The 288358-nt window shown below is 45.0% G+C and overlaps 4 protein-coding genes and 3 long non-coding RNA genes across 16 annotated transcripts; 4 read left to right on the plus strand and 3 right to left on the minus strand.

The window, feature by feature from the left end:
- Positions 1–6509: 6509 nt before the first annotated feature.
- On the minus strand, positions 6510–18930 carry LOC100060942 (5-hydroxytryptamine receptor 5B-like). Its single transcript, XM_023622804.2, is given in 3 exon segments — positions 6510–6977; positions 18004–18680; positions 18683–18930. Coding segments are annotated over 3 exon segments (1107 nt in total). The 5' UTR covers positions 18780–18930; the 3' UTR covers positions 6510–6644.
- On the plus strand, positions 18626–28419 carry LOC138918628 (uncharacterized). Its single transcript, XR_011428178.1, has 3 exons — positions 18626–18803; positions 24272–24666; positions 26050–28419. It is a non-coding gene; the product is annotated as an uncharacterized lncRNA (long non-coding RNA).
- Positions 28420–30442: 2023 nt separating this feature from the next.
- LOC106781936 (coiled-coil domain-containing protein 93-like) lies at positions 30443–119401 on the plus strand. 7 transcript variants are annotated; one of them, XR_011428175.1, is made up of 8 exons: positions 30443–30795; positions 33383–33714; positions 39019–39336; positions 66821–66919; positions 67718–67774; positions 82502–82602; positions 110689–111020; positions 116335–119401. XR_011428175.1 is itself a non-coding variant. In XM_070240738.1 (7 exons), exons 3-7 carry the CDS (start codon positions 39196–39198, stop codon positions 83233–83235), a joined length of 420 nt encoding a protein of 139 aa, XP_070096839.1. In that variant the 5' UTR covers positions 30443–30795; positions 33383–33714; positions 39019–39195; the 3' UTR covers positions 83236–86034. The 7 variants fall into 7 exon arrangements, 6 of the variants coding, with proteins under 6 accessions (XP_070096839.1, XP_070096836.1, XP_070096837.1 ...); XM_070240738.1 differs by lacking the exons at positions 110689–111020; positions 116335–119401 and adding an exon at positions 83214–86034; XM_070240735.1 differs by lacking the exons at positions 110689–111020; positions 116335–119401 and adding an exon at positions 82733–84827.
- LOC100071505 (ATP-dependent RNA helicase DDX18-like) lies at positions 55097–63016 on the minus strand. Its single transcript, XM_023622803.2, has 9 exons — positions 62875–63016; positions 62401–62501; positions 62086–62285; positions 61883–61997; positions 59328–59467; positions 58068–58229; positions 57578–57730; positions 56735–56848; positions 55097–55344 (listed from the first exon to the last, which is right to left on the minus strand). The coding sequence occupies exons 1-9, from the start codon at positions 62934–62936 to the stop codon at positions 55195–55197; spliced, it is 1197 nt and encodes a 398-aa protein (XP_023478571.2). The 5' UTR covers positions 62937–63016; the 3' UTR covers positions 55097–55194.
- A 12797-nt stretch (positions 119402–132198) lies between the features above and the next one.
- On the minus strand, positions 132199–149644 carry DDX18 (DEAD-box helicase 18). Of its 2 annotated transcripts, XM_023622794.2 has the most exons (14): positions 149420–149644; positions 147438–147812; positions 144710–144850; positions 143166–143301; positions 142692–142792; positions 142377–142576; positions 142174–142288; positions 139614–139753; positions 138350–138511; positions 137860–138012; positions 137016–137129; positions 135569–135625; positions 135060–135237; positions 132199–133941 (listed from the first exon to the last, which is right to left on the minus strand). In XM_023622794.2, exons 1-14 carry the CDS (start codon positions 149502–149504, stop codon positions 133799–133801), a joined length of 2100 nt encoding a protein of 699 aa, XP_023478562.2. In that variant the 5' UTR covers positions 149505–149644; the 3' UTR covers positions 132199–133798. The 2 variants fall into 2 exon arrangements, with proteins under 2 accessions (XP_023478562.2, XP_070096825.1); XM_070240724.1 differs by lacking the exons at positions 132199–133941; positions 135060–135237 and having other exon boundaries at positions 135566–136008.
- On the plus strand, positions 135707–140931 carry LOC138918627 (uncharacterized). Its single transcript, XR_011428177.1, has 3 exons — positions 135707–135972; positions 136889–138601; positions 139047–140931. It is a non-coding gene; the product is annotated as an uncharacterized lncRNA (long non-coding RNA).
- Positions 149645–162824: 13180 nt separating the features above from the next.
- On the plus strand, positions 162825–259886 carry LOC138918629 (uncharacterized). 3 transcript variants are annotated; one of them, XR_011428181.1, is made up of 7 exons: positions 162825–163023; positions 222815–222952; positions 224879–227541; positions 242998–243043; positions 245647–245704; positions 250301–250440; positions 254334–256441. It is a non-coding gene; the product is annotated as an uncharacterized lncRNA (long non-coding RNA). The 3 variants fall into 3 exon arrangements; XR_011428180.1 differs by having other exon boundaries at positions 162845–163023; positions 224879–224943; XR_011428179.1 differs by lacking the exon at positions 162825–163023 and having other exon boundaries at positions 222758–222952; positions 224879–224943; positions 254334–259886.
- The last annotated feature ends 28472 nt before the right edge of the window (positions 259887–288358 follow it).

The raw sequence follows: 288358 nt of genomic DNA on the forward strand, positions 1-288358 counted from the left end.
TGGAATGACCCCCAGGATGCATGGTTAAGTGGGAGAAAGAGGCTCATCTTGTCCTAGTGTTTGTCTTTAAAAAGAGGAAGGGGATGGGGAAAAACGTGTGTCTGTGGGTGTGTATATGTATGTGTGTGTCTGTCCGTATACACACACACGGACATCTAAACATATCTGCTCGCATATGCCTAGACTAGGAGGATACAAGGCACCTGGCGGCCTTGGTTGCCTCTGGGAAATGGGGTGGGAATTACTTTTCACCGTATACCTTTTGTACCTTTTGCATTTTGTACCATGTACCGGTATTATCTATTCAAAAAATAAAGTTTTTAAATTTTCATTTGGTTTGCTTTTCTAAAAAAGAGAAATAAGAGAGAAGATTCTTATTCAGTAAATCTGCTTTCCTTAGGAATTTAAAGCCTTTGAACCAAAAGTAGTTAACTCTCCTTTTCTTGGGTCTTGAGGGAGACAGGGAAGTGGAGGGGCTGTCCTCTTCCACAGAAGACCTTTGGGAGACAAGCAGTGAGGATGGTTCTGCTCTGACGTGTGAGCGTGTGGGCGTGGAAGGGAGGTGGGGGGATGGGGAGACGGACTGTGCAGTGGCTGCGCCCTGGGAACAGACGAGGGCTGTGGCAGGGTGGCCTCCATCTTGGAGAATCACAGCACAACCCCTGTTCCTCTGGCTTTTGGGGTGAAAAAGATGGAGATGGTCCCCTGCACCATGGTCCGAGGGGCGCTCTTAGCACTCTCCAGGAGCCGTGCCTGTCCTGCGTGGAAATCTACCGCGGGCGATCCTGTCCCCAGCCCTCTTTCCTTACCAGCAGAGCTCTGATTTTATCCCCCTCTGGGGTGGAAGGTGTCCGGCCCAGGTGAGGACTCATGACAGCTGTTCTAAAACAGTCACAGGAATCCGTTTCTGCTTGCCATGAATTGGTTTACACACGTGTGTTTAACTCAGCTCGGGCCAGAAGAGAGGAGACTTTCCTGCTGCTGATCAGCTCAAGATGCGTGAGGAGAGCTGCTGTTTTTGCAAGTTGTTGGGGAAGAAAGAACGACATGGTGGGAGCAGCCTTAGCCATTTTGAGACTGTGAGGAAACCTCCCAACACACTGAGCTTGGCAGAGTGAAAAGACGGAAAGAGCCTGGCTCCCTGAAGGCATGACGGGCATCTGAACCAACCTGGGGACCACTGGCCTCTGTATTTCTTGTTCCACGAGAAAAATAAATCCCTATTCATTAATTCATTCAACCAACAAATATTTGAGCTTCTCCTGCGGCTCAGGCCCTGGGAACACAGCAGTGAACAAAGCAGACAAAGGCCCCGCCCTCCTTCGGCCGCACTCAGTGGGGAAACACACCAGGTAAAGAGGGAAACCAGATGGCACGTGCTTCCACCTGCTGATGAAACCAGGACGAGGGATCCGGAGTGTCTTGGTGTGGAGGTGACGGCTGCAGTTTTATCATGAATAGTTAGGGCCTCTTAGTTTACATTCTTCACTGAGGACTACCTCGGTTTTAATTGTGGACATTTTTCTGGAGCGTCAGTTTGCCGGCTCTTAGAGATTCAGGCTTCATCCCTGCTGTCCGGGGGCTGCTCGGCGTGCAGAGCCTCTGGGGTCATCGGGGCTGGCAGCAGACACGGCGGGGCGCCCTGCTCCACACATGGCTCCTGTCCCTGACTGCCTTCTTTCCCCTGACTCTCGGTCACCCTGACTTTCTTCCAGTTGTATTCACTGTGCATCACTTTATAGGCTTTGTCAGGTACAACCCAGGTGTTGGTTTTATGGTTTAAACACTATGGGTAAAGTTTCTTTGCATGATTTTAATGTTAATATCTCAAAGAGAATGTTTAGGTGTTCTCGGATTAATTCAGGTAAGAGAGAAACTAGGTTTTACAGTTTTCTAGATTGATGTGCTTTTCTGTTTTAGAGCTTTAAATTACTGGTGTTTTATAATCAAAATCCTGTACAGAAAAAACTCTGTTACTGTTTCTTCTTTAGGATATCTGTGTTCTTAGCATTACATAAATATAAACAAATAAACGATGACAAAAGTCCTCATGCGTAGTGAGGGAGGGGGTCCCCGAGATACCTGTGGGAGAATTCCGGCCAGAGGGAGTAGCTGGTATCAGGCCTTGAGGTAGGAGGGTGCCCGGCAGGTGACAGGAACACGAAGGCACCTGTGTGGGAAGCCATTGCAAGGCTTCAGGAAGGTTTCAGTAGGGATCCCTCTGGGGCCGTGCTGACTGCAGCCTGCAGGGGAGGCGAGGGCAGAAGCAGGGAGCCCAGTAAAGAGACCACTAATAATCCAGATGAAAACAGACGTGGAACAAGTTTCACGAGACCATGTTTACCCTTTCTATACTACACTCTGATTTTTTTTCCTGTTCTGCTTAAGTACTTTGTAAAAATGCTGAGCATTGAATTATTGGTTTCCATTTTTCATCCCCCCAGAGCACGCACCTTTGTCATGGCGTCCTGGCAGGTGGGATGTACTTCCCCAGCCCTTGACTCTGGGCTCTTGCTTGGTCTATGGCTTGTTAGCAGACTTGATATGAGCAAAAGTTTGAAAATGTGCTTGCGTGGTTGGGCTTGCCCTCTTATACATCTCTCTTGAAAAGGACAAACCCTGCTGGCCTGAGGAGGATGAGGGACACAGGAGCAGAGCTGCAGAGGGAAGCCGAGCCCAGGAGAGCCCAGCCCAGATCAGTGCAATCCCAGGCAACTCACAGATGTCTCAGCAAGAAACAAAGGCTCGTTGGTCTACACCACTGAGATTTTGTAGTAATTGTGCACAGTTATTGAGAACACAGCTGACAAACCACCACCAAAGTGATTTCATGGTAGGTTGTGACCTGGAGTTTGAAAGACACCTCTATACCACCCAGCATTAGTGTGGAGGGACCAGATCAGGGCCAGAGAGCAGACTTTTGGGGACGGTACCCACATGTGGAATAGATGCTCACAGAGGACAGCAATCATGATCAGAATCCAAATTCTGTTCAGACATGCCTGAAGAAACAAGAAGGCCATGTTAAATGGGAGAAACGTAGCATGCTTTACATTATACATGACTCAGTTTATAAAATAAAACTATTAGGCTACCCACATCCATCCCACAGGCCTGGAACTTTGTGGAATGGGATTCTGACATGAGGACACTTTAGTGCTACCTTAATCAGCAAATAAATTCCGACAGGGAAGAGATTAATTCGTCTTGTAGCCTTCCAGCTCCATCTTAGCCATGTTCTACAGACAAGGAGATTTGAGGCAGAACAGACACATTATGCTTATTCCTGGAATGTTCATTGTAAATCAGATATTTTGTCAGTAAGCTTCTATTTCTGATACTCCATATTAAAAAGAATTGCAAGTGCATCCTTACATAAAGTCAATCATCAACTGATCTGTTTCACTAATAGAGCATTTTTTAATTATAGTGAGTGGTCAGGGAAGGCCTCACGAACTGAGAAAAACGTTCAAGTCTAAAAGGTCCAATGGGAGTTGCCACCAAATTAGCAAGCAAACAACTTCCTTTTAAAGGAAGGACTCAACGTAAATGATTCCTTCTGCCTGGGATGCTTCCATAGGATCCTACATTAAGTCAAAGCCCAAGCCAGATGAACACAATGACAAGGCATCCCATCCAATAGTGAGAGTAACCAAAGATCCCATAGGTGACCCCCAACCATACCTAGACTCTTCCTCTATGGCTCCTGCCTGGAATCCAACTGGAACAATGCAAGGTGCGGGTCTCTCGTGCTGCAAAATGCAAGCGAACACTGAAATGAGTCCAGTCAGATTTCTGTTGGATTTTTGTTGTTTTCCCCTTTCCCATGTTTGAATCCAGGCAGACTTGGGTCCAGACACCTTTTCTGCATGTACTCACTGTGACCACAGGCAAGCTGCTTACCTTCTTGGAACATGGTTAAATGAGGACAATACCGATCTTGTAGGATTAAATGAGCATTTGTATACAAAACCTAGTACAACAGCTGCACATCATGGGTCCTCAATAATTAGTACTCTTAAAATTTATTCCTGGCTGTGTGTTTTATGAAGAGAGGGCCAGGGAGGAAGATCATTAACACCACCTAGTGTCTTTCAGCCAACAGGGAAAATGCCCAGTAGCCCCAGGCTTGAGCTCTAGCCCTTAAAACACAACCATGAGGAATGACAACCAGAGAACCTCCACCCCTCCAGCTTGTCAGTCATCTCCTAGGAGTTGTCATCTCCTAATCCCTTCTCCCCTGCCTTAATTCACAGAGGATCTGAGGTGGCTTGTGGAAAATACACAGAATATGACAGCAAAATATAAATAGAACATAAAACACTAGGATAAGGAAAACCTAAATAAGAATTGGAATTACAGACTGGCTAGAAACATTAAAAACAAATAAGTAGGTGACCAGTTCCTACATAGATTCCAAAGTTAAGTCAGAAAAGTGGTTCTGTACTTCCTCTGGATCAAAGTGAAAATGGAAACAGAGCCAATTAAAAGTCCTCATTATCATCAGAAAACACCCCTTCATCTGATGACTTTACTTTTTTTTTTTAAGATTGGCACCTGAGCTAACATCTGTTTCCAATCTTTTTTTTCTTCTTCTTCTCCCCAAAGCCCCCCAGTACATAGTCGTATATTCTAATTGTAGGTCCTTCTTGTTGTGGCATGTGGGATGCCACCTCAGCATGGCCTGATGAGCGGTGCTGTGTCCGCACCCAGGATACAAACTGGCGAAACCTGGGCCACTGAAGTGGAGTGTATGAACTTAACCTCGGCCAGGGGGCCAGCCCCTGATGACTTGACTTCTTTATGTGAAACGCATTGATAGGTTTCATAAGATTGTTTCTTGAAGCATCTTCCAATGATAGAGAAGAATAAAATTCCAAAGTACATCTCCAAGAATGCTGTCCTGGGGCCACACCAAGCACGTTTGTGATGTCCCAACCTCCAGCAGCAAAGGAATAGCTGGACCACATGCTCTTCCCAGACTCCAGCTCCTTCTCCACAGGGCTGAAAGCACTGAGAGCTGGGACTGTGGGTAGTTTGAGGTGACACAGATCCTCAATTGCAAAAACACAAAAGTTCAGGAAATACAGGTTGTTCCTAACTCATTTGATGACAAAATCTGATCTGACCCAGTGTGAGGCTATTTTTAGTCCTTTCTTCATTTTATTGCAGAAATATCCATGTGTTTGATTAGAGGCTGCTGCCCCAGACCCAGCTGGGGATGTTATCTAATGTATGGACCATATACCATATCGCCTTTCTAAAACTTAAAAAAAGAGTTCTAAATCCCAAAACCATCTGGTGCCAAAGATTTTGGAAAAGGCACCAGGGACCTATCTTCTCTGATAACCCCCAAAGTGCAGGTGCTCTATAGTGTGTGCTCAAAGCATGTCTGTACACCTCAGACATCAAGGGAGCCAATGGCCGAGTGGACTGTTGTGGAAATGAAAAGCCGAATCAGTAGGCAGCCAGTCCAAAATTAGGCAGACTGTGGCCAAGATGACTCAGTCCAGGTATCCCCTCATCCAGGCCCCGGGATTCCTACACATCCGGGCCACATTTCATATTGTCAGGAAGCCCAAGATTCACTGTGGCAGTTTTGGGGGAGTTTTGTGTGTGTTTGTGTTTTAGTTCCACAACAGGCGTTGTCCCCATCTCAATGATAGACACGTGTGTGTGTGTGTGTATGCATGTGTGTGTGATCAGTCATACAGATGACTGATTCTGAGCCTAGAAATGAATACTTCAAAAGCATTTTTATCACACATACAAGTCAGGATGGTAAAGTCCTAGGAAAATTTCTCACAGCTGCTCTCCCTTGTACAGAAGCACAGACGAGCCCTCGCCAGGGCATCTCAAGGCTGGCTGCATGGTGGAATCACCTGGGGAACTTTAAAAAGCCCTGCCGTCTGGGTCTCAGCCCCAAGAAATGCCAATTTAATTGTTCTAAAGAGCAGCCTAAGCATCCAGCAGTGTCTCTCACTGATTAAAAGAAAAAATTATCTAGAGAACTTAATAATGTGTAAATTACCAGATGTCTTCTTTGAAAGTCTGATTCAGTAGATAGGGTTTGCACTGGACACTTTTTTAAAAAACAAAAGCTCAGATGATCCTCATTTCCCAAATCAGGACACACTGTGTTGGAGACTGGGGGAGATGTGTTGAATGGGTGGAGAAAGGGTTGGGGGGTGGGGGCTGTTTCACAAAGGACACCATCTCCTGGGTGGAACACAAAACAGGCCACTGGGCCCTGTGCTGAGACCCTCTCTGAGGAATATGGTATTAGATAAAGGAAAGGCATTGATCCTCTTGTGTCACTTCTAACCAATTAGCAGAGGTGCCTGAGGTGCTATCTGAAAAGGATTCTGAGGCAGACTTCCTGCTCAGTAGGGAAATGTGCCAAGATCGATTAGCAATGTCTGCCACTCACGTAGGAAGAGGACATATCTGCATGCTTGCCCCACATTTGCTGTCTTTCTGAAGAGCCTTTGGCATTGCTGCACCTACAGTCCAGGCCCAGTGGTATGGCTCTCAGATGTCATTAATTCTCAGCTGTGGGGGGAAGGCTCGCGCATCACTGGTGAGGGGGAGAAACACAAGTTCCCTCCGCACAACTCTACCCACAGTCTTCCCAAGCTTTGTGTTCATCTCCGCTTGATGAAGAGGCTCTTGAAGGCGTTGCTGTAGTTCTTGTTAAATGCTGTGTAAATCAGGGGGTTGAAGAAAGAATTGGAGTAGCCCAGCCACAGGAAGATGCTTTTCCAGATGGGGGGCAGGCTGCAGGCGCAGAGGGGGCTGATGAGCTCTGTGAGGAAGAAGGGGCTCCAGCACAGCACAAACACGCCAATGAGGATGCCCACCATCATGGCCGCCCGCTTCTCCTTCCACTCCTGCCACGAGTCTCCACTTTCCTGAAAGGTCAGTGTCGAGCTACGCGCCTTGAACACCATCTCAGCCACGTGAGGTGCCTCCTTCACCTTGGAACAAAGGAAACAGAGAATTAAAAAATAAAACCTAACCGTGGATCAGAAAAGCAACATGGGGCTACTCTAGTCTTGGCCAACACCTCCACTCCAGCCTCTTTCAAGATGTGCCTATACCATGATCCATCAAACAATATTAGGTGAAAAAGTTCCTGAAACCGTAGGTTAAAATGAGTTCTCAAGGTCCTTCAGGGAGTGAGAGTGGTGGTCCCCACCATGTCCAATAATATGATATAAAGTGGGAGGGAGGCAGCCTCAAGGGCAGGGACCTTGGCATCAGACCCAAGCTTGAGTCCCAGCCCTGCTGGCCAAGCTTTCCAAATCTATGAAGCTGGGTGACCAAAGTCCCCTCCCCCTGCCATGAGGCCATCGGGGAGGTGAATTGGGAATGTGTGGTGGGTGGCCACACAACCCCTGGCACCTGGACTCGCCCATTATATAGGCATAGAGTGGACTTGGTGCTGGGACCAGGACCCTGAATAAAACAGACCCAGGCCTGCCTCTCACAAAGTTTGCAGCTGGAGAAGCAGCCTTTAAACATTACTATTGCAAGAACTTATACAATTACTGTGCTAAATGGATTCAGTTTAAATTATTGGATAATCTGTATTGCCTAGCTTTAAAAAAACCAACCATCAATGCTTTTGTTGTAGTAATTGGTTACCATTGAGGGAGCCTCTGGCACACTCTCTACCTCTTACCCCCATCCTTTGGTTAGCACCTATTTACCTCTCGCATCTCAGCTTAAAGGCCACCAAGCCTCTCAGAGTGGCCTTCCTGACCCTCTAAACTCAAGTACTTGCCCTGTTTGGTGCCATCTTCTCCTCTTCTGTAGCAGTTTCTCTGATGTGGGCGTGAGACCTGGCTCCTCTCTGGTCCCAGCTGAACGAGGCCTGGGACCGCGTCTTCCTGGTACACTAGCTCCTAGCAGCAGCATCTGGCACCTGTAGATGCCCAAGAAACAGCTGCCAAATTCCTGCTTGACCTTTGTAACACAACGTCCACATGTGCATTCTCCTTCCTTCCGGGAATGCTGTCAGGCTGGCCACAGATGCCAGAGAAAACACAGAGGCAAGAGGCTCCCAGGCAAGGCGTGTGTCTAGTTTTCCTCCCAGACACAACAGAAAGTAGCAATTGGGACAGCCACACAACCGAGGGGCACTTTACAGTGTCCACAGCACCTTCCCTTGTCTTCTCTCCCTTGGGTCAGACGGCCAGAGCTCAGTGGGTGGAGGAGTTCTCAGGTGGCCTGACTTACGCAAGCCCAGGACGCCTCATTCAGTGCCACCTTCAGATTCTGTGTCCTCTGCTACTTCCCCTCACCACCCCTGCCTCTATTTTTTTGGAAAATCAGTCAATCAGCCTGAAAACAGACCATGGAGATGTGGACAAAGAAGATTCCTTTCCTTTGCGAGTATATACCCACATCCTCTCTCCTGCCGCTTGGAGAGACAGAATGAAAAGGCAAGTGATTCCAGCAAGAGAACAAACAATATTTCCCTCTTTCCCTCCCCCGCCCCCCCCCCCCCCGCCCTTATAAAGGCCTGGCTTGGCAAACACGCACCCTCTGGGGGCCAGCGAGAGCCCCTCTTTCACAAGCCGTTCCAAGGTTTTCCAGTCCTCCCACAGGCGGGCGGAAGCCCCATGTCACCTTTCCCCTTTAGAAGAGGCGATACTGACCAATTCCCTCACAGCAGACCATTATCAAGTCACCAGAGGAAGTCTGAGCAATAAAACATGGCGTCCTGAAGTCACCCCATGAATGTTCAGCCGTCTATTGCCAGGAGAGAAAAATGGGATCAGAGCATGAGAGGAAGTGGAGGGAGATTTGTTTTCCTCCCACTCAGCTCATTGATGGGCACTGTGCCAGCCATTTCTCTGCAGACCTAAATGACCTCCCAGGCTCTTGAGTCCCTCCACTGGGGAAGGCAAATTCCAAATCCTGGTTGAGCTCTAGAAGTAAAGAAACGGGGTAACTTCAGTTCAAAGAGATCCTGGGGGAGGAGAAACAGAAAACCCAAGGCCACTGATTAAACAGCTTTAAAACACCCCGGCCTCCCCCGCTGCAGCATTTAGCAGAGTCCCCCTTTGCTCCACCACGGTGTCTGTCTGCTAAAAGCCTGTGTTCACAAATTTCACCTGTGCCTGCTACACGCTGTGCTCAGTGACGCTGGAAGACAATGGAACCTTTCCAGGAACAGCCTCAAAAAAAAAAGCCAATCAGGGATGATCCTGGTTTGCTAGGAGACCGACTGGTTCAGCTTCTTTCATTTGAAATGTGACATCCAGTAGAAAACCAAAAGGCAGCAAGAAGAGCAACTCTGGAGAAGCTACTATGAAACAGAGACTATGCTAAACGCTGGTAATGGATGCCCTTGTCTCCCTCACACCATACCTTTGAGGCATTGTTATCATCTCCATTTTACAGTTGAGAAAACACTCTGAGAGGCTAAGTCCCTCATCCAGGGTCACACAGTTGCTTACTGTTAGAGCTGGAAGTCAAACTTGGGTATTTTCTACTGGAGACCACACTCTTAACCCCTGCCTGTTATTCTGCTCCTTGAGTCAAAGTGACTGATCTGAATAGGTTCCACAGAATCTATTTTAAGGATCATATTTATGCTTGGGATGCTTTCAAAATGGACATGTGTGGCTTCCTGGGCAACTTCTAGGGCCTCTAGCAACCAGCCCTGGGGCTATCCCTGAGCTCTTCCATCTTCCTCTTTGGTTTCTCTCTCCTCAGCCTCTTCACCCTGACTTCCCGCTGTACACCTGTCTGAAAACAGACCCTTCAGGGTTAAGAGGCCTCTGACCCTGAGTTAGAATCTGCTCATTGGAAGGCAAGAATGCGGGCTGTTGAATGCACACAACACATAGCAACTGGCACTTCTTGGTCCTGCCGTGAAGGGAAAGGTGCTCTGAATACAAAGACATTTGGAGACATCCAATGCTACGGCCAAGGCCATGCCAGCAGGGAAAAGCAGAACCGAGGTGCCCACCCAGTCTGTCTAGTTCCAGACCTGTATGGTTTCTTTCTGCCCTACTGAGACGTGATCTAAAAATGAGTTTACCTAAATATCTCCATAGATTATGAGGCTTTTCCATCTAAAATTAATTAAGAACCAAATCTGCCGGCCAATATACACTCACACATTTATTAGCTACCTACTGTGTGTATAGGGACTATGTACTGGCATTTCCCATCAAGTCCCAATTTCAAATATTCTGTCCCACTATTCCGATAAGCACTTTGATGTCAGGGCATGGATTCTAAATCATCATTCAGAATGTTGTGTCATGACCAACACTCCAGGAGGGCAGGGACCATGAGCGTCCTGTCCCCTGAAGAATCCCCAGGACCTAATGTAACATAGAGTATATAGTAAAAACACAATAAATATCTATTGAATAAATAGATGTTTGGGGAAACAATTCTCTTGCAAGCCTCTTGCGTTGCTGCACATTTTGCTAGCAAAGCCACTGACAGCCCTGGATTTGGACAGCTTGTCAAGGATGTTTGTGTAGCAAACCGCCTGGGAAGATAGAGAGAGTATCTCCCAGCGGGAAAGAGGGCAGGTTTGCTCGCAACCCATTAGAAAAGATTCAGGTTTCCTAAGAGCCGAGGGCAGGTTTATTTATTGTCCAACATTGGTCGATACAGACTTGAGTTCCCTAATCTGGGAGTTTCTCTACTGTGACGCAAATCCATCTGGGCCACTCTGTGTCACTCCCGTGGGACTTTGAGGGAAAGGGGAACCAATGCAGACGTGAAGCTCATGCTGCCTGTGTGCCATGAGTAATAAAGTCTTTGACTCTGATCCAGGAGTCTCGAGTCTTCTTGGAGCATCCAGTATACTGGCAGGCTGGCCTTTCAGCTTGCAAACAGACCTTCACAGTTCGTGACAGCTGTCCAGCACTCGGCTAGGTGGTTCCACACACTGTCTTACTCAATTATAGCAGCAACCAGGAAGGAAGGAAGGAGGAATCCAAGGCTCAGAGCAACATAGCGATTAGATAGGATTCCAATCTGAGCCCCCATTTCTAGAACTCTAACCATGAAAAACCTCATCTATATTGTAGGCTTACTATGAGGACTCCAATGAGACAGTAGTACATAGTAGGACCTCATAAATGTCAGCTTCATGTCCCCTTGTCCTTTCCCTCTCTTCTAATAAAAAAGTTCCAGCTGCCACAGAAGGAGCCCACAAACATTTGTAATCCTCTCATATTGTCAGATAAACATCCTAATGAGAAATAGAAAAGGAAGGCAGAAAGAAGATGGTTCCTAATCACTTGGGAACCTACCAGTTTGCGTTGTGGCCACGCGAGTCAGGCATCCAGTGGGGCAAGAATCCTTACAAAGCGGTCGTTGGGGCAACCACGCTAATCCTAGTGGCTAGTGAAGCCCTACATCTGATGGGGGGAGGACATAGTGACATTTCCAGTCGGGTTTGAAGGCAATCTTGATTATAACTGGAATTCCCTGTTCCTAACCAGAGCTGCGGAGGTCAGGACTTGGACCACTGTGCCTCCATTCTCTCTGCCCAAGGTTTCCTGAGAGAACAAGCTCCAAGTTGCATTTCTCGAAGGCACTTTAAAGAGATAACTAACCAAAATAGCCCCTGAAAGTAAACAGAAGCTGTCTAGCTTGTCTGACAAACTAGAATAGGAAATTTTCTCAGCTGCTTGTCTTGTGCAAAAGAAACTAAGAAAATAAACCAAGGAAGTTTTCTTGTAAAAAATAGAAGCAGATCAGTGCTAGGCTTGAAGAAAATTAACTTTCCTTTCAGTGTAATTATACACTCAACGGAGTATAGTTTTGCGAAGCCTTGGAGTATGGTCATAACATAAGCTACAATCGCTATCGTTCTGACATTTGGAAACATGGATTTTTGTGGGGAGTTGGTAACCCTGGAATGGCTAAGGACTCCCTGGAGTTAATGCTGAGAAGGGGAAAATGTAATCGAGTGTGTTAAAGTCAGGCTGCATTTGTGTTTTCAGCTCTAACATCATCTGATTGAAAGTCATCCCCCTTTGTGAGCGGTTGCCAGTGGAAGGTCCTCTGCTGAGGCAGGAGGTTTTGTCCTGAGGTCCCTGGGCTCCCAGACCAGAGATTCCTGGCGCATGGGAGGGTGTAACAGAGAGAGGGGAGGTTTCGCCTTTTGCACATGCATTGTCCAGCCTCAGAGCTCTGATCTAACCCTGGGGGGCCCTGCCTCCCCTGTGACCACTTCCTGCCTCAGAGAGCCCTGGTGACTCCGCACTGTGGGTTCCCTCCCTCAGGAGAGTCTGAGGGCAGGAAAGGCTAAGTGGGCCTCACTCTCCAGACCTGGGCCTCAGGGACCGCCCCATGCAAACTGAGCGAGCAGGCGCCTACACACCTGTGTGGGCAGCAAGTTTTTCCCTTGATTTTCACGGAATTCTGTGACCTGCCAAAAGGTTAAGAACTATGGAGTTTGGATCTCATTCTTCCACTGAGAAGCTCAATCTTCTCCAAGAATTACCCCGATTTAAGAAGTAGCCTACTGCAAGGTCCTTCGTGAAAACACACGGTCCCTGCCCCATACTTGTCCCCATCCCTCTGTGTTTCTCATTCTCCCCTTCCACTCTTCCTAACAGTCCACTCAGAGAGAAAAGAGAAATGCGAGTGGAGATAAAGAGGCAGAAGGAACAGCATGATGTAAGGAGAACAAGGCAGAAGTTCACAGAGAGGGGAAGGCCGGGGTATTTCTGAAGGTGTAGAGGAAACGCTCCTCGGTGTGCCCAAGTGCTTCCGGAAACTCTCAATTAGGTGCCAATCTTAAAAGAATCAAACCATAAGCCAGATGTTTCATTACCACTGATACAATTTGATTCACAAAATTTACTTTTCTGAAATTAAGTAACCTTGCCATCTGGCATGGGAATGTGTTTGCGCCCACAGTTCTTTTAATAGACGGAATGAGAGCAAGGGTGGTGATTTTCTACCGCCTTCTTCCCATAACTGAGCTCTGACTGAACCAGGGCCCACGTGCAGTTCCCTCCACAAGCCCACCAGCTGCTTAGTCTTTGGTGGGGTCCACATGACTACTGACCACTGGACAAGTGACAACAGCATAAAGGGCTCTGCACAGATTTCAGGTCGCTCAGGGCTTACGTCCTGTATGCTTACAACATACAAACTTGTTAATGTTAATAGAGAGGACTGGCTTAGAGAGCCAAATATTTTGTACCTAACAGGAACTAAACCTCAGATCCAAGTTGTCACAAACCCTACAGCTCAACACAACACATTTATTTTGCTCTTTACAGTTGACAAATTGCTTCCCCATACGTAGTCAGTCCTTCAGGACCATTGTTCTCTGGACGGACTTCTAGCAGAGCGCCTATAAGACTTCGTTGCATTTATAATTCCATAATTGTGGTCTACTAAAATTAATCCCTTGTGAGCAGAGACCTTGCTTGCCCATTCTTTGAAACCTCAGAGGCTACCACATTGCCTGATATACAGGTCAGTGAAAGTCAATGAGGTAATGTTGAACACCATCTGCGTGTCTTAGCAGGTGGTTTAAAAAATGTCCACAGGTTTCTTGACGCTTCTCCCAAAGATGGAGAATTCCCCTTCCCTTAAGTGTGGGCTGCAGTTAGTGACTCACTTCTAATGACTAGAATACAGGGGACATAGTCAGATGGAACTTCTGAGACGAGATCATAGAAGGCACTGCACTTTCCTCCTTACTTCACTCCCGTAGATCAGGGGAGGCCAGCCGCCATGTTGTGACGACACTCAAGCAGCCTGTGGAGACCTCCCATTAAGAGCCATGAGAGTGAGCTGTCCTGGAAGTGGAGGCTCCAGCCCCAGTCCAGCCTTTGAATAAGTGCTGCCCCATCCAACATCTTGGCCACAACCACAAGAGACCTTAGGCCAGAACCACCCAGCTAAGCTGTTCCCAATGCCTGACCCACAGGAACTGAGTTAAAACAGGTTTGTTCTTTCAAGCCACTAAACTTTGGGGTAATTTGTTACACAAGCAATAAATAATCTAGCTATGAGGGTAACAGCAGTAAGAGGAAGAAAAGAGGAATTTTAAAAAATAATAAAATAATACAGGACCTCTCACTTATGGTTTACTGTTTTAGACACTCCACATCTACTATTCTCTCACTCACTCTTCACAAGGATACTCTGAGGCAGATGGCAATATATCCATTTTACCTACAGGGAAATGCAGACTTAGATTAAGTCACTTGGCTTATGTGCTAGTAAGTGGCACAAAAAGCATTGAAATCCAGGTCTCCTTATTTCCACATGCCACGCTCTTAGCCGCTGTGTGCATTGTCCCCCCACACGGTTACCGACGGGGTGAATGAGGGAAGGGTACCAACCGCGCTTTAGGACGTTCATGAGCCCCAGGCATCTTCACTCTGTGGGCCCCTTCCTCCTTTAAAAAATGTGAAAAATTATGTCTTATGACCATATTATTATGAAGACTAATATAATCGAGGCTGGGTTCATGATTCTAAACTCATTACTATTATATTCATTTCTCCTCTAATTTTAAAAGAAATTAAACCATTTCCGTAGGCCCCTAAAAGTCTTGTGGCTCTTGGTAATGTGCCTACTGTGCCTAAGGAATACACAGGCCCTGGTATCAACTTGTGCACAGCAATCAAACAGACAATTGAAAAGAAAAAAAACAATTTTCTTTTGGCTTTTCCAAATTTTTTTTTTTTGGCTGGGAAAGATTTGCCCTAAGCTAACATCTGCTGCCAATCTTCCTCTCTTTTTTTTCCTCCCCAAAGCCCCAGGACATAGTTATATGTTCTAGTTGTAAGTCCTTCTGGTTCTTCTATGTGAGCCACTGCCACAGCGTGGCTACTGACAGACGAGTGATGTGGTTCTGGACCCGGGAACCAAACCTGGGCCGCCGAAGCAGAGTGCACCAAACTCTAACCACTAGGCCGTCAGGGGTGGCTTGACAAAGAAAAGAAATTGATGTCACATTTTAAGAGCCAAGTCACTAATCTCTATTGGCTTTGTTTTTTTCCTCTTCTAACCAATAAAGGGCTCAGGGTTGTAGAAAACAATCATAACCGGGTGTGTGCTTTGGGGGGAAGCAGAGTATACAGTATATTCTGTATATATTGTATATGTGGTGCTCACTCTATTAGGTTGAAGCAAAGGAAGGCAGGGTAGGAATGAGCCCTGTCTCCTGCGAGCAGCTGGCAGTGTCTCTGGCTCACCTGTGTTCAGCTATTCTGGAAAGGAGAGTTCACATGCCAAGTTTGGAGAACCTGCTCCCCACAACCCACCTTGCCTGGGATATGACTGCCTCATTCCTGTGAAGGTGGAGATGCCTGTGAGCAGTGGGAAAGTGCTCAGAAGTCAAGTTCCTGGAGACAGCATGGAGTAATGACAAAGTAAGGGAAAGAACAGTGACATGCTGCCTAGATTTCGCAACCAGTGGCTGGCCAATGGACTGTGAACAGAAGTGACATGTGTTTACTTCAGGGTAAGGCAGTTAAAAGCTGCTGTATCTCCATATATCTCTTCCCCTCCCACAGCAAGCTGGGAAGCCATATGTTCAAGACGGCATAGCTGAAAGATGACAAGTAGCCCCATCCATGACTTGCCACCTGGAGGAGAGCTGTGCAGGAGGGCTGTCAGACCCACACTGAACTTGGAGTGAGACTGACAGAAACTGTTAGTTTGGGGGTTATATTTCACTGAGCATATCTTCATTTATCCTGACCAAGAGGGCAATGGTAGCTTGGCTGGATCACGAGGATTAGACGAGAGGGGGAATGTAGAGCACCAGAACAGTGCCTGGAAGGGAACTCACTCAGGAAACATTTATTTCCTTCTCCACTTTCAAAAATTACATTTTGCCCCAAAGAATTAATCACTGTCCAGGAACTGTTGCAGATCCCTTTCTGACAATATTTGAGCGTTGGAACCTGGGCACAGAATTCTAAAAAAAGATGAAGGATGCACACAGCCTGGTCACCAAAGGCCTTCAGACTTCATAAGTGCTTCTGTCACCCGCAGAGAGCAGTACCGACACTTTGCAGGATCTAAATTCATCTCCACTCATTTCCTCTAGAGTGCAGAAAAAAGCAGGTAGGAGCAATGTAGAGAGAGAGCATTCCTGGCCTGTTGTTTTAAATTTTTGTTTGGGCGTCTTGTGGCGAGAAAGCTTGCAAAGGCTGACTCAGCAACATTACCCAGGAGTTCGAGTGAGGGCTTGCTGGAGCCCAAGAAGCAGGATGCTCTCGAACACCATCTTGTCTGCAATCTCAGCATCATATGATTCCAGACTCAGCCATGATTTAGACCAATACTGTGTCTTAGAGAAGAGAACTTGCAGCCCAAAGTGGAGAAGGGGCTTGCCCCAGGTCCCACTGCCAACGAGTGGCTGGATCACAACTTTGCCCCCACCTCCCAGAGCTCTTTCTCCCCACCAGCGGCCACCTCAGATTGGCCAGGCTCCCGTCCAGTCACATCTTCTTTGTATCACTGCCTGAATGGGGCCCGTCAGAAATAAACACTAAGCTCAGGCTTGGTGAGCCTTTCTGGCACCCCCTTCAGCATAATTTCTCGGGGGCCACATTGGAGTGATGCAGCTATTAAAGACAGCCCACCTCGGCAATCTGACAGAACTATCATCACCTCAGGCATTTCCAAAGGCCCTTGCAGAGAACATTAATTCTGGAGAAATCTCTCCCCTGCCAACACTTTCCAGTTATAGTCTTGACATTCCGATTTTATGCTACAAAATTCCTCTGCCATTTAATGAAGGGGGAAAAGCCTGCTTTTTAAAACACATATATCTGAGTAGGCTAAGTATCTGTGTTAACTTTCCAAAATTAAAGCAAACTAACAACAAAAAATCCCGTCTCTTTCCTTCCCTGCTCATGCCCCCCATGGTATTTGGAAGGGGGCAATAAGTCCTGTTATTCTCTAGGAGGGCAAGCGTGAGACGCCCCACTCCCCATGGAAAGTTTGGGGCTTCCAGGCTGAGGAGGCAGCTGACATCCATTAGGGCCTGGCCAAAAGGCAGAAAGCTCTGATTCTAAACACCTTCAGAGAAGTTCTGCCCAGTGCAGGTCCTCCATTGCATTCATTTCCAGGGTTATCTTCTAGCCCACTGTAGATTGCCAGGCAATGTTGCCCTCCTAACTCCTGCCAGCTCTGCCACCCCTGTGTGCCAGGCACTGTGCTAGATGCTTCACATTCTTCATCTCAGGGAAGCCTCCCCAAGAGCTCCTTGAACCAGGAATTAACTTGCTCACAGAGACTAAGCAGCTGGCCCGATGTCGCGAGCTGGGATTTGAAGGGTTCTAGCTCGTTCCAAAGTCCCTAGAGGAGGGCACTGAGGTTGGGACAGTGAAAGGAAAGGGACGCTGGATAACTTTTTATCCTCACCTACCCCCTTGGCAGGGAGCTGGCGCGTCGAGTTGGGGCATATAGTCTTTGGAGTGCAGAGGACAGACTAGGGTGCGGTGGAGACTGAAAATAAGGGGTGGATGCTCACAGGAATTTCCTCATCTGCAGGAAGAATTCCCAGCCTACCGCTGTCTGCCTCGGTCTGGCGGGGACCAGGAAGCTGGAGGTGGCAGGAGTCACACGGGCACAATCGCTCCAGGGGAAAAGCAACAGAGGGCGCAGCTGATCGGACGTGCCCTCACGGCTGCCCACAAACGCTGCCCCTGCAAGCCCCCTTCAGCCCCGTGGTTGAGCGGGGCCAGCTCCAGCTCCAGCACTAGCGTGCTAGTGGGGAAACCCCTTCCCCCGGCGAACGAGGCACCCACGTAGCGAGCCCTTCGCGTGCTGCGCCAAGTGCAGGTGACGAGCCACTCCGTGGGCACTTCGGGAGAGCAGATGGCAAACTCCCCGTGCGCTCCAGCTGCGCTGGCGGCCAACCTTCTCGCGCGCGCCCCCAGTGTGCCAGCTTCTGCCGCCAACTCTCCCCTTCTCCAAGCTTTGTCCTCCATCACAGAGCCCCTTCCCCAAGCCCCCGTTCCGCCGCCCGCCCCTCACCTGCACGGTGGCCGGCAATGGCAGCACAGCCCTGCGGTGGCGGCCGAAGCGAAACTTGGCCGCCTTGTAGATCTTCCAGTAGACAAATAGCACCACGCCAAGCGGCAGGCAGAAGGCGCCGCAGGTGGAGAAGACGACCTAGGAGGGTTCCTGGCTCACCTGGCAGCGCTGGAGCTGAGCGTCGTACGCCTCACCCCAGCCAAAGAGCAGCGGCGCGAGGGCGATGAGCGCCGAGAGCGCCCAGGTGAGCGCGATCATGAGCGCGGAGGCGCGGCGGCGGGTGCGCAGAGGGTACTGCAGGTGGCGCGTGATGGTCCAGTAGCGGTCCAGGGCGATGGCCGCCACGTTCCAGATGCTGGCGGTGCAGCACAGCACGTCGAAGGAGATCCACACGTGGCACAGGCTCCTGCCCAGCCACCAACGTCGTCCGGCCCACAGCTCGCTCACCAGGCTCAGTGGCATCACTAGCGCTGCCACTAGCACGTCTGACACGGCCGTCGAGGCCACCAAGTTATGTGGCACACGATAGAAGGCGCGGACGCGCAGGATGGTGGGCAGAACCAGCAGGTTCCACAGGAAAGTGGCCGCGATCAGCAGCACCAGCAGCGTCACCACCAGCACCGTGAAGACTGAGAAGTGCGGCTCTCGGCCGGGCAGGGCGGCGCCGCCTGGGGTCGACCTGACGACCGCGCCGGGGCTTGGCTGCTGTTGGAGGCCTCGGGTCCCGAGGGAAGGGCGACGCCGGTGGCGGCCGCCGAGAGGTTCGCTGCTTCCATGGCTCGCGGCGCGCCGGCTCCCAGGTAGGGACCGCACGCGCAGCCCCGGGGCTCGGCAAGGACGGGGTGGGTGGCCTCGTGGGAGGGGGCACGGCGTGCCCGGGGAGGGCTTAGAGGGGTTCAGGTCGCCCTACCCTGGTCCTCCCTTGGGCCTTAGTTCCCCTTTGGCGCCTCTCCCTGGCGCCTGCGTGGACTTCTTTTCCAGTGGAGAAAAACAGAGTGGGACCCCTCACGAGTCCAGCTCCGCTCGGCGCGCCAGTGCCACCCACCTCTCCTCGCCATCCCCAGAGCAACCGGCTGTCATGGCGCTGGGAATCCGAGAGCGCAGCCCAGAGTCCGCGCAGGGCCGGGCTTGGAGAGCTGCCCCCCTCCCACCTCCAGCCCGGCGGCGGGGTGGGCGGTGGTGGTCTGGAGAACCTGCGGGTGGCAGCCCGCCCTGCGCGCGTTCGGGCGTCTTCCCCGCCTCCGCCGTGCTCTCGGAGAGGACCACCAACTGCGGTGGTCTCGGCGAAGGTTCAAATCGCGTGGGAACTCCATGTGGCTCTCTCCGGTGGGCCCGGTGGCACGGTTAGGCCCGCCCCCTCCCGGACAGAGGGTTTCTTATTTCCCCACATCTTGATCCTGCATACTCGTACCTGAATTAGGAGACTCCAGTATTGGGTAGGGAAACAGGGCGCCCCTAAACCCAGCTCCATCCCGCCGCTCCACTCGCAGCCCTTCTGCCCCCAGGGCTTCATGGGCCTTCAGCTCACTGTGTGGCTCCAGGCGGAACGAACGTGGCGTCTAAGAGTTTGGCAGAGGCCTGGAAGAGAGAGGGATTACAACCTCCTCGCCCTGCTGTCCCTAACCCTGCCCCATCACATCCCAGCCCGCAGCACACCCGTGCTCGCCCCACCCCGCCTTGCTGTTGCTGATATTCCCGACTATAGTCTCTGTCTCTTGGTTCTTCATACCCAGGGTTGGACTGGAGTCACTTTAGGTTGACCCTTGGGCAAAGGTAGAAACCAACTAGAAAGGGGACATCCTCCTAACCCTCCACTTGGCCCCCCGTTTTCAGTCTCTTGCACTTTTAAAAAGCAGTTGGATCACAGTTAAATCAACTGAAAGCTGCATTGCGGCTGCGCCTGGGACTGGACCAGAAGCATAAAGGACGCAGAGCCCAGATTGCCCCTCCTCCTGTCACCGCAACACGACCTGCAGTCACGTCCTGGGTTCCTAACACTCTGGAAAGAGCTCAGGCTGAGCAGGTGCTCAGGAGAGCCAGAGCCAGCTCCCAGAGAAGACTTTCTGGAAAGGCCCCCTGGGCTGGAGCAGGTGCAAGGGCTTTCTTCCCTTGACTAGTCACCACCCCCCCCCCCCCCCCCCCCCCCCCCCCCCCCCCCCCCCCGCACCTGGGGCAGTCTTTGGGGAACTGGCCCTGAAGGGAGGGATGCTCCAAGAATGCCCTTCTCCTTTACTCTCCTTTCCTCAGGACGGTTCTTGCTCACACACACAGACTTGATAGCCCACTCAGGGATGAGACATGAGAAGCCACAGGCAAAGAAGTCAAAATGAAAATACCTACAGATATAAATGTGAAGTGTTTGGGCGGTGTGGGCTGTTCAGGGGTCACAGAGATGGAGGACGTTGTAGTCAGAGAAGACCTTCCGCTGACTGAAATGCAGGGAAGGAATTTAATTATTGGACGAGATGCATGGAGGGTTGGACCTGGCAGGGGCGTGCATGGCTGGGTTGAGGTGGCAGGAGCTGAGTGCGCAGGGTGTACATGCCAAGGAGCAGGGCTTGGAGTTGATCTTGGAAAGAGCTGCATTTTGGATTTTTTTGAGAAAATTGACATGATGAAGACAATCCTTTAGAAGGAAATGGTGACTAGGCTTTGAAATAGTTTCACAATAATTTTCTCCCCATTTTATTGGACAAGCCATATAACAAGAGCAAAGGATTCCCAGATGTAGAAGCATTCACGTTGTTCAGGTCAGGTGCCTGACGTGCTTTGATGCTTCTGTCTTCGCTCCCAGCCAAGTGCATTTTTCATGCTGGAAATCAATTTTTCATTTTGCAGATTTCTCTTAACAATTTTCATGTTGCTGTATATTCTCTTCATAGTTACACTTTTTATATTGTACCGTTTATTAGGTGAGAGATTTTGAGCAACTTAGGCTTTCTGAGACTCAGTTTCCTTATTTTAAAAATGAAGATAATTATGATATCGAACCTGAAGTGAGTTCACTCACCCGTTGCGCAGCAAGCCAATCTGTGACACCGGGTGTGGTGGAAGACAGTAGGAATTTTACTTTTGCACAGCGCTGAGCAAGGAGAGAGGGCAGCTAACGCTGAAATCCCAGACTCCCCAAAAAACTAAAAGGAAGGGTTTTTATTTGGGGTTTTAGGTAGCGGAGGGGGAGCGTATGGCCTTGCTGGTCGGAGCTTTCCCACCAGCCTGTCTTTGGCCTTGAGACTACTTGCAGAGAGGAGGGAGCCCTTGAACCTGCTGGTCAGCAGCTTTCCCACCAGCCTGTATCTCTTTGCGAGGAGGAGACCATCCAGGTGCTTGTCCTTGCCGGTGTCTGTCTCCAGGGAGGATATTGGATTCTGGAGCCAGGAAGACAGGGAGTAAGCAGGGAAAGAGTGCTCTGGTTTTAACCTCATATATGCTGGGTTTAATGTGGGGAAACTGATATGAGAGTCGGTATCAATTATACCTGTGAGGAGATTATTATAAAACTATAGTTAAATAAAGCCAGTAGCACAGGAGTAAGTGTTCAGTAAATGATGACGATTGCTACTATTTTTAACTTTCAGTTTAAACCTTACATTCAGTTCTCTTATGATCTTTTGATATAGATTGTGTTTTACAGTTTTAATTCCTCAAATGTCTGTAACAAGAAAACCCATTCACACATTTTGTTCCCCTTGATCTTAACCTTTTTAGGCATCATTAGCACTTGCAGATGAAGAAACAGGGAGAGCTGTTGACTTGCCTTGTGACTGGCGGCTGGACTCACCTCTCCTGACCCTGTCCCCTCTCTGCCCACGATGCCGAGCTGCCCTCCATATGCTGGTCTGGGGGCTCAGCCTGATTGTTTTCACTTAACTCTTTTATATAAATTGTTTTCTATAAAAATTGACAGTTTAGAAATCTGTATTGTCTCAATTACAAGTCTTGAGCTTCGCTACCCTCGTCTCAGACCACTCTCCCCTGTTCACCACACTCCAGCCCACCTGGCCTCCCAGATCCTTGAACATAACAAGCACATTCCATTCTCAGGGCTTCGGTGTAAGCTGTTCCATCTGTCTGGGATGCTGTTCCCTCAGATAGGCATGGCTCATTCACTTACTTCATCTGGTCTCTGCTCCAGTGTCACCACCTCAGGCCTTCCCTGACCATCAGATCTACAATCTGTCACTCTATCTAAAGGTGTTCTCTGTCCCACTACTCTGCTTTATTTGTCTTCACAACACCTCACAGAGGGGACAGCACGTTATTTATTTAGTTCCTTTTTGCTATCTGCCTTCCCCACTAAAATGTAAGCTCTTCATAGGCAGGGAGTTTATTCACTGCTGTGTCCTGAGCATCTCATTCTGTGCCAGGCTCACAGAAGGTGACTCAATAAATTTGAATGGATTTGTTGAATGAATCAATGAGGCATTGTCGGGAGAGGTGATCCGAGGGCCCTGAGCACCCCTGCACCTTCACATGGGGCAGGCCAAGAACACAAGGTCCTGACTGCTCATTACGCAGCCGTAGCTCAGAGTTGTGTTTGCACAGAGTGACCTTGACAGATGAGGTACCTCTCTCCCTGGGCAAAGGGCAACTTGCATCTACTTACTATGAAAGTGGTGAATCGTCCAAGCTCAGTGTCCCTTTCTTGTAACACAGCCCATTCTCTGCGCAGGCGTCTATCACAGGCCCTTTCTGTCTCCCCCGTGGGACTTGGGAGATATGGAAAGCCAGAACAAATGAACAGGGAGCTCAAGCTACAGCTTTTGCCTAGGGGAATAAAGTGTTTTGTCTCTGAGCCATGAGTCTCATGTCTCCTGAGAGCATCTGTGAAACAGTTACAGGGCAACTTGTTAGCTCACAAGGAGGGAAAATTCCAGACCCTGTGCAGTGCTTGACAGGCATTTGGTTTGCTGATTTTTAAATTATTAGCAGAATTCTTTTGCCCTTTTGAGATTATTTCCTTGATATATTTTCTCCCAAAGTTAATAACTAAGTTAAAATGTAGAAACAGTGTGATTGTTCTTTTTACATATTTCCAAATTGTACCTCAGAGAGTTTTAATGGATTCACTGTTCTCTTGGCCCTGGCTTTGGAGAAACAAGAGAGAGACGGACAGCTTTGCCAAAATCAATTTGTTATCATGAGAAGAAAAATGTTTAACTGGTATATAATGATATAATTTACCTGTTTTGATTTGCATTTCTTCAATAGCTAAAAACCTGCGTTTTTCCTCATGGTGGTTTATTATCTATGTATCCTTGTGTGGAAGCTGTTCCTGCTCTTTTAACTACCTTATGCAGGAGGCTGAGTGCTGAACTTATGAATATTGATCAATTTCAATGTAATTAGCAGATTTTCATCCATGGTGTGGTCACACTTTTCCTTTGTCATTTCTCTCCTTGCATTTATTCTATTACATTTTGTTGAATAACTTTTTCTTTCATATAGTAGGACACATTGACCTTATCTCCATCAATGTCCTTAATTTACTCTGTAATCATAAGTTGCTTTCCTGCCCTTTATTTCTGTTATTGAAGTTTATGAATCGATTGAGGAATTTGACCCTCTGACTCCTCTAGAGTCGTTATTATGATGTAGCAGGAGACGGTGGTTGAGCCTTCTCGAGCCCGTGCGTGTGTAATCCTGTCCAGTGAAGCCCGGCCCTGATTATTGAGTGCACGAGCCTGTGCCATTGTGATGGTACAAAGGTGGGTAAGAGGTTGTCCAGATCTTGGAGGATCTTTCACCGACCAGAGAACAAAACCTTCCTATCTGATAAGCAGAATGCAGCAAAATGTGCTAACAGCTGATGAGAGTTTAAACGAAGGTTTCTGGGTTTGCTGGGGAGACAAATCACCTGCAATGAGGAGGACTGGAGAAGGTCTCTGGAGGGAGGCAGCTTTTGACCTGGACGTTAAAAGATGGGAGGATTTTCACCAACAGAGGTGGGGAGGGAGCGGGAGGGAGGCAAACCCAGCAGGAGCAAGAGGGCGAGCAAAGGCCTGGAGGCAAAAGAAGAAGAAAACAAATCAATCACAGCAGCAGAGGGTCATCCAGAAGGCCCAGCATGGACCCCATGATAGTTCCTTCGCTTCTGGTTCGTCAGCTTTTGCTTTTAAGGAAAACATAGTAGAACATTTCTATCCTCTTTAGTCAGTGGATCCTACTAGTTCTCTTTAGTACATTCATGTGACTCCCACGCTTAGCTTTTTGTGCTGTTATTAAAAAGCATTCCTTCCTTGATGTTATTGCCCTTGTGTTCTTACAGATGATTTCTAAGATCATTTTAGCAGGCTTTCTTCCTATTGGTTCATCAAGTCTCAAACAAGTGTTACCTCCTTTGAGAAGCTGGTCTGATCCCCACCTCTGCCCCACCCTGACTCAGCCGCTACTCTTCCTCTGGCTGACCCCTGAAGCCAGGCCTGCGACGGGGACAGGTTCCTGCTTCTCCACTAAATGGCAGCATCCCTGAGAATACGGGCCTCTCCCTGCTCTTCCTCCTGGAGTCTACACAGGGCCCGGTGTGGCTCAGTAAACCTGCATGAATGAATGAATGAATGAATGGGTGAAGACAGCTACAAAGAGAACCGAGAACCATCTCAGTGAAGATGGAGAGCAGCGAGGGTGTGTAAAGCTATCAGGGAAGGCGACTGATCCGAGAAGGTGAGGAGATGGGACCTGCTAAGCATGAAGCCAAGGAGAAGTAGAGAAACAGCAAAAGAGAGGGGAGGAAAGATAGAGTTTCAAAAAAACTGGAGAAAACATGTTTGTAGTCAGGACAGGGTTGAGAAGAAGAGTGTGTGTCCCAGCTCAAACATCACTGTCTCAGAAGGGTCTAATTCATTAGTTCTCAAATTTCAGCGGACGTCAGTCACCTGGAGAGCTTGTTAAAACACAGGTTGCTGGGACCGTCTCCAGAGTGAGGACTGAGCTGGGAGCCAAGAGTTTGCCTGTTTAACAAGCTCCCAGGTGATGTTGGTGCTGCTGGTCCCGGGAACCATGAGTCTAAAGGAGGTCTCCAGCCGTTCTCTGTCCACTTTCCATTTTCCTTATGTAACTCATCAATCTCCGTTGTATGCCAGCGTACATAAATTAACACATGTAATTTTCACAACAACCTTATGAGTTACTTTTATTACCTCCATTCTATTCATGAAGGAAGAGACAAGAGAAATTGAATTATGGACCAAAATCATGTACTTAGTTAAGCTCTAAAGTCTGTTTGACTACAAGACCAATTTGAAATGCTATAAAGAATTCCCATGGGGTCTGTCAGCTGTGGGATCTTGGACAAGCTCCTTACCTCTGTATGCCTCAGTGTCTTATAAAATGGGCATTTTAGAAGCACAAATCTCATAGGGTTATTGGGAGGATTAAAGGAGTGAATTCACAAGAGCCATTATAATTATGATCTGAAGTGTACATGATTCTTAGGGGTCTACCCTCACAACTAGAACATAAATCCCACGAAGACGAGAAGTTTGTCGTGTTGGTTGCTGGGACCCTAGAACCTAGAACAAAACTTGATGCTCACTAGACGCTCCATAAATATATCTTGTTGTGTTTTTTGGCAGACGACCTTTTCTCTTAAAATCAATAGTATTAATATTTTTGAGATTCAGTTTTTATTATATTTGCATTTGAACATCTAAATGCGTTGACTACCTCCATCGAGGTCAGCTTCTCAGCCTAAGCACTATAGACACTTTGGGCTAGATAATTCTTAGTTGGGGAGGAGCCGTGTTGTAGGATGTTTAGAAGCATCTTTGACCTCTGCTCACTAGATGCCAGTAGAAACTCCCCAGTTGTGACAACCAAAAATGTCTCCAGACATTGCCAAATGTCCCCTGGGGAATCACAATTGCTGCACTGAGTGCCACTGACAGATAATTCAGGTGTCTCTCTCCAGCTGGCATCTTCCCTCTCAAATGTCCCACTTGACCACAGGAAGCCTTAATTCTACCAGGCTCCCCTCTTGCAGTTTTCCAGAGAATGTTCCTCAATGTTGGCATGGATCCCCATGTGATAACCGATATTCTTTACAAGGACTTACACAGAGAAAACCGTGGGGTGCTGAATATGGCTGTTCGGAATCACCCTATTGCAAGGATTGACCACCGCCCTCCATCTGCGGGCCCTTGAGGATTTCTCACCTCCCTGGAGTTCCAGCCTCGTCCCTCCGTCCTCACATCCCAGCCCGTTTCTGGGGTGTCTGGCCGTCTGAATGTCTACTCGCATCAGAAACAAGCGTTCCTCCCACGGCTCACCTTGGCAAAACCGACACCCCAGAGACGGACGTTCCCTGAAATCAGAGTGAGTCAATCTGCAGGGACACCTAATGGGAAGCTTTACAAAGAAAGCATGAAATGAAGACACGCCACTTCATCCCTCCTGCTACCGTCCCAGCTCCATTTTGCTCCTGACACAGATGGTTAAACTCTTGAACAAGAATGGTTCTGCTTGCACACACACACACAAACACACCTCAAGAACAAATAAAATTTTTTAAGGACAGTGTAATCTAAATCCACATTTGGAGGAGTATTTTTCCCCAAAAAGGAATGCGATCTGCAGAGAAGCATTCCACACACCATGAAAATGCTCTGTTATGGGGCCATGCAGACCAGTTTCCCCACTGCGCTTCCTGAACCTCTGTTCCAGAAAGGATTGCTCCTTTCCCTTGGCATAACCAAATCACTCAAAGGAACTGCCTGCCAGCAAAGGTGAAATTCAGGCCTCCCCGACCAGAGAAACCAAAAAGGTGCCTGCAACTGTCAGACGGCCGTCTCCCCTCCTCACGCCCACTGCTTGTCTTGGTCAAGGTTTTCAAAAGCGTATGGGCTATTCTCAGCTAGGTACCCATTCCATCCATAGTTGGAAATACACCTCGAAAGATATCCTCTAGACATTAACACATGCCCCGGTGTCATCTGCCTTTATAAAACTATTTTTAACCACATTTCTTCAATTATGCTTTACATTGAAATTTAACACGAGTTTATTTCTCTCCTGTGCTATAAACTGCCATTATCGGTCCTCAGGCATCCAGAGATTGGGTTGTGTTGGGTTGAAGATGCGGTCTTTCTCACCTGGAACACAGGAGGCAACTGATCTGGGTCTGATGTTGGTCCCAGCCTCCCCACCGCTGTGGCTTTGCTATAAAATAAAAGTGGGCAGAAGTAATTTCTGCTTGTCTCCAACCCACTATCAAAGCACTGTTAATGATCGGATGCCGATGGAGAAGAGAGAACACGTTGAGGAGAACTCTAGCTGTAATTGGCATTGTTTTTCCACTGTGTGGGAGTTGAAGCTAATTTGTTTGCAGGAATGTGGGGAGAGATGGTGCCTTAGAGTAATTGTTCTTCCTTCTACTCTTGCAGTTTTAATTAGCAGATGGGCTCTTTCTTTCCCCCTAGCTGCTTTCTTTTACACGCTGGAAGGTAGGGTTTTGTTTTTTGGGTTTTTTTTTTCCCCATGCATTCAAAGCTCGACTGTTAAAAATCCATCTTTTCTCACTAAAGCAAAGTGCTCTAGCAAAGACTCTTGGTGTCTGGGTTTATGGGTGTGGATGTTGGTGAAAGCATTGGGCTAGAGATATTAATTTGGATGTCAGTCAGAGACTGGAGAATGATGGAGAGAGTGCAGACAGACAGGAGAAGGACAGAGCCCCGGGCCCTCCACCACAAGCAGTGGGGAAGATGAGGGGACCGAGTGAAGGACACTGGGAGGAGCAGCCAGTGGAGGAGGAGGAAAACCGGGAGAGTGAGGGCTCCTGGGAGCACGGAAGGCAGTGTCTCAAGGCGGAGGGAGCGGTCCACTCCGTCAAGCGCTGAGAAGTCCATGACCGCGGGGTTTAGCACAGTGCTTGTGGTCTGCACAGAGAGAAGCTCCAGAGCGACCGGCAGCAACTTCAGGGTAGCGAGGGAGGGGAACCGTGGGAGGGGGATTAGCTTTACACAGCCCATTCCATTTCCTTTATCAAATTAAAAATATCTCTGAAGCGAGTATGCTTAAAGTTGTATTTACTTCTATTTAATCTGGGTATTGGATTCATGAGTGTTTATTACATTATTTTCTTTATTTTTCTATATGTTTAAAATGTTGCCTAATTACAAAGAAGAAAAACCATTTATACATAAATATTTAAAATGTATATGCATAAAATATTTTTAGAATGATGCCCAAGAAACTGGTAAATAGTTGTCACTGGCATGTTGGCATGCGTTATGACTTTTGTGGGCCCTAGGCCAATTTGCCTCTTTTAAAAAATATTAAAAATTTTGTTTTATAATTGTCTTGGTATAAACACAAATATTCAGGCTGGATTCCTTATTATATGTTCATTATTGTTATATTTATTTTTTCCTCTGATTGTAAAAGAAATTAAAATTAAAACATTTCCGGGAGCCCCTGAAAGTCTTGTGGTCGTGTGTGCGGTGGCCTGTGGACAGGAGGACAGAGGACAGAGAGAGGAGTGCTGACTCTCCTGGCCCCTCCCTGCCAGGCCTGGATCCAGAGGGAGGCTGCGTTCCTACGTGGCCACGGCTCCTGCCAGGTGGCCCCTCAGGCTCCTGCTGGGCTGGTCCTGGTCCCCCACCCTTGCCGGCCCCCTAGCCCTGCCCATACCTGCAGTCCCGCCAGAGCCTCTCTGTAGATAGCCCTTGGGAGGGCCCTCTGTGCTGGCTGGCCCCTGGCTGACCCGCCTCCACACCCTGGATAACGTCCTGCTGGACTTGGGATGGGCTGAGGTTCCTCCCTTGTCCCCAGCCCAGCCCCACCCACCATGGCCTAACTTAGGGTTTAAAACTTCCACTTCTGCTGGAGGCATCAAAAGGCAGCTGTTTAAGAGGCAAGTACTACCTGGACCTGTTACCAATTGGTGCAGCGGAAAGTCAGACACATCTGAATTTGAATCCTGAGTAACTTCGGGCAAGTCACTTAACCTCTCTGAGTCTCAGTTCTCTCCTTTGTAAATGAGGGCACTTGTACCACCTTCTTGGATTGTTGTGAGGAGTAAATGGATCAGCAGCGAGCCCGGCACATGGCAGACACCAGGAGCAGGTCTCTGGGGAGTTTAGCATCTGACTGACCCCACATGACCCGCCACAGGGGGAGGGCAGACACCGCTGTCCCCATTTACAGAGAAGATGAGTCCAGAGCAGCAGCAAGGGCCCCAGCAGGACTGGAACTCAGGGGTCCCAGCGCCCAGGCCGGGCCTCCACCACCTACCTCCTTTATTTCTTTGTCTTCAGTATTTGTGTTTGTCCTACTCCATCCCTCAAGGGTTTGCTGTCACCTATAATAATTTAAAAAATAATTCTTAAAACTTTGGTGCATCCAAGGACACTATCAAGAAAGTGAAAAGACAACCTACAGAATGGGAGAAAATGTTTGCAATTCATTTATCTGCTAAGGTTCTAGTATTCAGCATATTTAAAGAACTCTTTAAATTCAATGGTGAAAAGACAAATAACTCAAGTAAATATCAGCAAAGCATTTGACTAGACATTCCTACAAAGAAGATATACAAATGGCCAATAAGTACACGGCAAAACACGCAACATCGCTCGTCATTAGGGAAATGCAAGTCAAACCTCAAAGAGAGAACACATCATGGCCACCAGGCTAACTTTAATCAAAAAGATGGCCAATAACAAGTGTTGGCGAGGATGCGGGGAAATCAGGACCTTTGTACATTGTCAGTGGGAATATAAAATGGTTCAGCCACTCTGGAAAAGAGTTTGGTGGTTCCTCAAAAGTTGAACATGCAGTGACCAGGGCCAACCCCGTGGCGTGGTGGTGAAGTTCGGTGCACTCTGCTTCAGCAGCCTGGGTTCACGGTTTGGATCCTGGGCATGGACCTATACCACTCATCCCAAGGTCTGGAAGCAGTGCTCGGGCCAAAATGACTCCAAAAGCTTCTTGATGGGAGGGGGCTTCTGGCTGTGGTCGGGCAGCAAGCTCCTTGTGGTGCCCCAGGGCCCACTGTGTGCTTGCTCAGAGTGCCCAGAGAAGAAAGTGCAGAGGCTGGGCCCAGAGGTGTTCACAAACCAAATACTGATGAACCAGCTAGGCAGACAGAGAATCATAGCTGACGGGCTGTTTTCATGGGTGAAGGGTGAGAGTCGGGGCAGAGGCCCACGTCTGCTGGGGAACTAGTTAAGGGCAGAGAATATTTAACTGAGACTTGAAGGCTGTACCAGTGAGATAGGAGTTTGGCTGAAGTAACAGGAAACTCTACTAAGAGTGGCTTAGACCACAAAGGCATCTAATGTTAAATGTTTAAAGACCACGTGAGAGATGGGAAGTCCAGAGGTGGTCTGGCAGCCCAACAATGTCATCAGTGACTCAGAAGCCACCCCCTCTCTACTCCACCATTAAGAGAATGTCAGTGTCACTCCCTCATGATTGTAGTGTGGCTGTCTCCACTCCAGCCACCACATCTGCACAGTCAGTGCTCAAGCCAGAAGCAGGGGCGCATCTTCCTCCCTGCCCATCTCTTTCTTTTCAGGAAGGGAAATCTCTCACAGAAGCCCCCACAGATTTCCTCTAACATCTCATTGGCCAGAACGAGTCCTTGCCCCGACCAATCACCAGACGTGGGAGTTGGGTGGCAGTTGCTTGGACCAACTGTCATTCCTCCAAACTGAGCATCCACTGGAAGAGGGCAGGGTGGGGTGGGCAGAGGCTTCTGTGTGAGCAACCAACTCGATCCTGCTGTAAAGGAGAAGTGGATGAAGGAGCTGAGGTTTCAGACAAGGGAACAGAAGAGCAGGAGGAGCAGGTGCAGAGGTGGGAGACGAGCCGGCGGCGGGATGATTGTGGTTCGTGACTGCCTGAGCACAGCGCAGGGGGGGACAGGGGAGCAGGGCCTCGTATGACGTTTGATGCCCAGAGGGAGGCGTGCCCTGGGCAATAGGGAGCTACCGAGAGACCCTGAGCAGAGAGCGAGAACAGGCACAGCCGGGAACCCACAGGAGTGCAGAGGTCCCTGTGCTTCAGGAACTGAGCAGGGCCATTCTGTGACAGGTAATAATGTTGCTGATGACGCCAGAGGCCTCTGTTCAAACAGATGATGATAACTGACACGAGAGAGTAAACACAACCTTAGTGAATGAATTTGCTAGTGGCAGAGATCTGTTTCTGGACATTAGGATGCACACACACAGCCCGGTCCTTTAGGAAGCTAGGTCGTCACATCTGTGATGCCCACACCTCACCTCTCGCATCGGCCCTGGGCCTTTGCACACCCCTCAGATCCCCAAAAACACACAGTGTAGGTGTTGTAATTTACACAGGACGCATCCATCTCTGAGGATGAGGGTGACTGCGTCCGTGCTTACAGAGGAGAAAACTGAGGCTGGAAGTGGCTCAGGGGCTTGCTGGTGAATGGCGGGGGTGGGATTTGAACCCAGAGCCTGTCTTTCCCAATCCACTGTGCTGCTTTACGACTTCAGAGCCAGGATGTTTGCTAAACCTGAGGGGGCTCAGAACTGCTGCCCAACCCAGCACTCCCCCAGGGGGCAGAGAGCGGGTGGAGGGCTCTTCCCCATGAAGCGCTCACCCACGGGACCCCACAGACATGTCATTCATCACCATCCAGGGCCTCCGGGGCCGAGCAGGAGGAACGCCCTGCACCCGCGGCAACCACTGTCCATGGGGTGACACGTGGGCGGGTGTGCTGCAGGTTAGGCCTCACAGTCTGGTCCATGATCCAGAGGACAGCACCCCGGCTAAGGCCAGCTATGTCCACACAATCACATCCTGGAATTGAGGGGTGCCTGGGGCTTCAGTTGGCCAATTCTGGCCTTAAAAGGCAAACTGCTATCATCCAGGAGGCTGATTTCTTTAATTAAATTACACATTTACGACCCAAAAGCCAAGACCCTTTCCCTGTTCCCTTCGAGCTCTCAGCCTCTCAGCTTTTATTGCTGTCCAGGGCCAAGTTCTTAGCTTCAAATTGAGTCCCATTGTGCACGTAAATACTGGCCCTTCCACATGTCAACTTCAGTACAAGAGGCCCTCCCATCACCCCCTCCCCGGGATGCTGCCTCCGCCCTGGGTACATGGCTCTTTACTGCGACTCTGGAGCTGAGGATTCAGAAGGAGGAGGTTGGGAGGGGTCTGCCCCCTGGCATGGCAGGGAGCGGTGAGGGCTCACCTCTAAAGCCTCAGCCGGCAGGAGCCACGGCCAAGGCCAGGCAGTTCAGAATAAGGCAGTTACGTGCGTCATCCCTGCCACCTCTGGGACGGCAGGCCCTCAAGCACGGCTGTCAGCGTGAGAACGGAGGGTGCCGTGGGCCCAGACCCGCCATCCAGAGTGCAGGGGTGAGAGGTGAGGGCTCTGGAGTGCGAAGCTGGCTCCACCATGCTCAGTTACTAAGGCAAGATGGGCCTCAGCTTTCTCATCTGTAAAATGGGCATCTTGGAGTCTCTCCCTCCTGGCATGGGGATTAAATGAAGTGCAGGGAGAGCCCGGGAGCGGGCTGGGCTGAGTCCTGCCCTGGGGCACGCTGTCGCTGCTGTTCTCAGGACTGTCTTCTGGGGCAGGCTGGCTTTTTCTGTAAAGGGTGAGAGTAAATACATTAGTCTTTGAGGGACCTGTGGTCTCTGTCACGACTGCTCAAATCTGCTGTCGTAGCACAAAAGCAGCACCAACAGTGGGCAGTCCAGGCTCTCAATCCTGCTTTCTGGGAGGGGGTCCAGGCCCTCGGACTCCCAGTCTCACACACTAGTGTTTCCAGTAGTGGGCAGGGCTGCCTGGTGATAAAACTGTAGTTGCCTGTGATGGCTGACCCCTGGTCCAGGAGACTGGCTAAGGGGAGGGGGGTGGGGGGGCGTGACTCCCCTGAAGTCATGGGGCAGAGGTCATGTGCTCTGGAATCCACATCTCCCAGCCCCAAGTTGGTGGTCAGTTTGTAAATCCTGCCCCTGGGGGGCCCTGCAGCTGAAACACGAGTTGGGGGAGGGCTCTGTTCCTTGCTGTGAACTGAGTTGTGTGGAACCGGGAATTCTGCCAAGACTCAGAAGCTCAGTGCAGACTTCCTGGGAGCTGCGACCTGCCCCTCCTCACTGTCACTGACGAGGGAAAGGCTTGGGCGGGGGACCGGAGGACCTGTGGGATTGCACCTGCCCTCGTCAAGGAGCAGGTCTCTGTGACCTGGGCACAGGTGATGGAAGGAGAAGGTCCCGGGAGGGCTGGCTTTTGCCCTTTGAGTGAGGGTCTCCTGTGTGCCAAACACAGAACCTTCTGAGTCAGGTCTGGAAAGCTGGGCACAGAGAGATTAGGGAAAGCTTCCAGGTCACACAGGGGGTAGGGGCAGAGCTGGGTTCTGACACAGACCTGATGCCCGGGCCCACACCCTTTCCACTTTCCCAGGAGCCATCGAGATCCTACATGTTAGTGTCCCTCAGAGGGGCGCTGAGTATCAGCAATGGGAGCCTTCCCTGTCTTAATAAGCTGAGTTGCCGTCAGAGGGAACACAGAGACATTGTCTGCGTGCCACCCGGCCGGCTGTTCCACATCGTCCGTCCGCACCATCCGCAGTGCTGGGGGCTGCTCCCAGCCGGCCTGAGCACACGTGCCCGAAGCTTAGTCCTGGCTCCATCCTGCGCTGGGTCGCTGAGTCCTCCTAGTTCAGTCCTCCCATCCATGGGGCTGGAATCAGTAGCTACTCCACGAGGATCCAGGAGGATTAAACGGGCTAAGAGGTACGAAATCCTTGCGGCCGCGGGGCACACAGGGCACTGGGGGTCTATTGCACCAGTCTTGTTATTTCTCTCCCCTTTGATGAATGAGGAGGAGACCCCGGGGGCAGGGCTTGTCCCCATTCCCACCGCTGCCCAACAGTGGGTGGTGCCCAGGCTGGACTCCATCCCTTGCCCCTTGTGAGTGTCCCCACTCCCACGCCTCAGCTGCCTGGAAACTCGGCGAGGCTGCCCCACTTCCTGAGGCCCCTGTACTTCTCCCCTCCTCACCTGGCATCTCCCCAGGGGTGACTCCAGCGCCCTCCAGCCCCAGGCCCCACGCCCTGCCATGCTGGATGTGAGTGAAGCGATGGACACGCACTGTGCCTCCTGCACAGTCTGAGGGCACTCAGTCTCCCAGTCCCGTCCGAGGCCCTGGGAGCCCAAGGTGCAGGGTCTGAGTCTTCAGTCATGCAGGAATTCATCCGACAGTTCTCAGCACCTGTTTTGCCAGGTGGTTACTGGGAATGGAGAGATGAGGCAATCACAGGCCAGCTGGGCAGAAAGGGGACCAGTGGATGTTCATGGTGCAGCATGAGGACAGGGTGACCAAGGGCTGACCTCGTAACCATTCTCGGCCTCAGTTTTCTGATCTTTAAAACAGGAATAGCAAAACCTACCTCACATGGCTGTTGTTGAGGAGAGCGGCAGCCTGGTCCTCTGCCAGACACTGTCCTAAGCACTTTAAAAACACAAACTCCCTTGATCTACATGAAAATTCTACGACATAGGTACCACCGTTATCACCCCTTTTTGCAGATGAGGAAACTGGGGCACAGACAGGCGAGGTAACTACCTCAGATCACGGAGCCCGGCAGTCCAGCTCCGGCATCCAGCTCTTGGTCGGTGCCCGCATGGGGTGTCCGGGGCCTCCCGTCGCCCTTTACTGGGACCCACGGCCACAGCCTGACGTCAGTGCGACTATTCATGGGGGCGGGGTGGGGGCACCACCATCCCGTTTCTCCAGGCACTCCTTTCCTATGAGACTGGCAGCTCAAGGGGCTGTGTTGTATTCGCCGCTGGTTACCCAGGCCCAAGTCCAGCCCGCCACATTGCCAAGCCTGAGTGGATGTTTGTAGAATGAATACCCAATGTCTGTGTTTAGCGTGCATTGTGCCCACCATGTCCTTATCTGCACTGCACACCTGGCTGCATGACTGTCACCTCTAGCAGGCCTTGTGTCAAGGACAGCCAAGGGGACTGGAGCTGCTCAGCGGGGGCAGGGAGCCCTGTGGATGCCCCAAGTGTCTCCTGGGCTGTTCAGGGCCAATTCACAGGGCGGCTGAGCTAGCTTCCTGGAATGGCAGTGAGCTCCCTGCCGCTGGGGATGTGCAAGTAGGTGTTTGGGGGTGTTTCCTGAGGATGACTCAGTATCCAATGGGGCATGGGGTCAGACAGCTTTCAAAGTCCATTTGAGGCCTGTGTCTCTGCAGGCAGCACAGAGCAGTAGTTAAGGACATGGGCCGTGGGGCCTGGGATATAGCAAGGTTTCCTGCTCTGTGACCTTGAGCAAGCCCCTCCCCTCTCTGTGCCTCAGTGTTGTCTTCTGTAACAGAGAGCTAATAATGGGCTCCCGGGAGTGCTAAGAGCTGCTCTCCTCACCATCTCCATCATCTCAGAGGAAGGGAGGAAGGAGCCTGGTCCAGGGGCAGGGTGACATCGGGGAGCCCCAGTCACATCTGCTCCACTCCCCACACCATGAACATCTTGCATCCGAGCCGTTGTGTGTGCTGTTCCTCCAAGCACACCCACACCCTGTCCCCGACCCCACCCAATCAAATCGTGGTGATGTTTGAGGCCACCCCAGATCCCATTGGATGTCTCCTCCCTTCTCGCTGAAGCCGTCCACATCCCTGCCTCCTCCTCTGGTGCTATCTGGTCTCTTGTGGACAGAAGCCCAGGCTTTCTCCTCCTCATAGTTGCCTGAGCTCCCAGCCTAGGACCAAGTACACAGCAGGCGCTCAATACACGTTTAAGGCTGCAGGGTCCCATTCACTGTGCTCCAACATGAGGGCATACTGCTCTCTTTCCCACGGGTGCCCTGAAAAATGGCAGTGCACAGAGCGAGCCTAGTTGGGCTCACAGAGGAGTGGAGGGATGTACCATGTGTGTGTGTGTGGCGGGGGGGGGCCTGGGCAGCACCACCTGCCACAGGGGCTGCAAGAAAGGGCGGCTCCCCTAAGAGCCCAGCCCTCCATATGGCAGCCAACCACCCAGCAGCCTGCAGGCTCCCATTCTCTCCTCGGGGGGCTGAGCTGCCCCTGAACATCCACGAGGAGGCACCAGGTGGGGGGTCCGAGGGCAGTGGAGGCTGCAGGGCCAAGAGCATCCAGAGTCCGGGCCGCCTCAGGCAGCCGCTCCTGAGCCCACCCCGGGCCAGGCCTCTGAAACCAGCAGCCTAACCCGGGGCCCCGGGGAAATCTAGATTTTAAAAGTTAATGCTAACATTTAAAAACTGGAAGATTACAGGCAAAATTCCAGGGGTCTAGCTTATTTTATGTTTGAAATGAGAGGATCTGGCCACCTGTGACAGTCCCTCCAGGCAACGCTCTTCTGGAGCTGAGCTGGAGCCGCTCTCTGCACAGAGCTTGTGCCCCCGGCTCGCCACAGTCCCCACCACTCCCTAAGTGTCCCCCTGCCCAGGTCCTCCGCAGCCTCTGCCAGCCTGACCCCTGGAGGCATCTGAGTTTGCTGTCCTCCCGTTAGCCCCGTGGAGCTTCACTTCTTCACCCGGGACGTGACCCCACCAGTGTCCAGCCTGGGTTAGATGCACGGGGAATGCAGCCTCAGAGCAGGGGTTCATTGCGTGCCCCAAAGGCAGCTGAGAAGGGGTGTGGGTGGGCGAGGCCCGGGACCAGGGGCTCAGGGAAGTGTCCCCAAGGAATGCTGTGTCTTCTGACTCCAAAGCTGCGCCCTGACCTCCTGCCCGTCTCCCACTCCCTCGTGCATCACTGTAGCCAGGCGTTCCACAAACCCTGGGCATGTTGGGGCAATGACCCCAAGGTCATCACAAAGGGCACCAGCAACAGGCGCCCGTCCAACGCTCCATCTCCAGCAGCTCAGCACAGCGCTACTGTGAGGAGGCCACTGCCAGACCCACTTATAGTGAGAAACTGAGCCTCCAAAGGGACGAGGGACCCGTCCAAGGTCACGCAGACTTAGAAAGCTGGTCTGCTGGTCTCTCACACAAGCAGACAGGCCAGCCTCAGGCGATGACAACCAGGTGACCTAAGCACAGAGCGGGCTGTGTGTGTCATTGTGGGGGTGGGGGTAGTGGATGGGCAGGCTGGGGAACAGATTCCAGAAGGGCAGAGTCTCACAGGGTGAGAGCACTGCTGTCTGGAGAGCAGAGGAAAGGCGCTCCTGCTGGAGGACCAGCTCGTGCTAAGGCCTGGAGGTGCTGCAGGATGAGAAACACGGCTTGTACGTGACAGAGGGGGACCCCGGAAGCCACCACCCTCATGTGTGGAGGCCCCTGGACTCCCACTCCTCCCAGCTTGAGCCCCACCCTGGCAGCTCTGTCTCCATCTAAGTCTCTGTCTCCCCTCCTCCTGCTGCCCCGAGGCCCAGCCCCTGAGCCAGCTCCTCCTCAGCATCCTGTGCTTTCCACATTGTCCTGTCTTGGCTCAGACACCACAGATGCATTCCCTCCCTTGAAGTGATAATTAAATTACTGAGGGATATCCTCATGACATGTCCTCAAAGGTTAAAAAGAATTAACACTGGAAAAAAAATTCAGACTGCTAATGCCCTAAATGAGCACAGGGTGAGAGAAGGCCGCTCAGGTTCCTGGGAATGAGGAGCCCTGGTCCAGGAGGGAGAGAGGGAGGGGGTGAACTTGGCCCCCATGCGGCATGTGGGTAATCCTCTCATGTCTTTGGGGTTTTACCTGTGGTCATGTGTCTGAGCCCATTTCTGCATCTGGCCCAGAACCCCCCAAGGGCTCACAGGTTGGAGAGCTCATCAGAGTGTGATCACAGCACTGAGGGCCCAGGTGAGGCCCGAGGGGCTGCAGGAGGGGGTGGGCATCAAGAATTGCTTCACAGAGGAGGTGAGATCTGAGCTGGGTCTCCAAGGACGAGCCATCATCTAGCCAGGGCCTGGCATCAGGCAGGAACCAAACACATGATGAGCGAATGAGTGAGTGAACGAATGAACAGGCACCCACCTAACAGACAGAAGGAGGGGCAGCCAGCCCAAGCCGAGGCTGAGACACAGGGCTCCTGGGGAATGTGGGGAGGGGCTGCCGTGGGCGCCTGCCTCGCCCCCTTTATGGCCGTCCTGCTGCCACAATAGCTGTGCTCTGCCCGCTCGGGAGCCCTGGTCTGACCTCTGCTCTGGGAGGCTGCTTGCCATTCCCAGCTATACCTGCCTGTGTCACCTCCGTGTCCCCATGTGTACGTATACCAGCCCCGGGGATTTGTGAAGAGGGGGAGGTTGGTGTGTAGCCCAAGGCTGAAGATGGAAGGGAGAGAGTCACAGGGTTCCTGAGGTGGTGGATCGCAGGGGTTGGGGGGCATCAGTCAGGCAGGGTGGGGAGGAGCACTGCCTGGGGGTGGAGGAGTCCACTTGTGGGGATCCGTCACCCAGAGGGGCTTCACAGAGAGGAGGCAGATGTGGGGAGAGGGTTGAACTCTGATTGGGACATGCTGACTTCGAGAGGCTCAGGGACACCCAGACAGAGCAGTCCAGGAGAAGCTGGACGTGGGGGTGAAGGTGCAACAGAGGGTCAGGGTCAGAGCTTGAGACCCAGAGGAGATGGGGCAGAGGGGCAGTGGAGGGGCTGGAGGACCTCGAGGATGTTCATCCACGGGGGTCGTCAACCGGGAGACTGCTGTGTTGATTTCACAGCCTCCTGGTACCTGACACAGCTGGGCCCAAGGAGGCCATTCAATGAACACGTGTGACTTCGCCCAAATTTGCCTGGTTCTACTTTAAATAATAGAATGGAATAGAATTTGTTGAACTCAGGTTAATTAGCTAGAAAGGTGTAAGCAAGGATTACAAACAAAAGTGCAATTTGGATTCGAGACAAAACTAAGAATCCACACTAGTAACTAAGACTCTCCAACATGCAGCCCACTGTGGCCTCAGGGCCTTTGCACTTGCTGGTCTTGCAGCCTGCAACACTCTACCCTCTGCATTGCTTACTCCCTAAAAATCTTCAGGAATTTGCTCAAACGTCCTTCCTGACTTTTTCTCCATGGTATACATCCCCGCCTGACACTGTGTATATTTTACTTCTTTTTTCTCTGTCTCCCCAACTAGGCTGTCAGCAGATGAGACTGGAGACCTCTGCATGCTTCTTCTGCTGCTGTGCCCGGTGTCCAGAGCTGGCCCAGCAGCAGTAGGGCCTCACTGACGTGCGCTGGGCGAGTGAAAACTACAGACCACACAGGAGCATGTTTCTGGGAGTGCTAAGTGCTGTCTGCTCATTCACTGTTCATGAAGCCCCGCTCTGTGCCCAGCCCTGACTCCGGTTGGAGGCACGAACGGACGGCAGTGAAGGAGATGAGAAAACAAACTCTGCTGCTCCCATGGAGCCAACATCACAAAGAGGGACAAACAGTGAGCAGAACACAGCAGGTTAGAAGGCAGCAGGGTCACCGAGGAAAAGCAGGGCCAGGGGACCAGGAGGGGGATGGGGGCAGTGGTGGGAGGAGACGAGAGGGGGGAGGCCCAGATGGTGCAGGGCTTGGGGGCTCCTGTGAGGACCTTCCTCTGGGTCGGGAGAGTCACGGTGGGGTGCTGAGCAAGGGGCCGGGCCCTGAACGCTGTGAGGGGAATGGGGTGGGTGACGGCAGGGAGACTGGGGTGGGGTCGCTGTCACTGTAGACGGAGCAGGCAGGGAAGGCTCCTCAGGTGACATCTGAGCTGAGCCTTGTCTGGACCATGTTTCTAGCTTCTGTAACCTGATGCTTTAACATCTGTCCTGCGTGCACATGCGGACACGCCTTGTTCTGAATCCGATCAATTCGGCCTCCTGCCTCCCTCGTCATGCTGACCCGCCACCCCAGGGAGAACCCTCCTCCTTGGGCCCATTTTTCAAATACAAACCAACCAATCCAGTGTCCATCCACACCCCAACTACCTCCTCTGTTGGACACGTGTAGTCGAGGCCGCTACCCCCTGCCCTTGTCCCCCAGGGTGGGTATCAGACAACTGGGACAGCCTCGTGCCCCAAAGCCTGTGAAGTTATTTAGACCAGCCAGTCCTGAGCCTGCTCACCCTGCCTCGCTGTTCCTTCCTCCAGAAACTACTGGAAAGGCTCCTTCTGCCTGCAGTGTCCCCCACTCCCTCTGCCTCCTGACCACCCTGGGGCTTCCCTGTGGGGCCCTGCGTGCCTTGGCGTCCCCACTTGGGGAACCGTGAGCAACAAACTATCTTGTTAATGGTGTTGTCTCTTGAGCTGTTGGCCTTCCTGAACCTCCAGATTTCCATTAATATATTCTATTTTAAACTGGCCCTACAAGATATTTTGCAGACACTTAGCGTAAACAAATGAAGAACAAATATCTGTTACAAGTGTACTATTTTACTTGAAATTAGAATTTATTTTCTTGGGGTTCAGGCAACAATAGCAGCCTCTCAGGAACTTTAAGAAGCTCCCAGCGGCCTGCCACCAGCCGTGGGTGGGGACAGAGGGAGAGGTTGGGGTGCTCCCCTCATGCTGCCCAGCATGGAGGAGGTTGCCACAGCAGGTGACCTCTGGGTTGCTGGTGCTGTGGGTGGAGGGGAAGGCCCCAGGGCCACGCAGGGGGGTTGGGCTGGGGGTGGCGGTCCTGGACTCCAAGCCAGGTAGCAGACTCGCAGGCTCGGTGGCCTTCAGCTCTGACTCCGGGTTCCCCTCAGGCAGCTGATGCTGGTTTTTGGCCCTGCAGAGCCAGGCAAGTAAGCCGAGTTTGGTGCGATGGCGTCTTCCTGCGCATGCAGACGCCTTCAGCTGCACCGAGTAGGTGAGGGAGGAGCTGCGGCTGCTGGGGTCCATGGGGGGCACACAAGGTCTTACCACGATGGCGTGGCCCTCCATCTGCGGTTTCTTGCTGCTGAGTATCAAGTATGTGGCCGTGATGGCATCGTATCTCCTGTGTTGTAAAGAATCTTCTGTCTCGCTGAAACCCATGCTCACCATTACTTTCGTGATCCAGGGGTCCTTGGTGTAAAAGGGCAGCTCCTTGTAGGGCCGCAGTTTCTCTTGCCCCATATTCACCCAGCAGGCCTTCAGGATTTTCTTCAGAGTTATTCTCTTTCATGGGTCGAAGGAGAGCATTTTGCAGAGGTTCCTGCACTCCCAGGACAGGAACATCGGCAGCGGGAACCTCCCACTCAGCACCCGCCGGCGCACCGTCGCCAGGTCACACCCCCAGAACGGCGGGGCCCCGGTGAGCAGGAAGAACAGCACCACGCCCAGGCTCCACACGTCCGCCGGGGGCCCGGCGTAGGCTCGGCCCTGCAAGGTCTCCGGGGCCGCGTACCAGGGGCTCCCGCACTGGGTGCTCAGCTCCTGGCCCAGGAACACGGCGCTGCTGCCGAAGCCCGACAGCTTCGCGTTGCCCTCGCCGTCCAGAAGGACGTGCTCCAGCCGCAGGTCCCGGTGCACCACGCCCTTCCGGTGGCAGTACTCCAGGGCCGAGGCGAGCTGCCGAAACTTCCCTCTGGCCTCGTCCTCCGCCATGGGGCCGCTCTTCCGGATGTGGTCCAGCAGGTCTCCTCCGCTCACGAGCTCGCTGACGATGAACGACGTGTCCTCTGTGGCCACGACCTCCAGCAGCTTGAGCACGTTCGGGTGGCGCACGGTCTTCAGGCTCTGGACCTCGCAGTGCAGCGCCTTTGCTCTGGAGGCGCTCTTCCCACTCCCCTCCACCATCTTAACCGCCACCTCGTCCCGGTGGGCAGGTGCCGGGCCAGCTTCACCTTGCAGTAGCTGCTCTGCCCGATGGTCTTTAGCAGCTTTAACAGGCTACATGGGTCTTACTGTTGCCAGAGGTGGCTGCCAGGCCCAGAGACATGGTGACCTGAAACTACTCTGACACTAACACTGCTACCTACTTACTAATTAGGCTAACAAACAGAAGTAACTAACACTAATGATTCTAACAAGGCCACCTATGCTTACTAACTATAGTAACAAATAATACAAACTGTAGTAAATATGTTAACTATGCTAACTACAACCCAATACCAACTATCCCAACTGCACTAACAATACTAACTAAAAAATTTAAAGAACATAGGAGAAAGAGCAAAAACAAAGAAAAAATAAAAAATTAAAATGAGAAAAGAACCAAGAAAAATTGAGAAAAAGGGAAAAAAGAAAAATGAGAAAAAGACAAAAAATTAAAAAATGAGAACTGAGAAATATAAAAAAGAAAATAATAAATAAAAATGAAAGTAAAAATAAAGAGAAAAAAGAAAAGTAAAAGGAAAAATTAGAAAAGTCAAAACGAACAAAACAAATGAGAAGAGAGAACCAAGAAAAATTGAAAAAATAAATAAAAATGAAAAAAGAAAAATGAAAAAAGACAAAAAGAATAAAAAAATGAAAAGGAGAACCAAGGAAAATAAAAAAAAATAAATAAATATGAAAAACAGAAAAAAAACAAAGAAAAAGGGAAAAATAAAGATGAGAGAAAAGAAATGAGAAAATGAGAAAGGAGAACAAAGAAAAATCAAAAAGAAAATAAGCGGCTCCTTATGAAGTCAGAGCAAGAAAGGCACCAGGCATGGCTGGGGATAGACACCAGTGGTTGGCTCACTTTTTGGTCTCAAGACCCCTTAACTCTTAAGAAAAAGGACCCCAAAGAGCTTTTTATTTGTGTGAGATATTAGAGAGTGGTGTTTACTTTATTAGAAATTAAAATCTGTAGGATCCTTCAGTGGCCTTTCCACTTCTAATTAAAAAATCTGTAATCATTTTTGGCTTTTAAAGACCTTATAATGTCTACACTTCAAATATTCAATTCCTTTTCCATAAATTCTGTTTAATCTGAAAAAGATCCCACAACTTAACTGATAGTATAATACTATAGGAAAACGTTCTGTTGCATAAGACATACGAAGGGACATCATTAACGTTCATAAAGCTGAGAGGAAGAGAGCTTTCATGATATTTTCCCAGTAAGATCAGGAGCTGCTTTCTCACCAGAAACCTTGGAGGCCAGAGGGCATGGGCTGATGTACTCAAAGTACTGAAGGAAAAAGGAATCCCACTAAGAATCCTACATCTGGCAGAAGTGTCCTTCAAAAATGAGGGAGGAATTAAGACATTCCCATAGAACCAACGGCTGAGAGAGTGCTGTACACCAGACCTGCCTCCAGCAAGGGGAGTCCTTCAGGCTGAAAGGAAAGGACCCTGGACGGGAACTCGATGCCTTAAGAAGAAATAACATCTCTGGTCAAAGTAAGTATGTGGATAATTACAAAAGCTGGTACTATTGTAACTTGGTTTGTAGCTCCACTTTTCGTTTTCTACATTAAGAGACTAAAGGATTAAACCCCCAATTATTAGCATTTGTTTTTGGACTCACAGTGCCTAAAGATGTAATTTTGTGACATTAATAACTGAAATGGGGTGGAGTCTGAGCTGAATAGGAGCTGAGTTTCGTATGTTACTGAAGTGAAGGTGGTATCAATTGACATTCGAGTGTTCTAACTTTAGGATGTTAAGTGTAATCCCATGATAACCACAAAGAAAAAAGCTATGGAACATACACGAAGGAAAATGAGAAGGGAGGGAATTAGATTGCCTTTTCAGTCATTGTACAGATGAGCTGCACAGCCCTGTCAGCACAGAAAGCCCAGGGGACGGCTTCTCCACTGAACCATCTCTGCTGATCACAGGAGGCCACCCTGTGGCCCTTTCCCATGTCTGCAGCGTCAGTGACAGTCTTCCTCAGGTTGTCTTTTGAGCTAATTGACAGTGCAGTGCAGGGTAGTTTCTCCAGGATGCCATAAAGCGGTTGTCAGCTGTCTTGAAGGCTCTGGCTGTCCATAGCTCTCGCCACAGCTACACAACGCCTGCCAGGGCCACAGGCCACCTCCTGTCTCACCACAGGTGCGAAATTGCAAGTAACACCAATGACGATGACGATGAGTGCCACTCCTTACATGCCAAGCCCTGGGCTGGGCCCTGGTGCACGTTACTAATGATTTCCACAGCAACCTAGCAGGTCCAGCGTGGTCTTCACTGCAGAAAAGGGGGACTGAGGCTCCTGGAGGCTGTGTAACTACCACTGTCACATAACCAGCTGACGCCGAGGCCCATTGTGAACCCAGGTTTGCCGACTCAACCCACTCCACCCACTGCCTGCTACGCCATGCTCCTGTCACCGCCTCAGCAGCCAGCGGCAGACCAGCGTCCGTCCATCATGTTAGAAGTCAGGACAGAGGTTACTTGAGGGCAGTGATGGAAGGGGCCGTGGGGGCTTGTGAGTGCTGATGATGTTGGGCTCCTGATCCAAGGACTGGCTAGCCAGGTGCGATATTATGATTTACGAGAAATAAATATTTGCTCATTCAGATGACCAAAATATATTTCTTATATCTATTTGGTCTTCCTCTGTGGTTCCTGGCTGACAGCTCCCAAAGCCCTTTGAATTTCCAGAGAGAGAAGAGCAATGGAAGCATCTTTGGTTGTACTGTTGGGTCTCTGGTCCTCCACTCCTGAAATTGCTTCAGAACCATAAAGGTGGAAGAGGTGTCTTGTTATTCATAACAAGCCCGTTTCTGCCACAACTGGGTCTATGTTCATCATGTGACTTTTTCTTTTTTGAGGAAGATTAGGCCTGAGCTAACATCTGCTGCCAATCCTCCTCTTTTTGCTGAGGAAGACTGGCCCTGAGCTAACATCCATGCCCATCTCCCTCTACTTTGTATGTGGGATTCCTGCCACAGCGTGGCTCGACAAGTGGTGCCATGTCCACACCCGGGATCCGACCCGGCGAGCCCCGGGCCGCTGAAGCGGAACTTGCACAGTTAGCTGCTGTGCCGCCAGGCCGGCCCCTCCTGCTTAGTTCTGATTTCACTTCTCGTAGTTCCTCCTCAGGACCCTGTTCTGGAAGGGAGCTTTGATTGGTGTTTCAGGAGTTCATGGGTCAATGAGCAATCCCAAAAGGAAATTAAGAAAACATTCCATTTAAAATAGCATCAAAAATGACAATACTTGGAAATAAGTTTAACAAAAGAAACACAGAACTTATATACTCTGAAAACTACAAAATATTATTGAAAGAAATTAACCAAGATTTAAATACATGGGAAGAGATCCTATGATCGTGGATCAGAAGACTTCATAATGTTACGATGACAACACTCCCCAAATTGATCTTCAGAGTCAACACAATCCCTGTCACAATCCCAGCTGATTATTTGTAGAAATTGACAGGCTGCTCCTAAATTCATATGGAAACATAAGACTCAGAATAGCCAAAACAATTTTGAAAAAGAAGAACAAAGTTAAAGGACTCATACTTCCCAATTTCAAAACAATACAAAGAAATAGTAATAAAAATGGTGTGCTGCTGACATAAGGATAGACATATAGATCAAAGGAATAGAATTGAGAGTCCAGAAGTAAACCCATATATCAATGGTGAGTTGACTTTTCACAGTGGTGCCAAGGCCATTCAATGAGGGAAAGGACAGTCTTTTAGACAAATGGTGCTGGGACAATTGGCTAACACATGTAGAGAATGCTAATGGACCCCCACCCCATGTCATATACAAAATTATCTCAAAATCGACCAAAGACCTAAGTAAGAGCTGCAACTATAAAACTCTTAGAACAAAGCATAAAGGTAAATTTCTGTGACCTCGGATTTCATAATGGATTCATAGATACGACACCAAAGGCACAAGCAACAAAAGAAAAAAATAGATAAATTGGACTTCATGACAACTAAAACTTTTGTGCTTAGAGGACATTACCAAGAAAATGAAAAAACAACCCACAGAATTCAGGAAAATATATCTGATAAGAGACTTGTATCTAGAATATAACAAGAACACTTACAACTCAACAATAAAAAAGAGAAACAACACAATTAGAAATGGGCAAAGTGTCTGAACAGACATTTCTCCAAAGAAGATATATAAATGGACAATAAGACATGAAAAGATACTCAACATCATTAGTCATCAGAGAAATGAAAATCAAAACCATGAGATATCACTTAACACCTACTAGGATGGCTAAAATCAAAAAGTCAGATAATAATAAGCATTATCGGGGATTCAGAAAAATCCAGAAAGTATTCTGGCATTGCTACCACTATCTTCCTAGAATTCCTGTAGGAGAGCTTTGTAAAATACCCTTTTTTTATATGAATTTCAAATATTGTCTCCTGTTTACATTTGTCTTTTGTTATCTGAGCTTCTTGGATGGGTGTCTTGGAGACGAGGAGGTGGGGGAATTTGGAGGGTGACCTGTGTTTTGTGTGAGCTGGCGGCAGCACTTCCTCATCCCCCAGGGAATGCCTCCATCTCCTACTGTAATGGTCTCAAGGCTCTATAGAATGATGGGACTCTCTCAGGCTGATATTGATATTTTCTCCCGGGCTTCTTCAACAGTGCGATTCAGTTCACTTATTGCTCAGAAAACATTGCTATGGTAACCTATTCTGGCATGTAAAGCAGTTACTTAGAGTTGAGGAAAGAGAAGGTGGACTAGAAAGCTGAACGCTCCAGCCATTCAGTCGCCATTTATTACCCAAAGGCCCTTGAGGGAATGAAGGGAAACAAGCACACGGAGGCTCATTGCTGCTCTCTGTCCATTACAGCTGAGGAAGGGGTTGATCCAGCTGCTGATCAGAGGACAGTTCTCTAAGGCAGGGGAAGGTGGTGGATTGAATTCCTTGTCACATTGGGGTTTGCAGAATAGGCTGTAATGAGCTTTGCAGATGTCTAATTTGAGGTCAAAACATAGCTTGTTTTAAACTTTCTTAAACTCCTTTGGGGTTCCATGAATATTTAGAACTCAGTTTCCATAGCTGTGGAACTCTGTCCCAAGGTTGGACACAGAAATCCAGTCTTTCATAGCTTTTCTCTTCCAAGTGGTTGTCAAAAATCCTGAGAAATGTGCGAATAAGTGCTTCAGCTTGAGATCGGGGAAAGATGACATATACCTTCCTATTACCACTGTAAAGAATTACCACAAACTTAGTGATGTAAAACTACACAAATTTATTATCTCACAATAATCAGACGTCCAAACTGGGTCTCCCTGAACTAAAATCAAAGTGTCAGCAGAGCCTTTGGAGGCTCGAGGGGAGAAGCTGTTCCCCTGCCTTTTCCAGCCTCTCAAGTCTGCCTGCGTTCCTTGGCTCATAGCCCCTTCCTCCATCTTCAAAGCCAGCTGGGTGGTATCTTCAAAGCTCTCTCTGCCTCTCTGACCTCTGCTTCTGCTGTCACATCACCTTCTCTGACACTGACCCTCTCGCCTCCCTCTACAAGAGCCCTGCGATTACACTGGGCCCACGTGGATCATCCAGGGTAGCTTCCCATTTCACTCACTCCATCACATCGGCAAACGTAAGGTAACATATTCGTGGTTTCTGGGGATCAGGATGTGGACGTCTTTGAGGGGCCATTATTCTGCCTGCCACATACTCCAACACATCCCAGGTATGCCATCTTAACCAGAACCCGGTCTTTTCACATGGGTTCCTGTGAAGCTGCAGGCCTTTCAGGCTCTGGTGCCAGGAGAGTAGGATGCTACCTTACACCTTACAGCTCAAGCTGCCCAGGGATGCTCTTATGAAACAAACACTTAAGTATTACTTAGAGCAGGGAAGAGGTCCAACAGGAAAGTGTCATACTCCAGTTCAATGACTCACCTGCCAGTCCTGAGACTTTGCTTCATCAACGACTCTCATTTTTTCTTTTCCATCTTCCATTTCTTCTTTTACCCAGGGATATGCCTAAGTCTCTTCTATACTAAAAAAGCAAACAACACTACCTTGCCAGCACACGACAGCAGCCCTTGGCCTAGACAAGGTGGCAGTTTAAGAAGCATTTTTTTAACAGGAAATCAGTGTTCATTGCACGGGACACCATGTGGCTGCTGCACAGGAGTCTTGACCACATTTGTCTTTGTATCAGTGAACATCCAATGTTCTGAGTGGGAGCATCCGTATGGCAGAACCTGGATCCCAGGCCCATGACTTGGCATCCAGGGAAAAGGAAGAAAGAAGATCCTTCCGGTTTGGATCCTGCATGGGAGGTAGGGCACAGCCATTGCACCAGAACTATATTTTGTAGGGACGTTCTCCCCGCCCCATGCCCATATCAGTTAGGATCGGGTCTGGCTGCATGTGAGACACACGTCCACCAGAGAGATAATGTTTTAAACAAGATAAAGTTTTACGTCTACGTCACATAAGTAAAGTCTAGAGGTAAAGAGTCCAGTGCTGACGTGGTGGCTCCATGATCATCAGGGCTTCAAGTTCTTTCTCTCTTGCGCGTTACCACGTTTAGCATGGCAGCTTATAGTCCAAGGTGGCTGTGATACTCTAGACATCATTTCTGCTTTCCAGTCAGAAAGGTGGAAGTGACATAAAGGAGGAAACCACACAAAGGGATGTGATCCCATATTTCTAGGCTGCTTTCCCCAAGTTACCCATGATACGTCCTCTGCCATCTTCTTGGCCAGAAGTCAGTTGCACGGCCATTTACAGGAGTTGCAAGGGCGGCTGGGCAAGGTCATCTTATTTTTGGCAACCATGTACCTCGTTAAAATGAGAGGCTCTGTAAGTGAGGAAGGAGGGAAGAATGGACACTGGGGGACAACCAGTATTTTTTGCAACACCCCCAAATAGACAATTGAACCCTTGCTATTTTTTACCTTTCTTAAGAAAATGATGAAAGTCCTCTATGGCTTCTCTATCAATTCATTATCTTGGTTCTCCTCCTCCCCTTAGGCCATCTGTCTTATTCTCTCTCCCTCTGTCTTCCTCCCTGACTGTATCAGTTAAGGTACCTTGGTTGCAAGACACAGACAGTGGCTGCCTAACTTAAGGAAAAGGGCTCACAGAGTCGAAGGAAAGGCTTGAGAGCCCGGCTTCGAGAAGTCAGAACCCAGGCGGCTCCAGGGGTTTGGGAAGCGAGAATTACTCGACAGTCTCATTGGGATGCAGATGCTAAACTTCATGAGCTTCAATTATTTTTTTGCAATACTTGTATTGTGAGCCCTGGAATTTTAAATTGTGTTTGAGGAAGTCTCACTGGTCTAGCTTTTCTCATGCCTGCCCCTCCAACAGGCTAGGGCAGAGCACCTGGAGGTACCGTCCCATGGAGACTACACACAATGGAGTTGAAAAAATTCTCTAAGGAAAATGGAAATACTATTACCAAAAGGAGAAATGGGTATATGTAGATGCTTCCTACCCTTCTCCAAATACAGATCAATGATTACTTTTACTGCTCTGGTCTCACCTGCTATTCCCTACAATGCAGCTCACTCCTCTGCCACACGCACCTCTCACTGCAGCCCAGCCAGGCTTTTGCACCATTCTCTCTTTGCACGAGCTGTTCCCACTGCCTGGAATAGCCCCTTAGCTCTCGCTGTTCTTCTTTACCCAAGAGATCTCTACCAACCCCTCCTGTCTCCGGCCAATGCTCGTCATCCATGAGTTCCTCAGGCAGCGCTAGTTGCCCATGCTCTGGACTCCCACAAGACTCTGCTCATGACAGATTTATTTTTATGTGTCTCCCTCTCCCTGTGGACCACAAACTTCTTCTGCCCAGAGATTGTATTGCTCATCTCTGCCACTGCAGCGTCTAGCACAGTGCCTCCCACAAAGTAGCTACCCAATAAAAGTTTCATGGATGAATGAATGGCTCTAAATGTCTAGCTCTAACTTTTCTCCTGACTTCCAGCCACCATACCAATACCCCTGGATATCAGCTGAATTCTCAAAATTGACTTGCTCCAAACTGAGGCCCCCCTCCTTCCCATAAAGCAGCACCTCTTCCTGCTTTCTTTTCTGTTGAGTCCCTATTTATTAAACTCATACTCTGTGTGCTAGACATGCGGGGTACAAAAATAATTCAGATTCAGTCCACGCCCCCAAGGACGGTCTAGATCAGGGTTTTCCATTCTCGACACTGTTGACATTCTGGGCTGGATAATCTTAGTCGTGGGGGCCTGTCCTGTGCACTGTCGGATGTTGAGCAGCATCCCTGCCCTCTACCCCCTAGTTTTGCCACTAGCAAATGCAAAGAAACCGATGTGTAGCCTTGAGCACGTGACCTTAACTCATAGCTCACTTTCCTCATTGACTAATGGGAAATAATCCCGGCCTTGCAGGATTAGTGTGAGAATGAAATAAATCAACACATGCAAGCAGCTTTTGCTTTGCGAATCTCTTTCTCTCCACTACCCCATCTTCGTGCTCATCTCACTCCCTTGTCTTCTTTGACCCACCCCCGCCTCACCCAAGCACCGATGGAGGACTGTAGGGTCACAATGTCTCTCACATCTGTTCCTTCTTTCTCTCTCCAATTCCCTGTTTTCCACCTCCAGTTTCGCCCTGATCCCCTCCACCCTAAACATAGCCAGAATTAGTCCTAATGTACAGCCATGTTGCACCTGCTTTCCGTCCATTGCAGCCAAATTCAAGTTCAGACTTCCTGTCTTGGCCGTCTAGTGTATTTTCTTCGAGCTCCCCCTACATCCCCAGCCCCATCTCTCACTGCCTTCCCGAAGTATCTGTCATGCTCTGATAATAGCAGCTAAGATTTCTGAAGTGCTTCTTATCTTGGTTCCCAGAATCCTGGCAGCAGCCCAATGAGGTTGACGGGACTGTTGTTATTTGACAAATGACCCCAAGCTGCTTCCTCTTTGCCTCTGTCATGCTGTTCACGGTGCCTGACACCTGGTTTTCTCCCTTCCTTCACTCCCTCTGCCCCAGTTAAAGCAGCCTTCAAGGCTCAACCCTCACGCCACACCTTCCCAAAGCTGTTCTTGACCATTTAACCCTTGGAGATGGTTACTTTCTCTCTGTGGTACATTCCCCCAGTATTTCTCTCTTCCACAGGAATCTCCTAGAATGGAATTGGAATCACCCCTGCAACTGACTGAGAGTAAGAGTTACTTAAGAGTGTTTACTCTTAGTCTTAGTCACTTGACTGACTTAGACAACCATTAAGGAGTCTTACTCTTAGTAGATGCTCAAATATGCGTTATCCCAACAAAGGTGAGGCCACTTCTCACATGGTTTCTGACAGTTTTTATTTTCCTCAGTCACAGCCGCCCTGGCAGCGTATCCACTGCAGCGTCAGGGTTGCAGGCCAACCTTCTCCTTGCCGGCAGCGCCACCACCGTATTAGGGCCCACATTCTCAGGTGCTCACTGGTTTCTCCTGTCTGCATCTGCGGACACCAGCATTCCCTCCAGGCGAAGGGAGGAAAGCCTTCCTCAGCCCCCTCTGGAGCTGGCCAGCCAGTGGAGGTGCCCTGGCTTGGAGATGAGCAGAACAGCACTTGCATCCAGGCCAGGCCATTTATTCACGAGCTGTTGTTGACCCTCTTCTGAGCTTCCCTTTTCTCCCTCTAACGCGAGGATGATACTTTCCTTCCCAGGGCTGCGGGGAGGCTTAGAGAAGCGAAAGTATCTAAAGGCCTTCTGGAAGCCTGGCCTCCCGGGGTCAGACTCATTTCTCAGCATCCTCCTAAGCGCATGCTCTAAGGACGATGGAGCCTGGCGAGTGTTTGTCCTTGTTCTTCCCCTACTCAGTCCTCTCCTTCCTCTAACCGGGGAAAAGGAGCCCCCTGGAGCCCCCCTCAGCCAACAAAACGAAGATCAACCAACCCCCAAGGACCCTCTGTAGAGGCGCCTGTGGGAGCGGGAGCGCAGCGCCCTCATCGCGCAGCCAACCTTCAGCCCTGGCTGAGCGCCCTCTGCTGGGGACATTCGGGCGCCGTAGGAACCCTGAGACACTTCAGCGTTTATTGGCCTCAAGCGTCTGAAACTATGACATTTTGGTGGTGGGGGGAAGGGCGTGAGAAAGCACGTGGGTTCTAGAAAACATCCTTTTTCTGGTTTCTGACCATCCGCCCCTTTTCTGATGTGCCCGGTAGCAGTATCAATAGTTGTCATTTCTAAGAGCTGACCATCGGATTCCGTGCTAAATGCTTCCCGTGCGTTATTGCATTTAATCCTGCAGATAGCATTACTTCCTCCCTCTCTATAGCTGAGGAAACTGTGGCACAGAAAGGGAAGTAACTAGTTCAAAGCCTCACAGTAAGTAGGGCAGCCGAGATTCACACCAAGTTCAGCCTCACTCCAGAAACTGCTGCCCAGAAGGTCCCGTGGCTGTCAGCCCCGCCTTTTCCCCGGGCCGGTCCTCCGCACAAAGCTCTGCGCAATGCCCAAGGTCCCACTTTTTCCTGCCTCTTATACCTCCAGATCCACACCAGCTTCTCCATGATCTGTTCCTGGAGGTGGTGAGCTTGCCAATTGTTCGTTTTTTGACACACCATCGCCTTTTTGTTTTCAAGTCCTGGCTTTGCTCTGAAGCAACCACTTTCCCTGTGCTCAGGAGCAGGGAGGCTGCGGGCAAGGAAAGCATGAATGGTGGGAAGCAACCTGGACATGTACCCACCAAAAGAGGGAGAGAGAGAAACCAAATCTAGGAATCCCTGAATGTTAGAGGGCCCTCAGGGCTGTATCTTTCTTCTTTGTTGTGAGCAACAAAGAGCCACTCCGAATGATTTCAACTGAAAAGGAATTAATTGAAATGATAATCGGTGGCTGGAGAACCAGGCTTGGAAAACAGGCAGGAGTAGGGGCAGGACCACAAAGTCAGGCCCCAGGATCAATCTGCCTGGAGAACTCCTGCTGCCTGGAGGGCACCGCTGGAACCAACTCTGCTCCGCTGCGGCCCCAGAAGCGGGATGAGGGAGCTTGCACTTGTTTTTGCTCTTCTGTTTTATTAGTACCTGATTCAGGGTCGGGCAGGTATGTCTTGATCCATCAAACCTAGGTCACTGCCCTGCCCTGGCTTCTGCTTTCCTGAAGGGAAGTGATCTTGACGACCCACCAGGACTCAAAGGACATGGTCTCCAAATACAGGAAAGAGGTTAGACCCTGGGAAGCCCTCAAACAAAAATGTCCACTACAGTGGTCATCCAGTTAAAAAAGTTCCCATCCCCCTTTAAATTTACAGATGATACTGAGTCCTAGAGGGGAAAATGGCTTTCTTCTTAAAGACATGCAGCCAAGGCAGATGGGTTTCATCTCCTGTGTCAACACCAGTCGACTGAATTCCAATTGAATGGAACACTGTTGGGCCAGCTCAAGGCTGTCTGCCTGGGGGAGGCATGGGGACCCTCGTTGTTACGCTGTGTGACAGTGTGCTTCTTCCACAGAAGGCTTTCCCACAAAGGCATAGCCATTTCGCTCTGGACACCCTGAGTCTGTCTCCTTGGGGCCACACTAGTTTTTCAGATACCAGGAAGGAAAGGCACAAAAAAATTACACTAAAACAGTGACAAATTGGGGCGGGGGGGGTGAAACTTAAAAATACCCTATCATCATAACAAAGACCAAAAAGATCCCTTGCTTTACTGCTGGGCAATCAAGAAAAGCTGAGCTCCCGTTTTGTATTCCCAAGAGAAAAGAGAGCTTTGGGAACGACAGCACTGTGTGCTTGCAACCCAAGTCTACTTCTGCCCTCGTGAGAACGGTCCAAGTCCTGGTTACAGACGCTCCTTGCAGCGAGCAGGACAGCACTGCATTTCAGGACACGAAGGAAGGCAGGCCGGGGCATCCTCAGTGAGAGAACTGCCTGCTGTCCGATGATTTGCTGCTGATGTGCTTGAAGATTTTGGATTTCTCGACTTTCCTGGTTTTCTGGTAGCCAAATCCACCGCCGCCTCCCCTCTTTTTAAGCTTGCCTTTGTTGCTGTTCAGGTCTAAAGGTGACCGTTAAGGAAATGAAGCAACACACAGATAATGAACTCCAATGCGACATCTATGAGAGAACAGACCAGCATGCGCACTGCTGTCCCTCTACCACAACCTCTCCCTGAACTACGAAAACGTGCACACTCGGGCCGGCGGGCAGTAAATTTCCAGAAAATCAGGAGTGGCCACGTAACCGTGAACTGAAATTAGCAGGTCTGATTTTTAAGCCCAGTGTAACAGTCATATTCATTCTTCTCTCCACACAATGAAACTGAAGACAATTATTTATAAGGACTTCAGAAGGAAATCTGCAAGTTTACAGGAACATAAGAAAAAATACCCTGTGTCAAAACAAATGACTTTCACCTCCGCTCGGAGCTGATTCAGGAATGCTTAACCCAGCCAAGGAGCTGTTCCTCCTTTCACAGGAGTCAACGTGTATTCACCACAACAGACATTTCCGCGACACCTACACTGGGGATGGTGACCCAGATTTGGTCCTCCAGTCCCCTTGGGAGGTACCGCCGGGGTGTTAACCAACAGGCCTCACTTCAGCTGGTTCAGCTGCTTCTGTTGAAAATGTGGTAATAAAGCACACATTATAAACTGCAACAGAAACAACTGGAGGTACTCCCTTTGCATTTTACCTTAGGCAGCACTTAAGTTTTATTTTCTTTTGCTGATCTTGCACCCTCCTTGTATGAAGTCCATCCATTACTGGCCGTGTGAGGATAAAAACTTCGGGAGGCCCCGTGTTCTCTCCAGCATCAGGACATCCCGCTCCTCCACACCCCCTGTACGGTGAAGCCTCCTAACCCTGCAACCCTGCAATTTTACCCTCTGTGACTCTCTCCAGAATCTACGACTTCCTCTGGCTCCCACTGTTTGCCAGTCAAATTTCTTGGTCTTTTTTAAGGCCGAAGTCATTCCTTCTGCAATCCCCACTTGGATAATGAATCCCTGCCTACTCTGTGCTAGCGCAGACAAGCAGACGGGGACCAGGATGAACACCTGGGCCTCCAGTCTTCAGCCAGAGCACAAACTAACCCAGGAACTAAGCCCAAATGCTTCTCCATCAAGCTCTTGTCCCCTATGTGTGCTAATTCATAACAACAAAGAAAAGGATACTCAGATCAACAAAAGGAGGCACCTTGAAACCAAATGACAGAGCAACCTGAGGCAAATTTAAGTTATTCACATTAAAGATCTGTTTCAGAGAGTGGGAATCGTATGCTCGAATGTACGACTTGTATGCTTCCTGGGCTGACTTATGAAGGAAGTAGTTCTTTTCAATTTTTCAAGCTGAAATGGAAAGACACATTGGTTTTAATAAAATAGGAAAGCAGATTGCGTACATATTAGAACAAAACCATCCCATAAAAAACACTTGCTCTAAGCTTTGTATTATATGCAATCAAGCTGCAGTAAGAATAATGACAAAGTTCTTGGAAGTTATGGACGAGAACAAGGTAGAGAGCACAGGAATGCAGTAACCAGTACAGCAAGAAACCTAAAAGATCACACAGTCCAAATTTCTCATTTTATGAAAAAGGAGATGTGGAGGACAATGGCCACTGCTGAGACACTACACGGTCAGTGCTGGGACAAAGCCGAGGCTGGGACGAAGAGCATACCTGAGACTGAATGTCAGAAATTTTAGACCAGGAAAACTCAAACTCACTTAATGGAACCTAGAAAATAAAAGCAGGAAGATTAGTAAACCAGGGGGGATTGACGTGCAGAAGCCTTTTACTCTCAATAAGGATCTCTACAGATGCGACATGGTTAAGTAGGCTACAGCTTCCAGTTAGAAGGATCACTAGTCCTTCCTTCCATGTCAAGAGAGCTGCCCTAACACCACACTGCCCTGTGACTTGACTGGGGTTTGTGGCCAAAAACTCCTACAGGAAGGAAAGCAGTCTTCACTTCTTAGATAACTGGAAAGTGCCCAAACTGTGCTGCATGCTGGGGGTTGGTGGGATGCAGCCCATGTCCTGGGCCCACCCTCAGAAAGCTTGCAGTCTTGCCGGGGACACAGGTAAGTGATAAGATGACAACTCGATGAGCCCTTGTGCTGTGGGAACACGAGGGAGGGCAGGAGATCAGCACTGGCTTCCCAGAAGAGGCAACAGCTAGCTGAAACCAGAGCAATCCAGAGAACCAGGAAAAGGGCATTCTAGAGAAAACGTGCAAAGGCTGTAGGACAACTTTGGGGAAATGTACCTAGCTGCACAGTGGAGGAAAATCTACTTGGCAAGACTGTGCCAGGGAGGCCAAAGAGGAGGCAAAAGTCAGAAAAAAGAAGGCCTGACAAATATTTATAAGATCTAGCAAAAAAGAGGCCACTGGCCTCTAACGAATTCAGACGTGGTGGACAGGAGGAGGTCAAAGTCAGATGAGGGGGGCTGGAGATCAGGGGGAGGTGAAAGTAAATGGAGAAGATACAAAGCACTTCTCAAAAGTCAGACTGAAGAAAGGCAAGGGGCAGTAGCCACGCTGGAGGTGGTGGTAGGAGAATGGGTTTAGCCTTGAAGCTCTTTTTTTAGTGAGACTTGAGATGGTAAAGAGCTAACTGCCAGGGAGAGAGTGAAGGTAAAACACAGAGCTGACGAACGAGGGCCAGAAGGAAGAGGAAGAGGTAGAGTGAAGGGCGACCCCACACATTGCGGTGAGGTGAGAGGGAAAGACACCAGGATGGAGAGACGTGGAGAAGATGGAGGAAGGGGAGCAGGAGCTGGAGATGATCAGGTGTGAGGGAGCTTAGAAGGAGAGGAGGTCTCAAACAGGGCTGGACGGCTGGGAGAGGGGAGGCTGGGGACACGAGACGCACCGCTGAGCAATGCAGAGCTCCAGGGCTGAGCTGTGTGGGGAGTTCTTCCTGTTCACATTTCCTCGGCTGGACCCACGGAAAACCTCATCTGCTTACCTATGCACTGTAACCATTGTCCTTCTAGCACTGCAGTGACTCATGACTCCTTGGACACATCTAGAAATGCTGCTTACTGCTGTCTGCACTGGCAAACGAGGCCCAACAAGAGCAATCTGCTCCCAACTGAAGATTTTCCAAGCAGAGATCTTTACCTTGGATTGCTTCAAGTAACGAAGGAAACCCAACTCTTCGGGGCGCAAAATGAGCAAGGCGTGCCCTCTTCCGTTTAGGCCTCTGGGTGTTCTGCCCACACGATGAATATATTCCTTTGGTGAAGAGAGAAAACCTGAGTTACACACGGACCTCCACAGAACCTGTGGTGGGCTGCATTCCCGGGACTTGCACGGTAGTGGACAGTGTGTGTCAGCACATCTGGATGAGGCAGTGCTGGGCCTCCAGGGCTGTGCCACACAGACCATCACCACGTTCCCCAAAGCTGGCCCACCATTCCTTCTGCTTGCACCATACCCAAAAGGTAACAGGGCAGTGACCGAGGCCGAAGGAAAGCTGGACACGATACTCACATTAACTCTATGATCTGATAAAATGACTACTAAGTGTGCTTCATCTTCAAAATGGCTTTTTCAAACGTGTTTAAATGCTGGCTGATAATTTACATACTCTATTGTTTGTTTAAAATACTTAATGTAACTTATTTTACCACATATGCTACAGAATCTTACCTATCTCTGTAAGCAACTGTATTTCCTTCTGACACCTACTGCTCCTAACACATCATTCCAAGCCTGTAACGTTCCTAAGTGAAGTCCCACTGACGCCTCTCACATCTCTGTGCACACCCGTTTTGAGTCCTGCAAGCGCCCTAAATATTATCAGCAGCAGAGAAACGTGGCAATGGCTGCACAATAAAACATGACCGAATGACCAAGGGAGACACCTCTGATTGTGAAATGTGCCGTTCCTCAGGGAGCGTGGAGAGTAAGCACAGTCCTTAGTGAGAGCCACTCTGGAGAAACCCCAAGGATGCCAGTTACCTTGGGGTCATCTGGAGGGTCATACTGCACAATCCAGTCGACTTCAGGAATATCCAGCCCTCTAGCTGCCACATCTGTGCACAACAATATGCCTGAATCCGCATTGCAGAACTGGAAGAACGTGGTGGTCCACTTGTTTTGCTTCTGCTTTCCCTAGAATCCAATCACAACATCCATCAGAGCTGGAGACTGGAAGCTGTGTCCGGGAGGCCAGATGTAGACGCCCAGACTGTGGCATTGTTAACCTGCTTTCTTTCAAGTGCACTCTCTGGCCTACATCCTATTTCCCCAAGTGGACGGCGTCTCTTACTCCTGTGTGGTCCTCACCCCTCCACACCGAGCAAAGCTCCCTCCACATAGGATCAATCACCCAATGCTGAGCAAACTACTTGGAACTATGTTTAGAGGAGAGAGCAATAGCTTAAACCCCACCACCTATATAACTTGATAAGCATAGTCTATTTTCAATAAACTCATCGTGATCACTTACATGAATGGCCAAGACAGGCAAATCGATGTAGTTCAGCAATTCGTAGTGGTATTTCACAGACTTACAGGAAGAAAAGAAGACCATTAGTTTCTTCTTCCGGTTCTTCTTAAGGAATGTAAAGAGCAGGAGGAACCTCTTCTCAGAGGGACAAACAACGTACCTCTAGAAGTGGTTCAAACGAGGAGATACGAAATAAGCAAATGGACATTTGCAGCTTCATGAACCAACATAATTTTATGGAGAGCACAGAAGGTAAGTATTGTACACACACTGTTATGCCTTACGTATAAGAAAACCACTGCCTTCATTCTAACAAGCATTCCTAACATAGGACTAGTTTTAGCTCTTTCAATTCCTTTTACTGGCTGTGAACACTGGATACTAAATACGTTTCACATTTCTGAGATTCCTGGTTATCAACAGTTCTTCCAACCATAATATATTAACACCTCTATTAATTAGAACTCTCAAGGCATATCAATGATTCATTTTTTTTAAAAGGTTTTTAACAGCCAAATATCAAATAACCACAGTTTAAGTGCACCGTCCCAAACAAGGTAACAAGGCTGGGTGAATATATTTTTAAAAATTAGACAACAAATGAAAGGTTTTTAAGCTAAACTGTTACAGGAAAATATTTTATTCAACAAAAGATTCAATCTTAAAGTTCTATTTTTTTTTTTTTTTGTGAGGAAGATTCACCCTGAGCTAACACCTGTGCCAATCTTCTACTATTTTGTATGTGGAATGCTTCCACAGCCTGACTGACCAGCAGTGTAGGTCCCCGCCTGGGATCTGAACCCGTGAACCCGGGCCGCTGAACTGGAGCACACAGAACGTTAACCACTCGGCCACAGGGCCAGCCCCTTTAAAGTTCTATTTTTAATCAACCTAGTTTAGATCCTTGTCATCTCATTTCCAATCTTCTAAAGCTACGTGGGTGAAACCAGTCTCTCCATCTTCTAACTCACTTTGTGTCTTCAAGCAAGAGATTAATAAACAAATTTTTTTTACTGCATCTACAATTGGTAGTGATTAATAACCTCCCATGTGGCAAGCCATATTGAGAGAGAGAGTAAAGAGAGCCGACCAAATTATTCAGAGTTCAAGATACTTTACATCAAAGAGCCACAGACCCAATACCAAGTTTACTATATTCGAATTAAAAGTTCATTAATTCATCTGCTTTTTGGATGATCCTGCAGTTACAAAGAAACACCAAGGAAGATCCTTAAAATTTAAGATATTGACACAAATTACCTGCTCAAGACCATCTACTGTTGCATTAGCTTTATCATCATCAACACCAACATACAATGGCTCCTTTTTCAGAGAAATCCTCACCAGGTCTTCAACTTTTCGAGTTTGTGTGGCAGAAAAGAGCATGGTCTGTCTGCGTGCTGAAACAGATGCAAATAAAGGTAACACAAATCTTTCAGGGAATCTTCAGAATTGCTTCACACCTACAAATGCTCCAAGTAGAACTTTGAATAACTGGGACATGACAGCACTATCGACATTAAGAGGAGAACATCATGAACATCTCTGTCTACAACCTTGACAATGGAGGACAATTTCCCTGACAGACAAACTGCTAAAGCCCACTCAAGAGAAAGAGAAAACGCAGACAGCCTCTATCTATTAAAGAAATTGCACCCAAAACCTTCACGTAAAGAAAACTCCAGCCCCAACGGCCTCCTCTGGTGAAGTCTATCGAACATTTAAGGAAGAAATATTACCAATTCTTCAGAAACTCTGCAGGACACTGAAGAGAGTCTACTTCCTGACTCATGCTTTGAAGCCAGTCACTACCATGATCCCCAAACCCAACAACAGTTCATAAGCATAGATGCAAAATTTCAGCACAGTGACTCAATATATAAAGAAGGATAATGCATCATAACCAAGTGGGGTTTTTCCAGGAATGCAGGGTTGGTTCAAGATTTGAAAGTTAACCAATATAATTTACCATATTAACAAACTAAAGAAGTAACATCTGACAGTTTCAAAGGACACGGAAAAAGCATTTGACAAAATGTAACATTTATTTCTGATTAAAAAATCTCAGCAAACTAGGAACAGAAGGGATCATGCTCAATATGATAAAGTGCAGCTACAAAAAATCTATGGCAAACATCCTACTTAATGGTGAAAGATTGAACGCTTTCCCCTTAAGATCAGGAAAAAGACAAAGATGTCTTCTCTCACCATTTCTATTCAGTATTGTACTGGAGATGCTGGCCAGTGCAGTCAGGCAAGAAAAGAATTAAGTGAAGAATTTTATTTTTTTACATGTAGGTGGTATGTTTGCCTAGGTAGAAAATCCAAAGGCTAGCTTCATCTGGAAGGTCATACTGAACAATCCCATTGAGTATAGTAATAATTATCTTGCCAGATAAAGGGTCAAAATTAAAAAATTAACTGTATTTGTATATACAAGCAATGAACAATTTAAAATTTTAATAAAATACTTAGGGATAAATCTGACAAAAGATGTGAAAAAACCTGTACACTGAAAACTCTAAAACACTGCTGAGAGAAATTAAGGTGCTAATAAATGGAGGTATACCTCATTCGTGGGTTTGAATGACTCAGTATTGCCTTCCACCAATGATCTATATTCAACACAATCCCAACCATGATGCCAGATTTTTTAGGGGGTAGAAATGGATAAACTGACTCTAAAATTTATACAGAAATGCAAAGAACAAGAATAGCCAAAACAATCTGAAAAAGAACAAAGGTGGGGGTTAACACCTCCTAATTTCAAGACTTAATAGAAGGAAATGGAACTCTCATACACTGCCGATGAGAAAGCAAAATGGTACAAACTAAACATACACGAAACACTCCACTCCTAGGTAGTTACCCAAGAAAAAAGGAAATATATGCCCATAATAAGAGTTGTAGATGAATGTTCACAGCAACCTTATTTGTAATAACCAAAACCCGTAAATAGCACAATCATCCAACAACAGGTGAATGGATAAACAAGTTGCGGTACATTTACATAATGGAATGCAACTGAGGAATAAAGAACTACTGATACATATTAACAGCATGGATGACTTGCAAAAGAATTTGCTGAGCAGACAAATTTATACTGTATGATTCCATGCATGCAAATCTCTAGAAAACACACACTGATCTACGGTGACAGAAGGCAGATCAACGTCACCTGGGAGGCAGACGTGTGTGAGCAGTCGTTGGAAGCAGGTGAGGGCTGTTCTTACTGAAGGTGAAAGGGAGGGATCACAAATGTGCACAAAGAAGCTTGAGGGTTATGGAGATGCTCACTGTTTGATTGTGGTGACGGCTTCACAGGCATAAACGTATCAAAACTTAAATTGTTTACTTAAAATATGTGCAGATTATGTCAATTATACCTCAACAAAGCATTAAAAACAAACTCTCTAATGAAGGAGATTATGGCCTTATTATAGATATGAGCAGCTTACAATGTTGCAAGTACTATACCCAAGATATGTACAACTCAAATACAACACAGAAGGCCACAAGTCTACTGCCACCTGGGAGACGCTAGAATGAGGTAAGGAAAGGAAGATGGGGCTGCGGATGTGGACTGGAATGACATGTAAGGACTGTTTAACTTGCATTATAACCTCTAAAATGGCAAAACCACTGTAACAAGTTACTAGTAAGCTTGATGCTTGCATTGCAGACGATCTCTAAGGTTGATTGGCACAAGTTCACTTGGCTATGTTAGAATTCTGGTATTAACAGTTTTCATATAGGAACAACCCTCACCTACTTCCAACTACTTTGCAAACCACATGCAGATGCCACCTACTTACTTGGCAGAAGTTTAATAATTTGCTTTAATTCCTCTTCAAACCCAACATCCAAGATACGGTCAGCCTCATCAATAACCAGACACTGAAGGTTTTCATACATAAACCCTGAAGTATTCTAACAAGACAAAGAAAAACTGTTAGCTGTCAGGTTGAGGTTTCACACAAGACAGTAAGACAGGGACTACACAACAGTGTTCTCTTACCTGCATGTGGTCCAGGAGACGGCCTGGTGTGGCCACAATAATGTTGATCCCATTAGCTAGTTTCTGCGCTTCAGCAGATCTGTTACTGCCCCCCATTGTTAACCCATACGTATGGATATGGTGCGTCATTAGCTCCTTAAGAACACCAAAAGTCTGCATGGCCAGCTCCCTCATAGGTGAGAGAATAAGGACTCCTGTTCCTACAAAGGCAACAATGACATGCGGTGAAAGTCAGCCTGCAGTTATCACCAAGAGCGTGTACCCGCTACAATAACTCTAGTGAGGTACGGCAAAGACAGTGGATCACAGACTTACCATTTCTGGGCATGAACTTTAACTTAACAATGAGTTCAACCGCAGGGATGAGAAATGCCAGGGTTTTGCCACTGCCTGTTTTTGCAGCTGCTAGAAGATCCCTAAGGATTAAGACAGGAAAGGTCAGAGACAGTTAGTCTACTCATTCAACAAGTCATGTACTGAATACCTACCATGTCACTACCGCATATCGTTTGGGCATCAACGCCAGAACATGAGCAACAAAAGACAAAGTCCCCACCTTCTCCATCACTGAAAGCAATCACCTGCGTCAAATACCCAACTCAGAAATAAGAGACATGCTCTACAACAGAAGGGAACGCTTTTCTTCAAACATCAGCAAATAACTCTTTAAAGCAGGTTGGATATGTAAGCCAACACACAGTGCAAAATCAACCGAACATACTGGTATTTCCTTTCTGAACTACTGGCACTGAAAACAGATTAAAGCCCAAACATCAATGTGGATCATACCTGCCTTCCAGAAGCGGTCTGATGCTTTTATGCTGAATCCCGGTCATGTTTGTAAAGCCCATTTCTTTTATTGCCTTTAGAGTGTTCTCATTGACAAGACTAGTCAGAGAAGCAAATGAAGTATCCTCGAAGGCTCCTAAACAGAAGACAGTTTATCATTAGCGAGTTCCCCCCCCTTTTTAACAGTTAATACTGCTATAATTGCCTAAGTTAGTTTTGCTGGCTAAAGGCACCACTGGGTTGGAGTCAAGCTTAGAAGAGTTCCTCCAGTCAGAAAAGCCAAATCCCCAACCATTTCTATATATAAAGACGACGACCCTGCACTACTGGAGTTTCTCCACCGCTGACGCCGGTGTACCTTATAGCCCAGAGCCTAAACTGTGACAGAATAAGAAGGGGCGCAGAGGACGTACAATGAAGGAACTTGTATGAAATGAAAATGGCAAGGCTGGTCGGGTTGGGAGAGAGTTCAGAGAAAAACGAAATGTTTAAGAAATCTGAAATAAAAAGTGAAAACATTTAGTATAATAACAACTGAATTTGAAGTCAATTGAAAGAGTTAATTTAACTCTAAAGAGACAACTGAGAAGAGTCAGGTACAGACACAGACTGTTAGAGTGAACCCACACAGCAAGCGTGCTGTGGACCTGCAGCAGGTGAAGGCATCAGAATGACCCGTGAGCTCCCCAGCCCACACACGCCCTGGCTATAACCCAGGTCTTTCCAACCTGGGCACTATGGACATCGTGGGCTGGATAATTCTCTGTTGTGAGAGGCTGTCCTATGCATTATGGGATGTTCTGCAGCATCCCTGACCTCTACCCACTAAATGCCAGTAGCCTGCCCCCAGTTCTGACAACCAAAAGATGCCGCCAATCCTCACAGGCCACCTGGGACAGAGGTGGGATTTATGGGATGCAGGACCTTCGATGTTAAAACTGGTCAAGTCCTGGGTAAACTGGGATGAACTGGTCACCCTACCTGGGAGGCAAAACTGCCCTGGCTGAGAACCACTGCCAGAGCCTTTACCATTCTGATTGAGCACGTCTGGTGCTGGGCCTCAACATTTTAACAAACAAAAATCTCAAACCAAACCACTCAAGTAACTCCTGGACATCTCTGGTTAGGAGCAACTCATGCTAGCCTAAACTCTTGACTTTACAGACAAAGAGCCAAAGGCCAAAAGAGGTCAACCCGGCACAGGCCCTCAGTAATGTTAATCTCATCCTTCTTCCTTATCAGTAAGTGAGCCAGTACTAAACTTCTGGGCTCCAGACTCCTGCGCCAATGATTCTCCTACTACGGTATGGGATGAGCTCTGGAAAACGACAAACCGAAGGAACAAAGGATCCCAGAAGTTGTTTGTGTACACAGCAAAACATTTCAAGACTTTAACTCAGAATTTGATTTGTATCTTTGTTAGACTTTTTGTCTGGTGCAGACGGACGGTACCTGATCCTTTTTGTGAAACTAGGAAGTAGGGCCCCTGTGTTATTACTAAAACCTCCAACACTGTCATTCTGTGAAGTTGTTGCCTTTTCCCCCAAAGCCTGGATCTCTAGTGATTAGACCTTCCTCAGCCCCATGCTAGAACTTTGAGGGCAAAGAATCTAGTCTAGATATGAGAAGAGAGCGAAAAGGAAGTGATCTTCTGCATTTGGTTTGGGCATTTTGAGTGTCTGTGAATGTTCCGTGTTGTGAGTTGAATGCTGGGGGGCTTCCTGTCTGGATGTGAGAGCCTAGGCTGCCGGTTACCAGATTTCTTAATGTCATGGACCAGTAAAATTTTAAAGCAAAAATGGAGGTTGACCTACGGGTGCCATCTGTATTTTGCCAGGCAAGGGCCTTTTTAAAAGTAACTGCTCTTAGTTTCTCTATCATTTCCTGAAAAGCCATTTAACTCCCAATCTTAAAATAAAGGACAGTCCTTCAAATTGAATACCTTTAGCATCCTGAAAAGCTTACCACATGCCTCTAGTTTTTTCCTGTTTTGCTGGAGACCAGTGCAAGGATAGTCACGGACCAGCAGTTGGGAACCATTGAACTCGTTGTCTTGTGCCGGGCTCGAGACTCATCACCAATGTTCACACCGTTTACAAAGCTATAGTAACACACTCCGAATGCCAGCCGGGAGAAAAACGGGTCTAACTTCCAGCCATTGGTGTTCTAGGTCACATCTTTTTCTCCCATGTGGGATGTGATCCTGTGAGGGTAGCTATTTTCTTGAATGCCAGGGAGCTGTGGCAGAGCGTGGCTGTCCAAGAGGTTCCCTCCACAGCCCTTCATGCTGGGAACTCCAAAACAGTATTGGACTGTCTGTGGGAATCCTATGACTCAACATGCTTTGCCTTCCTTATGTGATAACACTCTCCAGCATCCCACCAAGTGATAATTCTGGGTAGATCTGATTAATGGAAAAGGAAACAAGTATGAAAGACCAGAAACTGGATCTGTGGATCCAAAGCAAAGCAGAGACAAATTGACTTGAGCAAGTGTCAGCCTCCTTAGTTGTCTGGGGCTGTGGTGTTGGGGTCGGGGTGTGAGTTAGGAGCTACCATAGTTATGAGTGTGGTCTCATCCTCTGCCCCTGCTTCTGGCTTTGTCTGTGCCTGAGGTGGTTGTTTGGAGATGGGGTGGAGTGGAATGATGGAAATAAATGAAAGATGCTAACAACAAAAGAATGTTCCTTATATAGATATTTGCAGCCGCCCCTCTCCTGGGCAGCTAATTCCTAAACGGGTCCTTTCCTTGAGCTGGCTGCCCTCCGTGATCAAGCATTTCTTCCTGTCCTTGTGGGAGCACCATGCAGCATGCCACGTGTCTACTTTCCTAGGCAGCTAAACCTTGCCACGTGTGGCTGTGCTCTTGGGGAAACACAACTACTGTCCAAAAACTGCTTTTGAGATGTAGTGGCTCTCTCTGGAGAGAGAATGGCAAGCCTGACAGATGGCACCCCTCCATGATGTTCTTCAGTAGTAAAGGAATTGAATGAAGAGCCAGGGGAGGACAACAAAGGCTCTTATTTGACTTTGCGTTCTTACCCTCAGAGCACTGGAATCTTCCACAGGTTATGGGGTGTGTGTGTGTGTATGTGTGTGTTTTAATTAACTGGAGTTTTAGGTAGGGAGAAACACCTCCTTTTGCACATCAGCCCAAAAGAGCTGGGAAACATTTAATTAAGCCCATATGTCCAGCCTTCTGGTGTGGAAGAGCCTGTGAGTTGTGACACCCAGCTTTGTGGTTTGCTAGCTGTGGATCAATGGGCAAGTTACGTACTCTCTCTGAGCTTCAGGTTCTGTCATCGCAGCCAGTACCAGCCACCTTGTAGCATTGTGCAGATTGAGAGAGAGAATGTTGTGAGTGCCAAGCTAACCCGAAGCCCAAGGCTATGTACTCAGTACACCCTGTTCTCACATCTGAATAGTTTGGGGATGTTTTTTCATCTGTCAGTTGAGGGTTATACTAGGGGTTCTCTCTGGTTCTTCCCCTTTCTCTGGTCTGTAGTGCAAGAAGCAGGAAAAAGAATGACGTTGAGATCGATCGCTATAACCAGGAGGTTGTGGGGATAGCTGCATTTGTGTTATGTTTCGGGTATTTACAAAGCACTCTAGTACATGTGGTTCCATTTGCTCCCACAGTAGCTCTGTGAGGTGAAAGGAACTGACGTTCTCAGTTTCACTTTACATGGAGAGGGAAACTGAGGCCTGAGGCTCTGAAGTGAGGCTCCTCCTGCACAGCTGCTCAGCTCTAGGTCCCACTGGATCTTAGCATCTCAGACACTAAGCCGGTTGCTTTTCCTATAGGACAGTGTGTGTTGATAGCTTGTCGTCACTTGGTCAGTTCAAGGACAGTGATTTGGGTTCACGAGTGGAGCCATCTCTGAGTTGGCCTTCACCGCAGTGGTGTTTCACCCCATCGGCTCACGTTTCCTAACTTTCTTCTGCAGTGGCTGGTGAAGCGAGCTATAGAAACAAAAGAAGAGATGGGTGACTACATCCGCTCCTACTCTGTGTCCCAGTTCCAGAAGACCTGCAGTCTCCCTGAGGTCAGTGTTCTCATTTTCTTTTCTTGTCCAGCTGAGAGCATGGGTGCACACTTAGACGGAGCAGGAAGGAGCAGAGTGAGTGCAGGCTGCCCTGCGCACCCACCCCCTGTGTGGTATCTCTGCCTCTGCCTGGGCAGCACTGAGACTGGGCCTCCTGGGTCGCTAGAACTGCCTCTTTAAATGGGCACTGAGTGGAAACCCCTATGGTTTTGTCCTTTTCTGTCAGTTTTGGTACTTGATCCAGAACTTTTATTAAATTATAAGAACATGAGTATATTTCTCTATAGTCATATAAAGCTTTTCAAGAGACCACTTGCCTAGAACATTCTTAGAGTAACAGTTGAAAGGTAATCACAACAACAACAATAGCTCATCACTATGAAATGCTTACTACATTCTAGCCCCAGCACATCACCTGCCTTCTACTCTTTAATCCTCATGGCTGCCCCCTGAGATAGGTGTTTCTGTCCCTGTTTTACAGATGGAGAGACTGAGGCTCAGAGGCTAGGTAACTTGCCTGAGGCTTCCGAGCTCGTAAGGATTTGAAATGAGAATACTTGTCGTCACCACTGCACTCAGTGGTCCCCGTTTTTCATTCTGACTATAGAACTCTGTTTTGGAGCCAGCTGCAGAGGCGGTAGCTTTTTCCCGTGAGGAATGTATTCCAGTTTGTTAGAAAACTGAGACTGGTTCAGGTGAGGTAGTGACGGGAAGTCGGTTTATAGGGCCGACGTCTGAGCAGTCCAGTGCGTTTCAGTCTTCGCCCAAGATTTGTTTATTCCTTGTTTTGTCTTACAGGATGATGACTTCCTCAAGAGAAAAGAAAAGGCCATCAAGACTGTTGTTGACCTCTCAGTAAGTTCCCCTGTCCGAGTCCCTGTGTAAGAGAAGAACGTAGGTTCACAGCCTCCAGATAGCCCTTTGGTTTAGTCATAAACGCCCTGCTCCCTGAGGCTTCGTCTGCTGGGGCTGCCCAGGAGCTGGCCTCAGGTTGGGGTGAGGGAAGCCCTGCCTTATGTGCCCACTGTCTGGACCCGGCGTTCACGGGGAGAACTTGCCATGACCACTGCACAGTGTTTTTCTTAGTTTCGGTTTCAAGGGAGAAATATTCCAAACTCGTAGCCCTTCCTTGTTTGTCCCAGTGCAGGTATAAACTTTGAGTAGCTCCAAAGAGGAAATGCCAACCTCCAGAGGGTAGATTGAGGTTGCTGCCCCCATGGTGGCTTTGGAGAAAGAATATTTTCTGTGGAATAGTCTGGGATGGCCTCTGTCACCATGCGCAGTCTGTTGTAACCTCTGGGAATCTGTATGCGTGTGCCCACTTCTTTAGCACAAGGGGTGGAGGAGCTTCGGGCCTTGTCAGAACACTCTGGGCCAGAGCCCAGCAGAACCCGGTCAGCCCGCCCCCACTCACCCCCCAGCCTTCCTACCTGAACTGATGGGAGTGGAGCCTCAGTGCCAAGGTGCAAATTCTCTTTCTTCCGAAAATAATACATCATGCTGTTTTGCCTGTTTTTTACTTTAAGAATAAGTGTGTGGTCTCCCAAAGTGATTATTCTGAAAAGGGTAACAGTCGTTTGATGATAAAAGACATAAAGTGCTTGTTTAAAACAAAAAAAGTCTTTGTCGCTTTATAGTAGTCATACATATTTTTCCCCCTGTTCCATTTTGGAAATAGGAAGAGTGGAAAACCTTTAAGATGATTAGGCTCTGAAGCCAGATGCAATTTTAAGTTTGGTGGCAGTATTAAGTAACAAAAAGAAGAGGACATGCTATGACAGCAGAGTAACTTTTTTCCTGGTTATGAAATAGGTGTTCAGTTTAGAATATCCTTAAAGTTTTTTTTTAAAAAATGCTGACAGATACAAGGGAAAAACTCAACCTTAATTTCACAACACTGAAGCAGCCACTTCTGATGGTTGGACATGTTTCTTTCATATTTTTAATGTGCATTTTTATAGAATTATGCTTTAAATATAATTTTGTAGTTTTTTTCACTTACCAATATGGAGTTTTTTGTTTTTGTTTTTGTTTTTTTTTGGGGGGAAGATTAGCCCTGAGCTAACATCTGCTGTCAATCCTCCTCTTTTTGCTGAGGAAGACTGGCCCTGAGCTAACATCCGTGCCCATCTTCCTCTCCTTTATATGTGGGACTCCTACCACAGCATGGCTTGCCAAGAGGTGCCATGTCCTCAACTGGGATCCAAACCAGCAAACCCCAGGCCACTGAAGTGGAACATGCAAACTTAAATGCTGTGCCACCGGGCCGGCCCCCCAGTATAGAGTCTTTTGTATGCTATTAAAGACTCCTCCTAACAGCATTTGTCATTACAAATAATAACCATTTGGTTGGATATGCTGTTGCTTTCTCTTCTTTTAAATGATGCTTCATTTCTGGAAAGATACGAGAATCAGATGACAGCATAGCTCTGATACAGGGAATTGGGAGCTGGGGCGGGAGAGGAAGGGAAATTCTCTTTTCCCTATAAACCTCGTAGTATTTGAATTTTATACCAAGTCTGTGTATCACCTATTCAAAAACAGAAAATAAAAGTAAACTTTTTAAATGAATGCTTAATTGAATATCTTCCTGTGTAAATCTCACTCTGAGCCGTGCGTGGTGAGTGGGAAAACATTACGGTTTTCAGCCTTATCAGCGAGAATAGAAGGCCAGCATAGCTGTCGGTCATCCTATCAGTGGAACTGGGACTGGCCTCTCTGTACCCATCAGACATTTCAGGCCTCTAGAGACACATTATTTCTTCTTCTCATTTATAGTGGAGTTTTTAAAGAAAATCTTCTTCTTGGTAATGTAACTGTGTAGAATTTAAGGAGACAAAGACAAAAATCTGGTGCCCAGACGTTGTTCTAAGCATTTATATATATCTCATCTAGCCTCACAGCAACCCTAGGACAAAGGAGTATTCTTTTTTTTTAACAGATGAGGAGACTAAAGCACAGATAGCCTATGTATGTTGTCCAAGGTCACATTGGTGATGGTGGAGACTGCAGGCAAACTCTTGTAACCACTATGCTGTGAGCTTCCAGAGAAAACGGTGTTTGCAGCTAATGAGAAAATAATATCAAGAAAAACAAAAGTGGAAAAATATTTGCAAGTGTCTTTGATAATAGTTCAAATTGCATAGTTTTTTTCTCTTTTTATGTGTGAACTTACTCCTCAATTGTCTGTCAGTACATCTGTAGTAGGAATGATAAAGAATTTTTATGGAAGGCCAGGCCTGGCCTTTGGGCTTTGTTTTCTTCTTTCCCTATCTACTGAAAATACTTCTCACTTCCGGATTCTGTCTTCTTAGGTTTCTTAACTGATCTGCATTGCTGTTAACCTCCATCCCTCCTGCCCCTCGCTTTTGCGAGTGCTTCCTTGCAGCCTGGAAATAAGAGTCCCAGAAGCTTGCAAGAGACTCCAGGGCTGCACTGCGTGTCCCTGGCTTATTCTTGTGAATCAGTGTAAGAAGTGGAGCAGCTTGCTGTTTGTTGTTTGTTGTCACTGTCCCCAAGGAAAATCCTTCCCTTAGTAAAGGTAATGAAATCCTTCCTAGATGACCAGGGGTTGTGGCTCTTCACCAGTCTCAGGCCCTGAAGGGAGTTTTCTTCTCCTTCTAGCCTTTTCCCAGTACAACCCTTCAGATGCCTCATCAGTGTTTGTAACTTGCTCCTTATTGACAAATCTGGAATCTCAAATTTAAATTATGAATGGTAAATTGAGGATTAAAATATGGCCAAACATCTAGGTGCCTGGTTTATAGACCCAGCCTCTAATAAAATATGTATTTAGTGGCCGGCCTGGTGGCTCAGCAGTTAAGTTTGCACGTTGTGCTTTGGCGGCCTAGGGTTCGCTGGTTTGGATCCTGTGTGCGGACATAGCACCACTTGGCAAGCCATGCTGTGATAGGCGTCCCACATATAAAGTAGAGGAAGATAGGCACAGGTGTTAGCTCAGGGCCAGTGTTCCTCAGCAAAAAGAGGAGGATTGGCAGCAGTTAGCTGAGGACTAATCTTCCTCAAAAAAAAAAAAATGTCTCTAGCTGCTATTTATTGACTGACTGCCTCCTAGGAGCATGGCACCTAATTAGGCATTTAATACATGTTATTTCATTGACTCCTCACCAACACTCAGGGAGTTATATGTTATTATTTTCATTTTAGAAATCAGTAAGTTGAAGCTCAGAAAGGTTAGTAAAATGCCTACATAGTTGCAGAGCTAGGAAGAGGCAGCCAGAGTTTGATTTTATATCTGACTCCTCAAATACAACAGATGTTGGTGCTTTTTCCAGTTTTCTCCCTCTTCACCTGGTCTCTGATTTCTCACATATTGCTGGCCACAATTTTGTAGTAATGTTCTTGACATTTCCAGACTCTGGGCAATTATTCCTCTGGGTCCCAGAGACTCAGACGCATCCAGAGTGGTTGGGTGCTCTCCCACCACCACTTCGGTTCCTTGTGGGGCCAATTCCTGTGACTTTTCCTATTTGAAGACCCCTTGTCCAGCTGGACAATAGATGCTAAGTGGAGATTGTTGTGTTGTCTTCTTTTTTCATCTAGTAGCGTGATACTGTTGTGCCTCAACCAGTAGGCTTTTCCTTACTCTTGTTTAGATATGACCTCTTTAAAAAAAATCAATATTAAACATTTTAATGTTTTTCAAAGTATTTAGCTTATTCTTATCTTTAGCCATCCTTATAGGACTGTTCCAGTCTTTGCATTCATCCTTGGTTATGTAGCCCCGGCTTTTTTTTTGGTGCATGACTTTTTGTTTTAAAAAAGCTTGTTTTTCTTTTGTACTGGGACTCTAGTAATAATGATAAAAAACTAGAAATTGGAGGAAAAGTACAAAGACTGAATCACCCATGACACCACCAGCCAGGGATAATCACTTCTATTCCAAGCATGAAATACAGAGTTACAGCTATCAATATAGAGAATTAGCGGAAAAAATGGTATTATAGTGTATATTCTGTTTTGTTGTTTGCTCATTTTGCTTAACAATGTAATTGAAGATACCTTTCCATGCCAGTAAATATACCTCCATAGCTGTAGTGGCTGTGATCATTTTTAGTGGCTGTAGAGCATTCATTGTGTGGTACTAATTAACTAGCTTAGTTTGTATCTTTTTTTTTTCTTTTGGCTATTATGTAGGACATCCTCATGGCTAAATTTTTTCTTTTATCTTTAATTATTTACTTAGGATACATTCCATGAAGTGGAAGTGGGTCAGAGGTTATGCCTAAAGCTATTAGGACCTCTTGCCAGATTACCAGGCTGAAAGGCTGTTGTGAACTTTAACTTTTGAGCTCATCACCTGGGATATTCTCTTTGTCTAGGCCTTATTTTTCTTTCTCCTGGAGATTATTCCCAGTAATTCTGCTTTTTTCTTTGAAATGTGTTGGTGTTGACTTTAAACAATAGACAGCCAGTTATTTCTCCAGCAAAAATGAGTTTATTCGGGATCAACAGAGAATTGCAGTTAGGCATCTGCCACCATGGTGAGCCACTTGCAAGGTCCAAGCAACAAGGGGAGGAGAAACTCTTCCATAGAGGGGAAGAGGATGTGGGGAGGGCTAATGTAAACAAAGAGTCCATTGGAGGAACTCAGAGTTCACAGTGTACTGGCTTTTCATTGGCTGAGTTGTGACACTCTCTCACTGGCTGTGACAGTCTCTCATTGGCTGGACAAGAAGAGGAAGTCTTTCTTCTTCCACGTGGGCTCGACGGTTGTTGTAGGGTGTGAGAGCTTCCCCTTCTGGCCTCCTGACTCCATTTTAAATGAGGTTTCTATTTATTAATTTTCACATTTTTCTCTTTTGATCAAGACCTTTCTCTGAAAGCATCGCTGATTGAGAGGTTTTCCTGATTTTATCGGCCTTTATTCCTGGTGCTAAGGAATTTTCCTGGGTGTCATGTCCCACATCAGAGGGAAAGTGCACAGACTGGAAACCTATTGAGGTCACATTCAAGTAACAAGGAGGAATCGGAGGCAGAACTCTCAGGGTGGTTTTTTTCTTCCTTAAGTCCATATCTTATCAAGATCATAGGCATTGGAGGTCATCTGAAGCGTTATGTCAGCATCAGAGGTTTGGCAGACAAACTCCCAGCAGGCCTAGTCTGGACATCTTGGGAAAGCTGTCTCATCAGATGTCATCTGCTTCAATTCCAGGAAATCTTTACTTTCAAGTCACCAGATGATGTGCAGGTCTGGTCAGGGTTTGGTGGTTTCTTTAGATGTGTCACGTGAATCCAAGAGTCTATTCCAAGAGTTTTGGGGAGGAAGGGTTAGTTAGCAGTACCTGATAGGGGCCTTTCCAGCGAGGTTGAAGAGAGTCCTTCTGGAGGTGTCTTTTCTAATAGATGGAATCTCCAGGCTGCAAGGTGTGATGCTTAAGGTCTTGGTCTCGCGGGAGCACACCGTGAAAAGATTGCTCTACCAGAACGTGCTTCATTTTGTTAGCATCTATTAGACCTTTACCGTGTTGCAAAGTACCTGACAGGTAAAGTGGGTTCCTCGATAATCGTGAAGTTCCAGAGGAGTTCCACAGGTGGGATCTCCTTTCCAAAAGGATCTTAGCTACAGAAGAGGCATTAGCCTGTCTGCAAAGGAAGGCTTCAGTGCAGTGAGAAAACACAGACCATGATTAAACAAATTTATATCCATGAGACAGGGGAAGTTGGATGAAATTCATTTGCCAAACCTCGACTGGTTCGTTAGACCATTTAAAATGTCTGGGAACAATACAAACAGGCTTCCCTGGATTATATTTTGGACAAGTGGAACAAGTGAGGTATGCATTTCTTGTGGCCTTGTTTCTATTTCCCCACCAATATTGATTCATGAATGCTATCACTTTGTCAATAGACAAGTGGTTAAATGCATGTACACTGTTTAGGAGGGGGAATTCTGGAGTCCGTGGTAGGACTGGGTTGGTATGTAGTTTGAACCAGAGCTTTCTCTTCTCTTATCAAACCAACGACTGTTGAATTTCCACTCTTTTTCCTCTTCTGAGGTCAACTGTTAGGCTTCTCTAGCCAGTTTTGCTAAGTTATCGTTTGGGGAAATATCACTTTGGATCATGACAAAGGCTTGGCTGCTGTTGGTTCCTTTAAGGGCAGTATTCCTTGTGGAAGTTTCAGCAAGGTGATTTTCTTTTGCTTCCAGAGAGTCAAGTTTAGAATGCCCTGGTATCTTGATAATAGCTAAAGAGCAGGTAAAAGTATAGCATCTAATAATTTCTGAATGTAGGGGCCATTTTTAAGTAGGCAAGCCCCATTTCTTTCACCACATTCCAAAATCATAAGCTTACTCTGAAAGTGTGTCTACTATTAGTATAAATGTTGGCAGTTTTGCCCGTGGCTAAAGTACAAGCCTGTGTTATAGCCTATAATTAGACCTGTTGGGCTGAAGAAGCCATAGGTAAAGGTGCTGCCTGAACAATATCAAAAGGAGTTGCAATAGCATACCCAGCACAGTGTTGGCCATTGTCGCCTTTTAAATAAGAACCAGCAGTGAACCATGAGAAGTTGATGTTACTTGGGGGAGTTTCCTGAGATCGTCATGAGGGGTCAGGAGGTGATCTGGTGGTGTTAAATTGTCACGAGGGGCTTTGTTGGTACTGGAGGGGAGAAGAGTAGCAGGTTACGTTAATTACAACGTGATAGAGTTACATGAGAAGCAGTTACCAAAAGGATTTCATAGGAGATGAGGCAGCTGGCTGAAGTATGTTGAGTGTGGTGAGAATTCAGGAGGGCTTCTACTGCATGAGGTACAAAGATAGTTGAAGGGGATCCCACAGTTTCCTTGGTGGCCTTGACCTAAAGGGCAGTGGCAGTTTTGGTTCTAAGACAAGGGGATATCCCCTTGCTACAAGGTCCACTTGCTGGCTATAATACCCTATGGGTCCATGGTGGTCTCTCTGTCTTCATGTGAGTACCCCAGGGGCATTCCCTTTCTATTCATATACAAAAAGGAAAAAGGGAATCTGATAGTTGGGATGTCCAAGGGCAGGTCCTTTCGTTAAACTCTCCTTTACGCCTTAAAGCCTATGTCATCCTAGTCTTCTCATAAAATTGGGTTGGGGTTTTTCTTTAGTAAAACATACAGAGGTTTGGCCATAAGAGAGAAATTTGGAATCCAATTTTGGCAGTAGCCAACTAACCCAAGAAAACCTCACAGTTGGTGCTTAGTTTTGGGTTTTGGAAACAGGACACTATGAAGCCTATCTGGATCTAGGTGTGGCCTTGTTCTGATATCAGATGCCCTAAATATCAAACCTGGGTTTGGGCAAACTACAATTTTTCATTAGTGACTTGTGTCCCTTAAAGGCTAAAAGCTTTAGTGATTGGATGCTGTCTTCCTGTGAGGAGGCAAGGGAAGATGAGCAAAGAAGCAGATGGCCCACATATTGCAGCAAAGTAGAACCCCTAGGGAACTTTCTATCGTCCAGATCAGCTTTCAGGATTCGTGAGAAATGGGGACTCTCAGTAAAATCCTGAGGTGTTACTGTACAGGTGAATTGTTTTCCTTCCCAAGTAAAGGCAAAAAGGTACCAGCTAGCTTCATCAACCAGAAGACACTAAGAACACAGTGCATAAATCAGTTACATAAAGGATTTACTTCCACTGAGAATGGGTGTTAGTAGCATATGAGGGTTAGGAACAACAGGATGTCAAGGGATAACAATGTTGTTTATTGCTTGGAAGTCCTGGACAAATTTCCATGCTTGGCCCTTGGCAGAACCTGAGACAAAGAAGCCGGGAAAGAGGAATGTCAAGTTTGGGAAGCCATTTTATCTTTCTTTAATCATTTGTTTGCCTCATTTAATCTTAAATTTTTATTTTGCAAAGAGGCAATTTTAGCCTTGTGATAATGTTTGGAAGCCTCAAAATACCATTCAAAATAGGTATTGCATTCAGTTTGGGAAATTATGGAGTTATGGTTGTCTGATTTGGTTTTTAAAAAAGTAAGTTTGGAGAGTTCAAAAGTTCCCTATAATTGCCATTGGTGTTCTAAATTACCTTTGGTTAAGTTGATCTATTTAGTTAGAGACGTGAATGAGTGAGGACTATTTTTTTGTTGTTGTTGTCATTGTTATTGTTTTTAAATATGGCATATGAGGGCAATCTTACGTTTTGGTTTCTTTTAATTTTTTTTGTAAACTTGATTATCTTTGAATTATTATTTTTTTTGGCAGGGAAAGATTCACCCTGAGCTAACATCTGTTGCCAATATTCCTCTTTTTTTCCCTCCCCAAAGTCCCAGTATATAGTTGTATACTCTAGTTGTAAGTCTTTCTGGTTCTTCTGTGTGAGTCGCCAACACAGCATGGCAACTGACAGACGGATGGTGTGGTTCTGCAACTGGGAAGTGAACCCAGGCCGCTGAAGTGGTGAGCGCTGAACTTTAACCACTAGGTCATCAGGGCTGGCTCAGAACTATGGTTTTTAAATATAAAATCAGCCAGGGTCCCTGTGCAACACAGGGGGCCTCAAAATATGTTCAAACAGCCTAAACAGCCTGCAGGTTTAATACCAGCACAATTCTAAGAGAACAGCTTAATCCGGGACGGGGGGGTGGGGAGTGGTGGGGGTCAGCTTGAAGGCCAAAAGCACAGTTCCAGTGGAACATCCTAATCCAAAGGCTAAACAGCCCAGTTCCACTTGAACAGCCCAGTTCCAAAGGAATGGGGCCGAAGCCTGAACAGCACAGTTCCAATGAAATGATTCAGGATCAACAGAGAATTGCAATTCAGGATCCACAACCATAGTGAGCCCCTTGCAAGTTCAGAGCAACAAAGGGAGGAGGAACTCGTTCATAGAGGAGAAGAGGAAGTGGGGAGGGCTGTTGTAAACAAAGAGTCTGTTGGAGGAATTGAGAGTTCACAGTGTACTGGCGTTCCATGGGCCGAGTTGTGACAGTGTCTCACTGGCTGAGCTTTTGCTGGGCAAGAAGAGCTGGTCCTCTTCACTTGGGCTTTGCCATCATTGTAGGGCATGAGAGCTTCCTCTTCTGGCCTCCTGACTCCATTTTAAATGAAGTTTCTGTTTATTAATTTTCACATTACTTTCTTGTCCTCTCCATACCTCCTTTTCACAGAATAGCTAGCTGCTTTGCAGAAGGCTTCCTTCATAAGAGGTGGTATTTTTCAAAGGACGTAAGAAAATGAAATTGTTGCCACCCAGGACAAGCCTCCCCTTACCACCTTCCACTTTTGCATCATCATAATAATCGCTCATTTGTCTCAGTGTGCTGCTGTATAGCTTACTTCCTCCTTTTCTGAGCTGTCAGCCTTCCATGTTCATGAAGTCTCTGTCCTGTGCAGCGAAGTCTATTACTCTCTCTTAACCTTGAGTAGAGAGTACCTGTGAATTTTGACCCAAAACCCCAAAAGATATATTCATTTATTATTTATTGAGCATTTTTTGGTAATGTTTAGAATTGTGTATGAGAATAGAGGGGACAGGGAAAAACAAGACTTTTGAGAGCTTCCAGTCTAGTTGAAAGGAAATGCATTGCTGAACTTACTGGATCATCTAAGAAACCAGGTCATTTAAAATTACTCCTCCACTGTGTTCTTCCGTAGGGCATTCTGTGAGGAGGGCCTCTTCATTCAGCAGATGTCTGATAAAAATATGCAAAAAATATATGTCTTATCCTTTATTATTTGTCAGATACCGTTAAGTATATTGATTGATTAATCCTCACAATAACTTTACTTATACCTGTTTTACAGATAGAAAACCAGAGGTTAAAATAACTCGCCCTAAATCAGACAGGTAGTGAGTATTGGAGCAGGGACTAAAACCTTATCTGTCTGACCCCATGTATTCATTCAATAATATATATGTTTTAAGATTGACATCTGAGCTAACATCTGTTGCCAGTCTTTTCTTCTTCTTCTTCTTCTCGCCAAAGCCCCCCAGTACATAGTTGTACATTCTAGTTGTAGGTCATTCTGGTTCTGCTTTGTAGGACGCCGCCTCAGCACGGCTTGATGAGCAGTGCTAGGGCCGCACCCAAGACCCGAACCAGCAAAACCTGGGCCAATGAAGCAGAGCACGCGAACTTAACTTTTCGGCCACCGGGCCAGGCTCCCATTCGGTAATAGTAATTGAGCACTCACTGTGTGCCAGACCACATTCCAGGAGCTGGAGTAAAAGCAGGGACATTCCAGTAAGAGATTCGGGGTTTGGGGACCACAAGGTGGCAGTAGCGCACACAAGCTTTATTTGGGCTGTGCTTTGACAGGTTTGCATGCGCGGTGAGGGAGTCTCTCACAACGTGTGGCCATCCAGAGGCTTAGGCACAGGGGCCACCATCCAGAAGGGGAAGAGAAGAAGGGACTCACCCAGGGGGTATCACAGAGGAAGTTTCAGTGTCTAGGTGATATTGCCCAGCAGCACAAAGGGAAGTCTCTGGGTTAGAGGTGTCTGAAGGGCTTGGGTTCTTTATTGACCCAGGACTTATCCTGCATGGTTAGCACGTGCTAGGTGCAGTTTCACAGAGTATGCAATGTACCCAGACTGTAAGTGGCTAAGAGTCTGCTTATTTGGGCCATGTTTAAGACAATTGGCTGTGTAAAAATTTGAGTTTGGCACTGGCAGGCTTTTGAGCCAACAGGTCTCAGACTGCTGTGAAGAAATAAACCTAGGAGCCAACATCCAGAAGCCGTCTGTGGCTCATATATATAATGCAGTGACCTGATTCTTATTTACTAAGTTATACTGTTTGGTACAGACTCAAGGAGACCCGAGGCGGGACTTGTGCTGGACCTCAGAGCAGAAGACATGCCTGCAGGGCTCATGTAAAAGAGAAGAGAAAAGAATTAAGGCTTGGGGTGTCTGGAGAAGTCTGCCTCCCCAGCTAACTTTCCTGTCTATAGACATGTTCCTCTCTTCAGAAATGATCGCCGTCCGTCCATCTCTCATCATTTCCTTCACTCAGTCCCCAGGGGCTTTGTTCTGTTTGTTGTTGTTTTATTAATGTGAGAATGAAAAAGCAAACAAATGTATTTGTCTCAGTTATAACTTTTTCTCATGGGATCTTTCAGGACTTTGCCCTTGGTGGTGGAAACGTCTGTGGAGCCCCTTTAGGTGGAAGCCAGTTTGTTCACGGGGCTCACGGGCTGAGGTGTGTCTGTTATGGGTTTGGCCTGTTGAGCCCTGTGACAGTGAGCTGTTAAGGTCAGTGGAGGCAACTCAGGAGTGTGGCTTCCTGCCGGGTTGGGTGTGGTCTGGCCCACTGGAGCTTTGGAGTGTAGGATGCCCAGTTTGTAGTGACTGTTTCACTGCCTGCTCCTTTAGGTCATAAAGGAGTTGTGAGGGGCAGCAGTCAGGGCTTTGCCACAGACACTGCCGTGGCGCTGTGCTCTGCTACTCCCTCACCGTGGTGTTTGGATGTGATTCAGAGCAGTTGCTCTCACCGGTGAACCTGCTAAATAGAGATGTGTGACTCTCACAGTGCAAGAATCTCTGCTTCACAAAGGACTCCCCTTAATTTTTTAATCCCATGCATGTGTCCTTTAGCATCTACTGAGACAAATGATCAGAACCCACCATGACGTGTGGTCAAAGTTGGGGTATCAAACACCTTGCAGAGTCCCAGTTCTGGAGTGATCCTGCCTCTATCATTTACCGCCTTTGTCCCCACGGGCAAGCTGTCTAACCTCTCTGTGCCTGTTTCATCATCTGTACAAGGAAAACAAGGATAGCTACCTTCGTAGGTGTGAGGATCAAATGAGCAGCACATAGAGAGCAGTGTACACCTGGCACAGACCCAGCGTTCAATAAATGCTTGCCATTACCATTGCTCCCACTATCAATGGCAAAAGATAAGTTGATTCTGTTTCTTTTTTAAAAACACAATCAAGTGTAAAGCATTTTTTTAATTAATCACAGACTTTAAATTATTGATGGAATTATGTTACCACATCAGTATCTTTGCAGGATCAAAAGAACATGAAGAATGAGAGACTGGGAGTATCCTTCAAGATCTGTTAGTCCAACCTTCATTTTACAGATGAAGAAATAGGCCCAATGAGAGGAGCTGCCTTTCCCAAGGTCATAGAGCTAGTTAGTGGCAGAGATGGGACTAGACATCAGTGTTCCTGCCTCCTATTGCTTCGAAGGGTGACTCGGCAGTAGTTCTTTTACAGTTGGCCTGGAAACCTCTATAACATTTAGGTCCCTAAGCAAACCCTTGTAACGATCCATGTGGCAGCCTCACCTTGTGCAGTGAGTCTTGTGAGGGGGCTCAGCGGAAATGGCTGGTGGGGGACTAGAATGCCCACCAGAGGCAAGTTAGTGTAGTGGAAAAACCTTGGGACTGGCAGCCAGGGTACCTAGGGCTATGCTTGATACTATTCTAGAGATCCTGGACAAATTATTTAATCTCTGCTTCTTCAGTAGTAACGTGGAGGTAACAGCATCTGCCTTGCCTGTACTTCATAGAGTAATTATAAAATGCAAAAGGTGAGGTGCATATGGGGTGCTTTAAAGTATAAGGAGTGATTACATAAAGGCCAACGTTGTCATTGTTTGCCAGAATGGAAGGTCTTTGTAGCTGTTGGTGTCAGTATGCTCTCGTTTTGGAGTCAGTCTTCTTTGGAAGAATCCAGTTTCCTGTCTTAGCTCATTGACTGTGGTAACTAAGGAAGATAGCAGTTAAGCTCAATTATATGGCACTGCTACAGTAGTCGAGCTCAATGGAAATTAAACCATACACAGTAAGTGACATCATATGGGTTAATTATATTTTCCTTTCCCTATAAATCTGTTTTATGTTATTTATAGTTTCCTGTTCATGTAGACACTAGCAGCAAACTAGGGAATGTTTGTGGCAGCAATTATAAGAACAACCTTCAGCATCATCGCAGACTCTTTTCCATTCGTTTTCTACAAAATTGTTGAGATTCTGTAGTATGTGTTGTAGAACAAATGTTTTTCTGTATGTTTGAAACTTTTCATAATAAAAAGTAAAATAATAAAATTAACTAGAATTATCAAGGGGGGAACAATTCTTATTTGAATAAAAATGCCACAATCTGGAGAAGCCTAACAATAACACTTGTCTTGGTGTTGTCCGGGTAAAGATTAGATGTGTTGAACTCTGTGGTGGAGAAGAAAAGGTCCAGAAAGAAATGGAATACCTTGGTTGTGTAAACAGCTGCCTAGTTGTACCCAGAGCCTTGAGAAAATATTACTAAGGTATTATTTGACTGCTAGCTTGGCAGTCAACAAGGACATTTATTTGGGGTAGAATGACAAACCAGGTTATCTGGAGGTGAAGACCAACATTAATTGAGCACCTGTTACATGCCGTATGGTTTGTTTAGAAGATAGGGAGAGAGAGAAAGAGAAAAGATATATATATAAAAGAGATGTATATGTAGATATATATGTAGATATATAGTTTCAGAAGGTGGCCTACACAAAATAGATCTATATTTTCTTCTGCATTTATAACTAAATCACACTCTAGTAATTTAAAAAGTCAGTGAAAATTTATAGCGCATTTTATGTTTTCATACATTTTTTTGAGGATAAACCTCGAAACACTTTTATACAACATGATATGTATCTCTGAAGGATTTGTATTCACTCTCCTTTTCTTGTATTAGAGCCTAAGAATTGACATCTCCTTTGCCATTTCAGGACTTTTTTTTAAGGATTCTGCGTTAACATATATATGTCTGTGATTGTTGAACTGGTTTGCCACTCTGGGTGGTGGAAAGGTCTGGATATGTAGTGACTGTGCAAAATTTGTGTTTTTTCTGGAAAATTTTATTAAGGAATAAAAAAGATTTCAATAGAGAGAGAAACCTTGTTTCTCAGTGCAACACTCAATATTATAAAGATGTTGGTTCTTCCCGAAGAAACCTATAAATTAGAGGTGATACTAATCAAAACAATAGCTTTCCATAATGAACTTGACAAGCTGATGCTGTGATTCATTTGGAAGAGAAAATGTGTAAGAATAGTCAGGAAATTTGAAAAAGGACAGTGGAGACATGATAGAGACTCATAAAGCAAGAGCAATTGAAGAGGATAATATTGGCATATGTTAAATATGCATGCCATTTCAAATCAGGGAAGAATGACTATTACAGTGATAATGCTGGGATTCTTAATTTTCCATTCTGAAAAAATATCCCTACATTTCACTGTACCAAAAAAAAGAAAACCTGGATGGATGAAAGAGCTAAATCTAAATTACAAAAGTAAGATACCAGAATTTTTTTCACAATCCCTAGGATAGGAAGTAAGATAAAAAATGATTAATATCTTTGACTACATAAAATATGAATATGTCATAGGACCAAAAAAACCCATCAAGTTGAAACAAAGTTGGCACACAATAGATTGGATGGAAATACTTCTACCTGTACGGAAGTCAAAGGAGCAGACTCCTTGAAGGCAGTGACCCTGAGTGCGCCCTGTGGACCCGCAGGAGAGCTGCGCACTCGCCGTGATGGGGAAGGGCTCGCTCCCTGCCTGACTGGACGCATCTGGCAGCCAGCTCAGGAGGGGAGCCTTCTCACAGGCAGTAACTGCCCTGTCTCCTCCACTTCTTAGGATGTTTACAAGCCCCGTCGGAAATACAAACGCCAGCAGGGAGCAGAGGAGCTGCTTGATGAAGAATCTCGAATCCATGCTACACTTTTGGAATATGGCAGGTAATGAATGGGACCCTGTCTAAAGTGTCTGTTTTATAGAACCATTGGAAAGAAAAGCTAATTTGAATTGCTTCATTGCAATTAACTTGGTTGACTTTTACCTGATTGAGTTTGCTGTTTTTGGCCCTAGATTTCCAGCATCAGGGGCTTTTCTCTCTCAAGTTGTTACCCAAGTTTCCTGATGGTGCTAGAGACCTGACCTTTGAAATTCCTCTCTGGAATTGCGGGCGTAACAGGGAGCCCTGGCTGTGCCTTCCTTGGGGGTTGGGGTGTTCGGGGCATTTGCAGCAGCGGGGGGAGGGTCTGCACTTCGTGCCCCCGCCATTTGTTGAAATCTTTAGATAAACTAAAGAATTGAAAGCAGTTATAGCAGTTTTACTTGTTTAAGTGTTAGAATAAGAGTTTTGGTTTCCTGTGAAGAATTGTCCTAACCAGAAGAAAGAATTTAGAAGTGGTTTGTTACTTCTTAAAAAAGTCTCTAATTTTTAAAAAAGTAAGTCTTAGATGCTCAGTTTTTCTGTAAAACACACACACGGAAGTGCTTCTCCTCACTGAATTTTTGGTTGACCCTGGGTATTGACCTTCATTCATGTCCTGCGTTTTCTACTTAGGGTGACTGACTCCTTGATGTGAGTGTGCCTCCTTGTGCTTCTTCCTTTATGCTGGAAGTGGTTGCTGTGCGCTGCCTCCTAACCCAACCCTCCTTGGGTGGCTGGAACTAACAGCACTACCACCTAGTGTCTCCCTAAGTGAGCACCCGATGGCTTCCCCCTCTGGGGTAATAGAACCAGCGGAAATTAGGCTTAACTGGCTTAATTATTCCATCTTTCAAATGGAATTGCAATCACCACTTTGTTTTTGTTTTTGAGGGAGTAGTGTGGGGTCAAGTCCTTCCTTCCCAAGGTTGAAAACTAGTGTGTTTTCTAACTAGTTGTTAGTTCTGACCCTAAGCCACCTGGTGTGTTGGCTGCCCCCACAGCTGACAAGTTGCTGCTGTGAATTGAACTCCTCTTCTGAGTCAGGCAGTACCAGAGCAGCTACGTAATTTATGGGACCCAATATAAATGAAAATGCAGGGCCCCTTGTTAAGAATTATTAATAATGATTAATTGTCAAGAATTTCAAGACAGCAACAACAACCAAGTGTGGGGCCCTTCTGCCTGTGGGGGCCCTGTGCAGCTAGACGGTTGCACGCCATGGGCACCGTGATGGGGTCTTTCTAGCCAAGCCCAAGCTGCAAGTGAGTAGATGAGGCTGCACTGCTCTGGGTGACCCAGAGCTGGAGAGACAACCTCTGTGAATGTCACATGTTCCAGAGCCAGAGGACTTAGGGGAATGTTGTGCTGTTTGTTAGTTTGTATTGTTCATACCCCCATTTTTTCCAATATCATGGATCCTCCAATGTTCCTGGGAGTGAAAAGGAGTCAGAGAGTTGGTAAATGACCCACCTCACGGAGACCATGCTGACGCTATTTCGATACTTTGTTTTGAAATCCTCAGTTTCAAACTGGATCTTTTGCGTGCATGGTAGATGGTAGCTGTTATCACCTTGGGAGGGCTGGGTAAATTCGAGACATCCTCTGCATCCTCAGGAGTGGTTGGTGCAGTTTGAGGCCAGAGTCAGGCTGGGCTTTCTTTACGGAAGGGAGCAGGGCACAGCTTCTGTTTGTGACTCCTCTCACATTTGGAGGGTGAGAAAGGGGCACAGTGTCGCAGTACCAATCTTAGTTCCTGTTGGTGGGTCATGCTGAGTTCTCCTGATTTCTCAGAAGAGGGTAGGTGTGTGATGAGGATTTTTTGTTTTTGCTTTTTTGGGAGAGGGATTATTTTGCTTTCTGTGGAGCTTTCTGGCAAGGAGAAAGTGGGTTTGTGAGAGGTGGGCAAGTGGATACTTAGGACATTTTGATAGTTTTTTTAGCTCATTCTCCTTTGTGAGAATGATAAAGACAGCATTCAGAAGGGTTAAAAAATAATTTGCCCAAGGTCAACTACTAACGGTTAAGAACTATTAAGAGCCTCAGACTGTGACTTGAACTCAGGTTTGTTGGGCTCTAAAAGCGTGTCATTATCGTTATCTACAAATATTGTTTGAGCCTCCAGTGAGAGTCTGGCCCTTGGTTTTAGAAAGACAGGTGTAGTCTTAGTTATTTGGTCTGAGACCAAATAAGAAAGGAATGGTTGTTAAAACTGACAGAGTATATTGGATAAAGTTAAAGTGCCAACAAGTGTGTTTTGTTTTCCTTCTTTGGCAAGTCCCCTCCCCTCCTTTCTGGCTCTCCGACTCTTTCCTCAGGGTTCTGTTCAGAACTCTCCACTGCATGGAGACCTTTCCCCTTAAATGAGGATTACATAACAGTATATATGTGAATAACTTTGAACAGTTTGTCTTATGTAGAAAATGGTAAATGTCAACTCTTAGGTGCTGTCTGTCATCACCATTATCACCATCATCATTAGCAGCAGCAGTTTTCTGTTCTCAAATGCCCTTAAATGGGACCTTTAGATTCAAATGAGGATGCTATCCTGAGCCTCTCCTTTCAGTTCTCCTTGTCCCTAAATACTCAGTACCCCTAGCACCAACCCTCCCTCCAGCCCCGTTATTCTTACTCTTAGTCCCTCTGCCTTCCCTTCCCCAGTCAAGCAAGGCTGGCCCCCTGCTGGCTCTGGGACTCACTCTGCTGTATCCTGCCTCTCCCTTTATGTTGTGGCATTCCTTACTTGCTCATCCCCACCTAGGAATCCAGATCCCCCATCTGTTGTCAGGACTTCTGTTTTCCTCTTCATCTCACCTCTTGATCAGAGGGAAAGTATTTTGACTCCGAGAGGAAGAAAGTCTGAAAATAGAGTTTCCTCTTTGGGGCTGAAGATCACTCGTCAGCCTAGGCCCACAGTGCATCTGGCTTTGAGGTCAGCATTCCAGCTTATTCCTCCTTTTAGACTTTCAGTGGCTTAAATAAGGCTGAGCTTTAAGCCTGGTCAGCCATGCTGAAGGCCTTAAGGACCGTGTGTCCATTAAAAACATGTTTGAGTATGTTTATTCAAATGTTACGCTGTTGGAAAAACAAAACTCATGGTTTTGATTTTAGACTTAAAATTGAAACTCTGTAATATTTCAGTTTTATTATGGGTCCAGTCAACTTTTAGGAGCCAATTTAAACACCTAACCATGCTCTACAAACTGCCGCTGTGGGGAAATGCATTTTATGTGCAGTGTGTTTGACTTGCAAGTGGAATTTTGAAGCACAGCCACTAGAGGCTGGAGTTAGCCTTCTCTACGCTATTTGAGGCTTAATTTTGAGTGCCTTGAATTCATTCTGTAATTAGTAAATGAAATATGACGTGCCTCTCCCGGGCTGTTTGTGTCCTCTCCGATGTTGAGGCCCATGACATGCTCAGAGAAGGTAGTTAATAAATGCTTGTTGGATGAACGAAGAATAAGGCCCACAGTCCTTAATATTTAGGGCTTTTTTAATGTCCCTATTTTGTTCTGGGTTGCAGATCGTTTGATATTTGCCTTAATTTCTCCTGGGGCAATTGTTCTTGATGTTTAGTTTGTTTTTTAGAACTGTGAGTTCCCACATGGTAGCCACTAGCCACACACAATGGAATATTATTCATCCTTGAAAAAAGAAGGAAATCGTGCCATTCTAACAGCTTGGGTGAGTCTAGAAGACGTTATGCTAAGTGAAGGAAGGCAGACATAGAAGGAGAAATACTACGTAATACCACTTACTGGAGGCATGTAAAACAGTCAGACTTACAGAAGAAGAGAGTAGAGTGGTGGTTGCCAGGGGCTGGGGCAAGGGGAAATGGAGAGGTATCAGTCAAAGGGTACAGTGTCAGTTACTCAAGGTGAGCATGTCCTGGTGAGCTACTGTGCCTCTGGGTACTAGTGCTGGGTGTTGTATTTAAAACTTTGCTCAGAGGGTAAACCTTATGTTAGATATTCTTATCACACACACACACAATAATAAATAAAAAGGGTGGAGGAAACTTCTGGAGGTGATGGATACGTTCATGGCATAGATGGTGGTGATGCTTTCACAGATGAATACTCATCTCCAAAGTCATCAAATTGTGTGTGTTAAATATGCACAGCTTTTGCATGTCGATTATACCTCTAGAATATGGTTTAAAAAAAGTAAGAGTGGGTAAAGAGGAAACTGACTTAGTTTAGAAAGCTGCTGCAGGCCTCGTGGACAAGGTGACTGGGACGCTTTTACACTCCCTGCTGAGTGAGCAAAGCTCGCATAGGATGATATAAACCGTCATTTTGACCCCATAACAAAACGGATAGAATGCAAAGTCCGGAAGGAAACATGCAAAAATATTACAGTGATTACTTCCAGGCAGTGGGATTATAGAAGATTTTTACTTATTTTTCTTAAACTTTCCTGTATTTTTTTCACACGAGACAAACAATAGAGGTGATTTCAGAATCTGAACTTGTGCCTGTCTCAGTGATTAGTTGCAGACGACAGAATCCATTCTTTCTGGTTCGAGCAGAGGGGAATCTGTTCATGGGTGCTAGGACTGAGATGCCAGGACCACCAGGGGACCAAGCTTGGATGCCCCATGGCCACGGACAACACTAACATTCACCTGGACAATCAGTAAGCCCGCCCTCGACTGTTGCCGTGGAAACCCCACTGCCTGTGATGCTCAGGCCCAGACACTGGAGCGTGCTGCTGTGGGAGAACTGGACCCTCTGTCCCCTGCCAGCCAGGAGCCCCATCCTCCACCACCTTGGGGGGCTCACTTCCACCTTTTAAACCTCAGGCAGGCATCTGTCCAGAGGAGCTGAGGCCACTGGCAGAACCCTGGCTGCAAGGGAGTCAGGGAGATGCAGGTTTCAGTTTTTTCCAGAGACTCCCATGCAGCCAAGCACAGAAGGAGGGGCTCGGCACACATTGAGTGTGTTGAGTGAATCAGCCTGCAGGGTCCACCAGAGAAGTGAAATAAGAGTGAACAACATGATCAGTTGTACCTTCACCCTCCGAAGGCCCCTTGAAGGCTCAGTTATCTATTGTGCTATAATAGGGGACAGCAGGAAGCTCCCTCTTTGTCCCAGGAGCACTGGCTCTCAGAGCCCCTAGCCTCCACAGTGCACACTGGCCTGACTTCCAGCTGTTACTATCATCCTTGATCCACAGACTAGCAAACCGAGGCTCCTACAGGTTGGGTGACTCATGCTGCTTGGGGCTGGGACCAGGAAGGACTGACTCAGGGCTCGTGCTTGTTCCCTGTCATATTCTGGCTTCTCAGACACGGGACATCAGAGTGATGGGGCTGCTGGTTTGCCGCATTGCTGCACCTCAGCCATTTGTCAAGGAGCCTCTGTACTGTCTTGGAATGTGGGGACCCTACAGTGAACCTAACAAATCCCCTGTCGTCACGGGGGCTTCCTCCTACCAAGAAAGGCAGAGACAGAAAACAGGCGTGAGACGGCTCCAGGGGCCCTGAGTGAAGGCTGCCAAGCGGGGGGATAGTGGAGAGGCTCTGAGGAGGGGTCTCTCTCCTGCTGGGTGACAAATGACCCCTACACTGAGCAGCTACTGCAGTAAGTGTTTATTTTCTGGTCTCTGTGGGTCAGGATCCCAGGGGCAGCATGGCTGGGCAGCTCTGACTCAGGGCTCTCGTGGGGTCAGTGAGGATGTCAGCTGTGGCCACCTCATCCCAGGGCTGGAAATCTACCTGTAATCTCCCGTGTGTGGCTGGCAGCAGGAGGCGTCAAGTCCTCACCATGTGGGCCCCTCCACAGGGCCGCTCACATGTAGGGGATCTGGCTTCCTCCAGGAGAGATGGAGATGGAGATGAAGGTTGAGGTATGCACATGCACACGCACACACTCACACATATGCACACACACCCTGCCCTGCCTGCTTTCCTCCCGCACAGCTGTGATGAAATGGAGAAGAAAGCGAGGACAAACACCCTCTCCCGTTGTTCCCAGATGACCCTTCCTCCCCGTCCACAGCTTGCTTTCCTTCAGGCTTCCTGAGAATGGCCTTGGAGAGTCGTCCCGCTGACAGAGAGCTGTCTGCTCCTTGTCCCTGTCCCCTGGAGCAAGGAGACAGCACAAGTTTCTGCTGGCCATTCCAGTCTTCCATCACCTGCCAGCACAGGGGGCTTTGTGGTGGGCACCGATGCCCACTTGGAATTGCTGGACAGGGCGTCCAATGTCCTTCTAGAACAAGGGGTTTCCATTCAGGCAGCTGGAGCACACATCGCTGGGAACTCCCTGCTTTGGATCTTATTTGCTGTTGGCAAGTTCTCAGGGCGGGGCTGGGGGGTTGGGCGCTGGCAGGGGAGGCTGGGGGCGTCCACCTGTGACAAGGGGCCTGGATGTGGGAGGAGCAAAGTGGGGGCTCTCTTCTCCTTTTGAAATAGTAATCCGTCACTTTGTTGGACAATTGCTCATTTTTTTTCCTTTTGAAAATTATGATATAGACACACAGAAGACACACAGTGTATACGCATACATATGTGTATGTGTGTGTGTACAGTTTAAAGATTCATGTCGTGGAGATGTCTGTATTCACCACCTGTGTCAGTAGATGGGATATTGCTAGCAGCCCAGAAGCACTTGTATCCCCCCTGACAACAGCCCCTCTCCCTGGGGTGACTGTCAGTGCCCTGACTTTGTGACAGTCGTGTCCCTCCTCAGCCTCATAGTCTCACTCCCCAGGGGCACGTTCAGCTGAGGCGTTGCATTTTCCCCATTTTTCTCCTTTACGTAAATTGCAATGTGCACCCCGTTTGCAGCCTGGCTGCCTGGGTGACTCACTCGGCTGCTGGGGGCGGCCAGGGTACCTGCATTCTGGTGGCTGTTTTGTGTCCCTTGTGTGGATGGGCCATATTCAACCATTGTCCCATTGAGACATGCAGGCCCATTCCAGCTTGGGGCTCCGAGAGCACACCACCCTAGGCCATGTCCCACTCTTCACTGGCATTTATACCTGGGAGCAGAACTTCTGGGTCCAAAGGTGCTCTGACCTTCCTGGGCAGTGCCACTGTCTTTCCTAAACCAGAGCACGTGTGCGCAGGTCCTGTGCGGAGTTCAGGGAGGTGCAGCGTCCTCCAGGAGGATCAGCTGCAGAACAGCCTGGGTGGAGAGGAGAGCAGCCGGCTGCTCAGAGAGGGATGGATGGCGGAGGCCTGGCCGAGGGTGTGGAGGGCGGTCAGTGATGCCGCTGCGTAGAGCCGCGGCTGCTGAGAGGGACAATGGCAGGCATTAAGTCCATGGAGCTTTCCAGGCAGGAGCAGGGGTGGGCAGGGGCTTTGAGGCTGGGGGCATCTGTCAGCTTGGCTGCCACAACAGAGTGCCATAGACGGCTGCATGAACAACAGAAGTTCATTTTCCTACAGTTCTGGAGGCTGCAGGCCCCAGATCAGCATCTGGCAGGGCGGGTTCCTGGGGGGACTCGTCCTCCTGGCTGGCGCCTTCTCCCCAGGGCCTCACGTGGTGGAGAGATCATGCTCTCGTCCCTTCTTCTTGTCAGGGCACTGGTCCTACCGAGCTAGGGCCCCACCCTCATGGCCTCATTTAGCCCCTAGCACCTCCTCACAGGCCCAGTCTCCAGCTACAGCCACCCTGGGGGTTAGGGTTTCAACAGAGGAATTTGGGGAGGACACAAACATTCACTCAGTAATGGGGGTTTCGGGGCCTTTGAGGAACTGGAGCCTGCATGGAGCAAGGGGGGAGGGGTGTTGTGGTCATCTGTCGTTGTGTAACAATCCACCCCCAATGTTAGTGCTTTAAAATGAGAATCATCATTTATTCACTCACGATTTCCTTTTGGGCTGGGCCCAGGGGGACAGCTCCTCTCCGCCCTCTGTGACATCAGCTGAGGCCTTGCTCACAATGCTGGCAAGTTGGTGCTGGCTGACAAGCTGGGAGCTCAGGGGGGCTGATGGCCAGGGGCCTTGGTCCTCTGCCATGTGGCCACGTGGGCTTCTTCACAGCATCATGGCTGGTTCCTAAGAGAGAGAAAGTGCCACTTGCCAGTCTTTTTCAAGGTTAGGCCTGAACCTGGCAGGAGTGTCATTCCTTCCATCGTAGAAATCACAGAGTCCAGGTACAGCTACTGGCCATTCCTACCACAGACCTTGTCTTTTTGGGAAGAGAATAAAAATTATACATATTTAAGATGTACAACATGTTTTGGTACTCCGATACATAGTGAAGTGGTTGCTACAGTAAAGCTAATTAACATGTACATCTCCTCACATAATTGTCTTTTTTTTCTTGGTGCAAACACCTGAAATACATTCTCAGCAACTTTCCAGTGCATGAGACAGCAGTGTTATTACTGCTGCACGTTAGCTCTCTAGACTGACTCATCCTCCTAACTGCAGCATGTGCCCTTTGACCCCTGCTCCCATTTCCCCCACGCCTGCCCCTGCTGACCACACAGGCCTCGTCTTCTCTCGGCCGTGTGCGGTGGGAAACATGCCACCTTTTATGTTGGGCTCACATCCTGGGCTAAAGATCTTCATGTCCTTGAAGTGCATATTGCCTGGCTCTTTCTCCAAGCCTGCACCACCCCAAATAGTTAAGACACGGTGGAGTACCCCAAAGCTGGGACAGTCAGGGCCAGCTGTCTCAATTGCTGGACATTGCTCTGTGGCCAGTGCACAGGACTCTCCATGGCCAGACTTGCAGTGGAGTGTGTGCTTTTTTCTGGCGTGGGGTCCATGGCTTTGATCACATGCTCTGATGTGGCTGTCACCCAGAGAAGGGGTGCCGTGATCGTGACCACAGATCTGATCGGACCAGCTCTGCAGTGTGGCTGTGAGAGGAGGATGGTCTCTCCAGCCTCTCTGAGCCGACCTCACAGAAGCCACGGTGCATCACGTGCCTGCTCCCCACCTGGCACTTAGCAGGAGTCCAGGAGTGCAGGTATCCAAATTCACTCACTTTTGTGTTTTTCTTCAGTTTTTTCTTGTGGAAAACCAGAGAGACACGAAAGTAGGAAAAACAGTATAATGACTACTCCCCCCATGTGCCCAGTTCCAGCAATTGTCAGCTCCTAGCTAATCTCGTATCATCTACCCCCCTCCTTCTTCCCCCTTTCAGATTATTGTTCTCAATGTTTTTATAGACTACAACACACACTGCACAGTGCTTCTGTAATAAGTGTGTGCATGGTGGGTTTGCACACTGTGAGCTCACCTGGTTAGAATCCTAGTACCCACTTCTGATGTGTGGATAGGGGGGCAAAGTGTTTCCACACCACCAGCAATTCCCTGACATCTGACAATTCCCTGACAGTTCAACTCAATTGGGACCCTCTCCACTGGAGTCAGCATACTTACTTGGACCAGAGACCTTTATTTCTGCATAAGGTGTCAAGTTACGGTCCCCTGTGGTTTCCTTTCAGCCTGAAGGACTCCCCTTGCTGGAGGCAGGTCTGGCTTACAGCACTCTCTCAGCCGTGGGTTCTATGGGAATGTCTTAATTCCTCCCTCATGTTTTAAGGACAGTTCTGCCAGATATAGGATTCTTGGTTGGATTCTTTTTCCTTCTGCACTTTGAGTACGTCAGCCCATGCCCTCTGGCCTCCAAGGTTTCTGGTGAGAAATCAGCTCCTGATCTAACTGGGAAAATAGGAGGAAAGCTCTCTTCTTCTCAGCTCTGTGAACGTTAATGTTGTCCCTTCGCATGTCTTATGCAACAGAACATTTTCCTATAGTATTATACTATCAGTTAAGTTGTAGGATCATTTTCAGATAAATCAGAATTTAAGGAAAAGGAATTGAATATTTGAAGTCTAGTCGTTATGAGGTCTTTAAAAGCCAAATATGATTACATATTTTTAAATTAGAAGTGAAAAGGCCATTGAAGCATCCTACAGATTTTAATTGCTAATAAAGGAAACACCACTCTCTAATATCCCACACAAGTAAAAAACTCTTTGGGGTCCTTTTTCTTAAGAGTAAAGGGGTCTTGAGACCAAAAAGTGAGCCAACCACTGGAGTCTATCCCCAGCCATGCCTGGTGCCTTTCTTGCTCTGACCTCATAAGGAGCCACTATGATGGAATTGATGAAAACCTATATCAGCCTCTGGGTGGGGTTAGGTTTTCGGTCTTTTGCCCAGGCAGCTGTTTTGGTGACCTGTTGGTAGACCGCACCCAGCTTGTTTTCTCCGATTTTTTCCCCCATTTTGTTTATTTTTTCATCTACAGTTTTTTCTTTTTTCATTTTTATTTCCTTTTTGATTTTTCTTTGTTCTCCTTTCTCATTTTTTTATTCTTTTTGTCTTTTTCTCATTTTTCTTTTCCTTTCTCTCAGTTTTTACTTTTTCTCTATTTTTCTTTGTTTCTTTTTTCATTTTTATTTATTATTTTCTTTTTTATTTTTCTTGGTTCTCCTTTCTCACTTTTTTCTATTTTTCTCATTTTTGTTTTTGATTTTTGATTGTTTTATTTTTCTCTGTTCTTTTTGTTTTTTAATTTTTATTTATTTTCTTTTTATTTTTCTCATTTTTTATTCTTTTTGTCTTTCTAATTTTTCTTTTTACTTTTCCCTTTTTTCTTTTTCTCCATTTTTCTTCTTCTCCATTTTTCTTCATTCTTTCCTCATTTTAATTTTTTTCTTTGTTTTTGTTGTTTCTCCCATTTTCTTTAAATTTTTTGGTTAGTACTTTTAGTATTAGTGCAGTTAGTATAGTTTGTATTGTTAGTGTAGATAGCATAGTTAACGTATTTCTTATAGTTTTTATTGTTTGTTACTATAGTTAGTTAGTATAGGTGCCCTTCTTAGAATCATTAGAGTTAGTTACTTTTGTTTATTAGCCTAATTAGTAAGTAGGGAGTAGTGTTAGTTAGCGTTAGTTTCAGGTCACCATGTCTTTGGGCCTGGCGGCCACCTCTGGCAACAGTAAGACCCATGTAGCCAGTTACAAGCTGCTAAAGACCATCGGGCAGAGCAGCTACTGCAAGGTGAAGCTGGCCCGGCACCTGCCCACCGGGACCGAGGTGGCGGTTAAGATGGTGGAGAGGAGTGGGAAGAGCGCCTCCAGAGCAAAGGCGCTGCACTGCGAGGTCCAGAGCCTGAAGACCGTGCGCCACCCGAACGTGCTCAAGCTGCTGGAGGTCGTGGCCACAGAGGAGACGTCCTGCATCGTCAGCGAGCTCGTGAGCGGAGGAGACCTGCTGGACCACATCCGGAAGAGCGGCCCCATGGCGGAGGACGAGGCCAGAGGGAAGTTTCGGCAGCTTGCCTCGGCCCTGGAGTACTGCCACCGGAAGGGCGTGGTGCACCGGGACCTGCGGCTGGAGCACGTCCTTCTGGACGGCGAGGGCAACGTGAAGCTGTCGGGCTTCGGCAGCAGCGCCGTGTTCCTGGGCCAGGAGCTGAGCACCCAGTGCGGGAGCCCCTGGTACGCGGCCCCGGAGACCTTGCAGGGCCGAGCCTACGCCGGGCCCCCGGCGGACGTGTGGAGCCTGGGCGTGGTGCTGTTCTTCCTGCTCACCGGGGCCCCGCCGTTCTGGGGGTGTGACCTGGCGACGGTGCGCAGGCGGGTGCTGAGTGGGAGGTTCCCGCTGCCGATGTTCCTGTCCTGGGAGTGCAGGAACCTCCTTGGCAAAATGCTCACCCTCCACCCACAAAAAAGAATAACTGCCAAGCAAATCCTGAAGGACCGCTGGGTGAACATGGGGCAAGAGAAACTTCGGCCCTACAAGGAGCTGCCCTTTGACACCAGGGATCCCTGGGTAATGAGTGTAATGCTGAGCATGGGGTTTCAGCAGGACAGGATAGAAGACTCTTTACGAAACAAGCGATATGACTCCCTCATGGCCACGTACTTAATGCTTAGTGACAAGAAACCGCGGGTGGTGGGCCACAGCATCCTCGTAAGACCTTATGTGCCTCCCATGGACCCCAGCAGCCGTAGCTTCTCCCTCACCTACTCGGTGCAGCTGAAGGCATCTGCGTGCGCAGGGAGACGCCATCGCATCAAACCTGGCTTTCCCGCCTGGCTCTGCAGGGCTGCAAACCAGCATCAGCTGCCTGAGGGGAACGCGGAATCAGAGCTGAAGGCCAAAGAACCTGGCAGGGTCCTACCCGGCCTGGAGTCCAGGACCGCCACCCCCAGCCCAACCCCCCTGCATGGGCCTGGGGCCTTCCCCTCCACCCACAGCACCAGCAACATTCCAGGGGGCCCAGAGGTCACATGCCGTGGCAACCTCCTCCATGCTGGGCAGCGTGAGGGGGCAAGGTCAATCTCTCCCTCTGGCCCCACCCAGGGCCGGTGGCGGGCTGCTGGGAGCTTCTTAAAGTTACTGAGAGAGTGGTGTTGTTGCCTGAACCCCAAAAAGATACTTTGAAGTAAAAACTACCCTTGTAAAAGATATTTGTTCTTCATTTGTTTAAGCTTAGTGTCTGCAAAATATCTTGTAGGGCCGGTTTAAAATAGAATGTATTAATGGAAATCTGGAGGTTCGGGAAGGCCAACAGATGAGGAGATGATGCCATTGACAAGATAGTTTGTTGCTCATAGTTCCCAAAGGGGCCACCCCACAGCACACAGGCCCCCACGGGGAAGGCCCAGGGTGGTCAGGAGGCAGAGGGAGCGGGGGACACTGTGGGCAGGAGGAGCTTTTCCTGTGGTTTCTGGAGGAAGGAACAGTAAGGCAGGGTGAGCAGGCTCAGGACCGGCTGGTCTAAATAACTTCACAGGCTTTGGGGCACGAGGCTGTCCCAGTTGTCTGATACCCACCCTGGGGGACAAAGGCAGGTGGTAGCGGCCTCGACTACACATGTCCAATAGAGGAGGTAGTTGGGGTGTGGATGGACACTGGATTGGTTGGTTTGTATTTGAAAAATGGGCCCAAGAAGGAGGGTTCTCCCTGGGGTGGCGGGTTGGCATGACGAGGGAGGCAGGAGGCCGAATTGATCGGATTCAGAACAAGGCGTGTCCGCATGTGCACGCAGGACAGATGTTAAAGCATCAGGTTACAGAAGCTAGACACATGGTCCAGACAAGGCTCAGCTCAAATGTCACCTGAGGAGCCTTCCCTGCCTGCTCCGTCTACAGCGACAGCGTCCCCACCCCAGTCCCCTGCCATCACCCACCCCATTCCCCTCACAGCGTTCAGGGCCCGGCCCCTTGCTCAGCACCCACCATGACTCTCCCCACCCAGAGGAAGGTCCTCACAGGAGCCCCCAGGCCCTGCACCATCTGGGCCTCCCCCTCTCTCGTCTCCTCCCACCACTGCCCCCATCCCCCCCTCCTGCTTCCCCGGCCCTGCTTTTCCTCTGTGGCACTTCTGCCATCTAACCTGCTGTGCTCTGCTCAATGTTTGTCCCCCTCTGTGATGGCTCCATGGGTGCAGCAGAGTTTGTCTCATCTCCTTCACTGCTGTCTGTCCGTGCCTCCAGCCTGAGTCAGGGCTGGGCACAGAGCAGGGCTCCATGGACAGCGAATGAACAGATAACGCTTAGCACTCCTGGAAGCGTGCTCCTTTGTAATCTGCAGCGTTCACTCACTAGCGCAAGTCAGTGAGGCCCTAATGCTGCTGGGCCAGCTCCGGACACCGGGCAGCAGTGGGAGAAGCAGGCTGAGGTCTCCAGTCTCATACAGCTGCCAGCCTAGTAGGGGCTGAGAAAAAGTAAGTAAAATATACACAAAGCCAGGCGGGAGTATGTACCATGGTGAAAAAGTGAGGAAGGACTTGAGCAAATTTCTCAAGATCTTTAGGGAGTAAGCAATGCAGAGGGTAGAGTGTTCTAGGCTGCAAGACCAACAAGTGCAAAGGCCCTGAGGCCACAGTGGGCTACAACTTAGAGAGTCTTAGTTATTAGTGTGGAGTGTTAGTTTTGTCTCGAATCTGAATTTCGCTTTTGTTTATAATCCTTGCTCTCACCTTTCTAGCTAGTTAACCTGAGTTCAGCAAATTCTATTCTATTCTATGATTTAATGTAGAACCGGGTGAATTTGGGTGAAGTCAGTATGTGTTCATTGAATGGCCTCCCTGGGCCCAGCTGTATTAGGCATCAGGAGGCTGTGAAATCAACACAGTGGTCTTCCTCTTAACGACCCCACTGGATGAATATCCTCGCTGTCCTCCAGCCCCTCCACTGCCCCATCTCATCTGGGTCTCGAGCTCCGACCCTGACCCTCTGTTGCACCTTCACCCCCACTTCCACTTCCCCCTAGACTTGTCTCTCTGAGTGTCCTTGAGCTTCGTGAAGTCAGCTTGACCTAAACGGAGTTCAGCCCTTGCCCCATGTCTGCATCCTCTCCATGAAGTCCCTCTGGGTGAGGGAGCCCCCACCAGCGGACTCCTCCACCCCCTGCCTTGCCGATGTGCCAACCCCCTGGATGCACTGCCTTGGGAACCCTGTGACCTTCTCCCTCCTGTCTTCAGCCTTGGGCTGCACACTGACCTCCCCCTCTCCACAAACCGCCAAATGGCTGCTACACTTACAGATGGGGACGCAGAGGTGACACAGGCAGGTGTGGTTGGAAATGGTGAGCAGCTTCGCAGAGCAGAGCGCAGACCAGGGCTCCCGAGAGGGCAGAGAATGGCTATTGTGGCGTCAGGACGGCCATAAGGGGGCGAGGTGGGCACCCATGGCAGCCCCTCTCCACTTTCCCCAGGAGCCCTGCATCTCAGCCTCGGCTTGGGCTGGCTGCCCCTCCTTCTGTCTGTTAGGTGGGTGCCTGTTCATTCGTTCACTCACTCATTCGCTCCTCATGGACTTGGTTCCTGCCTGGTGCCAGGCCCTGGCTAGATGATGGCTGGTCCTTGGAGACCCAGCTCAGAACTCGTCTCCTCCATGAAGCCGTTCTTGATCCCCACCCCTCCTGCAGCCCCTCGGGCCTCACCTGGGCTCTCAGTGCTGTGATCACACTCTGATGAGCTCTCCAGCCTGTGAGCCCTCGGGGGGCTCTGGGCCAGATGCAGAAATGGGTTCAGACATGGGATGATGGCTGAAACCCTGAATACACGAGAGGATTACCCACGGGCCTCATGGGGGTCAAGTTCACCTCCTCTCTCCCTCCTGGACCAGGGCTCCTCATTCCCAGGAACTGAGCGACCTTATCACCCTGTGCTCATTTTGACCCTTATCAATTGATTTTCTTTCAATGTTAATTCTTTTTAAACTCTGAAGACAGGTCATGAGGGTGTTCCTCAGTAATGAGAAACTTAATTATCACTTCAAGGGAGGGAATGCATCTGTGGTGCCTGAACCAAGACAGGACAATGTGGAAAGCACAGGATGCTGAGGAGGAGCCGGCTCAGGGGCTGGGCCTCGGGGCAGCAGAAAGAGGGGAGACAGAGACTTAGATGGAGACAGAGCTGCCAGGGTGGGGTTCAAGCCGGGAGGAGTGGGAGTCCAGGGGCCTCCACACATGAGGGTGGCGGCTTCCGGAGTCCCCCTCTGTCACGTACAAGCCGTGTTTCTCATCCGGCAGCACCTCCAGGCCTTAGCACGAGCTGGTCCTCCAGCAGGAGCGCCTTTCCTCTGCTCTCCAGACAACAGTGCCCCCACGCTGGGAGACTCTGCCCTCTGGGCATCTGTTCCTCAGCCGGCCTGTTCAGTACCCCCACCCCCGCCATGACACACACAGCCCGCTCTGTGCTTAGGTCACCTGGTTGTCATCACCTGAGGCTGGCCTGTCTGCATGTGTGAGAGACCGGCAGACCTGGCTTCTAAGCCTTTCAAGTCTACGTGACCTTGGACCAGTCCCTTGTCCCTTTGGAGGCTCAGTTGGAGGCTCAGTTTCTCACTATAAGTGGGTCTGGCAGTGGCCTCCTCACTGTGGCGCTGTGCTCTCTGAGCTGCTGGAGATGGAGCATTGGATGGGTGCCTCTTGCTGGTGCCCTTGGTGCTGACCCCAGGGTCATGGCCCCAGCATGCCCAGGGTTTGTGGAACACCCGGCTGTAGTGATGCATGAGGGAGTGGGAGACGGGCAGGAGGTCAGGGTGCAACTTTGGAGTCAGAAGACACAGCATTTCTTGGGGACACTTCCCTGAGCCCCTGGTCCCGGGCCTCGCCCACCCACACCCCTTCTCAGCTGCCTTCGGGGCACTCAGTGAACCCCTGCTCTGAGGCTGCATTCCCCGTGCATCTAACCCAGGCTGGACACTGCTGTAGTCACATCCTGGGTGAAGAAGTGAAGCTCCACGGGGCTAACGGGAGGACAGAAAACTCAGATGCCTCCAGGGGTCAGGCTAGCACAGGCTGCGGAGGACCTGGGCAGGGGGAAGCTTAGGGAGTAGCAAGCTGGGAGCACAAGCGCTGTCCAGAGAGCGGCTGCAGCTCAGCTCCAGAAGAGCGTTGCCTTGAGGGACTGTCACAGGTGGCCAGATCTCATTTCATACATAAAATAAGCTAGACAGCTGGAATTTTGTTGGTAATCTTCCAGTTTTTAAATGTTAGCGTTAACTTTTAAAATCTAGATTTGCCGCTAGACCCTGTGTTGGTTTAAAATGCTTGGCTGTGTGTGGGCTCAGGAGCCGCTGGCAGACTGGCTGCTCTTGTGACTATATTCCCCCTCCTAGCTCCCTCACCTAGTGCCTCCTTGTGCATGTTCAGGGGACAGCTTCATCCCCCAAGGCAGAGTATGTTGGCCTGTTGGCTCCTGGGTGGCTGGCTGCCGTATGGGGGCGCTGGGCTCTTGGGGGAGTCACCCTTTCCTGCAGTGGCCCCGTGGCAGGTGGTGCTGTCCAAGCCCATTCACACATACCTGGCGGGTCCATCCACCCTCTGTTAGACTCGCTCTGCTCTATCCTGCCTCTCCCTTTATGTTGTGGCATCCCTTACTTGCTCATCCCCACCTAGGAATCCAGATCCCCCATCTGTTGTCAGGACTTCTGTTTTCCTCTTCATCTCACCTCTTGATCAGAGGGAAAGTATTTTGACTCCGAGAGGAAGAAAGTCTGAAACTAGAGTTTCCTCTTTGGGCTGAAGATCACTCGTCAGCCTAGGCCCACAGTGCATCTGGCTTTGAGGTCAGCATTCCAGCTTATTCCTCCTTTTAGACTTTTAGTGGCTCAAATAAGGCTGAACTTTAAGCCTGGTCAACCATGCTGAAGGCCTTAAGGACTGTGTGTCCATTAAAAACATGTTTGGCTATAGTTGTTTAAATGTTAGCTGTTGGAAATACAGGGACTCATAGTTTGATTTTAGACTTAAACAAAATGGTAACTTTGTAATATTTCAGTTTTATTGTAGATCAAATCAACTTTTAGGAGCCAACTTAAACACCTCACCATGCTCTACTAACTGCCACTGTGGGGAAATGCGTTTTATGTGCAGTGTGTTTGACTTGCAAGTGAAATTTTGAAGCACAGCCATTAGAATGCTGGAATTAGCCTCTTCTACACTATTTGAGGCTTAATTTCGAGTTGCCTTGAATTCATTCTGTACTTAGTAAATGAAATTTGACGTGTCTCTCCCAGGCTATTTGTGTCCCCTCTCACGGTAAGGCCGATGACATGCTCATAGAAGGTAGTTAATAAATGCTTGCTGGATGAACAAAGACTAGGGCCCACAGTCCTTAGTATTTAGGGGTTTTTTAATGTCCCTGTTTCGTTCTGGGTTGCAGATAGTTTGATATGTGTCTTAATTTGTCCTGTGGCTATTGTTCTTGATGTTTAGTTTGTTTTCTAGAATTGTGAGTTCTTCCGTGGTAGCCACTAGCCACATGTGGCTATTGAGCACTTGAAATGTGACTAGTGTGACTCAGGAACAGAATTTTAATTTTAATTAAGACACATTTAAATTTAAAAATTCGTGATTGGTTTAGCTATTGGAAAATGTTTGAGCATGTTTGGAGTGTCTTGAGAGCTGAATCTACTGATTTTAAGTTCTGTGTGTGGCTCCCATATTTCTTGTGGGCTGTGCTATTCTAGATGGTCCCCCTTGATGTCGAAGACCCGATACTAAGTCTAGGGCATGAGGAAGGGAACTGAGGGGTAAGACGGCTGGGACGCCATTGATGCTGACGGTGTAGGACGTGAGCCCGCTTGGGGAGTCGGAGCTCACGATAGGGAAGGCAGGAACATACTGAAGTATATGGCACTGAAATTCAGCCTGGCATTTGGGAAGAAAGGGCAGGGCTGACAGGGCAAGAGGAAAGGTTGTAGGATAGAGCAGCATAGAAAGGATAAAAGAGAAGTAAATGCTTTTGTAGTAGAAATTAGTGGAAGCATTCCCCTGCTCTTTGTGAGGAATGACAGGCCGTAAAGGGCTATATTACTCTCTTGGTGAAGCTCGGACAACATGGAAGAGTCTCCCGGAGACACTGGAACACCTTCTGTTCAGAGACACTGAACGCAATGAGGCAGGCATTAATAGGCAACTGAGGACAGCTGTTGTTTGTTATGGAAGCATTGCCTCTATGCCGCATGGAGGAGGAGCCCTTTAGGAAAATGAGCTGGACTTTTCTTTCATTCAGCAAACGTTTATTGAGTACCGACTGTGTGCCAGGCACCGTACCAGGCGGTATCGAAACAAAAGTGAATGAAGTTGTACGTGAATATTCATAGCAGCAGTATTCACAGTCTCCAAAAAGAGGAAACAAACCAACTTTCTATCAGCTGAGCAATGGATGAACAAAATATGGTTTGTCCATACAGTAGGGTATTATTTAGTTATAAAAGAGAATTAAGTGCTGACTCATGCTACAACATGGATGAACCTTGAAAACATGCTAAATGAAAGAAGCCAGGCACAGGAGGCAACATGTTGTATGATTCCATTATGCGAAATGTCCAAAATGGCCAAATGCATAGAGACAGAGAGTGGATTAGTGGTTGCCAAGGGATGCCGAGAGGGGGCAATGGGACGGACTGCTAGTAGGGATGGAGTTTCTTTTTGGGGAGATGGAACTATTCTGGAATTCGGTAGTGGTGGGATTTGCACAAAATAGTGAATACACTAAAAACCACTGAAGTATACACTTTAAAATGGTGAATTTTATATGAATTTTGAGGGGTGGGATGCGGACATAGTGGGCCTCCTGGTGCGATGCACGGAGAAGAGCTCAGCAGGCATCTCTGTAGTTAATTGCAAGAACATAGTGCCGGGTCTACACGTGTGCACACCCCGAGTGGCCTGAGGTTGAGATCATCCTGTGGAGTGAAAGTCCCGTACTCTTAAAACTCTCAAGGCAGGAGAGACAGGGAACAGCCGAGGAACCGTTCTGGATGGAAGGAGACCGAGGAGACGGGACAATAAACACAATGTGTGATCTTGAACAGGATCCTGGGCGAAAAAGAAAAAGCGATTCGTGGGATAGTTGGTGAAATTTGAAGGAGATCTATGGACTGGATGGGAGATTGGTATCAATGTTCATTTCTTGATTGGAGGAATCATTCCAACGTAGGAGACTGACTAGCTACACACTAGGGTATTTAGAGGTTATGGGCAGGAAAAAAAAGAGGGAGAGAAGTGGAGTAAAATGTTAACAATTGGAGATTCGGAATGTAGAGTATGAAGAAGTTCTTTGTATTATTCTTGTAACTTTCTGAAGGTCTGAAACTTTAAAAACAAAAAAAAATTACTTAATTACCAAAAAATTAAAATAAAAGAGCTGGCAAAAACTCGAAGATCTTGAATTAGACAGGCTTCAGGCATAGTTTGCTCAGGGCTCCAGCTCACTTTTTCTCCCTCACTCTCAGCTCTGCGCTTCTCTGTAGATTTTACCCTCAGGCTGGTTTCCTTTTGGTCCCAACGTGGCTGCCACGAGCAGGGACTATAGGCCCCCAAACATCCGGGGGGAATTAGTGAATTAATTACATTGGTTGGACTAATCTAGATGCTGGATGTGTGTGAATCCTACCCAAACCGTAGTGTTGTTGCATCATGATGAAGGGTAGCTCCCCCAATGGAGAATGTTCATGTTCTTGGGAATCAGCCTAGGTACTTAACCAGTGAATGCCCAGCACCCAGCTGTATGTTGAGCAGACACCCAAGAAGGTGAATTTAGTGCAGATACAGAGGACAAGAGTAAACACTTGTACTAAAAGAATTGAAGGTATTTTCTAGGAAAATATAAATTATTCAAGAGAATGAGGAAAAAAAGCCACAGAAAGAGAAAATATTTGCAAAAGACTTAACTGATAAAGGTTTGTTATCCAAAATATACCAAGAATTCTTAAAACTCCGCAATAAAAAACAACTCAATTAACAAATGGATAAAAGATCTAAACAGACACCTCACTAAAGAAGATGTACAAACAGCAAATAAGCATGTGAGAAATGCTGTACGTCATATGTCATCAGGGAAGTGCAAATGAAAACATCAGTGAGATACAACTAGACACCGAATAGAATGGCCAAAACCCAGAACCCTGACAACGCCAAATGCTGGCGAGGATGTGGAGCACCAGGAGCTCTCATTCGATGCTGATGGGAACGCAAAACAGTACAGCCACTTTGAAAGACAGTGTGGTGGTTTCTTATAAAACTAAACATACTCTTACCGTATGATCCAGCAATCATGCTCCTTGGTTTTACTCAAATATTTGAGTTGAAAACTTACGTCCACACACAAAAACCTGCGCTGGATGTTTCTAGCAGCTTTATTCATAATTGCAAAACTTGGAAGCAACCAAGATGTCCCTCAGGAGGTGAATGGATGAATGAACTGTGGTGCATGCAGACAATGGAATAAAAAGTGAGCTGTTAAGCCATGAAAAGACATGGAGGAACTTCTAATGCATGTTCTAAGTGAAAGAAGCCAATCTGAAAAGGCCACGTACTGCATGACTTCAGTGATGTGACTTTCTGGAAAAGGCAAAACTTTGGAGGCAGTAAAAAGACAGTGGTTTGCAGGGGATAGGAGGGAGGAAGGGATGAGCAGGTGGAGCATGCAGGATGTTTAGGGCAGTGAAAATACTCTGTGTGATGATATAATGGTGGATATGTGTCATTACACATTCGTCAAAACCCGTAGAATGTACAACACCGAGAGTGACCCTAATGGAAACTATGGACTTGGGTGATAATGATGTGTTGATGCAGGTTCATAACTGTAACAAATATTCTACTTTGGTGCCGGGATGTTGATAGTGGGGTGTGTTGTGTGTGGGGCAGGGGTAGGGGGAATATGTACAGGGTATCTGTACTTGCCACTCAATGTTTGCCGTGAACCTAAAATTGCTCTAGGAAACAAAGTCTGTTAAAATGGATATGAAACAAAACAGCGATTGAAAAGATAGTCAAAGATCTATACCTCAAAAGACAGCAAGCCCAGTGTTGTAGGTAAGTTCTACTAAGCTGTCAAGGAAGATACAATTCCTGTATAATATAAACTGTTCCACAACTTAACAAAAGTAAAGATCTTCCTGCCTTTTTTTATGATCCTGGCATGCATATATCTTAGATTAAATATTAGCATAGTCAATTCACTACTGAATTAAAAGAAAAAATGTACCATGACCGATAGAATTCTTCTCAGTAATGCAAGGAATGTGCCAGATTGACGTAAAGGAAACTCTAAAACTAGATGGAAGGATGTAAAAGACCTGAAGAAATGGAGAGACAGGCAGTGTTGTAGGAGAGGGAGACGTGACTGGGTCAAGAGGCCGTTTCTTCTCGTCAGTCTGTAAGTCCACAAGTGTAATTCTAATCAAAACGCCAACAGGATTTCAGTGAAGCTTGACAAGATGACTCTTAAAGTTCATCTGAATTAGAAATGCATAAGGATAACAAAGTCAATTTTGAAAAAGAATAATAATCAGTAGGTATATGAACTATTTACCAAACATATTTTGAGGTTAAGTAATAAAATACTGCGGTATTGGTGCATGAACAGACAAATCATTCAATGAAACAGAATAAGGTATAGAAATAAACCTGATTATTGAAATATTCACTCATCCAACTAATGTTTATTGAACGTATCAGCATGGTTCTCTATGTGGGTGAGGTAGGAATAAACAAAACGGATAATGTCCTTGCCTTCTTGGAACTGACCTGCTAGCAGGGGAGGATGAACAGTGAGTGAACCAAGTCCTTTGGTATGGCACGTGGTGACAGGTGCAGCTCAGGCCAGGACGGCAGGAGTGGAACTGGTGAGAATGGTCCAATTCTGGAATATTTTGAAGGTAGAGCCAGCAGGATTTGTTCATTGATGTTGATGTGTGGTATGTGAGAGAGAGGAATCAAGAATGATGCCAGGGTTGGGGCTCATGTACTGAGATGGGGGAGATTTGCGAGGAGGGGGAGTGCATGAGTTTGCTTCTGGTCCTTTGGTTAGAGATTCTCACCACACCCCCAAGAGCATTTATCTGGTAGGTAGTTGAGTTTGTGGGTGTGGACTTAGGTGAAAGTATTGGGCTAGAGATATTAATTTGGATGTCAGTCAGAGACTGGAGAATGATGGAGAGAGTGCACACAGACAGGAGAAGGACAGAGCCCCGGGCCCTTCAACAGCAAGCAGTGGGGAAGATGAGGGGACCGAGTGAAGGACACTGGGAGGAGCAGCCAGTGGAGGAGGAGGAAAACCGGGAGAGTGAGGGCTCCTGGGAGCACGGAGGGCAGTGTCTCGAGGCGGAGGGAGCGGTCCACTCCGTCAAGCGCTGAGAAGTCCATGACCGCGGGGTTTAGCACAGTGCTTGTGTCTGCACAGAGAGAAGCTCCAGAGCCTCCGGCAGCAACTTCAGGGTAGCGAGGGAGGGGAACCGTGGGAGGGGGATTAGCTTTATACAGCCCATTCCATTTCCTTTATCAAATTAAAAATATCTCTGAAGCGAGTATGCTTAAAGTTGTATTTACTTCTATTTAATCTGGATATTGGATTCATGAGTGTTTATTACATTATTTTCTTTATTTTTCTATATGTTTAAAATGTTGCCTAATTACAAAGAAGAAAAACCATTTATACATAAATATTTAAAATGTATATGCATAAAATATTTTTAGAATGATGCCCAAGAAACTGGTAAATAGTTGTCACTGGCATGTTGGCATGCGTTATGACTTTGGTGGGCCCTAGGCCAATTTGCCTCTTTTAAAAAATATTAAAAATTATGTTTTATAATTGCCTTGGTATAAACACAAATATTCAGGCTGGATTCCTTATTATATGTTCATTATTGTTATATTTATTTTTTCCTCTGATTGTAAAAGAAATGAAAATTAAAACAATTCTGGGAGCCCCTGAAAGTCTTGTGGTCGTGTGTGCGGTGGCCTGTGGACACGAGGACAGAGGACAGAGAGAGGAGTGCTGACTCTCCTGGGCCCTCCCTGCCAGGCCTGGATCCAGAGGGAGACTGCGTTCCTAAGTGGCCACAGCTCCTGCCAGGTGGCCCCTCAGGCTCCTGCTGGGCTGGTCCTGGTCCCCCACCCTTGCCGGCCTCCTAGCCCTGCCCATACCTGCAGTCCTGCCAGAGCCTCTCTGTAGATAGCCCTCGGGAGGGCCCTCTGTGCTGGCTGGCCCCTGGCTGACCTGCCTCCACACCCTGGATAATGTCCTGCTGGACTTGGGATGGGCTGAGGTTCCTCCCTTGTCCCCAGCCCAGCCCCACCCACCATGGCCTAACTTAGGGTTTAAAACTTCCACTTCTGCTGGAGGCATCAAAAGGCAGCTGTTTAAGAGGCAAGTACTACCTGGACCCGTTACCAATTGGTGCAGCAGAAAGTCAGACACTTCTGAACTTGAATCCTGAGTAACTTCGGGCAAGTCACTTAACCTCTCTGAGTCTCAGTTCTCTCCTTTGTAAATGAGGGCACTTGTACCACCTTCTTGGTTTGTTGTGAGGAGTAAATGGATCAGCAGCGAGCCCGGCACATGGCAGACACCAGGAGCAGGTCTCTGGGGAGTTTAGCATCTGACTGACCCCACATGACCCGCCACAGGGGGAGGGCAGACACCGCTGTCCCCATTTACAGAGAAGATGAGTCCAGAGCAGCAGCGAGGGCCCCAGCAGGACTGGAACTCAGGGGTCCCAGCACCCAGGCCGGGACCCCACCACCTACCTTCTTTATTTCTTTGTCTTCAGTATTTGCGTTTGTCCTACTCCGTCCCTCAAGGGTTTGCTGTCACCTATAATAATTTAAAAAATAATTCTTAAAACTTTGGTGCATCCAAGGACACTATCAAGAAAGTGAAAAGACAACCTACAGAATGGGAGAAAATGTTTGCAATTCATTTATCTGCTAAGGTTCTAGTATTCAGCATATTTAAAGAACTCTTTAAATTCAATGGTGAAAAGACAAATAACTCAAGTAAAAATCAGCAAAGCATTTGACTAGACATTCCTACAAAGAAGATATAAAAATGGCCAATAAGTACACTGCAAAACACACAACATCACTCGTCATTAGGGAAATGCAAGTCAAACCTCAAAGAGAGAACACATCATGGCCACCAGGCTAACTTTAATCAAAAAGATGGCCAATAACAAGTGTTGGCGAGGATGTGGGGAAATCAGGACCTTTGTACATTGTCAGTGGGAATATAAAATGGTTCAGCCACTCTGGAAAAGAGTTTGGTGGTTCCTCAAAAGTTGAACATGCAGTGACCAGGGCCAACCCCGTGGCGTGGTGGTGAAGTTCGGTGCACTCTGCTTCAGCGGCCTGGGTTCACGGTTTGGATCCTGGGCATGGACCTATACCACTCATCCCAAGGTCTGGAAGCAGTGCTCGGGCCAAAATGACTCCAAAAGCTTCTTGATGGGAGGGGACTTCTGGCTGTGGTCGGGCAGCAAGCTCCTTGTGGTGTCTCAGGGCCCACTGTGTGCTTGCTCAGAGTGCCCAGAGAAGAACGTGCAGAGGCTGGGCCCAGAGGTGTTCACAAACTAAATACTGATGAGCCAGCCAGGCAGACAGAGAATCATAGCTGATGGGCTGTTTCCATGGGTGAGGGGTGGGGGTCGGGGCAGAGGCCCACGTCTGCTGGGGAACTACTTAAGGGCAGAGAATATTTAACTGAGACTTGAAGGCTGTACCAGTGAAATATGAGTTTGGCTGAAGTAACAGGAAACTCTACCAAGAGTGGCTTAGACCTCAAAGGCATCTAATGTTAAATGTTTAAAGACCACGTGAGAGATGGGAAGTCCAGAGGTGGTCTGGCAGCCCAACAATGTCATCAGTGACTCAGAAGCCACCCCCTCTCTACTCCACCATTAAGAGAATGTTGGTGTCACTCCCTCATGATTGTAGTGTGGCTGCCTCCACTCCAGCCACCACATCTGCACAGTCAGTGCTTAAGCCAGAAGCAGGGGCGCATCTTCCTCCCTGCCCATCTCTTTCTTTTCAGGAAGGGAAATCTCTCACAGAAGCCCCACAGATTTCCTCTAACATCTCATTGGCCAGAACGAGTCCTTGCCCCGACCAATCACCAGAGGTGGGAGTTGGGGGGCAGTTGCTTGGACCAACTGTCATTCCTCCAAACTGAACATCCACTGGAAGAGGGCAGGGTGGGGTGGGCAGAGGCTGCTGTGTGAGCAACCAACTCGATCCTGCTGTAAAGGAGAAGTGGATGAAGGAGCTGAGGTTTCAGACAAGGGAACAGAAGAGCAGGAGGAGCAGGTGCAGAGGTGGGAGACGAGCCGGCGGCGGGATGACTGTGGTACGTGACTGCCTGAGCACAGCGCAGGGGGGGACAGGGGAGCAGGGCCTCGTAGGACGTTTGATGCCCAGAGGGAGGCGTGCCCTGGGCAATAGGGAGCTACCGAGAGACCCTGAGCAGAGAGCGAGAACAGGCACAGCCGGGAACCCACAGGTGTGCAGAGGTCCCTGTGCTTCAGGAACTGAGCAGGGCCATTCTGTGACAGGTAATAATGTTGCTGATGACCCCAGAGGCCTCTGTTCAAACAGATGATGATAACTGACACGAGAGAGTAAACACAACCTTAGTGAATGAATTTGCTAGTGGCAGAGATCTGTTTCTGGACATTAGGATGCACACACGCAGCCTGGTCCTTTAGGAAGCTAGGTCGTCACATCTGTGATGCCCACACCTCACCTCTCGCATCGGCCCTGGGCCTTTGCACACCCCTCAGATCCCCAAAAACACACAGTGTAGGTGTTGTAATTTACACAGGACGCATCCACCTCTGAGGATGAGGGTGACTGCGTCCGTGCTTACAGAGGAGAAAACCGAGGCTGGAAGTGGCTCAGGGGCTTGCTGGTGAATGGCGGGGGTGGGATTTGAACCCAGAGCCTGTCTTTCCCAATCCACTGTGCTGCTTTACGACTTCAGAGCCAGGATGTTTGCTAAACCTGAGGGGGCTCAGAACTGCTGCCCAACCCAGCACTCCCGTAGGGGGCAGAGAGCGGGTGGAGGGCTCTTCCCCATGCAGCGCTCACCCACGGGACCCCACAGGCATGTCATTCATCACCATCCAGGGCCTCCGGGGCCGAGCAGGAGGAACGCCCTGCACCCGCGGCAACCACTGTCCATGGGGTGACACGTGGGCGGGTGTGCTGCAGGTTAGGCCTCACAGTCTGGTCCATGATCCAGAGGACAGCACCCCGGCTAAGGCCAGCTATGTCCACACAATCACATCCTGGAATTGAGGGGTGCCTGGGGCTTCAGTTGGCCAATTCTGGCCTTAAAGGGCAAACTGCTATCATCCAGGAGGCTGATTTCTTTAATTAAATTACACATTTACGACCCAAAAGCCAAGCCCCTTTCCCTGTTCCCTTCGAGCTCTCAGCCTCTCAGCTTTTATTGCTGTCCAGGGCCAAGTTCTTAGCTTCAAGTTGAGTCCCATTGTGCACGTAAATACTGGCCCTTCCACATTCAGTACAAGAGGCCCTCCCATGACCCCCTCCCCAGGATGCTGCCTCCTCCCTGGGTGCATGGCTCTTTACTGCGATTCTGGAGCTGAGGATTCAGAAGGAGGAGGCTTGGAGGGGTCTGCCCTCTGGCATGGCAGGGAGCGGTGAGGGCTCACCTCTAAAGCCTCAGCCGGCTGGAGCCACGGCCAAGGCCAGGCAGTTCAGAATAAGGCAGTTACGTGCATCATCCCTGCCACCTCTGGGACGGCGGGCCCTCAAGCACGGCTGTCAGCGTGAGAGCGGAGGGTGCCGTGGGCCCGGACCCGCCATCCAGAGTGCAGGGGTGAGAGGTGAGGGCTCTGGAGTGCGAAGCTGGCTCCACCATGCTCAGTTACTAAGGCAAGATGGGCCTCAGCTTTCTCATCTGTAAAATGGGCATCTTGGAGTCTCTCCCTCCTGGCATGGGGATTAAATGAAGTGCAGGGAGAGCCCGGGAGTGGACTGGGCTGAGTCCTGCCCTGGGCACGCTGTCGCTGCTGTTCTCAGGACTGTCTTCTGGGGCAGGCTGTATTTTCTGTAAAGGGTGAGAGTAAATACATTAGTCTTTGAGGGACCTGTGGTCTCTGTCACGACTGCTCAAATCTGCTGTCGTAGCACAAAAGCAGCACCAACAGTGGGCAGTCCAGGCTCTCAATCCTGCTTTCTGGGAGGGGGTCCAGGCCCTCGGACTCCCAGTCTCACACACTAGTCTTTCCAGTAGTGGGCAGGGCTGCCTGGTGATAAAACTGTAGTTGCCTGTGATGGCTGACCCCTGGTCCAGGAGGCTGGCTAAGGGGAGGGGGGTAGGGGGTCATGACTCCCCTGAAGTCATGGGGCAGAGGTCATGTGCTCTGGAATCCACATCTCCCAGCCCCAAGGTGGTGGTCAGTTTGTACATCCTGCCCCTGGGGGGCCTTGCAGCTGAAACACGAGTTGGGGGAGGGCTCTGTTCCTTGCTGTGAACTGAGTTGTGTGGAACTGGGAATTCTGCCAAGTCACAGAAGCTCAGTGCAGACTTCCCGGGAGCTCGACCTGCCCCTCCTCACTGTCACTGACGAGGGAAAGGCTTGGGCAGGGGACCGGAGGACCTGTGGGATTGCACCTTCCCCTCGTCAAGGAGCAGGTCTCTGTGACCTGGGCACAGGTGATGGAAGGAGAAGGTTCCAGGAGGGCTGGCTTTTGCCCTTTGAGTGAGGGTCTCCTGTGTGCCAAACACAGAACCTTCTGAGTCAGGTCTGGAAAGCTGGGCACAGAGAGATTAGAGAAAGCTTCCAGGTCACACAGGGGGTAGGGGCAGAGCTGGGGTCTGACACAGACCTGATGCCCGGGCCCACACCCTTTCCACTTTCCCAGGAGCCATCGAGATCCTACATGTTAGTGTCCCTCAGAGGGGCGCTGAGTATCGGCAATGGGAGCCTTCCCTGTCTTAATAAGCTGAGTCGCCATCAGAAGGAACACAGAGACATTGTCTGCGTGCCACCCGGCCGGCTGTTCCACATCGTCCGTCCGCACCATCTGCAGTGCCGGGGGCTGCTCCCAGCCGGCCTGAGCACACGCGCCCGAAGCTTAGTCCTGGCTCCATCCTGCGCTGGGTCGCTGAGTCCTCCGAGTTCAGTCCTCCCATCCATGGGGCTGGAATCAGTAGCTACTCCACGAGGATCCAGGAGGAGTAAACGGGCTAAGAGGTACGAAATCCTTGTGGCTGCGGGGGGTATATTGCACACAGGGCTCTGGGGGTCTATTGCACCAGTCTTGTTATTTCTCTCCCCTTTGTTGAATGAGGAGGAGACCCCGGGGGCAGGGCTTGTCCCCATTCTCACCGCTGCCCAACTGTGGGTGGTGCCCAGGCTGGACTCCGTCCCCTGCCCCTCCTGAGTGTCCCCACTTCCACGCCTCAGCTGCTTGGAAACTCGGTGAGGCTGCCCCGCTTCCTGAGGCCCCTATACCTCTCCCCTCCTCACCCAGCATCTCCCCAGGGGTGACTCCAGCGCCCTCCAGCCCCAGGCCCTAGGCCCCAGGCCCCACGCCCTGCCGTGCTGGATGTGAGTGAAGTAACGGACACGCACTGTGCCTCCTGCACAGTCTGAGGGCACTGAGCATCCCAGTCCTGTCCGAGGCCCCGGGAGCCCAAGGGCGCAGGGTCTGAGTCTTCAGTCATGCAGGAATTCATCCGACAGTTCTCAGCACCTGCTTTGCCAGGTGGTTACTGGGAATGGAGAGATGAGGCAATGACAGGCCAGCTGGGCAGAAAGGGGACCCGTGGATGTTCATGGTGCAGCATGAGGACAGGGTGACCAAGGGCTGACCTCGTAACCATTCTGAGCCTCGGTTTTCTCATCTTTAAAACAGGAATAGCAAAACCTACCTCACATGGCTGTTGTTGAGGAGAGCGGCAGCCTGGTCCTCTGCCAGACACTGTCCTAAGCACTTTAAAGACACAAACTCCCTTGATCTACATGAAAATTCTATGACATAGGTACCACCGTTATCACCCCTTTTTGCAGATGAGGAAACTGGGGCACAGACAGGCGAGGTAACTGCCTCAGATCACGGAGCCCGGGCGGTCCAGCTCTGGTGTCCAGCTCTTGATCGGTGCCCTCATGGGGTGTCCGGGGCCTCCCGTCGCCCTTTACTGGGACCCACGGCCACAGCCTGACGTCAGTGTGACTATTCATGGGGGCGGGTTGGGGGCACCACCAGCCGGTTTCTCCAGGCACTCCTTTCCTATGAGACCGGCAGCTCAAGGGGCTGTGTTGTATTCGCCGCTGGTTACCCAGGCCCAAGTCCAGGCCACCACATTGCCAAGTCTGAATGGATGTTTGTAGAATGAATACCCAGTGTCTGTGTTTAGCGTGCATTGTGCCCACCATGTCCTTATCTGCACTGCACACCTGGCTGCATGACTGTCACCTCTAGCAGGCCCTGTGCCAAGGACAGCCAAGGGGACTGGAGCTGCTCAGCCAGGGGCAGGGAGCCCTGTGGATGCCCCAAGTGTCTCCTGGGCTGTCCAGGGCCAATTCTCAGGACGGCTGAGATAGCTTCCAGGAACGGCAGTGAGCTCCCTGCCGCTGGGGATGTGCAAGTAGGTGTTTGGGGGTGTTTCCTGAGGATGACTCAGTATCCAATGGGGCATGGGGTCAGACAGCTTTCAAAGTCCATTTGAGGCCTGTGTCTCTGCAGGCAGCACAGAGCAGTAGTTAAGGACATGGGCCGTGGGGCCTGGGATATAGCAAGGTTTCCTGCTCTGTGACCTTGAGCAAGCCCCTCCCCTCTCTGTGCCTCAGTGTTGTCTTCTGTAACAGAGAGCTAATAATGGGCTCCCGGGAGTGCTAAGAGCTGCTCTCCTCACCATCTCCATCATCTCAGAGGAAGGGAGGAGGGAGGCCTGGTCCAGGGGCAGGGTGACATCGGGGAGCCCCAGTCACATCTGCTCCACTCCCCACACCATGAACATCTTGCATCCGAGCCGTTGTGTGTGCTGTTCCTCCAAGCACACCCACACCCTGTCCCCGACCCCACCCAATCAAATCGTGGTGATGTTTGAGGCCACCCCAGATCCCATTGGATGTCTCCTCCCTTCTCACTGAAGCCGTCCACATCCCTGCCTCCTCCTCTGGTGCTATCTGGTCTCTTGTGGACAGAACCCCAGGCTTTCTCCTCCTCATAGTTGCCTGAGCTGCCAGCCTAGGACCAAGTACACAGCAGGCGCTCAATACACGTTTAAGGCTGCAGGGTCCCATTCACTGTGCTCCAACATGAGGGCATACTGCTCTCTTTCCCACGGGTGCCCTGAAAAATGCAGTGCACAGAGCGAGCCTTGTTGGGCTCACAGAGGAGTGGAGGGATGTACCACGTGTGTGTGTGTGGCGGGGGGGGGGCGGCCTGGGCAGCACCACCTGCCTCAGGGGCTGCAAGAAAGGGCGGCTCCCCTAAGAGCCCAGCCCTCCATATGGCAGCCAACCACCCAGCAGCCTGCAGGCTCCCGTTCTCTCCTCTGGGGGCTGAGCTGCCCCTGAACATCCACGAGGAGGCACTAGGTGGGGGGTCCGAGGGGAGTGGAGGCTGCAGGGCCAAGAGCATCCAGAGTCCAGGCCGCCTCAGGCAGCCGCTCCTGAGCCCACCCCGGGCCAGGCCTCTGAAACCAGCAGCCTAACCTGGGGCCCCGGGGAAATCTAGATTTTAAAAATTAATGCTAACATTTAAAAACTGGAAGATTACAGGCAAAATTCCAGGGGTCTAGCTTATTTTATGTATGAAATGAGAGGATCTGGCCACCTGTGACAGTCCCCCCAGGCAACGCTCTTCTGGAGCTGAGCTGGAGCCGCTCTCTGGACAGAGCTTGTGCCCCCAGCTCGCCACAGTCCCCACCACTCCCTAAGCGTCCCCCTGCCCAGGTCCTCCCCGGCCTCTGCCAGCCGGCCCGACCCCTGGAGGCATCTGAGTTTGTCGTCCTCCCGTTAGCCCCGTGGAGCTTCACTTCTTCACCCGGGACGTGACCCCACCAGTGTCCAGCCTGGGTTAGATGCACGGGGAATGCAGCCTCAGAGCAGGGGTTCATTGCGTGCCCCAAAGGCAGCTGAGAAGGGGTGTGGGTGGGCGAGGCCTGGGACCAGGGGCTCAGGGAAGTGTCCCCAAGGAATGCTGTGTCTTCTGACTCCAAAGCTGTACCCTGACCTCCTGCCCGTCTCCCACTCCCTCGTGCATCACTGTAGCCAGGCGTTCCACAAACCCTGGGCATGCTGGGGCAATGACCCCAAGGTCATCACAAAGGGCACCAGCAACAGGCGCCCGTCCAACGCTCCATCTCCAACAGCTCAGCACAGCGCCACTGTGAGGAGGCCACTGCCAGACCCACTTATAGTGAGAAACTGAGCCTCCAAAGGGACGAGGGACCCGTCCAAGGTCACGCAGACTTAGAAAGCTAGAAGCCAGGTCTGCCGGTCTCTCACACAAGCAGACAGGCCAGCTCAGGCGATGAGAACCAGGTGACCTAAGCACAGAGCGGGCTGTGTGTGTCATTGTGGGGGTGGGGGTAGTGGATGGGCAGGCTGGGGAACAGATTCCACAAGGGCAGAGTCTCGCAGGGTGAGGGCACTGCTGTCTGGAGAGCAGAGGAAAGGCCTGGAGGTGCTGCTGGATGAGAAACACGGCTTGTACGTGACAGAGGGGGACTCCGGAAGCCACCACCCTCATGTGTGGAGGCCCCTGGACTCCCACTCCTCCCAGCTTGAGCCCCACCCTGGCAGCTCTGTCTCCATCTATGTCTCTGTCTCCCCTCTTTCTGCTGCCCCGAGGCCCAGCCCCTGAGCCGGCTCCTCCTCAGCATCCTGTGCTTTCCACATTGTCCTGTCTTGGCTCAGACACCACAGATGCATTCCCTCCCTTGAAGTGATAATTAAATTACTGAGGGATATCCTCATGACATGTCCTCAAAGGTTAAAAAGAATTAACACTGGAAAAAAAATTCAGACTGCTAATGCCCTAAATGAGCACAGGGTGAGAGAAGGCCGCTCAGGTTCCTGGGAATGAGGAGCCCTGGTCCAGGAGGGAGAGAGGGAGGGGGTGAACTTGGCCCCCATGCGGCCTGTGGGTAATCCTCTCATGTCTTTGGGGTTTTACCTGTGGTCATGTGTCTGAGCCCATTTCTGCATCTGGCCCAGAACCCCCCAAGGGCTCACAGGTTGGAGAGCTCATCAGAGTGTGATCACAGCACTGAGGGCCCAGGTGAGGCCAGAGGGGCTGCAGGAGGGGGTGGGCATCAAGAATTGCTTCACAGAGGAGGTGAGATCTGAGCTGGGTCTCCAAGGACGAGCCATCATCTAGCCAGGGCCTGGCACCAGGCAGGAACCAAACACATGATGAGCGAATGAGTGAGTGAACGAATGAACAGGCACCCACCTAACAGACAGAAGGAGGGGCAGCCAGCCCAAGCCGAGGCTGAGACACAGGGGTCCTGGGGAATGTGGGGAGGGGCTGCCGTGGGCGCCTGCCTCGCCCCCTTTATGGCCGTCCTGCTGCCACAATAGCTGTGCTCTGCCCGCTCGGGAGCCCTGGTCTGACCTCTGCTCTGGGAGGCTGCTTGCCATTCCCAGCTATACCTGCCTGTGTCACCTCCGTGTCCCCATGTGTACGTATACCAGCCCCGGGGATTTGTGAAGAGGGGGAGGTTGGTGTGTAGCCCAAGGCTGAAGATGGAAGGGAGAGAGTCACAGGGTTCCTGAGGTGGTGGATCGCAGGGGTTGGGGGGGCATCAGTCAGGCAGGGTGGGGAGGAGCACTGCCTGGGGGTGGAGGAGTCCACTTGTGGGGATCCGTCACCCAGAGGGGCTTCACAGAGAGGAGGCAGATGTGGGGAGAGGGTTGAACTCCGATTGGGACATGCTGACTTCGAGAGGCTCAGGGACACCCAGACAGAGCAGTCCAGGAGAAGCTGGACGTGGGGGTGAAGGTGCAACAGAGGGTCAGGGTCAGAGCTTGAGACCCAGAGGAGATGGGTCAGAGGGGCAGTGGAGGGGCTGGAGGACCTCGAGGATGTTCATCCAGGGGGGTCGTCAACCGGGAGACTGCTGTGTTGATTTCACAGCCTCCTGGTACCTGACACAGCTGGGCCCAAGGAGGCCATTCAATGAACACGTGTGACTTCACCCAAATTTGCCTGGTTCTACTTTAAATAATAGAATGGAATAGAATTTGTTGAACTCAGGTTAATTAGCTAGAAAGGTGTAAGCAAGGATTACAAACAAAAGTGCAATTTGGATTCGAGACAAAACTAAGAATCCACACTAGTAACTAAGACTCTCCAACATGCAGCCCACTGTGGCCTCAGGGCCTTTGCAGTTGCTGGTCTTGCAGCCTGCAACACTCTACCCTCTGCATTGCTTACTCCCTAAAAATCTTCAGGAATTTGTTCAAACGTCCTTCCTGACTTTTTCTCCATGGTATACATCCCCACCTGACACTGTGTATATTTTACTTCTTTTTTCTCTGTCTCCCCAACTAGGCTGTCAGCAGATGAGACTGGAGACCTCTGCATGCTTCTTCTGCTGCTGTGCCCGGTGTCCAGAGCTGGCCCAGCAGCAGTAGGGCCTCACTGACGTGCGCTGGGCGAGTGAAAACTACAGACCACACAGGAGCATGTTTCTGGGAGTGCTAAGTGCTGTCTGCTCATTCACTGTTCATGAAGCCCCGCTCTGTGCCCAGCCCTGACTCCGGTTGGAGGCACGAACGGACGGCAGTGAAGGAGATGAGAAAACAAACTCTGCTGCTCCCATGGAGCCAACATCACAAAGAGGGACAAACAGTGAGCAGAACACAGCAGGTTAGAAGGCAGCAGGGTCACCGAGGAAAAGCAGGGCCAGGGGACCAGGAGGGGGATGGGGGCAGTGGTGGGAGGAGACGAGAGGGGGGAGGCCCAGATGGTGCAGGGCCTGGGGGTTCCTGTGAGGACCTTCCTCTGGGTGGGGAGCGTCACGGTGGGGTGCTGAGCAAGGGGCCGGGCCCTGAACGCTGTGAGGGGGAATGGGGTGGGTGATGGCAGGGAGACTGGGGTGGGGACGCTGTCGCTGCAGACGGAGCAGGCAGGGAAGGCTCCTCAGGTGACATCTGAGCTGAGCCTTGTCTGGACCATGTTTCTAGCTTCTGTAACCTGATGCTTTAACATCTGTCCTGCGTGCACAGGCGGACATGCCTTGTTCTGAATCCGATCAATTCGGCCTTCTGCCTCCCTCGTCTTGCCGACCCGCCACCCCCAGGGAGAACCCTCCTCCTTGGGCCCATTTTTCAAATACAAACCAACCAATCCAGTGTCCATCCACACCCCAACTACCTCCTCTGTTGGACACGTGTAGTCGAGGCCGCTACCCCCTGCCCTTGTCCCCCAGGGTGGGTATCAGACAACTGGGACAGCCTCGTGCCCCAAAGCCTGTGAAGTTATTTAGACCAGCCAGTCCTGAGCCTGCTCACCCTGCCTCGCTGTTCCTTCCTCCAGAAACTACTGGAAAGGCTCCTTCTGCCTGCAGTGTCCCCCACTCCCTCTGCCTCCTGACCACCCTGGGGCTTCCCTGTGGGGCCCTGCGTGCCTTGGCGTCCCCACTTGGGGAACCGTGAGCAACAAACTATCTTGTTAATGGTGTTGTCTCTTGAGCTGTTGGCCTTCCTGAACCTCCAGATTTCCATTAATATATTCTATTTTAAACTGGCCCTACAAGATATTTTGCAGACACTTAGCGTAAACAAATGAAGAACAAATATCTGTTACAAGTGTACTATTTTACTTGAAATTAGAATTTATTTTCTTGGGGTTCAGGCAACAATAGCAGCCTCTCAGGAACTTTAAGAAGCTCCCAGCGGCCTGCCCCCAGCCGTGGGTGGGGCCAGAGGGAGAGGTTGGGCTGCTCCCCTCATGCTGCCCAGCATGGAGGAGGTTGCCACAGCAGGTGACCTCTGGGCCACTTCGAATGTTGCTGGTGCTGTGGGTGGAGGGGAAGGCCCCAGGGCCACGCAGGGTGGTTGGGCTGGGGGTGGCGGTCCTGGACTCCAAGCCGGGTAGCAGACTCGCAGGCTCGGTGGCCTTCAGCTCTGACTCCGGGTTCCCCTCAGGCAGCTGATGCTGGTTTTCGGCCCTGCAGAGCCAGGCAAGTAAGCCGAGTTTGGTGCGATGGCGTCTTCCTGCGCATGCAGACGCCTTCAGCTGCACCGAGTAGGTGAGGGAGGAGCTGCGGCTGCTGGGGTCCATGGGGGGCACACAAGGTCTTACCACGATGGCGTGGCCCTCCATCTGCGGTTTCTTGCTGCTGAGTATCAAGTATGTGGCCGTGATGGCATCGTATCTCCTGTGTTGTAAAGAATCTTCTGTCTCGCTGAAACCCATGCTCACCATTACTTTCGTTATCCAGGGGTCCTTGGTGTCAAAGGGCAGCTCCTTGTAGGGCCGCAGTTTCTCTTGCCCCATATTCACCCAGCAGGCCTTCAGGATTTTCTTCAGAGTTATTCTCTTTCATGGGTCGAAGGAGAGCATTTTGCAGAGGTTCCTGCACTCCCAGGACAGGAACATCGGCAGCGGGAACCTCCCACTCAGCACCCGCCTGCGCACCGTCGCCAGGTCACACCCCCAGAACGGCGGGGCCCCGGTGAGCAGGAAGAACAGCACCACGCCCAGGCTCCACACGTCCGCCGGGGGCCCGGCGTAGGCTCGGCCCTGCAAGGTCTCCGGGGCCGCGTACCAGGGGCTCCCGCACTGGGTGCTCAGCTCCGGGCCCAGGAACACGGCGCTGCTGCCGAAGCCCGACAGCTTCGCGTTGCCCTCGCCGTCCAGAAGGACGTGCTCCAGCCGCAGGTCCCGGTGCACCACGCCCTTCCGGTGGCAGTACTCCAGGGCCGAGGCGAGCTGCCGAAACTTTCCTCTGGCCTCGTCCTCCGCCATGGGGCCGCTCTTCCGGATGTGGTCCAGCAGGTCTCCTCCGCTCACGAGCTCGCTGACGATGAACGACGTGTCCTCTGTGGCCACGACCTCCAGCAGCTTGAGCACGTTCGGGTGGCGCACGGTCTTCAGGCTCTGGACCTCGCAGTGCAGCGCCTTTGCTCTGGAGGCGCTCTTCCCACTCCTCTCCACCATCTTAACCGCCACCTCGGTCCCAGTGGGCAGGTGCCGGGCCAGCTTCACCTTGCAGTAGCTGCTCTGCCCGATGGTCTTTAGCAGCTTGTAACAGGCTACATGGGTCTTACTGTTGCCAGAGGTGGCCGCCAGGCCCAGAGACATGGTGACCTGAAACTACTCTGACACTAACACTGCTACTTACTTACTAATTAGGCTAACAAACAGAAGTAACTAACACTAATGATTCTAACAAGGCCACCTATGCTTACTAACTATAGTAACAAATAATACAAACTGTAGTAAATATGTTAACTATGCTAACTACAACCCAATACCAACTATCCCAACTGCACTAACAATACTAACTAAAAAATTTAAAGAACATAGGAGAAAGAGCAAAAACAAAGAAAAAATAAAAAATTAAAATGAGAAAAGAACCAAGAAAAATTGAGAAAAAGGGAAAAAAGAAAAATGAGAAAAAGACAAAAAATTAAAAAATGAGAACTGAGAAATATAAAAAAGAAAATAATAAATAAAAATGAAAGTAAAAATAAAGAGAAAAAAGAAAAGTAAAAGGAAAAATTAGAAAAGTCAAAACGAACAAAACAAATGAGAAGAGAGAACCAAGAAAAATTAAAAAAATAAATAAAAATGAAAAAAGAAAAATGAAAAAAGACAAAAAGAATAAAAAAATGAAAAGAAGAACCAAGGAAAATAAAAAAAAATAAATAAATATGAAAAACAGAAAAAAAACAAAGAAAAAGGGAAAAATAAAAATGAGAGAAAAGAAATGAGAAAATGAGAAAGGAGAACAAAGAAAAATCAAAAAGAAAATAAGTGCCTCCTTATGAAGTCAGAGCAAGAAAGGCACCAGGCATGGCTGGGGATAGACACCAGTGGTTGGCTCACTTTTTGGTCTCAAGACCCCTTAACTCTTAAGAAAAAGGACCCCAAAGAGCTTTTTATTTGTGTGAGATATTAGAGAGTGGTGTTTACTTTATTAGAAATTAAAATCTGTAGGATCCTTCGGTGGCCTTTCCACTTCTAATTAAAAAATCTGTAATCATTTTTGGCTTTTAAAGACCTTATAATGTCTACACTTCAAATATTCAATTCCTTTTCCATAAATTCTGTTTAATCTGAAAAAGATCCTCCAACTTAACTGATAGTATAATACTATAGGAAAACGTTCTGTTGCATAAGACATGTGAAGGGACATCATTAACGTTCATAAAGCTGAGAGGAAGAGAGCTTTCCTCCTATTTTCCCAGTAAGATCAGGAGCTGCTTTCTCACCAGAAACCTTGGAGGCCAGAGGGCATGGGCTGATGTACTCAAAGTACTGAAGGAAAAAGGAATCCCACTAAGAATCCTACATCTGGCAGAAGTGTCCTTCAAAAATGAGGGAGGAATTAAGACATTCCCATAGAACCAACGGCTGAGAGAGTGCTGTACACCAGACCTGCCTCCAGCAAGGGGAGTCCTTCAGGCTGAAAGGAAAGGACCCTGGACGGGAACTCGATGCCTTAAGAAGAAGTAACATCTCTGGTCAAAGTAAGTATGTGGATAATTACAAAAGCTGGTACTATTGTAACTTAGTTTGTAGCTCCACTTTTCATTTTCTACATTAAGAGACTAAAGGATTAAACCCCCAATTATTAGCATTTGTTTTTGGACTCACAGTGCCTAAAGATGTAATTTTGTGACATTAATAACTGAAATGGGGTGGAGTCTGAGCTGAATAGGAGCTGAGTTTCGTATGTTACTGAAGTGAAGGTGGTATCAATTGACATTCGAGTGTTCTAACTTTAGGATGTTAAGTGTAATCCCATGATAACCACAAAGAAAAAAGCTATGGAACATACACGAAGGAAAATGAGAAGGGAGGGAATTAGATTGCCTTTTCAGTCATTGTACAGATGAGCTGCACAGCCCTGTCAGCACAGAAAGCCCAGGGGACGGCTTCTCCACTGAACCATCTCTGCTGATCACAGGAGGCCACCCTGTGGCCCTTTCCCATGTCTGCAGCGTCAGTGACAGTCTTCCTCAGGTTGTCTTTTGAGCTAATTGACAGTGCAGTGCAGGGTAGTTTCTCCAGGATGCCATAAAGCGGTTGTCAGCTGTCTTGAAGGCTCTGGCTGTCCATAGCTCTCGCCACAGCTACACAACGCCTGCCAGGGCCACAGGCCACCTCCTGTCTCACCACAGGTGCGAAATTGCAAGTAACACCAATGACGATGATGATGAGTGCCACTCCTTACATGCCAAGCCCTGGGCTGGGCCCTGGTGCACGTTACTAATGATTTCCACAGCAACCTAGCAGGTCCAGCGTGGTCTTCACTGCAGAAAAGGGGGACTGAGGCTCCTGGAGGCTGTGTAACTACCACTGTCACATAACCAGCTGACGCCGAGGCCCATTGTGAACCCAGGTTTGCCGACTCAACCCACTCCACCCACTGCCTGCTACGCCATGCTCCTGTCACCGCCTCAGCAGCCAGCGGCAGACCAGCGTCCGTCCATCATGTTAGAAGTCAGGACAGAGGTTACTTGAGGGCAGTGATGGAAGGGGCCGTGGGGGCTTGTGAGTGCTGATGATGTTGGGCTCCTGATCCAAGGACTGGCTAGCCAGGTGCGATATTATGATTTACGAGAAGTAAATATTTGGTCATTCAGATGACCAAAATATATTTCTTATATCTATTTGGTCTTCCTCTGTGGTTTCTGGCTTACAGCTCCGAAAGCCCTTTGAATTTCCAGAGAGAGAAGAGCAATGGAAGCATCTTTGGTTGTACTGTTGGGTCTCTGGTCCTCCACTCCTGAAATTGCTTCAGAACCATAAAGGTGGAAGAGGTGTCTTGTTATTCATAACAAGCCCGTTTCTGCCACAACTGGGTCTATGTTCATCATGTGACTTTTTCTTTTTTGAGGAAGATTAGGCCTGAGCTAACATCTGCTGCCAATCCTCCTCTTTTTGCTGAGGAAGACGGGCCCTGAGCTAACATCCATGCCCATCTCCCTCTACTTTGTATGTGGGATTCCTGCCACAGCGTGGCTCGACAAGTGGTGCCATGTCCACACCCGGGATCCGACCCGGCGAGCCCCGGGCCGCTGAAGCGGAACTTGCACAGTTAGCTGCTGTGCCGCCAGGCCGGCCCCTCCTGCTTAGTTCTGATTTCACTTCTCGTAGTTCCTCCTCAGGACCCTGTTCTGGAAGGGAGCTTTGATTGGTGTTTCAGGAGTTCATGGGTCAATGAGCAATCCCAAAAGGAAATTAAGAAAACATTCCATTTAAAATAGCATCAAAAATGACAATACTTGGAAATAAGTTTAACAAAAGAAACACAGAACTTATATACTCTGAAAACTACAAAATATTATTGAAAGAAATTAACCAAGATTTAAATACATGGGAAGAGATCCTATGATCGTGGATCAGAAGACTTCATAATGTTACGATGACAACACTCCCCAAATTGATCTTCAGAGTCAACACAATCCCTGTCACAATCCCAGCTGATTATTTGTAGAAATTGACAGGCTGCTCCTAAATTCATATGGAAACATAAGACTCAGAATAGCCAAAACAATTTTGAAAAAGAAGAACAAAGTTAAAGGACTCATACTTCCCAATTTCAAAACAATACAAAGAAATAGTAATAAAAATGGTGTGCTGCTGACATAAGGATAGACATATAGATCAAAGGAATAGAATTGAGAGTCCAGAAGTAAACCCATATATCAATGGTGAGTTGACTTTTCACAGTGGTTCCAAGGCCATTCAATGAGGGAAAGGACAGTCTTTTAGACAAATGGTGCTGGGACAATTGGCTAACACATGTAGAGAATGCTAATGGACCCCCACCCCATGTCATATACAAAATTATCTCAAAATCAACCAAAGACCTAAGTAAGAGCTGCAACTATAAAACTCTTAGAACAAAGCATAAAGGTAAATTTCTGTGACCTCGGATTTCATAATGGATTCATAGATACGACACCAAAGGCACAAGCAACAAAAGAAAAAAATAGATAAATTGGACTTCATGACAACTAAAACTTTTGTGCTTAGAGGACATTATCAAGAAAATGAAAAAACAACCCACAGAATTCAGGAAAATATATCTGATAAGAGACTTGTATCTAGAATATAACAAGAACACTTACAACTCAACAATAAAAAAGAGAAACAACACAATTAGAAATGGGCAAAGTGTCTGAACAGACATTTCTCCAAAGAAGATATATAAATGGACAGTAAGACATGAAAAGATACTCAACATCATTAGTCATCAGAGAAATGAAAATCAAAACCATGAGATATCACTTAACACCTATTAGGATGGCTAAAATCAAAAAGTCAGACAATAATAAGCATTATCGGGGATTCAGAAAAATCCAGAAAGTATTCTGGCATTGCTACCACTATCTTCCTAGAACTCCCGTAGGAGAGCATTGTAAAATACCCTTTTTTATATGAATTTCAAATATTGTCTCCCGTTTACATTTGTCTTTTGTTATCTGAGCTTCTTGGATGGGTGTCTTGGAGACGAGGAGGTGGGGGAATTTGGAGGGTGACCTGTGTTTTGTGTGAGCTGGCGGCAGCACTTCCTCATCCCCCAGGGAATGCCTCCATCTCCTACTGTAACGGTCTCAAGGCTCTATAGAATGATGGGACTCTCTCAGGCTGATATTGATATTTTCTCCCGGGCTTCTTCAACAGTGCGATTCAGTTCACTTATTGCTCAGAAAACATTGCTATGGTAACCTATTCTGGCGTGTAAAGCAGTTACTTAGAGTTGAGGAAAGAGAAGGTGGACTAGAAAGCTGAACACTCCAGCCATTCAGTCGCCATTTATTACCCAAAGGCCCTTGAGGGAATGAAGGGAAACAAGCACACGGAGGCTCATTGCCGCTCTCTGTCCCTTACAGCTGAGGAAGGGGTTGATCCAGCTGCTGATCAGAGGACAGTTCTCTAAGGCAGGGGAAGGTGCTGGATTGAATTCCTTGTCACATTGGGGTTTGCAGAATAGTTTGTAATGAGCTTTCCAGATGTCTAATTTGGGGTCAAAACATAGCTTGTTTTAAACTTTCTTAAACTCCTTTGGGGTTCCATGAATATTTAGAAGTCAGTTTCCATAGCTGTGGAACTCTGTCCCAAGGTTGGACACAGAAATCCAGTCTTTCATAGCTTTTCTCTTCCAAGTGGTTGTCAAGAATCCTGAGAAATGTGCGAATAAGTGCTTCAGCTTGAGATGGGGGAAAGATGACAGATAGCTTCCTATTACCACTGTAAAGAATTACCACAAACTTAGTGATGTAAAACTACACAAATTTATTATCTCACAGTAATCAGACGTCCAAACTGGGTCTCCCTGAACTAAAATCAAAGTGTCAGCAGAGCCTTTGGAGGCTCGAGGGGAGAAGCTGTTCCCCTGCCTTTTCCAGCCTCTCAAGTCTGCCTGTTTTCCTTGGCTCATAGCCCCTTCCTCCATCTTCAAAGCCAGCTGGGTGGTATCTTCAAAGCTCTCTCTGCCTCTCTGACCTCTGCTTCTGCTGTCACATCACCTTCCCTGACTCTGACCCTCTCGCCTCCCTCTACAAGAGCCCTGTGATTACACTGGGCCACGTGGATCATCCAGGGTAGCTTCCCATTTCACTCACTCCATCACATCGGCAAACGTAAGGTAACATATTCGTGGTTTCTGGGGATCAGGATGTGGACGTCTTTGAGGGGCCATTATTCTGCCTGCCACATACTCCAACACATCCCAGGTATGCCATCTTAACCAGAACCCGGTCTTTTCACATGGGTTCCTGTGAAGCTGCAGGCCTTTCAGGCTCTGGTGCCAGGAGAGTAGGATGCTACCTTACACCTTACAGCTCAAGCTGCCCAGGGATGCTCTTATGAAACAAACACTTAAGTATTACTTAGAGCAGGGAAGAGGTCCAACAGGAAAGTGTCATACTCCAGTTCAATGACTCACCTGCCAGTCCTCTCTGAGACTTTGCTTCATCAACGACTCTCATTTTTTCTTTTCCATCTTCCATTTCTTCTTTTACCCAGGGATATGCCTAAGTCTCTTCTATACTAAAAAAGCAAACAACACTACCTTGCCAGCACACGACAGCAGCCCTTGGCCTAGACAAGGTGGCAGTTTAAGAAGCATTTTTTTAACAGGAAATCAGTGTTCATTGCACGGGACACCATGTGGCTGCTGCACAGGAGTCTTGACCACTTTTGTCTTTGTATCAGTGAACAAACATCCAACGTTCTGAGTGGGAGCATCCATATGGCAGAACCTGGATCCCAGGCCCATGACTTGGCATCCAGGGAAAAGGAAGAAAGAAGATCCTTCCGTTTTGGATCCTGCATGGGAGGTAGGGCACAGCCATTGCACCAGAACTATATTTTGTAGGGACGTTCTCCCCGCCCCATGCCCATATCAGTTAGGATCGGGTCTGGCTGCATGTGAGACACACTCCACCAGAGAGATAACAATGTTTTAAACAAGATAAAGATTTACGTCTATGTCACATAAGTAAAGTCTAGAGGTAAAGAGTCCAGTGCTGACGTGGTGGCTCCATGATCATCAGGGCTTCAAGTTGTTTCTCTCTTGCGCGTTACCACGTTTAGCATGGCAGCTTATAGTCCACGGTGGCTGTGATACTCTAGACATCATTTCTGCTTTCCAGTCAGAAAGGTGGAAGTGACACAAAGGAGGAAACCACACAAAGGGATGTGACCCCATATTTCTAGGCTGCTTTCCCCAAGTTGCCCATGATACTTCCTCTGCCATCTTGTTGGCCAGAAGTCAGTTGCACAGCCATTTACAGGAGTTGCAAGGGCGGCTGGGCAAGGTCATCTTATTCTTGGCAACCACGTACCTAGTTAAAATGAGAGGCTCTGTAAGTGAGGAAGGAGGGAAGAATGGATACTGGGGGCAACCAGTATTTTTTGCAACACCCCCAAATAGAGAATTGAACCCTTGCTATTTTTTACCTTTCTTAAGAAAATGATGAAAGTCCTTTATGGCTTCTCTATCAATTCATTATCTTGGTTCTCCTCCTCCCCTTAGGCCATCTGTCTTATTCTCTCTCCCTCTGTCTTCCTCCCTGACTGTATCAGTAAAGGTACCTTGGTTGCAAGACACAGAAAGTGGCTGTCTAACTTAAGGAAAAGGGCTCACAGAGTCGAAGGGAAGGCTTGAGAGCCCGGCTTCGAGAAGTCAGAACCCAGGAGGCTCCAGGGGTTTGGGAAGCGAGAATTACTCGACAGTCTCATTGGGATGCAGATGCTAAACTTCATGAGCTTCAATTATTTTTTTGCAATACTTGTATTGTGAGCCCTGGGATTTTAAATTGTGTTTGAGGAAGTCTCACTGGTCTAGCTTTTCTCATGCCTGCCCCTCCAACAGGTGAGGGCAGGGCACCTGGAGGTACCGTCCCATCGAGACTACACACAATGGGGTGGAAAAAATTCTCTAAGGAAAATGGAAATGCTATCACCAAAAGGAGAAATGGATATATATAGATGCTTCCTACCCTTCTCCAAATACAGATCAATGATTACTTTTACTGCTCTGGTCTCACCTGCTATTCTCTACAATGCAGCTCACTCCTCTGCCACACGCTCCTCTCACTGCAGCCCAGCCAGGCTTGTGCACCCTTCTCTCTTTGCACGAGCTGTTCCCACTGCCTGGAATAGCCCTTTAGCTCTCACTGTTCTTCTTTACCCAAGAGATCTCTACCAACACCTCCTGTCTCCGGCCAATGCTCATGTCATCCATGAGTTCCTCAGGCAGCGCTAGCTGCCCACTCTCTGGACTCCCACAAGACTCTGCTCATGACAGATTTATTTTTATGTGTCTCCCTCTCCCTGTGGACCACAAACTTCTTCAGCCCAGAGATTGTATTGCTCATCTCTGCCACTGCAGCGTCTAGAAACATTGCCTCACACAAAGTAGCTACCCAATAAAAGTCTCATGGATGAATGAATGGCTCTAAATGTCTAGCTCTAACTTTTCTCCTGACTTCCATCCACCATACCAATACCCCTGGATATCAGCTGAATTCTCAAAATTGACTTGCTCCAAACTGAGGCCCCCCTCCTTCCCATAAAGCAGCACCTCTTCCTGCTTTCTTTTCTGTTGAGTCCCTATTTATTAAACTCATACTCTGTGTGCTAGACATGCGGGGTACAAAAATAATTCAGATTCAGTCCACGCCCCCAAGGACGGTCTAGATCAGGGTTTTCCATTCTCGACACTGTTGACATTCTGGGCTGGATAATCTTAGTCGTGGGGGCCTGTCCTGTGCACTGTCGGATGTTGAGCAGCATCCCTGCCCTCTACCCCCTAGTTTTGCCACTAGCAAATGCAAAGAAACCGATGTGTAGCCTTGAGCACGTGACCTTAACTCATAGCTCACTTTCCTCATTGACTAATGGGAAATAATCCCGGCCTTGCAGGATTAGTGTGAGAATGAAATAAATCAACACATGCAAGCAGCTTTTGCTTTGCGAATCTCTTTCTCTCCACTACCCCATCTTCTTGCTCATCTCCCTCCCTTGTCTTCTTTGACCCACCCCCGCCTCACCCAAGCACCGATGGAGGACTGTAGGGTCACAATGTCTCTCACATCTGTTCCTTCTTTCTCTCTCCAATTCCCTGTTTTCCACCTCCAGTTTCGCCCTGATCCCCTCCACCCTAAACATAGCCAGAATTAGTCCTAATGCGCAGACATGTTGCACCTGCTTTCCGTCCATTGCAACCAAATTCAAGTTCAGACTTCCTGTCTTGGCCGTCTAGTGTATTTTCTTCGAGCTCCCCCTACATCCCCAGCCCCATCTCTCACTGCCTTCCCGAAGTATCTGTCATGCTCTGGTAAAAGCAGCTGATATTTCTGAAGTGCTTCTTATCTTGGTTCCTAGAATCCTGACAGCAGCCCAATGAGGCTGACGGGACTGTTGTTATTGGACAAATGACCCCAAGCTGCTTCCTCTTTGCCTCTGTCATGCTGTTCACGGTGCCTGAACACCTGGTTTTCTCCCTTCCTTCACTCCTTCTGCCCCAGTTAAAGCAGCCTTCAAGGCTCAACCCTCACGCCACACCTTCCCAAAGCTGTTCTTGACCATTTAACCCTTGGAGATGGTTACTTTCTCTCTGTAGCACATTCCCCCAGTATTTCTCTCCCACAGGAATCTTCTAGAACGGAATTGCAACTGACTGAGAGTAAGAGTTACTTAAGAGTGTTTACTCTTAGTCACTTGACTGACTTAGAGAACCATTAAAGAGTTTTACTCTTAGCAGATGCTCTTATCCCAACCAAGGTGAGGCCACTGTTCACATGGTTTCTGACCGTTTTTTATTTTCCTCAGTCACAGCCGCCCTGGCAGCGTATCCACCACAGCGTCAGGGCTGCAGGCCAACCTTCTCCTTGCCGGCAGCGCCACCACCCGTGTTAGGGCCCCCATTCTCAGGTGCTCACTGGTTTCTCCTGTCTGCATCCGCAGACACCAGCATTCCCTCCAGGCGAAGGGAGGAAAGCCTACCTCAGCCCCCTCTGAAGCTGGCCAGCCAGTGGTGGTGCCCTGCCTTGGAGATGAGCAGAACAGCACTTACATCCAGGCCAGGCCATTTATTCACGAGCTGTTGTTGACCCTCTTCTGAGCTTCCCTTTTCTCCCTCTAACGCGAGGATGATACCTTCCTTCCCAGGGCTGCGGGGAGGCTTAGAGAAGCGAAAGTATCTAAAGGCTCTTCTGGAAGCCTGGCCTCCCAGGGTCAGACTCATTTCTCAGCATCCTCCTAAGCGCATGCTCTAAGGACGATGGAGCCTGGCAAGTGTTTATCCTTGTTCTTCCCCTACTCAGCCCTCTCCTTCCTCTAACCGGGGAAAAGGAGCCCCCTGGAGCCCCCCTCTGCCAACAAAACGAAGATCAACCAACCCCCCCGGAGGATCCTCTGTAGAGGCGCCTGTGGGAGCAGGAGCACAGCGCCCTCATCGCACAGCCAACCTTCAGCCCTGGCTGAGCGCCCTCTGCTGGGGACATTCGGGCACCCTAGAAACCCTGAGACACTTCAGCGTTTATTGGCCTCAAGCGTCTGAAACTATGACGTTTTGGTGGTGGGGGGAAGGGCGTGAGAAAGCACGTGGGTTCTAGAAAACATCCTTTTTCTGGTTTCTGACCATCCGCCCCTTTTCTGATGTGCCCAGTAGCAGTATCAATAGTTGTCATTTCTAAGAGCTGACCATCGGATTCCGTGCTAAATGCTTCCCGTGCGTTATTGCATTTAATCCTGCAGATAGCATTACTTCCTCCCTCTCTATAGCTGAGGAAACTGTGGCACAGAAAGGGAAGTAACTAGTTCAAAGCCTCACAGTAAGTAGGGCAGCGGAGATTCACACCAAGTTCTGCCTCACTCCAGAAACTGCTGCCCAGAAGGTCCCGTGACTGTCAGCCCCGCCTTTTCCCCGGGCCGGTCCTCCGCACAAAGCTCTGTGCAATGCCCAAGGTCCCACTTTTTCCTGCCTCCTATACCTCCAGATCCACACCAGCTTCTCCATGATCTGTTCCTGGAGGTGGTGAGCTTGCCAATTGTTCGTTTTTTGACACACCATCGCCTTTCTTGTTTTCAAGTCCTGGCTTTGCTCTGAAGCAACCACTTCCCTGTGCTCAGGAGCAGGGAGGCTGCGGGCAAGGAAAGCATGAACGGTGGGAAGCAACCTGGACATCGTACCCACCAAAAGAGGGAGAGAGAGAAACCAAATCTAGGAATCCCTGAATGTTAGAGGGCCCTCAGGGCTGTATCTTTCTTCTTAGTTGTGAGCAACAAAGAGCCACTCTGAACGATTTCAACTGAAAAGGAATTAATTGAAATGATAATCGGTGGCTGGAGAACCAGGCTTGGAAAACAGGCAGGAGTAGGGGCAGGACCACAAAGTCAGGCCCCAGGATCAATCTGCCTGGAGAACTCCTGCTGCCTGGAGGGCACCGCTGGAACCAACTCTGCTCCGATGCGGGATGCTGCGGCCCACAGAAGCTGGATGAGGGAGCTTGCACTTGTTTTTGCTCTTCTGTTTCATTAGTACCCGATTCAGGGTCGGGCAGGTATGTCTTGATCCATCAAACCTAGGTCACTGCACTGCCCTGGCTTCTGCTTTCCTGAAGGGAAGTGATCTTGACGACCCACCAGGACTCAAAGGACATGGTCTCCAAATACAGGAAAGAGGTTAGACCCTGGGAAGCCCTCAGACAAAAAATGTCCACTACAGTGGTCATCCAGTTAAAAAAGTTCCCATCCCCCTTTAAATTTACAGATGATACTGAGTCCTAGAGGGGAAAATGGCTTTCTTCTTAAAGACATGCAGCCAAGGCAGATGGGTTTCATCTCCTGTGTCAACACCAGTCGACTGAATTCCAATTGACTGGAACACTGTTGGGCCAGCTCAAGGCTGTCTGCCTGGGGGAGGCACAGGGACCCTCGTTGTTACACTGTGCGACAGTGCTTCTTCCACAGAAGGCTTTCCCACAAAGGCACAGCCATTTCCCTCTGGACACCCTGAGTCTGTCTCCTCGGGGCCACCCTAGTTTGCGGATGACTAAACACTAACACCATTTCCCGTGTTGGGCGTTTTCACTTTGCAAGATGAGAACATTAAAAAGTTTATAAAGAGGTTGTATGTGGATGGATTCTAGACTGGATGTTCCCAAACCTAGCTGTGCGTGAGAATCAGCCAGAGATTCCCCTGCCCCACCACAGGCCTAAATCAAAATCTTGTGGGCAAATGGCGCAAGAAAATCTTTAGAAATCTTGGTGTTTCTCACATGGCACAATCAGCATTTGGGAACTCACTCCCTATGAGAGAAGCTTGTCTTCTATAGGCAGAGAAAATTCCATCACCTTTTCATCAGTTGAAGTCCACCAGAACCCAAGAAGAAAGCAGAATTTCCAGGGTTAGAAGTAGCTGGAATATTTAATCTGCAGCTATCACATGATGTGGAAAACAGTACTGCAGCTGTTCATGATCTCTTTACCTTCTCTAGACTGTAGCCAGGACCATAAGAGGAGCTTGGCCACGTGCGTGTGTCACCTGCACAATTCCTGGCAGGTAACACAGTTCTAAGCCATCACATACGGGTATCCACAGACACGACTGTTGCTTCCGCCTTCACACTCAGCAGAGCAGCCTTGAGAACTGCATTCGTCTGCTTGACAGTCATCTCAGGAAGCTGCTGCAGGACTGGAGCACTTTCCAAACCCTGGGTCCGATTTTCAAATTCCAGGGAATCCAGGCTGTCAGAAATCCCATCTTTGTACCCCCAAAGGCCCAAACTGGCTAGGGACTTGCAATGTGTCCCTGCACCTGACGCTGTCGGGGAGCACACTTGGCATGTGTAGCATACATATTAATGCTGACAGCTAACAGTTAAGGCTGCCCTGTGCCAGGACGCTCCTAAGCGCTCCACATGTTAGCTCATTCAATCCTCACCACCTTAGGAAGGAGGTTTTATTCCTTTGTTTTACTCATTTAACAGGCCCAGAAATATATGAGGCACAGCTGGAATTTGAATCCAGGCATTCTGTTCGGGACCACTCATTTTTACTATCCTTTAATTTTGACATCTTGAATTCAGCTTTACTTACACTAACCTGTCTAGTTAAGACAAAAATAAATTTAGATACAACGATGACTTGTCACTTGCAGCCCAGGAGACCCGAAGGGTCCTATTTGCATGTAGTGATCTGCTTGGCTCCCAGTCCATGCTGCCAAACCTTCCTAGTTGAAGCCACATAATCCCCTGTGGCAAGCTTATGGCCTAACACATGCCACCAGAGCTGTGCTTTTGGCACAGGAACCTAAGGATCCCTTCTCCTTGTACAAATGAACCTTGCAGACGGTGCTGCCCCGACCTTGTATCTGATTCTAGTAACTGGCTCCCTCACAGCTCAATCTGGCCAGGTTGGTCATCTGGTTGTCTGAATGTCCCTAGTCCGGACCATCCTGCAGCAGAATCTCCCACAGAACTCAGCAAGTACCTGAAAGAAGCCGTTAGTCTAAGAGGAACAGTCTTTCTACCCTCTGTTTGTATACTTTTCTCAGCATCTCTGGAGACTGCCTTACATGGTGGAGGTCAACCATGGAAGACAAACAGGGTCACGGGATATGCTGAGACAGAGGGCGCCAGCCGGGCACAAGCAGGTACCCAGAACCCAAATCCAGGCTGACTAAGCAAGGTCAGCAAAGCACAGCAATCAATGAAATACAAAGCTGGTCTAACTGTTTAATGACAGGAAAACGACATGTTATGAAACAAGCTGGTTACAAATTGTGGGCAGAGGATGAATTCATTGGATAAAAAAATTAAAAATGTATACAAAACACTGGAAAGTTAAATACCAAAATATCCACAGTATTTATTTCTGTTCAGTGATTAAATATTCTTCCTTTTGCTTTAGTCTATTTTTTGAAACATGATCATTTGTGAAACAAAAAAGAAAACCAAGTTACTAGACAGAGAAACAGTAATTAAGCACGAGGAATGCGGCAGCTGAGGTCTGAAACCTAGGACAGGTCCACCTAGGTGACAGTGGTCACGCCCAGGGGCAGAATATCGTTCTTTTCTTTTCCGACTGAAATGCTATTTATCACCCTCTTTCCTCTAATTTGATGTTCTCAGCGGACTTAGGAGTCTATGAATATGAACTGGCACAACAGCAAAACAATGCTAGTACTTTGGTTTTGAATTGCTACAAAATGTTATAACCACTTTGTAGTTATAAAATACACTAGAAATAAAACAAACTGTGAAACATACTAGAAATTAAGAGCTCCTGTAACAAGAAAACCTATCTGACTAAACCATCGTCTCTTTCTGAACTCCATTCATTTCCGGTTTTCACTGTGAATCTATTTTTGTTTCATGGATCTGGAAGAAGTAATTTTTCCCAAAAAGGTAAGAGCATTGTGTGCGCTCAGCACGGTCGGCTGGCCGGGCCTTGAGTCTGCTGACAGTCGGCCCCGCCTTCTAATAACTGCAGTTAGGAGGGCTCGCCCAGTCCAAACCACTGGAGACAAATTCAAATGAGGAGCATCACCACTCTTTGTGACTACTTTTTTTTAAAGTCTCTGTGAAGTTACCGAATAAAAAACAGAACATTATGCCTATATTGGTATAAATGAGGCTCAATACATCCGATTCTGCCCCCTCTCAAATGTTAGGACTGCTAGGGGCGCTTCATTCAAACTATGACAAATAACCCACATTTCTCGATGTTAAAAAAAGTTGAGAAATGCTCATGGTTTTAAAATCTGGCGTATATAAAAACCGATGCCACCTTTAGCCCAAGGTGGCTTCCTAGGCGTCCCCCGAGCTCGCTGCCCTGTGGCGTGGCGGCATTTGCAGCAGGGTCAGGAACCACTGTTAAGGGCCGAGAAGCAGCCAAGAGCAAAGAGCAACCGAGACAGTTTTCGGCGTTGCCACCAGCGTGCTGGGTCATCGGCCTTTACAGCAGGCTGGTGCAGCAATGCACGCCGCAAGACTTCAGACACCAGGAAGGAAAGGCACAAAAGAACTACAGTAAAACAGTGACAAATGGGGGGGGGGGGGTGAAACTTAAAAATACCCTATCATCCTAACAAAGACCAAAAAGATCCCTTGCTTTACCGCTGGGCAATCAAGAAAAGGTGAGCTCTGTTTTGTATTCCCAAGAGAAAAGAGAGCTGTGGGAACAACAGCACTGCGTGCTTGCAACCCAAGTCCACTTCCGCCCTCGTGAGAACGGTCCAAAGCCTGGTTACAGACACTCCTTGCAGAGAGCAGGACAACACTGCATTTCAGGACACGAAGGAAGGCAGGCCAGAGCGTCCTCAGTGAGAGAACTGCCTGCTGTCCGACGATTTCCTGCTGATGTGCTTGAAGATTTTGGATTTCTCGACTTTCCTGGTTTTCTGGTAGCCGAATCCGCCGCCGCCTCCCCTCTTTTTAAGCTTGCCTTCATTGCTGTTCACGTCTAAAGGTGACCGTTAAGGAAATGAAGCAACACACAGATAATGAACTCCAATGCGACATCTAAGAGAGAACAGACCAGCATGCGCACTGCTGTCCCTCTACCACAACCTCTCCCTGAACTACGAAAACGTGCACACTCGGGCCTGGGCAGCAAATTTCCAGAAAATCAGGAGTGGCCACGTAACCGTGAACTAAAATTAGCAGGTCTGATTTTAAGCCCAGTGTAACAGTCATATTCATTCTTCTCTCCACACAATGAAACTGAAGACAGTTATTTATAAGGCCTTCAGAAGGAAATCTGCAAGTTTACAGGAACATAAGAAAAAATACCCCGTGTCAAAACAAATGACTTTCACCTCTGCTCGGAGCTGATTCAGGAATGCTTAACCCAGCCAAGGAGCTGTTCCTCCTTTCACAGGAGTCAACGTGTATTCACCACAACAGACATTTCCGCGACACCTACACTGGGGATGGTGACCCAGATTTGGTCCTCCAGTCCCCTTGGGAGGTACCGCCGGGGTGTTAACCAACAGGTCTCACTTCAGCTGGTTCAGCTGCTTCTGTTGAAAATGCGGTAATAAAGCACACATTATAAACTGCAACAGAAACAATGGAAGTATTCCCTTTGCATTTTACCTTAGGCAGCACTTAAATTTTATTTTCTTTTGCTGATCTTGCACCCTCCTTGTATGAAGTCCGTCCATTACTGGCCGTGTGAGGATAAAAACTTCGGGAGGCCCCGTGTTCTCTCCAGCGTCAGGACATCCCGTTTCTCCACACCCCCCGTACAGTGAAGCCTCCTAACCACGGAACCCTGCAATTTTACCCTCCATGCCTCTCTCCGGAATCTACGACTTCCTCTGGCTCCCACTGTTTGCCAGTCAAATTCCTTGGTTTTCTTTAAGGCCGAAGTCATTCCTTCTGCAATCCCCACTCAGATAATTAATCCCTGCCTACTCTGTGCTAGTGCAGACAAGCAGACGGGGACCAGACGAACACCTGGGCCCCCAGTCTTCAGCCAGAGCACAAAATAACCCAGGAACTAAGCCCCAATGCTTCTCCATCAAGCTCTTGTCCCCTAGGTCCCGGATCAATTCATAACAACAAAGAAAAGGATACTCAGATCAACAAAAGGAGGCACCTTGAAACCAAATGACAGAGCAACCTGAGGCAAATTTAAGTTATTCACATTAAAGATCTGTTTCAGAGAGTGGGAATCGTATGCTCGAATGTACGACTTGTATGCTTCCTGGGCTGACTTATGAAGGAAGTAGTTCTTTTCAATCAATTTTTCAAGCTGAAATGGAAAGACACATTGGTTTTAATAAAATAGGAAAGCAGATCGCATACATATTAGAACAAAACCATCCTGTAAAAAACACTTGCTCTAAGCTTTGTAATATATGCAATCAAGCTGCAGTAAGAATAATGACAAAGTTCTTGGAAGTTATGGAAGAGAACAAAGTAGAGAGTACAGGAATGCAGTAACCAGCACAGCAAGAAACCTAAAAGATCACACAGTCCAAATTTCTCATTTTATGAAAAAGGAGATGTGGAGGACAATGGCCACTGCTGAGACACTACACGGTCAGTGCTGGGACGAAGCCGAGGCTGGGCGAAGAGCATACCTGAGACTGAATGTCAGAAATTTTGGACCAGGAAAACTCAAACTCACTTAATGGAACCTAGAAAATAAAAGCAGGAAGATTAGTAAACCAGGGGGGATCGACGTGCAGAAGCCTTTTCCTCTCAATAAGGATCTCTACGGATGCGACATGGTTAAGTAGGCTGCAGCTTCCAGTTAGAAGGACCACTAGTCCTTCCTTCCATGTCAAGAGAGCTGCCCTAACACCACACTGCCCTGTGACTTGACTGGGGTTTGTGGCCAAAAACTCCTACAGGAAGGAAAGCAGTTTTCACTTCTTAGATAACTGGAAAGTGCCAGACCTGTGCTGCGTGCTGGGGGTTGGTGGGATGCAGCCCACGTCCTGGGCCCACCCTCAGAAAGCTTGCAGTCTTGCTGGGGACACAGGTAAGTGATAAGATGACAACTCGATGAGCCCTTGTGCTGTGGGAACACGAGGGAGGGCAGGAGATCAGTGCTGGCTTCCCAGAAGAGGTAACAGCTAGCTGAAACCAGAGCAATCCAGAGAACCAGGAAAAGGGCATTCTAGAGAAAACGTGCAAAGGCTGTAGGGCAACTTTGGGGAAATGTACCTAGCTGCACAGTGGAGGAAAATCTCCTTGGCAACACTGTGCCAGGGGAGCCAAAGAGGAGGCACATGTCAGAAAAAAGAAGGCCTGACAAGTGTTTATAAGATCTAGCAAAAAAGAGGCCACTGGACTCTAATGAACTCAGACTTGGTGGACAGGAGGAGGTCAAAGTCAGATGAGGGGGGCTGGAGATCAGGGGGAGGGGAAAGTAAATGGAGAAGATACAAAGCACTTCTCAAAAGTCAGACTGAAGAAAGGCAAGGGGCAGTAGCCACCCTGGAGGTGGTGGTAGGAGAATGGGTTTAGCCTTGAAGCTCTTTTTTTAGTGAGACTTGAGATGGTAAAGAGCTAACTGCCAGGGAGAGAGTGAAGGTAAAACACAGAGCTGACGAACAAGGGCCAGAAGGAAGAGGAAGAGGTAGAGTGAAGGGCGACCCCACAGCTTGCGGTGAGGTGAGAGGGAAAGACACCAGGATGGAGAGACGTGGAGAAGATGGAGGAAGGGGAGCAGGAGCTGGAGATGATCAGGTGTGAGGGAGCTTAGAAGGAGAGGAGGTCTCAAACAGGGCTGCATGGCTGGGAGAGGGGAGGCTGGGGACACGAGACGCACCGCTGAGCAATGCAGAGCTCCAGGGCTGAGCTGTGCGGGGAGTTCTTCCTGCTCTCATTTCCTCGGCTGGACCCACGGAAAACCTCATCTGCTTACCTATGCACTGTAACCATTGTTCTCCTAGCACTGCAGTGACTCATGACTCCTTGGACACATCTAGAAATGCTGCTTATGGCTGTCTGCACTAGCAAATGAGGCCCAACAAGAGCAATCTGCTCCCAACTGAAGATTTTCCAAGCAAAGACCTTTACCTTGGATTGCTTTAAGTAACGAAGGAAACCCAACTCTTCGGGGCGCAAAATGAGCAAGGCGTGCCCTCTTCCGTTTAGGCCTCTGGCTGTTCTGCCCACACGATGAATATATTCCTTTGGTGAAGAGAGATAACCTGAGTTACACATGGACCTCCACAGAACCAGTGGCGGGCTGCATTCCCGGGACTTGCACGGTAGTGGACAGTGTGTGTCAGCACATCTGGATGAGACAGTGCTGGGCCTCCAGGGCTGTGCCACACAGACCATCATCACGTACCACAAAGCTGGCCCACCATTCCTTCCGCTTGCACCATCCCCAAAAGGTAACAGGGCAATGACCGAGGCTGAAGGAAAGCTGGACACGATACTCACATTAACTCTATGATCTGATAAAATGACTACTAAGTGTGCTTCATCTTTAAAACGGCTTTGTGAAACGTGTTTAAATGCTGGCTGATAATTTACATAATCTATTGTTTGTTTAAAATACTTAATGTAACTTATTTTACCACATATGCTACAGAATCTTACCTATCTCTGTAATCAAACTCTATTTCCTTCTGACACCTACTGCTCCTAACACATCATTCCAAGCCTGGAACGTTCCTAACTGAAGTCCCACTGATGCCTCTCACATCTCTGTGCACACCCGTTTTGAGTCCTGCAGACGCCCTAAATATTATCAGCAGCAGAGAAACGTGGCAATGGCTGCACAATAAAACATGACCGAATGACCAAGGGAGACACCTCTGAGTGTGAAATGTGCCATTCCTCAGGGAGCGTGGAGAGTAAGCACAGTCCTTAGTGAGAGCCACTCTGGAGAAACCCCAAGGATGCCAGTTACCTTGGGGTCATCTGGAGGGTCATACTGCACAATCCAGTCGACTTCAGGAATATCCAGCCCTCTAGCTGCCACGTCTGTGCACAACAATATGCCTGAATCTGCATTGCAGAACTGGAAGAACGTGGTGGTCCGCTTGTTTTGCTTCTGCTTTCCCTAGAATCCAATCACAACATCCATCAGAGCTGGAGACTGGAGGCTGTGTCTGGGAGGCCAGATGTAGACGCCCAGACTGTGGCGTTGTTAAGCTGCTTTCTTTCAAGTGCACTCTCTGGCCTACGTCCTATTTCCCCAAGTGGACGGCGTCTCTTACTCCTGCGTGGTCCTCACCCCTCCACACCGAGCAAAGCTCCCTCCACATAGGATCAATCACCCAATGCTGAGCAAACTACTTGGAACTATGTTTAGAGGAGAGAGCAACACCTTAAACTCCACCATCTCTATAACTTCATAAGCATAGCCTATTTTCAATAAACTCATCGTGATCACTTACATGAATGGCCAAGACAGGCAAATCGATGTAGTTCAGCAATTCGTAGTGGTATTTCACAGACTTACAGGAAGAAAAGAAGACCATTAGTTTCTTCTTCCGGTTCTTCTTAAGGAATGTAAAGAGCAGGAGGAACCTCTTCTCAGAGGGACAAACAACGTACCCCTAGAAGTGGTTCAAACGAGGAGATACAAAATAAGCAAATGGACATTTGCAGTTTCATGAACCAACATAATTTTACGGCGAGCACAGAAGGTAAGTATTGTACCCACACTGTTATGCCTTACCTACAACAAAACTACTGCCTTCATTCTAACAAGCATTCCTAACATAAGACTAATCTTAGCTCTTTCAATTCCTTTTACTGGCTGCGAACACTGGATACTAAATACGTTTCACATTTCTGAGATTCCTGGTTATCAACAGTTCTTCCAACCATAATATATTAACACCTCTATTAATTAGAATTCTCAAGGCATATCAATGATTCATTTTTTTTAAAAGGTTTTTAACAGCAAGATCTCAAATAACCACAGCTTAAGTGCACCATCCCAAACAAGGTAACAAGGCTGGGTGAATATATTTTTAAAAATTAGACAACAAATGAAAGGTTTTTAAGCTAAACTGTTACAGGAAAATATTTTATTCAACAAAAGATTCAATCTTAAAGTTCTATTTTTTTTTTTTTTTGGTGAGGAAGATTCACCCTGAGCTAACATCTCTGCCAATCTCCTACTATTTTGTATGTGGAATGCCGCCACAGCATAGCTGACGAGCAGTGTAGGTCCCCGCCTGGGATCTGAACCCGTGAACCCGGGCCGCTGAACTGGAGCACACAGAACGTTAACCACTCGGCCACAGGGCCAGCCCCTTTAAAGTTCTATTTTTAATCAACCTAGTTAGATCCTTGTCATCTCATTTCCAATCTTCTAAAGCTACGTGGGTGAAACCAGTCTCTCCATCTTCTAACTCACTTTGTGTCTTCAAGCAAGAGATTAATAAACAAATTTTTTTTACTGCATCTACAATTGGTAGTGATTAATAACCTCCCATGTGGCAAGCCATATTGAGAGAGAGAGTAAAGAGAGCCGACCAAATTATTCAGAGTTCAAGATACTTTACATCAAAGAGCCACAGACCCAATACCAAGTTTACTATATTCGAATTAAAAGTTCATTAATCCATCTGCTTTTTGGATGATCCTCCAAACAGTTACAAGGAAACACCAAGGAAGATCCTTAAAAACTAAGATATTGACACAAATTACCTGCTCAAGACCATCTACTGTTGCATTAGCTTTATCATCATCAACACCAACATACAATGGCTCCTTTTTCAGAGAAATCCTTGCCAGGTCTTCAACTTTTCGAGTTTGTGTGGCAGAAAAGAGCATGGTCTGTCTGCGTGCTGAAACAGATGCAAATAAAGGTAACACAAATCTTTCAGGGAATCTTCAGAATTGCTTCACACCTACAAATGCTCCAAGTAGAACTCTGAACAACGGGGACATGACAGCACTATAGACATTAAGAGGAGAACATCATGAACATCTCTGTCCACAACCTTGACAACTTAGACGGAGGACAATTTCCCTGACAGATAAACTGCTAAAGGCCACTCAACAGAAAGAGAAAACGTGGACAGCTTCTATCTATTAAAGAAATTGTACCCAAAATCTTCACGTAAAGAAAACTCCAGCCACAACGGCCTCCTCTGGTGAAGTCTATCGAACATTTAAGGAAGAAATATTACCAATTCTTCAGAAACTCTGCAGGACACTGAAGAGAGTCTACTTCCTGACTCATGCTTTGAAGCCAGTCACTACCCCGATCCCCAAACCCAACAACAGTTCATAAGCATAGATGCAAAATTTCAGCACAGTGACTCAATATATAAAGAAGGATAATGCATCATAACCAAGTGGGGTTTTTCCAGGAATGCAGGGTTGGTTCAACATTTGAAAGTTAACCAATATAATTTACCATATTAACAAACTAAAGAAGTAACATCTGACAGTTTCAAAGGACACAGAAAAAGCATTTGACAAAATGTAACATTTATTTCTGATTAAAAAATCTCAGCAAACTAGGAACAGAAGGGATCATGCTCAATATGATAAAGAGCAGCTACAAAAAATCTATGGCAAACATCCTACTTAATGGTGAAAGATTGAACGCCTTCCCCTTAAGATCAGGAAGAAGACAAGATGTCTTCTCTCACCATTTCTATTCAGTATTGTACTGGAGATGCTGGCCAGTGCAGTCAGGCAAGAAAAGAATTAAGTGAAGAATTTTATTTTTTTACATGTAGGTGGTATGTTTGCCTAGGTAGAAAATCCAAAGGCTAGCTTCATCTGGAAGGTCATACTGAACAATCCCATTGAGTATAGTAATAATTATCTTGCCAGATAAAAGGTCAAAATTAAAAAATTAACTGTATTTGTATATACAAGCAATGAACAATTTAAAATTTTAATAAAATACTTAGGGATAAATCTGACAAAAGATGTGAAAAAACCTGTATACTGAAAACTCTAAAACACTGCTGAGAGAAATTAAGGAGCTAATAAATGGAGGTATACCTTATTCGTGGGTTTGAATGACTCAGTATTGCCTTCCACCAATGATCTATATTCAATACAATCCCAACCAAGATACCAGATTTTTTAGGGGGTAGAAATGGATAAACTGACTCTAAAATTTATACAGAAATGCAAAGAACAAGAATAGCCAAAACAATCTGAAAAAGAACAAAGGTGGGGGTTAACACCACCCAATTTCAAGACTTAATAGAAGGAAATGGAACTCTCATACACTGCCGATGAGAAAGCAAAATGGTACAAGCTAAACATACACCAAACACTCCACTCCTAGGTAGTTACCCAAGAAAAAAGGAAATATATGCCCATAATAAGAGTTGTAGATGAATGTTCACAGCAACTTTATTTGTAATAACCAAAACCCGTAAACAGCACAATCATCCATCAACAGGTGAATGGATAAACAAGTTGTGGTACATTTACACAATGGAATGCAACTGAGGAATAAAGAACTACTGATACATATTAACAGCATGGATGACTTGCAAAAGAATTTGCTGAGCAGACAAATTTATACTGTATGATTCCATGCATACAAATCTCTAGAAAACACACACTGATCTGCGGTGACAGAAGGCAGATCAATGTCACCTGGGAGGCAGATGTGTGTGAGCAGTTGATGGAAGCAGGTGAGGGCTGTTCTTACTGAAGGTGAGAGGGAGGGATCACAAATGTGCACAAAGAAGCTTGAGGGTTACGGAGATGCTCACTGTTTGATTGTGGTGACGGCTTCACAGGTATAAATGTGGCAAAACTTAAATTGTTTACTTAAAATATGTGCAGATTATGTCAATTATACCTCAACAAAGCATTAAAAAACAAACTCTCTAATGAAGGAGATTATGGCCTTATTATAGATATGAGCAGCTTACAATGTTGCAAATACTATAACCAAGATATGTACAACTCAAATACAACACAGAAGGCCACAAGTCTACTGCCACCTGGGAGACGCTAGAATGAGGTAAGGAAAGGAAGATGGGGTTGCGGATGTGGACTGGAATGACGTGTAAGGACTGTGTAACTTGCATTATAACCTCTAAAACGGCAAAACCACTGTAACAAGTTACTAGTAAGCTTGATGCTGCATTGCAGACGACCTCTAAGGTTGATTGACACAAGCTCACTCGGCTATGTTAGAATTCTGGTATTAACAGTTTTCATATAGGAGCAACCCTCACCTACTTCCAACTACTTTGCAAATCACATGCAGATGCCACCTACTTACTTGGCAGAAGTTTAATAATTTGCTTTAATTCCTCTTCAAACCCAACATCCAAGATACGGTCAGCCTCATCAATAACCAGACACTGCAGGTTTTTATACATAAACCCTGGGGTATTCTAACAAGACAAAGAAAAACTGTTAGCTGTCAGGTTGAGGTTTCACACAAGACAGTAAGACAGGGACTACATAACAGTGTTCTCTTACCTGCATGTGGTCCAGGAGACGGCCTGGTGTGGCCACAATAATGTTGATCCCATTAGCTAGTTTCTGCGCTTCAGCAGATCTGTTACTGCCCCCCATTATTAACCCATATGTATGGATATGGTGCGTCATTAGCTCCTTAAGAACACCAAAAGTCTGCATGGCCAGCTCCCTCGTAGGTGAGAGAATAAGGACTCCTGTTCCTACAAAGGCAACAATGACACGCGGTGAAAGTCAGCCTGCAGTTATCACCAGGAGCGCGTACCCGCTACAATAATTCTAGTGAGGTACCGCAAAGACAGTGGATCACAGACTTACCATTTCTGGGCATGAACTTTAACTTAACAATGAGTTCAACTGCAGGGATGAGAAATGCCAGGGTTTTGCCACTGCCTGTTTTTGCAGCTGCTAGAAGATCCCTAAGGATTAAGACAGGAAAGGTCAGAGACAGTTAGTCTACTCATTCAACAAGTCATGTACTGAATACCTACCATGTCACTACCGCATATCGTTTGGGCATCAACGCCAGAACATGAGCAACAAAAGACCAAGTCCCCACCTTCTCCATCGCTGAAAGCAATCACCTGCGTCAAATACCCAACTCAGAAATAAGAAACATGCCATACAACAGAAGGGAACGCTTTTCTTCAGACATCAGCAAATAAGTCTTTAAAGCAGGTTGGATACATAAGCCAACACACAGTGCAAAATCAACCGAACATACTGGTATTTCCTTTCTGAACTACTGGCACTGAAAACAGATTAAAGCCCAAACATCAATGTGGATCATACCTGCCTTCCAGAAGCGGTCTGATGCTTTTATGCTGAATCTCGGTCATGTTTGTAAAGCCCATTTCTTTTATTGCCTTTAGAGTGTTCTCATTGACAAGACTAGTCAGAGAAGCAAATGAAGTATCCTCGAAGGCTCCTAAACAGAAGACAGTTTATCATTAGCGAGTTTCCCCCTTTTTTTAACAGTTAATACTGCTATAATTGCCTAAGTTAGTTTTGCTGACTAAAGGCATCACTGGGTTGGAGTCAAGCTTAGAAGAGCTTCCTCCAGTCAGAAAAGCCAAATCCCCAACCATTTCTATATACAAAGACGACAACCCTGCACTTCTGAAGTTTCTCCACCGCTGACGGCGGTGTACCTTATATCCCAGAGCCCAAACTGTGACAGAATAAGAAGGGGTGCAGAGGACGTACAATCAAGGAACTTGTATGAAATGAAAATGGCAAGGCTGGCGGGGTTGGGAGAGAGTTCAGAGAAAAACGAAATGTTTAAGAAATCTGAAATAAAAAGTGAAAACATTTAGTATAATAACAACTGAATTTGAAGTCAATCGAAAGTGTTGTTAATTTAACTCTAAAGAGACTACTGAGAAGAGTCAGGTGCAGACACAGACTGTTAGAGTGAACCCACACAGCAAGCGTGCTGTGGACCTGCAGCAGGTGAAGGCATCAGAATGACCCGTGAGCTCCCCAGCCCACACACACCCTGGCTATAACCCAGGTCTTGCCAACCTGGGCACTATGGACATCGTGGGCTGGATAATTCTCTGTTGTGAGAGGCTGTCCTATGCATTATGGGATGTTCTGCAGCATCCCTGACCTCCACCCACTAAATGCCAGTAGCCTGGCCCCAGTTCTGACAACCAAAAGATGTGGCCAATCCTCACAGGCCACCTGGGACAGAGGTGGGATTTATGGGATGCAGGACCTTCAATGTTAAAACTGGTCAAGTCCTGGGTAAACTGGGATGAGCTGGTCACCCCACCTGGGAGGCAAAACTGCCCTGGCTGAGAACCACTGCCAGAGCCTTTGCCATTCTGATTGAGCACGTCTGGGGTTGGGCTTCAACATTTTAACAAACAAAAATCTCAAACCAAACCACTCAAGTAACTCCTGGACATCTCTGGTTAGGAGCAACTCATGCTAGCCTAAACTCTTGACTTTACAGACAAAGAGCCAAAGGCCAAAAGAGGTCAACCCAGCACAGGCCCTCAGTAATGTTAATCTCATCCTTCTTCCTTATCAGTAACTGAGCCAGTACTAAACTTCTGGGCTCCAGACTCCTGCGCCAATGATTCTCCTACTACGGTATGGGATGAGATACAGAAAATGACAAACCGAAGGAACAAAGGATCCCAGAAGTTGTTTGTGTACATAGCAAAATATTTAGTGTTACGAATGAAGGAAAGGAAAAAAATAGAAAAAGAAACAACAAGAACTCAGGCATACAATGAGGAAGATAAACAGTCACAAGTGAACCTTCAAATACCGCAATCCAGGGAGGCATGACATTTTTAAGATCTGGAAAACTTTCCAGAAGTTACCTGTCAGTCCCAGGGGCAGGCTGGGCACTTCACTGTCATGTTCTCCATCATCTGGCTTCTCCACACTGTTTTCTGTTTCTTCAGGAGCCTGGGCACCTTCTTCAGATTCCTCTTTGTCTTCAGTTTTTGCTTTTTTGGTATCTTGGTTTTAAAGGACAAAACACCCCCCCCAAAAGTTTTTCTTAATTTTTTTTTGAGGAAGATTAGCCCTGAGCTAACTACTGACAATCCTCCCCTTTTTGCTGAGGAAGACTGGCCCTGAGCTAACATCCATGCCCATCTTCCTCTACTTTATACGTGGCACGCCTACCACAGCATGGCTTTTTGCCAAGCGGTACCACGTCTGCACCCGGGATCCGAACTGGTGAACCCTGGGCCGCTGAGAAGCGGAACATGTGAATTTAACTGCTGTGCCACCGGGCTGGCCCCATTTCTTAAAATCAAAGCATCAAATGAGATCACAAAATAAAAGATGTGTAAGACCAAGAGGCATAATTTCAAAAGCTTGCTAAGAATGTCTCTTTTTTATGATTAAAGATTTGTTTATATTTAAAAACCCATGGGGACATGCAGATTTGTCAAGAAAACAATTTTTAGGCTTCTTAAGGTATTATACCATCTTAAGTGACTAAGAAATATTTAAAAACTTGAGCTGAACAATTTAAGCATACTAATTACACCGAGTTCTATACATTTCACTGAGACAAAAAAAGCACGTGATTAATACAGACACATGCCGCATAACGACATTTCAGTCAACGACGGACCAGACACAACAGATGTCCCATAAGATTAGTGCCATAGAGCCCATGTGTGCAGTAGGCTATCGGCATCTAGGTTTGTCTAAATGCACTCTATGATGCTTGTACAATGGTGAAATCTCCTAACAATGCATTTCTCAGAATGTACCCCCATAGTTAAGTGACATGTGACTGTATAGATTCTTTAAAACCTCATAACAAACACAGATTTTTCCTCCTATGCCATTAAACATAAATTTTCTATAAAAGCTAATTTTGTTTTAAAGATGAACAGAAATAGCAAAGACTGTTCATGTGACTAGAGAGAGACTACAAAGGGTGGGCAACAATCCACTTGGCTGGGTGACAGAAACTGGCCTGTTCCTTGAATGTAGTAAGTGGTGAGGGCAGGAAAGGTAAGCCTCCTGGCTTGTTGCCTCTACATTCACGACTTTCATAATGTGGTCCTAAACTCTCTTTCCAGTCTTATCTCGCACCACACTCTTCAATGTTCTACTCTGGGTCAAACGGGTTAACTACCATGTTGGGCTTTTATAAATGGATGGCAATAGTGACACTAGTTAGAAGAGAACTGACCTAGACCACAACTCAGGACTCTGTAGCCCGGGACTGGCCTCCTTCTTGGACCTGACTACCACCCTCTGGGAAACGGTCAGCTCTGTAGGACCCACATGTTCAAAGGCCATGGATATCACCAGCTGGTCCTGTGGCTTATCACTTGTCTTCCTTAAAACGGTTCTTGCAGTTTAGCAATAGGGTTAAAACTCCCAGCCCTGCACCTCAATGCTGAGAGGAGACACATCGTCACTCCCTTAGGCACACTCAGAATGAGAGCTCTAAGGCACTACAATCACTCTAAATAAAAACTGTAATGTCTAATCCTCACGCTTTCCTCTATTTTTGCTTAAGCAGTTTCTTATAACCTATAAATGTTATCAGTCTGTTGGCAGCCTGAAGAAAGCCATGCATGTTTGGAAAAGTTCAAAGCTCTTTCTCAATGAAATTTTATTTCAGATGAGATACATGAATAGGACATTCTAACCCAGGTGTTGGCAAACTTTTACTATAAAAGGTCAGAGCAAACATTTTAGGTTTTGTGAGCCATATGTTCTCTGTCACCACAGAGATCAAGTAAGCAAATGGGCACTGCAGTGTTCCAGTGAAGCTTTATCTACAAAAACAGGCAGGAGGCCGAAGACTCTGCTGACACCTGTTTTAGCCTCCCTTGAAATCTCTGCTTGCTGATATCTCAATCAAAATGGCTGCTGTCGCCCACGCTCATTCAAATCCAGTTCTCCTCCAAAAGAAAACAGCCCTTCTCTCCTCTGCCAAAACTATCCTGGCCATTCTACTCATTTGGAAACTCATGTTCCATTTATTCAGAAGTTTCCTGCTATTTTATACACTTTGCATATCCAAATTATCACTAAGTCTCCTTTCAGTTAGAGGAATTTATGGTAGGAAAAAAGGAACAGGGCAAAAAAGTACATGAAAAGAATCACTAACGCAAAGTCCTACAACATGATACACAAAGGCCCAAGAAGACAGATTCTACTACCAGCCCCGATTTCTTCCGTGTCAGTAACTCCACAACTCTGTTCGCAAGTAGGTAAACCTAGAATACTATGCCACAGAATGTGTTCTATCATAAAAAGCCCAGCTAACTGCCAAAAAAGCAAAGCAAATTTCTAGAATTCTAATAAGACTCTTATGTAAGCGTGAGGTTTCCTTCAAGGTCGTTAGGGAATGTAAGCACCTGATGCAGGGCTGGGCACTCTGAGGACAGTTAAAAGCCTCCCCCTCCCAAATGACTCCTTTAGCTCTCGGGCGAGTCCCCGGTACACAGTGAGTGCAGGGGATTCCCAGCTGCCACGTGGACACAATAACACAGGGAAGGGGGAGTGACAACCGTGAAACACTGTGTGAACATGTGAACGGCTTGAGTGCAAAGAAAATGAGGTACCTACCAGGCCCAGCATCATCCGCCATTTTTCTCTTTTTCTTCTTCTTCTTCTTCTTCGATTCCGAATTAGGAGGCTGTGTTGCTGCTCCCCCATTGGTTAATATGGCAGACTTCTTGGGGGATTTTTTAACGTTTTCATCTTCTACTGTTTCGTTAGACAGATCTCCATTTTGGGCTTCTGACAAGCCCACCTTCACAGACTGCTTCAGTGATTTCTTAACTTTTCCACCTTCCATTGTTTTAGACAGAGCTCCATTTTGGGCTTCTGACAAGCCCGCCTTCACAGACTGTTTGAGGGCCTTTTTTACTTTTCCCCCTCCCAGTGTGTCTTCAGACACATCTCCATTTTGAGTTTCCGAGAGGCTCACATCCGAGGCCGCTGTTTAAAAACAGAACACACATTGTGACAAAGAAGAGGTTTAAGCAGAAACACTGAAATCCCACAGGAGAAATCCCAAGGCTTCCAGGACTGAAATGATTTAGCTTTCGCTTCTCCTTCACATTTATTATTAAAACCACTTGCAGTTTTATGGTGTTCTACTGCAGAACAACTAAATTTCCTTTAAGGAAAAATGCTGGAAAAGGGAAAGCTGCATTGATCTTTTAACTTCATAAAACGACATCTCTGTCCTTAAGTAGTTAAGAGTCTGGGACAGGAAAACTCCAATGAGGTTAAATATTTAAACAGATGGGACTACACAATGGCAGTTACAAAACAAACATTTTAATATTAGGTATTTGATAAACATATGATTAACTGATATATTAAAAAAGACTTACATCTTATTCACACTACTGCTTCTCATATAAACATAAATTCAAAGTATTCAACCTCAATTTTCCGAGACAGCAGTGAACTGAAAACTCTGTTGATGAAAGCACTTCTTTGTCAAAACTTATCACATATAAATGCCCGAAAACGTCTTTACAAAAACTTCTCTGTTTACATATAGAAAAGGTAAACACCTTCTTTTAATTATCTTTACCAAGAAGTAGTTAGTAATGCTGTATTATTCTATAGGAAACAGACATATAAGGGAACTTCAAAAACATTATTCCTAAAACCCACAACCGTGCCCTGTCCCCCAGGATTTCTTTCAATTAATCTCTGCTGAACACTAACTGGGGTAATGCATTATGCCTTCACCCTTGCCCTCGGAGATCTGTATCCTATACCAGAGCCAAAAAGGTTAACAGAACATCATCAAGAGCTCTGACTCACTGTCAGAAAGTTAGGACTGCAAACGAGGTAGGTAAGAAAGGTGACATTCAGGCAAAAACCCTTTCACGTAAGTCTTTGTGGAGGATGCAAATACACAGAAGGTCTTAAGGAATTTATAATCCAAAGTTGGGAGTGATGGGAAGAGAGGGCACGAGAGAGCCTTCCGCTGGACATGTGCAGGAGAGACACCAAGAGCTGAAAATGAGGAAGTGGTACAGAGTCGAGAGAGATCAAGACTGGAGATGGGTAGGAGAAGGCAGTGGTATCAGGAAAGCTCTGTGAAAAGGGTGACAACTGAGCTTGTTTTGAAAAAATGTAGACATGTAGATGTTATGAATGGAGGGTGTACGGAGAGGAGAAAGCTCCACGTGTCTGACTGAAACGGGTGAGCGGGGGGGATGCGGCGGGACCTGAAGGCTGTGAGAGTCAGAACCGGGAGGGTGGAAGGGGAACAGGATGGTTTAGCTGGAAGCACTGCTGGAAGTCGGGAAGGGAGTCCAGAGGCCTTCCGCTCCAACTCTGCCAGGAGCCAGGAGAAACTGATGCTCAGAAAGGTCGGAGCGGTCTAGGACCCGACTCGCGGCTGCCCCAGGCCGCCTGGTCACTCTGGAAAAGCCCACGTGCTCTCGGGACAGGTGCCTGCGCCACCTTGGAGCCCTGGGGACACTGGAACCGCGCCGCCCGGCCCCGCAGTCGCCCAGCGCGCACGGCGCACGCATGGGCTCCCTCAGCCCCCACGCACGCCGCGAGCCCAGCGGTCTCACCCTGTAGCTTTAGATTCCGCTGCCGCAATTTGAGGTTCCGCTTCTCGATCTTCTTGCGCAGGAGTTTCATCGGTAGATGAGACATGCTGTCGGTGAGACGCCTTCACTGAGGCGGCACTGCCGGCTTCTCAGCTCTCCCTGATGACGTTATCGCCTCTTGAGACACACGTGCACAGTTCAGCCAACCGGAAACACGTCACGCGAAGCGCTCGCGGCTTGCGGAGTGGAAATGAGTCCGGAGCGGAAATACTTCCGGCCTCCTGTGCTCGGCTTCACTTGGCGACCGGGTGTTGTGCAGCGCCCCCTTGGGGAGTGGAGGCCCGAGCCTGCGCCAGATTCAGGTTGTGCGACTGGGAGTCCTAGTAATTTTGATTTAACCCCGGAGGAAACCGAAGAAACAAGAGCCAGTGGAGGACCTTAGGAAGTCTCCGTTTTTATGTTCTCGCCCCCTTTGGATCCTGGACGATTTGGGAAATTGAATAAAACCCAAATTTCATATACATGTGTTTCCAAACTTGTTTGATCACTCTTCTTAGTGAGAAATATACTTTCCATGTCACTTGGTGCACTTGCGTGCAGGAACACAGCATTCCTCAAAGCAACAGCCTTACTCTTGTGTTTCACTCAGGTATTTTTCCTACCATTTCATCCTAAATTATTCTATCCCTAGTCCCTTAAAAATTCAGATTACTATGCCTTTAAATTGATTTTACAGTATTAATGGGTTGGCTTCAGTTTGAAAAAGAGGTTTATAAATCTTAAAATCTCACCCACGGACCCTTTAGAAGTCCAGGACAGAAATTGCAATTAAGTTAGCTAGTAGGCATCTTTTTTTTTTTTTTGGTGGGGAAAAGGGGTGCATAGAGTGTTTAATTTTTTTTTTTTTTTATAAAAGGGTTACTAAAGTTAAAAAATTGGGATAGTTTATATAGAAAATCGTATTTTTCTTTAAAAATTTGCCCCAATTCCCCTTGGTACTAAATTGGTTTGCATTCTCCCTAGCAATAATCATTTGGGCTGAACAACAAGTGGAAGGTCAATGAAAACTGGATTGATTTGTTAACTTGGAGTGTCAGGACATGAGCCCCTGGGGACCAGACATGATTACAGGGAGGAAGGGAGAAGGAGAAAACTTGGGAGGGAGTTTAAGCAGAATGTGAGTGAACTGACCGAGAAATCACATAGAATTGGACTGGAATACCAAGACAAACACACTGTAATGTGCCCAGAAGATTCAAGACTAGGCAGGCTAAAGGATGAGTCAGAAATTTAAATGCACACACATAGATACACATGCATACACACGTCTATCTCAGTTTAAATATATATACACATTGTAGTGTTTATATTTTTAATTTTGTATATTGTGATATTTTGACATCTTAAAAAACTTTTCTGGCTGAGGAGAGACTGCCCTTCTAGGGACTAGCCAATTCTTAAGAGATGGCAGAAGACCCAGCCGGGAGCATGCCTTTAATATGCAAACTAACCAATCCTGAGCCATGCTTCCTCTATCTGGCCAGTACACTTCAGGAGGCAATATTTTTCTTCCTTAATCATCCGAGGACCAGGTAGTAGGCAACTAGGGGCCACTCCAATAGTTTAGAGCCTGCCTAAATTATTTAAATTATGCCATCCTAAACTGTTTACCCTGCTCCACCTTGCCTTTCCAGAGGAAACTCCAGTGAAGCCAGTGGCCTAGGATCTCCCCTCCTAACTGATGCTGGTGCTCTCCCATGTGGCCCTGCATGGTGTGCCATGCCTCCTGTTTCTAGAACCTGTGAGTATAATAATCTTTGTTTCCCTGAGCCTCTCTTGTGTCTCCTCTTGTGGCCACACCTGATTGGCCATCACATAAAAGAGCACAGAATACACATATATACCTATTTCTATCTATATACGTGTACATATACAGTCACATGACTACACATCTGAGTATTGAGTCTGTGACTTTGAAATTCACATCCATCAATCTTATGTGCAAGAACTAGCATGTCTTCCATGTAGGAAGTACTCAAAATTATTATGCCCTTTCTGTTGTAACTTAAACTTGTGGGTCTGATAATGCTTTGGTAGTGGCAATGGACGAGTACTCCCTTTTCTCTAACTGTAACCTTTTCCAGCTAATAGTGGGGTTTGGCAAAGTCATTTTCATAAGACCACAGAACCCACAGCTTGGGTGTGTTCAAGATATTTAGCTCAGGAAAGCTGGTCCTTAAGGTGCATGGAAATGATTAATTTTATGGATTGATAACCTTTAAAGAGTCCTATATAAGGCTACTGATGCAAATTTTTCTGGATTTTTAGGAGAGAAATGAGCGATGATAACTTTAGACCAACTCTCAAAATTGAGAATGAGAGTTACTTTAACAAAGTGAATTTCTAAGAGCAAGTCTGGTAAACAAATGAGAATCATTGTACTGGATTTCAGAAAGTATCTGTGAGGTTCGGGGAGGTGGCAGTTAATCATGTGCCTCTGATAATCCTTTTGTCCCTCGCTGCTAGAGCCCATCTTAGTATCTATTCAGTATATGTCTAAAACTTCTTGCTCGGCGCCCCCATCCCAGATGTCTCTTTCCCCAGAGTATAGTCATTCACCAGTTATTCACTCATTTAGCCGTTATTTTTGAGCGTATGTTTGCGAGGAGTATGTGATAGGTGTGTGCCAAGTGCTGAGTGTAGAATGGTGGATAAGATCAACAGAACTCACTTTCATGGAGTTTACAGAGCTTATGAGGAGAAGGTGGAAAATTAAATAATTATGGTAAACTGTCAGTAATAAGGGAAGCACATGACAGGGCAACAGTCTACTCTGGGAACGAGGTTGGGATGGCTCTTTCATTCGATACCCACTGTGCACAGGTGCTGAGCTAGCAGCAGGCAGAGCCGGGAATGGAGATGCCGCCTTTTACCCGCCTACTAGAAATATTTAAATTTAATACGGGCCATGCCTTAGTCATTCCAGTCTTTCAATTTTGTCTGATCCTTAAAACTTAGACAAGTGTTTATAAAATAAAAAGCAGATTTGTGAGTAGTTTCTTTTCATTCAAATAAAACAAGTCTTATTTCACTGGGAAAAGAAGTCAGTATTTCACAGACCCCTTAGAATTTGAGAACATACAATGGACCCTCTCTCTCTAATCACTGCGTTAGGGCTCTTGAAGTGATTTTCTGGAAACTTTCAAATGCTAGTTTCTACAAGGTTAGCCACTCTATAGCGTATAGGAACTTAAAAAGTGCTAGATTACTGTAAGTAAGGGGGGGTGTTTCTTCCTTCATGTGGCTTGGCTTTCCCAGACTAGACTCTGGTTCTATGTATTTCTGCATTATACTGAGCAGGCAGGTGCTTAAGAAACATCTTCTTTAATGAACCGATGGATGTGAGAATGAGACATCATTTTAGGGAGCGTTGCCGCAATTCTCTGAGTCATTATTGCAGTGGGTCTAGGAGCTGGAGAGGATATAGAAAGTACATAACAGAAACTTTTGTCTCAGGAAGTGTATTTATTTATTACTTTAAAAAATATCTCCTCTGTGCCAGGTACTGTTTTGAGCCCTGGATCAGCAGTGAACAAGACAGGCAAGGTCCTTATTTCCAGGGAGCTTACTGCCTAGAGAGGGGGAGGCAGATATTAATCAGGTGAACAAGTGAGTGGACGATGTAATTTTACATCGAGCTAAATGCTGGGAAGACATTAAAACGAGATGATGTAATGTAATAGAGAGAGAGGGGGAGGGAGGCAGGGCAGCGTGATTCTCAGAGTGGGAGGTATTTTCGTGCTGTGCAAAGATCTGAGGTCGGAGAAAAGGCTGGCAAAGGCAAGCATTAATATGTCGATATAAATAAAACACAGGACCACAAGAGCATCTGTGCAGGGGAGAGAGTCCAGGGTCTGGACCAGGCATGGGAGTGAGGCAGGAATCTGGTAGGATTTGGGGGAAAAGGGTGAGAACTTTAAAAGACAAATTCCTTGGACCACCTTCCCCCTGAGGCCTCCAGTTTGACCACTCATGATTGAATCGCAGACTGACCCTTGCTTACCCAGTATGTCTTGGAAATAAGAGTTCAGAATTGGATTTATTTTTAATACATTTTTAATTTGGCTTGATTTTAGATTTATAAAAATGTTGCAAAGATAGTTCCCTCTGGTTTCCACTAACGTTAACAACTCATGTAGCCATGATAGATTTGTCAAAATTATGACATTAACCTTGGTAAATTACTATTAACTAAACTAGACACTTGATTCAGATTTCACCAGCATTTCCTCTAATGTCTTTTTTATCCCAGGATCCAATCCGAGATACCACATTGAATGTAGAGAATTTTCTGAAAGGTGATTTTTGCCGTCTCCTAAGCAAGCCATGTGAAGGAGTCAATGAGGGGAATGACTACAAGCCAGAAACAGGTAAGTTCCACATCTTAGTCCTTAACATGCCGTTTTTACTGGTTCTGTATTTTACACAAGTACAACCTAAGATCTCCTCTCCTTTCATGCTTAATTCCCCTGTACTTTCCTGGGATAGTGTTGAGATTCACATAATAGTCCTCACATAGTAATTTTAACAACCACCATGTCAACTTATTCCCTTAAGACTTTTTGAAAATGGACTTTCTTTGTAGAATGAGTTTAGAGAAGCAGCTGCTACATCCCAACCTTCCACCTGGCTATTTTACTATAGTGAAAACTATGAGAAGTCTGACTCTTCACCAACTGATTTTGTGCCATTTATCAAACTATCTGCCTGTATTATACCTACTGTCTGAGTCTTTACTTCTCAGCCAATTTTGCCTTCTTCAAGTCAGAAATCTTGTTTCCTTCTTCTTCAGTGACCACTTACACTTAGAACTTTCCATTCATTCACTCATTCTTTCAAACTAGTATTTATCAATCAGTGATGATGTGCCGGGTAATCGGCTAGGTGCTGGCAATAGAAAATTAAATTAGCCAAAGCTTCCACCCTCAAAATGCTCACATTTTTGGTGGAAGTCAAAGGCGCTTTTGTTCCTGTTTAGACTGCCCGTGCCCAGCGCAGTACCTGCAGGTGAGTGAGCCCTCGGTAGATGTTTGATCCCCTGTTTTGAGAAGACCTCTCTGACAGCAGTGGGGAGAACAGAGGGGAGATGATCAATCAGGTGGCTGCTGCAGTGGTTCAGTGGGGACATTGTGAAGGTCAGCGGACTAGAGCAGAGTATATTTAGATATATTTTCCGAAGAGAATTAACATGCTGGGTGACCAATTGGATGTGGGAGTAAAGAGAGAGAAAAGAGTAGAAGATGCTTCTGAAATTTCCATCTTGGCATGTGTTGTACAGAATGCAGAAAGAGGAGAAACGGTTTGGAGGATGGCAGTGGAGAGGAAGGAGGGGAAAGGGAAAATGAGGTCCGTAAAGAACATTTAGTTTGAGAAGAATTACATATAATAGATAACCAACAAATACCTCTTGAATGACTGAAGGGAGGAACAGCCCACCACTTGAGCAACTATGGACAGATGGGGAAGATGGACTAAATGGGGCTGAAGATTTTTTCTGTATAAAATTGTGAGTCTGTGATGCCAATTTCCAGGCAGTTTTGGCAGCTAGAGCAGGTAAGAGAGGGCCAAGAATAGGTGGCATAGGAAGTGGGTCCTAAGCATGGCTAGACTTCGGTTGGGGAATGGGTTCACAAGGCGTAAGGTAGGGTTGAATCTCCTGTCAGCAAGGGAGCAGACGCATCAGAAATTTTTGAGGGGAGTTGGGTAAGTAATAGTGAAGATAAGGAAATGTGGGAACAGATCATTCATAAGGGTTTGAAATAAGAGGCTGCAGTTTGGGTGTAATTTGATAATTTATGACAATATAGGCTCTTGAGAAGGGCAGTTATGCTTTTGGAGGACTTATTTGTCAGTAGTGTTCAGGTGGTCTTCAATAAGGGAGAGAACTGAGACTAGCTGGTGGCTGTTTCTGTAGTCCAGGAGGAAAGTGATGGGATTTCACAGTGCTTGTTTCATGGCCTCACGTCGTATCTAGTGCTTGGCACATCCTCCCCTCCTTTGCTGCCTCCACTCAGTCTTGCCCACCTGTCAGCCTCCTTCTCATCATCCTTCAAGACTTAGCCTCAAGGCAGCCCCTTCCGGGGTGGGGGGGTGGGTGGGGTCTCCCAACCCCCCTGGGCCAGGGCTGCTCACTCCCTTCTAGGGGCTGCCTGTGTGTTGTGTGCAATTTCTGCTGATGCGTCTTTCACCCTGGATGGAGATGCACTCTCTTGAATATCTTTCTTTTCTAGTACGCTATGAGCTACTTAAGGACAGAGTATTACCCCTGGGCTCCAGAACCCTGCCCAGCACAGAGTAGACACTCAGTAAATTGATTTCACCATGTCAAATAAAGTAGCGACAAGGTGAGTGAAAAGGAAAGAATGAATCAAAAGTATGTTTGGCGGGTAAAACTGGTAAGGTTTACTAATTAACTTAATTAAATGAAGAAGAGTTGTCACCTATAGAATAGATGCATTCGTTGAGGGTAGAGTTGGGGTGGTGAGCGCCTTGGGAGTAATAAATTCAGTCTGGAGCAGCCTCATATATTTATAAATATGTAATAATATATAAATATTCTTAAATACTATATACTATATATTATATAATATACTATAAATTATGTATATACATATTTATATATGTGATTTATACTATATAATATATAAATTGCATAATTTAAAATGTTACTTATATACACACATACCCACATGCATTTAATTTAGGAACTACAGAATGCTAAATGTTTTGATTCCAAGAGAAAAAATTAAATTTAGTGGTTACGGGCTCAGGTTTGGAGTAAGACAGATATAAGCTGGAATCTCAGCACTGCCATTTACTGGCTGTGTTGCTTTGGGCAAATATTTACCCTTTTTTAGCCTCAGTTTCTTTATCTGTACAAGGGATACAGTAATAATGATTATCCTGTGGAGTCGTGAGAGGATTCAATGAGGTCGTGTATGTTAAGCACATTTAGCTTTTATTAAATGATAACTATCATTATTATTTATGCACATGGAGGAGGATTAAAGGGGTGTCGGCTGGGAATAGGGACAGCCAGTTAAGACCAGTAATTGCGGGGAAGGCTTTGAGCTGAGGACTGGAATTTCTACCAGGGTGAGAAAATGAGGGACAAGGAAAATGGATCTCACACACTCATGTAATCATTTTTGAGCAAGTTTAATTAAACTGCACCTATCAAAGCATCTCATGGAAGAATTGCTGCATTTCATTCAGAAAATTTGGGTTGAAATACTAATCACGTTTATGTGACTAATTGGGGGGAATTTATCCAAAGCAGGGTCACTTTTCTGCATCAAAGAAAAGAGAATGTGTTAGTTTGGGGTCTAGAGTTAGGATAATTGAGATGAAATTTTCTTGAAGCCCCATGCTGACAACTGATGCTGTATATCCATTTTTAGAAGACAGAAAAAAAAAATGGTTATCAAAGCCGAAAGGAGTGTCTTCATGTACCTTGATTGACATTGTGAAATCTCTGAGCAGCTGGTTTGATTCTCAAGTCTACGGCAGAGGACAGCCTGTTGCAAACCTCCAAAGGTTTCCTTGCTCAGGTTTGTGTAAAGATGTGCAGAGACTGAGTTGTCCTATTTGCCAGAATGTCTTATTTGTATTCCCAAGTAGGGGGGTCTGGGGACCTGATCTGGAATAGGAAAGGCAGAGGTACTGTTTCCACAAGGATTCATGCAATGCCAGGGCTGGAAGGAATCTTGGGGCACCAACCTCTCAGAGCAGAGGCTGAGGGGGGAACCATAAAGGCCTTTCTCCTGGGGATGGGACATGAAGAAGATGCAGTTGGGTACCCTCTGACACGAATATCAGGCTTGCTGACTGCAGGAAAGTTTGATTATATAGTCTTATGTATTCCATACACATTGGAAGGAAGTAGTGAAACAGGTATCACATACCTGGTTTAGGCAAGGAAAATATTTCCACTAAAACCAAGGGCCCAGTGCCCTTAGGATCCTGGATGGAGAATTAATTCCAATATTGGTGGGATCTCCATATCTTGTCCAGTGAGGCCTGAGCCTGACCTTAACCTGTACCTTCAGGTGAAAATATTTTTAAGGCAAAAAGAATCAAGAAATTACATTTTTAAAAGATAATTTAATATAATAATTTATTTTTCCCTTAAAAGCTGTTTCTTAATCACTATCCATGAAAAATATGGACCAGGATATACCAAAAGAAATACTGATGATAGCTTGGTGGCAAGTTTGGCCCAGGATTCAGGTACAAATCCAAATGGAAATCGTTATTTTTTCTAAATTGTGATATTTATTGCTGATCTTATCTGTTGCATAGGCATTAACTTCTCATCTCTGTCCGTACACACTGGACATATTTTATATCAGATATTTATTAATGGTATTAGCACATTTAACATTAGCCATTAGATTAGCCTCAAACTTGAATTACCCAGCCTAAGATTTTATTAAAATGTCTCATATTTTGGACCAGGGTGGTTTAAGATACATCATGGTATTAGTTCTATAATAATTGGTGATTTTTTCCCCTCATACATCAAATCAGCTTGTAACTGGTGTGACTGAGGGATCTCAGGCTCATTGGGGTGTAAACATAGTAGAGTTTGACCTTTTAACTTTTCCTGTGTCCTATCACATCCCTGTGCCCACTGTGCTGTGGGGTCCCTTAACAAGATTTCAATTTGAGTCTATAATTTTTCTGTCATCTTTAGTTATTAAAAAATCTAGCCTATTGAGTATGTCAATATCTTATTGAATTCAAATCTCCCTCCTCCCTCCAGAGCAGGCTGGATGTTCCTCTCCAAAGACATTAAATGTCAAGAGTCATTTCCTTTCTTGATTTTCCATGTTTAGTTGGTTCTCCTTTGTTAGGTGGAGGCACTTTCTTCTTAGGCGAACAATCAGGTATTGGTGGTGTGGAGGTTACTCTCCCTATTTTTCTAGTCACCGTCCCTCGTCTGGCTCCTTGCCTGAAGACCTGGACGGGTGGAGGCCCCAGCAGGTTCCATGGACAAGGAGCTCAAGCCTAAGAAGTTCCCATAGACATTGGTGGTCCTTCTGTGATTCATCTGCATCTTCTATTGGACCCCCAGGGGGCAGCCTCAGTGTACCTTCCTGTCCTGTGCGTGCTCATTGTCCCATGCCCTGGACATCTACAGCATCAATCTTATCAATCTTACATTTTGTGGACCCTTTATCCCCTGAAATGGCTCATCTTCTTCCAAGTTTCTTAGATAAGGCATTGCAATGGAGCTAAAAGTAATGGAAAAGTGTATGTGGTTGGTTATTTTCCTTTGCCTCTTTCTTTAAGTTTTCTCTGCTCAACGTAATCTTAACAAGTCTATACTTAGTGCTTCCTTATGTGCCTACTTTTGCAAATAGCTATCTATGAATTCACAAGCATAAGACTTCCTGGAGCAGGAGTACCTGTGTAGACAAAGGAAGGCCTGAACTATGAATACAGTGTGCTGGCTCAGTGTATATCTAGGTATCTTGGAGAATTGACTCCTGTGACTATGAAACAAGAATGTCTCTTTGTTCTCCTCTGCCTTTTCATTTGGTTTGCCATATGTCTGTGTGCGAGACAAAATCAGCAGGCATCCCCAACACCTACAAAGCCTTGGAATTAGGCTGTGTAAACTTGGGGCCAGTTACTTAAAATTTTGTGCTTTGTTTCGTTATCTGTAAAGTGAGGATGATGTTAGTAACTACTTCATAGAGTTGTTGAGAGAATGAAAAGAGTAAATACATGTCAAGTGCTTAGAGCAGTCCTGTACATGGAAAAAGCTAGATAAATTTTGGCTAATGTCAATAAAGTATTCCTCTGGCTTGCTATTTTGTGTCTGTAAAGAAAGCTTCATGCAGGCTGAAAGTAGCCAGCGAGCTCATCAAAAATGTGCTTACTGGGCTCTGAGCTCTTGGTGCCAAGGGAATGTATCTTATTATATTTGTATTCTGGCATGCAATGTGGTGCCTGGCACATACTCAGTACTCGGTAGGAACTGTCGGACTGAACGAACATGCTCTCAGTGCTGCTGTAATCCTTGGCATGCCATCTTTGATACATACGTGTGAGTCGCACCAGCTCTGACCCCTTGGCTTGAAATTCTCCAAAGGGTCGGGGAAGAATGAAGCCTCTTATAGAGACAGAATTTAAACCATGAAGTACCAAGGACCTGTGTTGCTACATCACCTCTCCACAGCCCTCACCGTCTACTTAGAAAGCTTCAAATAGTCTTGTTGTTGAGAACCTACTTTCATGTTTTTCTGCTGGAAATAACTTGCACTGCAGATCTTTTCCATGCTGTCAAGGCTAGCAAGTCGGGTCAACTGAATAATGAGCAGATTAATCAAAACTTCAGATGCTGCCTCTAGCTCATAACTTATAGACTGACAGGTTCATAATCCTTAAAATCATAATTTTCCCTAGGGTACAGGGCTTTTCTATAATAAGCTATTTCTTTTCACGTGAAGGTTCTCAGTAAAAGGAATACAATCTCTTTTCCTTCAACAGAGTGCACTTCAATTCTTTCTACCTATTCAGCCAAAAAAAAATGTTTTCAGAAGTCATGATGAGAGATTGACTCACACGCATGCGCACTCAAAGAGAAATATGGGCTAAAACTGTAGACTTAGCTCATGGTTTTCAGTTCATAAAGTAACTTATGGCCAAGAGGTCATCCAGGAATGTGTAGTTCGCCATGAAGTCATTATAGCTACGGGTTTAAAATGTTTCACAGTCTGTTCCTAAAATCTCTGAGAAAATACAGACATAATTGCTCAAGGTCTGCAGTGTATTTGAGGTCTGCAGAATCTGGATTTTTGTAACTCAAACAGTACATTAAATCATACTATTTTTAACGAGACTCAGAATGAGATAAATATATCCCTTAAAAAGTTCATGCAGCTCTTAGTCTTTGACTATGAACCTTCTCAGAAGCTTAAGTACTAAAAAGTTATCAACATAATAGATATATATATAATGAGAAGAAAAAAGCTTTGTGACATTTACAGTGAAATGTAAATCTCTCACTCTAGTCTTAATCCCAGTGGCAACTTCTTTTAACTTTCTAAGCTCTTTCTTATAGTAGATATCATTGTATTTCTAGGTATCTTATACTTTTCTTTATCTTAATTTAAAAATTTTAGGCTTTATCAACTTTCTATAATGATGGGGGCCTTTTCCTCTCTTAAATAGGATCTCCCCTTAATCCTTCCTGATATGGTTAGGTTACTGTTGTCAATTATGAATTCATGCTTACCTCATTGTATACATGAAATTGTATTCATGACAGAGGCATGTAGGTTTTTATCTTTCTCAGACGTTTTAATTGTCTTGTTTTTCACTTAAATAATTTGTTATTCACCTATTTTTTTTTTTTTTTCAGGACGATTAGCCCTGAGCTAACATCTGCTCCCAATCCTCCTCTTTTTGCTGAGGAAGACTGGCCCTGAGCTAGCATCTGTGCCCATCTTCCTCTACTTTATATGTGGGACGCCTGCCACAGCATGGCTGACAAGTGATGTGTAGGTCCGCACCCAGGATCTGAACCAGCAAATCCCGTGCCACCCAAGTGGAACGTATGAATTTGACCACTGTGCCGCTGGGCTGGCCCCTATTATTCACTTATTTTTAATTTTAAAAAGATGTTGTAATATCACTGACATTTCATAACCATGGAATTATCTTTTTTCCCCAGAGCCATTCCTTCTGGAAGTCTCTATCTTAATGCTTCAGTCTTGTCTGTTTGCTCTCTGGGTCTGCTATCTGATACCAGGATTTTCAACAAATTTGGGTAGATTTACATATAACTTGATAAATAACTTGTTTTTTTTATTTTTTAAAGATTGGCCTTGAGCTAACATCTGTTGCCAATCTTTTTTTTTTTCTTCTTTTTCTTCCCAAAGGCCCCCAGTACATAGCTGTATCTTCTAGTTGTAGGTGCTTCTAGCTCTGCTACGTGGGACACCTTCTCAGCATGGCCTGATGAGCCGTGCTAGGTCCGCAACCAGGATCTGAACCGGTGAAACCCTGGGCTGCCAAAGCAGAGCACACAAACTTAACCACTCGGCCATGGGGCCAGCTCCAAATAACTTCTAAATTTTAGCAAGTCTTTTGATAGGAGAGACTTAAATACTTATAACGAGGAAGCTCTTAAAATCTGATACCAAAAAGTATTTATCTTTTTGCTCATGTGTGACTTGTGCCAGAACGAGTCTTCTCTTAGCTCATCATGAATCCAGCATGGTCTTGGCTAGTTCTCAATAAGTTTTGTTACTTGGAGTATCCTAGTCACTTTTTCCGATGCTGATAATCACGTGTAAAATAAAGCAATAGTGATCTGAATACTTTCCAGTGCGTGATTGCCCCGGCTGCTCACGTTACTCGTGAATCACCTGATGGCAGCACACTGAACTGGAAGCTCTTCTGTTACCTCTTCCGGATTAGTTTTTAAGACAAACTTGTATTCCGGCCTTTCACCATATTGGAGGGCCTCTTACAAATGATCTGGTTTGGCTCTTACTTTGGTGTTACTGTAAGTGAGAGTACAAGCTGGATTTGGTAGTTCTTAAGAAAAAACAAAATGTATTAAACTTTACGGATGTTACGGACTGAACATTTGTGCCCCCCTAAATTTCGTATGCTGAAACTCTGCCTCCCAATGTGATGGTGTTAGGAGGTGGGGCCTTTGGGAAGTGGTTGGGATTAGATGAGGTCATGAGGGTGGAGCCTCATGAATGGGATTAGCACCCTTGTAACTATCTGAGTTTGCTTGCCCTCTCTTCTCTCTGCCATGAGAGGACACAATGAAAAGCTGGCTGTCTGCAACCTGAAGAGGGTCCTTGCCATGCTGGCACCCTGATCTCAGACTTCCAGCCTCTAGAACTATGAGAAATGAGTTTTCATTGTTTATAAGCCACCTAGTCTACAGTATTTTGTTATAGCTGCCTGAACTAAGACAACAGGGAAGATACATATAATCTCAAATCTGTCCTGGACTCCTGTTAATGCCTTTTCTGACACAGCTATGGAGCCAGGCATGGAGCTGTCTGCTCTTTCAGCACATAGCACCAGAAGGAATCACGGTCAATCATTCATTCAGCAAAATTGATTGAGTGCCTGCTGTGTGCTGGCGCCATCTGAAGCACTAGGAACACAATGGTGAACAAAATTCAGATGCCGTCACTGTTCTCTTGGTGCTCTGAGTCTGTGAAGGTCAAACATTAATCGGATATTTACACGTAGATGTATCATTACAAAGGGAAAGTAGCGTTCTATGAGTGCATATGGCATGAGGAAGTGCTGAGGGCAGAGGCTGCTGTTACCAGCCTCTCGTGAGGGCAGTCCTGCCACTTGGGCGGAGCTTTGGAAATGTGTGGGAGCATTTTTGTTCACCACCACAAATGACTGGAGGCATTTAGCAGGAGAGGAACAGCGTTAGACATCCTAGAGCTCACAGGATGGTCTTCTACACAAAGTATTGTCTCTCTTCACACGTGACTTTCAGGTACTCTTCTGGATACGCATGTGTTTCATTATCTGAGCTTGGAACTGAACTCCCTTTTACATAAAGATACAAGGTATTTTTGCATGATTTTAATATATAGACTTTTCTGAGACCGTGAGCCACGTAACTCGGGAGAAGATTGTACTTTATTTTGTGTGCGACTTTAATTACAGTTGTTCATTATTTTGGAAAATCCTGTCACTGGCGGCAAAGCTGCTGACGGTGTTTGAGTCCCCAATGCAACAAACCTGTATTGGTCTGCGTTTGGGACTCTGATTCACAGTGATTCTGTATATGGAATCATAGGCAAACGTGGTTACTTTATTGGATCTTTTCCTGTGGTCATGACTAATCATTTACGTAATGAAAGACACCTTACTGTTTATTATAAATTGCTTTCCTTGTATTTCTGCTTTATGTTACAGTTTGGGTACTACATTGTTTGTTTTTAAAATTATATGTATAGAGAGGTTAGATGATTTGTAAATTTAATTTTAAGACAGTAAAGGAGACACTATAAAATATTTGTCATAAAAAAAGTGCTGGGTCTTATGGAGTTGAGAGGCACAAGTGTGTAACAAAGAATTTTCCAGAAAAAGTAACACCTCACCTGAGGGCTGAATGACGACGGGCTGGGGTTAACTAGGGAAAGAGTGAGTGGAGAGATGGGTGTGGTGTGCAGTGTCAGACAATAGGGTGAGGTGTCCCTGGAGGATGGAGCCAGGAGTGTTTGAGGAACTGGTAGAAAGCTCTTATGGCTGCTGCTCAGAGATCAAGGCAGAGAGCAGCATGAGATGAGGCTGGTAAGATCGGTGGAGGCTGGTGCCTTCTAGGACCTGTAAACCAAGATAGATTAGATTTTGGTTTTAATTTAAATTTAAAATCAATGGGAAGCAATTGAAGTGCAGAGAGTCATACAATCAGGTTTTCATTTAAAAAAAAATAAGTTCTTGTAGTGCTGGGAAAAGATCAGAGGGGATGGGATGTGGGGTGAATGTGGGGGAATGATGCTAGTTCAGGTGAGAGATGATTATAGCCTGGATTAGGGTGGAGGTAGTGGTTCTGAGAAATATTTGGGAAGTAATACAGACAGACTTTGGAATAAATTGCTTGTTAGCTACACGCAGAAGGGAGAGAATGGTGTCAATGAGGAATCGTAGGACTTTGGCTTGTGAAATTGTGGTGAAGCCATTCACTGAGTTATGGAACCCTGGAAGAGGAAGAGGACCTGGTTTGAGCAGCATCAAGATCACAAGTCTGGCCTTGGAAGGCTGCGATGGTGATGCTGTTGAGACTACGAAGTGGAGATGTTGAGCAGGCAGTTAGAGCTTAAAGAAGCTTATGAGAAGTCTGGCCAGAGATAGAAACATGGGGTCATTTGTGTAATTTAAGGAGCAGTCTTGGCTGTAATTGTACAGGAAGAGAGTGTAGAGTGAAATGAGAGGAGAGCCCAGGATGGAGCTGGAGGAACTTTGACATGTATTTGTGTTGAAGGATGGTTCGTAAAGTGTGGTCCCCAGACCAGCAGCAGTAGCATCACTTGGGAACTTGTTAAAAATGCAAATTCTTGGGCCCCACCCCAGACCTACTTAGTCAGAAATTCTGGGAGTGGGGCCCAGCTCTCTGTGTTTTAGCAAGATCTCCAGGCGATTCCGATGCTCCCTAAAGTGTGAGAATTGCTGGTATAAGAATAGGAAGGAGCAGCCAGAGAGGTTGGAGAGGAAAGGAGAAAATGCGGTATCACAGGAGCCCTGGATAAAAGATGTTTCAAGGAGATTAGCCCACAGCAAAATCCTGCTGAGAAGTCCACCAGTAAATCTTGGTATCTGGTGGCTGAGCAACGTAAAAAAAAATTATATATATATATATATATATATATATATATAACTCACCACCTTTATAACTCCAAAGTTTCTCTGCGCTGCTCAGCTTTGATAATTTCTGTGAGCATGAGATTTCAAAATATATAATTGGCTGCAACCCAACATATTAAATAGGGGGTCGAGTTTATTATTGTCTATGCTACAATCTTGCATGTGATCACAAGGAGGGAGAATTAGCAGAAGTGGGGGAAACTGGATGTAGAAAGTGACCCTTCGTAATCTTGACTCAGCCACACGCAGACGTGGGAGCACCCTGACTGCCTTGCTCAGAGTCCCTGGTTATAGTTTTCAGCCTGGACTATTCTTAAGAATGTCCTGGGGAGCTTCTGTAAGATACCGACATCCAGGTCTTACACCAGGACAAGCAAATCAGAATCTCTGAAAGTAGGCTTCCGCATTTTAAAAACACTCCACTTGATTACAATGTTCAGTCCAGGGTGGAGCACCTTTGAGCAGGTTGTTTGATGAATTCGGATTCTATTAATTGGGCCATCTACCTTTAACGTAGATTGAGAGGAGTGGTTTATTAGATTAGTCTCACCTGGGTAGGTAGAGCATTCCAAATTTAACAGGCCGTCGAATAGCTCCTTTTTTAGGTTGTAGTTTCTGATGAAAATCAGTCATACACTCCTTTCTATTTTGTTAAATCCACCACTTTTAGCAACATATTGACACTTACAAGATTTAAGCCAACAGTAATTCATTTGCTAGCCCTGAGACCAAGTAAATAAATAGATTCCATGCAGATTTATGAGTTTGTGTTGTACAACACTAACAACAGCGTTGTGCAATATGCTTTTGGTTAAAATTACCTAAAGAGGGAGATAGGGAGGGTTATTTGTGTCAGGGTACTAAATATACATTTTTTTAAGTTGCAGTGAATTAAGCGGTAAGAAAAAGCAGTTTTTCTTTTGTAGGAGACCGCCTATAGAGAGATTCAACCAACCGTGGGTGAGGTAGACAACTTATACAATGCTGACAATGCTCAGAATCACGTCGAGGAGATATTAGTTTGTAGAACCTGCTGTTTGGAGGCCCTGGCTGCCTTAGCTTACTTATCTGATTCATGGCCATTTTTATCTGATGGCCAAGATCTACAAACAACCACCAGGGGGCCCCCAAAGCTTTTCTATCTGATTTCAAGGACCACGGTCTTTGGCAGCAAGCACAGCTGATAAAATAACCCCAGAGGAAAGTGGAGGGGTGCCTTGGTCCATATTTAAAGTCTGGCTTTCTCCTGTGGACATTTTCATCCAGAATGTAGCAGCAGCTGCTGAAATAGCTTTGATGTACTGTGGGTTTTATCAATTTTTTACTGTAACATTGAATAATCTTTTATGCCTTGGCTTCTTTTTGATGAGCTAAGGTTTTGTGTAAATTCAATATTCGAGGTAGTAAGAAAAAAAAGATTCATTTCTTCTTAAATTAAAAATGAAAAGAAAGAGGTTAACTTTGTTTCTCTACCTTTTTACTGAGCTAGAATAACTGGAGATTTGCAAGGTCTGTGCTGAATAGAGTGGTGCGTTTTCCTAACATCCATTCTTTGTACCAGATCTGTCTTGAATTTCCTTTTAGATCTATTTCAAGAACCCTGAATCTTATTCAAGTGAATGGTTAATTTTGGCGCTTGCAAGGCAACTGCTAATTGTTCTCAGGGGATATGATTCGTAGCCATGAAATATTTTTATTAATCTGGGCAATTCATTTAAATTTTTAGAGAAATATTCCTCATTTTCAGATAGATACTAATAGATTCTGCATCAGTTTGAAAGTATTGTTATTTTTATTTGAATGATCTCTTTTTGGGAGGAGGGATTCACACTATTTAAAATGACATACAGGTAGTAAGGCTCTATCATTTTGAAGAAATGAAAGATGATTCTGTTTATATTTTGGATTGATTTCTATAGAAGTAACATTATTTATCTGAAGTCTGGTCATTCTGAAGTAGTAGAAAGAATTTTATAGTTTTATTGAAACATACATTGAACTCTAAATTAAAGTTGTACCAAATGCAAATATTTAATAACACATGAATACATTCTAGTAAGGATTGAATAAATATAGAATTAATCCAGAAAGTTCTCTGATGATGGATTCAATGATAAACAGATAACCATGTGGTAGGAATTGGCAGGAGAGATTTAAGCATCACAAATCTGGTAAGTAGAGATGTCCTTAAGGTATTGCCCACTTTTTAGATTTTGTGCATATGTGAAATCAGATTCTACTCTCAGTTCCATTAAAACTGTGGTTTCCCCAGACTCCATAGATTCTTTTTTTTCTTCTTTTGTTTTTTGGTGAGGAAGATTGGCCCTGAGCTATCTGTTGCCAATCTTCCTTTTTTTCCCTCCCCAAAGCCCCAGTACCTAGTTGTCTGTCCTAGTTGTAGGTCATTCTAGTTCCTCTGTGTGGGATGGCACTGCAGCATGGCTTGATGAGTGGCACTAGGTCCACACCCAGGATCCCAAATGGCGAACTCCTGGCCACAGAAGCAGAGTGGGTGAACTTAACCACTCGGCCCTGAGACAGGTACCTCCACACTTTCTTTATGGAGGAAATGTTTTTGTGATGTGAAATAAACTTGAAGTTTAATTTGAAGAATTCTTAAGACCCTTGAAAGATATCTACACAGGATTAAAGTGAACTGAGTTTGTTTCCATAACTGGTCATGGGATGTAACTGAGTCTGTGGGCCTTTATGGTTTGCTTACCATTGTCTAAATACATACAGGGTGTATGTAACAAGTGTTTTCTTTTCTTTGTTTTTTTTAAAGATTGGCACCTGGGCTAACAACTGTTGCCAATCTTTTTTTTCCTGCTTTATCTCCCCAAAACCCCCCTTTACACAGTTGTATATCTTAGTGCCAGTCCTTCTAGTTGTGGGATGTGGGACACCGCCTCAACGTGGCCTGATGAGCAGTGCCATGTCCATGCCCAGGATCCGAATCCTGGGCCGCCGCAGTGGAGTGCACGAACTTAACCATTGGGCCACGGAGCCGGCCCCCTTTTTTTTCTTTTTTACATGTTAAGGTGTTTATTACAACAGATTGGGTATTGGGAAAATATTGGAAACTATTAATTATTCAACAATAGAGAATTGTGGAAATAAACAATGGAACATCTGCACAATGGAATATTATGAAGCCTTAAGAGTGATGGGGAAATGTTTGTGATATATTAAGTAAAAAAAGAATTATCTTTAATAAACAAATTGAAAAGAAAGAACCTATAGATTGAAAGAGGCTTATGTGACATATTAACCACTTGGGATGTATCATTTTGTCTTTATAAGTCCAAATGCGCACCCATAATGGGTGCACACACACACAAATTGAGGAATTTTGAAGATTAACTAGTTACTATTTTTTTCATTTATTTTTTTATTTAATTTTTTTTGAGGAAGATTAGCCATGAGCTAACATCCGTGCCCATCTTTCTCTACTTTATATGTGGGATGCCTACCACAGCATGGCTTACCAAGCGGTGCCATGTCCGCACCCGGGATCTGAACCGGCGAACCCTGGGCTGCCGAAGCGGAACGTGCGCACTTAACCACTGCGTCACCGGGCCAGCCTGCTAGTTTTTTTTTAATTGAGCAAACACTGGTTTATAACATTATATAAATTTCATGTGTACATCCTTATATTTCGATTTCTGTATAGATTGCATCATGGTCACCACCCAAGGACTAATTACCGTCCATCACCACACACCTGTGCCCAGTTACCCCTTTTGCCCTCCTCTCTCCCTGCTTCCCCTTTGGTAACCACCAATCTAACCTGTATCTATGTGTTTGTTTGTCGTTGTTGTTTTTCTCATCTATTTATGAGTGATATCATACAGTATTTGACTTTCTCTGTCTGACATTTCATTTAGGATAATACCCTCGAGTTCCATCTATGTTGTCGAAAATGGCAAGATTTCATCTTTTTCTTATAGTTGAGTGGTATTCCGTTGTGTATATATATACGCCACATCTTCTTTATCCATTCATCCCTTGATGGGCACTTAGGTTGTTTCCAAGTCTTGGCTATTGTGAATAATGTTGCAATGAGCATAAGGATGCATATATCTTTACACATTCATGTTTTCATGTTCTTAGGATAAATACCCACCAGTGGAATAGCTGGGTCCTATGGTAATTCTATTCTTAATTTTTTGAGGAATCTCTGTACTGTTTTCCATAGTGGCTGCAGCAGTTTACATTCCCACCGGTGGTGTATGAGTTCCCTTTTCTCCACATCCTCTCCAACACTTGTTATTTCTTGTTTTGTTAATTATAGCCATTCTGAAGGGAGTGAGGTGCTATCTCATTGCAGTTTTGATTTACACTTCCCTAGTAATTAGTGATGTTGAACATCTTTTCCTGTGCCTGTTGGCCATCTGTATATCTTCTTTGGAAAAATGTCTGTTCATATCTTTTGCCCATTTTCTAATTGGGTTGTTAGTTTTTTTGTTGTTGAGATGTATGAGTTCTTTATGTATTTTGGATATTGACCCCTTATCAGATATATGGTTTGCAAATATCTTCTCCAAATTGTTAGATTGTCTTTCCATTTTGTTTATGGTTTCCTTTGCTATGCAGAAGCTTTTTTAGTTTGCTATACTCTTATTTCTTTATTTTTTCTATTGTTTTCCTTGCCTGGTCAGACATAGTACTTGAAAATATGCTGCTAAGACCGATGTGGAAGAGTGTACTGGCTATGTTTTCTTCTAGAAGTTTCATGGTTTCAGGTCTTACATTCAAGTCTTTAATCCATTTTGAGTTAATTTTTGTGTATGGTGTAAGATAATGGTCTACTTTCATTCTTTTGCATGTGGCTGTCCAGTATTCCCAACACCATTTATTGAAGAGACTTACCTTTCTCCATTGTATGTTCTTGGCTCCCTTGTTGAAAATGAGCTGTCCATAAATGTGTGGGTTTATTTCTGGGCTGTTTGATTCTGTTCCATTGATCTATCTATCTGTTTTTCACCAGTACCATGTTGTTTTGATTACTTTGTTTGTTCTTCTTTTTCCAATTCCTTTAGGTGCACTGTTAGATTATTCATTTGAGATTTTTCTTGCTTGTTGAAGCAGGCCTGTATTGCTAAAAACTCTCTCTTAGAACTGCTTTTGCAGTATCCCATAAATTTTGGTGTGCTGTATTTTTGTTTTCATTTGTCTTCAGGTATTTTTTGATTTCTCATTTGATTTCTTTGTTGACCCAATCATTGTTCAGTAATGTTTTGTTTAATCTCCACGTATTTGTGGCTTTCTACTTTTCTTCCTGTAGTTGATTTGTAGTTTCATACTGTTGTGGTCAGAAAAGAAGCTTGGTATTATTTCAGTCTTCTCAAATTTGTTAAGACTTGTTTTGTGGCCTAACATGTGATCAATCCTGGATAACATTCTATGCACATTTGAAAAAAATGTATGTTCTGCGGTTTTTGGATAGAATGTTCTGTATATATCTGCTAAGTCTGTCTGGTTTAATGTGCTATTTAAGGCCAATGTTTTCCTATTGTTCTTCTGTTTGGATGATCTATCCGTTGGAGTAAGTGGGGTGTTAAAGTCTCCTACTACTATCGTGTTGCTATCTATTTCTCCTTTTATTTCTGTTAATAATTGGTTTATATATTTAGGTGCTCCTCTGTTGAGTGCATAGATATTTACAGATGTTATGTCCTATTGTTGGATTTTTCTCTTTATCATTATGTAGTGCCCTTCTTTATCTCTTATTACAGTTTTTGTTTTAAAATCTATTTTGTCTGATATAAGTATTGCTACCCCTGCTTTTTTTAATTGCCATTTGCGTGGAGTATCTTTTTCCATCCCTTCACTTTCAGTTTGTGAGTGTCTTTAGGTCTTAAGTGTGTCTCTTGCATGCAGCATATATATGGGTCTTTTTTTTGGGGGGGGAAGATTAGCCCTGAGCTAAGATCTGTGCCCATCTTCCTCTATTTTATATGTGGGACACCTCCTACAGCATGGCTTGATAAGCAGTGCACAGGTCTGCCCCTGGTGAACTGAACGTGTGAACCCCAGGCTGCTAAAGTTGAGTATGTGAACTTAATGGCTGTGCCACCAGTCTGGCCACTGGGTCTTGTATTTTTAGCCCATCAGCCACCTTATGCCTTTTGATTGGAGCATTTAGCCCACTGACATTTAAAGTAACTATTGATAAGAATGTACTTATTGCCATTTTGTTACTTTTTTTCTGGGTGTTTTAGTAATTCTTCTCTTTTCCTTCTTCTCTTGCTCTCTTCCTTTCTGGTTTGATGGCTTTCTTTAGTATTATGTTTTGGCTCCATTCTCTTAATTTTTTGTAATTTTTTATAGGTTTCTGGTTTGTGATTTCCATGAGGTTCATATGTAAAACCGACGTATGTAGCAATCTATATTATGTTGATGGTCTCTTAATTTTGACCTCTTGCTAAAAACTCTACTCTTTTACTCCCCTTTCCACATTTTATTTGTTGATATCATATCTAACCTCTTTTTGTGTGTATGTCTGTCCGTTACCCTCTTATCATGGAAGTAAATAATTTTAGTACTTTTGTTCTTTGACCTTCATATTAACTTCATAGGTGGTTGATCTGCTACTGTTATTGTATATTTGACTTTACCAGTGACTATATTGGGTTTTTTAAAGATAATTTTCTTATTCCTTTTGTGGTCTTTTCTTTTCCACTTAAATAAGCCCCTTTAGCTTTTCTTCTAAGGCTGGTTTTTTGGTGATAAATTCCTTTAGTTTTCGCTTGTCTGGAAAACTCTTTATCTCTCTTTCCATTCTGAATGATAATCTTGCTGGGTAGAGTATTATTGGCTGTAGATTTTTTCCTATCAGCACTTTAAGTATATCACGCGTCTCCCTTCTAGCCTGTAAGGTTTCTGCTGACAAGTCAGCTCATAGCCTTATGAAGTTTCCTTTGTATATAACTTGTTGCCTTTCTCTTGCAGCTTTTAGGATTCGCTCTTTATCTTTAATTCTTAACATTTTAATTATAATGTGTCTTGGTGTGGGCCTCTTTGGATTTATCTTGTTTGGTGCTCTCTGTTCTTCCTGTATGTGGATGTCTGTTTCCTTCCTTAGGTTAGGAAAGTTTTCAGTTATTATTTCTTCAAGTAGATTCTCTGCCCCTTTGTCTCTCTCTTCTCCTGCTGGGATGCCTGTAATATGGATGTTAATGCTCTTGATATTATTGCAGAGGTCCCTTAGACTGTCCTCATTCTTTTTAATTCTTTTTTATTTTATCTGTTCAGCTTGGGTGATTTCCTCTAGTCTTTCCTGCAGCTCACTGTATCATCTACTCTGCTATTGAGTCCCTCTGGTGAATTTTTCATTTCCATTATTGTTTTCTTCATTTCTAGTTGGTTCTTTTTTATATTTTCCAATTATTTGTTGAAGTTCTCACTGTATTCATCTGTTCTTCTCCCAAGATCAGTGAGCATCCTTATGACTATTAGTTTGTGCTCTTTATCAGGCAGATTGTTTGTCTCTGTTTTGTTTAGTTCTTTTTCTGAGGTTTTGTCCTCTTCCCTTATTTGGTACATATTTCTTTGTCCCCTCATTTTGCGTCTTTCTCTGTGCTTATATCTATGCTTTGGGTAGATCTACTACATCTCCCAATCTTGGAGGAGCGACCTTATGTATGGGATGCCTTATAAGGCCCAGCAACTTGCTTCCATCTCATCACTGGTTCCAAATGTTCCAAGACTGTCCCCTGTGTGGGCTACATGTGTCCTTCTGTTGAGGTGGGGTTGCTCTTACTGCAGGTGTGTGGGAAGGCTAGGCTGTCCCTCTGACTGGCTGGTTGCAAGGCTCAGCTGCATGTGGCTGCTACAATTCTTTCAGTCACTTTATTGGGTGAACCCCCATACAGTTGGCTGCAAGCTCTAATGGCACATTCCTACTGCAGTTTTTCTGTTCAGTCAGTAGGACCCAGCATGGCTGGTTGCCAGGCTCAGGGGCTCACATTGCTCTAGGCCTCTAGCCTGAAAGGCTGTTGTCAGCTTTGTCAGTAGTGCAGCTGGGTGGGGCCTGCCCCAAATGTGGCAGCACACAATTGTTTCAGGCATTGGAAGGTGGCGTAGATCCCATATGTGGCGTAAGACTGCTCCTGGCCATAAAGAACTATTAGTAGGATGTGGCTTTTTTCCTCTCCAGAAAGGTATTTCTGCCTCTTGTACCTCAGTCAGCACTGTCCCTTGTTGTGCAGGTTCTTTTTATCCAGTTTCCAGTTCTCTCTTAGGGGTAATTGTTCCAATGGCAGTTGTGAATTTGTTGAGTCTGTGGGAGGAGGTGAGTTCAGAGTCCTCCTATGCTTCCATCTTTCAAGAAATCTTATTTTTTCTTATAAATTCATTTATGCATTCTTTTACCCAGTGCTTTCATAGTATCAGCAAAGGATGTTAATTTACTACAATGACTGCCAATTGTAGGGCTCCAAAATGCTAGGAGTGAGCATAGCTTCTTAGGATGGATTTCACAGTTTATTTCTGGAGACAACTTTCACTTGGTGAACTCCAAGACTATTGGGTTAAGTAAAGAGCACAGATTTTGTGTTTATGTATGTATTGGGGTGGAGAATATTTTCTTCACCAGTATTCATGGATATATATTTTATAGAAGTAAATTTAAATGTACAGGAGTCAATCCAAATATTTGCATTTGAAAGTTACTGGTAGATATGGTTCTTAGACTAGAGATTCTAGAAATATTTCTTCAATGAGAAAATGGAGTCGCTATCTAGAATGCTAATTCATTCTCATCTTGATGATAGGGAACTTCCCTACTTACCTAGGGGTCACTTAGCTTCTACTATACATTAGGCAACCTGGAAATTAGACAGAAAAACAGATGTTTGACTGTCAAAATAGATCACTTGAGGTACAGAATGTAAAGCCTCTGTCCTTTATTCAAGAAAGAACCTTTCAAGCCCTGGTAGTCTCTGGAGTCCTGATTCACCCACACTTCTATGAAATCTGGTGACTTTACTTTCCCAGTCTACAGAAACCACAGATATTAGGGGTGGGTGGGTGCAGGAAAGAGCAGATACAAGGAGCCATACTGAAGGACAGCAAGAAGTGATTGCTGACCCTGAGAAGGACTCTATAAAACACATCCAAATTAAAAAAAAAAAAACAGCAATTTTGGGTGATAATTTGGGATCATTGAGCAATGGAGCAGCCTTCTATCTATCAGCTGCCCTTGAGAGTATTACTATGTGGAGCCAGTGGTTTCTACTGATGATTCCTGGAGTCTGAAGGTTTTGTGTTGTCTCAGGGATAGCAAGTGGGTGGGACTCTACAGCACTACCATCTCCTACTTCAACTCTTTTTCTAAAATCTGTTTTGTGTATTAGGATTCTGTAAAAGGGCTTCTCAGGTAAAACGTATATTTGAAAATCAACATTTTAGAATATATTGTGGTTCCATTATGAGGCTGAATAGTAAAGAAAAGATAAAATTATGCTCAGCATTCTTTGTGTAAAAGGCAGAGGAAGATATAAAATATTTGAGAAATATTTGCATTAAAATGGTGAAAATAAAAGTTTTGTGTCATGGTAGGCTCTAAGTAAATATTTGTTGAGTGAATGCCTTACTAAATGCAAACGAGAAACTCAATGTATCAGAAAAGTTGTCTTCCCCCACATCACTGAATACATAAGGCATCACTGAATGGGGCTTTTTTGTTGAATTTTGTGTTTATAGATACCTGGGTTCAATCTTCTAAGAACAACTCAAACAGAGAAGTGACAACATTTGACAAGGCACTTGTTGAAAGTGCCTTCAAGTACCACTCTGCAATCTGTAAAACATCTTTAAGGGATATTTCGTCGAAGTATTTGGAGTGAAAGTTAATGACCTATTCTCTTGCAAATGTGGAAATTGAGATTAAAATCAGCTGTGGAGGCCAAGTCCAGTTTTTTTGGTCTATATAATTAATATATTTAATTAAAGAAAAGAGTACCTATTTTCTTAAAGGTTATTGATTTGATTGTTTGTTATCTTGTGCATTGAATGTTTGTTGCCAAGAATGAGGCAGAGCCAAATAAGGAATCTAGTTGTTTATATATATGGTGTTAAAATTGTAAAATAAATGTATGTGTGTAAATGCAACATATATATAATATACATACAAAATAGAAATGTGTATATATGTATATACATATATACAAAATAGAAATGTACACCTCAGTGATTTACTGCAGGGGTTGGCAAACTTTTTGTGTAAAAGGCCAGATGGTAAATATATTAGACTTTGTGGGCCATATGATCTCTGTCACAACTACTCAACTCTGCTGTTAATGTAAGCACAGACACACACAATATGTAAACTAATGTGCGGCTGTGTTTGAATAAAGTTTTATTTACAGAACAGGTAGTAGACTAGGTTTGGGCCGTAGGCATGGTTTTCCAATCCCTGATCTATTACAGTACAAACTCCAGCGTTCTTACCATCCAGGACCAGAAATATCATATTGCCCACATTTCAGGAGCATCCTAGTGTCCACTCCCTATCCCCATCCCAGTCTCTCGCTCCTATCCTGACTTTTATGGTACTACATCCTTTGCTTTTCTTTATAGTTTTATCAGCAAAACATACGTACACTAGTGGAGTCATAGAGTGCCTTCTTTTTTCCCAGCATTATCTCTATCAGATTCATCCCTGGTGCATGAAGTGGTAATTTGTTCATTTTCATTGCTGTAAGGAATTTCATTATGTGAATATATTAACATCCATTTTCTCATCCTAATGCTGGTGGACAGTGGATGGTCATTTCTTGTTTCGGCTCTTGTGAATAAGGCTCCTGTGAGCATTCTTGTGCATGCCTCTGGGTGCACATGTACGTGCATGGCTGTTGGGCATGTATTTAGGAGTAGAATTGCTGAGTTTGCTTTGTACTTGGGTTTTAATAGATAATGCCAATAACTTTCCAAAGTAGTTGTACTAACTTATATTCTTACCTGCAGTGCACAGGAGTTCCAATCTTCTACATCAGGGGTCAACAAATTATGGTCCACTGGTCAAAGGTGGAGCCTGAGACTGAGTTGGATTGTCTGCCTCCTCCATTGTTCCTCCCTTGCCAACAGCCATGCCTCACTGCTGCCCAGGGCCTGTGCTGATTACCGTCTACACGGTGGGGACTCTGCTGTTGGCACGGCCCAGGGACTGAGAGGTGGAATCACAGTCAGCCTCTCCTTGGCCAGCTGCTAAATTGAAACAGCCGGGCTCCTCAGAAGGAAAGAAAGGCGAGTTGGAATTTGAGTGTCCCTGGGCCAGAAAGCAAAACTGACCGTGGTGGCCATCCCTCACCTTCCTTCCTTCCACGGCCACTGGGGCTGTTTCTAGCCAGCCACATCTGGGGGCAAAGCCTGCCTACCACCTGGGATAGTCCACTCCAGTCAAAGGCATTGCAGGGGGGAGAGAAGAGTTTTTTTTTTTGTAGAAGTACCTACATATGTAATATCCTCAGTTCTGTCGCTTGTCTGCAAAGCCTAAAAAATGTACTGTCTGGCCCTTTACAGGAAAAGTTTAGCAACTCCTATTCTACAGTTTCACCAACATTTTTATGTTGCTGGTGTTTCTAATTTTAGCTATTCTGACATATCTGTAATTATATTGCATTCTAATTTTAATTTTTGTTTCTCTAATTTCTAAAGACAGTGGGTACCTCATTGTGTTGATTGGCTATTTGCATATCATCTTCTAAGGAGTGTCTATTCAGATCTCTTGGCCATTTTTCTTTTGGGTTGTCTGTCTCTTTCTTATTGATGTGTAGGAATTTTTTATATATTCTGGATATGAGCCTTTGTCGGTTATGTGTTACGAGTTTCTTTTTCTACTGCATGGTTTGCTTTTCTATTTTTTTCACGGTATCATTTGATAAACAGAAGTTCTACATCTTTATTACCCCATCTTTTCCTTTATACCTATGTTTTGTTGAGGAAGCCTTCTCTTACCTTGATCATGCAGATAGTCTCCTAAGTTAGCTTCTAAAACTGTGGCTCTCAAACTTTAGTGTGCATTAGAATTACCTGGAGAACTTTCCAGAGCTCAGCTTGCTGGCCCCACTGCCCCATTCAGCAGGTCTGGGGTGAGGTTGCAGAATTTGTGTTTCTAACACTTTCCAAGCTGGTGCTGACACTGCTGGTCTGGGGACTACACTTTAAGAACCACTGATCTAGAAACTTTGTTGTTTGGCTTTTCACATTTATATCCATAATCCCCCAGAAATTATGAAGTGAGAGTCAGTTTTCATTTCTTTTGTGTAAAAATCTGAGTACCATTTGTTGAAAAGACTGTCCTCTTTCCACTGTTCTGTAAACTAAGTGTCTACACGCGCATGAATCTGGTTTTGGGCTCTGCAATCTATGCCACTGTCTCTTTGCCTACTCTGCGCCGGTACCACACTGTCTTAATTACTGTAGCACTAATTAATACACTTAATTGTACCTGATATATGGTAGAGCAACCTCCCATCATTCTTTTCCTTCAACATACTTTTATGAACAGCTTGTCAATTTGCAAACATACATGCTTGCACATACACATACACACAGATATACACCCTATTGGAGTTTTGATTATAAGTTAATGAAATCTATAAATCAGTTTGAGAGAATTGACGTATTTACAATATTGAATCTCCCAATCTGGTGCTTCTCAACTTCTTTTCCCTAATATTCCCCCTAAAGAGTCTTTTGTAGGCTTTTTCCCCTACTTATCCCCCACCCTCAAGTTTTAATGCCATAGGTACATTGTATATCTGTGCCTTACACATAAAAACAGTACAATCTTTTCATTCCCCCAAGAACCAATTTTTGCCCCTTCTGGGGGAGATTTCACTCCCATCGTGAATATGTGTCCCAGCCCATAGTATAGCCTGCCAGTTATTTAGATATTCCTTGGTTTCCTCAATAACGAATTATTGTTTTCTGTGTAGCAGTCATGCGCGCCTATCTTTCGGTTGATTCCCAGGTATTTGATGTTTTGGAATGTGGGGTTCATGCCTTTCCAGGTTGACCATGTAGCTCCCGAGCAGGAGCGGGGGAACAGGTGTGGTCGCTGCTGTTCGGGACACCGTGGCCTCTGGGCTCCACACCTGAGCGCCTGCCACCTGGCTGCCCCACCTCAGCCAGTCCTAGTCTGTAGACTCTATTTTTCAAGACATGTGCTCAAAAGCCCTAGTGTCCTTCCAAACCCACTTGTCATTTGTGGCTATAAAAGAAAATAACATATATGGTTTTAAGTGCAGGAACAGACATTTGGAAAGGAGGGCCATGTCCTGGAACATGTTCATAATTAAGGCATAAACAACAGTAATTATTTTTTTCAGGGTTTCCAAGAACAGTGTGAAGATGTCTCAGTAGATGGCACTGTTTCTAAATAGATAGAGAAAGCCCTAAACTGATGGAGTAGGTTTGAGGAAAACATTTTTCTGTTAAATTGGAATTAAGAATAATATAAATAAAACTAGAAAAAGTTCTGCAGGATCCCTTGCGATCTTCTTCTCTGGTGAGCTTAATTAAAGTCAATGAAGAAGCTTAAGCTTTTTCCCTCGCCCCCCTTCCTTGGGGCGGGCTGTTGCTGTAATTGTGTCTTTTCTCAGACCAGGCTGAAGTAAATGACAGCGTATTGTCCAGCTGGTGTGGCCAGAATAAAATCACCCAGATGAAGGCCCCGGTGCCTTTCTGTGTGTGGCCCTGTGCTCTGCACAGAAGGCGATGCTGGTTTTCATTTCAGACCCGTTTGTGTGAGAGAGCTCGGAGCGTGAAAGGATAAAGCCAAGAGCCTGCCCTCAGTGTGTTTTCTGTGCAGTAGAGCAGAGGATTTGGTTGCAAATCCTGCCTCTGGCACGCACTGGCTATTTGGTCTTGGCAAGCTGTTAGATCTCTCTGACCGCAGTTTCGTTACCTGAAAAACAGAGATAATATCTACATGACCTGGGGTGTTGTGAGATTAAATGAGGCAACGTCTGTGGAGCACTTAGTCTGGCACCAAGAAGTGGCAATATTGTGATTAGTCTTTGGAGCTTTGAAAGTGGCCTAGAAAGTAGCCCTCATGGGTTGTAAGTGGTCACTGTCATGTGCCCAGGTGACAGATGTCCTCAGATTTGGCTGCCTGCATTGCTCTTGGGTTTGAACTCTGCACCCCAGGCGTATGGTCTTAATCAGCAGATTAAGCAGATCTCTTTGCTTCCTGGTTCCCCTGAGGAGCTGGCAAAACCCAGCAATGCCCCAGCCCTAGAGATTCTGATTTAATCGGTTCAGGGTGGGTCAGGTCTGAGGTGACTCCAGTGGACAGCTGCGTTGAGAAGCCCGGTCGACTGTGTGCTATCTTTACACGGTGTCACCAGCAGAGATGAGACCAGGTCTCAGGTGTGGGGTGTTAGCATCTGAGTATCTGTGAGGTGTGGAGCTGGCCCTTTCCTCCGGGGCACTGTGCAGTCGGCGCAGGTATGTTGCTGACAGGTACCTTTGACAGCCGATTCTGACTCGGCAGAGGTGTGATTAAAATATAAGGGGCATGTTTTCCCCTCAGATGTGCTTTCTGAAATAGAGAAATAAAGCTCCATGAGCAAATCAGAGACAGCATCATGAGGTACTGTATTTTTTCTCACCTTTTTCCTATCCTTATCTGTGTTTCTGCCTCTGTTTGTGTGTATGACTGCGCCTGCCTGTCTGCTCTCTTTCTGTCTTGTCTGTTTCTGTTTCTTTCTATCTGCCTCTGTGTGTCTCTCTGCTCTGTATCTGTCTGCATCTGTTTCTGTCTTTCTCTCTCCGTCTCTCTGTCTGTCTGTCTGTCTCTTGATTCCTTTGTCCTGGTGGGGCCCGATTTGTGTACCCCAGGGTTACCAAGTATATTAGCCAAGGTTTTCCAGAGGAACAGAACCAATAGGAGATGCCATATATATTTATATCTTTATATATTCCTGCATATAAAGAGCTTTATTATGAAGAATTGACTCACCTGTTTGTGAAGGCCGCCAAGTCCCAAGATCTGCTGTTAGCAAGCCCAGGACCAAGGAAAGTCGATGTTGTAAGTTTCATTTGCGGTCCAAGTCCAAAGGCAGGAGAAGACCTGTGTCCCAGCTCAAAGGCAGTCAGGCAGAGAGAGTGAATTCTCCCTTACTCAACTTTTTTGTTCTATTCAGGCCTTCAACAGGTTGGATGAGGCCTACCCACATCGGGGAGGGCAAGCTGCTTTACTCAGCCTGTTGATTCTAATGTTAATCTTATCTAGAGGCACTCTTGTAGACACACCCAGAATAATGTTTGATCAAGTATCTGGGCGGTCCATGGCCCAGTCAAGTTGCCATAAAAATTAATCAACACACCATGAAAGTCCGTATGCCCACCATCCTAGAACTTCTGAGTCACAGAAGTCTTAAATCGGCTGCCTGAGAGTCAGATTTGGCTCTCAGGGATGTTCTGTTGCTCTCCTCCCCTCTCATTTCTATTATATCAGAGCTTCACTCTGGTATTACCTACCTGACCGCTTTTTCTACATCATGACCAGATATGAGGTCACTGAATTTATGACCCTTTTCCTATCTATTCTAATACAGTAGAATAGAACTAGGTTAAACGTGGTTTGTTTACGTCACTGAGAAAATCAAAACACGTTGACAACTTCCACTGGCTATACTCAGCTAAAAGAATTCAACAATTTGACTATGCAACTAGCTGGTTGCTTCTCAGTCCTCTGTCTTGAGAAGAAAACTCACTTCCTGACTGACTTATCTGTAGAAAGAAGAGGATTTCAGTCCTTTGTACCCTCTTTGCCAGGGTGGACCCTAGGGCATTGGTGTTGTCCATCAGGAAGGATGGTTTCCCCCAATGGACTGTCTCCCCATCATGACTCTTCTCTTTTTAGGTCATCTTATGCTCCTTCCTTGCTGGAATTTTCCCTGACATACCCAGACAGTTAAATCCTTTATCAACCAAAACACACACCACTGGGCGGCTCTGGATGTAAACCGTCTTCTGGAAATAGTGTGGAGTTTGAAAATACAAGTTTGTCAGGACATACATTTTATGATGTTTAAAACAGAACTTAGAAGGTTTTAAAACAAACTGTACTATCCAATAGGAATAAAAGAAAAGGCAGATCCATAACTATATGTAGAAATATAATTCCCTGAGCTAAAGACCATGTAATTATGCAGTGTTTTACATTCTTTTCTGAAAATCTTTGTGATAAATTATTACAATTTCCTTGTTTTTATATGGTACGGTGAAAGGTTTCCACCGGTGCTATGTTTTGAAAAGTGTAGAGCTAGAAGCAGTCTCAGATATTAAGGATTTTAAAAATATGTGTTAGTTTCTGTGCCCTTGCTGCCTGGCAGGGTGGAGGTGGAGGTGAGAGCTCGGGGCGGAGGAGATTGGGAGAGAAAGGGGTGTACAGAACTGGTTGGGGAGAAAGCAGAGAAGGCAAAGCACAGACAACAAGAACCTCCTGGAGCTCCTTCCCTCAGGACATCAGCAGCCTCCTCTTGGCAACACTGGTCAATGCTTGAACCATCCAAGAAAACGTCTGTGTGCCTCCACTCTCTGGGAGCAATTTCAGAATCAATCGGGGCCATTTCCAATCAATCCGGCAGTATATTCAGGCCTGCAGTGGGAAAAAGGATAAACTGTGGCCATCAATTCTGCTGGAGTTTTTGAAGCCTCCCAACCAATTTAAAGGCATATTGGTTTTTGTACTTCCAAAGAATCCAGGTTTTAAAATAAAAATAGGGGCCAGCCTTGTGGCTGAGTGGTTAAAGTTCCGTGTGCTCCACTTCAGCGACCGAGGTTCATGGGTTCAGATCTCGTGTGCAGATCTAATCCACTCATCAGCCAGGCTGTGGAGGCAACCCATATACAAAACAGAGGAAGATTGGCATGGATTTTAGCTCAGGGCAAATCTTCCTCAAGCAAAAAAAAAAAAAAAATTGAAGCAGGAGGCAAGGATGGTCCAGGAACATTCTATGTTTTAGGGCTCGCTGAGCACAAATCAGGAATCCGGTTAGCGACACCAAGGAAATAGATGAGAAGAAAAACCAAGGCTGTGTCATGAAGAAATGACTGTGATTTGCTTTGAGGAAACCTGTGTAGGAGGCCTCGAGTGATGACCTGATTGATGAGAGGTGGGCCAAGATGTGTTTGCTTTTTGGAAGTTATTGAGTGCCAAAAATACGCAGAGTCTGACGCGTGGTGGGATCATTTCCAAGTGTTGCATGCATTCTCCAAAGCACAGTCTCACAGCCATGACATTCTTGGCTCAGCTTCAATGATGGTACCCCCAGCTCCTCCTGCACTGCCACTTCCACAACCAGAGTACACAGGCACAAACACTCGTGTAAGAAATCCACAGACTTATCCTGCTGCTCTGCAATTGCTGACTGGTGTCTCTCTCTTCATTGAACCGTAAGCTCCTTGCGAGCAGGGTAACAAAGACTCTCTTTGACCATACTTCAGTCAGGCTCCTCTGAGCCCTCTTCTTGATTAGGCCCTGACCTTGGGCTCTGTCCTTGGCCCACTTAGTCCAGTTTAAGCAAGAATTTTGCTGGGTCAGTTTAGCAAAAATCCCCTGCCCTCTACATCTTATCAAGTTCCTCATCCCCCACCCTCCATACTTATCACCCTGGCCTGCTGTCAGCAAAAATCCCATTGAGCCAGTCTAGCAAGAATTCTCTCTTATTCCTGAAGTTTCCTCTTAGTAATTCTCTGTTCGCTGACCCTCACCCTGTGCTTTGGCTATAAATCCCCACTTGCCATTGTTGTATTCAGAGTTGAGCCTGATCTCTCTCCCCTGCTGCGGAACCCCCATTGCAGGAGTCCCTTGAATAAAGTCTCTCTTACTGTCTTAACAAGTGTTGGAATAATTTTTTCTTTGACAAAGGTCAGCTTGACTTTGCTTCCTTAGGATCTAACACAGGATCTAAATCATAGTGGGTTCTGAATGAGGAATCTTTGAAGGGACAAGGAAGTGAAAGATAGAAGAAATAGGTAGCTTAGTTTAGACCGCAAACAGGGGCTTTGAAGCCCACAGACCTGTGTTCCACCTCCTGTTCTGATATTCATCAGCTATGAGATCACGGATAAGCTATTGAACTTTCTCATGTTCAGCTTCCTCAGCTGCAAAGAATAAGGATATAGAGTTGTTTTGAGGAGCAAATGTGACAATGTGAAATGTCAGGCATTTGGTATTTGATCAATAAATGTTATGATTGTTATTGCTATTAGTAATCATAATGGCAAAATGACCACCCAGCCTGGGGCATGTAGGAAAGAGTCATTCCATCTAGAACTTCACTTCTTCCAAGGCTTTCCTATTCTGTTATGGACTGAATTGTGTCCCCCTCAAATTCATATTTGAAGCCTCACCGCACAACGTGACTCTGTTTGGAGATAGCACCTTTAAGAAGGTAACTAAGGTTAAATGAGGTCAGAAGGATGGGGGCCTAACCTGAGAGGAATAGTGTCCTTATAAGAAGAGGAAGACACTAGAGATGTCTCTCTCTTGCCACGCTCACAGAGAGGAAAGGCCATGTGAGGACACAGTGAGAAGGCGGCCGTCCACGTACCAAGAAGAGAGGCCTCACCAGAAATCAACCTTAGCACTTTGATCTTGGACTTCCAGCTTCCAGAACTATGAGAAAACGAACTGTTGTTTAAACCGCCCAGTCTGTGGTATTCGGTCATGGCAGGCTGAACTGACAAATATACACGCTAAGGCCCGCTGCTGACACTGAGCTCCTCACTATGTAAACAGCCATCCTCCCCAACTCACACTGTGATTTCTCCACCCATCATTATATTTGTTACTCATTCAATCTGATTTTTATCAATTCCATCCAAGCCTTTATACCCTTTTCCAGAATTTGGCTCTTCAAAGACTATGATTATCTTCTCGTCAAGCTATCTTTCAAATGAAAATTGGTATTCAATATTTTGAGTTTATAATTTTATATGACCAATGCACTAATTAATTTTATAAACAAGGCTTGGGATGGTTAGAGAAATGACAGAGAATTGACACAAATGGGAAGGCTTCATGGAGGAGCCAAAGCATGTGTTAAGAAAGGGAAGAGTTCCACTATTTTGACCAAAGAGAAAGTGGAAGGCTATATTTTTTGAGGCACTGAGCCCATTAGTGCTTGCATTCAACTTTTAAAAGAGTAAATCCCTCTCTATGACACCATTTGGGTGAGCAGATGCTCCAGTTATTTATTGCCTAACAAACCACCACATAATTTAATGGCTTAAAGTTATTTATTTTGCTTATGAATCTGAAGTCTGGCCAGAGCTTGACAGGGACAACACATCTCCATCCTATGTGACGAGAGCTGGGGCAGGTCTGCTGGGGGCCAGAGGAGCCACTTCCAAGGTAGTTCATTCACACGGCTGGCAAGCTTGGTTGCTCAGCCAGACTCTGGGTCAGGGCCTCAGTTTCCCTCCTCCATATTGGCATCCACAAAGGCTGCTTAGGCTTCCTCACAGCATGGTAGCTGAGTTCCAAGAATGAGGTCTTAAGAGACAGGAAGGAAGTGGAAGCTGCCGGTTGTTAAGGACTGGACTTGGAAATTTTGCTTTAATCTATCTGCCAAGTTGTCACAGAGCCCAGATTCCAGAGGAGGCCCCTAGATGCCCCCTTTTGATGGGAGGCGTGCCAGAGAATTTTGAGTCCATGTTTTATCTCTGGCACAGCAAATCATGTAAATCAGAGGTTCTCGACTCTGGCTGTCTTTTAGAAACATTTCGAACTTAAAAATAAAATACCAATGCTTGTGACCACCTTGACATATTCTGGTTTAATTGAGCTGGAGGAGGCCTAAGAATCTGCATTTAAAACATTTTCAAGGTGATTCTGACATGCAAACAGATCTCTGGCCAAGGCTCCTTTGTCCAAAGATTGGCAAAAACAGGCCGTGAGTCTAAGGGTGAGAAGAGGCTTCTCCTGTCGTCTGGAGCCTGACAGAAGGAAACACAGCTCAGGTAGTTGACTCAAGAATTGTCCCAACACTGCTGCCTACAAGATAAACTGCTTCCAAATGAGTATAGGGGAAAAACTTTCAAGTAAATGGACCTGCCATCATCACACATGCTTTCTCTCATATTACATTTTACCTGCAGTTTGTAAATATTACAAAAAAAAATCAATAACACTGCCGTATTGCCATAACCTAATTTGTCTTTTCTGATTGTATGAAGCATGAGTAGGTGTCTGGCATCATATTTCCAGGCCCCAGAGAGCAATGTTAAACATTTATAGTGCACTTAATCATCTGTCAGAAATGTACAAAGGCATAATGTCTCATTAATAATTATTAAATCATTGAGTCACACAGAAGGAGATGTTCCCCTCTTTACTTACATAATGACCAGCAACCAGTAAAATGTAGGTCATTTGTGATGCACGACCAGCACATCTGATAGTGGAAATCTGCTTGAGGAAATTAATAAAACGTCTTTTTAAGAGATAGACTTTTAGAAAGGAAGAAATAGCCATATGGATTGCTGCAATATTCAGCCAGGGGAAATGGATGCTGCCTCTCTGTTCAGACAGGTTAAAATTCAGTCAGGTAATTGCTGGGAGGGAAGAGATGGGAAAGGAAATGATCTTATTTGCTTGCAGAGGTTAGACAACTCATTTCAAAATGCCCAGCTTTGGGCTTTTATTCGTAAGTGTGTGTATCATTTTATAAATAAAAGAGATACATATTTTGATTTGGAATGAAGTCAGGATGGAAGGCGCAATCTGAATTTTTCAAGATGTGGCTTTTATTTCCAATGCTGGTCATGAGGATTTTTTATTTTACAAGAACTTTTAATATCAGACAATGTCATTATAGCAACAAATAATATAAGAATTGAATTACATCTGTTGTAGATTCCATTCCCCCATCACCCAATATTCAGCATAGAGAATTTAATGTTTTAGCCTTTAAAAAATTTGCAGGCTATATTTGTCTTAACAGCAGTTGATAGGACATCAAGCCTCTTTATTTTTCATTTTCAACCTTAAACTTTCTTCATTCTGGATAAAAGCGAAGTTTCCCAATCTACACAGGTGACGACTGCATGATCCGGTCAACCGAGGTGGTGGTTCAAGGTTCTTAGAATGGTTATAGGTATTACAAGAAGTCAGTTTGGGCCTGGTTGACATTGTGTGCCACCAACATTCCTTTAGTCAACTTGTGGAGTCGTTCACACCTTGCTCCTTACTATGCTTTGCTGATCTTTGGCAAGAGTATTAAACACACAATTTTGCCTTTGTTGCTCATCTTCCAGGTCTGGATCAATAATCAGTAACCACATCCTTTCCTGCCACTAGTTGTCCCTCTGCTTGGTTGTTAAACACAGCCTTGCCCATAGATCTTTGATCCATTGTGGGGTAAAGCACCTGTTAGTTGTCACTTATGGGGAAAATCATCAGAACTTTTCATTTTTGTCACCATGTCTCACCAAAGTTTTGGGAAGAAGTACATTTAAAATGCATCTTGAAATTTGGTAAGATGTTAACATGCCTGAAAAAATTAATAAATTTGTGCCCCTCCCTTGTCCCTAAATGATTTAAAGTGCTCATAAGGATACATTCAATTTTTCAAAACACTACAAAGAGAAGTAGATGAGAAACAAGAAGAAAAATTACTGGTGGAGATATAAAAAGGAGCCGGAATGAAGCCAAAACAAAAATGCAGACCATACAATCTGTTACTCTTGTAACAGATGGGCCTCAAATTGCTCTGTAAGTATTCTAGAAACTAAACGAAAAGAGATGTTTGATTGGTTACACTATTCAGAGTTCGTGAGATTAAAAACAAACCCATCTCTAAGGAGATGCACAATTCATTTTGATACTACGGCGAGAGTAATATTCCTTCTGGGACTGTCTCTAATGAGCACGCTGTGCAATGCAACAGCATCCTCAGTGTGGATACCTGGCATCCAGCTGTGTCTCCTATTGTGTTTCTCAATGTAAACTGATGATGTCACACCACAGCCCAAATCAGTGAAAGCCTTCCCATGGAAGGAGAGTTGAGAAGGGAAAAGGGGCAAAAGACACTCTTAGTTCACAAATTTCTGCTGTACTAGCTTAATTCCAGAGTAGACTTTAGAATATCTGGATGGAAAGATGAAAAGGATAGATTTCATGCATCCTCCAAAACAGCTTTTTTTTCTCTAAATTGAGCTTTTGATAAATTCCAGAAGGCAGCAGCATGTTTAATGTTGCACTTCCAGGCAAATGCTTAGGCTGTGTGCATTTCATGTTACCAATTAAGCGTGGAACCAAATGCCCTATAGACAGTGACTAGGGGTAAGGTTGACACACCCTGTGAAAACTGAGGTGCTGAGAGGGCGCTTACCTGGATCAGTGTCTGTTACCCTCTCTAGGAGGTGAGCTGGAAGAATATCAGTGTGCAAGGGCAGAGGACTGAGTTATGTTTAATGATCTCTGAGCATTTTTGCAAGTACTGTCACAGGAGCATGAGAATCAAAGAAGCTGGGCTGACAAACCATAATAGTCAAGGCGAGTCATTGCCAAAGGCAGAGGGAGTGAGGAAGTAAGATGGCCCATCTGTGCAGATTCTAAGATACATCTCAATGGAGCTTTCTGGTAAAGCAGCGGATTCACTTGTCCCTTTATTCATGCAATATGTATCCTTTGAGCACTAGAGTGTGGTAAACCCTGTGCAAGGTACTGGGCATGCCTATAGAAAACACGCATGGTTTGGTTCTCTCTCTATTTTTTTTATTCTCATCTTCTACCAATAGATCGATGGTCCGGTGCCTTCCACCAGAGGTTTTGGAGCTCACAATTTGTTTTCCTGGCTTCTCAGCACCAATGACCCTCAGAGAGACAAGGGCCAAGCCTAACCCTGTGGTCATATAAAGACTTTAATTCTGTGTTCAGGTAATGATAGAGGTCCTGGTGTCAAGGAAAGCATTGTTTTTAATTTTGTTATTTTTAAAGTGAGTAATAAGATAAAGGTTGGGAATTACTGTTAGTAACACAGATATGAGAGGGTCCTTATGACTTCCTTACTAGAATAATCATTGGGAAGCCATAGTTTTATGATGAATGATTTTGAGACCTAATTACTAAATCTGAAAGGCTGTTTTTTACATGTCAGTAATGCTAGAAAAAGATCCTTTATTCTTAAGGACTAGCAGGGAATGAGCAGTACAAAATGTTCTTGTTAAAATTTCCCTTCTCTTTTTAAAATAGATGATCAAAGACATTGCAGCATTCCTATCATTTTAGGAGATGTATACGTATATGAGGAATGGCACATAGGAAGACTCAGATCTTATGACAGAATAAGAGAAAATTCAAGCCGGACGGCAACATCTAGCTCAACCTCTTCATTTTGCATATGAGAAACTGTTCTAGAATGGGGGCGTTACTTATAAATGTCACAAAGTTAATGGCAGGACAAATATTGAGTTCACTGCTCCTCTTTCTGAATGTAGTGGCCTATTACTGCTGTCTACATTCCTCCTTGCTCCCAGAATGTCCACTTTGTTGTTGCCATAATATGCCCACCCTCACGGGGATAAATGGTGACTATTGTGGTAATCATCTTCCCCATTGCTAGTGGGTATGCTCTGGTGTGTGATATGTAAGAGCAGATTTATCGGTGCCCTTTGGAAAAGTTCTGCCTCCCTCACAAGAGGGAGACACTTGAGAATAGAACCTTTTTGCTATTACCTACCTTGCTTTCTCCTTTGGATATTGTCATGGCAGGGCACAAAGCTTAGAGCTGTCACAGCTCCCTTTGTGACCACAAGAGGAGATTGTTGTCACTTCACCAAAGTCAGCAGACTGGAAAGAGAAAATCTGTCTTATCCTTGCTGACATCATTGACCTTCTGAGCAAGCCTGTGACTGACTATATCTTCCCCTCAGGTTAGCAAAACTCTCCTTTGATTTAAGCCAGGCAGGAGGGTACTTGGTATATTCAAGAATAAACAAGGGGCCAGAGTGATTAGAGAACGTGAAGGAAAAGGAGTATAGAAGGAGATGAAGTTAGGAGGTACTAGGAAACCAAATCAGGTGGGATTTTGTAGGATGGTAAGGACTTTTAGTCTTTGCTGTGTGAGTGAGGAGCCTTTGGAGAGTTGTGAGCAGAAGCATGATGTGTTCTGACTTACGTGTAACTGAATCACTCTGGTTGGTATTTCAAAAATGGGAGGTCAAAGGGAACCCAGGAGACCTGTTGGGACTCTATTGACATAATCCAGGGGAAAGATGGCAGTAGCTTAGACTGGGGTAGAAGTGGCAAAAATGGTGAGAAGTCATTAGATTCTGGATACATTCTAAAGGTAAAGATATAACATCTGTTGACATAATAAGAGGAGAGAGATATGGAGAGAGAGAGAGAGAGAGAAAGAGAGAGAGAGAGAGAGAGAGAGAGAGAAAGAGAGAGAGAGAGAGAGAGAGAGAGAGAGAGAGAGAGAGAGAAAGGGAGAGAAAGAGAAAAAGAGAGAAAGAAAGAGAGATCTAAAATGACTACATGATTTTGGCCTGAGCAATGGAAAGGATGAAGTTGCCATGATCTAGATAGGAAGAATGCAGGAGGAGCTGTTTCTGGGGGGCAACAAGTTCTGTTCTGGACATGTTAAGTTTGAGGTGCCTATTAGACTTATAAGTAGAGATGTTAAGTTGGCTGTCAGATCTTGAAGTCTGGGGTTTAGGGGAGAATTATACGCTAGAGATGTAAATTTGGGAATTCTTATCATATTGATTGTATTCAAAGTCATGGAACTGGATGTGATCTGCAAGTAGATGAGTATAGATAGAAAGGAGAAGAGACCCAGAGACTGAACTCTGGAGTTACTCCAACATTTAGAGGTGAGGAGAAACGGGAGACTGAGAATGAGCAACCAGGAAGGTAAGCGGAAAATCAGGAGAGAGGGTGATCCTAGAGGCCAAATGAAGAAAGTGTTCAAGGAGGAGGGAGCAATCAACTGTGCAGACAAAGGCAAGTCAAGTTGCCTCAGATTCCCATTACAAGATATAAGGGGATGGATACCCAGGGTCTCCTTCCAATATTTTCCAGTAGTCTTGGATGGGGAGAGATGCTTACATCTGTCCAAGTTGCCTCTGACTCTGAGATCTGCTTGTTTAGAGTTCTTAACCTCTACTCTGCATTTGACTCCTCTGTGTACTGCCTCTTTTTGCTACCACATCACTATAGTGGAGACTTTCCTGACTATCCACTCCCCACAGTCCACCTACTCCAGGCTGCATGTGTGGTAGACTGAATGGAAGATTTAGTGGCAACTGGGATGTGATGTCACAGGGCAGCGCAACACACAGTGAAATGAATCAGCCAGGATAGGCTAGGTTATGCTGTCGTAACAAACAACCCCAAATTTCACTGGCTGAAACCAACAAATGGGTGTGTACGATTTTTGCATTTCACTATGTACACTTTGCCAAAAAAACAACTGCAAACAAAGTTTGGGCTCACTTAGCATGTGCATGCTGAAGTATTTAGGGATAACATGTACTGATGTCAGCAACTTACTTTGAAATACAACCAAAAAATGAAATAGATCAATGAGTGGATGGAGAGATGAAAGGATGGATAGATATGTGATAAGGCAAATACAGCAAAATGTTAATTGTAGGATCAAGGTGGTGGGTACAGAGATGTTCAATGAATTCTTTCAATTTCTGAGTGTTTGAGAATTTCCATAATAGAATAGGAAAAACAACAATGATAGCTCATGTTATGCATTGTCATGGGTCAGCATGGGTCTCTGCTCATCATGAATACTCAGGGGCCTAGGCTGGAGTAGTCATCATCTGAAATGTTTTGGATCCCCATGGCAGAGGGGAAGAGAACTCTGGAGGCAATTAAATGTACTGGTTGGGAAGTGACTCATGGCTTTTTAGGGAGAACTAAGCGTACAGCTCCACTCTATTATAGGGGTCTAGGAAATAGACCTTGACCGTGTACCCAGAAATGGAAATACTGGAAATCTTGGATGAACATCACTGATGCCTTCTACATGAGTAGTTAGATATTCTTTGTTCTTTAAAGCCCCTGAACTATTTCCATCTCTGGGGAATTGTCCCTGACAGTATTTTCTTTTCTAATTTCAGCTTCTTGCTATGTTCTTGGGCCTCCTTTATCCTCCCCCTTCCCATGCCTAGCACGCTTCTGACTTTCTTGTCACTTTCTTGTATAAAACAGTTAACTCTTTGTAGCTTCAGTTCTTCCAGGCTATGCAGACAGGGCCTCAAGCCATTATCAAATATGTCCATGAAGCTTGTTTTACTTACCTAATTTTCCCTGAGAGGAATTTTATGCTTATTCTCACAGTAACCATCACCTCCCCTGTCTGCCTGCTTGATCACGGTGTCTGTAGCTGGGAGAAGCTGGGTGTGGGTCAGCCTCTGTAACATGTGATGGCAGTCACGAATTTGGCAGATTGTCATGATGGTTAAGAGCCTCAAGTCTGCAGACTTGCTGGTTTTAGCTCCAGTTCCCCCACTTCCTGGCTCTGTGAGTTGGTCAAATTGCTTCTCTGTGCATCAGAATCCTCATCTTTAAAATGAGGCTGCTGAGAATATTACCTCTTAGGGTTATTGTGAGAATTAAATGAGTTAATTCATGAAAGTGGTTAGCTTACTAAGGGCTCAAAAAGAGACAGCTATTATTATTTCTAGCACTAGGTGACTTTAGGCAGACTGCCGAACCCTCCAAAACTGTTTTGTTTTTTCTATTTGTAAAACAAACTCCTGATGACATCAGCCACTGCATCAAACTACTGCTTTGTGATCATTTTTTCTGCTCATTGCCCTGCTATGAGAGTTCAATGAGTGATGCATGTTGAGATTCTGTTCAGACTGCAACCCCCTAGGAGGCAGGGACTCTCCACGAGTGTACAGCTCCCAGCTGAGGCAGGCCACTGCTTGATGATGCCTGGATTGTGAAGATGACCAAAGCGGTGGGCTTAGACCTCCCTTTTTCCAAATGTCTTTTGGATTCAATTTGGAATTATGAACAAGTAAAATGTTTGAAAGTTTAAAAAGGTGACAGTTACACAGGTAAGGAGACTATTATACCTTGTTAAAGAGACCTATGTTGAATTTTGATACACTTTTCCTTCTTCCTTTTCTTTGTCCACCTTTAACAAATAAACACACATGCCAAGCAAGGGGTAAACAAAATCAGCATGGTCCTGGCTCCCACAGGGCTTATAACTAATGGAGATGCAGACAGGTAATTAAGTAATTGTAGTACAGCCTTGCTAGATCAGAATAGAATGAGTGAAAGTTACTGAATTTATCATAGACAATGTCTGTGATCATAAACCTCTCTAAACATGTCATACATGTCTTGAGATGTATAACAAATATCATTTAAGAACAGACAATCTTTATTTAGGATATTGTTAAAAGTATTTTATATCCATCAATTTATATGGTCCTACAGCATCTCTAGCCAGCCCTGGTGGTTTAGTGGTTGAGATTCAGTGCTCTCACCACTGTGGCCTGGGTTCATTTCCTGGTCAGGGAACTACACCACCCCTCTGTCCATTGTTTTACTGTCACGGCTGTATGTTGCTGTGATGCTGAAAGCTATGCCACCAGGATTTCAAATACCACCATGGTCAGCCATGGTGGGCAATCAACAGAACTTCCAGAGTAAGACTAGGAAGAAGGACCTGGTCACTCACTTCTGAAAAAATTGGCCATGAAAACCCTATGAATAGTAGTGGAGCAATGCCTATAGTGCTAGAAGATGAGAGGACAACACAAAAAGACCTAGCAGCCTTCCGCTCTGCTGTACACAGCATGCTAGGAGTCAAAATTCACTCCATGGCACTAACAACAAACAGTATCTCTGGGAGGTATTCACTTCTTTCTCCATCTCTCCATTCATCTATCCTTCCAAACTTAGGGAACACCTCATATATTCTATCTAGGCCCTTGTACAAAATATTGGGTATAATAAAATATGGTTCTAGACGTAGAGAACCTTACTACCAAATAGGGGAAGACAAGAGATGAACACACAGTTATTTAGAGAGATAGGTGTGGTATAGACACAGGTTTTCCGAGGGATTGAATTGTTCTGGTTATTTACTGTTGTATAACAATTCATCTCAAAAGTTAGTGGCTTAAAACAAGAATAGTCATTCATCTGATAGTTTCTGTGGGTCAGAAATTCAGGAGCGATTCGGTGAAGCAGTTCTGGGTCAGAGTGTCTACGAGGTTGCCTTCAGGTGATGGCTGGGGCTGGGTCACTGCAAAGGCTTATTCACTCACATGTCTGGCACCTGCACTGAGAAGACACAGCAGCTGGGGGCTGGAGCAGCTGAAGCAATTGGGGACATTCAAATATCTCTCTGTATCTCTGTTTGATGTCTCCACATAGTCTCTCCTGCTTGGTAGCTTCAGGGTGGACAGACTTCTTATGTGGTGGCTCAGGGCTCTGACGGTGAGTGTCCTCAAAGAGGGCACAAAGCATAAGCCATTGTCGCCTTTATAAACCAGACCTGGATCTTATGCAGCACAACGTCCGTGCACTGTCATTAATGGAAGGTGTCACAAAGACTTGCTCAAAGTCAAGGGGAAGAAAAACAGATTTTACCTCCTGATGGGGGAGTGGCAATGTACTGGAAGAGCATGTGGGACTAGTGATACTGCTGTGGTCATATTTAGAATATTCGGTCTGCCGCAGAGGCATCTAATATTTTTCTTAGTGGGAGTGTGCACAGGAGCAGTGTCAAGCAAGCCTCCACAGGTGAGGTGATGCTGGGGCCTGGTTTAAGGATGAGTAAGAGTTGACAGTCTGGATTAGGCAAGTAGGACATATTTATTATTCCCATTTTGTATATGGGGAAAAGAGGCACAAAAGAGTTTCTAAAGATACCTAAGGTCGTGAACTTTCATAATAGAAATGCTGGAAGTGGTTTCTAGTCTCCTGACCCTCAGCTCCGCTCTTGAGACAGCCAGGAGATTCTCCCCCAGGAGTGGGGCACTTCCTCCCCCCAGCTCCAGGAAGCACAGCGGAGTCTCCAAGAGTGGAACACGGGGGCTTTTATTTAACAAAAGGAAACCTGTATTAGAAACGGTTGAAAAATGCTCCATTAGATCCTACTGCTGCAATTAATTGTAGACTCTTTTGATGAGTTCTTTGATGCTAAAACCTATCATTTAATTAACAAAAAAACCTGAATACAAAATCCCAGATACTAGAGATTCTAAGAAGTATATTTGAATTTAAGGGGGAAAGAAAGCCTTTACTTCATAGAGATAATTCCTTAAGGAGTTACCAGGTGAATTGATAAATTGAGTTAGTGACTTATGCTTTCCCCTCATGTACATTTTCTAAAAACCTTTGGAGATTATTGAATGAGGAGGATATTCTCTTTCCTTAGAGATCTTCAGGTCAATAAATGTTTATTGAGAACCGACTATGGGCCAGAAACTGTGTTATGTGTTAGGGGAACAAAATGCACACACCGTGGTATTTCCTCTCAAAAAGCCTACCCATGGTTAATTTGAATGTCAAACAAGAAATGTAATGATACATAGATATGCATGTATTGCTCTGCTGGTTTCGAAACTGGTTTGGGAGGAAGGGGCAGTCCTGCAGGAGAGGATGCTGGGCAGAGTCTGGAAGAATGTGTAGGAGTTCCCCAGGCATAGCTGGTGGGAAACAGGCAGAATAAAACATAATCTTTTGGAACTGCATGCAATTCAGGATTCACGGGATTGATAAGAATGGTGAATAAAATTAATTTCCTCTCCTTCTGGTGTAGCAGTTTCCATTTGTCCACATCAGTGGATTTCCTTAGCTGATGTCTCCCAGTACCCTTACAGATCAGATATAGAACTAATCTATTTTCTCATTTGCTTAAAAAGAAGAAAAATATTATACATTTGTAAAATGAGTAGCAGTGACTGCATTTCAAATCCTCTTTGTCTGGTTTGTGGAGCTGAAATTCCCATACTTTATCAATATCAGCCTTTCGAGTTGGTTTGGATTTCCGATGATGGAGCTCTCAATCTTTCAGGACTAATCGCTTTGGTTATTTCAGGGAGGACTCGACACCATAGTTACATGTGTTTCTACTTGCAGTCTCCTCCTTAAACTGGAAGACGGGCTGTGTGTTTCTTTAACAGTAACTGCTAGTTTCCAACAAATTTGATTTGTGGCCACTGGGGAAAGCAGGAAATTTCAGACAGAAATTCCAGACCCTCAGCTTCAGTTACAGGCGTCGCATCTCTCTCTCCTGGGATGCTTTCTCAGATAATTCTCAGAGGTCTGTCCTATCTCAGATCCTTAAATGTGTCTGGAATATCACCACATGTCATGGAAAGACTGATACATAAAAAAAGCCAGTCACAACGTAAATGCCTGACAACAGGGGAATGTCTACATAAGTTACGGCACAGCCAAGCTGTTGAATGCATTGCTGCGGTTAAAATGAATGAGGCAGCTCTGGGTGTTCTATCAGAGAAAGACCTCTAAGATGTATTATTGAGTAAAAAAAGCAAGCTGCGGAGCAATATATGGCACCATTTATGTGCAGGTTACTCCCATAAAACAGTACGACACGTTTTCATGGGTACACATATACGAACGTAAATGCGAGGAACCGCTCCGGAAGCAGAGATGCCGAAGGGTAGCAGTGGTTCTCTCTTTGGAACACAGGACTGGGGCGATGGCCCAGTAGGAGCTGGACTTTATCTGTAACAGTTGAGAGCTTTTGCTACTTGTGTTTTTGTTGTTTATAAGGAGACCATACGCATGTGTTACCCACGTGATTTTAAAAACTAAAGGGAACCTAGGAAAAGGGACTGTCCTAGGCAATGGTTCCGAGCCACAGGGACATGGTTGCCACAGGGGTGTTAAATTAATTAAACAAGGAGGCTGCCTTGGCGGCTACATAAGCAAAGCAATTACCTAAACCTGTAAACGCCTCAAGGTTACGAAATCAAAACTCTAAGGACAACCAACCACGAACAACCAATTAGGCTTTAAGCTGTAGCCAATCAAATAGTTTCCTTCTTTTGCTGCCTCCGTTTCTCTATATGTCTTTCCCCTGGTTCTTGTTGATGGAGAGCTATTAACCACTTCTGGTTTGGCGCTGCCCAATGATTTGAATTGATTTTTCTCAAATAAACTCTTTAAATTTTTAATATGCCTCAGTTTATCTTTCAGCAAAGGACGGACTGAGGCCCCTACAAATACTCGTTCTGCCACTCATAACTGTGTTATTTTACTAAGTCACTTATCTCCCTGAGCCCAGTAACAACCACCTTGGAGAGTTGTTATGAGGATTATGTTTGATAATTTATAAAAAGCGCCAGACTCTCTCTTTCTGCTTTTGTGTTGTGGATGCTGGCTTCATGGCCCCAGCTTTAGTCCTGCTCTTGGCCTTCTCAGGGTTAGACACCCACCTGGAGTCTCCCATTGTTCTTTTGTTTGTAGTCCCCCAGAGCTCATGCCTCTGATGGCAGGTCCCCTGGAGCTTCTATGGAGAGGCTCCCTCTCCCGTCTCCCTGCAGTCACGCAGAATTCTACCTGCTGGGATGACAACCTCCCTCGGGTGGAGGTGGGGCCTCCTGCATTGTTGGCATTCTTTATCATTTATATTCTCATCCTCAACACAAAGAGGAATGTTTTCAGTTCCTGGCACAGTCTGGGCTTAATTCTCCTCTGGCAGTTCACCCCCAGAAGTTGTTCTCTGCGTGGGGAGCTGGCATTTGTAAATCAATGGAAGATTTGCCTGAGAGCAAACAGCAAAAAGACAGCCCAGCGCTGGGGTTTTGTTTGGATCTAATACACAGAGGGTGGGCTCTTCTGGGGCAAGTTGAGCACGCTGGCTCTGGCTTCAGGAGAGAGCAGGCTGCTGCCTCCGCCCCTCAAGAGGAGACACTTCCAGTTAGCACATTCTCGGGTCAGCAGAGAAGGGCCTTCCTGGCACGAGGACGCTTTAGTTTCCTCCTTAGTACGCATCTTGTTGTTTTACAAAATCATTGCCCCTTTGAGCTTTCCAGGATGGTGGGAAATGTGGCTTATTAATTCCTTTTGTTTTCCCCCTGCAACACACTGCCAACAGAGAGATTTCGCTGTGTGCTTGTAGATTTACAGCGGATGTTTGAGAGCCAGGTTTCTTATTGCCCTTATTTCTTGTTAATAATAGGAAGAATGTGAATTTCTCTTGTTGCTGATGGAGGTGAAGGCTTTTCTGTGAGCGTCTTTGGAGAACTGAACGCAGCCCATGGAGGTGTCCACACTGAGTGTGGCGTGGACTGGCTTCACCCACAAATGGTCCAGCCACTGTGGCTGGTGGGAATTAGAGGATCTGGCCTCCTGGCCCAAGGATCGTCCTTCTTCCTCACGCACTTGCACTGTTGCCTGAGTCTTCCACTGTAAGAGTCTCCTCAAGGGTTGGTGCCAGTAAGATGCAAAATTGTCTAGAAGGGGAGCTGATCAAGGGATTCTCAAATAGTTTTTGAAAAACAAATGCCTGAGAAACATGGCATTAACTATCACCTATCAGATATTAATAGTATAAATTAGCACAGTAAAGATTGAAGACGTTCTCAAGTAAATAAAGTGGTTTATATTTGTTTATGCAGGTGTTTTCCACATTACACAATTTTCAGGTAAACTCTTTTATTGTCTTGAGGAACCAGTGTTCTCAGAGCGACCAACAACCTGATGGAATTAGTTTATTATTTTCCCCAGTCACTCTAGCAAGTCTGAGAGTTCAGGACCAGAGGAAGGAAGGCATTAAGAAAGGAGCAAACCCTGGATTTTGCTCCAAGGGAGGTGAGTGTTCAGTGATGTCTAAAGGGTTAGAGAGCCCTGTGAACTGATTAGCAGGAAGGGGATCTCGTAAGACTGCATCTTTTACATATTGACCCAAAGTTTATATTAACTTTAAGAAATCCTAGGTTCACCCAAAGACAACTATTAAATTGTTTCAGAATCTTCTGGCAAGCTGTGAGTCCTTATCCTACTTATGATGAGGATTATTTTATGCTGGTTACTTTTAAAAACTGCAGATGAGAAGGAGGCTCCGAGGAGTGGAATTTGCTTGCCCTTTGATGAGAGACATTTGCATTTGTGAAGTCTCCATCTGTGGGGGTGTCTCCCTCTCTGTGCCAGGAGAAAGGGGGTATGGCCTTATCTCTGGAAACTCTTAATGGGGAAGGCAAGGACTTAAGTTGTTTACTGTCTGATAACCTCATGTAACTGACCCCCCCACCCCACACCACCAACATCCTCCTTTGTCTTTAGCTGAAGATAATATTTAAGGTGGTGACTTCTGGCATTTACTTAATCTGGTTTGATTTTTATATAAAAGCTATAGGACCACCCACTAACCAGACCCCACCTGAGCTGATACCATTTTACCAACTTTTTTTTACATATTCTTTCCTTTGTCTTGTAAAGAGATAACTCACATACCTGTGCCTTAAATTTAGCCCTACTCTCAACCCATGTTTGCAGCAGCAGCTCCTCCTGCCTGTGGGTCCTGTCCCCATGCAACAGCAGCTCTTTACTGCCCATGGGTCCTGTCCCTGTGCTATTCCACGCTATTCTCTAAATAAAAGAGCACTACTGCCAGACCTTGAGAGTCCAAGAAATCTTTCTTTTGACTCCTTGGCTCACCGACCCTGCATCACTTATACGGAGTAATTCCAAATGGAATTATATACTAAACCAAACCTTTCCATCTACCCTCCCTCCCTCACTCCCTCCCTTCCTTCCTTCTTTTGTTCCTTCCTTCCCTCTCTCCTTCCCTCCCTTCCTCTCTCTCTTTCTTCTCCCTCTCTCTTCTTCCTCTCCTCTCCCTCCCCACCCTAACTCCTTCCTTTTCTCTTTCCTTAAATGGCACAGTCCATTTCTCATTCTGGACCTCCATTTGCCTCCTTATGAAGCTTTCTCAATTAACCAGTTTTATAGGCCATTCATTTCTGAACTCCACTATTGTAACTTAGCTCCTTTAAAGTTGCCTTGGTCGACAGTTTTTTTTTTTTTTCCCCAAATAAAGCAAAGTCTGTAGAAATAGTGGCTAAGAGGATAGACCTTGGAGTCAGATGGACCCCGGTTCAAATCCTGGCCCTGTAGTGGTGGACACTGCAGCTTGGCTCATCCAGTTTCCATTTCCAGCCTCCTTATCCTGTGTCTAACTCTGTTAGGGAGGCTGTAAATGCTAAAGGCTAAAGCAGCTAGGATTTGTCACCTGACATTATTCTGGTAAATGAGTTATTAACTGTTCATATATATTTAAAAATATAGTGAGAGTAAGGGGGGAGAGGGCGTGGCCCATACCATATGGAGTGTTAGGTGCATTACCATTTTCCATTAGAGCCTTTTCTTCTATTTTCATGGGCACTCCAGTGCAGAATTTGTGATCTTTTTTACTGAAATGCTGTTGAAACCTTACTCCCTACGTAGTAGAATTTAGTGTAAGTTGAGGTTCCCAAAGCTCTCCCAGAAAATCTTTGGGACTAAAGAGTCTAAAGGATCTTGGAAGATGGTGCTCTCAGCCATCCGCCTAGATCTGCTTGCTGCCTGCTTCGAGGTTGGAGTGCGTCAGGACTGAGCATGACCCAGAGAACAAGGTCCCAGAGCAGGCTGACTGAGCTGGGGAGAAAGGGACACTTGGAGTTGTGGATTATCAGGGTCAGTGTCTAGAAGAACCAAGGTTCACCTGGAGTTATAGGCAAAGCAACAAGCCTAAAGAATAAGATGAGGGTGGAGAACAGCAGTTCAGCACACCTGAGAATCAATGCACAGAGAGAGCCCAGAAGCAGCGTACAAGTGGTGACTGTGCATGGCACTCTGGTTCTGAAGCAGCACTTGTAAGCTGTGTGGCATGTGAGCTGTGCCCCAGCTCACAGGAGGAGTGCTGGAGCAGATAATAGCACTGATCCCGATAACCCTGTTTTATGGAGGCGGATTGTCACAAGGGGCGTCCACCAAGAGATTTTCTCTATAGGTCTCAGTTCATTGACAGCACAAAGGTGTATTGTCTGTGCTCCTTGCTTATTTCCCTGGATTTCTTTTTCCAGCTCTGCAGAAGCCAGTACTATTGAATGCATCTTGGCATCATCACTCATCCCCTCCAGGCATTTGAATGATCTTTTTATCATCCCAGTCCACCGAGCGTGACTCCTTAACCCTCTGCCAGGGATCACTCAGTGAATGAAGCCAAATGTGGTAGTTTTAGAGCTGTGCTGACTCTTCGCCTTGGAACCGTTGTTTGAGCACACTGTATGGAGCATTTTCCTTGTCACTGGGCCACGAAGGCAGCTTGTCCCTGGCTTCAGTGGAAAGCTGGCATTTGTGAATTGATGACTGGCTTCTGAGGTATTTTCTCCCCGTAAAGTAAGATCCTGGATACTTTTAAAAATTAAGAAAAAAGGTACTTGATTCATTTTCATATTCACACTGGAGGCTTGTGGTCTACATTCAGCATTAATGTATCTCATAAAAGATTGCCTGATGCATAATTAAGATTTGGAAGCAGGCACTGTGTGAAAGCCATACAGAATGCATGCATTCTCCAAGCAGGTTAGAGCATTTGGTGTCCAAGTTCTCTTGTACAGAGTTTTAGTTTGCATACTGCTCTTTGCTGTTTGCTCTCTGCTCTCAGAGCTCCCGTGTACAATTGTAAGCTAGGCTTATATGTTGTGCAGGTTGTGCACTGCAAAAAGGCACCATTATATTGTGTACATCATGGCTATGTGTACTTATTGTAAAAAAAATCTCGCAGATGGCAATAAGTGTCTTATTTTAACAAATATGGAAAATTTTCTGACAGATGGTAGTGATGTGCTTAGAAGAAAGGGTACCTTTTCCGTATTTGCACAAAGGTCCCTGATGAGCAAGCTTCAGGAAATTTGAAAGGTTAAGAGATTGTTTTCCCTTGTCTCAAAATGTGAGGGTAGCAAAGTGTCTGTGTGGCCCTAAGGAGACAACCTTTGGAAAGTGGAAGCTTTTCAGGGAGATGGGGAGAGGGGCTCTTAATGGGAGTTGAGGAAGCAACACTGGCTTGACCCTCTTCTCCCCTAGAAATTGGAATGGCTTCCCTATGACCAGGGAGAGATTGGAGTGGGTGGCGGTCTCCATGAGAAGTGGAGATCCAGGCTCTGCTTGTGCACAGCACCCTGGATGGAATGTGCCTGCACTGAGCCAGGGGACAATGGTCTCGCTTGGAAGTCTTGGCAAAAGATCTCTGAGGCTCAGCTTGATACAAGTCAGGGACATTCCACCTTCTAAACAGGCCTGGCCACCTTGGGCACTGAACATCTTAGCAGCAACCCATAGGGGTGTAAGGACATGGATCCCTTCCTCAGATTTTCTGGTCTGTGTAAGCCATTCCTCCCTCCCTAGGACTCTGTAGGAATTTATATGATATTAAGCATCTCACTAAATTTAATCTAATGTAAAAATAAAGCAATGTGGTGTTTCTTGTATCCAAGTCCAATGGAGCAAATTTATCTGCTCTACACTTGAAAACAGATGATGCTTTTAGCTCAGAATCACAATATTTCCAAAACAGATCTCTCGTGTCAGTCACTGGGACCAAGTGTGATTGAGGGAATGTCTATCTTTAGCATTTTGTCTCTTTCTTTATAAAACACCCTCTCTCATTCGACCTCATTCACTTCTTCACCCCAGGAACCCAGCATGCATCTGGTGCATGTTTGCTGACCCAGGTCCCTCTTCTTACAGGAGGTGCCCTGCACTCTCCTCCTTGCCTTACTCTGGATCCTATCTAAGCATACGGGTCCTGTGAGTCATCCTTTTCAAACCTACCTTCTGATAACAAATTGGGGTGATGCATTAATGACTTATGGTGAATTAACAGGTTACCCTGCTGTTAAGGACAAATAAACCAGAGACCCAATTGGCAAAGGCTATTTATTCATAAACTTGTACCTGCAAGGGAAGCATCCACTGCCACTTTGTTTTCAGCAAGGGCTGGAAAGGTTTTATAGAATAAAAAGAAGTCTTGAGACAGTATTTGATTGGTGAGCTTTCAATTAGGGTGGCTTTCTGGTTGGCCTTTGTGTATATTTGGTAATCTTTAACTAATTCAATGACTGGGGAATTTTCAGGCTGGGCAGAATTAGAAGCACTTTTCCGCCTCTTCAGGGCTATCAAGATATTTCTTAACTACGAGGGGCAGAGTGAGAAATGTGACCCTGGCTGAGACCAGGCAGGGCTTCTTTCCTTTGTGCAAGAATGTGTTGTTCTTACTTCCAAGAATAAAATTTCTCAAGAAATAGTTTCTCACTGCTGGCATTCTGCCCTTCCTCCTGTCCTATTTGAACAGCAGCAGCAGCAACAATAGTATAAGAAAAAAATCTGTTGTGCACTGAGTACTTATTAAGTATGGAGATTACAAGGTAAGTGTAGTGATTCCCATTTCAGTGAAGGAGAAACTGAGGCTCAGAGAGGTTGAATGAACTGACCAAGGATTTTCAGCTATTCAGGTAGTAAGAGTCAGGATTGAGATGAGGCCTGTTTGGTTCTAAATACCATGATCTTCCAACTGTACCATCTCCTCACTAGGTAAATGAGTAGAGTGGTGGCAGCAATTCAGGCCATTAGGCAGGGCTGGTGGGGGACCTGTTCTGGGTAATGAACCCCACTAGCATCTTCTAGATCAAACCTCCTGTTTGGATCAAATGTTAGCAGCCCACATGTGGATCTAGCTTTGTGTATAGAAACTGTCTATTCTGAAGTTGAGCATTCTTCAGTTTCTGCTGTGGTTCACTAGAGAAGATGGCCAAGGGTGGTTTAGGAAGAGGTGGAGGCAGCCTGAGGGCTCCAGGGTCTGGAAGCGACAAGTAGACTGTGACGACCCAATTGTTACTAAGTGCCTTTGCTGCTGGGATCTGCCACCAAAGCCTTGCATCTTTAGACGGAGAGTAAAACAACTGTTATTAAACTGGCAAAAGGAAAAAAACAGCAGTAGAGATGAACACAAGTTCTAGACATTTTCTCCCTTTAGTATACAATCGAGTGCTTTTCTCCTCAAATTTTCAGCTCAGTCTCATGACTCTGCACAGTCCTTTTATGGACAGATTGCCTCAGTAATTTGACACTAAGGTAGGATGATAGGGTGCTGTGTTGAAACAACCTCCCCAGAGTGGAGAGAGATGACAGCAGCCGTCCAGAGAAGATGAGTATCTGATGGGACTTCATTGTACTTCATGGCATGTTGTAAAAATCCCTCCTTCTGTCAGTCTCGCATCCTTAGGGACATGATACCCTTGCATCCCAGGTGTGAAAGTCGTACCTAAATCTCGCTTCCCCTGACCCCTTAGCGTGCATACTTGGCAAGGGGAGGGGGCAGACGTTGGAGGATATTTCCAGGACTTCGCTGGCTTCCCATTCACCACCAGGGTGATTCCATCTGCAAAGGGGGTATGTCATTGGTACTTGAAAACCACCCAAGGAAGCGGGTTTTAGTTACAGCTTAGTAAGGGGCCCCTCTGGGTATAAGAAAAGAACTGGAATTAGCTGTTGTCAGGGGAGGGGTAGATGAGTTAAAAGTTCCTGCCACCCCCACCCAGATGCCTAATGAATGCAGATGGGAGACAGGAGACCAATAAACAGATGTCTCTGCTGTTTGTGAATTTTATCGCGGAGGAGAAAAAAGTTACCATGTAAATCAGAGCAGAAAGCCAATACAAATTACTCATTACTTTTTAACTGCCACCAATCAATTAATGTTCTTTTCTCAAACAGTGTTTGCTCTATCCCCATCACTTAGGAACTCGTACTTCCCTTCCCCAGAGCTGTTGAGTCATACTGGGAAGGTGTAAATGATAATCCTTCTCGAAGCATGACAATTCCCAAACTCTTGGGCCTGAATCATAATCTTAAAGGATGCTACAGGTACAGAGCCAGGGACCTCATGTTTCTTTGGCCGCCTATGAAAGGTGGTGGAGAAAGGAGGGCTCCTGGTTATACTGACGAGTATCTGGTGGCTCCTAACCTAGAAAGCCAAACTCTGTCCGTGCCTGCAAACTGCTCAGAGAGGTTTTGTATTAACCAGATGTCAGCGGAGGTCTCCTGACCACTGAGACTCAAATGAAGCTGACTCTGATCCCATTCCAAATTCAGGGAGGAAATCTAAGTCATTCCCAGTCTCTCCAGGGATGCTGGAAGGCGGTGGCTTACATTTCTGCCAGTTGCCCCTGGCTTCAAGTCTCTGTTTCCCAGAGTAATTCAGTTCACAGGGTGTGTTGCTGTCCCACCCATGCTGTCATGTTCCAAAATGCACCGTGTGAGGGCCGCTTCCCTTGCGTTACTACCTCTTCCCGGCACCCCCACCCCAAGGCCATCGTGTGGTCATTGACGTTAGTGAAGATTTGGGCAGATGGAGAGGACTGATATTATAAAAATGCAAACAACCTAAAATTGAATAATATTCTTTATAACTCCTTCACCATTTTTACCAACCCAAGCTCTTGGTTCACCTCACTCCTTTTCCTGATTCCCTCTTTTATCCTGTTTATTTCCCTTCCCTCCTCTGTTCCTATCCCCCTCCCACTAAGGAACAACAGCAATGAAAGGCACAAAGCACTCAGCTTAGCTCTGGGGCTCTTTGCACATCCAAGGGCTCACAGAAGTGCTCTGCAGCACGGGGGACCCTGAACGATGCTCAGCCCTTCTCCTTCCCCATCAGTGTCTGCTGAAAGGGAAGAGGAGTAGTAGAGAGATTTTAATTCTCACTGATGTGGTTTATGACGCTCCTCCTAGCTCTTTCTCAGAAGGCAGAAGCCTCTGTAGTGAGATGCTTTTGGTCACTAGTGTTTCTTCCCTGCCGCACAAGGCTTATGTCGTCGAGCTAAGCAGACCTCTTCCGTTCTAAGATGTGTCTACTATGGTGGTTCTCCAAGTATCATTCCTGGACCGACAGCACCATCTGGGAACTTGTTAGAGATGCAGATTCTCAGGCCTCACCCTAGACCTACTGAATCAGAGACTCTAGGGTGGGGTCCAGCAGTCTGGCTTAACACACCCTCTGGGTGATTCTGATGTACACTCAAATTTGAGAACCACTGAGCTAACAGATGGGCTTAAAAGGCACCCAGGCAGAGAACACTGGCCACAAATGCCAACAAATCAGTAATTAATTAGAGTGCATGCCAAACACTACATTTTCCTACAGGGTTGATGACTGTAGAGAGGCTGAAGGCCTTATGGATCTTACCAAGTGAGGCCAAGGAGGAGAGTTAATGGAAGTTGATATTTATGGGGAACTTACTATGTGCTGGGCACTGCTTGACATTGTTACACGATAGCTTGTTTATCCTTCACAGTAGTCCTGTGATGTAGGCATTCTTATTATCCCCATCTTACAGGTGGGGAAAGGGAGGCAGAGAGGAGTGAAGTAACTTGCTCAAAGACACACAGCCAGGAAAAGACAGAGCCCATATGAGGGCTTTATGACTCTAGTTCCCCTGTCTTACCACTTTGCCGTACCCTTTCTTTTCCATCAGCCATTTTTGAAAGGACACCTTTAACCTCCTGCTTAGCCTTTTCCTGTTGATAGTGGAAGAAATGGATTCAAAGGACTGTTAGCTCTTTTGCTTGGAAATAAAGGAAGCCAAGAAGATAGGGAGTCACATCTATGGCTCTCTTTCCTTATTTGTAAATAGGAAAGAAACACTGGGAGGCAGTATACTGAGGGAAATCTGAACTTTGAAGTCAGATGGACATGGGCTAGAAGCATTGCTCATGCCAGCTGAGATTGTGGGCATTACGGTCCTCATCTGTAAAAGGTTTAAATAGTATACATCTCAGGGTTATTGTGAGAATTACAGAGCCCACCTGTGTAAGCTCCAGAATGAACAATCCAAGCATGTGAACCCCTCGCTTGCCCCTTCCTTTCTTCTGCATAGAAGGATTTCCATAGAAGTAGAGTTTGGGAATAGCTCGTAATTTTATGGAGGATCCCTAGATACAAACAGATGAAACTGGAATTACTGATTCCTTAATGTTGCTTTCTAGATTCTATTCTTCCTCTACAAGGGGATTTTAACCCTTCTGATTTCTGGACACCTAGAAGGATGCTGAATGGGATACATTTTGATTAGATGAGCAGTGGCGGTAAAAATCACTGGTCTTAAGTGGGGGTGATTAGGAAGCAGAGGAAGGTTCGCCTGTACCCTGGGCCTGTGGCCTGGTGCTGACCTCCACAACTGGCATACGGAACTGCTCTTGGGAGCTGCTGGATCCTGGGTAAAGTCTTCACCAGTGGGCCAAATATTGCCTGCTCTTCTTGGGCCTCCTCACTGGCCTACTTAGAATCTACGCCTTCCAAACATCAAACATCTCAAGACCTCTCAGCAGCAAAGAGCAGAACAAGTATTCTTGAGGAGAAACGTGTGAGGGAGATAAATTTACCACGCGATGTTTAATTTGCCTCAATAATATCACTTCTGAATCCCCCCGACCTTAAAATGATTAAGCAAATTGAAAGAGCTTTGTCATTTCATTGACCTACCATTGGCCCTCGTAAAAAAGTCATCATGAACTTCAAATGTTAGTGTGTGGTTACTAATATCATTTTAGCTTTCCATATTCTATACTTTCTCTAGTAATTATGTTGCTTCAAATAATTCTTTCTCAGTGGCTATCCAGTGTACATTATGTGCAATTCCCAAAGTTGCAAAGAAACTTTCTATTGGCATGAAAGATTATTATACCATTATAGGGAAAGTGTGTGGCTTTTATGCCTGCATAATTGTCTTTTCTTATGGCAAGTATGCCCTGATCTCCATTCTTAGCTCATGTACTTTGAGGAAATGAATCCACTCCAGATTCCAGGGTGTTTCATACTATTGTAAGCTTGCTTATCTGTGCATTCCATCTTCCCAGCTGTCGGGATTGGTTCAGGAATAGGCCCAAAACCTAAGTCAGGTCCATCAAGGCCAATGAGGCCCTACTGAGGGATTGTGGTACAGTATTATGGGAAGCAGAATCTCTCTTTTCCTCTGGATTTCATATTATATCAATGGGAATAAAAGATGCTGGGCTTAATCCTGAGGATTTTGAGAATGAAGCTGTCAAAGGGGAAGTAGAATTGACAGCTTGTTCCTGATGACATTGTTTGGTGTCTTAGTCTGCTTGTGCTGCTATAACGGTTATCATAGGCTGGGCAGCTTTAGCAACCAACATTTATTTCTCACAGCTCTGGAGGCTGGGAAGTCCAAGATCAAGGCACCAGCAGACACAATATCTGGTGGGGGCCTGCTTCCAGTAGATGGTCTTTTTCTCCTTGTATCCTAATGGCAGACAGCAGGGAAGCAAACTCCTTTGTGACTCTTATAAGGACACTGGTCCCAATCATTATGGCTCCACCCTCATGACCTCATGTAGTCCTAATTACCTCCCCAAGTCTCCCCCTCCCAGTACTATCACACTGGGGTGTAGGGTTTCAACACGTGAATTTATGGGGGACATAGACGTTCAGTCCATAATATTTGGGTTCTGAAATAGGCCCCAAATTAACTTAATCTTGCCTATAGACTTTTCAGCTTATATAAGCTATATATATATATATATATATATATATATATATTTTTTTTTTTTTTCCTGCTTAAACTGGCTGGGTCAAATTATCTGCAATTTGCAACTGTTGAGCCCTGTCATATTATTGTTTATTAATACATTCTTTTTGATTAGTTAGAGTCATAGAATTTTAGACCTGGAAGGAAATCAAGAGATTACCTAGTTCAGGGATTGGCACATTTTTTCTTGAAGGGCCTGATAGTAAATATTTTAGGTTTTGTGGGCCGTATGGTCTTTGTTGAAACTACTCAGTTGTGCCATTGTAGCTAGAATGCGGCCATATACCATACGTAAACAAATGAGCATGGCTGTGTTCCAATAAAACTTCAACAGGTGGTAGGCCCACAGGCTGTAGTTTACCAACCAGTAAGCTGGTTGAATCCTTCTTATTTAACTAGTGAGGGAATCAAGGCCTCTAGAAAATCAAATAGCCTGTCAACAAGGGACCATTTCGTTTCTGGTCAAGCTGAGAGAAGAACCTGTCTTCTGGGTTTCCTAGTACTCCGTGTTGCTAACTCTTAACATAGTCTGGCTTGATGTAAGCTTGAGGTTGAATGAGCTTGGGGACAATGCAACAGCCTGAACTGCATTCTTGAAACTTTTGCCCATGAGGCTGGATGGGACAAAACCTGAGCTGTGTCCAGTCAGTGTGGGCCAGGTGGACCCGCCTCTGGGAGATTGTTGGACCTCATTCTCTGCTTACCAGAGTTAGGTTTTGGTTCTTCTTCTTTCTAGTTTATTATTGAAATTTTTGTTATTTTTTCAGGTTGAGGTAAATTGACAAAGTTGTAATATATTTAAAGTGTACAACATGATTTGATATATGTACATATTGTGAAAGGATTCTCACTATCAAGTTAATTAATATATCCATTACCAAACATATTTGCTTTTTTTTTTTTTCCGGTGAGAACACTTAAGTTCTACTTTCTTACCAAATTTCAATTATACAATATTATCAACTATAGTTGCCATGTTATACATTAAATCCTCAGACCTGATTCATCTGATAACTGAAAGTTTGTACCTTTGACCAGCCTGTCTCTATTTCCCCCACTCTCCTGCCCCTGGCAACCATCATTCTACTCTCTGTTTCTATAAGCTTGATATATATATAGATTTTAAGATTCCATATATAATTGATACCATGTAGTATTTGTCTTTCTCTGTTTGACTTATTTCACTTGACATAATACCCTCCAGTTTCACCCATGTTGTCACAAATGATGGGATTTCCTTCTTTTATCAGGCTGAATAATATTCCATTTTATATATCTCTCTCTCTCACTTTTTTTTATCCTTCCGTCCATTGACAAACATTTAGGTTGTCTCCATACCTTGGCTATTCTGAATAATGCTACAGTGAACATGGGAGTACAGATATCTCTTTGAGATAGCTATTGGTTTCCTTTGGATATGTATCCAGAAGTGGAATTGCTGACTCACGTGGTAGTTCTATTTTTAATTTCTTCAGGAAGCTCCATACTGTTTTCCATGGAGGCTGTGCTAGTTCATATTCCCACCGACAGCATACAAGTGTCCCCTTTTCTCTACACCCTTGCCAGCATTTGTTATCTCTGGTCTTTTTGATAAGAAACTTTCTAACACATGTGAGGTGATATCTCATTGTGGGTTTGACTTACATTTCCCAGATTATTAGTGATGTTGAGTACTTTTCATGCATCTTTTGGCCATTCATAAATCTTCTTTGGAAAAATGTCTATTCCAGTCCTTTGCCTATTTTTCTTTTTATGAGGAAGATCAGCCATGAGCTAACATCCACTGCCAATTCTCCTCTTTTTGTTGAGGAAGAGTGGCCCTGAGCTAACATCTGTGCCCATCTCCTTCTATTTTATACGTGGGATGCCTGCCACAGCATGGCTTGATGAGCCATGTGTAGGTCTGCACCCGGGATCTGAACTGGCGAACCCTGGGCTGCCGAAGCAGAGCACGTGAATTTAACTGCTACACTACCAGGCCGGCTCCCTTTGCCCATTTTTTAACTGAATTATTTGTCTTTTGCTATTGAGTTATATGAGTTCCTTGTATATTTTGTATATTAACCTTTTGTTGATGGTTTCCTTTGCTGGCAAAACTTTTTTTTTTATTTGAGGAAGACTAGCCCTGAGCTAACATCTGCCACCAATCCTCCTCTTTTTTGCTGAAGAAGATTGGCCTTGAGCTAACATCCATTCCCATCTTCCTCCACTTTATATGTGGGACGCCATAGCATCCCACAGGCCTGTCACAGCATGGCCTGAGAAGTGGTACATAAGTCTGTACACGGGATCCGAACCGGCAAACCCCAGGCTGCCGAGCAGAATGTGTGAACTTAACTGCTGAGCCACCATGATGGCCCCTGGGCAGAAGCTTGTTCTTTTGAGGTAGTCTCAATTGTTTATTTTTACTTTGGTTGCCTTTGCTTTTGGTGTCAAGTCCAAAAAATCAGTGCCAAGACCCATGTCAAGGAACATCCTGCCTATGTTTTCTTCTAGGACTTTCATGTCCTATGTTCAAGTCTTTAATTCATTTTGAACTGATTTTTGTGTATGGTGTAGGATAAGGGTCCAGTTCTACTCTTTTGCTTGTGGATATCTGGTTTTCCCAGCACCATTTACTGAAGAGACTCCCGTGCCCATTTAAAAACTGCTTCTTTGTTTGCTATGGTCCTGTGGGACTCATGAATGCAAGTCCCATTGGCTATCAGAGCTAGGTGATTTGGGGGCCTGTTTCTTGGGGTGCAGCTATAAAAGTTGGGGCACTAGATGTGTGGACAGGTTGCTTCCAGGGTGATGCTGGTGACTGGATTTTATTGATGGAGTAAGCAGCAGAGAGAAGGCAGGGGATGTGCCCACCAGTTTTTGCAGGCTCCAAGGCAGATTGCAGTCAGGACCTAGATGAGGGCTGTTTAGAAGCTGGACCCTCAGGCAGCAGCTTGTAAAATAGGCAATCAAACCCTTTCAGGAAAACACTGGGAGATGGGCGTTTTTGCCTGCCCCCTTATGCTGAGCCCTGGGGGACGGCCGTGGAGAGTGTTCACATGCCCTTTAAGAACTGCTTCTTTGTTAGCTTTAATCCTGTGGGATTCTTGAATGCAAGCCTCGTTGCTTTCAGAGCTGGGTGTTTTGAGGCCCATCCTTTGAAGGGGATTTCTCCATGTCTAGCCATACGTTTGGTGCATTCGTGGGAGGAGGGAAATTCAAGAGCTTCCCTTGCCGCCATCTTGGTCCAGGGTCCCCATAGAGGTTTACAGGAAAAGATGGAGTCTTTTAAGGGTCAAGTTGGACTCCAGGCATTTTTCTGGGATGGAGTTATTTTCATATGGTGAGAGTAATTTGGATCTTCTTGTCAACTTTTTATTGCTGAGTGATAGAATGAGGATCAGTTCACCACCTAGCTCATCAGTTCCAAGCATTTGTACTTTTTTCTGTCTTTGTTTTTCTCCCAAATCCTGTCTTCCAACATCTGTTCTTCATCTTCATTGCTAATAGAATCAAAGATCACATCTTCCATGAAAGCTTCCATTATCGATCTAGTTAATTCTCTGGTCAGTTCTCTGATTAGGTGTATACCTGGAGTACACCATAAGAATTTCCACTTGTTGACATATTCTTTTGTGCTGTTTCTTTCATATGTGGGTAAGTGCTTATTTGCATGAAGGATCTCTCTCTTCCCAAACCAACATCAGGAACATTGGCTTTTATTTCTTTGCCTTACCTCCCATAGATCAGGGCTCTAGTTGTGGCAGTGGGTCTGTAATGTCTGTCTGAAGACTCGCTGGTTCTTGATGTGCATGTGAAACCCATACAGTACTGAGTATGAAGTGATGCCTCAGAAACTTGTTGCAATACTGGTTCTGGATGACGTGAAGGATGTCAGATGGTGCCACATTGGAATTATCGTGGTCCTAAGCACCAGAACATCAACTTTACGAGGGATTCCAAATAGAAAGTACTCATCTCATTACCACAGCCTGAAGAGAAGCTCACTATTCAGACAAAATGCAGCTTCTAAGGAGAAAGAAGATCACATAGTTTAGAAGGACAGAGAGCTATAATATTGTACAGCCATTCCTCAGATTATCAAACAAGCAAGGGAGGGTGCCAAACGTTTGCAGATGTGTGAGTTGTTCATTTTGAACTAATTCTGAGTGTCTCATGATTCTTCACAAAGGATCTAGAGCAAGAAGTCAACCTCTACACAGTGGGCGTAGGGGGGTCAATGTGGGATCCACAAAATGATCCTGAGGACCTGGGAGAAGAATATAGTCCAGATCAGAATTATTCCTTTAGCCACATTGGTTTTGTTAAATATTTGACAAATATTTATTGAGTGACTACTGTATCCCAGAATCATTACTATTTCTTGGTAAGAATGAAATGGAGATGGATATCTGAACCCATTCCTTTCTGTGATTTGTTAGATATTCATGTGTATAGTAAATTGTATTTGTTTTCACTGTAGAGTATTGGGCCAGCCATTTAACAAAATCTTTTGTGGTCTTTGTAATATTATTTATCAATGAAGATCTCTAAGCGTTATATATGAGGCTACCTCTAGGTGCCTTGATTAGGTGGTCTTCACCTGATTTTTTATAGTCATGATCTTGGTGTCTAGAGTGCAGATAAGCAATCTTCCTATGAGATTCTATGTTAAGACTTATTTCTGCCTGGGCCTGCTATGCATTACACTAGGATACGAACAAACCACTATCTTGACATATATTTTCATGGTTTACTATGGAGATACTCCTAGCGACAATCTTTACTGCTAAAGAGTTATGTCTGGTCTCTATGGAAGGCTTGAAAACAATTCTTCCAGCTCCAGTCATTCATCCCTAAATAACATCAACCAGTTCTTTACTTTTCAAAAAGCGTCCTTTCTTCCAGGTGGTTTTGAGAAAGTGAGATTCACTTCTGTCATGAATTTAGGCCTTGGAGTGCATTAATCCAGGTTATGAATTGCTCCAAGAGGCTGGACCTGAGCAAAGCACAGTTTTGATATCCTTACTCACTTCTCAGCTGTTATTACCCCGATGTTGGAGGTGGACACTCGTGTCTTCTTGATGTCCCTAATCACCACTGTGGCACCACATCCAAGGTAACCTATTTTGGAAAGAACACTTTTTTGGGGGACCAGCATTAATTGAGTGGCTACTGTGTTCCAGACACTGTAAAGTCTTTACATTTGATATTCGCTGCAAGCCCATGAGGTAGATATCCTTAAATATAATTTACAAAAGAGGAAGCTGAGGCTCAGAGACTTTAAGTAAGTTGTTCAGCTCAGTCTGCTTCCTAAGTCCTTGTCTCTTCTAGTGCACCCAAGAGCTCTCTACTTCACACTGCCCCCTTTAAACACAATAAAATTTGCCTGGATCACCACCCAACCATCTTGGACTATCTTTTCTGTCTTGCAAGCCCATAGTGCTGAGGGGTTAGTGCTAAGGTTTTTTTCCTAAGGTGTTAATTGCTGATTTTACCTTTCTCAGGTGTATTTGCATTTTAAGAGTTCATTCATCTAATCAAAAAATATTTGCTAAGTTAATATTTCAATATTTATAAAGAGGCAGTGTAGCATAGCTGTTAGGTGTGGATTCTCTGGTGACAAATTGTCTAGGTTTAAGTCCTTACCAGCTATGTAACTTGGTTAAGTTGCTTAACTTCTGTACCTCATTTTAACAATACAGCAGTTACCCCCTTTATCCACAGGGAAAACATTCCAAGACCCGCAGTGGATGCCTGAAACCGCAGATAGTACGGAACCCTACATATGCTATGTTTTTTCCTATACATACATACCTATGATAAAGTTTAGTTTATAAATTAGGCACAGTAAGAGATTTACACAATAATTGATAATAAAACAGAACAATTATAACAATACACTGTAATAAAATCACTGTAGATCTTAGCAACCTCAGCATATGATTTTTCTCATTCCTTATTAAGTCAAGAACTTTCACTTTTTCACTTAGAGGAAGCACTTTAAGGATTCTCTTTGGCAAATCCGAATTGCCGGCATCACTACTCTTGAGCTTTAGGGCTCTTATTAAGTAAAATAGTGGTGACTTGAACACAAGCCCTGCAATACCACAACAGTTGATCTGATGACAGAGACTAACAAGCAGTAGCATATACAGTGTGGATCCGCTGGACAAAGGGATGATTCACATCCTGAGTAAGATGGAGCAGGAGGGAATGCATGAGATTTCATCACGCTACTCAGAACAAGTGCAATTTAAAACTTACGAATTGTTTATTTCTAGAATTTTCCATTTAATATTTTCGAACTGTGGTTGACCACGAGTAACAGAAATCTGTGAAAGGAAAACCGTGGATAAGGAGGGACTACTGTATAATTATCGTGAGAATTAAATAATCAAAATCACATCAAGCTCTTGGAACAGTGCCAGGCAACATAGTAAGTGCTCAAAATACTGAGAGACAGGGAGTGAGAGAGCAGGCACGTATTCTGTGCCAGCACAGGGGATGACCAGAGTCACGAGAGCTCACCTCAGCTCTTTACGGATCACTTTGGCTACTTCAGAAATGATTTTTCGCACAATAATGAAACTGTAATGAAATAGCTAAAATGTACTAAGCACTTATTATATGCCAGGCTCTAAACTAAGAGCTTTACTTGGATTATCTTATATAATCCTCAACAACTCTACGAGGAGCCCTTATCCCCGTTTTACAAGGAGAGGGCTTGAGGGGCAGGGCTGCGATTGGACCCCATCAGCCTGACTGCAGAGCCCGTCTGTGCTGAACCTCTGCTCCCTTCCGGGTTGTTTACACTCGACGCCAGCCCGTGTTCTCTCAACCTCTCTCCTTCAGGATCCCTCAGCCTCTCCCACATGCTCGTGAGTTATTTCCCATATTAGTTCACAGAGACGTATTGCCAACCAGAAACAGACTTTTTTTCACCAGTAAAGTCTGTATTTCAAGAGCTTTGTGTGGATCAGCAATGGGACATCCGGCTGGGGCTGCTGTTTGCAGAAGAGATGCAGAGGGAGGACGTACAGGGAATTTGGCCAAATGTGAACATTTATATTTTTCCAGATAATTAACTATGGCAGCTTGTAAGTAAAATATTTGCCAGTGCTCGTGAACATTACCAATGTAATGTTATCTTTTGATTAAACACCATATGTTCTCTAATAATGCGTATGTATGAGGGATAGAGAGAAAGGTGCCAAGAGGCTCAGAATTCTGAATTTCTTAAACTTGGTGGGTGTCAGCCAGATTGTGATGTAGTTCTTGACTTTCAAGGGAGAAAGAGAGACAAGGATTTTGTTGATGATGCATTGTTCTTTCTCTAATCCGCCTACAAACAATATTGTCAGTGTTAACAATGTGAGTAATACTACACGCAAAGAGCACTGGGTTGAGTTTGGTAGTAGGAACTTCATGAGTTGGGGTTTGGTTTAACTTCTCAATGAAACTCATTTTCTAGGTCAGTGGGTCTCAAACTTCAGCTGCATCAGCATTACCTAGTGGCCTAGGCAAGGTTAAACAGATTTCTGGGCTCTGCTCAGAGTCTCTGATTCAGTAGGTCTGGGGTGGGGCCTGAGAATCTTCATTTCTAATGAGATCCCAGTTGCTGCTGGTGCTGCTGGTCTGGGGACCACACTTTGAGAACCACCAACCTAGGCTGAGGTTTAGATTGTGGGAAGCAGCCTGCAAACATACTCATTGACCAAAGGTCCCATTGTTATGTTTGAAATATGTTTATTTCAACATGCTCTGAGAGATTCATACACATTTTCCTTTATCAAGGGTACGAGTGGTTTGATGAAATGATTTCTGGCATAAAATCAACTTGTGGTTAGCCAAAATTGTAAACCGGACCCTAATCATAAACTTGCATGTTATTATTATTATTATTTTTTTGGTGAGGAAGATTGGCCCTGAGCTAACATCTGTCACCAATCTTCTGCTTTTTGCTTCAGTAAGATTTTCCCTGAGCTAACACCTGTGCCAATATTCCTCTATTTTTTGTATGTGGGATGCCACCATAGCCTGGCTTGATGAGTAGTGTGTAGGTCCGCTTCTGGGATCTGAACCTGCAAGCCCTGGGCTGCCTGAGAGGAGCATGTGAATTTACCACTATGCCACTGGGCAAGTCCCAACTTGAAAGTTATTTATCTTGCTGTAGCCATGAGCAGATCTTCAGAAACACACCAAAAACAGTGTCAATGGAAAAATGCCTATCTGCAGGCATCACAGTGTCCAAGTGGGTGGTCAAGTTCTTAGTCACTGGTTGGCTCATTGACTGGTGCTGCTGTCTCCATTCAGGGCTTTTCTCAGCAGTTCCTCAGTTCCCTGTAGCCTAAAATTCTCAGGATGCACAATTCTGAAGGATGGGGCCATTGCATGGTTTTCTGGGTTATTTTGAGTAATATTGTTATCTTAGCACAGTTACAAATGTTAAAAAAAATATAAAAAGATATCTAACTCAAACCGAATCAACTATGACAGACAGATTGTACCATGGCTCATTGCATGGTGTCTTATTTATTATTAATAAATTATTAATATTGTTTCTAGAATAAGTAGAGTTGGGCTCAATTTTAAGTGGGCGTTAAAACTGCAGTATGTCAGATCAAGCATGATTAGAGAAAGAATGCCCCTAGAATTCATGGACTTCTCTTATTTCAATCGAAGGTGGTTGACTCAGAGTCATCCTCCTCGTCTCTTATATTCCATTGCAACTTTGATTCCCTTTTCTGGTCTAGAGCACCATGAAGAATATGTCACCTTTAATCAGCAGGTGCATTATCCAGGCTGTTGGATTCTGAAGTGATGGCTTTGAGGAGCTGAGGAGCAACATGAGGACACTGAAGTATATAATTAATATATTTGCGTGGGCCAGTGGTTCTCAACCAGGGGCATTTTTCCCCTCTCTTGGGGACATTTGACAGTGTCTAGAGACATTTTTGGGTATTACAGCTGGGGAATTGCTCTTGCTATCTAGTCGGTAGAGGCCAAGATTGCTGCTAAACATCCTACAATGCACAGGACTGCCCCTCACAACAAAGAATTATCCAGCTCCAAATGACAATTGTGCCAAGGTTGAGGAAACCCTGGCCTGGGGTATAAGGGAAGAGAACTGAGGTGCTCTCAGTGCATTGGGTGCCTTAGGAGGGTAAGTCCTTGCAGCCTGTGATGTCGCAGTTTCCAATGAAAGGATCCGAGAAACCTATACAGTGACCCGGGAGTACGTGATACCGTCAAGCCAGCTGGGAGGAGGACGTGGGCAGAAAGGAGGGTCTGTTTGAGGCCTTTTGGGAAGCAAGTCTGCTGCTCTCATCCAGCAGTGTGGAATCCAGCCCTTGCATGAACGTGGCACTCACTTCCAAGGCTGAGAAACAAATTGGCCCTTTCCTGACATCCTCATGTGGAGCTGCAGAAGTCATTAAATGGCATCTTGAAGGAAGAATGATTTCCCTCCCTTCAAACACAATGTTCCGTTAATTTATTCTGACTGGATGTGGAGTGAACCAGTGCTGGACAATGTGTGGGAATACAGGCCCATACCTCATTATCTCTAATGGGAGTTTCAAAGGCGCTCGCAGATTTAGTATCCTATTTGGTCTGACTTGTACAACACCTGTCAGTAGGCTGCTTTCCTGCTATGTCATTAATATTTAAATAATGTGATTTAAAGGTCAAACTGCACCTACAGCAGTGTTAAAATACATCATTTGGTTTTTCTAGATGGTAATGCGAAGGACTCGGAGTGGAAACTCGCAGGAGACAGTGTAAAGGTGATAGCCCTACTGAGGAGAGAGAAGCAGCCACATATGTTTTCATTTTATTATATAATTAACAAATTAAGGAGGTTGCTTCTTTTTTTTCCTGGTCAGAAACCTACATTGTTTGATTTGTCGCAGAGCCAAGCTATAGGGTATGAGTTCTCCCCAGACTAGCCCTGAGTGGGCAGGAGAGGGTGGGGGTCTTGCCTTCAAGGTTCCTTCAAGACTCCCGTCCATCCTTCTCCTGCTGCTGGTACCCTCACTCTTCCCTCATCTGTCTCTCTTCTGAGGCCTCCATCCTCCTCACCTGCCTGACTTACTCAGTGCTCCTTTCCTGAGAAATGCCTTGGCTGGATCGCACGCCTTTGCCTGCTCTGTGCCTCATTTTCAGTAGAGAGAACTGGTCTCCACTATCGTTGCTTTGGGAAGGAGCTCATTAACAAATTTACAAAAGATGTTAATAAGGAAATGGTAGTAAACATTTGCCACCCAGCATTCAACTGCCATTCCTCCTTCTGTTGGGGCTTGGTGCAACACTAAATTCAGGTGCCTGGCTTCCACCAAGGTGACAGAGGGCTGGAATTGTTCCTCTCCAATTGAGACTTAGTAGGTAAGATAAATTCACCTCAGGGGCCCCACGGTGAGTGGACTGTTCCTGCTTTTTGGAGTTCTGTAGCTTTCTTTGTTCTCTCTGTAACCGAGCCTGGATTTATAGTGGTTCATTAACTTTCTGAGCTTCCTGATGCTGTCCTTCGAAGAACTTCCTTTTTCCTAATAGAACAGAATTTTAATGAGATTTTCCTTTTACCTGAGAGTTTTGTCTGAAGGCAAAGCTGAGAACAGTATTTGACACACACTCCTCAAAGCCAAACTAGTTTTGTGAACTTGAGCCCTTCCATTACCTCTTGCCTTGGTAAGAAAGGCTACGTTGGTTTCCTGTTGCTGCTGTACCAAATTATCACAAACTTGATAGCTTATGACAACACACATTTATTATGTTATGGTGCTGGAGGTCAGAAGTCCACAATGGGTCTCACTGGGCCAAAGTCAAGGTGTCAGGAGGGCTGCGTTCCTTCTTTTGGCTCTAAGAGGGAGTCCCTTTCCTTCCCTCTTCCAGCCTCTACATTCTGCCCACATTCCTTGGTTCAGGCTTCCTTCCGTCTCCAAAGCCAGCAACCGCATCACTCCAACCTCTGCTTTTGTCATCACGTCACATAGGACTCTGGCTTTGCTCCCTCCTACTTTCACTTATAAGGACTCTGTGATTATATAGGTCCACTCAGATAATCAAAGATAATCTCTCCATGGCAAGATCCATAACTTAATCACATTTGCCATGTCTCTTTTGCCACGTAACGTAACATATTCATAGGTTCTGGGAATTAAGATGTGGTAAGATGTGACCAACTTTGAGGGGCCATTATTCTGCCTACCACAAAAGGGAGGGGACTTTTTTTTCAGATTTGTTTCCTATATTTCTTTTCTTTTCTCCTTTTTCTTGCACCTTTTTTTGGTTAATAAATGTAAATAAATAAAACACAGACCCAGAAACCCAAAACTTTTAGTTTAATGAACTATTGTAAGGCAAACGCCCTTTTAACCACCATCCAGGTCAAGAAATAGAACTTCACTGGCCACCCCAGAAGTCCTCCATATGTCCTATTCCAAATGCAGGCTCCTTTCTCTATAAACAGCCTAACTTTAGAGTGATCAGGTCTTTCATTTTTTATGGTTTTATCAGTTAAGTGTGCATCTCCAGACACTATAGTTTGGCCTTGCCCATTGGAAACAATCTGATAGGTCTTTTAAATCTCTTTTAATTCACAGGTTTCCTCTTCATCCCTTTTTTTCCCCTAAAATTTATCTATCGGGCTGTTTGACCTTTAGAGCTTCCCACAGTCTGATTTTGCTGATTGCACATTCAAGCCACAGTTCAACATGTTCCTCTGTCCCCTGATTTCCTGCAAATTGGCGGCTGGACCCAGAAACTTAATTGGATTCAGCTTTGATCCCTTTGGCAAGACTCTAGATGATGGTGTGTTCTTTCACCAAGAGCCACATAATGTCTGTTTTTTGCTCTTTTTTGGTGTCAGCACTGTAATTGCTCGATGCCCAGACTAATTAATTCACTGGGAGTTGCAGCATGGGGAAGTCCTAATGACATCATTTTTTGAGAAAAATATAGTTTAGGGGAAGGAGGGCTTTGTGGATCATGAGCATTTGTGGATATGGGCTCCCCACCCACTCCATCCCTTCCTACAATTCATGGGAGGAGGGCTTTAAGAAAACTCTCCAGAATACAAGATGCCCTAAGCCCTGTCCTTGCCACTACTAGAGTAAGGACACGGAAGTGTCCCCAGGAGAACCTGAGGTGTCCCTTAGGATTTTCGGGTGGAGATGCACTGACAGCAGGGTAAGGAGAGAGCGGTACAGTGGGGCAATGTCATGGTTCCAGGGGTCCTTTTGGACCTTATGAAGGGTAGCCAGGCTAAAGCCATCCTGGAGTCCCTCTGCCTCAAAGGGATGCCAGCAAAATCAAGCCTTGTGGGGAGTCTGGTTGGAATAGAAACTGAGAGGCTGCCCAAGAGCTCAGGTGGTAGGAATCGCCTGTGTTATGGGATTGTGATGTATGGGGGTACCTGTGAGGTGGCCATCAGGGCACCCACAGAGGACAGCCACATGTGGATATGTGCCACACAGACCTTTGTTCCTTATACTTTTTGTCCTTCCTTGCTGTGCTTACCTAGAGAACTAGAAGCAGAGCAGTGGTGGGGAAGAAGAGTTTGGAAGAAGGTGGGAGACAGGGGGAAGACCAGAGTGTACTCACCTAAGCGCACGTCCACTGCTGTCTATAAATTTGTGGGTCTGCCCTGATCTGTTGGGGAGGGCAGGAGCTTGAATAGGAAGGAGAGATTAAAGTCTTGATGCTAGCGAATTGGACTGGATGGTTTATGCCTGAAAATGACACTGTTCATTAATACTGGAAAAAGACAGAAAAGCTATAGGATCTGATCTGCCCAAGTTGTTGCCAGGGGCGAGGAAGAGAGCCCTGATGGAGGATGGTTGTGGGCATCAGTGAGAGGAAAAGAAAGTTTTTTCTTGATTGTGCCCTACCAATTATTAGACTGATTTCTCTTGGGTTACCCAGAGTTACATTCCAATGCTTGAAATCAAAGCACTGTGCAAAATACAAGAGAACTATGCCTCTAAGGGGTACTTGTGTTGCAACGCAGGGCAACTTTTAAGTTCAAGGTTAGTCTGTTTAGCATCCTTCACGAGGTGGGAGTGGGAAGATCTTGTTAGAGAAGAACGTGATGTTCCCTCCCAAAATGAAACACAGTGGGTTCTGTGTACAAATGGGAAAGATTTTTCTTTTTAATTTAATTTTTGAATAGATAATACATTTCCATGGTTTAAAATATTTTAAAAGGGATAAAGAGAAAGTAACCTCTTACTCCTGTCCCTAGAACGCCCAGTTCTCATCCCAATCTCTCACAGTGTCCACTATTAGTTTTTTATGCTTGTACAAACAAATACCAACATATGTTCTTATTTTTCTTCCTCTTTTTACTCAAAAGTAGCATACTATATACTTATTCTTCTGCAACTTGCCTTTTTTCTCCGTCTGCTTAAAAATATATCTTGAATGTGCTTCCTTATCAATTATAGCTCATTCTCTTTTTTTTAGCAGCTGGTTTAATAAGTTGTCTATTGGTACACATCTAGGTTATTTCCAGTATTTTTCTATTTAGATAAGTCTGCAAAGAAACTGTGTGTGTTCGTGTTTGCATATTGAAATTCCTCTGTCAAAGGTGGAAGAGCTTTTTTTCTTTGCCACTGCAGCTTCCTTGGTTGGAATGGGAAATTCTGGATGGCTCTCCTTTTTGGTGGCTTTCACCAAGCTCTGATTATTTTACCCTAGACAGGACTGGACTGTACCAGAGGCCAAATCTTTGTAACTTTTAAATTTGAGGAAAGAGAAGGCAAGCAGGAAGACTTGGTCTGGAGTTGGATTTCTCTCTTGGGACACGATGAGCATGTCCCCAGGGAGAAGGGACCAATATTGCTTCCTCTCCTATTTTAGAGCACTTTTCTCATCCAAGGAATGGGGATAAGAACACTCACCCACAGAGTAGCTGTGAGGCTGAAATGAGATTGGAACTGAACTCCCAGCTCGTAGGCACTCTGTAAATGTTAGACACCCGGCTGTTCTGTTAGGAAGGATATTTGATGGCCTCTCACTCAATTCAGTTCACTATTACAAAGTGAAATATGACAGGTGCCAGAGGAGCAGTAGCTGAAGAAAACCATGTGTGTATGGCCATTGTTCATAGAGGCCCAATGACTCCACTTCTTAGTTCTCTCAGTGGGTGTCATGTAAACATGCTTGATGCTGAGACAGCTCACCCCACCCCCTACAGCTGAGCACAACCTGGTCAGACACTGGCAGTTACATTGGCTTCTACAAAAGCAGCTACTGTGAAACAGCAGAGCATGTTCAGGGCAATGTTAAGCAGCCACTGTGGAGAGGGGATGATGCTTGTAGAGAGAGACAGAGGTAGTTGCTAAGAAGTGAGGCTAGAGAGCCAGGCAGGGACTGGATCATGACAAGTGTTGATCGCTAAGTTCAAGCTTTTAGACCATTCCAAAAGCTATGGTTTCCATTGAGGATTTTAAGTAAGAGTGTGACCTGAAATGTGGCTGCATTTGCACGTAGAAAGAACACCGTGGCAACAGTGTGGAAATAGATGGAAGAGGAAGACACTGAGCAGGGAGTAAGGCAAGGGCCCCCCCCCCAAGGCAGGACCATGGAAATGGAGGCTGTGACCCACTGGAGAGTGCAGAGCATGGGACCTGGTGAGGGGTAGGGAAAGGGCAGAGGGCAGAGTCTGGGACGACTTCAGAGTTTCTGGCTCTGTTGGCCATGGGGCTGGTGGTGCCAGTTTTTGAGCTGTATGTGCCAGAAAAGAAGCTGGTGCTGCATGAGGACTGAAGAGTTCTGTTTGGCAGTGAGCTTGAGTTGCTGGAGGGACATCTAAATGGAGACATCTGGCAGGCAGTTGGGCATGTGGGTGTTCCTTGGGAGAGAGGTCAGGCCTGGCAATAGCATAGATCAGCCTCCTCTACATTCTTTTGCCATTGCTATTTATTTTGGGGGGAATGTTCTTTCCTTTCTTTCATATTTGCATCCTCTCCCACCCCCTCAAAGCTGCCTTTTCCCTACACTGGAGACCATGCCACCAGTGCTCAAACACCCCTAGGGTGCAATTCCTCAACTAGTGGGCCCTTGATCACTATTTCCACCTGTTCCCTGAAACAGAGCCTGGCCCACATGTCTGAGAGTAGTGAGCATTTCTAGCCTCTGATGAATGCTGTGTCCACCAGCTACAATCACATGTAATGCAAAGATAGATTAAATGTTTCCTCTTTTGACTACAGGAATAATTATCAATTGTGCAGTGGTTTGTTTTATCAGCATATCAGCAGGTCTCCTGATTGGAACTCTTAAACTATGCCCTTTCACAAGATCAATGGCGGATTGCTGCCTCCCTCTCTCTCACTCTCACACGCCCGCTGTTTCTTCTCATGGAATTAATTAACTGTTGTTCCTTCTTTTCCATATGGATGCCTACAAACCCACGGGCGATCTCCTCCTAAGAAACCCAGTTTTAGAGAAGAAAATGAAAGCTCTTCCATGTATCTTCTTGAACGTTGTAGAACGAGCATTGCAGCATAAATCACCCAAAATTCATCAGCTCTGACATATCATCAAAGAAGAGGAAAGACTTCTAATGAGGTGAGTGAATCTTTGTAAATTCAATAGTCCCTTTGAAAAAACCCTCACGTTTTCTGCTGCCATAGAAACCGTCTTTTTCAAGTGGATTGTAAATAAAAACAGGGCTTTCTGGTTTTATGTTTATATTATATGTGTATTCTCTTTTAAATACGGAAAAGTATGCCTTATTTCTCTCTGAGGTGTCTGGTCTGTTGATCTTATTCTCACTGTGTCTGACTATTGTCATTGGGAAAACTTTAGTTCATCTTGCTGGATTAAGAGATAAGAAACATAGAGAACCAAAAGGTGCCAATATTTAGTTTTAAGCAGTCAGAGGTTTCGTGTTCCTGAGAGCAGATGAAGCATGGAAAAGAATTAAAAAAAAATCTCTCCCTCAGCATGGCTTAAACAGTGTTATAGATCTGTGTGGAATTGCTCACAGAACTCCTGCGACAAGAAGGCCATGGCTATTTTGTGACATTTCTTCTGTTTATTACAATTCACTTTGTGAGGAGAATCAAGTATTTCATCTAGGCAGACGAGGGTTGCCTTCGTGGATGGCTGCCCTTTCTGTATATTCTCCGGTTTTGACTGAGCGCTGTTGAATAGAACATCTGAGAGTCTGAATCAAGGACGGGAGCAGCGTGGCTGGGAGCTGCTCCTGCCGTCAGCTACACCTGCCTAACACCAACAACGGCAGCAAGGCATTTTGGGAGACCTAGAGGTTGAAAGCTTTCTTTACTAACCTTGAGTTAAAGCATAACTGATTTTGCACATTTAAAATGCACTTCAGGAAAAAGTCTCCTTCAAATAGCTGTCTATTTACCTTTAATTTAGCTATACTTTTCTTCTTTGCATTCCCATAGACTCCATCTTGTCACTCTAAGAATATTGAAAGGGTCCGTTTATGTTTCTGTCTCACCCACCAAACTGGCTACTTTTAAAGGGCAAGGGCAGGGTGTTATTTATGCTTATATCCCAGTGCCCAGTTCAGCCCTGCACGTATAGGTCCTCAGTAAATATCTTCTAAACATTGCTGTATCTTGTAACTTGGGATGAGCTTCTCAAGGGCGGGTACCACGTCTCATTTATCTTTCGAATAATTATGAAGATAATTGTTTATATTTATTGGGTACTTGCATGCATTATCACTTCTCATCTTCTCGTCAATTCTATAAGAAACATTCTATTATTGTCCCCATTTGTCAGAGAATGAAATTGAGTCAGAAAGGTAATTTGCTTGAGTTTGTGCTGCTGGTAAATCACAGATCTGGGATCTGAACACAGATCCTCTGTTTCCAGAGCATATGGCCAGTGCCATAATATTATACTGCCTCCCAGGCCTCAGCATAGTCCCTTGTTTAGAGAAGATATTAATAGATATTTGTTGAATAAATAAATCTCATAGAAACTCTGATAGCTCGAAGTCATTAAATGTGTTTGTCTTGCTTTTTAGAAGTGGGCAACACCTAGTTTCTCAGGGTCAGGCTGGTTGATATGCAGGAGACTATTGTGGAAATCATGAAAGCTGTTCACAGATATTTGGATCTTACTCTTTCAAGTACATAGTAGAATTCAATTCCCTGTTACTTTCTGTTAATCATGGACAAAATGATTTGTCTTAGCCCATGAAATGCGAGCGGAAGTTATGTGTGTCATTTATAGGCAGAAGCTTTGAGGGCCAGTGTATTCTTCACCATGTACTCTTTTCCCTGCAGTGGTGAATGTGGATATAACTGCCAAGATGGTGCTTTTCTCAGCCTGGGTGTCCAAGTGACCTTAATAACAGAGCCCCTCGATGATCCGTGTTGGTCATGTGTAGCGTAAGGGAGAAATAAACCTTTTCTGTTGTTAGCCACTGACACTGGGGCTTGCTTGTAAGTGTAGCATAACCTTATTCATCCTGACCAGTACAAATATCGAATGAATGCTCTTCTCTCATTTCAGTCATCTGGATGTTGCTGGCAGAGGTGAGACATCAAGAGGTTCAAGAGGTCTTCATACGATCCCTGGTAATTCAGCAAATATTAAATTATTTCTCCTATCATCCCCTTTTACACTTCAAGGGCAAAGAGTCTTGCCTTAACTTGGAATCTCTTGGTGGTACCTACTAGATATAATTCCACTTGAGTGTATTTTTAGTATGATTGCTTTTCTGGATTTGGCTATGTCTTAGGTTGAGTTCCCCAGAAACAGACTCAGAGATGAGAATTCACATGCAAGGGTTTTATTCAAGAATGGCTACGATGGGAGACCAGGGAGAGAATGAGGAAGCAGGACAGGGAAGGGGAGGAAGCCAAAGCATCACTTGGCCTTGGGTCAAATCTTCAGCAAGATCCCCGGGACTCTGGGTGGTAAGTTATACCTCGGTATTTTCTCATCTGGAGCAAAGGAGTTAGGCTTCCCTCTCCCTGGCTTAATAGTTATTGGTTAATTGTTGCCTTGTTGGGGAGTGGAATGTAAACTCCTCAGAACTGACTCCCTGGCAGGCTGTGGGCAGCCCCAAAGAAGACATACAGGTGCTAGCTGTTGAAAGTACACTGCAGAAGTGGGGAAGAGAGGATGTGCACAGAAAGAGCTAATTTTGGTGTGCACAAAAGAGTTAGTTTGAGCCTACTTTTAACTGTCTTTGCTTAGACATCCGTCAAGAAGAAATTAAAGATTCTCCTTCTCGTTTCTTTGTTACAATGAAAGACAGGGAGACATAGAGGTCCAAAATGACCTTCTTGTCATCAAGGAGGCAGTTGTGATGAAAGATGAAGTTGGCACTTATGACTTCTGAGTCCGGTGTCAAAGAATTGTCCACCAGCTTTTGGACACTCTTGGCATGAGAGCTGGATATAGCAAACTATAAGGGGGCTCTACTTTAATAAAATCTGACATGCAGAAATCTAAATGGACCACAAAAACGAATTAGAGTATGTCTATTCATATTATGAAAGCATTTACTGAAGCTGAAAGGGCAGACGCCAGCATTCCTGGAAACAGATTCTAAGATATCAAAAATAAGAATCTTGCTGTGTAGATTTTTTTTTTTTTAAAAAAGAGTTTTACTAAAGAAGTTGGAGGCTTTGTTTCTTTTTAGGTTTTTAACAATAACTTATGTATGGGAATAGGATTATTATCCCAGAGGGGATGTGTTGGAAATGTCCTTTCAAGGTCTCTCAGGTGTTGTGATCACACTGTAACAAAATTGGGATTCTATGTGAGTGTGATCAGAAGTGTTTACGCATGACACCAGGCAATGCATGAGCATATGGAAGGAACACAGACACTGACAAATGTGTAGATTGCATCGTTATGTTTGCATGACTTCTGTTTTATACATCTGTCACAAAGAAAGAAGGAAGCCTGTGATTATCTTTATCTCAGACTGGCAAATGAATGTGTAAAAGTTGGAGAAAAGACAGACATTGTATTTACCAGAAACTCATCAACTACCAGAAGCTGTAAGTAAATGTGTGAGAATCAATTTCTTAGTGCTTGAAAATGTTATCAACCTTTCAGATACAACTGCAAATAACATGAGGTTTAAAAACAAATACCAAATATGTTCCTATTAGGAAATGTTTTAAACTTTGCTCTTTATCAATAAATCTAAATCTCTTCATTCCACAAAATGCTCTGACATTTTGTTTTCCAAATATTATTTTTTCCTTCTGACACCCAACTCTTTTGCTCCCTTACCCGTAACTTCTATGACAATCATAGAAACAAATCAACAAAAATCACCCTAAACGTTTAGTGTTCAATGTGCTGTGCTGGCTTCAACTCAAAAGTTAGCTGAACTTTTTAGTAGAATCATTTTCAACATGTTACTGTCTAGCTATCATACTTATGTCTTTTTTCTCTTTTTTTAAGACAGGAATGTAGCAGAAATAAAATACACCTTTTATTACGACTTTTTGAATCAGTAAGGAAACAGGACTGTGCAGTTGGCTTTTTTCCTTACAGTCCTTGAGTTCCCTGTCTCTTTGTGGAGCCTGCTGGGTGAACTCTAGGGTGCCTGCTGCAGTGGAATTGTGCCTCTTTCTCTCGAAGCAGAAGGTGCAAGTATAGTATTAAAAGCTTAAAAGCTTTAAATTAAAATTAAAAATTAAAAGCGTTAAAGCTGATGGGTACAGGTATATGTGGGTGTCACAGTTTAAAAGTATGTCTGCAAATTCTTTAATTTTCCTCCTTTCAAGAGGTAGAGTCTAATCATCATCTTGCCTTCTTTCCCCAGAGTGTGGGCTAGACTTGGTGACTTGCTTATAAAGACTAGAATAAGGCAGGAGTGATCGTGATAGAACACGACTCCAGAGATTAGGTCATAAACGGGGTTGTGGCTTTCTCCCTGCTCTCTCTGTCTCTCTCTCTCTCTTGGACTGCTCACTCTGGGGGATGCCAGCTGATGCGTGTCGTGAGTACACTCAAGGAGCCCTATGGAGAGAGGTCAATTGCCAACAGCCATGTGAACAATCCACTTTGGAAATAGATTCTCCAGCCTCGTCATGCCCTCAGATAACTGCAGCCCTGGATGACACCTTGATGGCAACCTCATGACAGACTCTGAGCCGGAACCACCCCTCTAAGCTGCTCCCAAATTCCTGACCCATAGAAACTGTGAGGTAATAAATGTTTGCTGCCTTTAGCTGCTAAGTTTTAGGGTAATTTGTTATGCAGCAATAGATATCTAGTACAGTGGGTATTCGGGGAATCAGAAGAATTGTACCTCCTTGTTTCTATTGACCTGCTCAGGCATCAGACATGGAGAATTCTTCCCAGGGAATGTCAGCATAGCACACTTGCCCAGAGAATGAAGGAGAGTGGATTTTTCGTAGATGGAATCAAAATCTGTGCTGGATATTCTCTATTTGTCCTCCTGGATTCACTTTCCACCATTTGCACCTTGCTCTATGTCCTGGAAGCCTGACATAGAGGGACTATGTCAGGTAGGGACTGCCTTGATTGGGCTCCCTTGTTCTCTGTTCTGTTGGATTTGGCCAGCAGGCAAAACCAGAAGGAGATAAGAGAGTGGGAAGAGAGAGAAGCCAGGGAATTTATTCTTCTGGCTCCCTCCCTCCTGGTCAATGGGCTAGCAGCGACTGTATTTCTTCACTGAAGGCCAGAACCCTCATTAGCAGCCTTCTACTGCCTGACTTAACTGTTCCCTCTAATTGCCTTTTGAGGTCTGGGAGGGGCAGGGGCTCCCCGCTGCTAGCCTTGGAGTGCTTCACTGCATCCTTGTGGTTTGCCATAACTCTGGTCACACCTCTGAAAATAGTTTTCAATCGCCCCTTTTGAGTATGTCATCTGTTTCTTGCTAGCACTCTGACTGACACATCCAGCGTGGCTTTCTTTGCTGCTCTCTGCTGCATGAATAGCACCGAGTGGAGACAATTGCTTTGGCCTTGAGGGTTCCAAATTACTACCACCACCACCACCACCACCATTACTACTACTACTCCTCCTTTTGCTACTTCTTCTCTCACCTTTTCCTCTTTCTCCTTCTTTTAGCATTAGACCCCTCTTTCTGGATGAAATTTTATGCTGAACTCCAAAATTTAAAATGTGTGTAAAATTATAAAGAGAGATCTGCTTGGGTTGAAGAGGATGAGGAGGGCAGGTGTCCCATCCTGAGGACCTTTGCTCCCTGTTCTCCTCTAAGGGGATCCCTTGAGGTCCTGCCTGACTATGAAAGCTCATGACTTTAACAACCACCTACTAGCACCTTGTCTCCCTCTGAATCTGATTTTATCCTCATCTTGACCCTGAACCTTCCCTTTTCCCTATTCCCTTTCCTCCTATCTTTGGATTCTCTTATCTAGAAACCCACAGTTATCTTTGCCTTTACAGGCACCAAACACTTTCCTAATTCTCTACCCTTTGAATTTTGCCTGCTTTGACAATTCCTAACCACATACAAATCCCCAGTGTCTGCATTCTCTTTCCAGTATCTATTTACAGGTGTGCATTGTTGTAGGGAACTGAGATGTGACTGTCTGAGTCTAATAAGCATGCATGCCTTCCTTTTTCAACTGGGGCCTCAATTCTGCATTAGCCTCCTTTTAGTTCCATTCTGTCGATTTTCTGTTATGTCCTCTGTTGTACCTACTCTGCCCTCACCTCATCTTTTCTCTCAGTTTATAATCTTACCTTCTGCTTTGCTGAGGAGAGAAGTCCTTCAAGGTGAGCTCTCTCAAATAATTAACTTCCTTACCCTTGTTTGTTAGGAAACATCCCCTGAAACGGTAGTGGCTCAAACAGGATAAAGTCCATTTTCTCTTGTGTATAGTTAGGAAGGGGAAGATTCAGGGCTCTGCATTGGCTCCATGATCCTCAGGAACTCAAATGCCTTCCATCTTGGTGCTCACCTGTACCTTGGGTGTCGCCTCTATCCTCATGATCTGCAATGGCTGCTTAAGATCTAACTATCGTATTCACATTCCAGGAAGGGAGATGTGGGAAGGAGAGAAGACAAACATGTCCCTCTGTTTAAGGACACACCCCAGAAGTCACATGCAACACATCACCTTACAATTCACTCATGAGGTAGTCCCATGGCGTTGCTAAGTCTGGAGAATAAATCTTCTCTGGTTGGTCATTTGTCCAACTAAAATGTCAGAGGTTCTTTGTCTAAGGAAGCAAGGAAGAGCAACTGGTGGTCTGCTGTGCCACTTCATGATGTCTCTGTACAGTCACTCATTGTCTGCCTTTATTCTTCTGCCTAAGGAACCTGAGTCCCTCCTCCTTCTTAAGGCAACACTTCCAAATGTGCCTGTGAACCCACCCACTTCATAGTCATTTGAGATAGCATGCTTGTGTTCAGAACTCTAAGTGTGTTCATTTCTCTTTGTATTTCTGACACTGGGCATTCTTCCTGCATCTACCATTTGTCACGTTTGATTTCTTTGAAGCTGAAGTTATTCCACAGAGGTTTATTCATTGTGTTTAATAAATAACAGAGAATTACTCTTCTGCCTGCCTGCTACCCCTTTGGATTTTTTGTACTTGCTTAACTGCTACCCCTTTGGATTTTTTGTACTTGCTTAACTTTAAAAAAGTATGAATATGTATATATGATATCATGAGAGAGATATATATATATATATCTTATGCTCTCTTTTTAAATGCTCTATTAATGTAGCTATTTAAAAGTCAATATATTGATTAAGAATACATTGTTAGTCTCAGAAAATAATAAAACTGTTCTGTTTCATTTTGGCTGGGCTGTTCAGATCCAAGAGGTTATCTGTAATCTTGTACCAAAGGAGATGCTTTGGAGGTAAATTTCCATTTCAAGACAAAATGTTATCTGGACCCGTGATCTGTGCCCCAGTCTTATTTTATAAAGGTGACAGAGTGATGACACAGAGAGGCCAATGCCATTGAAAGAGAATTTTTATTATTTATATTTCCCAAGAAAAGGGGGCATGTCATGCTTTTCAGGGCCACATGGGGAAACACCAGGTTGGTCAGGAACAGAAGCAGGAGTGAGGGGAAAGCCTGGACTACAGCCTTCTTTGGGGTTTCCATGGGAACAGAAAGGCAGGGCAGGGTAAATAGCTTAGGACTGGCTAGTTTGAGTAGTTCTGGTGTGCTTTGGGGCAGAGAGGCTGTCCCTCACTGTCTGGTATGGGCCCTGGAGTGATTAGGCAGAAGAACACTGCCTCCTAGAGTGCACAAACCAAATAGAGGAGGTGGTTTGAAGTATGTGCTCTGGATTGGTTAGTTTTATATAAAAGGCCCTTTATTATCTCTAGGAATTGGTTAGCCTTGTAGGGAGATAGTCTTTTTCAGGCCAGCAAAGTTTTTAAGATGTCAAATCATCATAAGATGCAGAAAATAAGAGAGTTGATTAATACAACCCCCTATCATTTCCCCAGTTCTCTTCCTAGTTCTCTCACCACCACATCTCTTTGTTCTCTGGCTGTCAGTTTATGTTCTCTCCTAACATTTAGACTTAAGCTCTCCACTCCTCTTTCTCTATGTATTTTCAATCTGGTGCTGACCACATGCACTTTCAGGGCCTTAATCGATGCCCCTGTCTATCAACGATAGGGATATGGACTTGGCTTAGTAGTGTTTCTCTCTGGGCCTCTGCTTCCTTGTCTATGAAATGGGGGGAGATGAGGGTGGAGGCTTCGTTTTTCCTCTAATCTATAACTTTCATCTCAGAGGCTGTAACCAGCCCCTGCAAAGGGACCTCTTTCTGAGATGATGTGTGGAGAATTTTCTCCATCACCAAAATGTTTACCTTGGAGAACAAAGGAAGGAAGATGGAATATTTCGGGGTCAGACAGGGAAGGAAGGGATAGGAGCAGATTTCAAAACTCTTCACCATCCAGTTGAGTATACAGCACCTGGATTCCTGTTGTATATTACTCCTGTGATTATTAACTTTAGGTCCCCACAATATTAATGTCTGCTATTTCCCAACACATGCCATTTGTTGCAACCCAATGCATATTTGCTGATCGTCTTGCTTATTTCTACCGATATGTTTTTCCTCATGCTGTCCCCTCTGTCTTGCATGCCTTCTCTCCTTCTTCTTTCCTTTTATGTTTAGTCTTCAAGGCCTAGCATTTATACTCCTGATTTTCTTCTCTGATTTTTCTGACCTGCATTGAGCTCTGCTTGGGGGCTTAGAGTCAGTACCATACAATGATCCCTTATCTAATCCTAATTGTTGCATATGTATTAGCTTTTTAAATTGGACCCTAAGCTTTGGTGGTCAGGGGCTGCTTTTTCTTTTGAGGAAATTAGTCCTGAGCTAACTCCTGTCAATCCTTCTCTTTTTGCTGAGGAAGACTGGCCCTGAGCTAACATCCGTACCCATCTTCCTCTACTTTATATGTGGGATGCCTGCCACAGCATGGTGTGCCAAGCGGTGCCATGTCTGCACCCTGGATCCGAAACAGTGAACCTCAGGCCACCGAAGCGGAACGTGCACACTTAACCACTGCACTACCGGGCCGAGGGGCCACTTCTTGAATGCCCTGTCAATTAGAAGTCTATGATCAAAGTTTACACAATACGTTTTCTCCATAGGTCTTTCAATGGTGTTCTACTCTTCTTCCTGTACCAGCTGCGGAAGGGGTTTTCTGAATGCTTTGCTGCTTCAAAGTTTTATGCTTTTATCCATACGATCTGCTATATTTGTACACTTGCTCCAGCCCTACTACTGTTTTATTGGCCCTACTATTACTACTTTAAAATGTAGTCAATTCCATAAGCCTTGGTTTACTTATCTGACTGTCCCTAGGCTTAAGCCCCATGAGGGACATGACTTGCAATGGTTAGCACACAGTAGGTGCTCAAGACCTGCTCTTAGTATAATTGAACAAGAGACTGAGCTGGCTTTTCACATCATATACTCCCCTCCATCCAGAATACACCACCTCTATCTTATCTTGAAGGCTGATGTTTTATCAGAGTGTGCCATGAATGATGGCTTCCATCTGACCCTTGTAGAGACAATCTGAATATTTTCCCTGTGGGCGCTTTAGTGAACCAAATTAGCCCCGTGCTTGTCAGATTCTTCCCTGTCTTTTTGCTGCAGATGAAAGTAGAAGAAGTGAAAACTGGAACTCTCTTAACCTTTTCAAGTCTTCAAATAATGATTTTCTAGACAGATAAGACTAAATTGGTATTGGATCTCCACTTGGGAGCAGGAAAGGGAGCTGTTTACGGGCTGCATGCGTGTTGCTCATGGCTTCATTGTCTTCTCTGCTCTTTGGTGGAGGAAATTAAAACTCTGATGGTCAGATTAGGTGAGTCTAAGCCTCTGCCCCTTGTCTGCTGCTGCTGATGTGAGAATTAGGCTTATCTCCCGGTTCAGATGAGGTGGTCGATAATTTGAACACTTGAAGAAATAACTCAGGTAATAAGATCCTTAAACTAAAGGGCTTGTGAATTGTTTAAAAAAAACCACACGCACAATCAAGAGCAAACAAACAATCCTTGCCCTAGGCTTCCCATCACAAAGCAGAGGGTTATCTACCTTGAGTAAAGTAGAGGACATTTCCAAATCATCTGCTTCCTAGGATGCCCTCCTGCCTGAACTACCTCTATTAGTCATTCCCTTGAGTTCAGGTATCAGTCTAAAAGGATGTGTGTGTTAACCAGGAGTCATCCGCTGTTGCCTTGTATTAACATGACTTTCATCCAGGTGTTTAGCTAGGCTTGGGGGAGCTGGACCATGGACCAGGTAAACCTTCAAGGGCAAAGGAGGCTGGCAGTGCTCCAAGTTCAGGAGCTATTGCTGAAGGCCCGTTTTCATTGCATCACACAGGGAAAGCAACTGGAGGGCACCGGTTGACTTCCCAAAAGGGAGAAATCATGGTTGAGAGGATATGTCTTCCAACACACATATAGCCCACTTTTCAGTGTTGCCAAGACTTGTAATAGCCTCTTCAACGCATCCTTATCAAGGGCTATTAGTTAATCTGTGTTTATTGAATGTCTTAATTCTTGATGGAATGAGAATTAGAAGGCTAGATAGAAAATTTAAGTCATCAGACTTCACTCAGTTTAGTGGTGGGCATGATTATAAAATATACTTTTTTTGTACTTGCTCCTCTGTGTTACTAATCCTCTTATGGGATGGCTTTGAATCTCAAATCATATAATTCTGCACTATCTGGGATAAAGTGTTAGGGGAAATAAGCCCTGGATATTCATTCCCCTAAGGTTTCTCAGAAATAAAGCTTTATTTATTTATTTTTGTTCATGCTCTGTAGCTAAAGGATATGGAGTATTGTTGCATCTGATTCTCACAACAGTGTGACTTTTCTTCAAAAACCAGTGGTGCAGAATTGGTTTTACACAGTTGCACAAGTAAAGAATCTGAGAGTCACAGTGGACCACTAGTTGAAGCCTAAATAAGACTACACAAAAAAATACTAATGAGATGCTGGAATTTTTCTCTCCATTTCTTAATCTCTTGCTCTCTCTTTCTCTGTCTCGGTCCCTCTCTCTTTCTGTTTATAGAAGGAAGAGGCTGTCTATCACACGGTCACTTTCTCCTGTGACCCTTTCATCTTACTAAAACATATCTCCTTGTTGGGCAAAGTTAGGTTCAGAATAGCACTGATTATCATTCTTCAGTTTACTTAGTGAAAGATGAAATAGTTATTTATGTAGAGTTTATGTGAATGTTTGCAGTCCCAAGCTAAATATTGTAAAATGTGTGACCCTTTTATTAAAGAGGCTTATCAGTTCTAGCCTGAAAAGTGTCCACAGCATAGATGATCAAAGTCCCCTTCTCTGTCTTGTGCAGACTCTCGCATGGTTCATTCTAAGCCATACTTTCTAAGAGGCCATTCACAAGGCTTAGGATGAAATCACACTGAGAAAACATGTCTTATAAGTAGCAGCTGAAGGAGCCAGGGGATCTTCAGCCTGGGAAGGAAGGAAACAGACTGAAAAGGTATTTGCTGTCTTGAGATATTTGAAGTGTTCGTCGCCCTGTTGCAAAGGAGCGGACTTTGTCCAGAACTTGGCCTGACATCTAGGAGTTATGAGCAGGAAGATCTGAACTTGTTATAAGGAGCAACTGTTCATCAGTTACCAGGGGAGGGAGTGAGCTCTCTGTCACTTAAAGTACTCAAGCGGAGGCTGGATGCTCACTTGGGAGAGTATAGTAGGCGAGATTGGGCAGGGTTATCCTACACGCCTGCATCTCAGGTGAGGTTTCCCCCAGCATTATCCAGCAAAAGAGCAAGAATTCTTTTATGTTTGAATACTTACACAGGAAACACAACAAATGTCTATTTGGGGAAGACTCATAACCCTGCAAATACTTTAAATGCTTTGGTTGATTCTACTTTGAATGCATTGCAGTTTTAAATAATAGAGTCAGTGAAAAATGAGGCAAAAGAATTTTTAAAAAGTTTAGTAATGGGTTCTGGGTATTTGACCTTGAAATTCCAAATACTGAGGTGGTTATAAATAAATAATTTAAAAATCATTAATACAATAGTACAGTAAGAGGTTACTCTATGGTGGTAGTTCCTATCTGGGTGGCGGGTGGGCGGGGGGGGGGTAGATTTTGCCTCCTGGGGATATTTGGAAATTTCTGGAGATGTTTCTGATTGTCATGACTGATGGGATGGTGTATGCTCCTGGTACATAGTGGATAGAGCTAAGGATGCTGCTAAACATCCTGGAGCACACAGGACAGCCTCTGCAACAAAGAATTATCCAGGCCAAATGTCAATAGTGCCACAGCTGAGAAGCCTTGCTTTATGGAAATCATGAATACAACTACTAGACTGATAAAATTGTCCCAGTGACAACGTCATGTGAATTCACAAAATGTTCTATCTTAAACAACTATTATGTGAGTGAAGATGATATGTTTTGAAGAACTGTGTTTTTTGTTACGTGGCTCAAAAAATGCCTTTGGTGACACCAGACATTCTATTGTCAGCAATGTGTGTGAAGAGTTCTAAGAAAGCTGTTTTATAAAATGTGTGAGTCAAAAAAAGCAATATTTCTAAATAAATATGTTGTTTTGTATAATGTGTGATTTAAAATATTTGTTTGTAACTAATTTAATACAATAAATTTTATAGTCATTGGGCAATTTAATCTGCTTTAATAGTTGATATATTGAAGCAGGCCAGAAATAAATTTTGATCTCCTCATTGGGAAAAATGGCTGCGTGCCTCGTATTCAGGCTAGCCTTGTATTTGGATGTCTACAGAAAATCTAATTCCAGGGTCCTAAGCTCTTTGTGTGTTTGTGTGTGTGTGTGTGTGTGTGTGCGTGTGTGTGTGGCTGTGTATGTGTTTGGTCATGGCATACATTTTTTGGTTATGATCTGCAATTCCTTCAATCTTAAGAATCTGGAAATATCTTCCAAAGGTAATCAAGTCTTTCCTACTTTCATTTGCTTCAAAAAATTACACACTGGAGGCCAGCCTAGGAGCGTAGTGGTTAAGTTCATGTGCTCCACTTCAGCAGCCCGGAGTTCGCAGGTTTGGATCCCGGGCAGGGACCCATACATTGCTCATCAGGCCATGCTGTGGCAGGTGTCCCACATATAAAATAGAGGAAGATGGGCACAGATGTTAGCTCAGCACTAATCTTCCTCACCAAAAGCCCCCCAAAAAACACACTGTAAAATTCAGCACACTCGATGAGTTTTGACAAATGTGTACAATCGTGTAACCTCTGCCACCACCAAGATGCAAAACAGTTTTCTGATCCTCCAAATTCTCTCCAGCTGCCCCTTGGTTATCCACCCCTTTCCTCTATGTTCTTGCTTTTTAAACTTAATCTTACACACTTTACAAGTCTAATGCTCATTTTCAAAATAAACTCTTATGCGGAGACCCAGCATCTAAATGAGACCCACATGGATCTCTTCTGGGCAGAGTGGGGCATGTAGTCCTGAGTTCACCTGCTCTGTCTCCCTCTGGCACCAGCCAGGGCCCTGGGGATTTTTCTGGGAAACTGGTGCCCTGCAGAACGGTCAACACCACTGATCAACTTCTTCCACTGATCGAATGCTAGGTGGGCCCTTACAGTGTGCCGGGATAGCGGCTGGGGGAAGAAGGATGGACCAGATAGACACAATCCCTGCCTTCAGCAAACTTAGACTTCGATAGACAGACATTAGTCAAACATACTTACAAATAAAATGTAAAATTAAAACTTTGATAAGTGTTGGAAAGGAAAACTACGTGGTACTCTGGGAGAAAGAGCCAGTTAAGCTAAGGCAAGAAGGATGGAGTTGCCCCTGTCCACCATTCATGTTCCAGGCAGAGGAAGCTATGAGAGCCCTGAGGTGGAAGGTGTAACCATGGGACAGCTGGTGCGGCCAGACAGGAAGGGAGGTCCTGGAGAAGTCGGCAGGGGCTAGACTAAGCAGGGCTTGCCTGCCATTAAAAAAGAAAGAAAGAAAGCAATTGAAAAAATTGAACTTCAACTCAAGATTTGGAGCCATTGAAGAGTATTACTGTACATAGGAGAGTGACAGGATCAGATCTTTTGCTCAGTCACACTGGCTGCTGTTTGAAGAATGGATTGGCGTGTGGGACGGGCAAGTACAGATGTGGAGGGAGTGGGGAAAAGACTGTTTCAGCAGCATGGGCAGGAGATGAGTGGGGTTGGGCCAGGAAGGTGAAGGAGAAAATAAAGACAAGCTAATGCATGGAAGGTTCGCGTTGGAGGTAAGTGAATGCTGGCCTCTTGGTGGGATGAGGAGAGAGTGACAGGGAGGTGGACCAGGTTTCTGGCTCAGGGGCTGCAGTTCCTGAGGTGGAGCCCTCTGGAGGTGGATCAGGTTTAGGAGGAGAATGAAGAATTCATTTCTGAACATGTCAGATTGTGGGGCATGGGAGACATTCAGAAGGCGATGCCAAAGAGGCAGACACATATCAAGGTGGAGTGCTGGAGTTTACCTTCCAACTATCGTTTGCTTATTCTTTAGAAAGGTCCACCACTCCCTGGTCCCTGAGCTAGGTGTTTGGGTGAAAATATAGCTGTGGTGTGGTCTCTGCCCTGGAAACACTGGAGAAGGAAGTAGCATGCATTTGGGTAAATACGTTCACATAGCCATGGTGGCTCAACAAAAGATGCAATTTCTTTTCCCCAAGGGAGTCAGGAAAGTTGAGTTTTCATCTTTGCTAGATGGAGAGTTCTCTTAGATGGAAAGTGGGAAGAACATACTCTAGGGAGAGAAAGCAGATCATGCAAAGATTGCAAGGTATGAAAAATGATGGTCCACGTGGAGACTTTCAAGTAGTCTGATATAGGCAGGCTGTAGAGTCTGTGTATTATGGGGAGTGCCTGGAAAAAGGGACTTTGGGGTACGAATGTTGAACTTGCACACCTTGAAAGGGAGAAGCAGAAAGGGCTGTAAGGAAGGAAGAGATATTATCGGATCTGTAGCTTACAGACTAGAGTGTGGATTGGAGAGGGAGCGAGTAGGGCCAAGGAGACGGGCTGGGAGGACATCACACTTGTCGAGATGGGAGAGGAGGAGGGGCTCACGGCTGTGGCATTAGGGATGGAGAGAAAGGGAGGATTTGGGGATTTAGGAGGCAGACTCCATTGGTATGGCTGACAGAAGAGATGAAAGGGACAAGAGATTATATTGTTTCCATTTTGAACAAACAGGTGGTGGTGATGCTGTAGCTACACTTGCAGGCTTTGGATGAGAAGCAGTTTTGTGGTGAAAGTAATAAATGCTGCTTTGCACATGCTGTGTGTGAGTTCCTGAGGGGCCTCTGGGGATCTCCAGTGGTCCATCAGGATGATGCGAACCCACCGTGTTGACTAATTCTCTGGCACATTGTAACCCACCCAGCCCACACTACTCTGCATTCCAGTGTTTTGTTTAGGAGTCTCTTTAGATTATGGATATTTTCAAGGACGGGAGCTTGGCCATATTTTCCATTTATCTCTGCTTGTTATGCTGTAGATCCACACCTTTCAAAAAATTTTTTACTTCAGCCATAGTAAGAAATAAATTTTACATCATGCACAGACATATATCTAAAACATACCTTAAATTTTTTTTAAAAAAATGCTTACCCATAGCACCTGCAGTGCACTTTCCTATCTCCTCTCCCCTCCCCTCATCTCTTCTCTTCTCCTCTCTTATTTTCATCTTCTATTCTAATTTCACTTTAAAAAGTTACCCCTTCCTATATTCCCTTTGGGACTAGTGGGCTGCACACTGCAGTGTGTGCAGTGTGGAGAGCACAACAAATAGTAAAGATCCTGGAAAATGTAGTCAGATAGATTTGGGTTTGAATTTTACTCTGTCACTGAATAGCCATATCACTTAACTTCTCTGAGCCTCAATTTTCTCGTCTGTAAAGTGGAGATAAATGCTTGAGTCATAGTGAAGATCAAATAAGAAAGTGAATGCACATAAATGTGCCTACTTGTATTAGTTTGTCTTGTTGCTCTCACAAATTACCACAAAATTAGTTCCTTAAAACTACACAGATTTATTATCTAACTGTTCTGGAGATCAGAAGTCTAAAATGGTTCTTACTGGGATAAAATCAAGGAGTCAGCTGGGCTTGTGTTCGTTCAGAACGCTCTAGAGGTGAATCTGTTTCCTTACCTGTTCTAGCTCCTGGAGGCTGCCTGCATTCCTTGGCTCATGGCTTCTACCTCCACATTCAATGCCAGCAGCATAACATTTTCAGATTTCTCGGACTCTGACCTTCTGCCTCCTTCTTCCACATTTAAAGGACCTTGTGTACATTGGACTCACCCAGATTATCCAGGACAATCCCTTTAAGGTTAGCTGATTAGCATACTTAATTCCATCTGCAATCTGATTCTCCCTTGCCATTTAACATAATATATTCAGAGGCTCTGTGGGCTAGGATGTGGATGCCTTTAGGGCCCACTATTCTGCCTGCCACAATAGTATAGTGAATAGAACGTGATGGATGTTCAACAAAGAGTTGATGACATTGAAGTTCCCTTTTAACTCTGACATTCTGTGAAATTGAAAAAGTAATTATGATTTAAACCAACACAACAGAAAACAAAAGAATCTAACCTTTAAATACATATTGAACTTTAAGCCAGATTCTCATTTTACCTTTGGGAAAGTCACATTTGAACCCAAGCACTGGACTTTGCGTTTGACTATCTTATAGTTTTGAACCCAGGCATTACCATCAAAGCATCTTCTTACAACGCTTTGCTTCAGTTGAGAATTTGATGAGCGTGCTGTCAGTGCCAATGTTCAAGTCAACAATAAGAATGTTGAGTGGGCCAGGACTCAGGCCAGAGTCTTGTGGAGCTCTCCTAGACACTTTTTTCTGAAACTGATCATTAATCAACGCTTCTGTTTGACCTGAGAGCCAGAAGGAGAGGGAGAACAGAGACAGAGATAAGAGAGAGAATGAGTAAGAGCAAGCTGTACTTCTGAGAATATCATACGAAACATGGTTTTTCTGGGCATCTGTGTCTTGGAAAATAAAAAGTAGAATTGTAATAAGGCCAACTTTCAATAAATATTAGCTATTTTTATTATTCTACATATTTCAACATTTCTCCTAGACTATACCTGGAGTTCTGTACAAGACTCTTGCTGTTTCATGCTGGAAAGTTTGCCTCCCCTGCTGATGAGATTAAAGGGCTAAATCCCTGGATGATTAGCTAGCCTGCAAGCCCACAGCCGAGGCAGCACTAATTCCCGGGCACCTTGACTGCAAGAGATTTGGAAGCAGAGTCAACAACAGCACAAAAGAATTTTGGGAGCTCTTGGAGCATCTTAAGCAGCACTGAGAAGGGTGATGTAGGGCCGGGAGTTAGGAATCAGGAGGGTGAGTGTAGGACAGCTCTGCCTCCTCTGAAGAGGGCTGATAAAGGAAGACAGAGCAGCACAGCAGCCAGCTAAAGGAGGCGAAGGACATCACCACTCAGCATCAAACATGAGGATTTTTGCAACTCTCTGAATGATGGATTGACTTTTCAGATTCCATTTGTCTTTCCACACTCACAAAGAATTGTGGTTTTCTGTTTCCCAGATATTCTGCCTTTAGATGCATGACTGAATCATGCAGTTGTCAGCTGATGTCTGATGTCATATTGATTCAGGTCAAGGAAGTTCTAGAATGTGAGGTTGGTTCTTCTTCTGAAACCATGAGCGGGGCCCTTATTGAGCACATTTCTGTAACTCGGTGCCTAAACCAGAGCAGACGCTCTGTAAATTTTGTTGAATTTAAGAGATAATAGGTTCAAATTGCTTCTCATCAGACTTTTGTATGCATTTTCTTGATTCCTGGTCATTATGCAAATAATTTTGTGGGAATAAACTGCGTTTTTGCATAATAATAATATTTTATCATGGTAAGAGAACAAGCTTGGGAGTTAGGCCCATGATCAATCTCCATTTTGGCATTTACTTATAATCTATGTGACTTCAAGACACATTTAAATTATCTGAGTCTCGGTTTGCTCATCTGTAAAATGGGAATAATAATATTACCTGCCTTACAGAATTTTTGTGAGAAGTACTTAGATTTTTTCTACCCCACTTGAGTCAGGACCCTTTTGTCTGCAGATAACAGAACACTCAATGAACATTGGCTTGATGTATGAAGATGTTCATTGTTAACTTACAAATCAATTTATACATAGGCAGTTCTAGGGTCTTTTGATGGTTCAGCCATTTCAGCTGGGATCCAGACTCTATTCCTTTCTGCTCTGCCATCTTGGCTCTTCTTAGCTTTATACCTTACGGCCACAAGATGGCTGCTCCAACTCGAGGGTACCATGTGCTCACAGCATTGCCATAAGAGTGGTGCTACAAAGCTTTCTTCTCAGAAACAGTCTGTCTTTTTATCGTATAAGTGAAAACTTCCCATGGACTTCCCCTTATGAATCATTGGCCAGAATGGTGCCCATCCCAAGATCAGTCTTTGGCAAAGAGAAATGGGTTCCCCATTGACTTCGGATGATCATGATTCATATCCTGGAAGGTGAGGTGGGGCTGCTTCCTTCTCTGTCATCAAGGAGTCTCTGCCCTTAAGCAGGAAGATGGAGAGAACTGTTTGTTGGGTTGACTGTGAGCAATGTGTACCATGCCTCCTTCATGCTCCTCTCCCAACTTTTTCACACTGCCTGCCTTCTCCTCAGGTGCCTGATCCAGGACCCAGGCCTCTGACCTTTGTTTTCTTTTAGACATCAAAATCCCCAGTAGGCTAGTAGTTCTAAAGGGTTGAGAAATAACCCCTTGACACATGTTTGTTTTGTTTGCAAGTTCTGTCTCCCCCAATAGAGCATAAAGTCTTTGAGGATGAAGATTGTATCATATTCATTTTTGTCTCTAGTAAGCAGCACAGAGCCTGGGAGATGTTTTGTGTTCAGATAGGTTTGCTGAATGAAACAAGTGCCTGAAATGTGAAATTTAATGAGAAAGTCATGTAGATTGGGGTAGGGATGAGGTTCCAGTTTAGTAAAGAACTCATGAGTGTAGAGTAGAAGAGTGATTTATGTAAATGCCTGATAGTTGAAAAAGCAGATATTTAGCACCTAAGTTGCTGTTGACTTGCACAGTAATCTCCTTTGCACCTAGAGGCAGCTTCTGCCTGGGAAGGGAGGAGGAGCTGGTGAATGGTGTGAATTAGCTGGGTCTAGCACAAATGTTGCTGTGTGTGCTTATACATGTGTGTGAATATTGAGTCAAGTGGAATCTCCAGTAGTCTGTGATCTTTAACTCCTATCTAGTGCCCTGAGCTTTTGTCCAGCCCTAGCCTGGGACCCTTGCCTTGTTTGGGTATGACACTCCCCAGCTCTCCCCACTCCCCTTGTCAAACACACAAAGGGCAAGGCTAATGTCACACACATGTCTATATTTCCTGCAGTGAGAATACTGAGCCATTGCACAGAAAAGATGAAGAAAATACAAGTGGCCTCCAGCCTGATACTAGGTTCACCTGCATGGGGATTCCTTAGCCAGCTTTGGGAGAGATTATTGAGCATTGCTTGAAACTTCACTCATAGTATGTGGTTCTTATTCTATTTGTGTTATTTAGTCTTTCCTACCCTCTACACTGTTAATCTCTTAAGCACTCCAGCATCTCTGGAGCTATACATAATGCTTATTGCCTGGGATTGGGGAATCCTTTGAAAAGACATTTTATTCCTCACAGACTGCAAGTAGTCAAGACTGACACTTTCATTGAGCCCGTTTTCTCACCCTCTGAATTGCTATATGCTACATGCTGTTGAAGATGACCTGTCTCCTACAGATTCAAAACCATACACTGTACTTGCAGTCCAATGCATTAGATTTCCTCCAACTTGGGTCTCTTATGTACCTGCACATAAATAATTCACACCAATTTTCCCAAAAATGAGGAAGACTAGAATCATAGTATGACATATTTACTTTATTTATAGTGTGAACATCTCATAAGTTACATGAACTGTTGGTATTTGTGATGGAATATCTCAAGGTTTACATTATTCTAGGTGTACAGGAAGTGGGTGTCTATCTAACAAAGGTCAAGATGGAGGTGAGGACGGCAGACAAGTAGGAAGAAGTGAAGCATGGGTCAACAAACTTTTTCATTCATTGCTTCCACCATCTCTTTTAGGTTTTTCCATCTACCAAGGATGGATAAGGCTGAGGATATAATTAAGGTAAGATCCCACAGTAAGGCTTGGCTTACATGAGAAACAAAGTGATTAAAAACAATTAGATGATGGGAGTAAAAGAAATGATTGTTAGACGCAGCTCTGATAGCCTAGTGGTTAAAAGTTTGGCATGCTCTGCTTCGACAGCCCAAGTTCGGCTCCTGGGTGCAGAACCACACCACTCATCTGTCAGTAGCCATGCTATGGTGGCAGCTCACATAGAAGAACTAGAAGGACATACAACTATGTACTGGGGCTTTGGGGATTAAAAAGGAGAGGAAGATTGGAAACAGATGTTAGCTTAGAGTGAATCTTTCCCAGCCAAAAAAAAGAAAGAAATTATTGTTAGACCTTCTATTACTTGGAGCCCAGTGATAGCTCTACATTTCTAAAATCCAGTGAAGATCATTAATTCTGATAATGATCCTAATATTCCTTATTATTATCCCACATTCATTATTATAACTTTCTGAATATGTCAGGTGCTGAGAGAATGGATTGATGCATTGGTATATTTTGTTTGAGATGGAAAAAATGTGAACCACATTGGAAGAGAATGCTATTGTGAAACACACGTCTGGATTCTAAACCTGATTCCTTTCCTAACAGAATGAACTTGGCCAGTGTATTTAGTCTTTGAGACTCAGGGCCCATCATATGATAAACTGGGGCATTATCACCTATGTCTTAGTATTCTTGTGAGGGTCAAATGAGATCATGCATGTGAACAGCATGAAACAGTGCCTGGTACCTGGAAGGTGCTCAATACATGTTAATTCTTCACTGTATGCTGTAAGCTCTTAAAGTGTTAACCCAAGTATCATGGGATGTTTTAATGGGACTCTTTTTGTCTCTGTTTTGGCTGATACCCAAGACATTAGGTGCCAATAACTACTATATAACAAAGTGAGTGTTTAAGAACAGCTTCCAAAGGCAATTGAAAGCTTATTTATCCAGGTCGGAGGTTGTGGCTGAGATACAAATACTCACCAATACCCCCTATGTTTCTCTTTTCCTGGCCTCCTTGCAGTTACGTGGGGCCACATGAGTAGTTCTGGTCAATGGGCTGTGAATGGATTGGACACCTGTTACTCCTGGGCCAAAGTGTAGAAGAGTGGGTATGGCTTCTACATGTGCTCTCTTCCCTAGCCTTGGTGGTTGTAGCTGAACCACAAAACTGAAGTTGCCTGGAACACTGGGTCACCTGATGGAGCAGCAGCCTTTGCAAGACATCTGGATTCTCAGCAGGCTTTGCCTGAGAGCGGAATAAAGTTTTGCTAAGCTACTGACATTTTGGGGTTAATTTGTTGTTTCAGCCTAGTATGTCTATGTAAAGGAGAAAGTGGAAAGACAGGAGAAGATTTCTTTAAGGAAGTTGTCAACATATTGTAGCATGTACTTTCCCTTGAAAGAACCTATCTTCCCTTGATCAGATGGAGAAGGGCAGGCAGGTGCTTCCCTTTCACTTTTACTTAATGAGAGAGCCTTCAAAGAGACCATGCAGCGAGGCACAGAGACTATAGGATCCAGAGCAGGAAGTCTGAAGGTGAGATACAGTGTCCAGCTGGAGAGCTGGCTGTTTTGGGAATAGCCTGCACTTCCAGAGTTTATGGGGCAAGGATGGATGAGACAACGTAGGATCCAACTGGAAGAGAGCTGATCTGGAGGTGCCTTAAAGAGACTTTGCCCAAGATGGTCTCCTGTAGGGGCTTTAGGACCCAACAGAGCCTTGCATGTCTGGTGGGCTGGAGGGGGCAGTGGCTGGGGAGGGAACCGAAAACAATTAGTTGAAGGAGATAGTGCCTACCATTGGCCTCTGAAATACCCATGCAAAAAGGCCCCTTTGAGAAAGAGTTGGCCTTAATCCTCTGCCACAGCTGGAGGTAATCCTCTCCTGCCCTTGAATTCTCCTCTGCTTACCTCTAGAGGAGGCGGAGGTATCTTGTTGAGTTGAGGAGGGGGCGGACGCTCTAGGTGGGGAAATCAAGAATGTGGCCTTGAACCTGGATGAAGAATGTCTCCTGGGTGAAGAAGAAGCTTTGCTATTAAATGCAGTTGAAGGTTTTGACTCTTGCTTGGGACCGAATAGTTTTATTATGAAAAAACATTGAGAGTCTGAAAGTAGAGAATTTTTTTAATACAAAAGTAACAGGAAAAATATAAAAATATTTTTTAATATAAGGAAGAATTAGTCCTACAAAGCAGGTTTGAAAAAGCCGAGGAGAGGATAATGTTTCTTTTGTTGTTGCTATTGTTGTGCTATACTCCCTCTCTCAAAGATATGCTTTCACAAGCATCATATAATTATACTATTGATTGTATTGACACCAAAACGTCCAAAACAGAACAGTAACCTGAAATATATCATAGAGAGATATCTCTTCTTAAACTGTGTTACAGAATATGAAACTGTGTGTAATATGTCATTCTCCTAATTATAGAATATAATCTCCTAATGTGGAAAAGAGTACGGAGATCCAGAGGCTCATGAGCCTTCTGTACAATGTCTTAAAAAAAAATCAATTAGTTGTAATGCAAAGTCTCTTGATAGGTAGAGCTCAGAGAAAAATTTAACAATAATTTTCCTAACTGCCTTTTATTGTCTGCAGCAATAGAAACAGCAAAACTAGAGATGGTACTCTGCAAACATGTTCCATGAGGAGACAGGTAATTACATTTTTATCAAGTGCACCTCTTGCCTTTTTTAAATGAGTGTGTTTATCCTCCTCTAAAATGTTTTACCTTATCTACTGTTTCCCTGCAAGAACGGCAAATAGTGTGCTCAATAATTATGGACACTGTAGGTTCTGGGAGATTTTCATGGCTGGAGTCAATGGGCAGCATTGTTATCTGAGGCCATCACACTGGGTTAAGTGTCTCTCAGGATGGATTTTCGGAGGATCTCAGTGTGTCTTCCATCCCATCAGTAGCGCCTGGTGGGAGGTGGTGTTGCATAATGGGTAAATGAAGGCCCTTGAAGATGGCTTGGAGATGACAGCCCCCAGACAAGCCCCAAGTCATCTACTTGACAACTGTGCAATCTCGAGCAAGTCACTTCACTTACGTAAGCCTTGAGTTTCTTCTGTATAATAATATTATTACCTACTGAGAGTTACTCTGAGGGTTCTGTGTAATAATATGTGTAAAGCACTAATACAGTGCCAGGTAAATGGCATGAGAAAAACTAATAAAATAAATAGAATTATTTCAGAATGATGATACAATGACACTAACCAAAATTATAAAAAAACAAATGATGTGAAAAGGATAAAGCAGTAATGATGAAATGACAATTGGATAACCAAAAAAGGAGATAATGATAAGACGATGTAAAACTTATTCAATTATAGCAAAATGGGCATATGTCACAGTCCAAACATATGCATTTTTTTCCTCTTTCAAATTGTTTTAATCCTGATATTCCCTTTTAAAATTCAGGAAAGAATAATATTAAAACCACTTAGGATTATTTCTCCTAAAATACTCTATGTAAAGCACTTTGTGCATTAGAAAAGTCAACAAAATTTAGTCCGTCTCTTTTTGTGATTGTAGTCTGCTTAGCTCAAGTCAGAGGATTCTCACCGAAGCCTTTGCTGATAGTCCCCTTCAATAGAGGTTTTGGTGCTCGAGCTGTATTTGAATTACCTTAAAAAGGCATAGGCATGCTTCTCTGAACGTGAGCTGATTGCTCCATAGGGACTTCATTTTCTAGAAATATAGATGAATTTACTAATCTCCCTCTCTCTCTCACTGGTATATAAAGATGATATGGGATTGCTCCTTGCTGAGAAATTGGGTGATTTAACCTAATGAAAAGACTGCAAAGTTGTTGGAATATCCAACCTGTAGCTTATTCCCTTCTGAGCACATGGATCCAGGGTTTGTGTCTGTGGCCCTTACTTGCAAAATAAGACGCTGTCTGTGGCTTTGAATCTGCTTTGATCCTGCCCCAGGCCCAGAGCTCTGAGCATTCCCAGGGCCGGTGCTGTTTGTGGGGAGGGGCTGGGCTGCCAGAGGGAAAGAGTTGGTTTTCTTATTCTTTTTCCCCCCACTGGTTATTCTGTTAAGGCTGTCTAGACATTCACTGAGGGCAGTCGAGGTGGAAGAGTGAAAACATAAATGCCCAGTAACACAGCGTGCTCGTTCCCTTGTGCTCAGGTGTTGCCCATCCAGGTGTTCTCTGGCTTACTAATTATTAAGACCCTTCTCTTTTCTCTGTCCTTCCTTAGACTAGGTGCCATCTGGTCTTCCCGTTGGGTGTTCTTTCTCAGATAGCAACAGTAATAAATAATAAACAGAAACCATCCATTTCCCTCCTGCTAGCAGATTTCTAATGCCCCTAAAGGCATCTGTGAGGACATCTACATGTGGTAGCCTCCTTCTCCTCTCTCATTTATCTGCTTTGGCTTTTATTCTACTGCTCCAGGTTTATGTCCTTCGTTTGTAACCTACCAGAGATCATAAAGAGGACTCACCTATTTTTCTTTTATCTTCCTCCCATTATAAAATTATTCATACCAGACCTCTTAATCTCCAGGTCATGTGCCTGATGTGCAGTAAGCCAAACACTGAGACATTGGTGCTAGGAAATGGAGAAAATTGTATTCTAATTGGCCAAAATGAGAAGATGGGAGGATGGGTTCCCTCAAATCTGCCTTAACAAGAGAAGAAAGCAGGGAGTTTTATAGAGCTAAGGGGCTTGGCAGGAGGTGTTTCAGAGAAACAAAGGGGTAATTGTGTTTCTTTCACTCCAGATAAGCCCTTGGGCAGTCTGACTTCTGGGTATGAAGGGCAGCTGGGGGCTGGTAATCTGGTGATCCTTGAAGGCATTTTTTTTTTTTTTTTCTGTAAAACAAGCTCATAAATCCTTGTGACCCTTGAGTCACCACTCAGGTTAAACAAGAAAACAGCAAATTGACAAGGTTAACTTCTTCTCATCTATGTCTGTGTCAGAAACAAGGTCAAATCATCTTCTTATTGAATATTTACAGTAACCTTCAGGTTCCTGGCTTCAGTATCATGTCAATTTTAGACTATTTGGAAAACTTGAAAACAATTAAAATAAGACACGATGGATATCCCACCATTGAGAGAAACTAATCATTTATGTTTCATTGTATTCCCATCTTGGTTTGACCTTGTTCATATATGTATATAGTTGAAATCATGCTGTATATTGAGTTTTATGTCTTGTTTTATTTAGCTTTACATTATCTTATGAGTGTTTCCTTATAGTAGTAAATGTGTTTCTCATAACCATTTTTTTTGTTGTGGTAACATTGGTTTCTAACATAAATTTTGGATGTACATCATTATATTTCAATTTCTGTGTAGACGACATCATGTTCACAACCCAAAGACTAATTACAATCCATCACCACACACATGTTCCTAATCACCCCTTTTGGCCTCCTCCCTTCCCCCTTTCCCTCTGGTAACCACCAATCCAATCTGTGTCTCTGTGTGATTGTTTGTTGTTGTTTTTATCTTGTATTTATGAGTGAGATCACGTGGTATTTGACTTTCTCCCTCTGACTTATTTTGCTTAGCATAATACCCTCAAGGTCCATCCATGTTGTCACACATGGCAAGATTTCATCTTTTTTATGGCTGAGTAGTATTCCATTGTGTATACATACCACATCTTATTTATCCATTTGTCCCTTGATGGGCATCTAGGTCACCAAAATGGTAACAAAACAAGGGCTCATTCTGCTCACTGCAACACTGAAGCCAATCGATTGCAAATGAGTTGGAGAAATGTCTGTTCAGATCTTTTGCCCATTTTTTAATTGGGTTGTTAGTTTTTTTGTTGCTGAGATGTAGCAGTTGCTTCCAAGTCTTGGCTGTTGTGAATAATGTTGCAATGACCAAAGGGCTAGATGGGACTAGACTCTGCCTGTAGCTAGTCAACTCTCAGGAAACTTCCAGCATCTGCTGGGGTTTCACTTTCTCCTGGGGACTGTCCCCTGAGTTGCCCCAACTGCTGACTGCCTTCAATGCCTTTTTTGGTGGAAGGAGAAATGGACAAACATCTGTGAGTTGACGAACTCATATCTGGAATAGGGTAAGTCACCTCAGAGTGCACTCCCGAGAACTTTCTTCCTTCTGTCTGGGTGCCCAATTTGTCTTGGGTCCATCTGTTCCTTGGGCCCAGGTGCCATGTTTTAGAGGGAACAGTTGTAGGACTACCCAAAATATCTAGTGGACTATTCTCTGTTAACTGGTATGGGGGTGATATCTGTGCAGCATGTGAGTAGGGGTGCTGTGCCATCTGTGCCCAAGAAAGTTCCCCTGGGTTTCATACTGACTTGATGGGAAGATTTTAGTTACGAACCAATGACAAAGAAGATCTTTTAGTGTAACACTGCTTGGCCTCAGTATACTTTAGGTTCTGGGGAAAAATGGCCAACTAATGAAACATTAAACTATTACACCATATTGGAGCTTGAAATATTTTGCAAAAAGACATAAAGATGATGATATCTGATATGTACAGCTTTCATGTTATTATATCAGTATAAAAAAAGGAAGGGAAAGATAATTTAATGGTATAGAACCCCCTGTGTTACAGAAGGGATGAAAGGATGATGAGATGTAATGATTTTACAAACCCTGAATGCACCAGTGACAGTCTGTGTGGCGCTCCCTCATCCCCCAACCAGGGAAGAATGCCTGACATGGGACCTGGACTAGGAAAGGGGTTTTTCCCTTTCCAGACCAAAGAAGGGACACAATTCGGCCATGGGGCTTCTGTTGGAGTGGGGCAATTTTCACTGTGATGATATCCTGTAGGGGTAAATGGCCAGGGCCAACTTGCAGGATTTGTATAAGTGCACAACCCCTCCTCCACCTCTGACATGTTTAATTGGAAGAACAATAATCTACACTATAGGGAGGATCCTCAAAGAATTACTGAGTTATTTTCCTCCATTTTGCTACTTGCCATCCTTCTTGGGCAAATGTTCATATTTTCATGAATGTGTTCCTAACTGGAGATTAAGAAATGATGGTAACTGATAAAGCAAGAGAGGAAGCAAACAGGCTCCATTTAGTGGATCCCGCTGGTACCCTTGAGGCAAACACTGCATTCCTATGGCTGAGCCAGCATGGGCTCCCAGAGATGCTGCAGGGAGACTCAGACTAGAACATTATAAGAGGCGTATTCTGGCCAGATTAAAAATGGGAGTGCTTAAGCAGAAAAGTTTAAATAAGATACAAGACATTCAACAAAAACCTGATGAAGACCTTCTAAATTTCCAGAAAGAATCTACCAAGCCTATAGGCATTACACAGACGCAGATCCAGAAGACCCTAAGAACCTCAAGATGATGAATATGACTTTCATAGGACAAAGTGCCCCAGACCTTACAAGGAAGCTAGAGAAACTGGATGGGCATTAGGTATGAATCCATCTTACTTAGTAGACATTGCTTTTTTTTTTTTGCTGGGAAATATTAGCCCTGAGATAACATCTATTGCCAATCTTCCTCTCTTTCTCTTTTTTTTCCTCCCCAAAGCCGCAGCACATAGTTGTATACTATAGCTGTAAGTCCTTCTAGTTCTTCTATGTGAGCTGCCACCATAGCGTGGCAACTGACAGTTAAGTGGTGTGGTTCCACACGCGGGAACCGAACCAGAGCTGCTGAAGCAGAGCACACACAACTTTAACCACTAAGCCATCAGGGCTGGCTCAGTAGATATTTATTTTAAGGTGTACAACAACAAGGAATGATGGATAAAGCAGGAAGAAGTTAAAAGAAATGCTTCTCTGGCAGCTGCTCTGAGTGGACAGAAACCAAATCATCCCAGTGGAGGGGCCAGCCAACTGAAGGGAGGTAAGCTCCACTTGGGAAAGAACCAATGTGCCTGTTGCAAAGAGGAAGGACATTGGAAAAGGGAATTCCCTGAGAAAGATAAGAGAGCATGAAAGAAAGAAAAAAGAGAATCCACTCAGATGGTTAATAGAGAGGAAAACTCTGATGAGGGTTGAAGGTGCCTGGGGACCCTCTTGGACAGAAAACACCCTATCCTGATTTCCCCACAGGAGCCCTGAGCACAACTGACAGTGGGAAACAAATGGGTTGCCTTTGTAGTTGATACTGGAGCTATATATTCAGTTTTAAATACCAAATTAGCACAAAAAATGTCAATCTCAACCCCCATCACAGGGGTCGCTGGAAAAATCCAAAATTGTGCTTTCCCACAACCATTGGAATTTCACATAGGGGACTTGACATTAAAACACAGTTTTCTGTACATGCCTGAATGCTCTATTCTCCTTTTGAGCAGAGATCTCCTTTGTAAATTAGAATCATAATTGACTTTTGCTCCAGGGCAACGCAATATATGAGTGCCTCTGGAACAATCCTTGAGGTTACAGATGGCTTTGCTGGGTATCCAGAAACGAGCATTGGAATTATTGCAACCCAAAATCTATGAGAAAGTAAGGCTCCATGTCTGGGCAGATGGGAAACCAAGGAGAGCAAAGAACGCTCAGCCAGTACGTATATCCCTAAAGGAAAAGAGAAGGAAGCCTAACCTAAAAGAATATTTACTGAAACAAGAGGCTCAAAGAGGCATCCAGCCTATTTTCAAGAAATGCTTGGAGGCAGGATTAATTAAGCCCTGCCAGTCTCCATGCAACACCCCGATTCTCAGTAAGGAAGCCTAATTCTGGTGAATATTGTTTTGTCCAAGATCTGCTTGCCATAAATGAGGTGTTTCAGGACTTGCACCCTGTGGTACCCAGCCCTTACACCATATTACCAAATATACTGGGAGAATGTGGTTGGTTTTCAGTCCTGGACTTAAAGGATGCATTTTTCTACAGAACATCAGTAGAGGAAACCCAACAATTGTTTGCCTTTAAATGGCGTGATCCAGATACTCAGACAACTCAACAATATTGTGGACAGTCCTCCCCCAGGGATTTAAAAATTCTCCCACTCTATTTGGAGAAGTCTTGGCCAAAGACCTAAGCCATCTGGAATTACAAGAGGGACTGTTATTATAGTTACATGGATGACTTGCTGATAGCAGGTCCCACTTATTAACAGTGTTTGGCTAACACAGTAAAGACTTTAAATTCCTTGGCAGAATGAGGACGTAAGGTCTCACAAAAGAAAGACCAAATCTGTAAACAGAAAGTCATGTACTTGGGATTTACAATATCCAACTGCCAAAGAGAATTATTACCAGATCAGAAGAAGGCCATAGCATGTTTAAGTCCTCCCAAAACCTGCCAAGAACTGTGAGAGTTTTGGGGAATGGCAGGCTTCTGTAGGATTTGGATTCCTAATTGTGGACTTATAGTAAAACCCCTCTATGAGGCTCTGAAAGGTCTCGACTCAGAACATTTAAACTGGACCAAGGAGTACCAATTGGCGTTTGACACCATTAAGGCTAGGCTGAATTCAGCCCTAGTCCTGTGATTGCCCAACCTGGACAATCCCTTCGGTCTCTATGCACTTGGAAGACAGGGCATAAGTCTAGGAGTGTTAACTCAAAAATTGGGAACAATCTCTAGACCTGTGGCCTGTTTTTCTGAACAATTGGATCAAACAGTGAAGGGATGACCCCCTTACCTCCTGGCGGTAGCAACCACATGTGACATTCTTCAGGAGGCTGAAAAGTTTACTTTAGGCCAACCCACCAGAGTATATGTATCTCACCATGTCCTCAGATTACTGGAACAGAAAGGAGGATACTGGCTCACATCAGGAAGGATGGGCAAATACCAAGCCACCTACTGGATAACCCAAATGTCAGGCTACAAGTCACCTCAGCTCTGAAGCCAGCCACCTTACTCCCCAGTGAAACCTCACAAGCCTTAGAACGTGGCTGCTTACAAGTCGTTGAGACATTTTATTCCAGCTGGCGAGATTTAAAGGACCATCCTTTGGAGGAAACTGACCTGGAACTCTTCACATATGGTAGTAGCTCCATGAACCAAGGTAGGAGATGTGCTGGGTATACAGTTGTGACTTTGCAAGAAACCCCGGAAGCCAATGCCTGGCCCCCAGGGACTTCAGCACAGAAGGCTGAAATCATTGCCCTCAACAGAGCTTTACTCTTGGCGCAGGGAAAGAAGGTAAGCATCTAGACAGATTCCTGGTATGCATTCTCAGTAGTACCGGACCACAGGGCAATCTGGAAAGACAAAACAACAGACAAAAATGAAATTAAACACAGCCTAGAAACATTACAAGTGTTAGAAGCTACCAATTAGCCCTCCCAGGTGGCCATGATACATTACCCTGGCCATCAAAAGGGAGAAACCCCTATTGCCAAGGGCAACTGGCTGGCTGATTAAGCAGCCAAAGGGCTGCTAAAATAGAAAACCCCACTATGATCAGCCCCCTCCTGCCACAGATAGAACTATCTGGATACCAGCCAAAATATTCAGAAAATGACTTGGGCCAGGCCAAAGAATGGAGGTACAGTGTTGAGCACCCAGCAGGCTGGAAAAATGATACCCGAGGAATAATTCTGATCCTGGAGGCCCTCTTGTACCCCATCTTAAAACATGCACACGAGAGCACTCATTATGGAAGGGATGCTACCCTACAATGGGTCCAGAGGTACATCTCAGGGGCTCATTTACAAAAGACTATATAGCAGGTGACCCCAAACTGCATGATTTGTTTGAAAAGCAACCCCAGGACAGTCCCAGGTCCCCCTCATATGGGAACTCAACATGGAAGGGGCTGGCGTACTGAAGATCCGCGAACAGACTTTATTCAGATGCCATGACTAACTGGGGACCTCAGGTATTTGTTAGTGTTGATGGACACATTTTCTGGGTGGGTAGAAGCATTTCCCACTGGGACTGAAAAGGCATCAGAAGTAGCTTGTATTCTGCTGAATGAAATTATTCCTAGATTTGGCCTGTTTAACACTTTGCAGTGACAACGGACCTGCTTTCGTGTCATAAGTCACACAAGAAGTCTCTAAGATACTAGCCATCAAGTGGATACTCCACTCGGCCTGGAGGCCTCAATCAACAGGAAGCACAGACAAGATGAACCACACCCTCAAGAAGAACATTGCTAAGATTTGTCAGGAAACACAATTGAATTGGGATAAGGCACTACCCTTTGCCCTGCTGCGAATCAGAGTAGCCCCCCGAAGTGGGCTTCGATTAAGCCCTTTTGAAATTCTGTATGGTAGACTATTTCAGGCCTCCTCCCTTGGGAAAAATTCTCCAGAAGCCTTATGGGGATATAATGATCACTAACCATGTAAAATCTCTAAGTTCTGTACTAAGCTCTATTCCTGACTTTGTTTCCAGCAGGTCGACCTACCCATCTGATTTCGCTTTACATTCTTACCAGCTGGATGACAGAGTCCTGTTCAAAAGCTGGAAAGAACAAGGTCTTGAGCATCAGCTGTCTGCTAAATGGACAGGCTGCTTTCACCACCTGTTCTTCCATGGAGCTCTCTGGAGTAAAACCGTGGATACATTGAATCCAGATAAAACAAGCTCTACCAGAAGAGACAACAGAGCAACCTGAGACCACCTCCTGAAAGTGCGAACACATCAAGGATTTAAGATGTGTATTCTGTAAAGTTCCTTAATCTTTACACAATACTTAGGACAAATACAAGGAATCAAGTATGCTTTAACATGTCCTCTAGCGCTCAAGAGACAATTTGTTTCTGTTTTGCTATTAATGGTTATGAGATTGCCTCATGTCAGTTATAACTTCTGCCTCCAGAAACATCTTCCCTTCTGATTGTTGGTTACTGATCATGGAGAAAAGTCACTAACTTTGATCCCCTGACAGATGGCCACAATACCCACTTTAATTCTATGAGGCTAGTATTTTTATATGATATAAACACCTAGACATTAATTTGGACTTTATGGGGTACATTTATTATATAGGACAGACTTTAGGGAAAACTGCTTGGGAACTTCTCCCAGGGAAGGTTTTTGGTAGAGATATAATCAGGACTAGAGCCACCAAGTATCAGCATTATTATGTTGCCATTGGAATCAATGATGAGTTGCTAAAAAAAAAATACCAGGTTATAACAGCAGTTACTTAGCCAAACCTTGTGTTTCCTGTCATAGTGCCATGTGTCCCCATTCCCCTCAGCCATGTTTTTGTGGATGGGTACCAAAAACCAAATCTTCTAATAAGAAGGGATGATCACATGCAGTAGGAGTAAAATGGTGGACCACTGCTAACAAAGGACAAAAAGAGATTTTAGGATCATTCGGGGCTAGATTGAGTGTATTGGGCCAAGTGGAAATGGCATTTGATAAAAACTATCACAGGCAAGAGATGCAATATTTAATGGCATCAGGAAAATTAGGTGGATTATTGTTTCAAGAAGAAGGAAAGGGTTGGGAAGCAGTCTGGAAGACCAACCAAGCTTTAGACAAATGGATAAGCAAAACTCAGGAAATAATGACAAAATATGCTGAGTCTCAACTGTGGGAAAAGGCATGTGCCTCTACCCAGCAAAGCTTAATAGACATGCTTCTCTAAATGGAATCAGAAGTAGCAATGAAACAATGGCCCACTATCTTAACAGCTGAGGCCCAAGAAACCCACTTATGGGAAAATATGGGACACCAAACATATGGGAAATAATTGAAGGAATTTTAAGTCTACACTGTTGTTCTCTGACTGCCTTAGTACTCAAATTAAGAAAAGATTTCAAACATGAAGTAGTACAGCTTGTAGGAATAGATACCCTCCACAACAATTACCAAATACTTCCTATGGGAAGTTTCTGGACCCTCTTTTCCTTGCATAACTCAATGGGAACCAATTTCAGTTATGAGTTGTAAATAACGAAATGGTTACATTGGCTATTCCAACATATGGCTATGCCCACAACAGCAATGGAACTCAGAGGTAAGTCTGACTTGGCCTGTGGTAAGAACTCTGGTTCAAGATACATTTGGTACATGGAAAAAGGGAGATTCTGTTGGGAAGGTGCCATGAATCATACTGATTCGTCCGTTTGATCTGATAATCGTCCGTTTATCAGATCCTTATCGTGACCAAACTGAGTTCATAATGAATTTGTCTAATATCTGGTGTACTACAGAGGTTACAGGTAAAGTTCATTTGCTGGAAACTAACAAAACCTGTGATAACACTGATGAAGAAGACTATACCTATCAGGAGTTAGAACTGAGACCCTCCACAAAGGTAAACTTATAGAAGATAAATGGCCTAAGCAAAATCTAAACTTAGCATCTCAAGAAGTCCAGAGGTTCTTGAACAAGCTGGAGTAATTGAACACCAGGCAGAGGTCACTGTTACAGAGAGGGGAAAGAGAATCATTCAGTTAATCCAAAAATATGCAGAAGTTTGTTCTGGTTTCATCAGATGGCTCTCTTGTCTGATTGGGTCTGCCTCTAGTAGTGATAAAATCTTAAAAGTTACCTTTTTTGCCTCCTTCTGATAATTTGTATCCTTTTCTTACCCTGAGGTTGTGTTAACTGATAAAATGGAAAAAAAACTAAAGTCTCAAACAGTGTTAATCAACACTGTTGCTCGAGAATACTTTCAAATCAAGTTTCGTCAGTTCCATTCCTCTATTCTCTATGATGCCCCTTGTCAGCAGGAAGTAGCCAGATAGAAATGATAGCCATATAAGATTATAGAATGGATAACTGACAGTGAGAAATTGATACTGGCCTGAAGTAAGTTTGATATGAGGGAAGCTATGTTGTAACTTAGAATAACCTCTGACTAAACCACCCAAGCTGTATGTTTTACCTTGCACTAGCCTAGGAGATAAATAGCTACCCTCTAGGAAATAATCCTGGCTGACAAATGTACAGCCCAATAGATATGGATGATAACTTTGTTATTTTGAGTTTCTTAGGAACATGGTGACCTCCTCAGAGAAGAACATCTATGCTGGCATATATCATCGAAGACAACTGAAAGACCTGTGGCATCTCCAGTCACTGATGCCAGATAGTCAATGTTCCTGAGCCCCTCCTTCATAGCTCACTAGTCTCTATACAACTGCCTCAAGATTATATGCTTGTTTAAGATGGTCTTTGGGACATGAGCCTACCGTCTTCTGATTTTGCTGGCTAATCAAATTAATTCCTTTCTCAACCACTGACTCATTTGTAGTTGATTGCCTTCAGGGTTGTGGCAAGCAGAATGAGCCCTTGCTTGGTTACAGAATTTGTCTGACTTCCAAATGTTTGGGAATAAGATAACTGGAGAGTCTGATCAGCACCTGCCAAGGGTGTCATTGCTGAAGACTGGTCCTGTGCAGTTCAGATCCTTAGCTGTGTGTCCCACACATGCTCACTTGTTGTTTCCAAGCTCAGAAATTGTGCTAGGTTGGCTGGGTCAAAGTGAAGGTTATGTTGGTAGCACTGTCTCATGCTACCCTAGATCTAGCCTCTGAGCTTCAGGGCCCTCTATTGTGCCCAGGCCATTAGATACCTCCTGCCTTGTGGTGAGATCTCTTTGGTGCCCCGCATATCCTTTCCTCTCAGCAGACCTAAAGGGCCAGGAGCAACTGGTCCAGCCAAGGTGCTGGGAATTAGAATCTGGGAATAAGTTCAGGGCTGGGATCTCAGAAGACTCCTGGGCTGCTATTGAAAACTCATCCTCTCCTTCCAGGAGATTTGCCTCCCAGGGAGTGGTAGCTTTTGCTAAAGTCTGGATGTAAGAGTATCCTCTGTGGTCTGACTGCTTGACTTTGAATCCTGGCTTTACCATTTCTAAGCTGAGTAATCTTGTGCAATTTGCTTAATCTGTTTAAGATTCAATTTGCTCATCTGTGAAAGAGGGTTTATTAGAGTACCTTCCCCTTAGGATCCCCAAGAGGATTAAATGAGGTAATCCATGTGAAGTATATAGTGTAGTTCCTGGCATGAAAATACTCAATAAAAGTTAGCTGCAAAATTATTATGCTACATAAAACCCAATAGGTCCTATTACACCAAAATGGAAGTTTTGGTACAAGGGGACTGTTTCTTCATTGTGTGGAGAAATGGCTGGAAACTTATTTCTTGTTTAAAAAAATCTGTCTTAACGTCATTGATTAGTAAGTTTAAACTGTTTGTCCCCAACTTTATTTGCTGTATTTACTCTTTGGTGAATTGTCAGTTAATACTTTTCTTGTTTTCTGCATTCTTTGTATTTTTTTAGCTAAACTTTTTATTTTGAGATAACTGCATATTCTTATGCAGTAATAAGAAATAATACAGAGAGATTCCATGTAACCTTTCCCTCAGTTTCCTGAGCATCTCTGTGTGTGTATTTATTTATTTTTCCAGTCTCTTTCTCTCTCTGGTTCAAATTGGATCATTTCTATTGTCCTATCTTCAAAGTCACTAATTCTTTCTTCTGTCCTCTACATTCTGTGGTTGAGTCAATCTACTGAGTTTTATTTAGGTTATTGTATTTTTTACTTCTAAAATTTCCATTTGATTCTTCTTTATGTCTTCTGTTTCTTTGCTGAGATTTTCTATTTTTTTCATTTGTTTGAAATGGGTTCTTAATTGCTCATCAAAGCATTATATGATGGCTGATTTAAAATCTTTGTCAGGTAATTCTAACATCTCTGTTTTGGGGTCTATTTTTTTCCCCATTCAAGTTGAGGTTTTCTTAGTTTTTTGTATGATGAGTGATTTTTGATTGAAACTAGACATTTTATGTATTACATTATGAGATTCTGGATCTCAATTAGACTTTCTGTTTTAGCTGGCTTTTGTAACATCGCTCCATCAGAGGAAGGGGAGCCATTCCTTGTTACTGCCTGGTAGGGGTGGGATCCTGGTTCCTCATTCACCCTCTGTTGACCCCTGAGAGTGGTGGTGCTCCTCCTTACTGATGGGTGGGACTGAGAGATCTGCCTCCCCACAAAGTCTTTATCCTCACCTTGCCTGGGAGGGCAGGGGTGTCTTGTCACTGCTCCTACATTGCCTTCACGTGTGTCAAGGTGGCCACATCATAACTGGGTGGTGGTGAAAGTCCTGACTCTCTGGTAGGCCCCTTCTGACCTCCCCAGCATGGTGAGACAGTGCGCCTTGTTACTAGGTAGGTTATTTGGTATTGTGGTTTTGCAGCTTTCCCACATAGTCTCCATAATGTGATTGTGGGGGACCTCCTCATTGCCCATTACATGCTCATTACTGCATATAACTGTACTGCATGTTTGGCTTCTTGCTCTGCCTTTTCTGGCATCACCCTGGTGGGGGAGTTCGGGGCACCTTGTTACAGTCCAAAGGCTGGAAGTCTAAGCTCCCCACATGTCCTTTGCTGGCATGGGCAGGGATGGGTCATAGTTTTATCTGTGATGTTTGGCTGAAGTAGAGCATTATTGTCTAAAACTTATCTGTCTTGCTAGGCTGCCTCTTGCATGGTCCTTTTATTGGGGAGAGTAGGCTTTTCGAGGAGCTTTTCTTGGTCTGCATCCATTGGCCTTATTGGCTTCTTCAGCTCCACATCTGGGATACATATATGAGGCAAAAAGAAAACCCAGGGAACTCACTACTGCATCATTCCTCAGGTCTCAAGTTTCCTAGCTGGTCTGCCCTCTTCTCTCCACCTTTCAGTCTTCTTGTTTGTTTTACATACAATGTCCAGGGGTTTTAGTTGTACTTAGTGGGAGGACCAGGGAAAAGTACATCTATTACATCTTCCCAGAAGTGGAAATTTCTCTGCTTCTCTTTAAAAAATAAGGTCTTATTGTTTTCCTTATAAGCTGCAAGTCAAATATTAAGGATATCAACTTTCTGAATGTCAAAAATGTAAAAAATATTTTTTTCCCATATACGATTATTTGTATGCTTTTTCAAGACCTGTGCCACATTCTGCTGGACACGTAAAATAAATCATATTGACAATAATGGTGATGATGGTGATGATGAAGCAGAAAGTACTGGCTAAAATGAAGTGCTTAGATCTTTGGCCCATTGAATTATCCAGGCTGTCTCCTGTTGCCATGGATTAATGAGAATTAGTCCCAGGGGAGTGAAGTCATGGTAGCAGATTTAAGGTTTACATGGCCCTGTCCTTGAGTAAGAAGTGGGATTTTCAAGAGACTGATCAGGAGTATTGGGAGTATTGATAACAGGAATGTCTTGGTCTCCAGTGGGCTGGGGAGATTCCTGTTAGCTCTACTGAAGGACCTTAATGAGGACAGTTAGAGCTGCATTGAACAGCTGTCCCTTTGGCAAAATGCTGGGGACCTGCCTTTTATGACTCAAATGCTGCCAAGTCGAGACTCTCCTGGGACTCAGCGGCTTTGTGGGTCCTTATTTATATGGCATTCTTTCTTCTCCCTACAATCAGGGGATGCCCTCAGGACTTTCTTCTCCCTACAATCAGGGGATGCCCTCAAGAAAAATGTGAACCTTGGGATCAATGGTTTTGGGACATTCTACTCCATTTTTGCTCTTCCTTCATTGAATCCGTTTCATTGTTTAAACACTTGTTAGATTACTACATTATTTTCAGGAGGCATGGGGGAAAACAGAATGAAAATAATCCTTATTCCTCACAGGATGATAGTCAATAGGAAAGACAATGGCCATTACATTTAGACCCATGATGGAAAGAAGGACAAGATTATATTGGAGTGCAGAACAGACTAGGGAAGATGGTCAGGAAAGGCTGCCCTAAGGAGGTGACAGCTGAGCTGAGTCTTGTTGGGGGAAAGGAATTAGCCAAGTAAAGAAGGAGGAGGAGGGAGAGGCTGATCCCTGCATCAGAAGGATGTGCTTCCAGATTGGTGTAAATAAAGAGTGGGAAATGTGGGGTGTATGAGAGGTACAACTGGAGAGGCAGAGGGGATTTGGTGATGGAAGGCCTTATTGTCAGGCTACCAAGCTTGAATTTCAAGCTTAAGGACAAAGGACAACCAAGAAGGGTTTTAAATGCAGAAGAGTAGCACAATGTTCCAGAAAGCTCATCCGATTGTCACGCGGAAGAGGAGTGGTTTGGGGAGGCATGATCCTTTGTCTTGAGTGTGATCGCTGCCCCTTCAGTCTTGGAGGAATTCAGTACATTCATTTCTACTAAGATATTAGTGTCTTTATATCACCCCTTAAAAAATATTTTTGTTGTTGTCACTGTGGTAAATTAGGATTGGGAGAAGGGAAGACAGCCTCAATCTTGTGGTGAGCCCTCAAACCATACCATATAGGTAAACATATTTGCTGAGCTCTAAGACATGCTAAACTTTTTCTTACAACCCATAGATAACTGAGAGTTGTTATCATCAGATAAATTCTTTCCATCCATCTATTTATGTAAATAACAGAAAGGGCCCTTGTTGTGAGTTGCGAAGATTTTCCTGGATGAGAAAATAGCTGCTTTTCAATGCTTTGGAAAAATGATAAAAGCTGATAGTAAAAGACGGGAAAATGAAGGCCACTTCCCTTTCATTTCCTCCCTTTGGATCAGAAACCATTAAAATCTAAATTAAACCTTGAAACACTCAGGCAAGCAGAAATGGGAAAACATAGGACAAAAAGTATTTGAGACATAACTAGTGAGTTTGGGGAGGGGTGGGAGGTAGGGGGAATATTTGCTGTCCTTAGCAAACAATATCACTTTCATCAAAAAGAAGAAAAATAAGTTCTCTGGTTTCCTGTGTCCTGAGGCTGAGTTTAATTAAGGCAAGAAAGGGCAGAGAGAAGTGATAAATAAAACAAAACCTAGATCTGTGGGAAACTGCCCTAGAGAACTTAGAAGAGTGCGAGACTGGTAATCATCATTACGTGAGGGATGGGATATGTCAAGGACAAAGGATGTCATGTGGACAATATAATGAAGCGCCATATGGGATGAGATAGTAAAATCCACACACCTTTTATAATAGCAGAACTAAGACGCAGGGTGCATGCATGAATGCTGGTTCTTTGCAGTTTGACAAAATGAATCCTAGGTGTCTTCCTCTTTGTCAACCTGGAGGATGGAACAAGTGGTACCTTCAAGGTGATGTCCTTGGCCCAGGGCCACTTAAAATATATGAAAAAGGAACCCTGGGTGATGGATAATTTGTACGATAAGGGTCACATTTCACATGATTTCAGGGAACAGGAAATATAGGCAAAACATAACCTAAGGCAACAAGCATGCTCAGAGAAAATGAAAAGCCAAGATATTAAATGCAGGATGAAAAACCCAGGTTTGCCTCTTTTGAGCTGGGTGACTGGGCAAGTGACAACTTTGCTATTTATCAGTTAGTCAACAAATGGGGTTAATGTGCACCTGCCTCATTGTAGGTATTGTTAAAAGGGTTAAGTGAATTAATATGTGTAAGGCATTTAGCACCTGGCACACAGAAAATACAATATATAAAAAAAGTTAAAAAGCTATTGTGATGAGAGTTGTCTGCCATAGTTATTGGGGCTCTGGGGACTCAATTTGAGATAGTATAAAAATAAAAAATGTCATTGGGTAGCTCTGAGCCAACTTGTAGAAGAGTCTAGAGTCAAGGGAGTGAGAAATCAATATTAGCATCCAATGAGGGATAGAAAGGATCAGGATGGGAAGCTGAGCCATGAATCAGGGGTAGGCTGGAGAAGACATGGAATCATAGCCATGCTGGATCAAACTGAGGGTGGTGTGTAAGTCTAGTAGGCAAGGATTTATGTAGCTTTTGTTCATTGCTATAAGCCCAGTGCCTGGAACTGGCCCTCTTTAAGTATTTGCTGAGTAAATGATTGAAATGTTGAGTGGGCAAGGGTCATGTTGGCCTTGTATAAAGGAACAGAATCAGGATGGATGATTGTTACTGGGAAGCAACCTCAAAGGCCAAGGGAACTCCCACAGTAGACAGTCTAGATTCTCTGGGATGTCCAAAATTAGAAAATCCTCAAGTTGAGATGGTAGAAGAAACCTAAGGTAGGATTAAAGCAATGGGAAATAATATCTCTGAAGAAATGAAGAACAACTTGAATGCGTGGAATTGTTGAGCTAAAATAAGGAAGACCGAGGAGCATCCATTAATGTTTTTCTCTTTCTCTTCTCCCCACCTCCTTCCATTTGGATCTCTGTCTTCTATCGGTCGACTTTGATACAAAGGAAGTGGTTGCCACCTGATTTTTAGTTCTTCTATAGGTGGAGTGAGGACACAACTAAGTGAGTTTAAGGAACAGTTGAGAGACTTCACTTAGCTTTGAAGAAGAATTTCTTGCTAGCAAGGAGTGCTCAATCCTGAAATCTGTTAGTCACTGAGGGAAGTACGAAAAACCTTTTGGTCTAAGAGATCTCTGCCAGTAGCATAAATTCTCCAGTATCTAGAATGCTCTATGATCCCACATGAAAGAGAATGAACAAGGAAAACTCACGAGGGGCTTTTGCCTGGGAGGATGTTGAAGTGAAGATGACCTCAAAGATTCAAGCATGCAAAATGGAATTGGGTGGTGAGAGAGAAGGGAGGAAGTCAAAAGACCGGTCAAGGCAAACAGCAGCATTTTACTTTCAGCAGATCAAAGAAGAGAGGATGTGAATCCTTGCCGTATTTATGATTAGTTACTTATTCTGAGTTTTTAGCCTGTTTCGGATATTGTGATAAAGATGTATAGGATGATAATGGTGGTGGTGGTCTGTGTGTAGGTGTGAGTGTATGTGGATCCGTCTGTATATGTATGTATCTGTGTGTGTGTGCGTGTGTGCATGTGGACAAGAATGAAAAAGAGGGGTCCACATTTTCAAACACTGTTAAAGTGCTTAGAGATCCCCAGTGTGGGTTTCCATGGAAACATTAGAGGCTGCCTCAGAAACAAATGACAGGATACTGCAGAAAAGGGCACAGATAGTCACATTTAACATTTTTTTATAATCTACTTATTTTTTGTACATTTGTGAGGACAAACAGGCTAAAAGAGGGATCAAAGAATACTCAAAAATGTTTTAATGGTTATTTTAATAAAAAAGGAGGGCATCGGTCATTCGGCTTTTGTTTTATACAGCTTTCACACAGCACAGAGGTTATTTCCAAGATTGTCTCTTTGATTTCTTACTTTACTTCAGCTTGTGTACCAACCAGTTCTTGTTAAATATTTATGGACAAGATTAAAGACTTTATAAAACTTAGCAGCTGGCAGCTGTCCTCGCCTAAAGGATAAAGCGGAGAGTTTTCATTTTAATTGGATAACTATGTGACCGAAATATCTAACCCCCAAGGGAAATACAAGAATTAAAATATGTGAAGCAATTTTTAAAAGAGAAAGTCGCCTTTTACATTTTGTAATCTTTATTTCCTTGGGTAGTTTTGTGTGAAAGTGAAGTTACAGTGTTGTCTTTTATAGTTTCCTAAGGTTGAAGACACATTTCAAAGTTTCAGAATATTTCCTAATAAGATTCAGATGGTGAACACACAATTTTGGTCCTTGTTGTGACACAAAATCACTCATCATATTTCACTTCTAAGGATCTTTAACACAGCTGTCTCAAGACCAAGTTATAAAATGACAGAGTAAACTGAAAAATGCAAGGGGTGGAGGAATCTACTGCACTGACTGTCTGACATTGAATGTAGCAGACAGCAGTTGAAACAGTGGGTTTACCATTTTCTAGTCAATAATTGCCTGACATTTAATAGACATGCTCTTTGTATTGAGCCTTTGATGTTGGTCTGAAAGACCCACTGATCATGCATAAGTCACTTTCCCTCTGTGCATCTAATGCTCAGCCATAATATATAGTGGTTGGACAAGATATTTCCTGAGAACTTTTTAGGGTCTAAGTGTCTAAGTCAAGGTTGGCAAGCAAAGGACCATGAACCAAATCCTGTCTACTGTCTGTTTTTGTTCAGCTATGAAAGCTAAGAATGACTTTTTATATTTTTAAATAGTTGGAGAAAAAATCAAAAGAAGATTAACACTTTGTGATATGTAAAAATTATATGAAACTCAAATGTCAGTGTCTATAAATAAGGTTTTACTGCAACACAGCCAAGCTCACTTGTTTGTGTACTGTTGATGGCTTTTTTCATACTACCATGGCAATTGAATACTAGCGACAGAGACCATATGGACTACAAAGCCTAAAATATTTACTCTCTCGTCTTTACAGAGAAAGGTTGACATCCTCTGTCTAAATGACCCTGAATCAATCTAAAGGAATCAGTCAAATCATCTTTTTTTATTTGTTTGAATGGTTACGTTCTTAATAGAACTGATCGTGTTTGGACAAAGTCTTGGTTAAATTTTTGCTCTGTTATTAAAGGGGAAAAATGTGGCTTTCTTTTATCAAATCAGATAAGTTATTTACATAAACCAATTTCTCTGGGTAATTTTTCCTCTCTCGGCTTTACCTGGATAGAGTTAGCTGAATTCCTTCAGGAGAGGAGTAGGTGGGTGAAGGTAATCTATTGACCAAAGGTTTCAAGATTCCATTCCTTTGAGATCTCCCATGTTTACAGGTCTCAAACCCAAGTCCTGGGGAAAACTCTTGATTAGCTGAAGTGCAAATGATATTGATTAGTAGTGGAACAACTAGGGAGCTAACACTTACTGGTCCCCTGCTTTGTGCTAGCCTCAGTGTTAGGCATTTGCATGAAGAATTTCATTTATTCCTTATAATGACCTCATCTCCCAGGAGGGAGAGCCTGGTACTTGGAGAAGTTAGACAGATAGTAAGTAGAGGAGGGTGGATTTGAGCCTACGTCTGTCTGACTTCAAAGCTCAGGTACTTACAACATCAATTTAATATTTACAAGGAGAATTCTCTTTTCCCAGTAAGGAAGTCATCCGAAGAAACCAAAAATAAGTCAAAAAGATCGAATTTGGATAGCAAGGTCTGGGAACCTCTGTCAGTCTTTTTGGATATGTCTCCTTGAGCCAATGCTGATACTCCCTAAATTTCTCTGAATCTATATTTTCAATGGCAAGGCCCTTTTGTACGAGATTCTGTTTGTTTGTTTGCTTTTTCCCATGTGATCACTTCTTGTTGCTGATGTCCTATCTGACTTTAAGGGCTGCAGTGTGCAGAGCTCTCTAGTATGCAGAGCAGAGCCAGGAGCCTTGACACCTTTGCTGATCGTTACCAAGCACCACCTCCTCCATCCAGTCTCAGTGACTAACAGATTTCAGGATTGAGCACTCCTTGCTAGCAAGAAATTCTTCTTCAAAGCTAAGTGAAGTCTCTCAACTGTTCCTTAAACTCACTTAGTTGTGTCCTCACTCCACCTATAGAAGAACTAAAAATCAGGTGGCAACCACTTCCTTTGTATCAAGGTCGACTGATAGAAGACAGAGATCCAAATGGAAGGAGGTGGGGAGAAGAGAAAGAGAAAAACATTAATGGATGCTCCTCGGTCTTCCTTATTTTAGCTCAACAATTCCACACATTCAAGTTGTTCTTCATTTCTTCAGAGATATTGTTTTCCACTGCTTTAATCCTACCTTAGGTTTCTTCTACCATCTCAACTTGAGTAACTCACCAATAAAACCATATGTGTTGTTGGCTGTCTCTGGGCCTTTTCTTTGGTCTCTTGGCAACCTATCCCACACTGTTCACCCAGCTGGGCATGTAGCAGAACATGTTCACTCTGTGGGTGGCAGGTGTAAGCAATTGGGAGGGAAGAGATACAGGAGAAAATTTGAGAAGTCCTATTTCTCCTCCCTGCTCTCACTCCCCACCCCTACTTCTGCTCCTACATCGTTGGCAGTGGCATAAGCATCTCTCATTGTGTCTTCAGCAAAGCCTTTGCCATGTTGGAGTGAGCCATTTTTGACATCCATTTGTGGCAATGTTTGGCAGAGTCATTGACACAGCAGTGTTAGGTAGATGGACCACGTGTTTGTGAGTCTTCTGAGCTGCCCAGGATGGGCCCGGGCCTCTGTCACAGTCCTGATCCCTGATCCCACCTATGTGCAAGGTGAGCTGGGAGGTTGGGCTGGGGATGCCTGTTCTTTCTACCTGGGCTCTAGGCATAGAGTAATGATGCAAACCATTTGAACATTTACTCTGTGCCAGATGCTGTTCTAAACACTTTATAGATATTATTCCATTTAACTCTCACAGCCATGCTCGGTTTAGAGCTAAGGAAATGGATGAAGAAAAGTTAAGTAACCTGCCCAATATTATACAGCTGGCAGAGCCAACAATTAAACTTAAGCCATCTGACGCCAGAAGCGAAGGCGAGATAAACCTGAGTGGCTTGGTGTTTTTCAGCTACCAAGATTTTTTCTACAATCTCTGGCAAAAAAATTTGCAGTCTTCAATGATATACTTTTGACTCAGGTGCTGTAGTTCAGATCCCCAGCTTTGTTTTCTTAGGGAAAAAAATCCAATTGAGAAAGGATCATACTTGGAGTCATTTAAAAACTAATTTGATAGCTGTAATTGTCCTTTAGAAATAAAACCTGTCTCACTTTGCGCTCTGGGAGCCTTTATTTCTGAGTGTGGGGGGGTGTAGGGTAGTGGAGAGTTGGAGGAGGAAGTTGGATGAGCTGTGAAAATAAGTGGATTTTCTCTGATGTCTAATCCACTAATTATGCAGAGCAAAATTGGATCACGCTTGTAATTCAGTTTTGCTGTTTGCATTAAGAAATGCTGTTGGCAGAGATGTGAGCAGGAAAAGGGAGAAGGACACTGCAAATCATTATTTAATGTGAACAGTGACTGGTAGTTGTTTTGGAGGGGTGGGCAAGGTGTTGCATTTGAACTGTGTAATTTAGCTAATGTAGCTGCAGCAGTAACGACTAAAGAGGCAGCAGAGAGTATTAAGGAAAGTAATGTGGTAAGGAATTTGAATATAAGTTGTAATGACTACTCTGTGTTTGCACAGATGAGGAGTTAAGTGCGAGGCATGAGTTCTTCATTGGGTTTAAAAGAACTTTAACCCCCAAATTGACTCTAATGCTAGAAATTTCAGGAAGGTGATAAACTATTGGATGAAAAACTTAGGACTGGCCAGCACTTGGACCTTTCTTCTAATTTGCTCAAAATCCAAGGCTACCACCTCCCCACTGTGTGTAATGGTGCTTGTCTCTCATGGGATGACTTTCATGTCCCCAAACATCTTGAAGCTGCTTGGAGGTGTACCTCCTTCCAGTCTTCATGGCCTGCCACATGCCATCAAATGCTAACATTCTGAGAAAAACATTGAGAAGGTGAATGACCAGGAATGAAAGCAACCCTGGGTGGAATGTGTGTGGGGAAGTAAAAAGTTTTCTGGAGAGTTTTTATGGCATTGGGGTGGGATCATCTCTGCCCAGCACTTTTGCTCACATTTTTCTTCCTCTCTCCTCTGTCATTTCTTGCTAGCTTTATAAAATTTCTTCCAGAAAGAGGCTTTGCTCAAAGCCTCTCCTTCAATTTGGGCCCCGTTCTCCATTTGGGACAGTGTGTTTCTGCCATATACCCACTGAGCAGGCAGCAAACCCAGACATCTAACCTGACCGAGCAAGTGGAAGACCCTGAAGTCATGAAGCTATTTGTCCAGCCTGAGCCCTGAGCTCACCTCCTCCCTTTTTTAATTGTGCAAGTCTCTTTTAGTTCCAGGTGGAATTCATTTTCCTGAAGCCACTTCTGGGAAGTGCAAGGAAATGGAAAGAGTGGGTTGACCCTGGCATGGTTCCAGGAAGAGAAGGTGAACACTGTCCTTTGATACAAAGTACGTCGTGGGGGTTGGGTGTGAAGTAGGCGGACGAAACCAGGAACAAGGACCTCGAGACTCAGCTCTTCTCTAGTTGGTAAGATCGCTTTATTGACTCTTCTTCTTGCCACAGCACAGGTTTTGGTTTTTGTTTTATAATAGTTATGTTAAAACTTAATTCATGTACTCTACAATTCATCCACTTAAAGTATGCAATTGGTTGCATATTCACAGACTTGTGCAGCTATCATCACAGTATTAGAAGAACATTTTCATCTTCCCCCAAAATCCCACACACTTGGTGGTCACTACGCATTTCCCCCGACCCTTCAGCCTTGGCAACCACTGATCTATTTTCTTTCTCTATGGACTTGCCTATTCTGGACATTTCTTATAACTGGAATTGGACAGTATATTAAATTTTGTAAATAGCTTCTTTCACTTAGCATAGTGTTTTCAAGGTTCATCTTTGTTGAAGCATGTGTCCAGATTTCATTTCTCTTTGTTGCTGAGTAATATTCCATTGTATGGATAGACCACATTTTGTTTATGCATTTATCAGTTGATGGGCATTTGGATTGTTTCCATTTTTTTGGCGATTATGAATGATGCTGTATGAACATTCATGATTAAGTTTTTATGTGAACATATGTTTTCATTTCTCTTGGGTATGTATCTAGGAGTGGAATTGCTGGGTCATATGGTAACTCTATGTTCAACCTCTTTGAGAACTGCCATACTGTTTTTCAAAGTAGTTGAACCATTTAGCATGAGTTTTGCAAATACAATTTCTTTTGCTCCCTTCTCTTATTACCTACTCCTTCAGAACTTGTCTCATATATCATTCCATCGGGGACACCTTAGCTGACCTGCAAGACCTTCAGACCTCTTTATTATATACCCTCGTGGCAATAATATTTTTTGGTGTGTAAATATTAATTTTTATGTAAATATTTTATTAACTTGAGACTCTTTGTGCCTTGATTTATTTATATATCTATGTATTTATTTGTAAAAATAGGGATAATAATATCTAAATTACACATGAGAAAATTAGAATTAAAGTGTCTAACATCTTGAGGCCTAGGGCATAGTAGGGCTAAAAATGGCAGTTATTATTTTAATATTCTCTGTATGAAATATAAAATCAAAACCATAATTACAAATTCAGTAAACAGGAACCAAACATAATTGACCTTTCCCAAAGTTTTCTGTTAATAACTGGGTAATATTTGCTTTGTGTGTTTTGTTGCTTAGGAGTGTTTACCAGCAAACAAATAGGCAACAGAGGTGTAGGAAAGTATAATGGAAAGAAGTTGTGAGTAGAGAAAATTCCATCAGTTAATTTGTTTGAATTTGGCAATTTATTTGATTTGGGAAAATGGCTAATATTTTAATTTATAAGGAAAGACCTTTGTCTAGCTCAAGGAACACCAGGAGTTGGTGGAGCATCCTTTATGAACCGTGGTTCCTAACAACATAAATAATGATTTTTCTTTGGTTCATTTGCACATCGATTTGTCCCTGAGAATTCTGAAGAGCAATTTCTACATTTGCTTCGGCTTTTTTCCCCTGAAACTCGGCCAAGGACAAGGCTAAGGCCAATTTCCCAGCATGGCAGTGATTCTCTCCGGCTGGGAACTGGGCTGCCTGAGCTGTTTCTCAGCAACTCCCGAGGCTGGCTCGGCTGAGCAGAGAGCACAGAGAACCATTTGGAAGACAGAGTGGGCAGCGTCCCACCCACTGCCTGTATCTGCGGGTTTGGTGTAAGCCGTGCTCCAGGCAGTGCCAGAGTTGCTAGAGATTAAAGGGGCAGTCCCTGTCAGGGGCTGGGGTGGATGCAGGGACCCTTGACAGCCCTTTGTGACCTGGAGAGTGAGGAGTTGGGATCTCGCAGTCACGGCTGAGAGAAGGCTTTGAGGATGCCTCTCACTGCTAGATTCTAAGGCTTTTCTAGGCTGAGTGTTGGGCAAGCGCAGAACAAGGCGGGGGAAAATACTCCCTTGCCTCAGAGAGCTGCTGGAGAAGAAATGACAGTCTCTAAGGATCTGTCCTCAAAAATCTCTCATATTGATGGGAGAGTCATCACATACGTGCATGCACGTGCCCACACACACACATATGCTCACACATGCACACAGAGGCACCATTTTGAAATCTTCCCTTTCCTCTTCTGGCCTCGTTCTCTTTTTTGTCTTCCAATTCTTCCACCTAGTGCCTGCCTGGAGCTCCTTCGCTGGGGCACCTCAGGCCCCCTGATGCTCCCTGGCCTATAGTGGATGCTCCTGATGCCTGCCCCGGGGCCTGATGGGCCTTCACCCCCTGTTGCGAGGAGTGGCTGATAACCCTCTTACCACTGGGAGGCTCCTCAGTCGGTAGGTGGCCCTGTGCTGTCCTCCTCCTCTGCTTCCTTCTTGCCTCATGGTGGGACCCATCCTGAATCAAACTGAAGCTCATCTCTGGCTGAGACCCCATCCTTCCTCAGCTTTTTCCCTGCCCTGTCCTGCTTCCTTCACTCTGCTTCTCCCAACAGCACTCGCCCGTAGAGTACTTGAAGAGGAATCCCCGTCTCAGGCCCTGCTTCTAGAGAAGCCAAACTGAAATAGTGCCTGTGCTCAAGCTTTCCTTCTGTTTGCTCTTCAATTAGGACCTGGCCCTCCTTCAAACTTCTAGTCTCTACTAGGTGAAGATGGGTCATATTAATAATTAATCATAAATAAATTCTCCTAGTATATTTGTAGGCTAATGTGTTACTCCTTCCTGATAACATAATACCTTAACTCTGCTAAGAATTTATTTTTAGGATTTGCTTAAGTAGCAACCCCAGTGGGAAAATGCCAATGAAATCTTATGAGTATGGCTGACGGTGCCTGCAGGAAGGGGAAGGAAGGGATACTTCTGCTTGGGCTGGCCTTTCAGCATCCATTTTGGAAAGACTTTCTGAGTCACCCTCACCATCTGCAATTGACTGAATGTGTACCGTCAAATTCGTATATTGAAATCCTAACCCCTAATGTGATGGTATTTGAAGGTGAGGTATTTGGGAGGTGATTAGGTCATGAGGGTGGAGCCCTCATGAATGGGATTCATAACCTTATAAAAGACAGCCCTGGGAGTTCTCTCTACTCTCTTCCATATGAGAATACAAGGAAAAGTTGGCAGTCTGCAACCCAGAGAGGGACTTCACCAGGACTTGACCATGCTGTCACTCTAATCTTGGACTTCCAGATTCTAGAACTGTGAGAAATACATTTCTGTTGTTTATAAGCCACCCAGTCTATGTGGCACTTCGTTATAACAGCCCAAACCAACCAAGACACCATCCCTATCCACCAATGAATTGAACTCTCTCTCCTTGCTCTGATGAGCACCTGTTTATCACACTTACCATTTGCCTTGCAATTATTTGTATTCCTGGCTGTCCCCCCTACTAGACTGGCAGTGTTTAGAGAGAAGATGCCTTGTCCTGTTCATCTCTGTATCCCCAGTGCCTACCAGAGTGCCTGGGACACAGTAGGAACTCAAGTAATGCGTGCGATAAAAGGAATTAGTAACGCTGATAGAAGCCCACTTTCTTCTCCTCCGCTTTCATATATATTAGGCCCTGGGCAAACATAACATTTTGGGTGGGATGAAATGTTTAGAATATTAATCCATTGTTTTTTTTCTTGGTATTTCTCAAATTTTGAGACTGGAAATTGAAACCTCTCAATGAGGGAAAGAGAATAGAGTGCTGAGAATAGGTGAGGAGAAATGGGAAGATGATGGGTCTCGGAAGTAGTTTTAGGGGGTGAGGGTCAGGGCAGAACCCAAGATAGACTTATGGAATCCAAAAGCTGCCTTTCTCTAGTGGATCCTTTGTTAGGAGACAAGGACCAGAGGAAAGGAGGGCATGTGGAGAGCTAAGCAGAAAGATCTTACATGGGAATTTAGGGTTTCCTGGGAGCTAGGCCAGCCTAGAGGCAACAGACCTTTTTCTATACAGCCGAGGGGCTCAGGAGTAAATGGAACTGAGGGGCCTGTGGGATAAGATATGACTCGACGTCTACGTGATCCTACAGACTGAAGGCTAACCAGAGGGAACAACCACCTGGAAGATGGACAACTACTACCTCACAGAAATTATTTTACTATACTTGTGGAATAGGTAGTCAAACAGAGGAAGAGAATTGGCTTCTAGGAAAAATTTTGAAAGTTACACGTAGTCCATAGCTCAACTTTGGACCAAGACTTTTATTTATTTTATACTAAGGAGTAAAAGTGAAAACTCTGGGCAAACAAATCAACATTATTGACTCAACAATAGCATAGGGGCCTAAAGAGATTTAGGCTAAAGGAGGGAGTGGGGTTTGAGGCATGGCTCATGGGATTTCAAGGACCTGATGAAGTCAGGGTTGAGCCCCTGGGGCGTATACTGGTTGCACAAAGAAAGGAAAATGATAGCTGATCTTGTCTTCTGGGTTTTTTCAATTCCAAGCATACCACCCATGAACATCTTATAAGCATAAGGGGAGGCCCAGACATTTAAAAAATCTAACCAGCAGGGCTCTACAAGAGGCATCCCAGGCACTGTCATGATGGGGATATTGAAACTGCTGTGGCTGTGAAAACTGAAAACCCTGCCAAGTACTCACTTGCCTCAGGTCAGAAAGACAAGCTGGAAAACTTCGCTTGATAAATCTAATCATTATTTTTCCCCCTGGATACTCTTGGGCAGATTCAAGAGTGCTTGGAGAAATGGATATCAATACGTGGAGATAAATACGCATATACAGACATGAATGCATACAGATAAACACTCATAGGCAGACATAAATACACAGACACTATCACTTACTGAATACTTACTATTTTGGAGGATCTATATATGATTTCACATATACTTGTTTTTTTCTGCCTTCAACAATAAAAGGGGAATGATATTATTCTGTTTTTACAGAAGAGGAAATTGAGGTAGAGAGTGGTTAACTGATTTTTCTAGGGTCAGAAAGCCAGGAATGGCTAGGTCCTTTTTCTATGCCCGTGGGTAATCTACTGACACTTCTGTAGGTAGTTACGTAGATGGATGCATTCAAATGACCCCTGCCCCTCACTCCTCAACCCTCATTATTCGGCTCTTTTTAATTCCTTTATCAACATTATTTGCAAGAACTATATGGGAATGATCCTAACGTAATTGTATAAAACAGAAAACCTCTCTGGAGAAAGGTCGTGTGTGTGTGTGAGTGTGTGTGTGTGCGTGCACACACACATACCCAGCCACACACACATGTTTCACACAGGTAGAAATAGAAACTCAGAGAAGAAAGTGACTTACCCAAGAGTCCACAAACCAAGTCTAGAAGGACCCTGGCAGGCTTCTGCCTGAGAGATGGAGCTCAGCCTAGAGTTGGGGAGGCAGAGTGAGGGGGCAGAGAGCAGCCCAGTTCACTGACTCTTTCTGAATCAGCTCTTAACTTGGGAATTTGACTGCAATGTGACTTATCAGAACACCAGTTATCTTTGCCTTAAGACGAAGGCATGAGTATATTTTCCGAAGCCAAATTGAAATAGATTTTGGATTATCTCCTATTATTCAGAAAGATCCTCTCTGAACTGGTTGCTTTGAAGTTTCCCAGCCTCCCAGAGCCCTGTGTGTCCTTTGGGAGTTGTGTTTGAGAATATCCTGAAAGGCTTCTTTCCATCCCTGACCAGGCAGGTCCACAGGGCTCACATCCAGCAAGTGCTGACCTGTCCCTTTGCCAGGCCCTACGGTTCAGACACGACCCACTTGCTGCCCTCAGAGGTCAACCAGCCCTTGCTTCTCTCATAACAGGGACACTTGGAGGCATTAATATATATTTGTTACATAAAAATTTTAAAGATCAAAAATATTAAAAATAGAAATATAATAAATACTCATGTATATTCCACCCAGATTTATTTATTTTTAAGAAATAAAACATTAAAAATATAAAGTTCCTTCTGTATCCCTCCATTTTCTAATCTTCTCCCATAGCCAAGTCCTATGGCAATGTTTATAATGGTTTTACATGTATTTCACATTTTTATTATATATTCATATGCACATAAAATATTATAAATTTAAAAGACATAAACTCATACTGTATATGAATTAAATTTTATATTTAATATAAACATAATTTACATATTATATAAAATTATATTTATATACTGCATAAACTTTAAGCTTAAATTAAATATAATTAATTTAATGAAAAATTAATTATATATTCATATAAATATAAACTAATGTACTTATATACTGTATGTAAATGCTGTATGTACATTAAAATTTATACTGTATAGATTGTATGTAGATTAAAATTTACAGAGTTAGTATTAAACTCTTCATATCATGGTATAACTTGATTTTTTTATTTAGCACTATATTTTCATTTTTATCTATTTTGATGCATGTTGCATCCCCTCCTTCTTTTGAATTGCTGTGGAGTCTTCCATTATAGGAAAAAGGCATGATTAATTTATGATTTTGCAAAGTACAGTTGTGTGAAATTTCTCATGATTACAAACACTGCCGCCACACACATCCCTGTGGATGTCTCCTTATGCACGCATGTGAGCGATCTAGGGCAGATAATTGGATGTGAGATCGCTGGGTGTAGGGGTATCAACACTTTTACTGTACCAGGTATTGTCAGCTTGTTCTCTAAAGTCTGTGCTTGTCTTCCCCTCCCCCTCCCTCCCCTCGCCCATCCCCCAACAGCAGGATATGAGGCTCCCATTTCTCTGCAGCCTTGCCAGCACCAAGCCTTGTGAGTCTGGACTTTCTTTGCCAACTGGAGGGCTGTGAACTAGTATCTCACTGGTGTTTTATTCTTATCTTTCTGGCTACTCGTGAAGTCAATAGTCTTTTCATGTGTTTATTGACCCTCTGGGTTTCCTTTTCTGTGAAATGCCTTTTCATTGCTTTGGTCTATTTTTCTCTTGGGTTACTTATCTTTTCCTTATTAATTTGTAGGAGTTTTTTATATTCAGGATTTTAAGCCTTTGTTGGTTTTGAACATTAACAAGGCTTCTTCTGGTCTGTGACCTACCTTTGAATTTTATTTATAATGCCTTTTGTTATGTAGAAGCATTAAATTTTGATGTATTTAAATTTATCAGCTGTTTTCCTTATGATACGCCTTGTGTATCCAGTTTAAGAAATCCATCACCTGCCTCTGACTACTGACATTGCTCCGTTGGTAAGGTGACATCTGTGCATATATGTGGGACAGGGGAGGGGGCTTTTCTTTTGCTTTCTAAATTCTTAATTACAACAGCAATCCAATGATTAGGCAAGTTCCGGTTTGCTCTAACAATTCCAAATTCTTGTGTACCATTGGCTGTAGTGTAGTGCTTAAAGGCATGAGTTCTGGGGGGAGACTGCCTGGGTTTGGATCACTTACTTAGGGGAAGTTACTTAAACTCATTCTGGGAATGATACTACAGTACCGACCTTGTAGGGTTGCTGTAGAGATTAAACTAGTTTAAGTAAGCAAAGCCCTAAGAATACTTTCTGGTACCTTATAAGAGCCAACTGTTATTACTGTTGTTAGCATTATTTTATCATTACCGCTACTCAGTTTACCTCTGGATTTCTAGAGCTTACCTGGAGACATTGGATCTGCCATCCTCCGCATGCTTTCCTTTGCCTGGACTGACATCACTTTGGTCCATTTGGCCACATGTCACCTAGAAGACTTATCCATTGGGAAGTCAAGGCCTTAGAATGCCAGTGGTCTATTCATTACATCTTGTGCCCCAGTTTGCTGGTAGCAGGCATTCCATTTGACATAGCTTTCAGAAAAAGTAGAGAATTAAAGCTTTCAAGGGGTCAAGTACTATGTGAGTTCAAACAGAGTCATCATCCTTTTAAATCTCCAAAGTGAGATAGATGCATTCGACTTGCAAGGACTTCATAGCGTGTGTCTGTTGTGGTGGTTTGCCCAGTGCTTCTTTCCCTTCTGGTTTAGTCTCACCTCATTTCTGTGTTTCTTAAGTAGGCTGCCAGCCAAAGCATCAACTCTCTTCTACCCACAGGGGTGGGCATGTTACCCAAATTGGATTATACCTCTGGCTGTACTAATTTTTCTAAGAGGTGGGCATGTGACCCAAGCTAGGCCAATCAGAGACCTTCTTTGGGATTTTTTTGAACTTGAGCAATTGGAGAAAAGCGCTTTCTTGCCTGGTGGCAAAATGGAAAGATGAGCCTGTGAGATGCTGAGCAAATTGTGGTATTATGAGCTCTAGATTTGCTTGGCTGGTACCAGATTTTTCATTGCATACATCCAGCCTCATGGAGAGGCCCCTCACAGATGAGGAAGGGGGTCTCAGGGAGAAGTGAAGAAGAGAGGCAGACAGATCCTAGGAGTACCTGAGTTCTACTCAATTTCCTTGGACACTGAGCTGAGAACAGAGCTGGAGGGGGATTCAGATGTGCAGGCCCTGTGATTTCCAAATCCTGGTTGTTAGGTTCTTGTTTGGATTCTTTGAGCTTCTGCAGTACCTTTATCACCTCCTTTTATTCTTAAGCAAGATCCCTTTGGGTTTATGCCACTTGTGATTGCAAGAGTTCTCTCTGTTACGACATATAAATAAGAGGTGTAAGGAAAAGATTAATGGCTTTTGTATCAGACCTGCGTCCACATTCTGCTTTTGCCACTTACTAGCTATATGGCTTTTACTTATGACTCGGTTTCCTCATCTATAATCAGTGGAAGATAAACACTCTGTAGGGTTGTGTGCATTTAGTAAGATAATGAATATAAAGTGCCTGGCATAGTTCTGTACACATAGTAGGACTAATATTTTAGTGATTATTATTGTTTTTACTACCACTTACTACTGCTACTATTATACTAAGTAAGGATTTGATCATTCAAGTCTTGCATTCCAGGCATCTCTGTAAGCTCCCCCAACCTTTTCTCTGGATCTATATGCATAAAAAAATAACTAAAATATACAAAAATAATATTGGTTACTTTGCTCATGCAGAGGATTAGGGCATATCATAAAGTGGCAAGGAGGAGTGTCAGTCAGGTTCCTGACAGGAAACAGAAAGCACAGGAAAGGGTTTAACTGAAGATAGCTATTATTGCCCCCCTGGGCCTAAAGAGGTCAGTGCAGGGCATAGGGTTACAGAACTCTTTGAGAGCTGTAGCTGTAGAGGCGAGGTCACCCAAAGCATCGTGGTTTTAGAGGAACACAGCCATTGCCAAAACTGTGGCCTGGGGAGGGAGGCAGGAAGTATGCACCCAAGCCTTTCTTTCTTCCTACTCTCCAATCTTCTTCTAATGTCTTCTCGTGGCTGGATTCGACAAATGGTCTGTTGGGCATAGATCAGGTGTAGCATGGCCAGGAATGGAGCTGGCGGGGAATTCAGAGCTGGCACGGAGAGTCTTGGAAATTACACATTTAGGTCGGATGGAACAATATATATGTGTATATATACATGGGCATTCCACAAACATCTTCCCAGTTAACATTTTCTCAGTAGTCTGCCTCTTTTTTTTTTTACTATTTTTTTTATTTACTTTTAATAACAATTGTATACATTTAAAGTATATACCAATGTTTTGATATACATATTCATAGCAAAATTATTATTATAGTTAAGCTAATTAACTAATCCATCTGCTCACATAGCTCCTTTTTTTGTGTGATGACAGCACCTAAAATCTACCCTCTTAGCAAATTTCCCATACACAATACAGTATTATTAACTATAGTCATCACGCTGTACATTAGATCTCTAAATTCATTCATCTTACTTAACTGCAACTTTGTACTCTCTCACCAACATCCGCCCATTTCTCCTACCTCCCCACCCCTGCTAGCCACTTTTTTATTCTCTACTTCTATTTATTTGATGTTTTTAGAGTCCACATATAAGTGAGATCGTGCATAATTTTTCTTTTTGAGATAGGGCTCATTTCACTTAGCAAAATATCCATTAGTTTCATCTATGTTGTTGCAAATGGCAAGATCTTCTTTCTTAAGGCTGGATAATATTTCATTGTCTATATATACCACAATTTCTTTATTCATTCATCTGTCAATGGACATTTTGGTTTTTCCATATCTTGGCTATTGTGAACAATGCTGCAATGAACCTGAGAGCACAGGTATGTCTTTGAGGTTCCAATTCCATTTCCCTTGGATATATGCTCAGAAGAGGGATTGCCGGATCATATGGTAATTCTATTTTTAATTTTTTGAGGAACCTCCATACTATTTTCCATAATGGCTGTACCAATTTACATTCCCACCAACAATGTACACAGGTTCTCTTTTCTCCACATCTTCACTTATCTCATCTTTTTGAAAATAGCCATCCTAACAGGTATGGTTTTGATTTGCATTTCCCTGATGATTAGCAATGTTGAGCACGTTTTCATGTACCTGTTGGCCATTTGTATGTCTTCTTTGGAAAAATGTCTATTCGGGCCCTTTGCCCATTTTTCAGTTGTGTTGTTTCTTTTGCTATTGAGTTGTCTTTATACTTTAAAAAAATGTGGCTACTAGAAAAAAAATTTGCATCCGCTCACATTTATTTTTGGCTCTGCAAGCCACGGGGTCTCTGTCACAACTACAGTGCTCAACCATTGTAAGTTGTGCCAATGTAAGTAAGTGCCATTTGTAAGGCAAAAGCAGCCATAGATGACAAGTAAATGAATGGATGTCACTGTGTACCAATAAAACTTTGTTTATAAAAACCAGCAGCTACCCAGAAGAGACTATAATCTGCTGAACCCTGGTCTAGACCAGTTTCTTAACCTTGATCCTCCTGACATTTGGGGCTAGATAATTAGTTGTTGTGGGGGCTGTCCTGTGCATTATAGGATGTTTGCAGTATACTTGGCCTCTACCCCCAAATGCCAGTAGCACCACTTGCCCAAGTTTTGACAACCAAAATGTCTCCAGACATTGCCAAATGTCCCCTGGTAGGGGGATAAGATCACTCTGGTTGAGAACTGTTGGTTTAACCTATATGATTTGATGTTCATGCAAACAAAGATTATGTGCTTGTGTAGGTGTTCTGTAAGGATATACACCAAGGTGGTAGGATTACATGTTTTTCCCCCATCTCTTTGCTTTTCTGTGTTTTCTAAGTTAAACATATGTTACTTATTTAATATGTATAAAAGCACAAACTTTTAGAAAAAGAAAGCAAAAATGACACAATAAGATGACAGAAAGAAATCCAGGTGTAGGAAAGAAAGGGTGGATTTGGGGAGAATGCAACCTCATCCCCAGAGGACAAGATCTCCCCTCGATCAGGCCCTCAAGTGCCACCCCAAGATGTAAGGTCCCATGACCGTGTATGTGGTGTGGGCTGATCAACTGATCTCTGAGTTGATAGGTTTGCAAAGATGCATCTGCCACGCTGGAGTAGGCAGGCATTTGCCTGGGGTGGCGTAAGTATTTACCTGAGGAAAACTTGATCTTTACACATGACCCCTCCTCAGGTGTAAAGCGTGCTAGGACCTCCACAGCTGGAATCTTAAGATTGCTCCCAGCGGGCCGTGAAGCGCTGTGGCTAGAATGTGTTTTTTTCCTCAGCAGAGGTACGTTTCTGCCTCTTCCACCCCTGTCAGTGTTGTCTCTTGTTGTGAGGGTTCTTTTTATGCTGTTTCCAGTCCTCTCTCAGAGGTAATTGTTCCACAGGTAGTTGTAGATTTGTTGTGTCTGTGGGAGGAGATGAGTTCAGAGTCCTCGTTTGCTGCCATCTTCCCAGAATCCGATCAGTAGTCCACTTCTTGATTTTTAACACTCAAACTTCATATAACCTACATATCTCTTAGTATAATGATTTTGGCCAATGTTTATACAGGAAAATTTTATATTTGTCTTCCCAAAACTCAATATGTTTTAAGTAATGTTATGTGCTGCTAAGTCTCAAGTTGCTGTGTATCCAATTCAATTAGTAGCATCCCCTGTTGAGGTTCAGCAAAGCACACCAGGTATCAATAGAGGGATGAGTAACAACCACATACAAAGCAACTCTTGGTTAACACCATGTTAATTGACTAGTCTTCCAGAAGCAGTGTCTTAAGCATTTAACACCCAAACCTGATAGTTTATCATTTATAGATAGGCATTTTACTATGTTTTAGTAAATTGATTAGGGATTTTCGCTTGGTTTTCAGTTAGTATTTTAATGCCAGAAGTCTAATTTCCAGGAACAGATTTCTGACATTAAGTGGGAGATGCCTAGGTATATTTCTAATGTAATCAGACTTCACCAGTTTAGACAAATGGGAAAAGGCAAGTCTGAATTGCAAATTCTGTTTAGAAAGATGAAGTTTTATTATTTTAAACCTCATATGGAATTGAACATCAGGCTGACAACCTTTTGCCTAGAGGAAATCCTTGGGGGTACACAGTAATGAGTAGAGAAAAATGGTTTAAAAAGAGCATAAGCGTTGTCATAAATGAAGGATTCTAGTGTTTTCTTGAGAGGGTTCACCACAGCCACCCTGCCCCTGCACAGAGGTACACTTATTTAGCAAATTCTTTCTGCAGGATGCTATAAAGCTATGATTCCGTAACCCACAGCTCTGTACTTGCACTTTACATACTTTTCACTAAGTACAATCTAAGCCTTGGAGTCAGGGACCGTGTCTACCTTGCTTGCTATTTTATCTCTTGCATCAAAGAGCCCAGGGCCTGGGCACGTGATAAAAGTAGTTGAATAAAATGGCCCTTTACCTCCAGAAAGCTTCTAGGCTGCATGCTGCTCCACTCTGCCTGTTGATGCTCACTCTGTACTTTCTTGGGTCCTCTGGTTCAGGGCCTCAGCTCCTATGATTCATCCAGAATACCTGATTGACCAGATTTGGATTTGACCTTCAGGCTTGACCTAGCATCCTTTCCAGCATGTAATTTGTGGCATTCATTCTTCTCCATCCAGGTGATTGCAGTAAAGAGAGTCCTGGTCTATGTGACCTGCTTTCAATTCGTCTGGAGTGAGCACCTGAGCTTACCCAACTCCCACCCCATCTTAGGTCAGGGAAGGAGAAGCATTCAGTCAGTACTTCTCAATTCATCTCATGCTCCTTCTTTGTGATCATAGATTCTGCACTTGCCGTCTGTGAAGTGTGACTGTGCAAAAGGAGGAAGCATATAGTTAAGTCAGCAAACAGTAAAAATACTTATTTATGGAGTTTCCTTTAATCTGGTGGTTTTTAAACTTTAGCATGCATCAGAATCACCTGAAGGGCTTGTTAAAATACAGATCAGTGGGCCCCCCTCCCAGAGTTTGAGTCAGAAGGTCTGAGGTGGAGCCTGAGAATCTGCATTTCTAACAAGTTTTCAGGTGATGCTGATGCTGCAGGCTGGGGACCACATGAAGAACCATTGTTCTATCCATGTTCTCATTCAACATAGGTGTTCACTGTCAGGATCTGAAGGGCTTTGGGTCAGGGGTAAGTATATGGTTCTGGGATCTGTTGCAGAAATAGAAACCACACTAACTATTTAAAAGGGATTTAATACAGGGCATGAAGAGCTGATGTAACTGTTGGAAGGGCTGGAGGAGTGGCTCTAGGCTTGGCGGCCAGGAACAGCTCCTGAGACAAGGTGGCTGCATGAGCCCAATGTGGGGGCATCTACCTCTGCCCCAGTGAGAGATCAAGAGGCCACCACTAGCAGTACGACAGCTATCTAGGCGCTGCCATTGCACAACTGCCTCTCTACACCTGAAGCTGCTCACTGCTCCCAGTTGCTGCTGCAGAAAAACCCCACATCTCTATGCTCTGTGGCCAGAAGAAAATGTCTACCTCCCTTCTACCTTCCAAATATCACACATCCAGAGCCCTCGCACAGTGGTGTCTGGATGTTTTTTAACTTATCAAAGTAAGAGCTTAGGGAGCAGCGGTTGGGAGAAGTAACTCAGTATCTGGAGAGGGAAAGGGCTTGGGGAGATACGGTTAGCACACGCAAGCGCTGTGGACTCAACTTCTCCTCAGATGTCCTGACCCGAGATGAGCCGCTGGCTCTCTCTGGGCATTTGCTTTCATTTAGAAAGCAAGTGTGAACGTCTGCATCAGGGAATAAAAGAGGAAGAATATGAATCTAACTGAATGTGTTTATGCTCTTGAAAAACAATAACCACTATAGGAATATTTGAAACGGCTGTTACACTACCGTACATTTACTTTATGTATTCCAGGGTTTCTCATCCTTGGCACTATTGACATTTTGCATCGCATGATTGATTGTTGTGGGGGGCTGTACTGCGCACACTGTGGCATATTGAGCAGCATCTCTAGCCTATACCCACTAGATTACAGTTGCATCCTCCCCATCCCCATTTTTTGAAAACCAAAAATGATTCCAGACGTTGCCAAATGTCTCCTGGGGGGCAAAATTGCCCCTGGTTGAGAATCACAGATGTGTTCAATCTTTATGCATATGATATTTGGGCGATTGTTGTCCTCACTGTGAAGAGAGGGAGGGAGAGATCTGACATTTATGAAACATCTGTTCTAGTCCAGCCACACAGTGTCCGATGCCACCAAACCCTCGTCCACTTTAAGGCATTGTGCAATGACACCAGAATGGACTGGAGAGGCGGGCAGAGCTGGGTTCAAATCCCAGCCCCCAGGATCTGCCTGGCCTTCTGTGAATCATTTAATCTCTCAAGTTTCTGTTTTATCCCCTGTAAACTGGAGCTAACCTTTCAGGGCAGCTGCAAGGATTAACAGAGGTGACTTATGGCACGTATTATATCAGTGATTATTAAGCAGAATTTGCCCATGGGTGGGGAAGTACCCTTTCTTTTTCCTCCACCACATCAGTCCCAATCTTGTGGTCGGTGGCTGCCATGCTGCCATATCTGGTCTTCCCTTTCCTGTCTTCCTCATGAAGAGACAGTAGACCAAAGAAGAGGACTGTGTCTTTAAGGGCAAAGGAGAAAGTGAGTAATGCAAAAAGCCTGGCACTTGTAACTAGCTGGGTTTTCTTTCTCCTTGACAGGGCTGTTGGCTGGCCCTTTAGCAATACAGAAACTAATTACTTGCCAGGAGTAAAAGAAAATGTGTCATTTAGTTGTTCTGGCTTTTCCCAGTGTAATAAATCACAGGCATGGGACCCCAGCTTCATTTGATCTAATAAAGATTTTAAAGAAAGAAAAAGTTTTCCTTGTTTTTATTCAGAACTGCTGGTCATTTATATCTGTTTCATCTGAGCTCTTAATTGCATGGGACCTAACCACATTACAAGCCACTTTTGACACTTCAGAGTCCAGCTGTCTGCGTTTATGTTTGTCCATACGACCCTCCCAATTATCTGTTGGGCCTAGAGCCCCCTGCCTCCTCCTCCTGAGTGCCCCAACCCTCCACTCAGTTCATCAGCTTCTGACATGCAGAAAGAGGCTCTCCTCACTATGACAGTCCGTTTGGCCTCGCTTGCCTGGCTCTGACCCTCACAGTGACCTCCCCGGAATAATCTTACAACTGCCTGCTGGTCCCCACATAGCTGTAGGTGACAGGTACTTATGCCCCCACCTCATCAACCTTCCTCATATCAGGTCCACACTGCCTGCATCCCCCACTGGGCCTCCCCACCAGGTGAGGGGCATCCGATTCAAATTATTTGCAGCAGCAAAAGAGAATGGGCTGGCTAAAAATCAGTGGTAGATTTTGCTTATTGTATGAAGACTGGAGTGTTCTTGGTGAAGGACATCTTTGCCAGCAGGACTTCTCCTCTTGCTCTGGCTGATATTCATATTTGTCTTGTTTCTGGAAGGCCTGGCTCCTTTGTTTTATTTTGTTTTCTCAATCACTATTTTACAATGATTGAAAGCCACACACCTGACATGAAAGCCCTGACAAGCCCCGATAAAAGGGAGGTGAAAGGACACAGTAGCCATGTTTCAGGAGCCAGGCTTTTTCAGCTGGAAGGAAGAAGTTGAAGGATTGGCTCCACAGGCCTGTGGCTCTGTAGCCAGACAAGCAGTCAGAGGGAAAGCGTGCCAAGGGCTGAATGCACAGACCCATGTCCCTGAGCATCGCTTTTCTTCCTGAAAACAGCAGAATGCCAGAACCAGAAGATGCCTTTGAGATCAGACCGCAACTCTTCTTCTACCAAGGATGGTGAGGTCCAGAGAAATTAAATGACTTGCCCGAGGGCATCCAGTTACTGAGTCAAGTGAGAGGTGCTGGAGCCCAACTGTCAACTCTCAGTCCTTTTCACATAGATCAGAACTGAGGTCTCATTGCCTCTGAGGCAATGTTTCCTTCATTTTGAAGGAGATGTGTGGATCTCCTTTGCATCTGTTTGTACTTCGCTAGAATCTAGGCTCTCCTCTCCACCCCTCCAGGGTGGGGTTTCTCTATAATGGTGTTGCCTTTTGGTTCCAGGCCTCTGTGTGGCTGGCAGCGGGTGAGCAGGTGAATTCCTCCTTCCCCCTGGGAGTCCTCTGCCTCCCCTAGCTAACTGGGCCAGGTTTGAAATCATCTCATAAATTAATTCATTCTAGAGATGTTAATTACTGGTAATTGTTTTATTTTTCGCTTTTGCTCAAAATTTTTGCACTTCAGCAGAGGAATTTCTAGGGCTACAAAGCTTTGGTAGAGTAGTTCTCAACCATGGCTGCACATTAGAATTAGCTAGCGAGCTTTAACAAATTACTGGAACTCGGGGTCCTCATCCTCAGATACTCTAATTAAATTGGTCCTGGAGGGGCCTGGGGAAATAGTAGTTTTTTAAAAGCTTTCCAGGTGATTTTAAAGTATAGCTATTGTTGAAAAGCTTTGCCTAAATATGAAGGATGACATCCTCAAAGGATTCTGGCTTCCTATGGCCACCAGGGAGATTTCTCGCAGTGGGCGCCTCAGTCCCTTCCTAAGGGAAAGCATGTGGCTGTCTTTCTACTGCATCTCTGTGTGGCGTCCAAGCAAGTCTCAGTGAAATGGGATGACCAGAAGTGGACTAAGGGGCCAAGGAAACTACGTGGGATGGAACGTTTTCAGTCAATCTAGTCCACTTTAGTCTTAGGATGTTTAGTTTCATCTAAATCTTTCCAAGTAGAGATTAAATCAGAGGTTGCAAACTGGCAGTACATGGGTCAGTTCTGGCTCATCCTTGTTGTCACAAATGGCAGGATTTCCTTCTTTTTTTATGGCTGAATAATATTCTATTGTAAGGGCTGACCCCGTGGCCAAGTGGTTAAGTTCACACGTTCTGCTCCCGTGGCTCAGGGTTTTGCCAATTCTGAGCCTGGGCGCAGACCTGGCACTGCTCATCAAGCCATGCTGAGGTGGTGTCCCACATAGCACAACCAGAAGGACCTGCAACTAGAATATGCAACTATGTACTCGGGGGAGGGAGGTGCTTTGGGGAGAAGAAGAAAAAGAAAAAAAGAAGATTGGCAACAGATGTTAGCTCAGGTGCCAGTCTTTTAAAAAGACCCCAATATTCCAGTGTGTGTGTGTGTATATATATATAGGGTAGTTCTATGTTTAATTTTTGGAGGAACATTCGTACTGTTTTCCATAGTAGCTGTACCAATGTACATTCCCATCAATTTGCACCGGGGCTCCGTGGTGCATTCCTGTCTTTTTGCTAGTAGCCATTCTAACAGGTGTGAAGTGATCTCGCAAATGTGGTTTTGGTTTACCTCCCTCTAAGTGACATTGAGCACCATCTCATGTACTTGTTGACCCTTTGTATTCTTCTTTGGAAAGATGTCTGTTCAAGTCCTCTGCCCACTTTTTAATCGGATTATTTTTTTTGCTACAGAGTGGTATGAATTGCTCATATATTTTGGATAATAACCCCTTATCAGATACATCATTTGCAAATATTTTGTCTCATTCTGTAGGTGGCCTTTTCTTTTGGTTCATTGTTTCTTTTGCTGTGCAGAAGCTTTTTAGTTTAATATAGTCCTACTTGTTGATTTTTTCCTTTTGTTGCTTGTGTTTTTGGTGTCATAAGCAAAGAATCATTGCCAAGACTGATGACAGTCTTCTTTTCTGTGTTTTCTAATAGGAGTTTTATACTTTCAGTTCTTACGTTTATGTCCGTAATCCATTTTAAGTTAATTTTTGTGAGTGAGAGTCATATAGGGGTGAGTTTCATTCTTTTGCATGTAGATATCCACTTTTCCCAAAGCCATTTATTGAAAAGACTCTTTTCCTAGTTGATAGTGCTGGCTCCCTTCTTAAATATTAGTTACCTGCATATGCAGGAGTTGATTTTGGGAGTCTCAGTTTCTGATCCATCAGTTTTTATCCATGTGTCTGTTTTTATGCCAGTACCATATTGTTTTGATTACTATAGCTCTGTAATATAGTTTGAAATCAGCAAGTGTACTGCCTCCAGCTTTGTTCTTCCTCGAGTTTGTGGTGGCTATTCGTGGTATTTTGTGGTTCCATATGAATTTTTGGATTGTTTGTTTTATATCTGTAGAAAACGCCATTGGAATTTTGACAGAGATTGCATTGAATCTATAGATGGCTTTGGGTGATATGGGCATGGTAACAATATTAACTGTTCCGATCTATGATACGGAATATTTTCCCATTTATTCATGTCTTCTTCAATTTCTTTCCTCAATGTCTTATAGTTTTCAGTATATAGATCTTTCACTTTCTTGGTTAAATTTATTCCTAAATATTTTGTTTTTAATGCTATCGCAAGTGGGATTATTTTCTTTATTTCTTTTTCATATAGTTCATTTTAGTGCATAGAAATGCAACTGATTTTTGTGTGTTAATTTTACATCCTGCAAGTTTACTGAATTCATTTATTAGGTCTAACAGTTTTTTTGGTGGAGTTTTTAGGATTTTTTATATACAAGATCATGTCATCAGCAAACAGAGACAATTTTACTTTGTCCTTTTCAATTTGGATGTATTTTATTTCTTTTTCTTGCCTAATTGCTCTGGCTAAGACATCCAGTACTATGTTGAGTAGGAGTGTTGGGAGTGGGCACCATTGTCTTGTTCTTGATCTTAAAGGGAAGCTTTCAACCTTTCACTATTAGTGTGATGTTAGCTGTGGGTTTGTTATTTATGGCCTTTATTATGTTGAGGTATGTTCCTTCTATACTCAAATTGTTGAGAGTTTTTCTCATGAAAGGATGTTGAATTTTGTCAAATGCTTTTCCTGCATCTATTGAGATGGTCATATAATTTTTGTCTTTTATTCTATTAATATGATGTATCACAATTATTGATTTTCATATGTTGAACCATCTTTGCATCCTGGCAATAAATACCACTTGATCATGGTGTATGATCCTTTTACTATGCTGCTGAATTCAGTTTGCTTGTGTTTGGTTGAGAATTTATGCATCTACATTCATCAGGGATATTGGCCTGTCATTTTCTTTTCTTGCAGTGTCTTTATCTGGCTTTAGCATCAGGGTGATGCTAGCCTTGTAAATGAGTTTGGGAGTGTTCCATCCTCTTCAGTTTTCTGAAAGAGTTTGGGGAGAATTGGCATTAATTCTTCTTTAGATATTTGGTGGTGGGTGGTAGCACACACTTGGCAGGGGGGACCAGCTTCAGGTGCCTGTGTAGTGGCAGGGCCTGATTGCAAATGCACATACAGTGGTGGGGGCCAGGGCAGGTAGCAAGGGCTGAGGCCAGCTGTGAGAACACTGGCAGCTGCAGGGGCCCTGCCTGGTGGCATGAACTACTGTGGCTTCTGGGTCTTGTCAAAGGTGCACGGCAGTGGAGGCTGGTGATGGATGTTAGGCCAACAGCACGCAATTGCACAGCCAGAGTGGTTACCCCTGAGCATGCACGC

The sequence above is a fragment of the Equus caballus genome, chromosome 18 (assembly GCF_041296265.1).
Source record: "Equus caballus isolate H_3958 breed thoroughbred chromosome 18, TB-T2T, whole genome shotgun sequence".
Lineage (NCBI taxonomy): Eukaryota > Metazoa > Chordata > Mammalia > Perissodactyla > Equidae > Equus > Equus caballus.

Excerpts from the sequence above, each read along its gene's own strand:
- DDX18 (XM_023622794.2), bottom strand. The coding sequence starts at position 149,504 with ATGTCTCATCTACCGATGAAACTCCTGCGCAAGAAGATCGAGAAGCGG. Across the intron at positions 139,754-142,173 it reads AATTATTAAACTTCTGCCAA|CACGCAGACAGACCATGCTC; the intron begins GTAAGTAGGTGG and ends CATCTGTTTCAG. Across the intron at positions 138,512-139,613 it reads CAGTAGATGGTCTTGAGCAG|GGGTACGTTGTTTGTCCCTC; the intron begins GTAATTTGTGTC and ends AACCACTTCTAG.
- LOC100071505 (XM_023622803.2), bottom strand. The coding sequence starts at position 62,936 with ATGGGCTTTACAAACATGACCGGGATTCAGCATAAAAGCATCAGACCG. Across the intron at positions 62,286-62,400 it reads AAAGTTCATGCCCAGAAATG|GAACAGGAGTCCTTATTCTC; the intron begins GTAAGTCTGTGA and ends TTGCCTTTGTAG. Across the intron at positions 57,731-58,067 it reads TGCCTGTCTTGGCCATTCAT|GGAAAGCAGAAGCAAAACAA; the intron begins GTAAGTGATCAC and ends ATTGGATTCTAG.
- LOC106781936 (XM_070240735.1), top strand. The coding sequence starts at position 39,196 with ATGAAGCCCCGCTCTGTGCCCAGCCCTGACTCCGGTTGGAGGCACGAA. Across the intron at positions 39,337-66,820 it reads CAGTGAGCAGAACACAGCAG|TGGCTGGTGAAGCGAGCTAT; the intron begins GTTAGAAGGCAG and ends TTTCTTCTGCAG. Across the intron at positions 66,920-67,717 it reads AGACCTGCAGTCTCCCTGAG|GATGATGACTTCCTCAAGAG; the intron begins GTCAGTGTTCTC and ends TTTGTCTTACAG.